The following is a 283,833-nucleotide window of genomic DNA, read 5'->3' as shown; positions in this document are numbered from 1 at the left end:
ACAGCCCATTTTCATCTGCCGCAATTCATTCTATGAATTAAGTTATTAGCATATTTCTCTCCCATAATGCTTTGCTTCAGGCTCCATCAAAGCTTAGTTAAGTGAAATCAAGAAACGAAATCCTTAGAAACAGCTCAGGCATTTTCAAGAGATCTTCATATGGTTGTATAATTTTTAAACAAAGAACAAGTCCTCATTTTCCAGTACGACTCAAAAATCACTTTTCTGTAATGGGAAGCTTGCCTATTGGGGATGATGAGTAGGGGGCGTTGCTCGGTAGCTTTGCGCAGTGGCAGTATCGTAGCCAATGAGGTTTATCCGAGGCGCGATTATTGCTAATTGAAAACTTTTCCCAATACCCCGCCGTGACGACTTGAAATATAGTCGGCATTGGCAATTTTTGACAGTCTCTACGGAGACTGAATATTTCAGTTTAAAAGAGAAGGTTGTTTTGTTTTGTTTGGTTTGGGCTGCTTTAGGGGGTGGAAATGACAAGTGATCTCTAGTTTTCTGTTTTTTGTAAGTTGTTTTTTTCCCGTCTTTGTTTTGGAGGCAGGAATGCAGTTCGCAGTTAGTTACCTTCTTTTGGTTGTATCTTAGTTCTCTCAGCTGTTGGTGTTGTATCTCTCTATTGCTTTTTGCCAGGCGGACGTCCGACATTGCACGAATACTTGCTGTGACCCTTGCCCACGTAGTCAGTACGTAGCTACTTGTCCTTTTTCGGTTCACTCTGGCTTTTCCTGTCTTTCCACTGATCACTTTTTTTCACGGTTTTTAACTCAAAATTCATTTAATCTGGTCATCTCTGTGATGTCATGACGATTTGCATAAGATTACCCAGCATCCCCAGCGAATGCACTGTCACTTACAAAATCTGAATATTCGACACGAGTCGATCCAACAACAAGAAGCCTCGGGTGCAGACCAGTCTTAAATATAATTGCTGGAAGCAGAACGCATCTTATACACGAATTCGCCTGGAGTCGCCCACCCTCACTGTAAAGGTGGTTGTCATCTGTGGGGGAGCAGGGTGCGTGGTCACAATCTCCAGCTTTGCGCAGTGGCAGTATCGTAGCCAATGAGGTTTATCCGAGGCGCGATTATTGCTAATTGAAAACTTTTCCCAATACCCCGCCATGACGACTTGAAATATAGTCGGCATTGGCAATTTTTGACAGTCTCTACGGAGACTGAATACTTATGTAGCGAAAAGAAGTTTGTGGAGCAAGTAGCTGTTACCTGAGCTGATTTTTTTTCAGTGCTGAATGTTAACCGTTTCCAACTGAGCATGAGCGCGTACACAGTACTCGGTGAAGTTATTTCCCCAAAAATGTGAAATGTGTATGAGGATCTTTTATTATGGTAAAGTAACGTGTTTTATAATGAGGTATCTGACCCCGTTGAGAGGTACGGATTTCCCAGGGTTGGAGGGAGTGAATCTTGACCAAGTGCTTCTTTAAAAGCCCCGGAGGAAAAAGATGCTCTACTTTTACTTAGTCCCCATTGTGACGTTCCAGGCAGAGCTGTGCTGGAAACCAAGTCACTTTAATTCTAGTGTTGTACTGGGTTCTGCTACATTGGCTACCTCTAGTCTTGTTCTCTCCCTAGGGAGCCCAGAGGTGTCCCAGGACAGACGCCCTCAAGAGGCCCACCCTTGCTCCTGGCAGATCCAGGTGGACGTGCGTAGGCCATCTCCCATCAAACACTCCTCCGGTCTGTAAGCAAAAGGATTTGGTTATTAAGGGCTAAGGTGTGGTGGACAGGTATCTATTGCTTCAGGGCAGCCTTGGGGAAAACCGCCCCAGCGGTAAATTAGACCCAATCGCTGCTTCGGGGAGTTCAGTTTTGAGACAGGCCACAAGTAAACGAACAGATGAGCTAGAAAATTACAGATTATTTCAGTGCTATGAAGAAAATAAGCAGGGAGCTGTGGTGGAGCCATCATTCTTTTCTTTTTTCTTTCTTTTTTTTTTTTTACAAACAGCTCTTTTGAGTTATAATTGACATTCAATAAACCACACATTTTTAAATACACAATGTTATTTTTTTAATGTTTATTTATTTTTGACAGAGGGAGAGAGAGACAGAGCATGAGCGGGGGAGGGGCAGAGAAAGAGAGGGAGACACAGAATCCGAAGCAGGCTCCAGGCTCTGAACTGTACGCACAGAGTCGGATGCGGGGCTCGAACTCACAGACCGCGAGATCATGACCTGAGCTGAAGTTGGACACTCAACCGACTGAGTCACCCAGGCGCCCCTAAAGCACACAATTTTATAAGTATTGAGACATGTACACCGAAGACACCATTACAATCCAGAGAGTGAACACATTCATCACTCCCCTCCCCACCTCCCTGTGTCTTCCCACTCCCTTCTGTTGCTATAGTTGGCAATTTCCAGAGTTGTATATAAATAGAATCGTATGGTATGTGACATTTGGAGACTGACTTTTTAACCAAACATAATGTCCTTGAGGTCCATCCAGGTTGCATGGATTAATAGCTCATTCATTTCTCTTGCTGAGTAGTATTCCGTTTATGGAAGTACGGGGTTTATTTCAACCATTCACCCTTTGAAAGACATGTGACTTGTTTCCAGTATTTTGCCATCACCAATGAAGCTTCTAAGAACATTCCTGTACACGTTTTGTGTGAACAAGGGTCCCTGGCTGGCTCAGTCAGTAAAGCACGCGACCCTTGGTCTTGGGGTGGTGAGTTCAGGTGCCATGTTGGGCCTAGAGCTTACTGAAAAAGGAAAAAAGGGGGGCTGGGTGGCTCAGTTGGTTAAGTGTCTGACTCTAGATTTTAGCTCAGGTCATGATCTCATGGTTCGTGGGCTCGAGCCCCCTCTTGGGCTCTGTGCTGGTAGTGTGGAGCCTGCCGGGGATTTTCTCTCTCTCTCTCTCTGCCTTTCCCTTGCTCAAGTGCCATCTTTCTCTCTCTCTCTCTCTCTCTCTCTCTCTCTCTCTCTCTCTCAAAATAAATAAACTTAAAAAAAATTTTTTTAAGGAAAAAACCAAGTTTTGTGTGAGCATAAATTTTTAATTCTTTGGCCATATGGGAAATTACATGTTTAATTTTGTAAGAAATTGCCAGATTAGGGGCGCCTGGGTGGCTCAGTCGGTTGAGCGTCCGACTTCAGCTCAGGTCACGATCTCGCGGTCTGTGGGTTCGAGCCCCGCGTCGGGCTCTGTGCTGACTGACGGCTCAGAGCCTGGAGCCTGCTTCCGATTCTGTGTCTCCCTCTCTCTCTGCCCCTCCCCGTTCATGCTCTGTCTCTCTCTGTCTCAAAAATAAATAAAAACATTAAAAAAAAAAAAAAAAGAAATTGCCAGATTACTTTCTAGAGTGGCTGCATCACTTTACTTTTCTTTCTTTTTTTCTTTTAAAGTAGGTTCCATGCCCATCATGGGTCTTGAACACATGACCCTGAGATCAAGGGTCACATGCTCTCCTGACTGAGCCAACCAGGTGCCCCCACTTTATTTTCCATGTGAAGTCTTTAAAAATCTAGACAAACCCCCCTGCCTTTTTTCTTTCCTTCATGACATTGATTTTTTGGAAGAATCCAAGACAGGTATCTTGCAGGAGTCCCACATTCTGACTTCATCTGATTGTGTCCCAAGGTGTTGATTAACATATTCCTTTGTCACCCTATATTTCCTGTAACCAAGACTTCCCAGCTTGATTAGATTCAAGAGAACTTCAAAGGTGGCTCTGTGAACTTTGTACTGCACCTTCCATTTTTCAGTGATGCTGAATTTAAGCACCTGGTTAAGGCAGTAACTGCTCTCTCTCTACTGTAAAAGTAATCCGGTGTCTGTGGAATGAACACTTGCCGTAGGAACCATTTGATACTAAAAGCCCTTTGCTTTCCATGACCACTCTTCTCAACTACTTCCTGATCAGCCATCAAATCCGGCTGAGTAAGATAAATTAATGTCACTCCTTCTCTAGAACCCAGGATAGGTTTCGAGGACTGGGGGAGACCTTGCATTTACGACCTATGGTCCCAGGAACTCAAGAAGAGACCTCAGATAAGCCAATGTATCAGAACTGAGCAAACCAGATGGATAGAAGAGGTCAATGATAATTGCTCAAAGGGGCATCCTGGAGACCCCATGTTAAGAACTTTAAGAGGAACCAGGTGTGCTATCCAGAGGCTGAAATTTCCTTTCTTTTTAAAAACTTTTAATGTTTATTTTTTAAGAGAGAGAGACAGAATGTGAGCAGGGGAGGTGCAGAGAGGGACGGAGACACAGAATTGGAACCAGGCTCCAGGCTCGGAGCTGTCAGCACAGAGCCTGACACGGGGCTCAAACTCATGGACCACGAGATCATGACCTGAGCCGAAGTTGGACGCTTAACCAACAGAGCCACCCAGGGGCCCCACAATATAAGTATCCTTGATGGTGTGATCTGGAAATGCGCCCCAACCATTTCTTCCCACCTTAGTTGGTTGCCAGGATGGCTAATCAGGGTGTCAAACCAGGTCTGAAGGAAATAGACAATGGTGCTCCCTCCCATGGCAAATTTTGTGTTGATGAGAATGTCAGAGGATCCTCTGGCAAACACTGACCCATGTGGTGTGGGGGTGTGGGTGGGAGTGAGTTTTTTAGAATTTATAATAGCAAGTAAGTAAAATAATGACTAATTGGTAAGCAAACACAAGAGAGAAAAGCATGGAAAAACCACTGGAAAGATGAACAAATAGCTTAAGGAAAACAAAATGATGTTTTTATTTTTTAAAAAAGGTAAATTTTATAAAATATCCATGTGATATTTTGCTCTCAGCTCTATCAGAATCCTCTTTTGGCTGGGTAATTTGAGTTGCAATGACTTTTTTCTTAAATTGAAGTAAAATTCACGTAACATAAAATTAGCTGTTTTAAAGTGAATCCATGTGATTTTAACATATTGTTTTCTATTTTTCAACCTAATTTTTTTCTGGTTACAAAATTATTGCATGTTTGTATGTAAAATCCAAACATCCTATATATATGAAGAGATAGTCAAAGACTCCCACCACCCCCCCCCCCCCATAATCCCACTTCAACCACTAGAAGAGAAAGTCACAGGTAGATGAGACTATTCCTCCAAATTGTTCTATTCCTATATTAACATAATTGTTAACAAACATTGAATTATACTCTACATACAGTTCACCATTTCCTTTTCCTTTCGGAAAATGCCTATGCACGGGCATTTGGCATGTTTCCAGTTTTTCCTGATTATAAGCAATGCTCCAATGAACATCCTTGGATGTACAGCTTTGCCTGCTCATGGGATATTTCTAGGAAAATTCTCTGTAAGTCTGATCGCCTGCACAAAGGCCATGTGTATTTTGCATTTTGCGAAGTGCCCCCAAGTCAGCTTCCCCAAAACTATACCAGTATTTGCCCACAAAGCCACGTAGGGAGAGCATCTGGAGAATGTTTGATGTATATGTTTGGACGTGCTCTGTAGATTTCACAAGGCTCCACCCGGTTAGGGAAGGAAAGAGGGAGGGACATGAATTCACATCCAGTTCCAACACTTGTTTATTCCCAGCTCCTTTCCAGACAGAGAGCAAGGAGAAGAGTCTGGGTTGGGTGAGGTAATCCTGACCCCATCCCCCTCCACCATGTAGGGAAATATCTTTGGAAACATCAGCTCCTGTGGAGCCAACAATTACCCCACCCTCCCATCCTGTTGCCCCAGCCATCCTGGACCCCCTGGCTCCAGAGCACAGAAAGCCTGGGCTCCGAGGGGTATCTCAGCAAGAAAAGGACTCACTAGCCCCCAAACAATCTTCTTAGTGTCCAAATCACTGCAGACTGTCTGCAAGAATCTCTGGCTTCTCGAGGTTAAAAATATCCTGTGCCGGAGGGGCCATCAGTGTCTGGCTCAGAAGAGAACTGGCTCTCCATTGCTGGGGAAATTAACTAAAACCAATTGACTTTTTTTCTATGAAGCTTTGAAGCCAGACTTTCAACTGGGTTAAAATCCTTACTCCACTATTTGCTAGCTATGTGACCCTAGGCCACTTCCTTAACTTCTCTGTGCCTCAGTTTCCCTGGCTGTAAAAGGAGTGTCGTGATCTCATCCATCTCAGAGGCCAGCGGGTCTCCATCCTGGCTGTGTACAAGAATTGGCTGGCAAGCTTTTAAAAATCCTGATGTCCAGGGGCGCCTGGGTGGCGCAGTCAGTTAAGCCTCCGACTTCAGCCAGGTCACGATCTCGCGGTCCGTGAGTTCGAGCCCCGCATCAGGCTCTGGGCCGATGGCTCGGAGCCTGGAGCCTGTTTCCGATTCTGTGTCTCCCTCTCTCTCTGCCCCTCCCCCGTTCATGCTCTGTCTCTCTCTGTCCCAAAAATAAATAAAAAAACGTTGAAAAAAAAATTAAAAAAAAAAAAAAAATCCTGATGTCCAGGCTGTATTCTAAGCCAATTAAATCTGAGTTTCTGAGGGCTAGTGTTCTGGGCAAAAATGTATATATTTTAAAGTTTCCCAGATGTTTCTGATGTGCCGTAGAGATTTTGTGAGTATTGCATGATATTGTCAGTATTGAATGAAAAGTGCTTCTGCTGGGGCCTGACACAGAGTTGAATGCTTTGGTAGGGGTTGTGGGACCAATCATCTAAGCCTGGGTGGTGGTCAGGGAAAGCTTCCTGGAGGAGGGGTTAGCTGAGCTGTGAACCAAAGGAGAGGAGTTACCCTGGCCAAAGAGAACAGGATGAATTTTAGCAGGAGTAACAGCACCTGCAGGCATCTGGAGCCTGGGGGATGTGGCCTCCAGAGGAATTGAAAATCATTCTCTGTGACTGGAGCTGAGAAGGGGGAAAGTAGACATATTGGGTCCCCTGATGAGGTTAGAGGTCAGAGAAAATCACTGTTTTATGCTGGTATCCTGAAGGATTATTTCAGCAGGATGGTAAGATACCCAGACCATGTCTTCCCTCCCAATTCAGAGGCAGCAGGGCCTTCCTAAGGCACTGTGTCCAAGCCAGCTGGGGAGCTCCAACTTGCCAACAATCGGCAACACCCGCCCCCCCCCCACCCCCCCCCACCCCCCCATGTTCCCATTCACGAGCCGGCCCATGGACTCTCAAGTCAGAGAGTCCTGGCTTTGAAACCTAACTTTACCACTTTGAACCTAATGTGGCCTCTGGCAGGTGACTTCACTTACAAGCCTCAATTTCCTGGCCTGTAAAACAGGCATGAAACCCCCATTAGATTTTTGCAAGGATTAAATGAGGTGATGTAAAAGCACGGTGCATCCCACATGTCAAACAGTAAATGTTTCCAATGATTATTCTTTTTAAAGATTATTATTATTTTGTGGTGCCTGGGTAGCTCAGTCGGTTAACTGTCTGACTTTGACTCAGGTCATGATATCCTGGTTCATGAGTTCAAGCCCTGCATAGGGCTCTGTGGCAGTACAGAGCCCGCTTCAGAACCTCTGTCCCCCTCTCTCTCTGTCCCTCCCCTGCTGGTCTTTTCTCTCTCTCAAAATGTATAAACTTAAAAAATAAAAATAGGGGCACCTGAGTGGCTCAGTCAGTTAAGCATCCAACTTCAGCTCAGGTCATGATCTCACAGTTTGTGGGTTTGAGACCCGCATCAGGCTCTGTGCTGACAGCTCAGATCCTGGAGTTGCTTCAGATTCTGTGTCTCCCTCTCTTTCTCTCTGCCCCTCCTCTGCTCGTTCTCTCTCTCTCTCTCTCAAAAAAAATTTAATTTAAAAAATAAAAATAATTATTCCAAATAATGATTCTGTAATGACAAGTATTAATATTATTAATAATATTCACAATCTTGATTCTGCAACCCTTTGGTGGCTGGATAGATTCCCAAATATGTCCTTTTCTCTCCCAGCCCTAAAGTCCCACTTTGGTTCTCCCATGATAATTAGAGCTTTAATTTCTCAGCTCTTTTTCTGCACTTTTCTTGTTGTTCAATCTACATAACAGCCTTGGGAGGCATATGTTTTATTATCCAGATTTTACAGTTAAGGCAACAGAGGCTCAGAGTGGTTAAGCCACTTGCCCCAAACCACCCAGATACATATTACACCTGCAACCTCATACACATTCACTGATGAGAAAACTGAGGCTCAGAAAGATGAAGTATCATGCCCAAGGTCACACACTTGGCAGGTGGCAAGGCTGGGATTTAAACCCTTGTCTGTCCTATGACTTCTGGACCCTAAGGGTTCCTCCCAGAGGACTGAAGTGCCTGCTAGGATTCACCTTCTAAACCACCTGGAGAGATAAGCAGGGGAGGCTGGAACCTTTCATTCTTGCTGCCCTTACTCTGGGGCTCTTTTGAAGACCAGCCCCTTCTGGAATGCCCTTCCCATCAACTGCCTCCTGTTCTTCAAAAATCAGGTCAGTGTTCACTCTTTTCCAGGAAATATTTCCAAACCTCAATTGAATCACTCTTAAGCTATTGGTTCCCCTTCATGCAAACACCTGCAGTGTCATATTTACAATGTTATTTTATTTTATTTTTTTATTTGAGAGAGAAAGAGAGAGAGAGCACAAGGAGGGGAGGGGCAGAGAGAGAGAATCCTAAGTAGGCTCCACGTTCAGTGCAGAGCCCGATGTGGGGCTGAAATCAAGAGTTGGATGCTCAATTGACTGAGCTGCCCAGGTGGCCCTGTGTTTTATTTTTAATGTTATTTTTTATTTTTATTTTTTAAAATGTTTATTTTTGAGAGGGAGAGAGAGAGAGAGAGAATGTGAGCAGGGGAGGGGCAGAGAGAGAGGGAGACACAGAATCTGAAGCAGGCTCCAGGCTCCGAGCTGTCAGCACAGAGCCCAACGTGGGGCTTGAACTCATCAGCCTTGAGATCATGACCTGAGCTGAAGTCGGACACTTAACCAACCGAGCCACCCAGGTGCCCCTATTTTTAAAATATTAATTTGGGGCGCCTGGGTGGCTCAGTCGGTTAAGCGGCCGACTTCGGCTCAGGTCATGATCTCGCGGTCCGTGAGTTCAAGCCCCGCGTCGGGCTCTGTGCTGACAGCCCAGAGCCTGGAGCCTGTTTCAGATTCTGTGTCTCCCTCTCTCTGACCCTCCCCCATTCATGCTCTGTCTCTCTCTGTCTCAAAAATAAAATAAATGTTAAAAAATAAAAATAAAAAAAATATTAATTCATTATGGGAATGGGTAAGATCACATATGTGGTTCAAAGTTCAGAAGATTCAATAGGGTGCTTGGGTGGCTCAGGTGGTTAAGGGTCTGACTCTTGATTTCAGTTCAGGTCATGATGTCACGGTTCATGAGATCAAGCCCCGCATCAGGCTCAGTGCTGACAGTGCAGAGCCTGCTTGGGATTCTGTCTCTCCCTCTCTCTCTGCACCTCCCCTGCTCACTTGCACACACACACACACACACACACTCTCTCTCTCTTTCTCAGAAAAAAAAGTTCAGAAGACTCAAAAGGGTATTTAGTGAAATTGCTTTGCACTCCTGACCCCCAACCACTTTGCTCCCACTCCCCCACCCCCTGCCAGTTAACGATAGTGTTTATGTATTCTTCCAGATCTCTCAGCATATAGGAGCATCTCATAAACAAATATATTGTTTCCCACCTTCCCCCACAAATGATACACATGTTACACACACTGTTCAGTTTTATTTTTTAGATCTTGGAGACTGTTTCATATTAGTACATAATGATCTTCCTGGATCTCTTCTGTGGCTACACAGTTTTCCATTGTAGGACTGTATGTAGTTTATTTAACCATTCCCTTGTGGATGGACATTTGGGTTGTTTCCCGTCTTCTGCTCTTAAAAACAGCACCGCAGGAGCGCCTGGCTGGCCCGGTAGAATGTGTGATTCTTGAGCTCGAGGTCATGAGTTGGAGCCCCACGTTGAGTATACAGAATACTTAAAAATTATATCTTAAAGGGGCGCCTGGGTGGCTCATTCGGTTAAGCATTCGACTTCAGCTCAGGTCATGATCTCACAGTTCATGGGTTTGAGCCCCACATTGGTCTCTGTGCAGACAGCTTGGAGCCTGGAGCCTGCTTCAGATTCTGGGATTCTGTGTCTCCCTCTCTCTGCCCCTTCCCCCCTCAAATGAATGAACATTAAAAAATATTTTTTAAAAATTAAATCTTAAAAAAACAAACAAAAAAACAGCACTGCGGCTAAGGTCCCAGTACCTGAGACTTTGTTGTCAGTCCTGGGAAACTCTGTGAACGGTCTGTGGTGGAGTGGCTGAGGCTGGGGTCTCATCCTGAACATGCAACTAAGCCCACAGCCCAGGCAACACATCTCTTTATGCCTCGGAGTGTCCCCACTCTTTCCTTCTTTCAAATAATATTTACCAAACAGCTGCCATTCTGGACACCGGTGAAGAAGATAAGCCCAGTCCCTCTTCTCATAGTGCTGACATTTTAATGGGGGAGGGAGAGACACATAATCAACAGGTAAACAAATAAATATAGAACATAATGTCAAAAGGTGAAAGCAATTAAACCAGCATAGAGGGATATAGGGTCTGATGAGGGGGGTGGAGGGATTGTAGATAAAATGTCCAGGACCCACAGAGGTGACTCGTGAAATGAAACCTCAGTGATGAGCAGGAACAGCCGTGCCAAGATCTGGGAAGAACATTCCAGAAGGAGTCTTGCAGCTGTGAAGTCTCCAAAGTCAGAACTAGTTTGCGGTGCTCGAGGGACATAACAGAGCAACATGAATCAGGAAAGATGAAGAAGACAAGATCTGGGGTGTAGCCTTGGAGATCCTGGTGAGGATTTTGGGTTTATTCGAAGTGCAACAGGAAATCACTGAACTGGTGAAGCAAGGGAATAATAATGTGACAATGTACATTTTTTAGACATTACTTTGTGACCCAGCCATTCCACTCCTAGGTGATTATCTAAGAGAAAGGAAAACATATGTCCACACAAAGACTTCGCTAAGAATGTTCATAGCAGCTTTATTCATAGTGGCCAGAACTGGAAAAACAGCCCAAATATCCATCAGTAGGACAGTGGGAAACCAAAGTGTGGCACATCCATACAAAGGAGTACTACTCTGCAAAAAAAGGAGCAAACTCAGGGCGCGTGGGTGGCTCAGTCGGTTGGGCGTCCAACTCCTGATTTTGGCTCAGGTTGTGATCTCATGATTTGTGAGTTCGAGCCCCTCGTCGGGCTCCATGCTGACGGTGTGGAGCCTGCTTGGGGTTCTCTCTCTCGCTCCCCCTCTCTGTGCCCCTCCCCCCCACACAGGTGCACTCTCTCTCTCAAAAATAAATAAAGATTTTTTTAAGTTTATTTTTGAGAGAGAGTGAAAGCGGGGGAGGAGCAGAGAGAGAGGGGACAGAAGATCTGAAGCGGACTCTGCACTGACAGCAGAGAGCCCAACGTGGGGCTTGAACTCAAAGCTCATGACCTGAGCTGAAGTCAGAAGCTTAACTGACTGAGCCACCCAGGTGCGGAGCAAACTCTTGGTGGATACAACGTGGTTGAATCTGAGGAACATGTTGGGGCAAAGAAGCCAGACCTCCCCACACCATGCAAAAAAGAGAATACATATTGTATGATTCTGTTTCTGTAAATACGTTATAAAGAAAATGCAAAGTAATCTCTAGTCACAGAAAGCAAATCAGTGGTTATCTGGGGCCAGCAGTCAGAGGATAGGGGATCAAATGCAACAGGCAGGAAAGAGCAATGGAATGTTCTGTATCTTGATTGAGGCAGTGGTTACATGGGTGTAAACATCTATCAAAGCCCATTGAGACAGGTGCGTTTTATTAGGTATAAATTATACTTCAATAAAGTTGATTTTTAAAAATGCTTATTTATTTATTTCTGAGAGAGAAAGAAGTGGAGGGGCAGAGAGAGAAAGAGAGAATCTCAAGCACATTCCGCACTGTGTCAGTGCAGAGCCCAACGCGGGGCTTGAACTCATGAACCATGAGATCATGACCTGAGCAGAAATCAAGAATCAGTCCCTTAACCGACTGAACCACCCAGGCGCCCTAATAAAGTTGATTTTTAAAAAAGGATAACATTGGCTTCTGGGTGGAAAATAGGCCCCAGGAGGCCAGTTTGGAGCTTAGTGCAGTAATCCCAGGTGGGGGCTTTGTCGCCACTACAGAGATGTCATTGGAGGTGGAAATAGGAGAGGGCTGCGGATTACCCTTGGTAGGTGGTGAGCAGGACTGGCTGTGGGAGGTGAGGACAAGGGGGACTAGTGATGACTTCCAGGTGTGCACCTGTCAACATGTGGGGCCCTTAGCTGACATGGGGACACAGAGGGTGGAGCAGCTTTGGAGCAGAAGTCCAGCCCCCTTCACCCACCGAAAGGTGGTCTCTTGAGATCCCTTCTGTCCCAGTGATTCTTTGTGTGAAATTCCTCCCTCCCCAGGCAGGTACGGAGTTGTCAGTCACCGAGAAGAAGACTCACCGCTGCCACCTTATGGAGGAGACTGGTAACGGGGAAGCTGGGATTTCAGCTGAGGTCTCCCTTTATGTTTCATTGTTCAGTAACCCCCCCCCCCCGCCCCCCCGCAGTGCTTCTCTGTCGCAGCTCAACTCCTTCAACCACGCAGTGCCCTTGAGGAGTGGCTGTGCATCGGGAAGGGTCCCAAGCTCCATCACCAGTTCTGCTGTCACTAAGAACTCACTGCGCTGTAACTTTAAATATTTCTCTGTAAATGACCTACTTTTTCATTTAACTTGGCCTCATCCTAAATTGCAACACTGTATTTATTGAAAAACATCCACGTATAAGTGGACCTGCACACTTCACAGCTATAGTGGTTTTATGGGCTGTTTAGGTAATTTTCTAATACACATGAATACATAACTATTAAAATAAGAATTCTCGGGGCACCTGGGTGGCTCAGTTAGCTCTCTGCCCCTCCCCCACTCATGCTCTGTCTATCTCTCTCTCTTGAAAATAAACATTAAAAAATGTTTTTAAAAAATGAGAAATCTTGGGGCGCCTGGGTGGCTCAGTCAGTTAAGCCGCCGACTTCGGCTCAGGTCATGATCTCGCGGTCCGTGAGTTCGAGCCCCACGTCGGGCTCTGTGCTGACAGCTCAGAGCCTGGAGCCTGTTTCAGATTCTGTGTCTCCCTCTCTCTGACCCTCCCCCGTTCATGCTCTGTCTCTCTGTGTCTCAAAAATAAATAAACATTACAAAAAAAAATTTAAAAAAAATGAGAAATCTCTATCTGTGTACCATTTACACATCTCTCATTCCTCTGGTGGTACTTGTACCCCATCCGAGGGGAAGGGGGATTCTTCATGGGGTCACTCTAAGGTACTGTGCACCAGTCGGTGCTCACGAAATATCGATTATACATTTATCTGGACACAACTGGGATGGACAGCACTTTGTCAACACTCAGCAAAAACACCGACAAACAGAGCACTTAATTTCTGATACAGCACTTCCACTCCTAGGAAACAATCTTCAGGAAATAATTAAGGATGCATGCCAAGCTCTTTTTATATTACGGACATTTAATTTTTATCTTTTAGTTGATCTGTTTGTTTTGTTTTTTTCCCCTAAATCTCTTCCTACAGTGAACAACTAGTATAAAGAAAACTTCCACATCTATATTGTAAGGTCTGGAATTTACTTTTCTAAATCTTTTTTTTTTTTAAATTTATTTATTTTTATTTATTTATTTTGAGAGAGAGAGAGAGAGAGCTGGGAAGAGGCAGAGAGAAAGGGAAAGAGAAATCCCAAGCAGGCTCCATGCTGGCAGCACAGAGCCCAATGCGGGGCTTGAACTAACGAACAAGATCATGAGCTGAGCCAAAACCAAAAGGTAGATGTTTAACCAACTGAGCCACCCAAGTGACTCACCTTTCCAAATCTTTTTTTTTCCCCCTTGAATCCCTTCTTTCTTCTGCGTGTCAGTCAGTGCACTATTAAGACATGGTCTCTGCCTTCCTGGTGTCTAGAGTCTAGTACGTATGAGATGGGAAAATGCAAACGACCAGTGCATAGGAACTGTTTAATTATAATTCTCAAGAGTGCTTCCAGGGCCCTAAAAAAAGATCTTAATAACAGGGGCCCTGCAGGTCAGGGAGTGATTTTCTAAGGAAATGGCTTTTAGATTGATATCCCCCCAAATAATGATGCCAGCTCACATTTAAAGCTGCACTGTCCCACGGGGTCCCCACTGGCCATATGTGGCTACTGAGCACTTGAAATGAAATGTGGCTGGTCGAACTGAGATGTGCTCTAAATGCACAATACATACTGGATTTCAAAGACTTCACATGAAAAATAAAAAGTGAGAAATCTCTGACGTTGTTTATACTGATTAAAAGTTGAAATGAGAATATTTAGGATATATTGGATTACATCAAATACGTTAATATCCATTTTACCTGTTGCTTTTACCTTTTTAATATGGCTACTAGAAAGTTTTAAATTACATATGTGGCTTGCATTTTGTTTCTAGTGGGTAGAGTGGAGCCAGAGAGTGCTTACTGATAACAAGGACCTTTCTAAGTCCTAAATGTGTAGTATTTCATTTAGTCCTACGATGATTCTGGGAGGTGGCTTTTTTTTTTTTAATTTTAAAAGTTTCCTTATTTTGAGAGAGAGAGAGAGAGAGAGAGAGAGAGAGTGCACGTAGGGGAGGGGAGAGAGAGAGAGAGAGATGGAGAAAGAGAGAATCCTAAACAGGCTTTGCACCATGTGGAGTCCAATGCGGGCTCAAACTTTGGTGAAGTCAGACGCTTAACCAACTGAGCCACCACCCAGGTGCCCAGGGAGGTGGCTATTATTCGTCTAACTGCAGAGGAGGAAAACTGAGGCACAGAGAGCAAATGGCCAGAGATTTTCACCACCAGCAAGTGGCATAGCTGAGGTTTGAACCTAGGTGGAGTCCCTCTGCCTGACCAATACGCACTTAACCTTTACCCCATGCTACTGAATACAAGCACCACTGTGCTGGGACATCCATAGCCATCAGGGCAGAAGGAGCAGCACAGAGATAATCCACAGACTAGATGGGCCTCTGCTCATTTGGCGATGGAATGACCCTGGAGGATCTGCTTTCTCCGGGGCTGTTTCCTCACCCTGGGGACCTTGAATTCAGCACTGTCTGTCAATGCATGTTAATCTTTAGGAAGCATACTTATAATGGCCCACTAAGCATTCTCTAACTCAGACATATCCAGTGGAAACAAAATGCAAACCATATATGTAATTTACAGTTTTCTAGTAGCCATATTAAAAAAGATAAAAAGAAACAAGTAAATTAATGTTTTATCTAATCCACTATATCCTAAATGTAACTGTATCAACCTGTAAGCAACATAAAAAAATATGTCCCTGGTGACCCGTCTATCTTCCTATTATCACTCCCTGCCTCATATTTCATGCTGCGAATTCCTTCTAGTTCAATGCACCTTGGCCGCTGTCTTGCCCACAGACATTTGCATATGCTGTTCTAAGCAGTGGGGAATGATGTGAGACTAGCCATCCTTCATACAGGCCTGTTTGCTTTTCTGCCTGCCCTTTTGGACTATAAACCTGAAGAAGGCAGGCACCATATCAGATTTATTCATCGCTGTATCCCCACCCTGAGCACAGCTCCTGGTACGGTGCTCAGGCACCGTTAAATGTCTCACCTTTGAGTGGTTAATGAATGACCTCACTACTTATTTTCTGTTTCTTCAGTTAAACTGTGAACTTTCTGAGGAAAGGGACTATGTGGTTTGCTTTGTTCCAAGTGTCAGGTATAGTGCCCACTAGTCGTTCAGAAAATATATATTGAGCAGCACCTCCTATAAGCCATGCACATGCTAAAGGCTATGTGGTGAGCTGAAATGGACATGGTTCCTGTCCTCATGTGCGAGACATTGATCCAAGAATCCCACCACTAAATGTAAACTGCAGTAGTGAGTAGTGCTTACAAAACAGGTACATTACAGGTGTTGGAAGGGCAGCCTTGGCTCTTGAATTTTAACATAGGAGGACCTGGTAGCCAAAAGTGAGCTGCCTGGTTCTTCCTTTAAGAAAGAACTTGTCACTCAGATCGAGAAGAGGCTACACTCTTCCAGGGCATCCCCAGCCAATGGCTGAACATGCTGGGGGTCCTGGGGCTTGAACACTTCTGCCCAATGGAGATCCTCTAACGAGTTTTTGTTCTGGTGCTCCCTGATAGGTTGTCTATCTTTGTCAGATGAGCCCTTGTCCAATTCTGCTTCTTCCTCTTTCTCCTTCATGGGCGTTACCGCCGCTGACCCCCACCCCCGCCGGCCACCAACTCTATTTCAACATCTGCTTCCTGGAGGATCTGACTTGACCCAGAGGGGCTTGGGGGCTGGATTCTTGTGGGCAGGGGAACTTGAAGTGTTGCTTTCAGGGTATTTTTATATAGAATCAACAAACTACCATTGCCCTTTGCAAAGAATGGGGAAGGGCTGATAGTAATAACTGCCTCTATGAGAATTAACTTAGATAATAGCTGTATAGTATCTGGCACTCCATGAACCGCAGCTGTTATTATTACCTGATCTCTGAGTGAGTGGGTGTTTCAGGAAACTGTGCCTGGCACTGGGTATTATCTCCTTGAAGTCTTCCCCTTTATATCTAAGGTGGGGTCCCCTCTGCTCCTTGCAGAGTTTTGGAAAGGTCTCCCTCTAGGGAGGGTAGACAGGTGGAAGATTAAAGGATATATAACTTTGAAAGTATTGAATCCAGGGGGTCCTGGGTGGCTCAGTCGGTTAGGCGACCAACTTTGGCTCAGGTCATGATCTCGAGGTTTGTGAGTTTGAGCCCCACGTGGGGCTCTGGGCTCTGTGCTGGTAGCTCAGAACCTGGAGACTGCTTTGGATTCTGTGTCTCATTCTCTTTCTGCCCCTCCCCCACTTGTTCTCTGTCTCTCAAAAATAAATAAATGTAAAAATAAAAAAGAAGAAAGTATTGGATCTGGCCCCAAAGGCTGGATTGCAAGCTGCACTGCCATCGGTCCAGAGGGCAACCCCAAGAAAGGTCCTCCAAAGGTTCCCTGCTTTGCCTGGTACTGATTTATGGTCCTCCTGGGAGATGACCTACTGGTAGACAGGTAGACAGACAGGTGGACAAATCTGACTCTCCAGTGGATTGATATGTGATGATTGAGTGACCGATGGATGGACAGACACAGATCAGACTGAGATGTCAAGACAGGAGATGGATCTGTCAGCCAGACGGTCAGGCTTGTGACTTTGAGACGGACAGAAAGGCTGACAGCAGGGCCGGAAGGCCTGGGCGGGGTGAGGGGGGTGGGGGCCGCCGTCCGCCAGCTGGGCCGCTAGGGGGCGCCGCCTCCCCGCCCGGCGTGGCCCGCCGCCGGCTGGGCGCGCGCTCGCGGGCCTGCGGCGGGGCGGGGCTAGCGTGCGCACGGGGCGGGGCCAACTTGCTCGCGGGGGCGACCGCGGGTGGGGGGCGGGGCGCGCGTGCTCGCGGGGGCGGGGCACGCGGCGGGCGCGGGGGCGCGCGGCGGCGGCTCGTTCCGTTCCGGGCCGAGGCTCGCGGCGGAAAAGTTGCGGGGCGGAGAGGAGCGGCCCCGGGACGGGCAGCGAGCGCGACGCCGAGCCGGCTCCCGGCGCCCGCGGTCCCGCCATGGACGACCTCGGTGAGTGAGCGGGAGGTCGAGGAAGGAGGGTGCGAGGGGCGCGCGGCCTCGGGCCGGGCGGGAGCGAGCTGGCGGCGGGGGCTGCGGGATCCCTCCTCCGGCGGCCCGGGTCCTGGCTCTGCTCGCTGCCTGATGGAGCTCCGCTGGGCCGGGATCCCGGGCCCGGCCTGAGTCCTTTGCCAGGCCGGCCCCGCCGCGGTCCTCACAGCCGCCACCCCCCGCCTCGGGGACGGCTCCACCTCCGGACTCGGGACCTTGGGGACCCACCCCCATCTCCCAGACCAGCCTCAGGGGCCAGCTTGCGCCTCGGGGACCCGCCCCGTCCGCCCCAGGGACGGACCCCCGCTGCCGGCACAGCACCACCTCCCCCCCCGCTGTGGGACCCTCCCTTCACAGACCGCTCCCTCACCCCCCACCTCACTGATCGGCCGCCCAACTCGGGGAACAGCTGCCTGAACTCCTGGTTGGTCCCTCATTTCCAGGACCTGCTCTCACCCCTTTGAGGACCCCCACTTCACAGACTGGCACCCCCACTTCAGGGATAGCCCCTCCAAGCCCACCCTTTTCATTTCACAAGTTAGAGATGAACCTCCGATGACCACACCCCCACAAAGACAAGTTTCTCATCTGTCCCCACTAACCACCCCCCAACCCCAGGTCTGGGCACCCTGTTTCATGGGCTGCTCACTCCATTTCGCTGACTGTCCTGTCCGCTCTGTGGGCCAGCCCCTCCCCTTTCCTATCACAGATCAGCCTAATCCTAGAAGAGTAAGCTGGGGAGACATGATTCTTCCCCCACTCCCAGATTCTGGTGCAGTGCCAGGGGAATGCGGTGGGAAGTGGGCCCCGAGGTATGGCCATCTCTGGACTCGTCCGGGGCTGGCAGAGTTCCCCCCACCCCCTAGCATCAAACCTTGCTGGAGGCCACGCAGGTAAAGAGGACAGGATGCCCAGAACAGAGTTTTACTGTTTTCTTGTTATCGGAGCTCCAGAACTACCCTTTTCAGTGCTGTGTAGACCTGGTGTTAGGGCAGGGGAAAGTATCTCCTGAAACCAGACACGAAACCCGAGGGGGTTGAGGCCAGGGTTCTAGGAATGCCTTGAGTGGCCTGAACCCTATGGTGAGAGGATTCACTTCTTCACTGTCTGTCCCTCCCCTTCATGCCTGTAGCTGGAGGGCCTCCGAGCTGGGGAGGTGGGGGGGGGGGGAGTTTCTTCTCTGTAGGAGCCTTGTCTTCCCTCTCTGGACTGTGGGTGGCTTGTGTGACCATTGATGCTTTCTCTGTCCCAGGCTCTGAGGAGCAGATTCATCAGACAGCACTGACGGGCCTCCCCCAAGCGCACAGGGCACTAAGTTAAGACTGGCTATTTGTAGGTCCTGGACTTCCAAGCGGACAGGGAGGAAGACCGCCAGCTTCCTTTTGAAAAAGATCAGGGCGCTGCTGAGAGATCCCGGCGCTGGGGATGGTGTCCAATCCTGCCTGTTTTGTGGAGTGCGATGCCTGCCAAGCATAGTTCTCTGCCTTCGGGTCAGGCTTGGCACCCATTTTTCCAACACCAGGTTGGCATGCCTTGCAGGCAGGTTTTTTTTTTTCCCCCCACATAAAAGATAAGCTGAAAGGGGGCTGGGGGGGATAGGTTTTGAATCAGGATCTGAAAGTCTCGATGCTTTCCCAGCAGGAACTGGGGAGCAGAGTTACAGTTTCTAAAATGCTGATGTGGTTCTGTTGCTTCTGTGCAGTCCCTTCCACACAGTGCTGTTTGAAGGTCCGAGAAGGTTTTGTAGAGTTTGCTGTTGGAGTCCAGAATTCCTGTCCCCTGATGGTCTTCCATTTGGGGCCAGGAGACTGAGCTAGTCTCAGGGAAAGAGAGGAGAGTGGTATAGGGGGTGACAGGAATTGAAATTTGCAGTTTATGGAGGGCTTCCCCGTACCTCAGCATGTCCCGCTCTCACAGCAGCCCTTCATAAGAGCCCCTTAGGGCCACTGCTGTCATCACTGCCTGCCTTTTATGAATGGGAAAAACTGGGAGTCAGAGAGGGTGATTCACTTGTCCAAGGCTGCACAGCCACAGAATGACAAAACCATGACTAGAGAGAAGCCCGGTCCCGCAGCTCTCGTGGACCAAGAGGCCTTTCTTCCTGAGGAGGGGGGTAGGCAGCATGTGAAGGAGGAGTCTCAGGGGGTGACGGCTGCCACCTGTAACTTCTGCCGCCTTCCAGCACAGACTCTGCAGTTGTTTCCGGGCTGCCGGACTTCCTGGGCCTCAGCTCCCGGGAGGCCAGCCATGCCTGGCTGCCCTGGAGTCCCAGAGCCCCGGGGTGGGAGCAATGGGGCGAGCAGGAAGGGGAGAGGAATTTGCCTCTGTGCTCAGGCCCCATCAGCTGTCTGGATGGCTGCTCAACACACTGCCTGTCAGCTGTTTTCCTTAGTTTGGGTGGACACAAAGGCCAGCCTGCTTATTTTGATTTTTCTCCTGAGAGTGCTCTCAGCTGTGAGCCTCCTGGTCCCTGAAATGGGAGAGTTTATGGTCTGTCCTGTGGCAAGGCTAGAGGGGGCAGAGACTCTGCTGTGACTTTGTTTTTTTGGGTCTCAAAACCCAAAAAAATTGGGGAACTCTTCCCTCCCCTTAGCTGCTGGTGACAGACTCACCACGTGCTGTTTAATAAGTTACGAATTTATAGCTCTTTGGGCAGAAAAACATCAACACTGCCCTTGCCTGTGTGTTCTCTCTGCTTTGTGCTGCGGGGTGGCTGCTGGTGGCTTTTCCCATTACTGTTTAGACGCTGGTTTGGCCCGGAGTTCGCCCTGTTGAGTTCTGGCTGGAGTTTCCTGGACAGAGCTCCCACAACACTGAGATGCACTCTGATTACCGTTTCCGACCCAACTCCTCACTCTCCCTCGTTCATGTTCTTTAGTGCACTTGGGGGCTGTGACCACAGCTGCGGTCCAGTAATAGTCACGTGTGCTTGATGGGAGACAGGCATCAGACTCAGCACTTTATGGGTATGATCACCGCCATTCCGAGAGAGAGAGAGAGAGAGAGAGAGAGAGAGGGAGAGAGAGGGAGAGAGATGTTTTATCTCCACTGTACAGATGTGGAAACCTGAGCTCTGGGAGGTTCACTGGGGGGAGCTGGGATTGGAACCCAGACTGATCCAATTCCAGATCTGGTCATCAAAATCATAATAAGGTTAAATGCTCAGTGAGGTGACTAACCGGAGGATGAGCCTTGAGCCTGCTGAGTAATTGCTAGTTACCTTTGAAATTTGTGTGCTGGGAGCCATCCCAAGGAAATGGCCTCTGTGGCAAAGGGTGGGTCCAATTCAGACCTTGATAGCTTTGCCTTCCCATCTCTTCTAGGGGGGACAGCCAGCTGTTGGCAATGCCCAGTTGCTTCTAGAATCTGGACATGTCTTCCTTCAGCTTCTCAGCAGTCTGGACCCTCTGAAAAACAGTGCCTCATTGTTCTTAGGGGGAGTGTTAGGGGGGCAGGGGAGTTGCTTGGGGCATTCCGGACTACGGAGCCTCCCTGTTTCCATGGAAAGTCTGGACTTCAGGCTTGTCTGTCTGTGGTGTCTCTGTGTGTTAGGCCAGGGTCAGGGCATCCAGCTGCTGGGCCTGTGGCAGGGGCAGCTGTGGAGTGATGTTGTGTTCTTCGTCAACACCAGATCTTCTGGGCAATGCACCAGTGAGGTGCAGAGCTGGGCTCCAGACCCTGGTGTGTTTGAGTCCTAAGCAGGTGCCCTTTCTGTTGTGCTTAGCTGTCTGCTGTCTGGACAGCCTCAGCGCAGTGTGGAGAGGTTTGGGCTGCTCTGCCATTGTGGGTTGGAGGTCTTCCAAGAGAACATCGAAGCACTGCTTCCAGCTTCCCCAGTGATGGCCCTGCGTTGGGAGGCTGGGGGGGTCCTTGGCAGGAGAGGCCTACGAAAAGCCAGAATTACCGCTGAGGCACTCACGCAGCGCCTCTCCGCCATGTTCACGTTTTGCATGGAGTGTGCTGACCCGGCAAGGGCCTGTTACCTTGCTCCGAGGCCAGAGAGTTGAAAGACTTCCTCCTACCTTCACACTCGTTCCAGCTCTTCCCTGTGTTGTCCTGGTCTCAGCACCTTCACTAATAATAACAAACATCTGTAGAACTCTTTCTCATAATGTTTAAATGTTTAATGAGCACTTATTATGTGCAGGCACTGTGCTGGGCACTTTACACACATTGTTTCATTGACTCATGTTGGCCACAGGAGGCACAGGTTCTGTTCTTAGTACTACTACTACTACCCATTTTACAGATGGGGAAACTGAGGCACAGAGAGGGTTAGCCCCCTTGCCCAAGTTCTGTTAACTAGAGAATAGCAGGGCTGGGGTTTAAATGCAGAGTCGAGGGGCGCCTGGGTGGCTCAGTTGGTTGGGCGTCCGACTTCGGCTCAGGTCACAATCTCGCGGTCCGTGGGTTCGAGCCCCACGTCGGGCTCTGGGCTGATGGCTCGGAGCCTGGAGCCTGCTTCCGATTCTGTGTCTCCCTCTCTCTCTGCCCCTCCCCCATTCATGCTCTGTCTCTCTCTGTCTCAAAAATAAATAAACGTTAAAAAAAAAAAATTAAAAAAAAATAAATGCAGATTCGGGCTTGTAACCATTTTTACACCTCTGCTCGTGATACTGGATCGGATCTTGGTTGCCTGTTGGTTTGATTGTGTTACATTTCTAGATGCTAAACATCTTTCCTGGCTCCTCCCCACACGCCTCATCCTCTGTTCGGTGTCCCACATCCGTCTTCTTCCTTCCTGTTCCATGTGGCTTCTCTGGTTGGAATCAAGCTCTCTGTGCCCCTGCTCCATACAGATTTGCTCCTGTCTTCATTCAGGTGTTTGTCCTTTGCTGCACCAATGCTTTTCCAGAGCAGAAAGTTGTTGAAAACTTTTAAGGAGGAGAATTGAAGACGTACTCTGGAAGGGAGAGACAGAGAGAAAGAATTAGGGGGCTGAGGTTTCCCAGAAACCTTGACAAAGCACCTGATGAAAAGGGGTATCTCCTCACTCAGGATAGGCCCAGAACCTCCTCAGCCCTGACGTCCACTTTTCCTCTTCAGTTGGGGTCTTGTTGGGAGTCTCACATCTGGCCTGAAATGTGCATTCACGTCCTGATGAGTCTTCCAACTAACAAATTGATTGCCTAACCAGTGGGGCTGAGGGATGGCCTCTCCAGGGAGGCCGTGGATGCTGGGCCAGTGGCAGGCTGAATGTGTGGTTGGCCAGGCCCCGCAGAGCCCCCGGTGGCCAAGTTTTCCCTTAAAGACAGCCTTTTAATGCTTATTTCTTGTGTGATTGTGGTATTGTGGTTTTATGGGAGAATATTGTCATTGTTAGGTGCATGTTAAAAGTATTTGGGAGTAAAATGTCATGATGTCTGCAACTCAGTTTTAAATGGTGGAATAAAAAAAGTGGATGTATACATACGTATACACAGAGAGAGCTCCTAAGCACATGTATGTGTGTTTATATAAAATGGCAAAAATTTTTTTTAAATTTTTTGATGCTTTTATTTATTTTTGAGAGAGAGAGGGAGAGAGGGAGGGAGAGAACGAGCAGGAGAGGGGCAGAGAGAGCAGGAGAGAATCCCAAGCAGGCTCCTCACTGTCAGTGCAGAGCCTAACGTGAGGCTCCATCTCACAAACCTCGAGATCACGGACTGAGCCGAGATCGAGAGTTGGGCACTTAACTGAGCCGCCCAGGCGCCCCCAGAATGGCAAAACATTAATGACTGAAACTAGGTAGAGGGCATATGGGTGCTCATTGTATTGGTCTTTCAACTTCTCTGTATGTTTAGACACTTTCATGAAAAAAAGTTGGAAAAAGTAAGAAGACACTGCTTTTTTCCTTAGTGGCTCAGGGTTATTCAGCCAGGGGTGTTCATAAGTGTCTACCTGTGACTCTTGGCCTCCCGTGACTCTGTGCAGGCGGTGACTGCGTGGGTAGACAGGAGCCAAGGGGGCCTGGGATGAGAATGACTGGTAACTAACTCTCAGCTCGGGTGGGGGCACATAGCCATGGCGACCTGTGCAGAAAAAAGGACAGGGCCAGCCAGAGGCAGACAGCTTCCACAGTGTGGAGGCAGCCTCCGGGGTTATTTTGGGTGTGGTGACATTAATGAGACCAGGGTCAGGGCGAGGGGGATGCTGGGCTCTGCTTTGGAGTTTGGAGAGGGTTGCCTGGGTGGGATGCAGAGCAAGGCCTTTACAGAAGAAGAGCCTCTGGGCAGCTGGAGCCTGGGGGAGGGGGTGAAATGCCATTTGCTTCACATCATGAACCTCTTATCTGTGGCCAAAAGGACACCACTAGCCTGTGGGCAGCATGGGCCAGAGTGGCCCCGGGCTCTTGCTTGCAGCCCAGATCTAGCCGTCCAGTTCTCCAGACTTCAGGTTCCCACTCCTGGAATCCCCACTCCCAGGTCCCTCTTGTTCTGTGCTGACTCAAGGCTGGGCCACTTGGGCCTCCCATGTGTTTGGGAGAAAGAGCTGGATTCCGGTGCCAGCAGCCCCCTTGGCTTTGAGGCCCTGGTGCCCACTAGCAACATTTTGGGCAGACTCTTGTAAGGGGAGCACTTCACTCTAGGGTCTTCTTTGAGACTCGTGTCCGTCTGCCGGCATGCAAGGATGCACAGGCTGGCCACTTGGTAGGGATCGAGGGATCTTCCTAGTGAGGTCTCAGAGTGGTGCGTCATGGCCTTTCTCTGCCTGTTTGAAACGCAGCACGATGTGTGTTTTATGGGGGGGGAGGGGTGGTGCTGTGAGGAAGCTGTATGTAATTCTTGGCTGGGACTCAGGTAATTGTTTTAATGAAATGGAATGCAGCTTATTCAGAACTCACTTGGCAGAGACAGCCATGTTCTGTTCTGTTTTCTTCTCGGGGAGAGGGGGGCGCACATTTCCAGCTGTTTTGAATAGTGGAACCCTGGGTGAGTTCGGAGGTGGGTGGAAGCCTCTGGGGGGCTCTTTTCGGTTTAGCTCACGGATCTTCAGACTACCGAGACTCCTCTGGACAGCAGTCTGTGTATCCTTTCGAATGAGCTATGGAGACCTGGGTCTCCCGACAACAGAAAAGTCCTGTTGGAAGGTGGCTGCCTCCTGCCTCCTGCCTCCTGCCTCCTGCCTCCTGCCTCCTGAGTCCACGGGAGACCAGGGATGCGGGAGTGTGTGGCACACAGCAGGGACACCCTCCCTGGCTGTCTGTTCATTCGCCCCACACATCTCTTTCCACCCCAACACCTGTTATGACCTCCGGTGCCTCTCTCCCCCCATACACCCCTTCAGGGTAGACCCCATGTAGCCATCTGTGGGTCCCTTTTTCTTCTGGTTCCCTCTCTTTACCTGCCTGCTCTTCCAACTTCCTCATCCCTTCTTTGCTCCTTTTCTGTTTTTAACACAGCTTGAACCATTCTTTCATGTTTTCTCTTTTGCTAAGAGTGCATCCCATTTTTTTTTTTTTTTTTTTTTTTTTTTGAGAGAGAGAGAGAGAGAGAGAAAACGAGTTGGGGAAGGGCAGAGAGAAAAGGGGACAGAGGATCTGAAGTGGGCTCTTTGTGGACAGCAGAGAGCCCGATGTGGGGCTCGAACTCACAAACCATGAGATCAGGACCTGAGCCGAGGGCAAATGCTTAACTGACTGAGCCACCCAGGTGCCCCTACATCCTATCCTTTAGTGGCCATATTTCCCCCTCCCTCCCTTGAGATCCACTTCTCTACAGACCCCTCCACCCCCCAGATTCCTTCTCTGATCCCTTTGTGGGGGTGCACCTCTGTGTTATTCCAGAGGCTTCTGCTGGCTCCCTGTTTTTCTCCTAGGTACCTAGGTCAGTTTATCTGCTTGCGTGACCTCTTTTTTCACTTGTGTGTTGGCGACTCCTAAATTTATATTTCCACCCCTGACGTGGATTCTATTGTGCAGATTCTTCCGGCCTGCACGCCAGCAAAGACCCAGCTCATTTCCTTCTCACTCTCTCTTCTTGGCCTCATCCATTGTCTACTTTCTCTGTTACTGTCCCCTCTCTTCTCTGGGCCTGTGTGAAATCATGGGCCTTTGTGCAACACTTTGAGATTTAGGCAACATTTTCACGTGCTTCCTCATTTTTGATGCTATTCTGACAAAAACCCTTTGGAGTGAGAGATAGTTTTCCCTGTTACAGAGGAGGAAGCTGTAACTGCCGCTCAAGGGACTCAGAGGAAGCAGACACACCCAGTATCACCACAAATCCTGATGCAAGAGCTTGACCTTAGAGCCTGACCTTAGATCTTCTGGCACCAAACCCATTCTCTTTTTGGTTCTTCATACTGGAATCACAGGTTGGATTTTGGCCTGCTTGGCCTTGGTAGTATTTAAAAATGTCCTAGGGGCTCCTGGGTGGCTCAGTCAGTTAAGCGTAGGACTCTTGGTTTTGGCTCAGGTCATGATCTTATGGTTTCCTGAGTTGGAGCCCCTCGTGGGGCTTTGCCTTGGCAGCGAGGAGCCTGCTTGGGATTCTCTCTCTCCCTCTCTCTCTGCCCCTCCCCCCACTCACACTGTCTCTGTCTCTTTCAAAATAAATAAATAAACTTTTAAAAAAATTTATTTTATTTTTTTTTAATGTTTATTTATTTTTGAGACAGAGAGAGACAGAGCATGAACGGGGGAGGGTCAGAGAGAGGGAGGCACAGAATCTGAAACAGGCTCCAGGCTCTGAGCGGTCAGCAGAGAGCCTGACGCGGGGCTCGAACTCACGGACCGCGAGATCATGACCTGAGCTGAAGTCGGACGCTTAACCGACTGAGCCACCCAGGCGCCCCATAAAATAAGTAAATAAATAAACTTTTAAAAAAATCTTAAAAAATTATTCCAAATTACAGTTGTCCCTTAAACAACACAGGTTTGAATGTGTGGGTCAACTTATACATGGCTTTTTTTTTTTTTTTTTTTAATATATAAATACAGTACAGGGGCTTGTGGATGGCTCAGTTGCTTAAGTAGCTGACTTCGGCTCAGGTCATGACCTCATGGTTCGTGAGTTCAGGCCCCACATCGGGCCCCCTGCTCTCAGCTTGCAGCCTGCTTCGGATCTTCTGTCCCCCTCTCTCTGTCCCCCCCCTCACCCCCCAAATAAATAAACATTAAAAAAAAAAAAAAGCAATTCTGTCTTTCTGCCCTGGGTTTATAGCAAACACGGAGTTGCAAAGTCTCAGTGGTTTCCTTTTTTAACTTTTTTGAGACTTTATTTATTTATTTATTTATTTAAAAGTCATCTCTACCCCCTTGTGAGGCTCGAACTCGCAACCTTGAGGCTAAGAGTCCCGTGCTCCACCGCCTGAGCCAGCCAGGCGCCCCATCTAAGGGCTTTCTCAAACTGCATTCTTGAGTGAGATGTGACTTCTGACCACTTCCAAGCACTTAGCTCCACACAGAGTCTGGATCTTTGTCCAGGTTGCAGAAAATTGCCTCCTCACCTGTCTCCCCTCCTCCTCACCAATCTCCCCTCTTCCTCCTCCTGGAAGGTCTCTGCAGCTGCCACCTTGAGACGGTTTTGTTCTGGTTCAGACCAGCCAACCCCTTGACTCACCCATGGCAGTGTAACAAATCTATGTAAACGGGGCTTCTTTGGTCTCCCCTCTGCCTGGTAGGCCCCTTCAAGAGAGGGATCTTGGGTGCTAAGTGCCAAGGACAGCTACGCTGTCTGCAGTTGCTTAATATTTGGTGGTGGTTGATGATTAAATGGGTATGAACTGCAGACACCCACTGTGATGCCAGACCTCCAGCACGCCTCTTCTGCTGGAGAATCTGAGCCAGAGACCCTCTGGGTTCTGGGTTGGTGGGGAGGCAGTCTAGTGCCATGGGCAGAAGGCAGGCTCTGACATCAGCCACTCCAGGGTCTGAATCATTACTGCCACTTGCTAACTGTGTGACTGTGGCCCGTCACCTTACACCCATAGCCTCGGTGAAACAGGCACATTTCTTGAGATGCCTTAAAGCACTTAATAAATAGTAACGATTGTTATTATGATTCCTCCTTGGACAAATCTAGATATTGCTTTGGGGCCTTGGCTTTCTCTGTCACCCCTCCACTTCACCAGTCTGCTGCCTGTGCTTGCTGTGGCCTTGGTGGTGAACATTTAGTGCACATGAGCCGGGTTGACCATTCAGCTTGGTCTGAGGGAGGAATCTCACATGGGTTATCTCCTGGGAGGTTGTGATTTGGGACTCTTCCTGGCCCCGTGGGGTAGAAGCCCGGGAGCGCAGCTCTGCGGACAGAATGGCTGTTCCCTAGTGCTGGGGGTGTCAAGTTGGGTTTTGGTTAAATGACATTTCATTTCCCCAGAGCCTCTTTGGTGGCTTTGGGGCGGAAGTGGCTGGGGAAGGAGGTCATTCCGTGGCTTGGTTTATACTAATTGCTTATCTAACACTAATGTTTGAGAGGTGTCACAGAGAGCCAGTGAAAGATGCTCCGTGACACCTACAAAGCCTCGAAGGATGGGTCTAGGCCACTGAGGCTCCTATGAGCAGTAGAGAAAGGGAGAGTTTGGTTTTTTGGACCATGAACTGAGGTTTTTGTCAGTTGAATGAGCCCAGCTAATAGCAAGAAGCTGGCTCACTGGTTGGGCTGCCCTGCCTGCCTCTGTGCCTTTCTAGGGGCAGTTGATCTGTTAGGTCAGCCCTGGGCCCCGTTAGGAGGTAGAAATGGTTCAGAGAGTCCCGGCCAGGCTTTTCCTTGCTCTCTGTTTCCAGGAACATTCCTCTTGCTTAGGTGGAAATGGGAGTGTCCCACAGCCTGCTCTTGGTTTCCTCTGGATTTACCATCCCCCACCCCTGAACTCCTGGCCTGGCTGACCCACTGGGGTGGGTTCTCATCACTGCTAAGCTCCAGGACAGCCAAGTCAGGCTGGCCCCTCTGGGGTGGGCTTGAAGGAGAGGCCATGGCTTCTGGAAAACTACACTCGCGCCTCACAGACCTGACGTGGCTACCTTCCTGGGCTTGCTTGGTCACATGCTACCCTTCTTGGAAAGTTCTTGCTTGGTCACAGGCTGCCTGTTTTGGCCCCATGAGTGGATGTGTGGTTTCCTTACCATTTCTTAGTAGTGTCAGCCTAGCTGCACCCGTGGGGTGAGCTGCAGGGATAGTGGGGTGGCCTCATTTCCTCGCTGCCTCACCACCTCAGATGGCCTCCTCGCCTCTATCCTGAACTTTCCAAGGATTCCTGCCCCTTCTCACTCTTGGGAAGTCGGCACTTGAAGTCTTTTTGCCTGCCTGAGGCAGTCACGCGGGAAACAAGCTGGGGAAAGAAGAGAACTGTCACCTGGAGGTGGTTGTCACAGCTTCCTGTGGTTACTTGTGGTCATCTGCTTCCAAACATCCTGTTTGTGCCCCAAGAGCAGCAGGAACACTGACCTGGAGACAGCTGTTCTCTGCCTGGCTTCACGCACAGGCTTGGGGGCCGGGGGTGTCCTAGTCCACCTGTCCCCAGGGACCCTTGGTTTGCTGGTTTGTTGGCTGGTAGCAGTGCCTTTTGGTGTCTCTAGCTTAGACGTCACCTCTGCCCTGCCCTTCCTCCTCTCCCTGCTCCTTCTGCCTGTGAGATTTGTCCTCTGAGTGTTCTGTTGGGTGTGATCGGTCAGTGCTCGCCTTTCTGTGGCTCTGGACTGATCCCATCTTCCATAGACCCTTCCCGACGCTTCCGGAACTGGAAAGAGTCTTAGGGTATCCCCTCTGGGTGTGTGCGGGCATCTTCAGCCCATCAACTTCCTCAGTGAGAGTGACTCACTTTTTATCAGTTTATATAGTGGACTTTTATCAAAGACTGCAATTGCACAAGGAGTTTTGTGGCTTAAAAAAAGAAAAGTTTATTTATTTATTTTTGAGAGAGAGAGAGAGAGGGAGGGGTAGAGAGGGAGACAGGGAATCCCAAGCAGGCTTCACACTGTCCGTGCAGAGCCCAGTTTGGGGCTCAAACTCACGAACCGTGGGATGGTGACCTGAACTGAAACCAAGAGTCAGATGCTGAACTTACTAAGCCACCCAGGCACCCCAGCTTTTTAAAACATTGAAAATAACAGTGTAAAAACATCGGAAAGTCGTTTATAAGGTTCAATCCATGTGTTTTATAGGTGGACAAACTTAGGTCCTCTGAGGAGAAAGCATTTGTCCAGGACACTTAGAGGCAGAGCAGACCCGTGCTTTTTCCTCTTTCTTGCCCTTTTTGGGGAATATGTGGGGTCCTAGTTTTCCTCATTTCTAGAAGTACACACCTTGCCACAGTGTACCCCTAAGCTTTCTTTTCTCTAGGGACCCTTCTCAAGCCATTTTGTATCTGATACTGTTACTTCCTTTTGTAAGAGTTTTTATGTCGAAAAGATACATGCTTATTATATATACATATATAAAAAAAAAGATACAGGAGTGAAAGTCCTTTGTCCTTTTCCCACCAGGGGTAACTAGTAACTATTGTTAATAGTTTGGTGTGTATCTTTCCTTCCCAGCCATTTTCTGTACATTTATAAATATGTAAGCATACATATGATTCACATACCCTTCACTGTGTTGTGTTTTTTTTTAATTAAGATGAAATTCACATAACATACAACTAACCATTTTAAAGTGTACAATTCAGGGGTGCCTAGGTGGCTCAGTCGGTTAAGCATCTGACTTCAGCTCGGGTCATGATATCAAGGCCCATGAGTTTGAGCCTCACCTGGGGCTCTCTGCTGTCAGCTCAGAGCCTGGAGCCTGCTTCGGATTCTGTGTCTCCCTCTCTCTCTGCCCCTCTCCTGCTTGGAGTCTGTCTCTCTGTCAAAAAATAAGTAAACATTAAAAAAATAAAGTGTACAATTCTGTGGCATTTAGTACATCCACAGTCTGTGCAGTCATCCCCTCTGTCTAGCCCAGCACATTTTCATCACCCCCAAAGGAGTCCCTGTAACCATTCAGCAGTCTTTCCCCCCTTCCCCCCTCCCCCAGCTCCTGGCAAACACTAATCTGCTTTCTGTCTCTATGGATTTGCCTGTTCTGGATGTTTCATATAAGTGGAATCTTACAAAATGTGGCCTTTTGTGATTGGCTTCTTTCATTCAGTGTAATGGTTTTGAGGTTCATGTATGTTGGTAGCATGAATCAATATTTCATTCCTTTTTATGGCTGAATAATAATTACGTTGTATGGATATATACTGCATTTTGTTTATTCATTCATCAGTTGATGGACATTTGGGTAGTTTCCACCTTTTTGCTATTGTGCTTGTGTGAACCTTTGTGTTCAAGTTTTTATTTGCATACCTATTTTCAGTTCTTTTTAGTTTATGTCTCTTCATTGCTTTTAAAAAAAAATTTTTTTTTATTAAGTTTATTTATTTATTTTGAGAGAGAGAGAGAGCACAAGCAGGGGAGGGTCAGAGAAAGGGGGAAACAGAATCCCAAGCAGGCTCTGCACCATCAGCTCAGAGCCTGATGTAGGGCTTGAACTGAGTACGCCACCCAGGCGCCCTCTTCATTGCCTTTTTTTTTTTTTTTTTTAGTGTTTATTTATTTTTGAGAGAGAGGGAGAGACAGAGTGTGAGCCAAGAAGGGGCAGAGAGAGAGAGGGAGAGAGAGGCAGACAGAATCTGAAGCAGGCTCCAGGCTCTGAGCTGTCAACACAGAGCCTGGCACGGGACTTGAACCCACAAACTGTGAGGTCATGACCTGAGCCGAAGTCTGGTGCTTAACTGACTGAGCCACCCAGGCACCCCTTCATTGCTTTTAAAGTTTATTTTTCTAGGGGTGCCTGGGTGGCTGAGTTGGTTAAATGTCCAACTCTTGATTTCAGCTCGGATCATGATCTCATGGTTCTTGGGATTGAGCCGCATGTCGAGTTCTGTGCTGACAGTGCAGAGCCTGCTTGGGATTCTTTCTCTTCTCTCTTTCTGCCCTTCCCTTACTTGCACACATTCTCTCTCTCTCTCAAAAATAAATAAATATGTGTTAAAAAAAAAAAAAAATCCCCAGCAAACCACTGGGGATTGTGGTGTGAGCTGAAGTGCCTCCCTCCCTCCAGGGGAGGTTGGTGGGCCCAGCAAAAGGAAGGGAGCCTTTCCTGCTTTGTGGCCACCCCTCAGCTCCTCTGCTTTGGTGAACAAAAGTCTGGGGTCCCTTGTGTTCCTCAGACCAGCAAGCAGTCTGTCGGCCCAGTGTCTTGTTGCTTTCCAGTTCTTGGGTTCTTTCTTTCTTTTTTTATTTAAAAAAAATTTTTTTTAAATGTTTATTTTTTAGAGAGAGAGATAGAGAGAGAGAGACAGAGCACCAGTGGGAGTGGGGCAGAAAGAGAGAGACACAGAATCTGAAGCAGGCTCCAGGCTCTGAGCTGTCAGCATAGAGCCTGATGTGGGGCTCAATTCCAAGAACCATGCTCTCAGCGCAAAGCCAGACACGGGTCTCAAACCCATGAACTGGCATATAACGAGCTGAGCCGAAATCAAGAGTCAGACGCTTAACTGACTAAGCCACCCAGGCGCCCCAGTTATTGATCTTAATTAGAGAGTTGAAATCTCTGTGTCCGATTTTGGATTTGTCACTTTTTCCTTTCAATTCTCTCCATTTTTCCTTCATCTAGTTTGAAGCTCTGTTACCAGATATATATGCATTTAGGACTATTACATATTCATGATGAATTAACCTTTTTATCATTATGAAATGTCCTTCCTTGTCTCTGGTAATATTCTTGCTTGGGAGCCTACCACATGTGATAGTAACAGAACCAATCCAGCTTTCTTGTTGGTGTGATATGTTTTTTTTTTTTTTTTCTCCATTGTTTTATGCATATCAAACTGGTAAGAATTGCTTATCTGTATCTTTGTAATTAAAATGTTTCATATAGATAGCACATACAGAATCTTGCATTTTTATCCAGTCTTACAATCTCTGCCTTTTTTTTTTTTTAATTTTTTTTTTTTTAACGTTTATTTATTTTTGAGACAGAGACAGAGCATGAATGGGGGAGGGGCAGAGAGAGACGGAGACACAGAATCAGAAGCAGGCTCCAGGCTCTGAGCCATCAGCCCAGAGCCCGATGCGGGGCTCGAACTCACGGACCGTGAGATTGTGACCTGAGCTGAAGTCGGACGCTTAACCGACTGAGCCACCCAGGCGCCCCTGCATTTTTTTTTTTTTTAAGTTTATTTATTTTGAGTGAGAGAGATTGAGCAATTGTGTATGCAGGGGAGGGGTAGAGAGAGAGGGAGAGAGAATACCAAGCAGGCTCCATGCTGTCAGTGCAGAGCCAGACGTGGGGCTCAATACCATGAACTGTGAGATCGTGACTCAGCCAAAATCAAGATCCAGATGCTTAACCAACTCAGCCACCCAGGTGCCCCTGTTCCTTTTTTTTTTTTTTTTTTTTTTTTAAGTAAGCTGTATGCCCAGTGTGGGGCTTGAACTCATGACCCTGAGATCAAGATCAAGAGTCAGATGTTCGACCAATTGAGCCAGCCAGGCACCCCTATACCCTCTGTTCTTTATTTTTTCTTCTTTTCCTGCTTTCTTTTATATTAGGAGTCCATCTAATCTCCACTATTGGCTTATTTAGCCATACTTCATTGGTTTACCTTTTTAGTGATTGCTGTGTGGTATCCAGGTGTAACTCATACGCAGTGTACCTTCGAGTCATATCCCCTTCTTGTCCTTTGTGTTACTACTGTCCTAAATTTTACTTTGGTGTATAGTATATCATAAACCTCACACTATGTTGTTAGACATATTTACTGTTTCTGGTACTCTCTGTTCCTTTGTAAAAAAGGCCTTTTATAATCTAAAGAAATTAACAAACCTGAGGGTATTCAGGTGGCTCAGTCAGTTGAGTGACTGACTTCCGCTCAGGTCCTGATCTCGCAATTTGTGAGTTCAAGCCCCGCGTCGGGCTCTGTGCTGACAGCTCAGAGCCTGGAGCCTGTTTCGGATTCTGTGTCTTCCTCTCTTCTTCATGCTCTGTCTCTCTCTGTCTCAAAAATAAATAAACGTTAAAAAAATTTCTTTTAAAGATAGCAAGAACACTGTTTGCAAAACCTTTTCTCCCCCCTTTCCTCTCCCTTTTCAAAAAAACTTGTTTTTTTCTGGCTGTCTTTCCCTGCCCATAGAACTTCCCCCAGCATTGCTGTCTTCTGTGTATTCTTTGTGGTTTGGCTCATCTGTGGCTCTGTCATGATAATCAATGATGTTATCAGCCACTCCAGGCTGCAGAGCCCATGACTGGTGTCGCTAACACATTCCAGTGGCACACGTTTCAGAAAATCTTCACATCCCAGCATATGTCTCCTGCCCCCACTGCCCCATGGGGAGAGGCGTGACACCACAAGATCTGCTGGGAGATCTGCTGGGCCTAAGGGCTGCCATTCTCCCTGTTCTTTCTTGCCCTGTCGCTTGCTGATGCCCCTCCTCTCTTCCTCCAGCACCAAGTGAAAGTGCCACCTTGTCCCAGGTCCTGACTCCGCCTGGGTTGCCCAGGTGCCTCCCTCCTGGGAGCCAGCCCACCTCACCAACTCCTCCTCCCCCACCCACAGAGGAAGCTAGACAAGCCATACAGTGAGTTTAAACCTTAAGTACCCACAAGGGGCTGCTGTGTTCTGGCCACAAAGTCTTGTGGAGTGTTCCCTCCCCCCTTTTTTTTTAGTTTATTTATTTATTTGACTATTTATTTATTTATTTATTTATTTATTTTGAGAGAGAGACAGCGTTAACAGAGGAAGGACAGAGAGAGAGAGACACAGAATCTGAAGGAGGCTCCAGGCTCTGAGATGTTAGCACAGAGCCCGACTCGGGGCTCGAACCCATGAACTGTGAACTCGTGACCTGAGCCAAAGTCAGACGCTTAACCGACTGAGCCATCCAGGAGCCCCTAAGTTTATTTATTTATTTAGAGAGAGAGGGAGAGAAAGAGAATCCCCAGCAGGCTCCACCCTGTCAGCATGGAGTCCGATGTGGGGCTTGAACTGAGCCACCCAGGCTCCCCGTCCTTTTGTTTTTTAAAGTTGAGAATGGTGCCGGTTGGGGAGGGGTGGGGGTAACTAGATCACTGGAGAGGGAGATTTCCGGGGTTAGATGAATAGAGAGGTCTGGGTCCTGTACGCATGCACTGCTCACCCTCACTGTGCTTTGCATGTAGCGAGTGCTCATGAAGGGCCTGGAAGAGGCGCAGACTGAAGCGGTGAAGCCGATGTCTGCAGCACATGGGCTTGGCAGGGTCATTCATTTGTTTGCTACTTGTCCATGGAGCTCCTGTTATGTTCTGGGCTCTGTTCAGTGTGAGGAGGTGAAGACAGATAAAGACACACTTCCTGCCTTCCCTGAGCTCTCATAGGCTGGTGGGACATAGACACTTCGGCAGATGGTTCTTACCAGTTGGATACATGCTTTACATGCTCTCAGAGGGGAGGTGCATGGTGCTTTGGGAACCCAGAGGAGAGGGGCCTTGAACCCTGTGCAAAGAATGTGGTCATGGAGGGCTTCCTGAAGGAAATGGTATCCTAAGCTGACTCTTTGTTGTGTTTATTTTAATTGGAATGTTGACATTTATAAAAGCCACAAACCTTCATCCTTTAAATAGATAGCCATTCCATAATAAGATTTGGGAATCTTACAGAAAACCACACATTCCTTTTTTTTTTTTTTTTAAGGTGGGCAAAGCAGATCCTTTTTTTTTTTTCCTAAGTTTATTTTTTTATTTTGAGAGAGAGAGAGAGAGTGCACAAGTGGGGAAGGGGCAGAGAAAGGAGAGAGAGAATCTCAAGCAGGCTCAGCACCATCAGTGCAGAGCCCAATGCAGGGCTCAAACTCACAGACTGTGAGATCATGACCTGAGCCAAAACCAACAGTCAGATGCTTAACCCACTGAGCCACCCAGGTGTCCCAAAGGAGATTCTTTTTATCCTCATGTTGCAGAAGAGGAAACTGAACTGTGATGAATCTCCAGGTATAAGAAAGGATTTAGCCTGGAAAAGAAGACAAGAGGGTGGTCTAGGCACAGGGAACAACACGTGCAAAGGACTGGGAGGGAGGAGGCTTTTGTGCATGTGTGCTGAGTTTATTGGCTGTGATTTGGCACCCTGTGGTCTCCCAACTGATCTTACAAACTAATCGAACAGCCTGAGCTGGAAAACCAAGAACAGTCACCAGCCTTTGCTTCCTCAGTGGCACGATCTTTTGAGGTGGCCTTGGTATGACAGCTGAGATGGGGCCAGCCTCTGGGGGCTCCTTTCATCCTCAGGTCAGATGCTGAGCTCCGTCTATGCAAACTGCCTGGGCTTAGCTGGGGCCCTGGGCCAGTCCAGAAAGGCATTTCCCTGAGAGTTTGGGGCCTGAGATTTTGTCCTGGGCCCGCTGGCCCCAGCGGTGAGCCTGTGTGCTCATGTGGCAGGAAGGCCTGGTTCCTGTGATAAGAGGCTTGGCCTAGCCCCTCTTCCGGAGGGGGCGCTGTTGGGGGATGGAACTACCTCTCTGTTTGGATTTCAGGACAGACTTCACCAAAAGTGGGCCAAGGGAGGGGACCCATGGTATTAACTGGTCACTCTGAGGACCACAAAGCCTGTGGTTTACGGCTCCTGCAGGGGGCCAGGCTGGGCAAACCACTGTTTTTCAATGGAAGAACAAACTGGAGTAGCAGTACCATATCATTTCCCAACCAGGTACCTTCTGGGCCCTTAAGAGAGTCATAGGTGACATGGCCAAGGGAAAAGAAAGGCCCTGGGGCCTGGCTCAGTGGCCCCGTGTCCTGCCTGTCCTCGGTTGCTGACCCTTCCATGCTCCTCCTTGGCCTCATCCTGCTCCTCCTCCTGTCTTGCAGTCTCATCTGGTGGACACTCCATCCTCCCACAGGAAACAAACGTGGGAGGCATCTGTTCCTCCCTCTTTCTCCCGAGCTGCTCAATTACCAGGTCCCATTGATTTTACCTAGTCTTATCTAGAGCCTTTCTCCAACTAAGCCCCCCTCCTTCCCCTCTCTCCTGTATACACTGCCTGAGTGATCCAGAATGCAAGCCTGGTCCTGCCTTCCCTGTTCCCTGCCGACAGCCTTGCATGGCTTGCCCTTCTAAGTCCAGACTCCACAATATGGGCCTTGGGTCCTTGCTCCTCTTCCACCAAGCTGGGGCTTGTACCCTGGGCTCCAGCCCCCTCTGTCTGCCAGGCTGTTTCTCACGTCTGCCTGTGCTGCTTCCTGGGCCTGGAAAGCCCCTCCTTCCTTCTCCCTCTGTCCAGATTAGGATGGTCTTCGACTGGTTAGCGCTCCCTGGGGACAGACACTGTGTCTTTGTTCCCCCAGTGCTCAGCATGGCATCTGTGCATAGTACTTGTTGATGGACATTATTGGGACACGACTGGTAAAGACGAGATGGCACCCAGGGAGAGGGCTGGAGGGGCCGGGGGAGGCAGGTGGGACAGGTATGTGGAACTCACCCATTTCCAAGGTTAGCCTTGGATACCCAGATGGGGCCGTCCCTTCCCATTTTGTGCTTTCTGAATGGTGGTGCCTTTGCTGGAGAGGAGTGTATGTGCACTTCCTGGGTCAGTGCCCAGCAAGGCTCATTCCAGAAATTCCAGTCACCTGGGATTGAGGCAGAGATGAGGCTGCTTCAGCTCCAGGCAATTGGACTTGTCTTCAAAGGACCTGCCAGTGAGTTGAAGGTACAGAGTGGCCACTGTCAGCCCTTGTTTTCCACAATCGTTTCACCTCTGCGGATCCCCAACCCCTCTGGACCATGAATATTATGAACTGTCTCCCGAGAGTAATGCTGTGGGGATGTGCACAAGACGTTCTGTGTATAATTTCAGGCGGTCTGCACATCCCCTAGAGGGTCATCTGTGAGTCCTCTGGTGTCAGGTGAAGCTCCCTTGCTGTGGGGGCTCCATGCCTCTCTTGCCCTGGAAGGGGGAATGAAGGCTCCCTTTGCCCCACAGGTGGGGAGCTGAGCTGAGTCCGCAAGAGGAGGGGGATGGCGGGGCCAGGTGCAGGCCAACCTGAGCAGGCAAGGGCATTTCCTGCCTGACACTCAGGGGCCTGGGAGGAAGTCCGGGACAGGCTCGTGTCAGTGCTGCCCCAAAGGCCGAGCCGTCTGGCCCAGTTAGAAGTTAGAGTCCTTAGACGGGCATGTGTGGCAGGGACTGCCCTGGCCCATCCCTAGCCTCCTTCCGTGGAACTTGGATTGTTGGGAGCAGATGGTAGTCGGGCTGGGAGGATGGACTTGGGCCGGTCCCCCTGGGCCGGACCAGTGGTGAGTACCCTTCCTCCTGTGGGCTTTGTGCGCTGAACTCCCCATGCCCTGAGCACAGGGCACTCTGGACGTTCCTACTTGGCAAGTCTTTGAACTCAGGGATGGCTTTGAAGCCAGGGAGAGAGATCACAGTTTTCATTGGGTCCTGCACCAGGGTGTTAGCTTTTTAGCCAAAGTCTGTTGGCACAGACCAGCGATCGGCCCTTGTGTATTCACAGCTGCATCTGGGGGGCCATGTGGTGGCATTGGGCGGCCCGCCTGACATCTTTCAGAGTGCCTTCTCTGCAGTTGCTCATGGATTGTAGTGCGGGGTGCTCTCCCACACCTACTCAGGCAGGGCAGTCAGGGATGTCAGCTTTGTGGGTGGGACAGCCACTCAGCCCCTGTCTGTCACCTGCTGTCACCTGGTGAGGGAGGTAGGCATGATGTGTATGGACTGTGTGCCTGTGATATGCCAGATATGCTTTCTTTTTTGTGTCTCTTTTATCTATCTATCTATCTATCTATCTATCTATCTTATTTTTTTCCTGAAATAGAGATAGAGTGCGAGTGGGGAGGGGCAGAGAGAGAGGGAGACACAGAATCCGAAGCAGGCTCCAGGCTCTGAGCTGTTAGCACAGAGCCTGACACGGGGCTCGAACTCATGAACTCACAGAGGTGCGGTGCTAGCAAGGGGCAGAGCCAAGGTTGTTCAACTTCAAAACCCACACTACGTTGTATTGCAAACTCACATACCTGCTGAGGTCAGGCAGGTGTTGTGTGTGCACAGATGAAGTAGGCCAAGGGGGAAAGCTAGATCTTATTGTGTCAGCCAGTGGTTGCCCGGCAGGAAAGTAGACCAGTATTGCTAGCCCTTCTGACTGCTCCCAGAAAGCCAGAAATCTTGGCTTTCTAGTGAAATCCCTTGATTTCTTTAATAAAAATGTTTTTTAAATGTTTATCTTATTTTTGAGACAAAGAGAGACAGAGCATGAGCAGGGGAGGGGCAGAGAGAGAGGGAGACCCAGAATCCGAAGCAGGCTCCAGGCTGTGAGCTGTCAGCACAGAGCACGATGCAGGGCTCGAACTCATCAACCTTGAGATCATGACCTGAGCCAAAGTCGGACGCTCAACTGACTGAGCCACCCAGGCACCCCTGAAATCCCTTGATTTCTTAAGACAACCTCAGATTTCTGAAAAAGCACAACCACATTCATGTGAGGAATGGGGTGCAGCCTGCAGGCCCTGGGCTGGTGACCTTTGGCTGTATTCTCTGTTGCCTCCCTTCACCCTCCCTTCCCTCTCATCCTGGAAGGAGAAGAATTAGAGTTCATTGCTGAAAGAGATCTTGAAAGATTATTTGGGCCAACCCTTAGCCATTTATGATGCCTATTTCACCAAAAAGATAGTAGGGAGGTGTGGAAGGGTGAGGAACTGTGAAGTATGCACTCAAGAGTCAGGCTCCTGGGCCAGAGCAGTCTGGGCTCGGCCCTGCCACTCCTGGGTGCCTGTTCCCCAGCTCTAGAGGCCACTGGCGCTTCTTGTCTGCCACTCTGCACTGAGCTGCCCGTGGCTTTAAGGGTGTCATGGCCTCTGAGCTCTTCCCTCAGAAGACCTGGGCACCAGGGTGGGTAGTGCTATGGCTACCCTTTGTGCCTGGGTTTTAAAATTTGTCCCTGTCATATAGAAACTAGAGTCATTGTTCATAGTCAGTGAGATTTGACCCCTACCATCTCTCTTCCTACTTCAACTAGCTGTGGGGGAAGAACATGGAATGGGGTCAGGCAACCCCCACCCCAACCAAGGGACGGTGCCCATGGAGGAAGACGCCGCAGTTAGGGGCACAACAGGGTGGGGTGGGTGGGAACTAAGACTTCCACTGTTGGAAAGGAAAAACAGTGGTGTGACAGAGGGCAGTAGCGGATGGTGAGGAATCGGCTCGCCGACTTGCTTGGTGACCACTTCCTTTCTGGACATAGAGGCAGACTGGAGGATAGGCAGAAGCCCTCACTGGCAGGCTTGTTCAGATCAGAGGTTGTCAAGTTAACCACAAGGCTCCCTCGTTTTCCAGACAGTTCTTTGGGTGCAGGAGCACAGGATTTCCTGCCTGGTCCATCCGTGAAAAGTTTAGACCAGGAGCATCCAGGGCACACACACCGCCAGGCACAGAGCAGGCCCTGTGAGAGAGGAATAATGGGGTTCAATGCTCCTGACTCATGCTGACCTGCTCCCTGCCCCAGGTGGGCCTTCCCCTGGGCCCCTCAGAGTCAGAATGCATTCCCTGCTGACCCTGCAGAGCCTAGTGTCCAGTGGAGTGATATAAACGGTCTACCAGAACAGAACCCAGGTCTTCCCCTTAGAGAGTTGTTTCTGTTAGAAGACGTTGCCCTGGTTCAAATCCAGCTTCCAAGCAAACCTTTGGAATATTCTCTACGTGTCCATTGGAGGTTTCCTGTGTGATGTTTCTGGGCATTATGGCTGGGAACTGCTGTTGCCATCTGGTCGGTTGGATTCCCGGAGCCTCAGAGTGTCTCCTGCAATAAAATCCAAATCAGCACTGAGGTGGACACTTCCCCCTCCTCCCCATCAATCTCCTGGTGTAACCAGCTGGGCCTGGTGGAGGGAGGCCAGCCTTGCCAAGTCAAGCTGGAGCCCTGGGACCCTCTCTCCTGCATGAGCCCCGGGTCACAGAGGCTTGGGGTCTGCTTCGTTGCTGCCTCAGCTCTGGGGTTGGTGGACTTCTTGCAGGCAGACTACAGGGTCTTATTGTGGTTCTGTTCCCACCCTGTCCTCCTCCTCTGCACCTTCATGGCCTTACATGTGGGCCTTGCTGGCAAGGCCCACAGCCCAGAAGTCTCCCTGGACATTTTTTGTTTCTGGGAAGTCTGTCTTTTCCTCCTTCTTTTCTATTGTGGTTTCCCAGTGTGACTCTGGTTAGCCAAAGCTGTGAGGACTGCGGCCTCCATCTGCTCCCTCCCTGTCCAGGACGAGGCTGATTTCCTAATGTGGAGAGTTGGCAGGGATCTGGGCTTTCAGAGAAGTTCGTCTGGCCCTCCTCAAGACAATGGCCAGAGGTATCCCTCTTCGTAGATTAGTGACACCACCCCTAAAGGCCTGCCACCTGCAAGTGTGGGGAGCTCTGGGGAGACTAAGATGAGACTTGGGGGCTTCTGTGGGTGTGACGGGCCCTCCCTAGACCATCCACCCCCTTACTTAGGACGTGCTGACCGTCACTTGTGACACCAGCTGCCAGATGGCCTCTGGAGAACTTTGTCTTGCCCAGAATGAAGCAGATGGCTTCCAAAATTTGAGAGACTGAGAAGACCAGGGCTGGATGGTGTGATGCCTCTAGGGAAGTGAAAGTGTCCTTGGAGGTCAGCTGAGGGTTGCAGGGGCAGCTGGCTCCATGTCTCTCTGTCTCTCTGTCTCTCTCTCCTCCTCTCCTATCTGCCTCCTCTTCTCAGAACTCTTGAGTATCTCAGAGAGTGGTTCCAATTTTTGTTTGCCAGGACATACCCCACAGGTGACACTTCTGGCAGGTAAGGATCACATGCTGCCCATCTTCCTTCCCGAGGGTGTGCCTGGGCTCTGTATACTTCCAGCTCTTTCTCTCAAGAAAGCAGATGGGAACACACGTGGGGGGAAGGACAGTCACAGAGTAACCTTTTTTTTTTTTTAATGTTTATTCATTTTTGAGAGAGAGAGAGAGAGAGAAAATGAGCCAGGGAGATGTAGAGAGAGAGGGAGAGAGAGAATCCCAAGCAGGCTCTGCACTGTCAGCGTAAAGCCCAATGTGGGGCTCAGTTCCACAAACTGTGAGATTGTGATCTGAGCCAAAGTTGGGCAGTCAGCTGACTGAGCCACCCAGGAGCCCCTGTCATGGAGTAATCTTGAACCCACTTCAGTTTATTTTCTTAATATTTCAGATTTAAAATTTTTAAAAAATTTGTAATATTTATTATTTTGAGAGACAGAGTGTGAGCGGGGGAGGGGCAGAGAGAGAAGGAGACACAGAATCCAAAGCAGGCTCCAGGCCCTGAGCTGTCAGCACAGAGCCTGACGCGGGGCTCGAACTCACGAACTGCACAATCATGACCTGAGCCGAAGTTGGGTGTTTAACCGACTGAGCCAGCCAGGCGCTCCTCAGTTTATTTTCTAAAATTAAGAGCAAATCAATTGCAAATGTCAGTAGTTTATGAGTGTTAGCCCGGGACGGTGGTGGCACCCCTTGCAGCTGAGAACCAGTGTGAGAACCAGTGTGAGGCTGGCTTGTGTTTCCCTGCACCTCTTCCCTCCAGTGTGGGGTAGGTGGGCACAGCATTTACAGAGGAAGGAAGCCGGAGGCTGCCACTTTTTTGCTTGGAGGAGTGAGATGTGTGGCTATCTATTGAAGGAAGATCTAGGTTGACTCTGGGTTGCAGAGTCTAGGCCAGCTGTCTGTCCGTCCCTCAGTTGGCTGTTTAGTGACTTCAGTGGAGCCCAGAGCAGCTCTCTGTCTCCTGATGGTTCTCATGCTGCCTTTGCCTATTTCTGGTGGGGACTGAGTAGCCACTGATCTGTCTGTGCCCTCCAAACAAATGACCCAGGCCCCTCCCTCTCATCCAGAGAAGGCTGCCTGGTGGTAAGGTCAGAGGTCAGTGCTCAGGGCAGCCCCATCTTGCATCATGCCACTCAGATCTGGTAGCTGCCAGTGTGGCACGGGAGGGAAACACTCAGGCCGTTCAGCCCAGGAGCGCATTAGCCTAGACCACAGCACTCCAGCCTTTGAGTTTTGAGCTCTGAATGCTACCACCAGGGGCTCAGCAGAGGCCCAGGGCGCTGCTGGAGACTGAGGAGGGGGGAAGGAGTGGGGAGTGGGGAGCAGAGAACGGGGGAGACCCAGGGCAAGAGGCCTGGAGGAAGCAGTGGTGGGGTAGCACCCCCGTGGCCAGCTTTTTTGGGTTACTCCAGGGGCTCCAGAGACTGCGCTATAGACATGGGAGAGCGGTGACAGGCAGAACAAGGGATGGCTACAGGAAGCCATCACTCCTCTCTGTTGGAATGTCATGGAAAGAACATGGATGAGCAGTGAGGTCAGGCAGAGCTGCCCTCGCTGGGGACTCCACTTGCTGGTAGAAGCACCCATTGGACATCTCTGAGCCTCTTTGTCCTAATCTGTAAGGTGGGGTTGTGAGGCTAGGCGCCTGATAGATGCTCAGTAAAGACCACTCCTCCCCCTCTCCCCCTGCCTGAGCTTCGTCCCGGCCCTGTGGCTCCGTCTTTGGGTTCCTGTGTGGCACTCCTGGGCTTGGAGCCTCAGTGGCAGGAACAGGGGCTGCTCCGTCCTGGGGTTACTCCTCTGGGAGTTGGGAGGCTGAGCTTCCCTGGAGCTGGGGCAGCTCCTGTTGTCCCTATTCTAGGTTCAAAGCCACAGGGGTCTCTGATGGCTGTGACTTCCCCGAAGGTGTGGGGGTGGTGGGTGCAGGAACCCTGCAGCTTCTCTCTTGCCTCTGGCTTGCTAGGGAGGCTTCTGGGCTCAGCCAAGGAGGACTTGGAATGAGCCTGAGGCACGAGGCACGGAGGGGTGAGGTCAGTGGTTTGATCAGCAAGGAGGCCTGAGTTAGGGATGGACCTGTCATAGCTCCCAACATTCCTGGCCGCTATCCCTGGCTCCACTTCCCCCTACCCCCATCCTTAAGGGAGATGTGTCCCTCTGTGTCACAGTGGGAGGGCAGAGGAACTTCTCCCCACCCCTTAGGTGGCTTTTGCATGTTTTGTCATTGATTACGTACCACATGTTCTAGGAGTTTTCTGAGTAACTAAAGCCCAGAATGATCTAGTAAACTGCCGCCCTGGCTGGTGAATGGTGGACTCTAACCCTTCCGCCTCACTGGAGGGCCTGTGGCTTCGGATGCCAGAGGGTGTACAAAGAGCTATGTGACTGTCCCCATTCCTAGTGCCACCAGAGCAGCCAAATTTGTGGTATGGACAGTGGTGGCTTTGTGGTCTTGCTTAAAACTCGTTCACCAAAGTCCCTGAGTGCATATGCAAAGAGTCTCTTTGAAGCCTCACTTCTTATCTTACAATTAATTTGCATTTTGCATTTGGTTCCTTAAGATAGCCTTGCTCTTTAAGGGCAGTGGTTTAAATTTCTCCTGAGTAAATTTGATCCTCAGAAGGTTGTTTATCCCGAGGTGGTTCCTGTGCCCCCTGGCTCCGTGTGTCCTCTGGGGGTATGGATATCCCTGTAGAAGATGGTAGGGGCAGGGGCATGTTGTGAATAAAGGCACACAGCTGGGGAAAGGGAAGAGGGGGCCCAGTTTGTCTGCAGAGGCAGGTTGCAGTGAGTGCTCCAGGAGGAGGTAAAGGCTAGGTTGAGGCCATATTCTGAGAAGCTCAAGAATGCCAACCCCAGGGCTTCCGATCTTCTCCTGCAGGCAGAGAGGGCCACCTGCGGCTGAGCTTTGTGACTCCTTGCTTGGCACCCAGGCACTCGCTGTAGGAAAGGCTTCTGGGGGTATTCATGTTGTGGATCTGGCGAGGAGGAAGGGAGTTCCTAGAAACATAGGGTGTGTGGTCTGGTGGGCAAGGCGGCACACAGAAGTTCCAAAAGTTCACACTGCTGGTGTTTGCTGGAAGAGTCAGAGCACAGGGGGTGGGGGAGGGGGGGACCTGGGCAGGGGGATGCAGGCAAAGCTTCAAAGGGACTGAGCGCCGATTTGGATGCTGGTCTAAGCTGTTGAAAAGAAAGGAAGCCAGTGAAGGGAGAAGCACCCGCCGTGGCTCTTAGGGTTTCTGTCAGAGAACCCGAAAGGTGCGAGAGAGCTGAACTAGGGAAATGGTTGCCTGAGATCAGGAAGCACTGGCCTGTTCTGTGGCTACCTTGGGCTGTGTGTGTGTGTGTGTGTGTGTGTGTGTGTAATTGTCATTTATTTATTTGAGAGAGAGAGAGAGCGAAACAATGAATTCCAAGCAGTCTCTGTACTGTCAGCGCAGGGCCCGACGTGGGGCTCAATCTCCTGAACTGTGAGATCCTGACCTGATTTGAAGTCGGGAGACACTTAACTGACGGATCCACCCAGGCACCCCTGGGCTGTATTTATTGATCAGAACTTGGCTGGCAAAGAAATGACTGCTATGAAATCCACAAACATTGGGAAGACTACAGCGCATCCTCGGAACAGGCAAACTTTTGAACTTTCTGTTCGGGTCTCTGTAGGGCAGATGACTCACTTCTGAGCCCCTCCTAACCTCTGTTGGTGATTAGCGGGGCTGAGAGGCCCATGGAGCAGCCCCGCCCTGCAACAGTCCTGCAACAGCCCTGCAACAGAAACAGACCGACTTCCCTGGAAGAGCCTGATTGCAGGAGTGGATTGGAGTGGGTGTGGATAGCTGAGAAAATTTCCAGCACCTGAGCCTCCCGGGTTTGAGCCTCTTTTTGTATGTAAATCCGTGTTGAAGGAACTGTGGGATGGGCCTGGAGTTGGGCCGTAGCTTGACCTTAAAAAGTGCAGTCTCAGGATGACCCAAAGAGGTGCAGGAAATCTGGCCAATGAAATGCATCCACGGTGGTTCTGGGACCTCTGGAGGAGGGCGGGGCCTACTGATCCTGGACAGAGGGATGAGTTACTTACAATTAGAAAGAGACTGTGGGTCTGGCCAGCCTGGACCTGCCCCTGTGCCCACAGGGAGGTGTGCAGGGTAAATCTGGGCGCCTCCTCCCATTTGCTACTGCGTGGGGAAGCCTCAGTAGCAGCCAGGGGCCTGACCAGGGGGGCCCTGTGTGCGTGCCTGGTGCAGATGGGGCTGTTGGGCTTTTGCTTGGAGCTCAGGGTGACCTCTGGAATTGCCTTTCTGCCTTTATTCTCTTGAGTCTCGGATTACTCTGTGTTCTGTGACCTTGGGTGCAAGCCAGGCACCCAGTAAAGGTGACCCAGCCAGCAAGGCACACTCACGTTGTCTCAGCCTCTTCAAGGAAGGGCTCCTCAGCAGACAGGAAACCACCCTCCTCTGGCATGTGGGAAGCCCAGGGAAGAAATTCCTTCTGCAGAGGGCCACCTCCCAACTTTCCCCGCAGCAGATTGGAGGACTTCGGCCTTCTCCCCTGGTTTCCTGTGTGTCACCCCCAGCCCACACTTCCGTTAGGGCTGGGAGAGTAAAATGGCAGTTCCTGTTGAGTGAGGCATGAGTCAGCTAAGGAGAATGGTGGCTAAGTCTTCATAACCTCCAGGCACGGCTATTAAATATTTAAATATCACTACAGTATTGATTGTTTCTCATCCATCTCCTTAGGGAGAGCAGTTCCTGTCTGGGATTCAGATAATAGCAATGCCTTGGATTCAGACAAACTCCAAAGAGCTCAAAGGTGCTATATAAGTCTTACCTGAAGTTATATCATCTCCTCCCTAGAGCTTGTTTCCAGGAATGGGGACAGATTGGGTTCTGCCCATTTTATAGACAGAGAAGATGACCCATGTGGGTGGTCTGACCTGCTGACTGGCACCCTGGGCCTGGAATCCTTGTGTCCTGGCTCTTACTCTCACTGGTCATTTTCTCTGCTCCCCATTTTCCTTCTCCTCATAGGCTCTCTCATTCTGCCTGCTGGGGATAGGCATCAAACAAGATAGCCCAGGCCCCTGCTTCCAGAGCTTAATTCTTGGAGAGGAGACAGTGGACAAGAACCCAAATTGGCAGGGAAGGCCTCTCCAGGAGATTGACCTCCTAGTCAGTGTCCAGGTCCTGGGTCCCTGGGCCCGGTGGGAGCAGAGCAGATCTAGCCTAATTGTGGATTGGCCCTTACTGGTCACAGATCTGTCTTTCCTCGGAGGACAGTTATCAGGATAAATATACCCAGCTCCCCATTCCTGGGGAGTTACTCACCATGTAAAAGTACCCCGCTGTGGATTAGATTACCTCTGCTCTAACTGCTCATGTGCTCAGGGCTGGGGGAAGGGGGACCCGCCTTCTTGTCCTACTCTCCTTCCTAATCTGGAAGAGTCTCAGCAAAGGGGCTGAGATGAGACCATCCCTGAGGAGCTGTTCCTGCTGTTTACATAGCAACTTCTTTAGGAAGGGCCGAGCCTGCTCACTGCTTGGATCCCTGAGCTTGGGCGTCCTTCGGAAGGCTGGGCAGCTTCTCCTCTGACACTTGAGGCCAGCCGCCCCAAGCAGGTGGTCAGCAGGGGGGCTGCAACCTTCCTGGCCCAGAGTTCTGAACCCAGCAGGATAGACAGTGGGAAAAGAGCTTGCTGAGCCAGCCTGATCTCCTGTTAAATGGCAGGGATGCACAGCTGGCCCTGGGCTGTCGGGAAGGCCCTTGTGCCATGGCAGCCTCTTGCTGCCTGTGCTGGAGCTCTCAGGGTGGTGCCTGCTGCTCCTTTTTTCTGCTTGTCAGCTCCTAAGGAAACTGTGCCAGCCCTCGCCCAGGGTGACGAAAGCTGAGTTAAGGCCTGCAGAAAGAAGGTGGGTGAGCAGTCTTGAAAAGATTGAATTCTTACTGGGGGCTCTCCTAGGCCAGGCCTCAAGAATACACGGCATTTTGAGGTGGCCAGGGGACCCCCACCTCCTCTAGTTCAGCCTAGCTCTGCCGATAGAGGAGTGGCCAGGGGCCCAGCATTGGGGCCCGTCTGGCAGGGGGAGCCTGTGAGCTCTGGGAAGGGATGATGCCCCCACATATACCTGCCCCATCTGTGGGGATGAGGTGGGGAGGCTTCTGCAGGGTGACTTTGTTTTCCACAGAGTGGTGCCCCTAACCCTCATCCAGGATGGCAGCATCCTTTGCCTCAGGCACGGGATAAGAAGGAGAGGTGCTTTCTCTTGCCCCGTCAGGGCTAACCATCTCTCTGGGAGCCGGCTCCCCTAAGTTTAGCAGTGTACCGTATGTGCTACTCCAGGGACAGTGCTAAGCAAGCACTGTGTATCCATTTTTCTCATGTTATCCTTGCTCCTGTGAGTAAAATGATAGGATTCCCATCAGACAGACAAGGAAACTGAGGCACAAGAACCTTTAAGCAGCCCAGCTGAGCAGCTCGGCCATTGAGCAGAGTGTGTGACTCAGAGTACCCCTGTGCAAGATCTAACATCAGTGTCTTTGGAGCCCGGGAGGAGAGACTAGAACAGTTGTGGGTCCTCCCTGACCCACACCCCCTACCCCCCACCCCCACACTGAGGGAGTCTGGTGGACAGACCTTTATCTCTTGGCATCTGTCCAGCTGTAGCTCTGCTCTTGACAGTCTTTATCACACACTCAGAGGTGGCCAGGGCTTGGGTAGGAGGAAACCAGGCTTGTGAAGGAGTCTCACTTGTTTTTATACTTCATTGGGGGTGGAGGTTGAAGGGGGTTCATTGATTCTCTTTAACTCATTATACGGTGTCGTGTGTCAGTGGGTCAGCCAGGGTCCCCAGAGCTGCAGTCCGGGGAGCATGAGGCGGGCCGGGGCTGCCCCTGTCCTGCGTCCCCGGGCTGGTTTGGGAATGTGAGGGGCGCAGCTGCAGCTTGCATCTTGGAATGCGGGCAGACCGGCCCCTCTATCCTCCTCTCCCTCCCTGGGCAGCCAGCCGTACGGTACGCCTGCGTCTTAACCCCCTCGGGGCTGCAGACCCCGAGGCCCCCCCCCCCCCCCCACTCGACCCGCCTGCCGCCTGCCGGGAAGGGCCTCTTCGCTTCTGCCCGCCCGGTGCTACGAGCCACCCAGGCCGCCTGTCCCCAAGCAGCCTCAGAGCGGCCTCTGGACCCGAAGGCGCTTCTGATCTGAGCGGCTGCTTGGGCCCAGGCGCGGCTGCGGGGTGGGGACGGGGCGCCCGCTGGCGCTGCGTCTGCGGAGGGGCGTGCGTCCCTGTGGGTCTCCGGGGCCCTCGCGGGGCTGCGTCACTCTTGGGTCGCGCCTTCAAATGGTGTGCCCCAGGCACGGGTGAGAGGTTTGGCACCCAGGCCTCCTCGTGCTCCTCCCGTAGCTGCTCCTTCCTTCCAGCTCAGCCGAGCTTTCTCGAGATTGAAGCTTCCCCAGGGAACCCCTGACCAGGGGCTCCCGGGTCTTCCCCGGCTCGAAAATTCGGTGGTTGCGCCGAGTTTACCTTTGGTTACTGCCTGCGGCAGGAAGCTGACGGGCCAGTAGCGCCCTCTGGCGGGAAGCAGCGGACGGACCGCACCCTTTCCTCGCCAGGGCATAGCTGGGTGTCCTTTGCCCGCGGTGGGTTGGAAGTCTTTGCACCGAGCCAGCCATCCCTTCCCTCACCTACCTAGAGAGGAGAACCTTCCTCCGACACACACGTTGGATGGAAGTGCAGGACATGCACCAGCTGGCCCAGAGAGGCAAAAAGCCTGCAGAATGTAGGGCGGTTTCTTCCAGAAAAGGAACGGGAAGCCCCAGGAAGAGCCTCCTTCCGCAGAGTGGCTTGGGTGCTCCTAGTGGTTCTGACTTGTTCTGGAGGTCTCAGGCTTGGCGCCAGAAAGTTAGTGGAGAAATGCTGAGGAAGTTTGAAGCTTTCCTTAGCCTGGATGAGGGAGCCCTCACTGCTTCAGATCCTGCTTCTGTGTATCTGGAACGTATTCTACAAACACTGGGAGGGGGGAAAGTGTTCCAATGGGCACCATTTTCTCTGACCCCTTTTTTGGGATCTGAGTAGGACACTGAGCCTGGCCCCCAAGTGTTTAGAGCTAAGTACCAGGCAGTAGCTGTAGCTGAAAACTGGGGGACTCACCCATGTGGTGCTGCTTGCAAGTGGACTCCCTTGATCAGTCCTCTTCCTGCTGCCTCTGTTTACTCAGCAGGGGAGGAGTTTGCCAAGCTTTTGCAAGGAGACTTTGGCCTGTAACCATTTTCTAGGCCATGGGGACATAGCAGTCTTCTGCACCTATAGGAATCCAAAGTAGAGGCCAGAGTCCTCCTTGGCTGCCTCCTCTATTCCTGGCTCCCTTTCTTGAGGCATTTGGGGGAGCCTGTGGGGGGACAGTGATGCCAAGTCCTGTGCAGTCACTGAGCAAAGACGGTGCAGAGAGAGAAGGAAGCTACACCAGAGGCCCTGTGGCTTGCTGGCTTGTGCGTGCGCTCTCTCTCTCACTCAGATAGACGCAAGTTTGATGTGCTCTCTCCCAGGCATCCACACAGGTTTCACTCTGAATGTTACTTCATCACTTTGTTTTTCTCTTCCAGATTGCCCTTGTCATGTTTTGCCCAGATTCTACCCATAGAACATGTAGGAGAAGTCAGTACTTTGCATCCTATCCTGATCTCCTTAGAGGAAGATGTTTTTCACAATGTCACAAAACAAATAAGATCTGATGTTTGTAGCTTCCCATGTAGCGTAGCATCTGCTGGCTTATATAAACCTTACACCAGTGCTGCGAGGTAGGAATCACACTTGCCAAGGCAACTGAGGCTGGCTCAAGGAAGTGAAGGCATTTGCTGTTTGGCCGTGGATAGTAGATAGAGGAACTGAGACTTGAACTCTTGGGATCTTTTGTTTCTGTCCCCTAGGGCTGCTCCTTTTGACCAATAGATGTATCAGTGTTCAGAAGAGTCAAGTGAGGGGCTCCTGGGTGGTTCAGTGGGTTAAGCGTCCGACTTCGGCCCAGGTCCCGATCTCCTGGTTTGTGAGTTTAAGTGCGCCACGTTGGTCTCGCTGCTGGCAGTACAGGGCCCGCTTCAGATCTTCTCTCCCTCTCTCTCTGCCCCTCCCCCACTGGTTTCTTTCTCTCTCTCTCTCTCTCTCTCTCTCTCTCTCTCTCTCTCCCTCTCTCTCTCTCTTTCCCCCCACACACACACCCCGCTTCTCAAAATAAGTAAATAAACTTAAAAAAAACCACACAAGTGAAATTATAAACCAGACTTAGAGTCAGCTCATGACTAGGGGGGATGGGGTATTCGAGGCAGAGGGCAGTGGAGGCCCTCACTCAGAGGGTCTGATGGAATGGGTTAACCATTTGTCTTCTACTGAGTGTTTGGAGCCTGAGAGAGCCAAGTTCAGATCCTGGCTGTGTCATGGCAGCAAGCTTCAGCAGCATGGGGACGTGACTCTATCTACCTCTCTGAACCTCACTTTCCCCTCCGTGCTAGTTTTGCTGTGAGGAGGAAGGGAAGGAACACAGGTAAAGCTCCTGGCATGTGGTGGGTGGTCAAGCATGGCAGCTACTCCTTTTAGTCTCACTGGTATTGCACTTGTTGCCTGCTCTGGGGAGCCCTTTGGGGTTTTCCAGCTGGGGGTTGCCCCTGCTGGATTGGGCCCAGAAGAAATGGGGATGCTGCGTGAAGCCAGGGCAGCAGGTGCGGCTGTGCAGAGGCCACTGGGATTGGCCCTGGACGCTGGGTCCTTTTCTGTCATTACCTGGGTGCACACTGACTGTCTCTAGTTCTGATTTGGTAGAGACAGGAAGCCAGACATCTCCTAGAGGATCCGGAGTGGGAGGGGGCTGCAGGAACTTCCTTGGAAGTCAGGAGACCCTTGTGCTGCGCTACTGGCCCCAGGGTCCTGGGCCTTGTGACAAGCTCCCCCTCTGACCAGCTGGGTAGGGGCCAGGGGTAGGTGTGGCCAGCCTTGGGGGTGGGAGGACGGGGCAGGCACCTGGGGGAAGGTGTGGGCCCCCCTTGCTTCCCTCTGCTGAGCTGGGGTAGGGTTGGGGACAGAGCCCTTAGGAAGAATGAGACTGGTAGCTCTCTGATCCTGGGCGCTGACATTCAGGAAATTGTGCTGTTTAAAGGTGGCATCATGTCGTGATCCCAGCAGACTCTTGCAGGCCAGATTTTTGGGGTTTGGGGCTTCTGAAGAGCCAGACAGTCCTGTCTGTCACTGGCTTTGTTATCTGGGAAAGCCCCATCACCTGTTGAAGCCCCTTTTCCCATCTGCAAAGGGAGGATCAGAATTCCAGGTTTATCCAGGATTAGGATTAACAGAGAGACCATGTACACACAGTGCCTAGCACAGTGCCTGTTACTAGTAAATAGCAGTAGGCACAGCCATTGCTTTCTGATATGTAATATCCTAAGGCCCACAGGGACTGAGCGTCATTCCTGACCCTCAGCAGGTCGGCAGGGAAGTGAGAGTGAGCAAGTCCCTGAACATGGTAGGAATGAGGGTGTGGTGTTGGGGCCAGGCTCTCTGGGCTGTGGGGCTGTTGAGGGTCCCAGGAGGGGAGGATTGAAGTTGGGGGGTTTTCCACAGTTCCTACTCCTGCCCCTCCAGCTGTTCCCTCGTCTGGGGACTGGGGAGATCCAGGGCCCCCCTGTTGGCTGCCTGGTGCCAGAGTAATGGACGCTTGTACTCGATTCGGCTCCCTTGCTGCTGTTAAAAGCAGAGTAGTGGGGCCCTGGAGTCTCTGGGGCCAGGCTGCTTGCCAGGCTTCCGCAGAAACAGCCTACAGAGCAGTCCTGCCCCCTGCTTGGCTGAGGGGGTGGGGAACACTGCACCAGCCTCGACCAGCCCCCACCTCCTCGCGTACCTCACCCCAGTAGCCCAGAGCCTTGCCCAGAAGTCTCAGGAGGAGCTCGGAGCCTGGGGTTTTACTTCTACCTAGCCAGAAAGGCAGGTACCACACCCCCGGGACTGCTCTAGTCGGGGGGGGGGGGGTGGGGGGGTGGGGGGGGCCTGAGAAAGCCTAAGCTCCTGGAATTTAAGTGGGACCTGGCACTGCCTGGGCCCCTCCCCGTGACGTGTGGCCCCTCCCGCCCATTCTCCCCGCCTTGCCCTGTGAAGTCAGAGTGCCAGGCAGGCATTTCTGACTTCCAGCCAGCCAGCTGCACAGCCCTGTCGGCAGGGAACACAGGTGCCTGACTGCCAGAGGTAGGAGAGCCCCAAAGGCAGCCCACGGAGCCTCCATGGCACCTTCAGTCCTGGGCTGGGGAGAAGAGGTCAGTTTTGGAAGCTGGTTCTTAGCCAGACTGGTCTGGGCTGACAGTTTCCTGTCCTGAGGCTGGTTATTTCTCCCAGGGGTGGGGCAGGTGCTCAGAAGTCATTAACTCTTGGGTGCAGCAAGCAGGCAAGGCACTGCCGCTGGACTGTGCGGTCCAGGATCCCTGGTTCCTACCGGCTCTCTGCCTGTTCTCTCCACAGACGCCCTGCTGGCAGACTTGGAGTCCACCACCTCCCACATCTCCAAACGGCCCGTGTTCTTGTCTGAGGAGACCCCCTACTCATACCCAACTGGAAACCACACATACCAGGAGATTGCCGTGCCGCCCCCTGTCCCTCCACCCCCATCCAGTGAGGCCCTCAATGGCACGATCCTTGACCCCTTAGACCAGTGGCAGCCCAGTGCCTCCCGATTCATCCACCAGCAGGTAAGGTGGGGGCAGTGGCTGGAAGACAGGGAACAGAGGCTTCGGGACTGTAGGCGTTTGGGGAACCGGGGGAGGAATGGGGTCGAGGGAGAGGGAGAGGGGCCAGGAAATATCCAGGTCTCCCAGATGCCACGTGAGGGGGCAAGTGACCAAGTGTTAATCACCTGTCTCCCAGCCAGAGTGGAAATTCCCTGGTGAGACTGTCTGTGAGCAGGAACCTCCTGGGGGTGACTCGGGCTCTTCCTTCTCCTCCCCTTGGGGGAGGCTCTGAGCGTTCTCTTCCCTGCAGCCTCAGTCCCCGTCACCTGTGTACGGCTCCAGTGCCAAAACTTCCAGTGCTTCCGTCCCCCAGGACGGCGGCGGCCCTCCGTGTCCCCGCGCCGGTGAGGAAGAGCACGTCTACAGGTACTGCCCCGGTACCTGCCTGCCTGTCTCCTTCCCCTCCTGCTTCCAACAGCCCGCAGAAGGCCCTGAGGCTCCCGGCCAGCTCCTAATGCCTCTGGACTGGCCTGGTGGCCTCAGCATTGCCATCTCCATGCAGCAGCAGGGTTGGGTTGTCACAGCACCTTGTGTCTTTGAGGAACTGAGGCAAGACTTTTTCCTCCTCTCTTTTTACCACATCCCTTCCTCCCTCTCTAATCTCTTGCTGGGGGGAGACTTTGTACGCCTTCTGCCTTATTCTCCTTGAGAATTTGGAGGCCACCAAAACTACGGGGGTGGGACGCCTCTCACTGTGACCTCCCCTTTGCCTCTCAGTTTCCCCAACAAGCAGAAGTCTGCCGAGCCTTCACCCACAGTGATGAGCTCCTCCCTGGGCAGCAACCTTTCTGAACTTGACCGCCTGCTGCTGGAACTGAACGCTGTGCAGCATAACCCCCCAGGCTTTCCTGCAGGTAGGACTGAATCCCTGTACACCCTCCTGCCCCCTCCAGATCCACCTGGCCTCTGGATCCCCAGAGGGGTCAGGGCTGACCAGCCTTTCTCTCTCACTCTTCCAAGATGAGGCCAACTCCAGCCCCCCACTGCCTGGGGCTCTGAGCCCCCACTGTGGCATCCCAGAGAGTAACAGCCCATTGGGGGGCAAAGCTGGGCCCCTGACCAAAGAGAAGCCCAAGCGGAATGGGAGCCGTGGTCTGGAGGACGTGCGGCCCAGTGTGGAGAGTCTCTTGGATGAACTGGAGAGCTCTGTGCCCAGCCCAGTGTGAGTATCACCGGGCTCTCCCGGCAGGGAAGGTCTCACCCAGCTAGTGCCCATGCCCCGGTGTCTGTCCACTTAGCCGAGTTGTCACCCATTCCCTCTGTGAGTGCCTGTTTTTTGCCAGGCCCCGTACCTGGCGCTGGGGGGTTAGTGGAGTCCCATGAACACCCTCCCTGCCTCCAGTGAACCACCACCTATCAGAAAAGATGACATTGTGCATGACAAGGGCGCCCATAGCTTAGTGGCTGTCTGCACAGGCTTTGGAGCCACACTATAAGGGTTCACATATTGGTTCTGTCCTTACTAAGCATCGTCTCTCAAGCCTTAGTTTTCCTGTCTATAAAATGGGATGAAGGGATATAGGACAATGGTGATAAGATCACCTACCTCAATGGGATGAGAGCCAATAATACGTGTCAAGTGTTTGGAATGGTTTCCGGCTCATAGCACATGATGCACGTGGTAAGGGCTTACTGAATGTTAGCTCTTCTTGCTGTTACTGTGTTGCTGGAACAATCTCACATGTACATCCAGTGTCGTGGGGGATACGCAAGGGATGAACAAGTCCTTTATCCCATTTGGGCTTGTTTAACAGGCAAGCTTGAAGCCGGGTTGGGAGGCCCAGAGGTGTCTTCCTGGGGAAGGTGCCCCCTGAGCTGCCCTCCCTTCTCCTGTGCCGGCCGCTCACCTCCGCTCTGGCCCCCAGGAGAGATCGGGAGCTGGCGGGCTTCTGTAGAGTCAGGGGCGGGAGGACCCCGCTGGGAGAGCAGAGATGTTGGTACCCTGAAGAGGAGAGGGCCACTCTGGGGGCACGTGGAGCTGACCCCGGGGCCCTCGCTGATGCCGTGCCTGCCCTGCAGCCCTGCCATCACTGTGAACCAGGGCGAGGTGAGCAGCCCTCAGAGAGCCACCTCCAGCCAGCAGCAGACACGCATGTCGGCCTCCTCTGCCACCAGGGAGCTGGACGAGCTGATGGCCTCGCTGTCGGATTTCAAGGTGCCCCAAGACCCCTCCTCTCCCCCGCCCTGCCCCCTCATTCTTCTCCTCCTGTACCTCAGTGTGAGTAGCCAGAACTCAGTCCCTCAGCGTCCGGGTGCCTTGCCCTGAGCCGGGGGCCTGGAAATGCTCTGGCCTTGCCGGGATGTGGGAGAGGGAGGGTCCGGCCAGGCTTCATGGGGACTGGGCTGCCTCACAGCCTGTGAAGGCAGAGAAGCACTTTGCAGGGACATTCCTTCCTCCCGGGTTGCTCCCAGCTCCCAGCCACCCAGGCAAGGGGATCAGGAGGCTGGGACAAAGGGCTCTGTGTTGATGGTTGCTCTTAGTGGGGGAGGGCATTCTCTGATGGGCCATGTGGGACTGGGATCCTGTGCCTGAGAGGTCATTTGCCCTGGAGTCCCGTCTCCCACGCTGGCTAGCTGTCCTCAACACGTCCTTTTTCTTTCTGCCTCTGGCTCCTGAATCCATAGGCCTCCAGCCATCAGCCTCCCTCTATCCTTCTCCCCACCTCTCCACAAGCCTCTGAGTCCCCATAGGTTCTGTCCTAACCTGTCAGGCTACTGAGCTTGTTCTGCACGAGACCTCCCTTCCCCTCCCATCCTGGGCTTCCTGGGCTTCCTGGGCCTGCCAGGCCCAAGATGTTTTATTTAGAAGATGCAGTGCCTCCATGGGGATTGATATTGACTGATCTCCAACAGTTGCTGACTTCATCCTTCCATGTGGGTCTGCCCGAGACCTTTGGGGCATGATACAGGGAATCTGAGAAGGGGAGCAAGCAGTCTGAGTGCTCTTGGCCCTGAGGGTACCTCCAAGAGTCCCTCCAGCTGGGGATTCACAGTGGGGGATGGGAGCTATGTGGGCTTGTGACCCTCACGGTTCTAAGTGGTGAGTAGCCACTGTCAGACTCTTACGGTGTTGGACTCTGGTGTTGGCCTTGGAGAGCCCTGCCCTCCTTCCCTTTAGGCTCCTTTTGCTTTCTGAGACAGCCAGGGTCGTAGTGTCCTACAAGAAGCTGCACTGGTTCTAGCTGTGCCCTGAGAGCAAGGTCTTGGGGGCCATAGGAAGGGTAGGGTTGTCTGGGAGAGACAGCCACGTTGGACCAGGTTTGGCAGAGGAGGGCAGCTGCCTGCGGCCGACTCTTTCTCGATCGGTGCTTGGGCTAACCTCCTTGGCCACCTGTCTCCTGTGGTCCACTTCTCCATAGCATTTTCTCCCTTGTACCTACTCTGACTGGGGTGGTCCCACAGGCATGGCTTTGACGGGAGCCAAGGATGTGGAGCCCAGGAACACCTTTTTGGGGTCTGGGGTCTTTTTCTTAGGCCAGTACTCATGCTTCACCTTCATAGCCACCTCGGCGTAGTCTAGGTCAGTGTTGATGGTGGCTCTCAGAGCCCTCAGCCCAAGCCCATCCCTTGCGGTGAGCGCCTCCCCTCCCCTCTCCCGTCTATCTCTCCTCTCCCTTCTGTCTTTTGTCTTTCTCCTCCTCCAGACCAGCTCCTCTGCTGTGGCCTTGAGCTCCCCAGAGCTGCTGCCCAAACCAGCTCCATCCCCACACCTCATACGTTCTCCTCCTCCTCCTCCTCCTCCTCCTCCTCCTCCTGGGCCCTCTGTATTCTTGCCATCCATTACCAAACCCTCCTCTGGAGGCCACAGTCCCAGCCAGGAGGTCCTCTGCTCTGAGGACACTGATAATGGATGGGGCCTTCTACCTCCTGTGGCTCCCAACTGGCTTGATTTGGCTGGCCTCCGGGTGACGCCTGATACTCCCAACTCAGGGTCTCCCTCTGTGGAGGGGTCTCTGGGGCCATTAGGTGCAGAGAGCCAGACTCAGGTTTGGAAAGATCTACCGAATCTTATAAGTGAGCTTTCCGGGGGCCCCCCCTGCCACGTGCTACCCGGCCAAGCTGGGTATATAGGTCCCCAGGAGCCTGGAGCCCCCCACGGGCTGTTGGCCAACCCTTTGTACCCAGAGGAGGCCGTGGCTGCCACTCGGGAGCAGCCATGGGCTTTGGAGGCGCTCAGGCCTGAGACGCCCCACGGAGCCACATGCAGCTTCCAGGAAGTAACTGAGCCAGCTGTCGTGGCCGTGGACCGTCAGGCCATCTTCCCAGATACCTGGAGTCTCACCAAGGAATGTGGACAGCGGAAGCAGAGGGCAAAGCCAGAGCCAGGGGAGCTGGAAAGCAGCGGCCCGGCCCCAGTTGGCAAGGAGCAGTTAGGTGGACAGACACTCATGAAGGGAAGCCTGGTCAGGCCAACCCAGGGACCTGAGACCCCCAGGTGGCCAGAGGGCGTCACTGAAGCTGCTGCCAGGAGGGAACAGTCGGAGCTTCCACCTGCCGTGGTCATGGACACGCCCAGCACCACTGAGAGGATTTCCACCTCAGGCCAGGCAGGCGCAAGCTCGCACGGCTGCTAGGCATGGTCCTCTGCCGGCCCAAGTGTGGGCCCCTCCTGCCTAACCGCATGTAGCCTCCCACTCTGCATGTCTGCTTGGGCAGCAAATCCGAAGATCGCGTGGCCTGTGACCCTGATGACCAGGATTCAGCAGTGGAATTCTCTGGGCCCTGGAATGATCTCTTAGTGACAGTCACCTCTTGCTCGTTTAAGGCTTTTTCCTTTAGATGGGCTCCTCCTTTCTGATGTGATGTGTGCAAAATGGTTAAAAGCATGGGCTTTGGAACCAGATAGTACTGAATATAAACTGTGCTTCCAGTACTTGCTACCCTGTGTGACCTTGGGCAACCCCCCACCAGCCTCAGTTTTCTCATCTTTAAAATGGGGGTAATAGTAGGGTACCTGCCTGGCTCGTCAGAGCATGCGACCCTTGATCTTGGGGTCGTGGGTTCAGGCCCCATGTTGTGTGTGGAGCCTACTTAAAAAAAAAGAGAGAGAAAATGAGGGTATAATAGACCATTTCCCCCCAAGGTTGTCCAGAGGATTAAATGAGATAATGCCTGTGAAGTGCTGAGAATACAGCATGTGGTCCTCAATAAGCCACGGCTAATGTTACTGTTTTTATGTGCTTCTTGCGTGATTAAAATTTTATGTCCTCTCCCAAAACAAAGTAAAGCAAAAACAAAAAAGCCAAAACCACTACAAACGAGCAGGTTATAATATACATAAGGAAAAAATTAAAAGATTTATTGGAAGAAAGATCACGTTTTTCTATTTCAGATCAAAAAAAGAAAGAGCCTTATGCCTTTTCAAGAATGTCCACTTAACATCCTTTCAAATAATGTGATAACCCTGTAAGGCAGCCAAGAAAGTACTCTAACCCCATTTCAAGGATAGAGAAGCTGAGGCCCCTGGAGGTGAAGTGTCTTGCCCAAGGTCATTGCCGACATGGAGGTGAGCGCTGGGTGGAGGGAGTCTGCTCTGCCCCCTGCCTCCACCTCACCCCAGCTTGGCTCTTTTCTGGCAGTTTTGTCCTGCCTCTTCCCTGGGGCACCTGAGTGTGGACTGAGCAGCATCGGCTGAGCCCAGAGTGGGACTGTGACGGCTTCCCCCTCCCCCCTCAGATCCGCTCTGTGATCAGGAGGAGCCGGGAGACGGGCCACGCGCACCCCATGTCCCGGGAGCCCTCCCCTCGCCGCCGGCTGGACCCTGCCACCCTGAGCAGGACCCCATCCCAGGAGCGGCTCATCGCAGAGCTGCAGGGTCGGCTCGGCATCCAGCCGGAGGCAGAGGAGGCAGCGGGGGCAGCGGGGGCCTCTGCTGAGGACTGGCTGACTGAGGGCGTCATCATCACTGTGCAGCCTCGAGGGAGGCGGGCTGGGGGGCAGCTTGTAGAGAAGGTAGCGAGGAGGTGCCCGGGGCTGGGCCAGGGCCAGGGTCAGGGCAGTAGGCATCCCGATTCTTCCCCAGGATGGCTGGAGGGGAGATGTGGGGTGTGTGGGGAGGTGGGGGGAAGGGGGTCCTGCACCCTGTGACCTGGTGAGGCTGGCCTCATGGCCTCATGGCCTCATGACCTCATGCTTGGTGCCAGGGTGGGAAAGCCCAGGGGGAGCCTGGGGATGGCGCCACACCCTGCTCCTCTGCTCTGCTTCATCTCTCTCCCTCCTTTCTTCTTCCCAGGTCGTCTTCCCTCCTGGCTCCCCTGTTCCCCTGAGAAGAACCTTCTCTGTTCTGGCTTCTCCTCCTCCTGTCCCTTTGCTCCAGCAGCGTAAAGACTCCTCAGCCAGCAGCCCTTCTCCCCCACCCAGCCTGCCCGGCCCCTCCTCCCTGGGGCCCTCCGCTCTTGCCCGAGGTTCCCCTGGGGACTCGAGTGCTGTGGCAGGGCTGCAGGAGGAGGGTGTGAAGGGCCCCACCCCTCCCCCTCCTGTACCCCAAACTTGGAGGTCCGTGGGCTGCCAGACCGACGAGGACCCGCTCTTCCCCCCGATGCAGGCAGGCCTCCCTGTCCCCGTCCTGCTGCTTGGGCCTTGTCCCTCCCCTGCACACTTGCAGGCCCCCCCCCCCCCCCCCCCCACATACCCTGTGGCACACTCCCCCATCCCCGCCCCTGTGCACACGTCAGGACAGTACCACAGTCCTTCCGTAGACCTCGCTTTGACCCGGGACCCTCTCTTAATCTGCCGTTCACTCTCCCAGCCCTTTGATGTCATCTGTCCTCTTGCTCCCCGGTGCGGCTTCTCTCTGCCTGTTCCTTCCTGATGTCCCTTGGTCCTGCCCCACCCTCCTCTGAGGAAGCCATTCCCAGAAGGGAAAGCAAGCCTTCTCTCCCTCCAGCCCCTAGACCAGTATCTGGAAGGCCTCTTTGCTCCTGGCCCCAGTCACCTTCCTTTCCTGTGTCTGTGCCTTTAGCTGGCTCACCTTTCTCCCCTTCTTCACATCTGCCTGGGCCATCCTTCTCTAGACTTTTCCTCCTTATTTTGGTACTTCCAGTTGGGGGGTGGGGGCGGGATCTCTTATCTCTCTTAGATTCCCTTTTGTGAAATGGTCCAATTCCAAGATCTCTTTTTCTTTCTTCCTTAATTAAAAACAATTTTCTTGTCCTCGTTTCCTCCCCTACCCAAGATCCAGGGCCTGGAACAGATTGCGGATGGAGAAGCATGGGCGGCCGGCTGGCCTCCGAACGGCAGGCAGAGCAGTCCCGAAGGGCAGGACGAGGGAGGGGTCAGTGCTGAGGCTGGGGGCCTAGGGTCCTGCTTGCCCATTTTCTGGACGTTGGTCAGGCCGGTGGGGTGCCTTGAACCCCTGTGACCACCAGGATCTCTTGTGGATGCCATTCCCACCCTCTGGGCTCTGAAGGCCCTGGAAGAGGTGGCCCTGCTTGCCTCTATCAGCCCAAATGTCCAGGAGGGAGAAACTCCCCCAGTGCCGCGGTGCTGCAGACGTCGTCCCCAAGCCTGGAAGTCCTGACCACCTCTCTCCCTGTCTCCACAGTTCATGGCCCAGGGGAAGACAGGGAGCAGCTCTCCCCCTGGGGGGCCTCCAAAGCCTGGAAGCCAGCTGGATAGTATGCTGGGGAGCCTGCAGTCTGACCTGAACAAACTGGGGGTCGCCACGGTTGCCAAAGGGGTCTGCGGGGCCTGCAAGAAGCCCATTGCCGGGCAGGTGATGAAGGTCGAGGTGGAGAGGGGAGGGAGCCGCAGGTGGTCGGACCTCTGCCCCTCAGGGGAGGGTGCTCCGCGGCAGGCCAGGGCCCGGAGCCGTGTTCTGCCTCCTTCCTCAGGTTGTGACTGCCATGGGAAAGACGTGGCACCCGGAGCACTTTGTCTGCACCCACTGCCAAGAGGAGATCGGATCCCGGAACTTCTTTGAGCGGGACGGGCAGCCCTACTGTGAAAAGGACTATCACAACCTCTTCTCTCCACGCTGCTACTACTGCAACGGTCCCATCCTGGATGTGAGTCCCTGTCGCGTGGCGGGAGGGCAGCCGTGCTGGCACATTTCTTCTTCGCTATAGTTCGTGCCATCTGATGCTCAGAGAGGTCACTCCCATGCTCGAGCTCACACAGCCAGGAAATGGTGGGGCTGGGATTCAGGCGCAGGCTGGATGCAGGGTCCCTCTGCCTCCCTTCCACCTCCATCCCAGATTCCCTCTGGGGAAGCTCCCAGGAGTTTGGAGCTCCACCCTGATAAGTGGAATGGCATGCTGGTGCCCTCACTCTCCTGCTGTGTGATGTTTAGGGAAACGCTCAACCTCTCTGAGACTGTTTCTTTTCTTATAAGATGGGGGTCACAGTACAGCCTGTGACCTTAACCTTACCATGTGAAGATTCAGGAGAGAGAGTGTGTTGGGCATGTCATTTCCTTCAGTGAATTGGAATTCCCGGTAGTAATCCAAGCACAGTGAGGAGGGACTTCATCTCTGGATGGGCTGGCGGGGCGGGGGAGGGTCTTGCCTGTGAGTTTCCACTGTGGAATCTGTCCAGTGGGTTGGCAACTGGGCTCTGGGCCCACGCTTTGCTTTCACAGAAAGTGGTGACAGCCCTGGACCGGACGTGGCACCCCGAGCACTTCTTCTGCGCCCAGTGTGGAGCCTTCTTTGGTCCCGAAGGTACGACTGGCAGGCAGGCCACCTTGCTGCCCCTCCTTCTGCCCCCCACCCCCATCCCCAGCACTGGGGAGGCAGGGGCAGGAGACTTTGCTGATGTGAGAGTCAGGGTGGCTCCTCCTTTGGAAGCCCTAACTCTGCCCCCCCAAACCCCTGCTCCTCAGGGTTCCATGAGAAAGACGGCAAGGCCTACTGCCGGAAGGATTACTTTGACATGTTCGCGCCCAAGTGTGGTGGCTGTGCCCGGGCCATCCTGGAGAACTACATCTCGGCCCTCAACACTCTCTGGCATCCCGAGTGCTTTGTGTGCCGGGTAGGGAGCCCCCTGGCCTACTTGTCTGGAGGGAGCTGGGAGCGGGCAGTGGGGAGAGAAGGCCACCCCTCCGCCCCCCGTGATGCTCTCTGGATCTAACTTGGGCGTCATTAAAGAGGTAGCAGATAGGGGGTACAGTTCCCAGGTCCAGTGGATCCTGGGCCAGAGCTCATACTGAGGCGGGGAGAAACCAAGAAGAGTAAGGTAGACATGTCCCCAAGCCTTGTCCTGTGTGGTGGGCGGCCCTGGCACTGGTCATGTTCGGTAGAAGGGCACGTGAGAATTAAATGAGATCAAGCATTTAGCAGCCTCAGTGGAAATATTGGGCCATGGTCTCCAAACTGCATTCTGGAGGTAATGGGAGTCCACAGATGTTAGAGATCCAGCAAGGGCTTTCAGACCAGATAAGTTTGGAAAACACTGCTCACTGCAAGACTTCTCAGTGCCTTTGACACCCAAGTGTGCAGGTAGGTTTCTGGGCACAATGTTATAGCCACTTGCCCAGGAGCCCAGTAAGACCTGTGTTTGAATCCAGGCCCTGCAACTTAGTAGATGTGTGACTGTAGGCAAGTCACTGAACTTCTAGGTCTCAGTTGCCTCTTCTGTTGGGAGAATCCAGTGAGCGTTTGGTGCAGCACGTGGCACATAGGAAACACTCAGCAAGGGGGAGTCATGACCTTGACGGACTTCTGCCCATGCCAGTGGCAGATGTCCCAGCCTGAGCCCCCTTTCCTGTGCCCCACCCCCCTCTTCTGCCTGGCAGGAGTGCTTCACGCCCTTCGTCAACGGCAGCTTCTTCGAGCACGATGGGCAGCCCTACTGTGAGGTGCACTACCACGAGCGGCGAGGCTCACTGTGCTCTGGCTGCCAGAAGCCCATCACGGGCCGCTGCATCACCGCCATGGCCAAGAAGTTCCATCCGGAGCACTTCGTCTGTGCCTTCTGCCTCAAGCAGCTCAACAAGGGCACCTTCAAGGAGCAGAACGACAAGCCTTACTGTCAGAACTGCTTCCTCAAGCTCTTCTGCTAGGCACCCTTCATGGCCCCCCCTGCCCTGGCCCAGCCACCCCCCACCCCCCGCAACTGCTACTGTGACCCAGAGGCCTTGCCCAGGGGTGAAGGGGCAAACCTGATCGAAACTGGAACCCGTGTCCTCGGCTGGTGCAGGATGGCAAGAGGGCCCACTCTTCTTTCGCCTGCCAGAGCCTCTGGGCTTTCCTCCTCCTGCAGCCCCCTCCCAGGCTGCCGACTCTTCATCCTCCCTGGACGTGTGTCCCCACCAACCCGCCTGGCCATGCCAGCACCCGACACTGGAGCCATCTCTTACTCATGTTTTGGCAGTGGAGCCAGGGGGAAGGGCAGGCAGGGTCTGATGGGGTCTTTTTTTTATCCTTCTTACCCTGTCCCGACCTGATTATCCTTGTCCTGAGAGTATTGGGGGACACCCAGCTCCCTTCAGACAATGCCAGCATAAATCTATCTATCCAAGGGTGGAATGGTCAAGGGGCCACCCAGAAGGTTTCTTGTGCTCCTCCTGTCCTTCCAGTCTCCCCAGGCCTGGGCAACTGCCCCCTGCTCCCCCCATCCCCCCATAACTGCTCTGGTTCTACTGAGAGAGGCCTCTTCAGCAATAATGTTTTATAGTCACTTCCTCCATCTCTGGGACGGCGCGAGGTGGGGAGTTTTGCCCTGTGCCTGGACACTGTACCGACTTTGATAGATTTCTACACTGAGGTTTGAATTCATATCGTCTTGAGTTGCTTTTACTTCTCTATACAAAATGATTTTGAAGAGATTTTAAAGATGTCCCCTTTTGTACTCTCCTCCTCCATGGCCACTTGTCCTGTTGGTGACAATGGCCGTGGCATGGCATTTGCCTTGTACTGAGGGCTTGGGGTGGGGAAGCAATTTGTATTTTATTTTTTCTTAGCACAAGCAGGTGAATTCGGAGCAGCTCTCTGACTCCCCTTCCTTAACTTCACGGCTCACCAGGACTGTTTTATATAAACTGCTGTATTTTAAAACCCCTTCCTTACTACCTGGGCCAGCAAGCTCTTAACTGAAACTGGCCTTAGGGTGTCTTGCCCTTTGGGGCCTAGAGTTCTGAACCTCATCTGTCCTGTTCCTGAGAGGGGAGAAGGGGAAAGTACACTTTGGGGGTGCTGCTTCCTGTCCGAGTAAGCCATCAGGAGCATCTGCTCCCCTGTGAACTTTTTGGCAGCAAAGAGAACCTGCCGAACATTCTCGGCCTCCTCACTGCTTCTCTCTGGCTTTTTCTTCTGCCTTCTCAGGAAAGCTGGTATCTGATTTTGACCATTGGTCTTGTTGATTCCACTGGGCCCCGCATTTCCCCAAATTTCCCCTGCCCTCCCTGGAGACTGGAGGTCTGGGGAAAAGGGCCCAAAAATTTTTGCAAGGGGGCCTGATAGGACTCCGGGCAGAGGGGACAGGATCCTGCTAAAGCAGTAGGAAGCCCTCAGAGCTCTGTCCCCCAAGGATGAAACAGGAACAGGCAAGCCTGGTGTTCCAGGTTCGCAGAAGGGGTCCCGGCGGGGGTCTAACGTGAAGATGATCCAGACCACTCCACTAGCTTCATAGCAAAGACTGAGTGTGCCGGGGTCTCAGAAGAGGGTCCGCCTCCTTTGAGACAGGGCTAGGAGCAGCCCCAGTCTGGGGAGGTCAGCCAGGCCCCTCCAAAGGTCTGATGTCTCCACTTCCACCCATAGGCCTTATTGCTCTGTTTACAGTGACTGGCCCCAGGCCCCTCCCTTAGGGGTACTGGGGTTTCTGGGGTCTACCTTCTGGGGCAATGGTTATTTGAGGATTTTATTTTATTTTTTTTCTCTGTAAACTTTTAACCTGGCTTTTCCCCATTTCAATTTCTGTGACTTATGCCAATAAAGTTTGCCATTATTTTCACCTATGCCTAGTGCCTTTTCTTGGTGAGGAAGATCCTGTCTGAGGTAACAATTTAGTGCCAGAAAAGAGACCAAGCCCTCCGCGGATTCATGGAGACCATAGTATGAGAGTGACTCAGTGATGTTCCCCTACTTGAGGCAAAAAGCCCCCGGAACAGATGGGATCCCTGCGTGAGCTTGGCTCTTTTCTCAGCAGTTGGTGAGGAAAAGCAGGGAGAGCAGTGCTGTTGGGCCCTGCATGGATCAGGCCCTGCCTTAGTTTTGCTGTAGATTCCCTGAAGGGCATCCTCACATGGGGTCTGTGCCTCACACTCATTTACAGATAAGGGAAGGGGTTCAGAGAGAACTGACGTGCACAACACAATTCTCTGAGTGAGCCCAGAGGCAGGATGTGAACCCAGGGCTTGCCTCTGCCTGGGTTCCTGCTTTGACCAGATGTACCCCCCACCGCTGCCCTACTTGCTGGCTGGGGCGGAGTGAGTGGGGTGGGAACCTTCCCAGCAGAAGTTGGTGGACTTACAGTTGAGGATGGGTCTCTAGTGCCCTCCGGTGGTCATATCCATACTTGCATGCTTCCTCCTGGTCTGAGCCAGAATTCCAGTCTGAGCCAGAATTCCAGTCCTGGGCCCTAGGAGCTTCCTGGATAGCTTTGTTCCCCTGGCTGCTTCGGAATTTACCTGTTCTCTCCAATGCGTTTCCAAAAAGCAGCATGTTGAATTCTAGTTGGAATCTTGATTGACCATTTCACAGAGAGCTCAAGTGGAAATTACCTTCAACTGTTACCCAAAGGTAATGGTGGTTTATTCCTCCAGACCATGCTGGATTTATTTATAGAAATGTATATGGCTCACTTTACTGTAATTTGCTTTCTCACCGATTTGCTTTTTCACTCAACTGTACTTTGTGAGTATTTTCCCGTGTCAATAAATATAGATCTGCATCATTTTTAATGGCTTCATGATATTCCATTATATTGATGTACTACAATTAGAGATGATATTTATATCATCAGAGCCAGGATGTCCTTGGAAAGGTACCATATGAGTATGTATATACACGGAAAAGTATAGGTTAGGGAGAAACAGCCTCAGGGTTTGGAGGGGACTGTATAGCATTATGAGGCCCATGGGCTTTGAACTTGCTCCTAGATTTCAGTTCCAAAGCCATTGGGGTTGTTGGGTTTTTGGTGTTTTTTTTTTTTTTTTTGGTGTTTTTTTTTTTTTTCCTAAATATTTATTTATTTTTGAGAGAGAGGGAGTATCTGCACATGAGGGGGAAGGGGCAGAAAGGGACAGAGGATCTGAAGCAGGCTCCTTGTTGACAGCAGCAAGACAGATGTGGGCCTCAAACTTGTGAACCTGGAGATCATGACCTGAGGCCAAGTTGGATGCTAATCCTACTGAGCCATCCAGGTGCCCCGCCCCACACCCCAAGCCATTGTTTACTGGTTGAAGGACTTGGGCAAGTTGTTTAACCTCTGTGAATTTTCTCACCAATAAACGGAATTACTAATACTGTACCTCCTCAGGGAATTGTTGCAAAGATTCACAGCAGTAATGTGCACAAAGTACTTAGCCCAATGCTGAGCATGCAGTAATACATTGTCATTAGAAAGAGAGCTTGGCAGTCATTGACTCCAACAGTCCTCTAAACAGCTGGTTATCAGAGGCACTAGGAAACTTTGAAACAAAAATACAGAAATTTGTAACTTGGCCATGTGAAAAGGGTGAAGATAGAAACATGCTTCTGCCCTAGGATCTAAGCTCAATCATTACAAAAACAAAAAAAAAAAACAAAAAAAACTATGGATATAGCACAAGTGTTCAAATAAGTGTTGAGGGCATCAGGGTGGCTAAGTCGGCTGAGTGTCCCAACTCCTGATATCGGCTCAGGTCATGATCCCAGGGTCATGGGATGGAGCCCAGCATGGGGCTGTGTGCTGAGGCTGGAGCCTGGTTAAGATTCTCTTTCTCACCCTCTGTCCCTCCCCTGCGTGTGCGCCCTCTCTCTCTCTCTCTCTTTCTCAAAATAAATAAATAAACATTCAAATAAGTGTTGAATGAATGTATAATAAAATAAACTAGTATTTAGTGACTTCCTCCTACATTCCAGGGATTGTTGTTAAGATATGTGTTACATATCTCATTTAATCCTCATAGCAACTCTTTCTAGAATGTAGATACTTGATTATCCCCATTTTACAGCTAAGGAAAGGGAAACAGGGTCAGTAAGGTGAAATCACTTCCTAAGATGACATAGTTAGCACGTGGTAAGGGTAACAAGGGTAAGGGTAAGTGATGAAGGGTATGGGTCCAGGTCTTCTGACTGCAAAATTTGCATTCATTCATTCAACAAATATTTATTATATGCTTGCTATGTGCCAGACATAAGATAAACGTCTCTGCTTTGTGGGGCCTGCATTCTTGTGGGGAGAGACAGACAACTAACAACGTAGTAAGTTACATACTGTGTTATAAAGTCTAAGTGCTAAAAAACAAAACAAAAAGCAAACAAAACGTGTAAGTGCTACCAAAAAAAAAAAAAAAAAAAAAAAGAACAGAGTAAGGAAGGAGTGGGGGTGGTGGTAGTGGATTTTGGGGGTAATTTTAAATAGGGTGATCAGCGTAGGCGTCCTTGAGTGCATGATATCTGAGCCAAGACTTGGAGTTGTTACTTCTGTGGATACCAGCAAGGAGCCTTCTAAGAAGAGGGACTAGCTACTACTGCAAGACCATAAAGTGGGAGCATGCTCTGGAAAAACAGGGAAGAGCATTGTCTGGTGGAAGCGAATGAGTCAGTAGGAAAATAAATTATAGGAGGGTAGGTCCAGAGCAGATCATGCAGGACCTTGTAGGGAGTTTTAAGTTTTAGGCTCTTACTCTGAGGGAAATGGGAAGGCTTTGAGGAGTTTTGAGCAGATGAGAAATGATCTAACTTAAGTTTTAAAAGATTCCTCTGTTTTGGTAGGGGGAAGAAGAAACTGTAGACAAGAGACTATGCTGTTTCTAAAGCATATGCAATTATTTCTTAGGTCCACATCGTACTGTTTAGTTTGAGATTTGGCTAGGTGGCAGGAAAAAACTTGAACGCTCAGTTTGCAAGCTCTAGTTCCCACACACAAGCAGCTCCAGCCCAGCAGAGGGCAGCCGCTTTGACAGAGCGCCTCCGGACACCCGGCAGCACCTTTCTTAACCACTTTATTTAAAGAAGGCTTTCCTTTGGCTGGAGTGGCAGCAATATCATCCAATGCCGATCTACACTAGTTGTGCGTCACCAGACGGGCGGCGGCACCAGCCAATAGCCGGGGACGTTGTCCGCGTCTTCTGATTGGCCGCCTCATTCACATATAAAAGGTGTGCGCCGGCGCACGCCCCTCCTCTTTCCAGGCGTCCTCGTGAGAGGTTCGTATGGGTTCTGGGCTAGTGTCGGCCACCGGGGGCGGGAAGGAAGGATGGGGGGTGTTTGTGGGATCCTGGTGGGGGACAGGGTCCGGGCCTGTCCGGGCTGGGGCCTTGGAGGTGGCTTGCGCTCCCCGAGGGGTGGCGACGGTGATGGCGGCGGCAGCACCAGCTCGGGCTGGCGGGCGCTCACGCGTGGCCTGCCCTGCGTAGGCCTTGTGTTTGGAGTCTGGCAGGGCCATGGGGATGGGTGTCGGGGCGGAGGGTTGCCTGAGCTCCTCTGTTTCCTCAGTGACATCGTCTTTAAACCCTGCGTGGCAATCCCTGACGCACCGCCGTGATGCCCAGGGAAGACAGGGCGACCTGGAAGTCCAACTACTTCCTTAAGATCATCGTAAGTGCGGGGTGGGTCGCGATCGCGCATTATGCCGCTTGGGCCTTGGGCACTAATAGGGACGATCAGCTGTCATATGCTGAGCACTGCCTTGGTGCCAGCTACTAAATGATCATTTTAGGAAAGTCTCATTTAATTTCCATAGTTTGTGGAGATCTACCCGCCCTCCCCAACCCCCCCCCCCCCCTTTTTTCAGATAAACGGGTTCAGGCAGGTTAATAGGCTCCTAAGATGACAGCATTCATATTCTGGTCTGTCTGGCTTACAAATAGCACTCATCGTGGTTTTGTGCTTCTGCCTCCGTTTTGTAACCAATGAGGCAATGAATAACTCATTATAAAGCGGCAACTTGTTGCATATTTAGGTCTTGTCAGCCAAGATACCAAACATCTTGCAGATGTGTTCTATTGGGTGCTCTTGAGGTGGGTCTTCCCAGAAACCCAGACCATGCTGTTGTGCATTAGGCTGCCTTGTGGAGCTTAATCTAGTCTCCCCTGTTAATCTTGGAAGTTTTCAGACATACAGAGAACTTAAAAGAATTGTCTAGGAATCACATCTACAACCTAGATTATGCAAGTGACGTTTTGTTGTATTTGTTTTGTCTTGTTTAAAATGCTGCGAGCCTAATCTTATTTGGAATGTTTTTTTCTGTTGATGCAGCCATTTAATGGATAGAAACATGCCTCATAACTGGGGAAAAATTAAAAATGAATGCTACAAAAAAATTTGGGGATTGAATATAGAGACTTAATCTTCACTGTACATATTCAGGGTACAGATTGACAAATCTGTCAGTTTTACAACTCAGGTGGCTCCTGGTGGAAGAAATTGTCCCAGTTTCTGAATCGTTTCGAAAGCATAGAAGGAAGGAAGGGAGATGGAAGTCCGTGATTGTGGGATTTGGTTTCTCTTGCTATTTTTCCTCTTTTCCTCCTGCTAAACATCGTTCGTTTCTGGCTTGTTTTCATAGCAACTTTTGGATGATTATCCAAAATGCTTCATTGTGGGAGCAGACAATGTAGGTTCCAAGCAGATGCAGCAGATCCGCATGTCCCTCCGCGGGAAGGCTGTCGTGCTGATGGGCAAGAACACCATGATGCGCAAGGCCATCCGAGGGCATCTGGAGAACAACCCAGCTCTGGAGAAGTCAGTTAATTCATTTGGTCATCTTTGTCTTCCCTTCTCGGTGCCCTTCTCCTTTTCCCTGGAGAAGGATGGTGCTGAAAGGTGACGGTTTTCTGTAAACTTCTCTTTGCAGACTGTTGCCTCATATCCGGGGGAATGTGGGCTTTGTGTTCACCAAGGAGGACCTCACTGAGATCAGGGACATGCTGCTGGCTAATAAGGTAAGGGGAGAATCGGGTTGGCTAAAGAGATCTTGCCGTTAATTTTGGCTCCTTGAAAGCAAAATTGACCGTAGTCAACTTGTATTTGTGGAGAGAAGACTTCTCATTACTGTTTTCGTTCAGGTGCCAGCTGCTGCTCGTGCTGGTGCCATAGCCCCATGTGAAGTCACTGTGCCAGCCCAGAACACTGGTCTGGGGCCCGAGAAGACTTCCTTCTTCCAGGCTTTAGGCATCACCACTAAGATCTCCAGGGGCACCATTGAAATCCTGGTGAGTGGGCTTGGCTTGCTAGTGCAAGTAAGTGGGGGCTTGGTTGCTGTGGACCTGCTGGTTGTCTAGGTGTTAACTGCTAATCCTACCTTGTTCTTCAGAGTGATGTGCAGCTGATTAAGACTGGAGACAAAGTGGGAGCCAGCGAAGCCACACTGTTGAACATGCTGAACATCTCCCCCTTCTCCTTTGGGCTGATCATCCAGCAGGTGTTTGACAATGGCAGCATCTACAACCCTGAAGTGCTTGACATCACAGAGGAGACCCTGCATTCTCGCTTCCTGGAGGTACATGCTGTCCATGTCAGGCCCTTGGTACATTAATGGTTGAGTGCTTCAGCTGCAGTCTGAAGCTTCTTGTCAAACTGGTTATGTAGCTGCAACTGGCTGTGTAACCAGAGACAGATACTTTGTATACTTCAGTTTCCTCATCTGTAGACCAGCAATAATAATACAAGATTATTGAAGGATTCGGTGAATTAATGAGTATAAAGCCATCTAACAGCACTGGTCGCAGAGTGAGGACCATAATTCTAGGGTCTGCAATAAGTCATGAGATTTTGCATAGAGTCATGAGTCAAAGGAGAAATGAGAAAAATGAGGGCAGTGTAATACACGTGTTGCTAGTATCCTGTTTGGGAAGGACTGACTTTTTGTGGAAACATCTTGCTTAGTTTTTGCCATTAAAATATTTTTTTAATTGATGAATAAGGTGAAAGGAAGATGGAATTCCCTTTTTTTTTTTTTTTTTTTGGACAAATGAAAAACTGGAATTATATATACCATTATCTGTTTGCTTGGAGATCTCACTAGTGGATGAAATTAAGGTGGAATTGGCTCAACATTTTTTTGTAACAGTTGAATGCTTATCTTAACTGTTCAGATTTTCACAAAATGGTGACTTTTTAAGTAAATGCCTTCATTATGGTATAGGAAATACTCATGTTGGGAATAGGGGTAAAAGCATTTGTAAGTGACTGGATCTGAATTGTCCTGCCAGAAGCATTTAGTACGAGGTGAAGTGTCTGTGTGAAGCGAAGATGCTGACTTAGCAAGTTTTGTCTGCTGTTGAACTTTGCTTGGACCTCATGGTCTTGTCTATAAGATATCTCCCTTGAAATGTAATTTTTCTCTCCCTCCATAGGGTGTTCGCAATGTTGCCAGTGTATGTCTGCAGATAGGTTACCCGACTGTTGCATCAGTGCCCCATTCTATCATCAATGGATATAAGCGGGTCCTGGCTTTGTCTGTGGAGACTGATTATACCTTCCCACTTGCTGAAAAGGTAAAAACCCACTAGGACCACAGGGGGCCTAATGGAGGGTAAATGGACGATGGTCTGCTGAGTTGTGCTTTAATTGTATTTTAGAAAGCAGATACCTTTTTTTTTTTTTTTTTTTTGAGAGAGAGAGAGGGCGTATGTGAGCAAAGGGCAGAGAGAGAGGGAGAGAATCTCACGAGGGGAAGAGAGGGAGAAATGGGGCTCACCTGAAGCAGGGCTTGAGTTCACTCAGTGTGGGGCTCGAATTCACAAAACATGACCTAAGCCGAGGTCAGATGCTTAACTGAATGAGCACCCAGGCACCCCCAAAGCAGATACATTTTTTTTAAGAGTATACTTAAGAAGTTGGGGGGCAGCGGAGGTGTATCCTTGACTTTAGAGACCCAAAGAAGGGCTAGTTAGTTGAGGGCTAAGGGCTGGGCCTAAACTCACCAGGCCATAGCCAAGCTGTCTTGCTTGATCACTTCCAGGGAAGGTTTCAATGGCTTAGAAGTTACTGGCCATTTAACTAGAACTGAGGGGTTGTGGGTAGTAGGGATTGTGGATGACCATTTTGATCATGAACTTTTCCCCTTGCTTCAGGTCAAGGCCTTCTTGGCTGATCCATCTGCATTTGTGGCTGCTGCCCCCGTGGCCGCTGCCACCACTGCTGCACCTGCTGCTGCTGCAGCCCCAGCCAAGGTTGAAGCAAAGGAAGAGTCGGAGGAATCAGATGAGGATATGGGATTTGGTCTCTTTGACTAATCACCAAAAGCAACCAATTCAGCCAGCTTTATTTGTGAAACAAGGAAATAAAGGCTTCTCAAAATTTGTCTCTGGACTCTTCCATTTTGTGCATTTTGAGGTTCACAGTGCTGTATACTAGAAACTAGAGCCATGGTAAATAGTAGAGCTTTATTTGAAGGTGGTGACATTTTATTTTTTTAATTTACATCCAAATTAGTGTATAGTGCAACAATGATTTCAGGAGTAGATTCCTTGATGCCCCTTACCCATTTAGCCCATCCCCCCCCACACACCCCCTCCAGTAACCTTCTGTTTGGTTCCCTATTTATGAGTCTCATGTGTTGTCCCCCTCCCTGTTTTTATTTTTGTTTCCCTTTCCTTATGTTCATCTGTTTTGTCTCTTAAAAAGTCTTCCTATGAGTGAAGTCATATGATATTTGTCTTTCTCTAATTTCACTTAGCATAATACCATCCAGTTCCATCCATATAGTTGCAAATAGCAAGATTTCATTCTTTTGATTGCTGAGTAATACTCCACTGTGTGTGTGTGTGTGTATATACATATAGATATATATATACCACATCTTTATCCATTCATCCATCGATGGACACTTGGGCTCCTTCCATACTTTGGCTATTGTTGATAGTGCTGCTGTAAACGTTGGGGTGCACGTGTCCCTTCAAAACAGCACACCTGTATCCATTGGATAAATACCTAGTCGTGCAATTGCTGGGTCATAGGGTAGTACAATTTTTAGTTTTTTGAGGAACCTCCATACTGTTTTCCAGAGTGGCTGCACCAGCTTGCATTCCCAATTTTATTTTATTTTTTAAATAAAGTTTATTTTGAGAGAGCTCATGAACAGAGGGGACAGAGAATCCCAAGTCCTGACATGGGGCCCAAAGTCCTGAACTGTGAGATCGTGGCCTGAGCTGAAGTCAGACACTTAACTAAGTCACCCAGGTGCCCCAAGGTTTTATTTTACTTTTTGTTTTTTAAGAATATTTATTTTTGAGGAAGAGAGCACGAGTGGGGTAAGGGCAGAGAGGGAGACACAATTCAAAACAAGCTCCAGGCTCAGCTGCCAGAGAGCCCCATGTGGGGCTCGAACTCGTGAACTGAGAGATCATGACCTGAGCTCAAGTCAGACACTCAAGTGACTGAGCCATTCAGGTGCCCCTCCAAGATTTTATTAAGTAATCTTTACACCCAGCTTGGGTCTCAAAAGTCACAACTTGAGGTCAGGAGTCTTAACGCTCCACCAACAGGGCCAGCCAAGCACCCCTAACTTTTTATACCAGAATCCTTATTTCTGGCCACTAGCCTGGGTGCCTCTAAGATAACTTTCAGTAGGTGTAGTGTCCGTTGAGATACTGGCAGTGTTTTTCTTTCTTTTTTCAAAAAAAAATTTTTTTTTTAATGTTTATTTTTGAGACAGCATGAACGGGGGAGGGTCAGAGAGAGACGGAGACACAGAATCTGAAACAGGCTCCAGGCTCTGAGGTGTCAGCACAGAGCCCGATGCGGGGCTCGAACTCGGACTGCAAGATCATGACCTGAGCCAAAGTTGGTTGCCCAACTGACTGAGCCACCCAGGTGCCCCACTGGCAGTGTTTTTCAAACTAGGTGGCGATCCAATTCATGATGAGTAGGTAGTGTCTAAAGAGATAAAACATGATCGCTGAAAGGGTAGGTTACAAATCCACCATACAAATCCTCGTTACCAATCTGTACTGGATCATGATGTAAACGTATTTTAAAGTTTGAAAGCCATTACTGATAATAGGCTAATAGAGGGCCAACAACTAAACTGGGCAGACCCCATTCACTAAACTGTATTAGAGTTGGCCAATCTACACGGAAAATTTAGAAAACGCCCCGTGGACCATGAGGCCCTGTTCCTACCTTCAGTATCCCACCCACCCTGTGGCCTTTCCTTTGGCTCCCAGCCTGGAACCAGGTTCACCCTGGGCGGGTGCCTCACATCTCCTGAATACTTCCCTGGCAGTCAGATCTACAGTGTTTACTAACTCCTACATTGTCCGCCACTGGGTTACAAACTCAGGATACTAGTTCGCTGTCTCACTTTTACCTAGTTCAGTTCTGCCATTTAGGAAACTTTCTTCAAAGAGTGTGGTCTTTACTGGATAAAGACCCACGTTGGGGAGTCGAGGCAGGACCTGCCGACTTGAAGGGGGTTGGAGGCCTCACCGCCTTACACACCCTCAAAGGCCCTAGTTTCCCACGAGGCCAGGCTGAGAAGGCCCCGGGGCTGAGGAGCAGGCCTTCGGGAAAGAGGCCTCGACCTTCCCGGCACGGGCACCGGCTCTGGATCTCGCTCCCCGCTTCCCCTTCAGGGATGCAGCGGCCGCCTTCCCGCCCGGGGGCGCCAGGCCCGGCCCCAACGGGAGCCTGGCCTCGCCCTGCCGCGTGGGCCCGCGCTGTGACCCGGAAGCGCTCCGGAAGCGGTTCCGGAGTCAGCGCCGGCAGGATGGCGGCGGACACGCAGGTGAGGCGGTAGGCTGCGGGGCCAACGCGGCCAGCGGCTGGGTGTGGACGGCGGCCGCCGGGCCGGACCGCCCTTGCCACTAGCCTAGGAGTACCGGGGGGTGGGGGGGCGGTGGCTGCGGAGGGCGCGGCCCCGGGGCAGCCTCCGGCCGGCCCCTCGCGGCTCCTGGTCCGGCCCGGCCCGCGCGGCGCAGACCGACCCCAGGCTGGAGGAGTCCGGGGCTCCGGCCTGGGCTTCGGCAGCGGTTGTCCGGCGGGGCCCTCCCCGAGCCTGGAGTTGCAGAAGTTCACCTTTACTAGTCTTTGCCGCATTTCCCAGAGCGCTCCAACAGTGAGCCCCGGCCAGCGCAGACTCCTTAAACTTTACATTCAGCAGACGTTTCTCGAGCACCAACTTTGTGCAGAGACTTCGAGCATAGCCTTTGGATTTATACAGAACCGAATTTGAGTCCTAGCTCGATTACCACGAGACGCTGGGCAAGTTACTTAACTCCGCCAGGTCTCAGTCTTTTCGTCTGTGAAATGGGACTAAAGTCATACCTATGGTAGAGGCTTGTTGTGAGGATTCAGTGACATAAAGTAGGGCACCTTATACGTTGGTTGTTATTAGGTCCAGGGTCGAAAGTAAGAGAACTGTTACTACCTTGGAAGAGCCTTGTCATCCTTGTGTGTTTTTCACCTGTGAGTGCCTTGTAGTTCAGGGAAGGACTGGGGAAAACTTTTTCTTTCCTTTTAGCTTTGTTGGTAGTTATAGAGTGAAAAAGGGAATAATATAGGAAAAACAGATGTCTAAAGGACAGCTTGGCTTATTTGAATCTCTAGGGGAAGGAGACTAACTGATTTTGATATGGAGGCCCTGAGGCCAGAGAGTGAGAGCACTTACCCTGAACACTGGCAAGTTGTGTATTGAGAATCTCCTGTGCAAGGGGCTGGTAATTAGTTTAAGAGTTGTGTTACACAGAATCCTGGAAAGAAAAACTTAGTCTCCTCGGTATTTTGGAAGAGGTTAGGGGACACATACTGAATATTTAGCATTAATGCTCAAGTACAAAAACATCTCTCTAGAGCTGTGTGTTCAGTACGGTAGCCACTAGCCATGCGGATATTTAATGGCTAGTTAAGTTAGTTAAAAGTAAATGCGATAAAAAATTTAGTTCTTCAGTTGCACTAGCCACGTTTCAGTGTGTGGGTAGCCACATGTGGCTGGTGGCCATTGTGTTGGGCAGTGCAGAAGAACTGTTTCCATCATCACAGAAAGTTCTATATTGGACATTGCCACTCGAGAGAAACCTGTGGACTTTGCAGCTGTTTTCATCTGGTTACACCAACAAAAAACATCTGTGAAATATCTTGGTGCGCACTTCTTCAGTTTTCTGATGGGGTATCAAGTGGGCAACATTCATTTTCTGATTTAGAGAAAGAAGAGCTTTGAACCTAAAAAGTTCGTTCATATTTGTGAGAGAAACTATAGCCAAGGATTTAATATCAACCTGGAAAGACAGCTGTGTGGGAATTCTAGGTAGAGAGTGGGTTGTATTTATGCATCTATTTTTGTTGTCCCCTCAACCCTTACTAAAACTGGTAAAAGGTTTTATTTATTTATTAAATGTTTATTTTTGAGAGAGAGAGTGTGAGCAGGGGTGGGGCCAGGAAAGAGAGAGAGAGAGTGTGCGTCAGAGAAGTCAAAGCGGGCTCTGCACTGATAGCAGTGAGCTGGATGTGGGGTTTGAACTCAACAAACCATGAGATCATGACCTGAGCCGAAGTCGGACGCTCAACTGACTGAGCCATCCAGGCGCCCCTTAAACTATTAAAAGGTTTTGAAAAAGTACTCCCACAAGGATTGGGAGAATGGAGAGCAGACAACAGCAGCAAACTTTTAGAAACTCTAAAGTGCTGGATGGGAAGGATTTAGTAGACCCAGGGAAAATGAATCCCAAACTGACAGTTGGGAAAGCTAAGAAGCAACCTGATTCACATGGCAGAATCTCTGGCAGATGGGAGCTGGTGGTATTAACTGACCTCTGGAAGTGAGGGTGAGTGGGAGGGGTGAAATTAGGATTGGTTGAGAGCTTTTCTCAGATGCAGTCAGATCCCCAGCTGTCTTTCTCAACCTTGGCAAAAGTCTGGCCTTTTTTTTCCCTCTGGAGAGTGTGAAACAGGATCACTGTGAGGACTAGAGTAGGAGGTTCAGTATCCAAGGAAATCATCCACAGAGTAATTCAAGAAACTTGCCCTGAACTGGAGGGTGTGTTTCCAGATCAAAAATGCTGAGCACAGTGGATGAAAATAGACTCACAACAAAGAACATTGGTGTGAAATTTTAGAACCTTAGACACAAAGAGAAGATCCTAGAAATTTGCAGAGGGAAAAGTCAAGTCTCACACAAAGGATCAAAAATCAGAATGGCATTGGACTTTATAGCAGCACTGAAAGCTGGAGCTCAGCGAGAAATGTCTTCAGAATCCTGAGGGAAAATGATTTCAACCTAGTATTCTGTATCCAAATAAACTTAATTCAGGTGTGAAGCTAGAACATTTTCAGATGTGCAAGGATTTCACAAAATGGGGGATGTGCTCCATCTAAACACAAGAAAGAGTACATTTTCAGGGTGAGACACTATATCCCAAGTATAGAGGACCAACTGCCAAATTGGGGCAGGTCATCAAGTTCTGAGAGATAACTTCTTCAGGAAGATAGACTTGGGTAGAATACCTGATCTGCCCAAAGAGGCAGACAATTTGTCAAGTGAGAAGCAGACAAGTGGCAAAAAATTTGGGGTTGAATTGTCGATTAGGACAGATAAAACAAGGCAGACTGAGGTCAGGTGGGAAAGGGCATTTATTAACTCCAGGGTTAATAAAGCTGTGTAGGATAATAAACACAGTATATTAAATGGAGGTTGAATGTAAACACGGACAACTGAGCTGGCCAATATTATGAAACTGAGGAATTATGTTGGGGAAGTGGGGAGTGTGTGTGGTGAGGTTGGAGAGAGAGCTACTGTAAAAGGCAATAAAACGGAAAAATCCCATAGTAGTAGTACAAGCAAGTTATTTAGAGATTATGGAGATAACTGCCAAAATTATGAGCCAGAATTGGTGAAAGAGGGTGCTCTTGGGGAGAGAAGGCAAGGGACTGGGTTTTCTAGCAGACTTCCCAGAATTCTTTGGCTTTGACCTTTTTTTTTTTTTTAGGTATGGTTGACATGACTTTGACTCTTTAATTATCTGTATGTATGACTATAAAAAAAGACAGTATTAAAACAATCACTTGGAACAATCACAAAACCGTGGAAGACAGAGTCTTGGCATGAGTTTACTCATTGCCAGTAGAATTACATCAGGGGTTTAAATATAAGAAAAACTTAACATTGTTTTGTTTCTCTATGTACCCTTTTCTATGTATTTTACTAATAAGGCCTCTATGTATTAAGGTCTCTATGTACCCTTTTCTATGTACGTTACTTGTAAGACCTGGCCTGTCACTGAAATAACTTTAGAAGGAAAAGATGAGGGCACCAGTATGTCAGTTACTTGGGTCTTACCATGGCCTTTTCTAGTGCTCATGTATCCATGACTTGTCCATTCTATAGTTTGGAGAATATTGCTCAGGAGCAGATTTTCCGGAATATTTGCAAACTGCCCCCACCCAGTGCAGAGGATGCAGCTGTGCTAACATGGATGGTGTTGAAAGCTAAGGACTGGTTAGCAGTGGTTAATGGACCTATCGGTTTCAGGTTTAGTTTCAAAAATGCAGGTGCTGTGGCTCTCAACCTCTGTCTGAGCAATGGCTTCCCCTCTTGGAGTCCGCTCCTTCATCACTTGTAAAGTGGAGATACTGATGCCTGCCTCAAAGGCTTGTTGGCAGTAGGAGCTGACCTTGTGCTGAGAGGAGAGTAAATGCTCTACATAGGCTCCCTCCCTTAGCCTCTAACAAGTCCTACGAGGTAGGTGCTAGAGTTTCCACAGCTGCTAAGAGGCAGAGCTGGGATTCAGCCTCCTTACCTTCTACCCTTCAGCCACTGTGCTTATGTTCTGCTAATGACCTGCCAGGATACTGACATTCCCCTTGTGGGAGGTTAACATGAGCTGATATAAAGGGAAGACACTGATATGTGGTGGGCCCTCACCAGAATTTACATAATTGTGAAAGGGTATTTTCTGTCCTGAAGTTTTGGCCTTTTGCCTTGCCTTTTTTTGTCTAAATTTCTTTCTTTTTATTTATTTATTTTCTTAATGTTTATTTATTTTTGAGAGAGAGAGCGTGCTTGCACATGTGCATGAGTTGGGGAGGGGCATAGAGAGAGGGAGACACTGATACTCACCAGTCTCCGTGCTCTGAGCTGTCAGCACAGAGCCCGATGTGGAGATCAAGTTCATAAACTGCGAGATCATGACCTGAGCCAAAGTCGGACGCTTAACTGACTGAGCCACCCAGGCGCCCCTGTCTAAATTTAAGTAAGATATCAGTATTGACTAGTTGACTGGGTTAAAACAGTACATGTCAACTGGGGAATGATTTTGCCCTTGAGGAGACATTCGACAATGTCTGGAGACAGTTCGGATTGTCAGCTGAGGCAGGAGGAGTGGAATGCTGTTATTGGCATTTCGGGGGGTAGAGGTCAAGAACACCATTCAGAATCCTACAGCATACGAAGATGGCTCCACAGCAAAGAATTATCCAGCTCTGAATGTCAGCATTGTGGAGGTTGAGAAACCTTGGTTAGAGCTTCACTGAATTCTGCACCTGCTTCCCTAGCACGCATGTGCGCACGTGCGTGCGCGCACACACACACACACACACACACACACACACAGTCTCATTGTTTTGTAGTTTGCTGAAATTGTCTCTGTGGGTTTGGTCTTTACAGGTTTCTGAGACACTAAAGCGTTTTGCGGGGAAGGTGACAACAGCCAGTGTGAAGGAACGGAGAGAAATCCTCGGTGAACTGGGGAAGTGTGTTGCTGGAAAAGGTATTTATTTTCCATCCATGTGACCGAGAGATGATTCCATTTCAAAGTAAACTGTACTCTCTGTTTAGAACCATGGCTGCCTCTTTCCCTTGCAGCACCTTCTGCCTTCACTTGCCGTATTTGCTTGCCGTACTGTGCACTGAAACCTTCACTGAAACATTTGGGTTAGTGGAGAGTTGATCCATTTAGGTACCAGAGATTTGTTACAGTTTTAGCCATTTTGATTGGAAATATTTCTAAAAGATACCAACAATATTAGGCAGTTTACTAGGTGCAAAAACATTTTCTTTACGACTTGGGGCACCAGTCTGTGTTCCGTGGAAGTCAGCAAGGTGGTAACAGGTGATTGGCCACATTTTCTGCTTCCCTCTGGGAGTTTCACAGCATATTCTGGGAAGGGGCTTTAACTTTATGAAGCTTTCGTTAACCCTGTGTTTTCCTTGCACCTCTCTTTTGCCGAAAACCAGTTCAGGGTCTGGGGAACACATTTTGGGAAATATTGAGCACCTATAGTTATCCTGATTCTGTACCATAACTGAGGGCTTTCCCTGCAACCTACTGGGATGTGTAAGACAAGTTTGCCTTCATATAACACTGTATGTTAACTATACTGACGTTAAAAAAAAAAGTTTGCTTTCATCCAATAAGTCTTCATTAGCTTTTAAATTACCTTTTGTTGTGTTTTCACTGTGTAGCATTGGTTCTCCCAAGTGGTCCCTGGACCAGCAGCATCAGCATTATGTCAGAACTTGTTTGAGATACATACAGATTCTCAGCTCTGTCGCAGAAACTCAGATTCAGAGACCGGGTGGGCGTGGGGGTGGGGGAGGTGGAGCCCAGCATCTGCGTATTAATAAGCCCTTTGGGTGATTCTTAGATTCGCTGAAGTCTGAGAATCATGGCTGTGTCGAGTTGGGTCTCCCTTCCCCTCAGCTTTCACTTCTTGTTAGTGAAGAGCCTGCTTCAGCAATGTGCTCATTTGCTGCTTCTGACCTACGGTTGCCTGGTGACCTACCCAAGCTTATTAAAGTTGCGTGTAAATTAAGTACATTCCTGTTTGTGAGCTTCTAAGAGATTCTCATCTTAGTTAACACTTTAATGTATGAGTTTTATGGCACCTTCAGAAGTCTTCCTGGAAACTTTTCTCAACAGGATTATGGTTAGAAAAGGCTGCCATGTGACAAGGTACCAGCTGTACATGCCTTCCCAGCCATAGCATCTGAGCCTTCTGCTATGTAATTGCTGAATACTGCCCTTTTCCCATTTGACGGGGTAAAGCGTTGGACATGTTTGGGTGAAGTTCATGAACTACTCAGGACCTTTGCAGGATGATTTTACTGTTCAGCCACCCTGAAGTTCTTCTGTTCAGGGTGAATGATACTTATAAGAAGTTTAGTCGCTTTTGATGTGCAAGCTGATGGTGGGAAGTTGTCTACTCCTCAAGAAATCATTAGTTCTCAATTTTTTAATTTTCTAAGTCTAAGGAGGAGCTATTGGGTAGTGATAATCATTCTCGCCTCTCCTCTTGTTAGGGAAACAGATAACCAAGTGAGTTAACCAAAGGTGGGGAAAGGTATTTTCTGCCAGGCTGGGAGTTGAGGACTTTCTCAAAGCTGTCTAGTGCTGGTTGCAGATGGTCAGCATGGCTCAGCCCGTGGGGCCCTGAGGCCTCTCTGAAGCTTTCCTCAATCCTGCCTCTGTGTACTTGCACCCTGAGACTCGCTGATGGAGTATCTACTGTGCCTGCTCATTCTAGTCACAAACCTCTAGTACAGCCGTTCGTGATGAAGGGCTCAGCTCAGGTCAGACGGGCTCTGTGTTCTAGCCATGGCTCTGCCACTTTCAGTCTCTGTGACCTGGTTCAAATTACTTAACTTGTCTGAACCAGTTTCCTTGCTTTGAGTATGGAGATGGCAGTATTGCCTTCCTCACAGGGTTAGTGCGAGGAGTAAACGAGAACGTGTGTGGACAGTCCTTAACACCATGCCTGGCTCTGGTAAGCACCCAGTGTATGTTAGCTCTCAGCCACAACCTGTTTCTGGCCCTAGTCATTCTTTCCTTTGGTCACTGAAATTGCCCCAAGTCCAGGGGATCAATACAGTGTTTAGGGTCCTGTGGGGACAAGGTCCCTGCCCCTCCTGCATTCATTTCAGTACCTGAAGTATGAAGTGCTGTGCCAGCCTTTGGCTGTTGGTGTCTCCCGCTGGAGTTGGCCTTACACTGTGGCTTACATTCCCCCAGTCATACCCTCTCCCTTTCATCTGCACGCTTCAATCTAGCATGCAGAACCGGCCACAGATTGGTTTTCCATTACTGACCCCTGTTGCTACAACCAAAGTTTCTCTTTCACTCGGCTGGCCTGTATATAGTTTTTTAGTGGCAAGTTTTTATTTAAATTCCAGTTAACATACACAGTGTAATGCTAGTTTCAGATGTAGAATTTTGTGATTCATCACTTACATACAGTACCCGGTGCTCATCACTACAAGTGCCCTTCTTACTCTCCATCACCCATTTACCCATCCTCACCCACCTCCCCTCTGGTAATCCTCAGTTTGTTCTCTGTAGTTAAGAGTCTGTTTTATGGTTTACCTCTCTCTTTTTTTTCTCCTCTATGTTCATCTGTTTCGTTTCTTAAATTCCACATAATGAGTGAAATCATATGGTATTTATCTTTCTCTGACTCACGTTTATCTTTTTTTTTTTTTTTAAGTTTATTTTGAGAGAGAAAGAGCATGCACATGTGCATGAGCAGGGGAGGGGCAGAGAGAGAAAGAGAGTCCCAAGTAGCCCACTGGGCTTGATCACATAAACCGTGGGATCATGACCTAAGCTGAAATCAACAGTCAGAAGCTTAACTGACTGAGCCACCCAGGCACCCCAACATTCCTTTATCTTTTTTTTTTTTTTTTTTTTTTAAATTTATTTTTGGGACAGAGAGAGACAGAGCATGAACGGGGGAGGGGCAGAGAGAGAGGGAGACACAGAATCGGAAACAGGCTCCAGGCTCCGAGCTGTCAGCACAGAGCCCGACGCGGGGCTCGAACTCACGGACCGCGAGATCGTGACCTGGCTGAAGTCGGACGCTTAACCGACTGCGCCACCCAGGCGCCCCCCAACATTCCTTTATCTTAAAGTGACCTCAGTAATACAAGTATCTTGCAGGGATTAAATGAGTTACTGTGTGTCAGTGCTTGGAGCAGGGCCTAGCACCTTGTGAGTGCTGATTAAGTCCTGGGTGTTACTACTTCTCTTCTTCCTCCTCATGTGTCCTGATGGGCTTCATGCATTCTTGCCCCTGCACTTTTGCTCATGTTAACACCACTCAGCATGTACATCCCTTTCTTTCCATTTTTGCGTAGCCTATGAATCTATTAGGCCAAGCTTGTGTATCCTTAGAAACTTGGAAGCCACTCTAGTTAGAACTGCTCTGCCTTTTTCAGATCCCTCAGAATACTTTAATTTTTGTCCTATTTTTATTTGTTTATTTACTTAAGTTTTTAAAGTTTATTTACTTATTTTGAGAGAGAGAGTGCATGCGTGCACTTAGGGTGGGATGGGGCAGAGAGAGAGGGGGAGAATCCCAAGCAGGCTCCATGCTGACAGCAACAAGCCTGATGCGGGGCTTGGACTCACGAACCGCAAGATCATGATCTGAGCCAAAGTCGGACACTTAACTGACTGAGCCACCCAGGTGCCCCAAACTTTGTCCTATTTTTAAAAACTATTTATTAGAAACTATATAAAGAAGAGTTCATGTATCATAAGCGAACAGCCTGCCGAATATTCACAAACTTGACTACCTGTGTAACCAGCACCTAGGTCAAGAAGCAGAATAGTCCCAGTGCCCCAGAAGTGTCACTTGCCAGCATGTTAGATTTTGAGGCCACCAACATCGTCTTAGTTTCATTCCTTTAACACATGTCCGCTGGACAGCCTTTCTATACCAGGTGTTTTTCTGGAGTACGATTTTGCTGTTGTTTCCTCCAGGGAATTCTATCTCCAACTTATGGGAAGTGTCCAGTGAGTAGAGATTATGTCTGGCAGAATGCCTGGCTCAAGCAGGGGCTCATGAAGTAGTTTCTACTGATTAATTTGTGTGTGATCTTTGGTTTCAGATCTGCCAGAGGGAGCAGTGAAAGGGCTCTGCAAATTATTCTGCCTGACTCTACACCGGTACAGGTGAGTCCCTACTGAAGACCCTGTGCCTCCAGCCCTTTGTGCAGAGAGGTGGTACAGGACAGTGGTTACAGGCTGGGCTTTGGAGAGGTGTCACCTTAGCCTCTCTGTGCCTCCGTTTTCTTCATCTGCAGAATGGGGATTGTGCTGTTGTTTACCACATAGGTGGTAATTAGTAAGTGTAAAGCTCCTGGGACAGTGCCTGCCACGTCATGAGTCTGTACGCCATAAACAGTCATGCGTGTAAAAGCACTTGGCCTGGTTTGAGGTCCGTAGTAAGTGGTCCATAAATGTTGGTGTTGCCCTTACAGCTCTGATGGCTCATTTGCTCTTGTTAGCTGCTTCCAGAATTCCAGGAGGAGGTGGATTTCTCTGGTTATTTCCTAATCCCATCATCTGTGATCCACTGGAATATATAGTACAATCCAATTTTCCTGAGAAAGACCAGCGCTTGGCCTAAGCTGCCCTGCCCTTGCACCCAGTGTTCACCTTTCCACTTCATTCGTTCCTCTAGAGATGCAGCCTCCCGCAGGGCCCTGCAGACTGCCATCCAGCAGTTGGCTGAGGCACAGCCAGAAGCCACTGCTAAGAACCTTCTGCACTCTCTGCAGTCTTCAGGCATTGGCTCCAAAGCTGGTGTCCCCAGGTAAAGAGATAAAATGTGTGGCCTACCAGGGCTTGGCGGGGTCCTATTCGGGAGAAGCTGGTGCAGATGACCTGTGTGGAGCAGGTGTGAGCATGTCTGTCTTTCCTCTCTGAAAGTCTGGTGCCAGCAGTCTGCCTGCTGTGTGGAGGGAGGAGCCAGGATGTCAGGCTCAGTGGACAAACGGCTTTCCTGAGGAAGAGGGTTGGGAAACCAGTGGAAGCAAGGCCATTTTGAAGGGAAACCAAATGCCCACTGGACACTGTTTGAATAGGGGAAAGCATCTTTTTTGTTTTTATGGTTGTTGAGTGCTAAGAGGTGGGAGTTTGGCTGCTGAGTTCTGCATTCCTTGTCCTGAGTTGTTACAGATGATTTATGAGGAAACAGTTTCAAGTTCTCTCCAGGTGTAGGTCAAGGGAGGGTCCTATATGCCAGGCAGGGCCTCGCGGTCAGCATTTGTCCCCAAGGTGGAGGCTCCTGCTCTGCACTCATCCTTCGCCTCCCTGCCCCCTGCAGTAAGAGTAGCGGCTCTGCTGCCTTGCTGGCCCTGTCCTGGACCTGCCTACTGGTGCGCATTGCCTTTCCTTCGAGAGCCAAGCGTCAAGGAGACATCTGGAACAAACTGGTAGGTTCCATGGGTCTTTGTAGTAGTGGCAGTCAGCTCTCTGCGCAGAGTTGGGACATGTTGAAGCACCTTCTCTGGCCAAGTGCTCTTCTTGGTGCTGGTGACCAAGCATTCTGAATTGTCATGAATGTGTGATGCTGGTGGATGGACGTGAGTACAACATAATAACATCCGTCTGTCCATCACATGTGTTTGAGCTTCTCTGTCAGGCATGGTGCTAGGCTCTGGGAATACACTGATGGGCAATTCCTGCCTTCAGGGCATATGTGGAGGACATGACAGGCCAGAGCAGGGAAGACAGTGAGAAAGCAAGTAAATTAGAAAATGCAGTAATGTAAATTATTATTATTTTTTTTTTCTGGCTAATCATTCCTTTCCCTGTGTTTGGATTTCAGTGTCGAACTGGCTAATGGAACAGAATTCTTGCCATGTGTTTTGATCTTTTAATTCTCTCCACCTGTTCTGTGCCTGCTTCTTCCACCTTCTCTGCCTTGCCTTTCAACATGTCTGCTAACCAGAGGTGGCCCAATAGGCCAGATTGGGAGGTTCTTTTGAACATCTAGATATGCTTAATGGAGGGCAAGAGGAATGGTCTTATGGTTCATTGAAAAGGAGCCCTAGGGCCGTCTGGGTGGCTCAGTTGGTTAAGCATCCAACTCTTAATTTCAGTTCAGGTCATGATCTCATGGTTCGTGGGTTCAAGCCCTGTGTTGGGCTCTGTGTGCTGACAGCATGGAGCCTGCTTGTGATTCTCTTTCTCCCTCTCTCTGCCCCTCCCTTGCTTATGCTGCTCGCCCACTTGTGCTGTCTCTCTGTCTCAAAATAGATAAACTTTAAAAAAAAACAAAAGGAACCCGAGGTATGGTTCTGATTCTCAGCCATGACATTTGGCCATATATGTAACCTCTGAATCTGTTTCCCATTTCTGCAAAATGGGGAAAAGTGCCACCTACCCCATCCACCTCCATGAGTTGTCGTGAAGAGGGGCTCAAGATGAGGTGTGAAAGGGCTGTGGAACGTTACAGAGGGCTGTGCAGGTAAATGAGAGGCATTAGAAAACTGTAGCACCTCTCCCTGAAGCAGCTTGTTAATAAGACACATTGATGAGCTCGTCCCTGGGAGCTTACCCAGCAATCCTCTGGGGATGACTATGGAGTGGCCATCAGTGACTGCCTGAAGGGTAAGAACACTGAAACCTGATACGTAATGGATAGTGGAATTGGACCCCCTTCAGAGTGTGGGTTTCATTGCTACCAAAATCATCTTTTTAAGATGCTTTACCAGGGGCTCCCTCCTTGGCTTATCTCCAGTGATTTCTTATTATCCCAGGTAGGTAAGTATATTTGTGTGTTAACGAGTGGCAGGGGTCACCTCTGGAGTGTTGTCTTTGTGGGACAGAATGCATCAGGAGCATGAGACCGTGTTTATTTTTCCCGTGTCTTGAATCTGGGTTTTTCCTTTACTCGTTGCCGATGTCAACCATACACATAGATCATAGTTCATTCAGTTTCTCTAGGAGCTGCAGTAAGAGCTGGGAACAGGAAAGAGGACCTTGCCCTCATGGAGCTTACACTCTTGTGGAGGAGGTAGATGCCACACAGGTCTGCTAAGAAATGGTAAGACGAAGGTCACACAGCAGAAAGGCAGGTAGGAAGAAGGAAAGAGTGTGGTGCAGGGTGACAGTGGGAGGAGGCTTCAAAGGAGGCATCATATGAGCAGACACCTGAAGGATATGAAGGAACAAATCATGCCCAGATCAGGGGTTAGAATATTCTCAGGAGAGGAACAGCAATATAGTTCTGAATGTGGTGTCAGCAAGCTTAAAAAGCTATTCTAATTAAAAAAAAAAAAAAAAAAAAAATTCAAAATGGGACAGACATAGAAGGCTACACCAGTTTCCCTCCCTAGCCACCTGGGTCCATCTATTACTAATTCCTTATGTGTGTAGATACATTCTCCGTATATACTGCTGAACAGGGTTTCTTGCATAGTAGCATACTGAACATACTTTTTTCTTTCACCTTGTTTTTTTCTCTAAGCAGATTTAGAATTTGTTCCAGCATAGCATATAAAGAGGTTTTTTTGTTTTTCTGTTTATTTATTATTTTCTAAAAATGTTTATTTATTTATTTTGGAGAGAGAGCATAAGCTGGGGAGGGGCAGAGAGAGAGGGAGACAAAGAATCCAAAGCAAACTCCAAGCTCTGGGCTGTCAGCACAGATCCTCACACGGGGCTCGAACTCAACCAACCACGAGATCATAACCTGAGCTGAAGTCGGATGCTTAACCGACTGAGCCACCCCGGTGCCCCTCTCTTTCTTTTTTTATTTTTTATTTTTATTTTTATTTTTTTTTAACATTTTTATTTATTTTTGAGACAGAGAGAGACAGAGCATGAACGGGGGGAGGGCCAGAGAGAGAGGGAGACACAGAATCGGAAGCAGGCTCCAGGCTCTGAGCTGTCAGCACAGAGCCTGAGGCGGGGCTCGAACTCACGGACCGTGAGATCGTGACCCGAGCGAAGTCGGATGCTCAACTGACTGAGCCACCCAGGCGCCCCTCTTTCTTTTTTTAAATGTTTATTTATTTACTTTGAGAGAGAGCACACGTGTGTGCATAAGTGGGGGAGGGGCAGAGAGAGAGAGAGAGAGAAAGAATCCCAAGCAGGCTCCATGCTGACAGCATGGAGCCCGATGTGGGGCTTGAACCCATGAATCATGATATAACCTGAGCTGAAATCAAGAGTCTGACCCTCAACTGACTGAGCCACTCAGTTGCCCCAAGAATTTATCATTCTTTATGACTGTTTACTGATCCTCTGTGTGGAGGTATGGCAGTATATATAACTAATCCTCTGTTGGTGGCCATTTTTGTTGTTTACTGTTTTTTTTTATAGTAAGAGACAGTAAACAACAAAAATGACCATTAGTAGGCCTTTGAAGAACCTCATGCACCTGTTGTTTTGTGTGTGTGCAAATGGAGTACAGCCGACTTCTTAAGCACATGCTTTTTGTTAGGGTAGTAATTCAGACTGCTTACCAGTGATGGGTGTTTGTGGCACATAAAGTCTCTGAGGTTTTTTAGTTGAGCACCTATTATGTGTTTCACTCTGGGTTGGACAGTGAGCTCCACAGTCTGGGATCATCCTGTCGGTCTTCACTTCCATATCCAAAGTGCCCAGCATCGTGCCTGCCCTTTAGTCAGTATTCAGTAAGTATTTGTGGAATTAATGAAGGAAAAGTCAAGGCAGATATGAAACAGGATGCTTATCCTTTTCCTGCATGAGACTTACCTCACTGGAATTATATATTCTTGTGTGTTTATTTTGTAGTATCTTTTTCTCTCTCTGGACTCTAAAGTGCGTGAAAATAGGGACCATGTCTGTCTCTTTTCTCTGTGTGTTTTCATTGTCTGACTCCTAGGTGCTCAACACTTATTAATGGCGTGTTCGAGTGAACAGATGTAATTCTGGGACAGGGCCATTTGGGGGGTGGGGGAGGGAAGAGGATCTCGCTGGAGTTGAGCGGGCCCGATGAAGGTCTTGGGCAGGCGGTGAGGGTCAGGGGGCCTCCACTCACGTTTCATGTCCTGACTCGAACCTGTCCCGGCCCTGACAGGTCGAGGTGCAGTGCCTGCTCCTGTTGGAGGTGCTGGGTGGCTCCCACAGGCACGCCGTCGATGGTGCTGTGAAGAAGCTCAGCAAGCTGTGGAAAGAGGTGATGGGAGGCATAGTGGGTGGTGCACACTGCTTCTGTGCCACCCTCCACCATGTGACACACCTGCTTTATTCTTTCCTCTTCAGAACCCCGGGCTGGTGGAGCAGTACTTGTCAGCCATTCTCAGCCTGGAACCCAACCAGAACTATGCAGGCATGCTGGGGCTGCTGGTGCAGTTTTGCACAAGCCACAAGGAGATGGATGTGGTCAACCGGCACAAGGCAGGTGGACTCACTGGAAGTGAGGAAGGGGATCTTATCTGGTCCTTGTGGCCCCAGCCCCTGGCCTTCTCTGAAGCCTGTTGGTTTTCTCCTATGAGACTCTGTCCTTTCTCCCTGATATATGAAGTTTGAGGAGCTGGCAAAGTTTTCCCTCCAGCTCTGGCTTGGGGTGAATCCTGGCATAGTTATTGGGATGATAATTTGCCTGTTCATGTAATGATTTAGTCTCCCACAGCTGAGCAGTTGCTATGTGCCAAGCACTGAGCCAGCTGTTGGGGTTGCAGCAGGGATCCAGGGAGGTGTGATCCCTGCTTCTGGGGAACTGAGTGTGAGGAGTCTGCCATCAAACAGACAGGCCGTCTGATTATATCTGTGATAAGAGCTACAAAGGAAAGGGCCAGGAAGCAGTAATACTCTATGTTGGGGCACCTGACAGGGCATGGGTCATGGGTACAGCTCTATTGAAGAAACTTAAAGGGTGAATAGGTGTTAGCAAGGTCAGGAGGTGAGGAGGGGTATTTTGGGCAGAGAAAGCCAGGCAGAGGAAGTGAGTGGGGTTGGAGAGGTGTGAGTGGTAGCCGCAGGTCAGCAGGCAGCCTGGGAGCCAGGCCAAGGACTTTGGACTGGATCCTAGCAGCTCTGGAAAGCTGTGGAAGGTTTTAAAATGATGAATGGTATGATCAATGAGCCCTCCGTATGTGATGCTGAAATTTAGGCACTGATTTGTATTTTATTTGTTCATGTATGCATGTATGTATTTTATTTTTTATGGATTTGTAGTTTTTAGAGGCACTCCCACAAAAGGGATCTTTTAGGCCAGTGATGAGATACTCAGAATATTGGTCTGACCAGTCTTTGTACTCTGTAGAGTGCCCTATTGGATTTTTATATGAAGAACATCCTGATGAGCAAAGTAAAGCCTCAGAAGTATCTATTGGTGAGTGAGAAGTAGACCTTACCTGGACAAGCTAAATCCCATTTAAATTCTTATTCAGAGCTGTCCTATATTCTTGGTCTGTTCCCATGAAGTCTGGGTGCCTGACTCTCTTTGTAGGATAACTGTGCCCCTCTGCTCCGATACATGTCTCACTCGGAATTTAAGGATCTGATACTGCCCACCATACAGAAGTCCTTACTGAGAAGTCCAGAGAATGTTATTGAAAGTAGGTCGCTGCCAGACAGGATGGTGGGAGGGAGCTGGGTTGCCTGATGAGCTGCATCTCTGGTGCCTGGCCGCAGAAGTGGTGGGGATGGGGTGAAGGATGTATTCACTGTTTACCTCATCGGGACCTTGGGAGAGAGATCAGGGACCCTTTTGAGAATATGTGGAAAGTCCTGGGCCCTCTTGCTAAAAGGACGTACAAAAGTATATCGGCCTGGAATACTGCAAACAATTTTAGAGGTCCAAGAACCTTCTGGAAACCATTCAGGTGAAGAACCTCTGCTCTAGACAGTTTGAACTTGTTGTGGAGGTGGCACTTGAAACTATAGGGGCAAAGGTGTGACCACTCACATGACTTTATGGAGATGAAGAATGGTTGCTTTGGTGCGGCGCATTGGCTGGGGACTAGGGCAGAAGTAGACATTTATACCTAATATAGACATGGTGTGTATTTTCTGTCCTCCTTAGCTATCTCCAGTCTGCTGGCGTCAGTGACTCTTGATCTCAGCCAGTATGCCCTGGACATCGTGAAAGGACTGGCTAGTGAGTATCCTGACCCCTCTCTAGCCCTTGGGATGGCACCTGGGGTTTTGGATGTGTTTTCCCAATTATTTTAGGAAAAAGGGCAGGGACAGCTCAGTCTAGAAATAAATCACATTTGGGACGCCTGGCTGGCTCAGAGTGTGCAGCTCCTAATGTCAGGGTTGTGAGTTTGATACCCGTGTTGGGTGTAGAAATTACTTTAAAATCTTAAGAAAGAAAGAAAGAAATTACATTTGCAAAATTTCTTTCTTGATACTCTTTTAATGTTTGTTTATTTGAGAGAGGGAGAGGAAGAGAGAGAGAGAAAGAATGTGAGCAGGGGAGGGGCAGAGAGAGAGGGAGGCAGAGAATCCGAAGCAGGCTCCAGGCTCCAAGCTGTCAGCACAGAGCCCAATGTTGGGCTTGAACTCACAAACCGTGAGATCGTGATCTGAGCCAAAGTTGGACACTTAACCCACTGAGCTACCCAGGTGCCCCGAGCTTCTTTATAACGAGAACACCGAGCTCATGGATGGAAAAATTAGGAACATGGAAAGACAAAGATGAAAGCTTGGATCCTCAGCTCTCAGCACTTTCTGAGCTGCAGCTCTCTGTGTCCAGGTCAGCTCAAGTCCAACAGTCCCCGCCTGATGGATGAGGCTGTGCTGGCACTGCGGAACCTGGCTCGCCAGTGCAGTGACTCTTCTGCGACAGAAGCCCTGACCAGGCACCTGTTTGCTATCCTTGGTGGTGAGTAAGCCTTCCTGGCCATGAGAATGGCTGACCTGTGGGGCCGGAACCTGCCTGGGACTTGGGGCTCTGAGTCTGCTTATGTCAAGGCCGTGTGGCCAGGAGAAGGCTCTCAGTAGAATGAGACATGGGAAGTGAACATAAGCATGCACAGGGCAGTGTAGATGGGGGCGATCTCTTTTTTTTTTTTTTTATTTATTTTAAGCGTAGACATTATCGTATGCATAAAGGGAAACACTAGAGGGAAATACCCCAGAATGTTCATAACGTTTTTGGGTAGTGGGCATGTGGGTGAGTTTTAAATGCTTTCCTTTATATTTTTTGTTTCTCAAATTTTCTGTAAGAGCAAAACTACTGTTCTAATCAGGAAAAAGTCTAGGAAATGTTATAAACCCAGCTTCACAATAGAAAGTCTATTTCTGGAATCAGAAGCTGTTTCTTGGTGTCACACACATGACCACATTAGTCACCCCCATGGGAAACGTGGCAGACGTGGAGTTTGAATCTTTGCCGTCTCTCCTCTCAGGCTCGGAGGGAAAACTGACCATTGTAGCCCAGAAGATCAGCGTCCTCTCAGGTATAGTAAGGCAGGTCTGTCATTGGATCTTGACTCCTCTGATAATCCTGGACATCGCAGCCTGGCTTCCAGGACTCTGCTGCCTGCCTGTGTGGCAGGTGGGACTTGTTTGGGTCTAGCGAGAGGGAGGCCTGGCTTCCCTAAAAGGCAGGTCATCTGGAGGGGGGATTGAGGGAAAGGCACTAATGGCCAGGGGAGAGGCATGGCCGCTAGGGAAGTGGGCAGCAGCAGGAAGACTCCTGTGTTTGTGGTTTTGTGCTGAGCAGGAAATCCCCTGCCTTACAGGGATCGGGAGTGTCAGTCATCACGTGGTGTCTGGGCCTTCTAGTCAAGTCCTGAATGGGACTGTGGCTGAGCTGTTCATTCCGTTCCTCCAGCAAGAAGGTAACTGTGCAGCATGGTAAGGATGCAGTCTGGATCCCCTCTTGACTCCGGTTTTCACAGCCAGAGCTGCCTGCCATGAACCCCTTCTGAAGGCAGACCTCCCCTGAAGCATCACGGCTTCCTCCCCCTCGTACCCTTGCTTGCTTTCGGGTGCTGGTGGAAGCGATTGGACATGGGCCTGAGATGCTGAACTGACTGGATTTCTGCTTCTTGCCCTAGTTCATGAAGGCACCTTGGTGCACGCTGTCTCTGTCCTGGCTCTCTGGTGTAACCGGTTCACCACGGAAGTGCCCAAGAAGCTCACCGAATGGTTCAAGAAAGCCTTCAGCCTTAAAACCTCCACCTCTGCAGTGCGGCATGCCTACCTGCAGTGCATGCTGGCCTGCTTCCGAGGTGAGATGCCTCCCCTGCAGGGGTGACCGAGTCTTCTGGGCATTGTCACCGTCCCCAGCTTTCTCATTCAGTCCAGCTTACTTTGCACCACTTCTTTGAGCCTCTGGGAGCCTCGGGCTTAATCATCCACAAAGCCTGGATCAGTGCCCAGTCTTCACAGCAGACTTTGACTTCTCTCCCATATCACACCTTCAAGTTACAAAGCTTCATTCAGAGAGGACCCAGGACTAGAACCTGTCACTATATTATCTGAAATCATGGGCAAGGGATTGTGAGTTGGCTGATTGAAAAAGTCCAACTTCATGGATACTTTACGTTGGACTTACTGGAAAGCAAGCACTGCCCTTTCTTCAGGGCTGACAAACCTGTCATTTGGGCATGGGCATCTACCTCTTTCCCAGGCAAAGCTGGGGGAAACTTTCCAATCTGCATAGGATCTGTGATCTCCTTGATTTCCAAGGTAGAAATCTCTAGTGTTAATTTCTACCTCTTGTATAGGCTATACTTCTTTTAAATTTTTTTCTTTTTAATTTTTATAGAGAGAGGACATGAGCTGGGGAGGGGGGCAGAGGGAGAGAGAGAGAGAATTTTAAGCAGGCTTCTCACTCAGTGCAGAGCCTGACACAGGGCTCACTCCCATGACCCTGGGATCATGATTTGAGCCAAAATCGGGAGTGGGATGCTCAACCTACTAAGTCACCCAGGCACCCCAGGCTAGTATTTGTTTTTTTAAAAAGCTTACGCTTGTGATGAGCTGTGTTTAAAGAAATGTCTAGGAGATTCCACAGAAGGGTGTCCCTTGTCTACAGGGCCTGTACTCTCTATGTCAGTTTACAGTTTTGCTGCATTGACCAATCTTGATTTAGATTGAGTTCTAGATAGCAGAGACTTGGTTTAAACTAGTCTCTTCAGCTTGAGCTGTTTCTACTTGCCACTTTTAAAGTACACGTAATATAAAAGAAGCCATTAAAATAAACATTTTTTTAGATTCAAATGCATGACCTCATCCAAATGAAATATGTGTTTTATTGTAGAATGTTCTTATATAACGCTTTAATAGTTAAGAAAACATCGGTTTAGCTGTACTTTTTAACAATTCTACTTAAAAAAATTTTTTTTTTTAATTTTAATGAAGTGGGTTTAGTTAATAGGTCAATAGGTTGGTTCTGGTTTTGGAATTTGGGTCGTGAGCTTGTCTGGTGTAGGGGAAGAGCCCCAGAAAGAAATTGCTAGGTTTGCGATAGGCCCTGGCTCTCCTCCGACCAGCTATGTGCCCTTGGGCAACTTACTTAACCTGTCTCCGTCTCTTTCCTTACCCATCAAACGGATAACTGAACTATTGGATTTGCAATGATCCTTCTAGCTCTAACATTGTGGTTGTTGGGTTTACTTCTAGTTCCCCTACTTCACAGCATTTAACAGGGTAACTGAAGGGCTTTAGCATTTCAGACCTCAGTGGATAATTCCTTTCTTGAGTAATCTTGTCACCCCTGACAAGGAGTTTTGTAAAGTGCTGGTCCTCTCTCCACAGGTGACACACTATTGCAGGCCCTGGACTTACTGCCTTTGCTCATCCAGACAGTGGAGAAGGCAGCCTCCCAGAGCACTCAGGTTCCCACAGTCACTGAAGGGGTGGCTGCAGCCTTGCTGCTCTCGAAGCTTTCGGTGGCTGACTCGCAGGCTGGTAAGGGTCTAAGCTTGTCCAGGATGGTAGCAGATGACGCCTCATTCAGAGTCCTTGGGAGGAGTGTCTTGATGTTTAGGATTTCACAGGATCAGCTTGGTCACCACCACACTGGGCAGCCACAGGGATGCCTCAGGGTCACACTAGGGATGTGTGCAGGGATGAATCTTAGGGTCACACCAGGAGATGGGAATACGGCCAGTGACTCTTGTCACTGTCCTCCTTTGCACTTTTGCTCAAGTGCTCTGGGACAGGGTTTGTATATAATGTCCAGACTGACCTGGGTTTAGTATAGTGGGACTTTTTTAGAGTGTACCTTGAAAAGCTTCCCCCTAGCCAGTCTTCTTCTACTGAAGATACTGAATATGCCTTGGAAAAGATTCCAAATTGGCACAACCAAAAGAGCTTTCTCTTTCTTTTTGTGGCTTCCTGGTATTCCATGCTTGCTTTAGTGCATGTCCTACTCTGGCTGCAGACATATGTGAACTTATTCCTGTGGTTAGAAATGGAGTTCAGCTCTTCTATACCATTGGGTGCCGTCTGTGTAAATTCCAGAACTCTGCGCTGCCTTGGCAGGAAGGCAGAGATGAACATGACCGCGATTCCACAAATTTTAAGCTGCTTTACTCCAGTGAGAGGAGATGCAAAAGTATGTCCGTTGTTTGAGGTAAAATGTGGCAGTAAAGCAGTTTTGAAGAAGGGATTCCTTTTGGTTTAGGTGCTGGCTGTCAGGAAAGGCTTCACAAAGGAGCCTTTGGACTAGGGTTCTGAAGGAAGGATTTCACCAGCTGGAAGGGTGTGAGTTCAGATCAGCCTCAGCCAGGGAGAGCACGATGTGTGAACAAGTGTTTCAGCTTGGCAGCTGGAGTAGGTGGGACTTCAGGTGGGATATGTTTGCCTGGGCCTCTGTAGGCAGCAGATGGTTTTCATGTAGGCATTGACACCAGAAGGACTGGTTAGTTCTCAGAATGGGGAGGAGGTGGGCAGTGAGGCTAGGGGTGACCCATCCATGCTGGGGGAGCATTGCTGCCTGCTGCAAAGCAGGGTCTGTCCACGTAGCTGGCCCCAGCAGCTTCAGGATGGAGGGGACCAACCCTGGCAGATGGAGTGAGCTATGTCATGGAGTGACCTTTTGTTTCTTGCAGAGGCCAAACTGAGTGGTTTCTGGCAGCTGATTGTAGATGAGAAGAAACAGATTTTCACTTCTGAGAAATTCCTGCTCATGGCTTCAGAGGATGGTGAGTGACTTAGTTGGACTTTCTTGAACTTGAGGTTGGGCCCGAGTCTCTCTGGCGGGTCTTCAGAGAGAACCCTTCCCTGACTGCCTGTTGCCTCGACCAGTCAGCTAAGCAAAAACTGGACCAGAGTGCTGTGGTCAGCAGCTGGGCCGTCAGCCGCCGTGGGAATGAATGCACCCCTGTGGGGCTTGGAAGGCTGGGGAATGGGGGAGTTTGTGGAGACAGAGTGCTAATGGTTGTGAGGCTGCAGTATTAGGTTTAATTATAGCTGATTGGGTAATTGGTGCTGTCTCAGAGGTTTTCTTGTGTTATTACAAGGCAGCTGAGAAACTATGGTGGAGTGTGGCTGGCTGCACTCCCCCACCAGGAGACACAAAACTACTGGTTTCTCTCCCGGCAGAGAAGGAACAGTTGATCTTTAAATGTAGGTTTAAAATTCTGGGTTGCCTTAGGGGTGTCTGCTGCTAATCAGTGATTTGAAAAGTCTTTTGATTCACAAATCACAACATCCAATTATAAACGAGCTGAAACTGTTAGTCACTTCCTGATTTAAAAAAAAAATTAGTTCTTGTATAGGAAATACACTCACATAATTCAAAAATAAAAGATCCAAGAGGGCCTACGTTGAAAATCATACCCCTGCTTTGATCTCTGGCCACCCAGTGTCCCTGGCCATGGAGAACCAGTTATATTAGCTTCTGTGTATCCTTGATATTTTACACTTTATACCAGCAAATGTCTTTTTGTGTTAGTTCTTCACTTTTTTTACACAAATGGTAGCCTGCCTGCCATACACATTGTGCTGTGTAGACTTGGCAATCATTCTACTTCAGTATGTGAGTGTCCTCACCCTCTTTTTTAGAACTGCATAGTAATTTTTAATTAGAATGAAGCGTTATATTTTTAATCAGTCCAAAATACTTGTGTACATTGTCAGCAAAAAAGGAACTTCAGATCCAGTGATAATCACATTTACGTTTTGGTGTTCATTTTCCAGGCCTTTTCAGTTCCTTCTGGATGCGTTCTGTATTTTAAAAACACTTCTGCTGTTTGTCTCCCCTCCTAGCCCTGTGTACTGTGCTGCATCTGACAGAGAGACTTTTCCTTGATCACCCGCATAGACTCACAGGCAACAAAGTTCAGTACGTGAGGCCTGTTTACCTTCCCCTTGGGCCACATGGGGCAGACCGCGGCAGGAGCCTGAGAAACAGCGTGTGTGCAGGGTGGGAGGGCTGGCTGCGGAGAGCCCACATCCACCCTCCCCAGGGTGCTACGTCCTTGTGCTTGCAGGCAGTACCATCGGGCTCTGGTGGCCGTGCTCCTGAGTCGTACCTGGCGTGTGCGCAGGCAGGCCCAGCACACGGTCCGGAAGCTGCTGTCCTCTCTCGGGGGCTTTAAGCTGGCATTTGGACTCCTGGAGGAGCTGAAGGCTGTCCTCAGTTCTCACAAGGTGAGGGCAGCTGGGGTCCAGAACCTGGGGCTCACTGACCCACTTAGCCCACCCCAGTTATGCCATGGGAGTTTGCTGGTCTCTTCCTGTGCTGTTCTCACTGAGACACTTGTGTGATGCCAGAATCTTCTGCCCTACCCTTGAAGCTCTGGTAACATCTTATTTCATATAATTTCTTTGTCTTTTCAGAGATGCTTTTCTTGTCAGAATTGTGACCTGTAGTTGAATCTTTTTATCACTGAGTAATGGAATAACACTTTCTTTTTAAAGCACTTTATAATTTTTAGAGCATTTGCAACCCATTCTCTCTTTTGCTTTTTTCACACTGCTGTTACAAGGCAGGTAGGCTATGGGGTGCTTGGGTGGCTCGGTCAGTTAACATCCAACTCTTGATCTTGGCTCAGGTCATGATCCCATGGCTGTGGGATCAGGCCCCACCTTGGGCTCTGCACTGAGCATGGAGCCTACTTAAGATTTTCTCTCCCTTTGCCCCCTTCCCCTGCTCATGCATTCTCCCCCTCTCTCTCCCTTACTCTCAAAAAAAAAAAAAAAAAAAAAAAAAAAAAAGGCAGGCTAAATATCTTTATTTTATATGAATTGTCCAGGGTTCCAGCAGCTGAAATGACTTGCCCAGCGTCCCCCACCACTGGGTGACAGAAGTGAGAGTAGACCCCAAAGACCAGGTCCCTTTTCAGTGCTCTTTGTACTCCGTGTCCCTCCCTCCCTAATCCCGCTTGAGGGATGTGGGCCAGTGACAGACTTGTGGTCTCTCTGGCTGGGTCTCCTGGACCAATTTCTGTGGCCACCTTTCTCCCCATGGGCTTTTTAGGTGCAGGGTCAGTTGTGCTTCCTCCTTCCAGGCACATCTCACGGCCTGCAAGTCCCATGCAGGGAGCTGGGCATATCTCTACTCCAGCAGGAACCCCAGAGAACACCATGTGTGAAAGGCAGCCGTGCCCCTGGCATCTTTGTCTCTTGTGTGCCAGGCCTGCACAGGGTGCTGAGTAGTGGGGGCTGATGAGTTGTTTCCTTGCAGGTGCTACCTTTAGAGGCTCTGGTGACTGATGCTGGGGAGGTGACTGAGGCAGGCAAGGCCTATGTACCTCCGAGGGTCCTGCAGGAGGCTCTTTGTGTCATCTCTGGGGTGCCAGGACTAGAGGGTGACATTACCAACACTGAACAGCTGGCCCAGGAGATGCTGATCATCTCTCATCACCCATCCTTAGGTCTGTGCCTGGGGCGAGTGTGGGAGGGGCAGGGACTCCACTGGGCAGGATGAGGGTAGGCTGGGCAGAAGGCCTCAAATTGCTCCCCCTTCCCTTCAGTGGCAGTGCAGTCTGGACTCTGGCCAGCGCTCCTTGCCAGGATGAAGATTGACCTCGAAGCCTTCATTACCAGGCACTTGGATCAGATCATCCCTAGGATCACCATGCAGAGTCCCCTGAACCAGGTGATTGGCATATGGACTAGTTCTGGCCTCACGTCAGAGTGTCAGAGGGAGGATTCAACGAAAGAGGTGCAGGTGTGGTGAAACGTGGCCTTGGACCCTTGGGTTGCAAGTGACAGAAAATGCAAACATGGTTTAAGCACAAGAGGGAGCTTCCTGCCTCTTCTCACTGCTGAGTCACAGGATATGACTGGCTCTGCACGATGCTGGCTACGGGGACTCAGATGTTATCTTCAGGACACTGTAGGTGGTGTCTCTCTTACTCTCTGCCATCTCTCTGTCTCTTCCATCTGTGTCTCATCTCTGCTCTCCATGATGGGGGCTTCATTCCCCAACAGTCTCTTCCTCCCTGGTAGCAGGGCAGCTGACACACTCCCAGGCTTATAGCTTGTCCCTATCAGCCCAAGTGAGAAAAGCTTGTGTTTTCCAATCATTTAAACTGGCATGGGGTCTCACTGCCCTTGTTGACCTGATTTGGGGCCTGTGCTTGTTTCTGAGCCTGTCCTTTTGGGCTGTGTCATATGCCCACCTCTGGAAAAGGTGGGGGCAGCTTCACTTGCACCACAGAGATTGAGAGTAGAGAAGTGTGTCACCCAGTCAGGGTGCTGGTACCAGACCAAGCGGGAAATGCTTCCTGGGAAGGCAGGCACACACTCCTACTGTTTACGCCGGGGGGGGGGGGGGGCAATGCTCAGAAAGAGCAGGCCGTGGCAAGAAGAAGAAGAGCTGGTAGCCAGGGTGTTTAGGCATGGCAGGACCCCTGTCCAGTGCCGGTCTTGGTGCATCCTGACCCTGTCTGTGTTTGACAGTCTTCCATGAATGCCATGGGCTCCCTCTCCGTCCTGTCCCCGGACCGGGTCCTTCCACAGCTCATCAGCACCATCACTGCCTCCGTGCAGAACCCTGCATTGCGCCAGGTGACACGGGAGGAGTTTGCCATTATGCAGACTCCTGCCGGCGAGCTGTATGACAAGTCTATCATCCAGAGGTGAGCCCCCACTCATGGGCTCAGTTGCCCCAAGCCTTAGTTTTCTTACCTATAAGAGAGAGAGGCCTCCGTTACAGGGTTGTTGCAAGGAATCAATTAAACCACTTTTCCATTCGTTGGACAAGTACTGCTCTGTTCCAGGCACATGCTTAGGGTTGGGATACAAGAGCATTTCAAGTCTCTGGTACTTTCCTGGTGCATACAACTTCAAAGCTAGCTGGGGTTTCACTACTGGTGGGAGGCTGGAGGACCTGGTGGCTGTTTTGAAGCTGGCTGATCACCTGCTTTGATGTTTCAGTGCCCAGCAGGACAGCATAAAGAAGGCCAACATGAAGCGAGAGAACAAAGCTTATTCCTTTAAGGAGCAGATCATTGAGCTGGAGCTCAAGGAGGTGAGTACATGGAAGCATTACACGTGAGGTGGCTGCTGAGCTTTGTGGCCTCAGGCTGGTGACTTTCCCTGCTTTGTGTATACCGTTCCTTGGGGTCATCCTGATGCCCATGGCACACTCTTCTGACCCCTCCACCAGTCCGGGGTCCCCCTACCACCCTTTTTACTTAACCCTTTCTTTAGCTTTTTCTACCCCTCAACTCAAGGAAGACAAATTTCTCTCTCTGCTGAGGGCCAGTTCCTACCTTCCTCCCACCAAATGGTGTGACTTGATTCCATGCCTGTTACCCCACCTCCTAGAGGCTGGGACCCGTCTTTCCTCCTGAGAGAATGCATAGGGCCTGGCCCTATGTAGCTTTTGGGGAATTGTGTATTCGGCTTGTTAACCGAGCCGATTCTGACAGCAGAGCAGGTCCCTTTACCAGACTGGGGCCTTTACCACACCTTGTCTCCCTTGTCCCCCTCTCAGGCAACCACCCTGCCCACCCAGTCCAGAGTAGACCCCACCCCTCTTCCCGCTTACTGTGCAGCATATTTCATTTCTTCATTTATAACCTTCATCCCGCTGTCAAGTCACCCTGTTCATGTTCATTGCTTGTCTTCGCCCACTAGATTGTGAGCTCCGTGAGGGCAGAGACTTGGCCTTCTTCCCCGCAGTATCCCCAGCATCTAGAGCAGTGCCTGGCGCAATGGAGGTGCTCAATAAATGCTTGTTGAATGAATGAGTGATTTCTTGGCCTTTTTTAGGCTCCAACTTATACTAGGGGAGAGCATCTGTGGGAGGGAGGCTAAGGTTTAGAATCTGAAGCTGCATGGGTAGGATACCCTTCCCAGCTCACTGAGGGAGTTTTCGTTTTTCTAACATATTAAAGGCTCTTCTTGCCTTTGTCAATAGAGAATGCAATAAGAAATTACTTCTCTACTGCTGTCTCCATCCTTTGGAAACCAGGTGGCTGTGGACTTTGTGGGAGGTGGGGGAGGCCACGTGGCAGGTTTGGGGGCCCAAGTCACAGACTTTGGGCTGGTATGGTGCTGATTGTGGGACAGATCTCACTCCCTACTCTGTGGTAGGGAGGGAGGTCTGTTCCCTGGAGACGGAATTGGTTTGCTCGTTGCCTTTAGGAGATAAAGAAGAAGAAAGGTATAAAAGAGGAGGTGCAGCTGACCAGTAAGCAGAAGGAGATGCTGCAGGCCCAGCTGGACAAGGAGGCGCAGGTCCGGAGGCGGCTGCAGGAGGTGAGTGGCTGCTGCTACCATAGGCTAGACCTGCCCCTTGCTGTCCGGAGCAGGCCCTGCTGACCTGCCTCCTCGGCCAACTCTGCTTGCAGCTGGACGGTGAGCTGGAGGCAGCGCTGGGCCTGCTGGACACCATCCTCGCCAAGAACCCATCTGGCCTGACCCAGTATATCCCTGTTTTGGTCGACTCTTTCCTGCCCTTGCTGAAATCTCCCCTGGCTGCTCCGAGGATCAAGAACCCTTTCCTGTCCTTGGCTGCCTGCGTCATGCCCCCTAGGCTCAAGGCTTTGGGTTAGTTCTTGTTTGCTGGCTGTGGGTGGGGCCCACGGCAGCTCGGGAGGGGGTGGGAGATGCCCCTGAGCGCCCGTGGGGAGGCACATGGTGGTCTAGGCTACCGACTTCTGTTTCCATAGGGAAGCAGCCTTGGAACCCCAAGCTGTATATCCTTGGGATCGACATGGAGCTCCCTCCTCTGTCCTCCCTCCTGTTTTATGTCTGTTGGTCCCTTCACTCTGAGTACAGACTTCTAAACACTAATCAGTGTGGTCTTTCTGTAACAATTTTAAAACTAATCAGTCAGAAATTCAGTGGCAATGGGGTTGGTTTGGTGCCACGTGGCTGGTCAGTGCAGCTCAGAGCTCCTGAGCAGCCACGTGTCCGTGATGAGAGGTCTCTGTGACCCTTAGCTTTTTGTTAGCTATGGAGATACAAAGACCAGGTAGTGGCTGGGTGTTATGGTGGCCTCACTCTCGTGGGTTAATGGCCTTAAGCAGACTTTCTAGCTTAAAGGGTATATTCCTACGGGTGTGAGGCTAGAATCTGGGAACGGTTCTGAGTGGAAAAGTTAGTTGGTGCTTATGGAGCCTGCCAAAACTGTTAATGGCTGGCTGGGCTTATTACATGGAAGGTGGGAGCTCCAAATGGGTAGAGCTTTACCCTTTCTGAACAACTCTGGGCTCACACTTTTAACTTCTTAGTGTTGGAAGGACAGCTCCTGCTGGCCTACATGCCCCCCCCCCCCCCCCCCCCCCAGTGCTAACATGAAATGAGAAATTAGGTTTGGCACCGCAGAACTAGGATTAAGGGATAACGTGCCTCTACCTGGGGGCCCTGGTTTGTGCCCAGGCCGGATTCTGTGTCTTTGTATCGGTCATTCCCTTTGGGTCCCTTCTGTTGGACATAGGCACTTTGGTGAGCCATGTGACTTTACGCCTGCTGAAGCCAGAGTGTGCCCTGGATAAGTCATGGTGCCAGGAAGAGCTGTCGGTGGCCGTGAAGAGGGCGGTGACCCTGCTGCATAGCCACACCATCACCAGCAGGGTGGGCAAGGGTGAGCCAGGTGAGGAACAGGGCAGGTAAGGGCAGCGGGCACGAGGTGGTATATGCCGGTGCAGCAAGTTCGTGAGCCTCAATGTCCCCCAGGGCTTCCTGCAGCTGTGGCCTTGGGCGAGTCACTTTCCTTCTTGGCCTTCATTTCCTCCTCTGAAAAATGGGGGGTTGGACCAGATGGAGAATTTCTGAGTCCTGGTATTCTGTGAGCTACTGTGACCCCTCCCCGCCTTGGGAACCTACTTCTTGTCACTGGAATCTACCTGTGTGTTTTACCTTTCTCATCCTGGAACTGGGCAGTGTTTGGGGTAGGAGCATGATGGGCTGCAGAACCAGGCTACCAGCTTTCATCCCTGTCATCATATCCTGTGCTTCTGGGCATCAGAAGGAGCCTCCAGCCTCCTTCACCCCTCCGCCTGCTCACCTGGAGAATGGAAACTGAGGCGGCAGCTTGGCAGATGCCTGCAAGAGTGTGTCTGTTGCTTACTCTCACAGATGCTGCGCCCCTGTCTGCGCCAGCCTTCTCCTTGGTCTTCCCGTTTCTAAAGATGGTGCTGACTGAGATGCCCCACCACAGCGAGGAGGAGGAAGAGCGCATGGCCCAGATTCTTCAGATCCTCACCGTCCATGCCCAACTGAGGGCCTCACCTAACAATCCCCCAGGGCGCGTGGATGAGGTTGGCAGGGGAGCTCAGCTCTACCCTTGGCTTGAGGCGGGTCAGGGAGGCAGGGGCTCTCCACACTTGGCTGGCCTATCACGGGTTCTGGTGGGGTAGTAGAGTGTGTGCATATATCTACCACAGCAGCCATTGGTGAGGAGAACCCAAATGTTCTCTTTAGTGCAGCACTGACAGCCTCAAAGAAGCTTACGGGTCTCTTGAGAGTTTCTGACTTGGAGAAGTTGAAGGATTTTTTATTAATTTATTGTGTGTTTTTTTTTTTTTTTTTTTGTAACGTTTATTTACTTTGAGAACGTGCGAGCAGGCAAGCAGCAGAGGTAGAGGAAGAGAGAAAGAATCCCATGCAGGCTCCATGCCATCAGCAGAGAGCCCGATGCAGGGCTCAAACCCACAAACTGCAAGATCATGATCCAAGCCGAAATCAAGAGTCAGATGCTTAATCGACAGAGCCACCTAGGCACCCCTGTTTTGTTAGTTTTTTTTCTAACTCAGAAGATAATTTTGATCACGCTGCCTTTGACTTCCTTGTGATTTTGAGATTAGACCTCATTCATTGAAGGGTTTCCTTTTTAACATATGTTCTGAAAATGTGCCAAAGTAACGTATGTATGTGTTTAAAAATTCCAAGAACGTAAAAAAAAAAAAAAAAAAAAAAAAAAAAAAAAAAATCCAAGAACATAGAAGCCAAAAAAATATATATATATGTGTATATATATATACACACACACACACATATATATATACATACTGCCCCACACAGGCAAAAATTGATTGTCCTGCTTTCATATGACCATATGCTCCAATCTTCTTTAATGCCAGCGGCTTTACAGGCTGTGTAGGGTTCTGTGCTGCAGGTGCGCCAATGTTTCAATGAACTCTTCCTGTTGATAGATATTTTCCATATTTTGAGCAGCACTGCAGTATGCCGCCTTGTATATGTATGACCCTTGTACAGCCACATAAGCATTTCCATAGGACACATTCTTGGGCATGGAGTTGCCAGATTATGTGGTGTGCTCCGAGCTAGACCCTCACCAAGAGTTCTGTCTCTGTACCTAACACAACTTCAGGTGGTAATTCACCTTGCCAACGGTGGGTAAAAGAATAGTATCCCATTTCATCCTGCATTTCCTTACTACTTGTAAAGTGAAATATCCCTGTGTTTGTGGGCCATCTGTACTTCATGTACTGTGAATTTAAAGTATGTTTCAGAATGTACTTGTTTTGAGTCCCTGAGGATGGTGGCCGACTGGGGTTGGCTCCCATGGAGTTAGTGGTAAAGCTGACAGTGTTTCTACAGTGGAGTTGGCCGTATGACCCAGAATGTTCCCCTGAGGGTGAGAGGATGCTGCCTGCCGTTTGTGTTCCTAGGTGTGGTTGCAGAGCCTTATCCTGACTTCCCTACGTTTCTCTCCTAGAATGGCCCGGAGCTGCTGCCTCGTGTGGCCATGTTGCGCCTTCTGACTTGGGTGATCGGGACAGGCTCTCCCCGCCTGCAGGTGATCTGCTTTTCAGTTGGCTATTGCTGCAACTCATTTTGTGACTCTGAGCTCAGTTCCCAGTGCTTGGGGTTGAATCCTGGTTCTCTTTCTTATCCCTCACTTTTGGACTCAAGCTAAAAGGCTATTTTAAAGTGCCAGCCTGAATATTCTCAACTAGTTATGGCCAGCCTGAATATTCTGGATGGGCTGTGCCATTAGCCTGGCCTAGAGCAGGGGGCTTGGACCCACGAGGGCTTTGGGGTGGGTGTCTTCAGTTCATATCCCTCTGTGGGCCCCTCAGCCCATCACCTGGCCTCCTGCCTGATCCCATAGAAGTAAGTAATTTGCTGGACTGAGCCCAGCGCATCAATGTTTTCCTTAGGTTCTGGCTTCAGACACCCTGACTACCCTGTGTGCCAGCAGCAGTGGCGAGGATGGCTGTGCCTTTGCAGAGCAGGAGGAAGTGGATGTGCTGCTCTGTGCCTTACAGTCTCCTTGTGCCAGTGTGCGGGACACCGCGCTCCGGGTGCGTGCCCACTCCCTTCTGGGGTTGCTGGGGTATTCCTTGTCTCTCAGTGCAAGTATTTGAGTTGCATGAGGGACATTCTTTCAAATGATGGGAAATGCCTCACATCTGCACCAGGGTGTCCTGGAGGCAAAGAAAAGAGGTCATTGGGTGGGTCAGGGTCATTGTAGGAAGGGGAGCAACAAAGCAGCTGTCAGTGTGTCACTGGCCATTTTTTCTTTACCTTGGAAGACTTGACCAGATTTTTAAAATGGAATGTGGATCTTGGTACTTTTATAGACAGATAAAACTCAGTGGATTAGTTTGTTTTTTCTTTTTCCCTTTTTTTTTTTTTTTTAAAGTTTTTTATTTACTTTTGAGAGAGGGAGCGAGAGAGCGTGCACATGCACGTACACGCAGGGGAGGGGCAGAGAGACAGAGAATCCCAAGCAGGTTCTGCACTGCCAGCCTGAAGCCTGACATGGAGCTGGAACCCATGAACCAAACTGTGAGATCATGACCCGAGCCGAAATCAAGAGTTGGATGTCTAACTGACTTGAGCCACCCAGGTGCCCCTGTTTTTTCAACTCATCACCTTGTACTTGGGCTTTTCTTGGTGCTTTTGGAACACAGACTAAAGGTTCCCCTTGGAGTATGAGACAGGGCTTCCTGATGCCAGTCTGCTGCCTCTTGCTATTGATCTGTGACTGAGTTTTCACTGGTTCTTGGCAAGATGTGGAAGACAATAGCCATGTGGAAAATTTTTCTCAAAGAAAACAAAGGGAATGTCTTTTTTTCTGAGGTTTGTCTTGCACACTGAGAGTTTTAAAATTTTATGGTAAAAAAAGATTCTATCCCCACATGCCTGTCATTTCACAAAGGGAAAGCTGTTTGAGGAACTTAGAGTTAATTTTAATTGATTTAATTTTGAAGACCCATGTGTGGCTGGTGGCTACGTCTTGGATAGTACAGCCTTAGAGGGAGGTAAAGAGGCAGCTCAGAGGCTCTGGTCAAAGGTTGGGCCTCACCTGTCCCATCCCACCCCCTCTCAGGGACTGATGGAACTCCACATGGTATTGCCAGCGCCTGATACCGACGAGAAGAATGGCCTGAACCTTCTGCGGAGGCTCTGGGTGGTCAAGTTTGACAAGGAGGAAGAGATCCAGAAGCTGGCTGAGAGGTGAGAGCCACTGGAAGATTGTTTTGGTTTTTTTTTCCTGCTCTGTCCTCTCTTCCCTTATGAAATAACTGGACCCAGAGAGCTCAGCCAACAGCAAGAGAAGGGCTGGGTGGTCGTGTTTGGCAGAGTGGATGTTGCAAACCCTTGTCTCACTAGCCCCCGCCTTTGTTTGGTCTGCTACAGGCTCTGGTCAACGATGGGCCTAGATCTGCAGCCGGACCTCTGCTCCTTGCTGATAGATGATGTCATCTATCACGAGGCAGCTGTGAGGCAGGCCGGGGCTGAAGCCCTCTCCCAGGCTGTGGCACGGTACCAGCGGCAGGCGGCAGAGGTTATGGGCAGGCTCATGGAGATTTACCAGGAGAAGCTCTATGTGAGTGGCCTGTGCACCCTGCTGCGGGCTGGGCTGTGTGAGAGTGGGTTGGACTCTGCTCGGCCTCCGACCTGCTCCAGATAGGAGTCTTGGAGCTCACTGTGACCCAGGGTGGCTGTGACTGATCTCCCACCTCACAGCTGATGGCTGGCCTGCCCGGCTTGACTGGAGAGCGCACAGCAGTACATTTATCAGCCTGTCTTTTGCAGCGGCCGCCCCCAGTGCTGGATGCTTTGGGACGAGTTATCTCTGAATCTCCTCCAGATCAGTGGGAAGCCAGGTATAATGGCCGTTGCCATCTTGTTCCACTCAGAGCTTTCTGAGATATCTCAGGTTGGGTGAGTTGGGTGCCAAGAGGAGGCAATGTGGAATAACGGGACAGTGGAAGGAAAGGGCAAGACCTCCCTCTGAGTCAGACCTCAGTTCAAGTCCTGGCTCCTCCTGGGCTAGCCGAGTGACTTTGGGATGTTTCTCCTTTCCTCCAAGCCTCTGTTTCCTCAGAGGTCCCTGGGGACCTTCTCACTGCTCTATAGCTGAAAAGGATAATATGTTCACTTCCAAGTGCCTTTACCTCTGATTCTCTTACCTCTCTCCCCTCCTGCAGCCTGTCCTGGAGGTAGGGTGGGCATTGTACTCACAGGTGGGGAAACAGAGGCAGAGCTTGTTCGTGCCCAGGGTCGCCCTGGAGGGAAGTAAACTCTGGGCAGATGGCAGGAGGTCTCCATTTGACAAATGGGTTGTTGAGACGATTGTCTAGACTGGTGGTAAGCACTGGGCAGTGGGCTCCATGCTGTGCTCTGCACCCCAGAGGGAGCTGCTGTAAGCTCCCTTTTCTTGTGGCAGGTCGGGGAAGATTCCACCACAGAGGAGGCTCCTGGCTGGCCCTCGCCGCCTGACACGCTACCCCCTTATTTCTTAGGTGTGGCTTGGCTTTGGCCCTAAACAAGCTCTCCCAGTGTTTGGATAGCTCTCAGGTGAAGCCCCTCTTTCAGTTTTTTGTCCCTGATGCTCTCAACGACCGAAACCCAGATGTCCGGAAGTGCATGTTGGATGCAGCCCTTGCGACCCTCAACACTCACGGGAAGGTAAAAGATCTCAGCCAGCTGAGGGGGTGAGGAGCAGGCAGGGCAGGAGGCAGAGCTAAGCAGTGGTGACACAGGGAGGCTGAGTGTCAGGAGGCCTGGTGGGCCACTGGCCCCATGCAAGATTTCATTTTTCTTTTTTTGAGCCCAAAAGACCCTGTAAGGTAGTTAAATTCTTGTAAGTCCGCTGCATTCCTGCCAGAAAACTGGGAAACCTGCTGGCATTGCTGACTGGCTTGTCAGGATGCCGGTCCCAGAGCCAGACTCGGTCTTGGTCCTTGGGGCAGAGACCATCATCCCCAGGTGCAGCCTGTAGGGTTAATTTGAGGCTCTGGGTGGGCTCGGCTTTCCAGGAGAACGTCAACTCATTGCTGCCAGTGTTCGAGGAGTTCCTGAAGAATGCGCCCAATGATGCCAGCTACGATGCCGTGCGGCAGAGTGTGGTGGTCCTCATGGGCTCTCTGGCCAAGCACCTGGACAAGAGCGACCCCAAAGTGAAGCCCATTGTTGCCAAACTCATCGCTGCCCTCTCTACCCCCTCCCAGCAGGTACCTGCCTCCTGGCTTGGGGCCCACAAACCAGCTGGGGAGCTGGGACTGACTGTAGATAGATGTGCCTCTGTGGGCTAGCGGCGAGTTGGGCGTCAGGGTCCAGAAGGGCCAGTTCTCAGTGAGGAGTCATCCTCTGTCTCGGGACAGCCTGGTTTATGGTCAAGAACACCCTTAGAGAGGGAGTTACTTTGTTCCAGTAGGCTTCATACTAGGTGTTTTCATTTTTTTCCCTACTCATTTACTAACAGTCATTTTTTGCACTTAGTGTAAACCCAGCACTCCTTATGCTGAGCTTTCCCTGACCTTCTGTGTGTTCCTTACACATTTCAGGGGCCTTTTTATGTAGTCTCCCAAGCCATAGTGTGAGGATTGTTGTTTTCTTTTCTGAAAATATATGTTCCCCTCCCTACCCCCAAGTGACTTACATTTTGGAGCACTCAGAATGTTCTCGTCAAATGTAGCTTTGCAAAATTGTGGTAAAAGAAATTCAGACGCTCACCTGCCCGAGCCTCTGACAGCACAGCATATTGAGCTATGGCTAGAAGACAGAATTGATCATGTCTTTTGGTACCAGTTAATCTGGGCCTGGCCCTGTGAGGCCCAGCTGAATTTCCAGTGCCTTTGACAAGTTAGAAAACTTGGGCCATTTTTAAGGAACACCGTAATGCACTTCTCCCTGGACCATTCTTTGCAAGTGGGTTTAGTCTTCCTGGAGTTTCTCTCACCTGCCCAGGCCTAACAGATGTATTGTGCACCCTGAGGGAGCCCGCATCATCCCTGGGCGTATAACACTGTTTGCTTGTCTGATGCCCTGTGTTGTCTGACAGACAGTGGCTGAGGTGGGCTTTGGGGACATCATGTGGTGAGATGCTGCGTAGGACTGTGGCAACTCCCAGGAACCGGCCGTAGTTGAGCTGTGGCGCTGACTAGGTGGGCCCCTCCTGTAGGTGCAGGAATCTGTGGCCAGCTGCTTGCCGCCTCTCGTGCCAGCCATCAAAGAGGACGCAGGAGGGATGATCCAGAGGCTGATGCAGCAGCTGCTGGAGTCAGACAAGTACGCAGAGCGCAAAGGGGCCGCCTATGGGCTGGCAGGGCTGGTGAAGGGCCTGGGTATCCTGTCACTGAAACAGCAGGAAATGATGGCTGCGCTGACCGATGCCATCCAGGATAAGAAGAACTTCCGCCGGCGAGAGGGTGAGTGTCTCTGAGCTTGGGGCTGCCTAATATGGGAAGTCGGTTCCCACAGCTGCCACAGGAAGGAATCTATCGGGCTTTTCCTTCCTCACTGAAGAGTTGGTGTTTGTGTGTGCGCTGTTGAGGAGGCAGATTGTGTAACCCGTTCCATCTGGTCCTTGCTGATGTGGCCTAGACTTTATTTCTTACTCAGAGACCATCAGCCAAGAGAGAATTGGCCTTACTGGCATTAGTGCCAAGAAGTGACAGACACTCCCTTGTTCTCTCCCTCTTTCTGCTCAGCCATATCCCTGTTCTGGGGGAGGCAGAGGGTGCTGCTCCCTCACAGGGCAGCCGCTTTAGTCCTACAGCTGCCTTGATTGTGTCCAAAGGGTGAGGAAGTGGCAGGGAGGTTATCTTGTGGCTGCCTTCAGAGCACAGTCTGTTCCCAGCTGTCCCACCCTTTCCCCCAGGAGCCCTCTTTGCCTTCGAGATGCTCTGCACCATGCTGGGGAAGCTCTTCGAGCCATACGTGGTTCATGTGCTGCCCCATCTGCTGCTGTGCTTCGGGGATGGGAACCAGTACGTGCGTGAGGTAAGTCCTGAGGCTGCATATGAGACCCACTGGCAGCCAGCCTGGCGCTGGCTGTGAGTTTCAGCCACGGGTCAGAGGTGGTGGAAGGGCCCGCTTCCAGAACCTCTCCACCTATGCCTTGGGCACTGGTCTCTTCTGATTCCCAGTAAAGTGCTGAAGCTCTGTGAGGTGAGAAACTCCTTCTCAGCTGTGACTATAGGCCCAGGCACAGGGTCTGACACAGGAGACCCCAATTAAGTGTTGGTCGCCAGGGGGAACATTCAGTCTGCTGTCAGGCCTTGACCCTTGCTTGGGCAAGGAGGCCCCTGATTGCCTTTTCTTCTCCCTTGAGGCTGCAGATGATTGTGCCAAGGCTGTGATGAGCAACCTGAGTGCTCACGGGGTAAAGCTGGTGCTCCCCTCCTTACTGGCTGCCCTGGAGGAGGAATCCTGGAGGACCAAAGCTGGTAAGCTGCTTCCTTCTATGTCTCTGTCCAACTTCCTTTTCTGAAGACTGCCCTTGCAGGGATCCAGGAAGCCATCTAGGGGGTCTTGTCCTGTGCATGTGTGCTCCCCAGCCCACAGGCAAGGCCAAGACCCTCTGAGTCATCATGCGCCTCAGTCCTTCAATAATTTGTCCGCTTTCACGCAAAGAACAGGCCCCTGGCGGGAACCATTGCCCTCAGTGAGGAAATCCCAGAGCCTTAAAATTAGTCTGTGGCTACTTTCTGTGACTTTAAAGTTTTTTCCCCCTTAAGTTCCTTTTTAAAAATAGAATCTTATCTGGCATCCAAATATGCAAAGCAGATACAAGCAGAGCTGTTCTGGTTTGGGCAGGGTCAAGATCTGGGGCCTTCCTACTTGGCCTCTCTTTTGGCCTTCCCCTCAGTCCTTCAGGCTTTGCCCTGCAGTTTGAAAAATCACAGATCTAAATGAGTTTCTTCACATGTGAATAAAGAAACTAGGCCAGAGAGATTCGGTGAATCGGCCTTAGACCACCACCAGGACTCAGCCAGGTTTTCCCCCATCCTGGTCTCTCCTCTTTTCCCTATACCGCCTTGCATGACACCCAGAATCCTGTGGCTCAGTAGGACTCAGGAGCTTTGTGCTCGCTCTGCTGGAGTCACATCACCCCCCAACTTCCTTGCCCCTCCCCCTGGGGACTGCCTGAGGGGCCACAGTCTGCAGTCTGCCACAGTCTGCAGAGGGGCAGGCCGGTTGTCCCTTGCTCAGGCAGCTGGCACAAGTGGCTCCCTGGCCTGTGCTCAGTGATTCCATGCTGGGCCTGTGTCTACCATCTGCAGGGTCGGTGGAGCTGCTTGGGGCAATGGCGTACTGTGCTCCCAAGCAGCTGTCATCCTGCCTGCCCAACATCGTGCCCAAGCTTACGGAGGTGCTCACTGACTCCCATGTCAAAGTGCAGAAGGCTGGACAGCAGGCGCTCAGGCAGATCGGCTCCGTCATCAGGAACCCGGAGATCCTGGGTATGCTTCTCCCTGGCTCCTCCTCCCATCCCCGGACACTGCAGGGAACAGGCATTCAGCAAAGATCTTTGCCCTCTGAGGACAGATATGCTCACATTGAAATAACCTCTAAATTCTGGGAAGCCCTTTTTCTAGAACAATTAGTGGGAAGTAGTTTGGAAGTAGTTTTGCCACTGGTCTGGAGCTGTCATCGTTGACTGCATAAATGGAGAAACTGAGTCATTGGCTCAGAAGCGCTTGACTCTGAGAGATCCTGTGCATTAAGCTGAGCCCTGAAGTCAACAGAATTAAATGACATGTTCTGGGCCACATCAGCATCATACATTCTTTGGGAACTTTCTATTCTGTTTCATTGCAGAAGATGTGTGATAGAGGAGAAGATTAGGGAAGGGTTATTCCCCTTAATTGTGCTCTGTAGTGTGGTTCTTTTTTAAAAATATATTTACTTCAGAGAGAGAATGCATGCTTGTGGGGGAGAGGGGCAGAGGGAGAGAATCCCAAGCAGGCTCCACACTCAGCCCAGTGCCATGACTCTGGGATCATGACCTGAGCCGAAATCAAGAGATCCTCAACCGACTGAGCCATCCAGGCGCCCCTGTCGTGTGGTTCTTGATTGAGTGATGGCAAGAGGTTGATTTCTAGAAACAAAACCCAGCAGCCACCTCGCTGAGCGAGGTGAATTTTTAAGCTTTAGTGTGGAACATAGGTAATTGTTCAATGTAGTTAAGCCAGGCGTTACCAGACTTTTGTTTATTCAGAAGATGATGTTTTCTGTGTGGTTTTGTTTTTTAAGGGATGAATAGGTATACTTGGGTTTTGTTGTCTTTTACAATGTTCAACAGCCTTGGAGGTTCCTAAGGCTCGGAAACAGTCTTGATCTCTATCAAAGGAAGGGAATTCATTTTGAGAATCCAGCATGGTTTGTGTGTGTGTGTGTGTGTGTGTGTGTGTTTAAATTAAGATATGATTTGCATAATATTAAAAATCACTTTTTAAAAATGTATATAATTCGGTGTTTTTTTTGGTATATTCACAAAATTACACGAGCATCACCACTGTCTATTTCCAGGACATTTTCCTCACCCCAAAAAGGAATCTCCTACCTGTTAGCATTCACTCTTCATTCCCTTTCTGCCTCTGGGCCCTGATAGCCACTAATAGGCTTTCTGTTTCTTTGCATTTACCTGTTGCAGACACTTTGTATAGTGGGATCATATGCGTTTGTCCCTTTGTGTCTAGCGTCTTGAGCTTAGCATAATGTTTTTAAGGTTCATCCATGTTGTAGCATGCATCAATGCTTTCTTAATGGCCCAATAATCCATCTTGTGGATAGACCACATTTTGTTTATTAAGTCATCTTTTGATGGACGTTTGGGTTGTTTCTGCTTATTGGCTGTTTGAAATAATGCTGCTATAAACATTTGCGTACATGGTGTTTTTAAACATGTTCAGGTCTCTTAGGTACCTAGGAATGGAAATTGCTGGGTCATGATATGGTAACTGTCTGCTTTTCTCAGGAACTGCTAGACTGTTTTCCAAAGTGGCTGGATCACTTGACATTCCCGGCAGCAGTGTGTGAGAGTTCTCATTGCCTACGCTGTTATTGTCTGTCTTTTTTGGTCATAGCCACCCTAGTGCATGTGAAGTGGCATCTAATCGTGGTTTCGATTTACATTTCCCTAATGACTAATGATGTTAAACTTTTTCGTGGGCTTCTTGGCCATTTGCATATCTCCTTTGGAGAACTCTTAAAATCTTTTGCCTATTTTTTAATTGGGTTGTTAGTTTTTGTTTTTTTTTCAATTGTTGGCCAGCATGGGTCTTCACAGTGGATGAATTCCCCAGACTTTGGAAAAGATAAGCCAGGTATTTCTCTTGGCATTTCTTTTGCCAGGCTGATGGTGCTCACATGAAGAGCTTGTTTTATCTGGGTGTAACTCCTCTGAGCATTGTGTGTTTCATTGCCACCACTGACTTGGGGCATTTGGCGTCTCAAAACAGTTTCTTCGCAAAACCACTCTGGGCTGCCCCTTCCACGATCAGGCACTGTGGTGCCCGAGCTGCGCTCCCGTGGAGGCTGAGCACTGTGGCTGCAGCTCAGCTCCCACTGAAAGCAGACTCTAGTTGTCCTGCTAGATCAAGCTGCTCAGTGCAAAGGGGTGACAGCTGCTACTTTCTTCCTGGCGGAGCAGAGATTGCTCTTTGTAAACAGGCTGGCTTCCACAGCTGGTGACTCGTGGGGTTCCAGTGAGGGGTGGCCCCGGACTCCTTTCTCTTCTGATCCCATGTAGTTCTGGGGACTCGGCAGTTTTGCCGCTCCTGAGACTCGTGTAGACCAGCTTCTCTCTTGTTTGGACATGCAGCCATTGCCCCTGTCCTGCTGGATGCCCTGACGGACCCCTCCAGAAAGACCCAGAAGTGCTTGCAGACCCTGCTGGATACCAAGTTTGTTCACTTCATCGATGCCCCATCCTTGGCCCTCATCATGCCCATTGTCCAGAGAGCCTTCCAGGACCGTTCCACAGACACGCGGAAGATGGCAGCCCAGATTATCGGCAACATGTACTCCCTGACGGACCAGAAGGTAGCAGCCCAGCTGGTGCTGGTGCTGGACAGACCAGTAGATGCTGGTTTAGGGCACAGAGTCCTTGCCCGCAGTAGACACAGAAGGGCTGTCTGGGCTTTTGTCCCTGTTTATGTTTAGGGGACGAAATGCACAATTTTGGGGTGGAGGGTAGGAATCTAGGCTCTCTGGGCATTTTTTTTTTTTAATCTTAATGTTTTTATTTATTTTTGAGACAGAGACAGAGCATGAGCAGGGGAGGGGCAGAGAGAGGGGGAGACACAGAATCTGAAACAGGCTCCAGGCTCTGAGCTGTCAGCACAGAGCCCGACGCGGGGCTCAAACTCACAGAGTGTGAGATTGTGACCTGACTCTCTGGGCATCTTGCAGAGCACAATGGTTTAAGCTCTTATTAGGTCAGCCCCCAGATGAGGCCATCCATGCATGGGCTCTTTTACAGACTGAGGGGGAAGAAAGGCCCAGCCTGGCCCCATGTGGGCAAAGTGGCCACTGCTCTGCTTGCAGTTCTCATCACAAGCTTTTACTTCTGTAAGCCTATAAATTAGAGGAAATTAGCCTAGTTTGGGAGATTTACTTTACCTGCTCCCAGGGGCCTGCATGTGTGAGCTCACTGTCTCCCACAGTCATAGTTTGCTGGCTGAGGGTATGGGCACAAGAGATAAAGTGGACAAGGCATGTTAGTCCTAGAGAATTTGGGAAATGGGAAAATTGGTGAAACAAAAAATTGTATCTGTGGTTCTCCAACATGGAAATGGTTACGGCTAATGTTTTTTATTACATCAAAAAAAATTATATTCCTAAACATAAGCTGATTTTTAAGTTACAATGAGTTATTCACAAAACTGGTTTTTAAATAGTTCTTTAATATTCTGATACATTTATATACCATAACTTATATAATCCTGTTGTCAGTCCTATACTGTCCAAGGTTTTCTGCTATTTTAAATGATGCTACAGCGAACATAAGGCTTTTTCTATATTTAAAACTGTTCCCTAAAGCTGAATGCTATACCAAGAGACATAAACCTTTTAAGGTGAAGAACGGGAAGATGATAACACTGTTCTGAAGGGAAAGTGCCAGAAATAATTTCCTAGATTCCAGAGGCTGGACAAGCCTTGGTCCTGAGATAAGGTCAGGAGGAGGAAGAGCATTGAACTCTAGTTGGGGGCTCTCTCTACCCATTGAGGGTGGGCCTCAGATCCCTCACAGGTTTCCTGGGTGATCGTCTGGGGTACCAGTTAGTGGGGTTCCTTGCCACTTGTCCTTCCCTGCTGGCTGTGGGAGCAGCCCTGCTGCGCTCTCCTTGTCAGCAGAATGGTGAGGTCAGTGGCCACACCGGAACGGGGCCCAGAGGAAGCAGGAGCCAGGCCTTCACCCGAGTCACCTCCTGTGTTGTTGCAGGACTTAGCTCCTTACCTGCCAAGCGTGACGCCTGGCCTGAAAGCCTCTCTTTTGGACCCTGTACCTGAGGTGAGTCTGGGAGGAGAGGCGGGCAGGAGCTTGTTATTTTAGCCCACTCCTCAGAAAATTGATTCCTGGGAATTCTCTATAAGCTGCTTTTGCATTTGTCTGGTAAAGGGAAGGAGACCCTAGGGGCCCCTGCCTGCTCCTGTGTGGGCACCTGGTTTTGAGCCGCTGCAACTCTACCATCCTGGTTCTTGGTTACCTGGCAGGTGCGGACAGTGTCTGCAAAGGCTCTTGGGGCCATGGTGAAGGGCATGGGGGAGTCGTGCTTTGAGGACTTGCTGCCATGGCTTATGGAGACGCTGACCTATGAGCAGAGCTCTGTGGATCGCTCAGGCGCTGCACAAGGTGAGGCCAGGGCAGGCCCAGGGGCCAGACCAGGAATGCTGTCTAGGGTCCTTCCGATCCCGTGAGTTCATTCTGTCCTTTTGTTACAGGGTTGGCCGAGGTCATGGCTGGCTTGGGGGTGGAGAAGTTGGAAAAGCTGATGCCAGAAATCGTGGCTACAGCCAGCAAAGTGGACATTGCACCCCATGTCCGAGATGGCTATATCATGATGTTCAACTACCTGCCCATCACCTTTGGGGACAAGTTCACTCCTTATGTGGGGCCCATCATCCCATGTATCCTCAAAGTAGGCACCAGGGACCGTGCTGAGGGTACCATTACTGAGTGGGGCAGGGTGCATGTGCTCTCTTTGGAGTCTAGGCTCCCTACCAGCTGGGACTAGGAGGCAAGAATCCTCATCCTGCTCTTCCGGGAGTCCCATTTCCTTTGGGTCTGATGCCTTGGGGGAAGCAGCCCTGGCTGACCCACCCTCTGTCTGCACAGGCTCTTGCTGATGAGAATGAGTTTGTGCGTGACACTGCCCTGCGTGCAGGCCAGCGGGTCATTTCCATGTACGCCGAGACAGCTATCGCTCTGCTGCTGCCCCAGCTGGAGCAAGGCCTCTTTGATGATCTTTGGAGAATAAGGCAAGGACTCGGGTGGAAAGACCCAGTGGCCCCGGCTTTGCGTTTTGGGAACTCTGAGAAACGAGGAGCAGGAATGTTGCTGAGAATTCTTTTCAACTCTCTCTAGACTCTCACTCTTAAGCACTCAGTGTGACTCTCCAGTTTCATGTAGCAGTGTCTCTATTCTGATCCTCTGTTGAAAAGTTTGCTCTATTCAGTTCTTCAGTTTGTATGAAAATTTTATTTTTTTATTAAAAAATATTTTCATGATTATTTTGTGTGTGTGAGAGAGAGAGAGAGAGAGAGAGAGAGAGAGAGTGTGTGTGTGTGTGCGTGTGTGTGTGTGTGTGTGTCTGTGCATGTACATGCACAAGCAGGGGAGGGGCAGATAGGGAGAGAGAGAAAGAGTACCAAGTAGGTCTCGCGATGCCAGTGCAAAGCCTGATGCAGGGCTCGAACTCATGAACTGTGAAATCATACCTGAGCCAAAATCAAGAATCAGACACTTAACTGACTGAGCCACCCAGGAGCCCCTTTATGGGTTTTTTTGAATCTTCACTTCAAATAGGACTATGATTTTTGTAGTCATTAAAAACAATAAACCTAATTTAATTTGAAGAGAAGTAAGGTTTATCCTTCTAGGCCTCTTCTTAGTGATGATCATTTCTGATGATCAGCATTCCTGATTTTCTGTTAATGTTTCTTTCTGTACTCTCCCTCTTCGTTGTAATTTTTATTACAGAAACTTTCACCTATGCTTTTAAAAAATGTTGATTTTTTACCATTGTTAAAGTAATATGTCTTCATTAGTAGAAAACTTGGGAAGAAAATAATACGGGAAAGTGTAAAGAAACAAAAATCTTCTAGGGTCACCTAGGTGGCTCAGTCAGTTGAATGTCCGACTCTTGATTTTGTCTCAGGTCATGATCCCAGGCTCGTGGGATTGAGCCCCACATCGGATTTGGTATGAGCATGGATCCTGCTTGAGACTGACTCTCTCTCTCTCTCCCTCCCTCCCTCCCCTCTCCCCCTCTCCCCCTCTCCCCCTCTCCCCCTCCCCCTCTCCCTCCCTCTCCACCCTCCCTCCTCTGTGTGCATGCACACGTTCTCTCTCTTAAAATTAAAAAAAAAAAAAAGTCTATAACTTCTCTCATTCCACGATAGCCACCATGAATATATTTTTACTTTTTTATTATTTATTATTTATTTTTATTAATAATTAATTTTTAAATTTTTATTTTTGAGAGAGAGAGACAGTGCAAGTAGGAGAGGAGCAGAGAGAGAGGGAGACAAAATCCAAAGCAGGCTCCAGGTTCCAAGCTATAAGTTTACTGGACCTTGAGCCTGATGTGGGGCTCAAACTCATGAACCGCGAGATCATGACCTGAGCCGAAGTCGGATGCTTAACTGACTGAACCACCCAGGAGCCCCTATTATTTATTATTTTTAAATTTATATTCAAATTAATTAGCATATAGTACAACAATGATTTCAGGAGTAGATTCCTTAATGCCCCTTACCCATTTAGCCCATCCCCCCTCTCACAAACCCTCCAGTAATCCTCTGTTGTCTCCATATTTAAGAGTCTCTTATGTTTCGTCCCCCTTGCTGTTTTTATATTATTTTTGTTTTCCTTCCCTTACGTTCATCTGTTTTGCATCTTAAAATCCTCATGAGTGAAGTTATATGATACTTGTCTTTCTCTAATTTCGCTCAGCATAATACCCTCTAGTGCCATCCACATAGTTGCAAATGGCAAGATTTCATTCTTTTTGATTGCTGAGTGATACTCTGTTGTATATATATACCACATCTTCTTTATCCATTCATCCATTGATGGACATTTGTAGCCACCATGAATATTTTAGGTGTACTTCCTTCCAGTATATTTTTTGCCCAGTGCTCAGTTGTCCCCCAAGATTGCCCCTCGCAACTGTGTGACTCTGTTATTGGCTTCTTCCTCAGGTTTAGCTCTGTTCAGCTCCTTGGGGATCTCCTGTTCCACATCTCAGGGGTCACCGGGAAGATGACCACAGAAACTGCCTCTGAAGATGATAATTTTGGAACTGCCCAGTCCAATAAGGTGCGTGCCTCGAGTTGGTTTTCCACCCGTAGTGATGGTAGGGATGTGCCCTGGTACTCATGCTCTGGAGGCTTCACCACCCTGCGTTCTCCCTTCTTTTCCACTGCTGTAGGCTATCATCACTGCCCTGGGGGTAGATCGGCGGAACCGGGTGTTGGCAGGGCTCTACATGGGCCGCTCAGACACCCAGCTGGTTGTGCGGCAGGCGTCCCTGCACGTCTGGAAGATTGTGGTCTCTAATACCCCCCGCACCTTGCGCGAGATCCTGCCTACTCTCTTTGGGCTGCTGCTGGGTTTCCTAGCCAGCACCTGTGCAGATAAGAGAACCGTAAGTTTACTGGACCTTGCTTCTGACCCAGCATCAGAGGCTAGGGTGCCTAGAGCCCCCTATCTAAGAGAACATTTATTTCTTAGTCATTTAACAGTTACTCTTAAAGATAAAACAGCCAGTTATTTTGCCTTCAAGATGGATTTATTCAGGCAATAGCAAAGAATTGCAGTTTGGGACATGTAAGCCATGGCAAAACTATAGTCAAGTCCACTGAACAAAAGAGTGGAACACCCTATAAAAGAGGGAAGGGAGGGTGCCGGGAGGGCTGTTATAAACAAAAAGACTCTTGGAGTAAACTGGGAGTTTGAAGTGTAGTGGCTATTCATTGGCTCAGTTGTGACTGTCTCTCATTGGCTGGGCTGTTGGCCGGTGGAGGAGGAAAATCTTCCTTCATCCTGCTGGGCTAGTAAAGTATATGCTTTTTCCTGTTTGGTCTGTAACATTCATCTTTTCCTTTTGGGTCTGTAGTTGATGAAGAGTGGTAGGGTGTGGGAGTGCCCTTTTCTGGCCTCCTGACTCCATTCTAAAGGAGGTTTCCTTTTATTAATGTTCACATAACAAATATTTATTAAGCACCACTATGTGCTAAGCAGGGGCCTAAAATCTGGAGATGTAATGGAGAAGAAGAGCAGCCTTATTCTTTTCCTCATGAGCTACACTGTGGTGGAGAAGATGGACGTTAATCAAATAATCAGACAGATGTAAATACAGCTATAGCAAATGCTGCGTGGTGCTGCAAATGTGTGTAACAGGGCCTTTGACCAGTGGGGGAGGGGGGGTCAGGGAAAGCTTCTCAGAAGAAATGATGCTTGAAGATAAAAGATGAGTAAGTACCCACCAGGTGAGGTAGTGATGAAAGCCAATTCCAGACCAGGGGAATAGTGCTTTAGATACAAGGGCAGGATGTGCAAAAGCCAACAGAAGCTGGGCGGGGGCTGCTGGGTCTGGAATGAGAAACAGGGGTGAGCATGTGAGATGAGGCTGACCTGGGCTGGGGCAGGGGCTGGGTCAGGCATGTTCTCTGGTTGGGAGGAGGGGCCCAGCCTGGGCTCATGTTTGCTTCTGGCAGTCCCCTTTGACCCACTCCCAACCCCCATCTCTGGCAAGCAAACTGCATATTTGGCTAAAGAAGGGTTTGTGTGAGGCCTCAGGGGAGATCGTTTTGTTTTTTTTTTTTTTTTCCTTAAAAACATTTGTGCCCTGTTCAGCTCCCCTTGGACAAGAGCACAAGGTGAGGTGACTTCTAGGCTGTAGTTATCAATTTAGGGAAATTGACTCTTGACCAGGCAGCATCTGATAAGTTTCCTATTCATATAGAAGGTGCCAGCTCTTGCTTTAGGTTGTGTAGGTGTGTGTGACACAAAGAAATAATTGTATTTTTTAGCGTTTTGCAAGCACCCTGGTGGTTCTTCAGGGCTAATGGCATCTGGGGAAGTTAAGTCCAGGGCCTTCAACCTGGAGTTGTCTTCCAGGTGCCCTGGGGTTTGTAGGGCATTGATGTCCTGGCTTGATCTCTGCTGACAGATTGCAGCAAGGACATTGGGCGATCTCGTCCGGAAGTTAGGGGAGAAAATCCTGCCAGAAATCATCCCCATCCTTGAGGAAGGCCTGAGGTCTCAGAAGAGCGACGAGAGGCAGGGTGTGTGCATCGGACTGAGCGAGATCATGAAGTCCACCAGCCGAGACGCTGTGAGTGTCTTCTTAGGGCCTCGCGGGTGACCTGACTCAGAGGCCTGGGGGCAGGTTCCAGGAAAAGCCGTATCACTAGGGACTCCTGAATGGCCCATAGAAATTGGTGATGATCTTTTTCTCACCACTACTGAGGCTTCTCCAGTTTAATCCCTTTTGTGTCACTACTGCACTACAGTTAAAATGTGCAGTGTCCTTGGCAGGGAAGGGAGGCCGTGCGCATGTGCGTGTGCTGGTGCTGTGGGAGCGGGAGGGCTGCACACGTTCTTACAGGGAGCAGAGCAGATGAGTGTTACGCTCCCAGTGGGTGGAAGTGTGTCGTTTCCGACAATGTTACCGTCCCATAGCAGCCACTTTCAGGGGGCTGGCGATCTTTGCACTCACTTTCCTTTCTGAGGGTGATCCTCAAAACACGCCTGGGAAACAGATTGAGCAGGCATAGGGCTCTCAGTTGGCATAAAAGTTATGAAGTGGCTGGCTAGTCAGAAATGTTAAGCATGTGGCCATTGCTTATTCTCTGATCTACTGGCACCTTCTGCTGAGTGTATCAGTAGAAGTATTATATTCACTGGGGGTTTACGTTTGCATTTGGCAAAGAATGTAAATAAATTCTGTCACCAACTAGAGTTGTGATTCATTGAATAGTTACTGAGTCCTCTCAAAGGCTGAGACCTTGCCGGCGGTGAGGCCGATACATAATCAGTCCCCCGATTCTATTTGTAGTGCGCTCTGCTTCGGGGGGACCGTTTCCAGAGGGAGCAGAGCTATCCTTGGCCCCACAGTAGCCCCAGAGATGCCACAGAGAAGCAATTTTTTGAGTTGAGTCTTGAAGGACTTGGGAGTTTTCCAAGAGGATGAGCCAAAGAAAGAATCAGGGGAGAGGGGCCATGCCATGCAGGGCCTCACTGTGGGAAGGAGCTCTCGTGGGAGATGGAGAGTATCTGGAGAACTCACTTAAAATCCGACTCCTCAGGTGGAGACTGCATATCCTCTCTACGTTCATATGCTTGCTCATTTTCAGTGAGAATCACTAAGTTAAGAGTCAAGCCAGGGGATGCTGGTGGCCTGGCTAGGCCAGAGGTCCTCGTCCATCTCCCCTTGCTTGCTTCCACTCCTTCCTTGCCTCTGCTGCATCAGGTACAGTGCACGGATTCTGTTGCAGGTGCTGTATTTCTCTGAGTCCCTTGTACCCACGGCGAGGAAGGCTTTGTGTGACCCTCTGGAGGAGGTCAGAGAAGCGGCGGCCAAGACCTTCGAGCAGCTGCACTCCACCATCGGCCACCAGGCTCTGGAGGACATTCTCCCATTTTTACTGAAGCAGCTGGTGAGTGGATCTGCCACACACCTACCAGTTTGGCTTTTACTGTCTCTGTAGAAGCAAAATGCAGGGGGGCTCACTCTGCCAAGGCAGCCGCAGTGTGGGCCCCCCAAGGGAGTGGGTGCAGCAGGCTCAGATTTGGCTCTGTGCTTCTCCTTCGATAGTCAGTAAATGTGGGTGTGGTAGGAGGAAGGGAGGAAAGTGGTGAAGGAAGTTGGCGGTGGCTGGTCTAGACAGCAGAGGTGGGGACAGGAGCCAGCTCCTCAGCATTGCCCTCCGTGCTCCTGTGCAGGATGATGAGGAAGTGTCAGAATTTGCCTTGGATGGTCTGAAGCAAGTTATGGCCATCAAGAGTCGTGTGGTGCTTCCCTACCTCGTGCCCAAGGTAATCCCACCCTGCAGCAAACACCCCCTGGCCGCGGCTACATGATTATTTCCAGGCCTGCTATGGAGACCTTTTGGACTCAGATGTTGGGGAAGGCTGGTGGTGGGTTCAGGCGGCCCTGGAGCAGATACTTAGCCCTCAACAATGGCCATGGGATCTCCTAGAGTCTAGCACGGTGGCCAGCATGGAGCGGCATTCATTGAGCTGACCTTGTTCATCATTCTACAGCTGACGACTCCGCCTGTCAACACCCGGGTGCTGGCTTTCCTTTCGTCTGTGGCTGGCGACGCCTTGACCCGTCACCTTGGAGTGATCCTCCCGGCAGTCATGTTGGCCCTGAAGGAGAAACTTGGGACTCCGGACGAGCAGCTGGTGAGTGTCACGATTACTCCTGGCAGCTTTCTGTCAGCTGTCCTGGCCTGCCCCTGGGGAGCTGTGCTCAGTCTGGGTGTCCCCTGTGGTTTCAGGAGATGGCCAACTGTCAGGCTGTGATCCTCTCAGTAGAGGATGACACTGGGCACCGGATCATCATCGAGGATCTGCTGGAAGCCACCCGAAGCCCTGAGGTGGGCATGAGGCAGGCTGCCGCCATCATCCTCAACATTTACTGTTCACGCTCGAAGGCTGACTACACCAGCCACTTGCGGAGCCTGGTGTCCGGCCTGATCCGCCTCTTCAACGACTCCAGCCCAGTGGTTCTGGAGGAGAGCTGGGATGCCCTGAATGCCATCACCAAGGTGAGGGGACTGCTGACTGTAGCAGATTTTGATTATAGACCATGCCAGACGCTTGGAAGATTAGACTCTTAAAATAGGCCATGATGTACCTGTCAGCCAACTTCAGCATTTATCAATCCATGGCCAGTCTTTCTTATACTCCCCCCACACTCTTCCCCCTGAGGTATTACTTTGAAGCCATCTTGGGAGGGCTGTACTTAGAACCCTGACATCCTCTCTGCTTTTTCCTGGCCTTCCACAGAAGCTCGATGCTGGCAACCAGCTGGCACTAATTGAAGAACTGCACAAAGAAATCCGGCTCATAGGGAATGAGAGCAAAGGCGAGCATGTGCCAGGGTTCTGCCTCCCAAAGAAGGTAAGCCAGGGCCTCGTGAGGGTGCTGTGGGCATATGGCCTTCCTCTACCTCCACCCGCAGTCCCGGGTCTGTGGTAGAGCAGCCGACTTAGGGCCTTCACGGAAGCGTGTTTCTTTCCCACGGTGGCCATATGGGGATAGGGTCTGTGCTGCCTTCAGTTTAAGTTGTGGAGGCCACCACGGCCAGAGCAAGTGAGTCACAGAGGAGACAGCAGGTGTACCTATGTGTGCTAGGCCCACCAGAGCTGTTACCTTCTCATCACTGCCCTGTCAAGACTGTTTCTCAGCCGGCACCCTCTCAGGCTGTTACCCTGGCACCAGAAGCAGTCTCTGTCAGGGAATCACAGAGAGGATGGCTGACGGGGGTGCGTGCTTTGGATAGGAGACCCCTGGACCCAGTGCCTTTGAGATTTGACTGTCGTGTGTGGTTCTCTCGTCAGGGAGTAACCTCCATCCTTCCAGTGTTGCGGGAGGGCGTCCTGACTGGCAGCCCGGAACAGAAAGAGGAAGCGGCCAAAGCTTTAGGTTTGGTGATCCGCCTGACCTCAGCTGACGCCCTGAGGCCCTCCGTGGTCAGCATCACTGGGCCTCTGATCCGCATCCTGGGGGACCGGTTCAGCTGGAACGTAAAGGCAGCCCTGCTCGAGACACTCAGCCTCTTGCTGGCCAAGGTGAGCCACTGACACATTCACCTCTTGGTCCATTTGGGTCTTCAAGAACTGATCTGTCTGCCGGTTGGTGTCATGTGGCAGCACGGTGAGCTTATTATGGAGAAACAGCATGGCAGAGGGAGTCGAGATGCTAGACGCTAGACTCACACTACGCCAGAATGACCTTGGGAAAGTATGGTAACCTCTGAGCTTGTGCCCTCACCCGTGATTTGGAAGTGCTGCTGCCGCCTGCCAATGAAGAGCTGTGGGGCCTAGAGAAGGTGGTGTCAGGTGGTGCCTGACGCATCCTGAGCGTAACGGAGCCCTTTCCTCCCAGAATTTGTCCCATAGGCCATGAGTCGATGTCATCCGTGGCCAGATGGTTCCTACCTCCCGTTTACCAGCTTCACTCCATGGTGTGCCTCCCAGCAGCCTGCAGCCCCTGACCCCAGTATTTTCACACTTCCAAACAGCTGCTTTGGTTTTTCCCATTTAGGAAGAAGTAAATGTTCATTCTTGGGAGGGGTGACTTTCTGAGGTCATTTGTTTCATAGGATTGTTCTCTGAGCAGTGTCAGTGCTCAGCTTGCATATCTATTGCTCAGAAGATGATACCTGCCCTTATACACCTGGTCCGTTGCCCTGTCTTGGCATTGGAACAGGTCTTCGGTGGGGCTGACAGCCGTCACCTGCGCTGCTCTTTCATGTATTTGGAGATAGAGGTTTCAAGTCGCTTGTCCGTGTGGACTGGTCTCCACTTAAGCCAACCAGTGGCTCCCTTGGAGGTGGTGATACCGGGGCTGAGCAGGACCTGTCCGTGCTGGCTGTCCTCTTTGTGGGAGTATCTACTCCTAGCCTGTGTGCGAGAGCTCCTGGTGGTTTCTGATTGATTTTGTATCTGTCGCACACTGTGGCCTTGGACTCCACCACACCCGTAGTTTCTTATGTGGGTTTCTCAAACAGGTCGGGATTGCCCTGAAGCCATTCCTGCCCCAGCTGCAGACCACTTTTACCAAAGCCCTGCAGGACTCCAACCGGGGGGTACGCCTGAAGGCTGCTGATGCTCTGGGGAAGCTCATCTCCATCCACATCAAGGTGGACCCCCTCTTCACAGAGCTATTGAATGGAATCCGTGTCATGGAAGACCCAGGTGTCAGGTGAGGTGCCGCTGGGGCAGTGCTGTGGCTGTGAGGAGGCCAGGCGGATGCTGAAGCCTCCTGGGGCCGGGCCGGGCCTGTGTGGGCGGGAGCAGTGGTGAAGAAGAGCGAGGGGTTTAAGTTGGATGCGTTGGTTCTGTAGGGACACCATGCTGCAGGCCCTGAGGTTTGTGATTCAGGGAGCAGGGGCCAAAGTGGACGTGGTCATCCGGAAAAACATTGTCTCACTCCTGCTGAGCATGCTGGGACACGACGAGGTATGGCTGCAGGTGGATGGCAGGGCTGGTGGGCTCTACTGGTTCCCCTTCTCTTTGCTTTGGTCGACATGTCTGTTTTGTGTTGGAAGAACTGCTGCCTGCTCAGTGGTAATAATCATTCCTGATGCTCCTATCACTCTTTATGGTTTAACAGGCATTTGGTTGTGAGGGAGACAGGGCGGGTAGTGTTGGTATTGGTTGTTCTGTTTCACAGATAAGGAAGGTAAGGTTTTCACAGTAAGGAAAGTAAGGAGCTCTTGTGAACTTACTGTGCAATCTTAAACGAGCCACTTTCCCTCTCTGCCTTTCCTTTCCCTGTGTGTAAAATGAAGACATTCGTTTATTGGTTCAGGAAACATTTGCTGAGACAAAGGGTCTATCGCAGAGGTGAAGCCAGCATGGTCACAGCCCTTAAGAAATTTGGCATCTGGGAGGGTGCCTGGGTGGCTCAGTTGGTTAAACATCCAACTCTTTATTTGGCTCAGGTCATGATCTCACGGTTTGTGAGTTCAAGCCCTGCGTCGGGCTCTGCTCTGACAGTTTGTAGCCTGCTTGGGATGATCTCTCTCTCTGCCTCTCTCCTGCCTTTTCTCTCTCTCTCTCTCTCTCTCTCTCTCTCTCTTTCTTTCTCTCTCTCTCACCTTAAACAAATAAAATAAAAAGGAAATTTGGCATCTGGTGTCTGGGACACCAGGTCGGAGGTCTTAGCACTGTTGGAGAGGGTGAGACTTGCCTGGGGCCATGCCCTAGCAAGGTGGAGTCAGCCACAGTCTGAGCTCTGGGACCCCCGGTGCTGTCTCCGTTCCAGCACGGCCCCTCCTTCCCCAGCCTGGAAGCGTGTGTTAAGTACTCGTTGGCTGCCCAGCGACTGAGTCTAGATAAGAATTTTCTCTTTCTCCTCTGACAGCCCTCTGTTGTGGGGTTAATCTCTGGACTGAGCCTGTGGGTTCACATGGTTTGCACTTGTAGCGCACTCAGTGGGGCCAGCCCTTGTTGCTGCTGGGTTTACCATGGCTGTGGAAGTCTGGCCTCATTCCAACTGCTGCTCCCTGACTAGAGCCCCTGCCTTCTCTGTCAGGGTTTTTACAGGGCCATGCCCAGTGCAAGCAAAAGTTAGTATTTAGGCCAATTTGCATTTCACCACAGTGGAACTTAAAATAGATCCTGTTGGAGAGAGTGGGCGTCAGAGAGAGCCAGCTTTAGCCTTGCTTGGCACCTGGGCTTCTGCCTGGAGCTCAGAGGTGCAAACTGTGGTCAGACCATCTTCCCCCCAACTCAGAGCTTCCCCTGGATCAATGGTGGCCAACCAGGGTGCCAGCCTGGCATTAGCCACTCAGCAGGTCGTTAGTCCTTGGTTGGTGGGTTGGTTTGTGGTCTGTGTGCACATCAGATTGGCACTTATTAATAATATAGTATGTATCTTAAAAATCCACTCCCTTGCTATCCCGTGATTAGTTGGCTAGGGAGGAGCAGCAGGGAGCAGGTTGTGTATCTGGCTTTGATTTTGACAGAAAATGCTCAGCTTTTGCTTGTCCTCCTTAGGTTGATTAGTGGCTTCATTCTGACTTCCTAGGACAAACCTGAATAAGGGAGGTGGTGCTAGGGCACTGACACAGTAGAGAGATTCCAGGGTGTCGCTCTGGACACAAGATGACACACAAGGTTGGCAGGGGAGCGGGGCTGGAAGGAAAGGAGCTCAGAGTGGTTCTCTAGCTGACGTCCAGTGATGTGGGCAGGGGCCGCCCCTCGCTGCCTCCCAGAGCTGTTGATAGTAATTGAGATAATACGCGGAAAATGTTCTGACTTTCTAAGAAGAGAGGTGCTACGTAAATACGGGTATTATTGCCATTGTGATGATGATTACCATATGCACGCACACTGGAGTTTTCTATAATTGAGAGAAGTGCTGGGTGTGTGGTTGTTCGCTCCACGCCCAGTGGCGGCTGCCATGAATGGCAGTCCCGCACTGGCAGCAGGAGCGCACGTGCCTGGAGTGGGGACAGGAGTCTGGAGTCGCCTCGTTCTGCCTTCTCCCCTGCCCTCCATCCTGGGCAGTTGCTGGCCCCACTGACCTTGCAGCTGGTGGTGCAGCTCACGCCGCCTTTTGCTCCCTTCTGTGCTCTGTCAGGACAACACTCGCATCTCCTCGGCCGGCTGCCTGGGCGAGCTGTGTGCCTTTCTGACTGAAGAGGAGCTCAGCGCTGTCCTTCAGCAGTGCTTGCTGGGTAGGTCTCCTGTGCACTGGGGACCCCCTGCAGGGCCTTGTCTCCCCTTTCCCTCGGGGGGGTCTTCTGGCAGCTAGTCTCTCCTTGGGGAATCCAGCTCTTAAAACAAAATGGAGTTTCCAGTGGTCCTGTAGTCCCTTACGTCTCTGCTCGGGGAACGTGGCTGCGAGTCTGAAGTAGCTTGAGAGAGACCTCTTCATAATGTGCCACATTGGGCAGGGCGGTCCGTGTGCAGTGGACTGGGATTTCCATTGGGCTTAGGTTGGGTGGGCCTGGGGGCTGCATGGCTGGTAGGGGCATAGTGTAAAGTGCAGGTTGACCCAGTTGTGTCCTTCCACTCAGCGGATGTGTCTGGCATTGACTGGATGGTTCGGCATGGACGGAGCCTGGCACTGTCTGTGGCTGTGAACGTGGCTCCCAACAGACTCTGTGCGGGCAGGTATAGCAGTGAAGTTCAGGACATGATCCTCAGCAATGCCATGGCAGACAGGGTAAGGCTTTGGGGCAGCCACACCCCTCTCCCCCTCCCTAGCCCAAATTCCACAGCTGTATCCTTGCTGACACTGCACAAGGGGCGGGGGAGGGGCTCTACTGCAGACTGGGTGGTGAGAGGCCTGGGTTCAAATTTTGCCTTTGCCAATAACTTTCTGTGGCCTTGGACCACTACTTGGTCTCCCTGGGCCTCAGTTCTGTCATCTGTAAACAATGAGGAGTTTAAGTAGGAGTGTCTAGAGGTCCCTTCCATGTCAGAAGCTCTCTGAACCCTGTTCGTGGGAAGCAGTGCACACAGCCTTTGTTTGCTTCATAGCCAGGAAGCAAAGAAAGCTGTCTGCAAGAAAGCTGTCAAAGAGTCTTGGATGTGAAGTTGTGTGTGTGTGTGTGTGTGTGTGTGTGTGTATAGCAGGGGTGCTTATATGAGGGGCCAGTGTCCTGGAGGTTCCTGGGGATGAGACAGAGCCTGGCCCTGCTGCTCCGAGGAAGGGGCAGGGTGCTGTGCCATCCAGCACTTTCCTGTCCCCACAGATCCCCATCGCAGTGAGCGGGATCCGGGGCATGGGGTTCCTGATGAAGCATCACATCGAGACAGGGGGAGGACAGTTGCCAGCCAAACTCTCCAGCCTGTTCATTAAGGTGAGTAGGGGCAGCCTGGCTTGTGAGAAGGACCCATGTCCAAAGAACACTGGAAGTGTGCTGTCTGACTGTTCTGACTGTTCTGACTGTCTGACTGTGCTGTTCTGGGAGTTCTCTGCGGAGAGCTCTGGGAGGTCTCTGAACCCTTGGGAGTGGAACACAAAGTGATTCTGTGTGCTTTTTTCCTCCGGAAGAGTGCCTGACTTGTCAGATTCTCAAGTAGACCTGTAACCCCAAATCAAATTAAGAATCACTATTTTATTTTTTTAAACTTTTTTTTTGTTTTGTTTTAATTTTATCCTTTCTCAAAAGTGTACTATAGTATCATATTGTGGTTTAGTTTGCATTTGTTTATGGCTAATGATGTAGAACAATTTTTTTTTTGAGTGCGAGTAGGGGAGGGGCAGAGCTGGGGAGAGAGAGAATCTTAAGCAGACTCAGTGCCTTGCATGGAGCCTGATTCGGGGCTTGATTTTGCAACTGTGAAATCATGACCTGAGCTAAAGTCAAGTCAGACACTCAACCCACTGAGCCACCCAGACGCCCTGATGTAGAACAATTTTAATGTGCTTATTAGCCATCCCCACATTCACTTGGTAGAGTGTTTATTGATGTCTTTTGCTGTTCTTAAAATTGTGTTTTTTCTTTCCTAATACTGAAGTTTTGAGAGCTGTTTATATATTTTGCACATAAGACTTTAAGAACCACTATCTTAGGTATTCCTTCCAGGCATCTGGATTTAGTAAAATTTGGGACAGACCTGGGTTCACATCCTTTTTTTTTTTTTTTTTTTTTTTTTTAATGTTTATTTTTGAGAGTGAAGAGAGAGTATGAGTGGGGGAGGGGCAGAGAGAGAGGGAAACACAAGATGTGAAGCAGGTTCCAGGCTCTGAGCTGTCAGCACAGAGCCTGACGCAGGGCCCGAATTCGTGGTGGGTTCAAATCTTAATAAGTCTTTTCTTCCCTGCCTCCTTTTAGCTGGCATGGCACTTATTATTGTTATTGTGGTGGCTGCAAGGTGTCAACTAGGAAAGCCTGGGAGCTGGACACTGGGGCCCCTGCTGCCTGTGTAATAAAGCAAGCTTTTCAGAAATTGTGCACACAAATCAGAGTGAGAATCTGCATTTTTAGAGGTGTGGCTAAGTCTGAGACTCTGCCTTTGTAACCAGTTCCTGGGCGGTATCAGTGCTGCTGGTGTGTGGACCTCAATTTGAATAGTGAGGTTCCAGAGGGGGATTGCCCCAACCTGCAGACGCCTGCAGCCCTGCTGAGAGTTCTCAGGGCCCCTGTTAGATTGAGCCCATGTAACAGCATCACCTTGCATGCAGCTGTTCATCAGTGTTTGTTTACTGAAGATCCTCTGTGTACCTCGCTGGGCTAGACCCTCAAGGCATAGAGGTGCATGGAGCAGACAAGATCTGTAGAGTTGGAGGTACACAAAAAGCCTATGGGGATGAGGAGGGCCCTAATTTAGAGAGGGTTGTTATGGGAGACCTCTATGGGCTGACACTTGAGCTGAGGCCTGTAGGAGGAGAAGGAGCCAACCATGTGAGGACCCCCGGGCAGGCACATCCCAGGTTGTGGGACCAGTCAGGGCGGAGGCCCGAAGGCGGGAAGGAGCTTGGTGTCCCCGAGGAAGTGATAGCCCTGCGTGGACCAAGAGTAGTGAGAAAAAGGGAGAGAATAGCATGAGATGAGGTGGGAGAAGGAGATGGGCTGAGTCAGAACCTGTCACTGCTCCCCCCCGCCCCTACCAAGATGGGAAAGGAAGCCATTGGAAGCGAGCAGTGGGGTCAGTTTCTGGATGAAGAGGGAATGTCAGGGCAGAAATTTGGGCTTCCTTGAAAAACAGACTGGATGTGCCTAACTAAAAGCTTATGGTCTTCTTAGTGTCTGCAGAACCCATCCAGTGACATCAGGCTGGTGGCCGAGAAGATGATCTGGTGGGCCAACAAGGACCCGCTGCCTCCCCTGGACCCCCAGGCCATCAAACCCATCCTAAAGGCTCTTCTCGACAACACCAAGGATAAAAACACTGTCGTGAGAGCCTACAGTGACCAGGCGATCGTCAACCTCCTCAAGATGAGGCAGGGCGAAGAGGTGTTTCAGGTGGGAGCCTGGGACTGGGGTGTCCCTCCAGGGCCTGCTGTGGGTGCTCGGCACACGGCTCTACTGCGTGGTAGTCTTTAAGCATCATACTCCACCACCTCATATGCTGAGTGTTGAGAGGCAGATTGTGGTCAGGTGACTGGTCTAGTGCCTGAAAACATTCCTCTGTTCCTGTGGTGTTCAGGCTTCTTTCGGCAACAGAGCCCTGTTTTGGAGAAATCCAAATAAAGTCTCACTTGGCATCTGAACGTGTGGAACGGATCCCAGGAGGGAGCCCTGTTCATGCACTCCTCTTCCCACCGTATTTAGAGCACTGAAAGCCCTTCCACTCCCCGCCTCAGCACATGAAAAGCATGAGGTGTGGTTTTCTTGGCTTCCCAGGGATCCATCGGACTCCCTTATTTTGCCGGAGTCCACAGCAGTGCTAGTTCTGAGGTTAATGTTCATTTTTGCCTTGGCTTGGAGAAACCTGAAGCTGTATTTTCTGATTACGTCTCCTCATTTCCATCTTCCCCACAGGCCCTCTCCAAGATCCTGGACGTGGCCAGTTTGGAGGTGCTGAATGAGTGCAACCGAAGGTCCCTGAAGAAGCTGGCCAGCCAGGCCGACTCCACAGAGCAGGTGGACGACACCATCCTGACCTGATAGGCCCAGGCCCCGCCCCCCGGGCTCCACCTCTTTGTTCAATGTTTTCATTTTTGAAAATACGTTTGTTCCGATGGGGAGCTTAGGAGATGACGTTCCCAGAAAGTATTTTAATATTTCAACAGACCACAGCCAAAGCCTTAAATCAAACCCACACACAACTGAAAATTGCCTCCTCCATCTCTCACCCTTTTCTTTGGAGAAGAGACAAAAGCACATGTGTGAGCCTCACCAAGTGGTAGCCAAGAGCTGATCATCCGGCTGAGCGTGGCTGGGTCTGGAACAGGTGGGGTCAGACTTCTGGATCCTCTTCTCCTGTGCTTGAGTTCTGCTTCGGGAGCCAGTGCTACTCGCCTTTGCCTAGATCCTGAGTGGGGCACTGAACCGTGGAGGTCGGCCTGGTGTGCCGTGTCTTGCCGTGGCTTTGCCATGTTGTGTGGCCCGATTGGATCTGACCCCTGTCAGGTGAACATGACATACTCGCAATGCCCTGGCAATTCACAAGTCGGGGAGGGGTATTGGTTTAAATGCAGGTTGTTTGAAGGAGGAATGTTTTAATAAAGGCTTTGATTTAATCTCGATACAAGCAGATTTATAAAAATCTCCATCCATTAAACATGAAGCTTTGTGCATCAGGAATAAGGTGAGCACCGGCAGCATTCTGACTCTTGGGCATCTCTCCTGCTCTTGGAAGTCTCGTACAGGTTTATGCACTTCTCTGTCCTGAGGTTGGGTCCCGTGATTTCACTGAGCATAGAGAAGGCAGGGGTTGAATTGGCCACTTGCCTGTTCTGTCCTGACTCAGGAAGGTGGGGGAGCTTCTGGTAGTCAAGTGTTAAAGAGAAGTCCATCCCTTCTGCGGAGTAAGAAAGAACCACATTGCTGTAGTTAGAGGACTTGCCGAAGGAAAGAAAAGTTGCAGTTCAGCATCTGTCTCCTTTATGAATGACTTCCTTCCTCCTGGTTCTTAGAAGGCTCGTGATCCACATGTCCTGTCTGACGGAGCACGCCCTTCTGGGCCCAGTGACGCAAGTTTTTCTGGGCTGTGTCCCTGGTCACAGTATGGAATAAACCTCTACCGACATTACTGGTCAGAGCTGTAAAAGAAAGGAAATGTGGTAGCGAGCTCATTTTGTAAAAAGTCTAAAGTGTTCTATCAAAAAAAGCAAGGCTTGGCTTATTAATGCAGCAAAGGTAGAAAGTAGCCCTGTGACTCAGCACTTCTGATAAATAAGACAAGGTGACCTCTGAGATACTTCTGATGAAATCCTTGCTTTCTATGCCTGAGCCTTATATGTCATAGGACTTCCTATTTTCTTGTAGCAGGCATGGTCTCAGCTGGCTCAATGTAATTGTAGACTCCCAGGGCGGCAGGGGACCTTGAGAGGTCAGCTGAGTCAGTCCCGATAGCCAAAGCAGCCAATGGGTGCAGCTTTTGGTAGCCATGGGAACTGTTCCCTGCTTCTGGGATTCAGATGGTCAGCAGTGTCCTCTCAGTTCCCTGGGGCGTATGTCCAGCAAGCTGTGTGCACATGTGGTCACCTCTGCCAGTTAGCTCTGGCGAGGCAGATGAAGTTTCTGTGTGAGGGGGGTGTGGCTGGAAAAGCTCTGGTAAGCCCCTGAGGGATAGTCTTCAGTGTTTCCTCCAGGATCTCAGAATAGATGCTTATGTCCATCTCAGGCGTTCAGCCCCCAGTATGAAACTGGGAGGGAAATCTGATGTACTTAGAGGTGGAAGACACTCAGTAAGCAAAATCCAAAGGAAAAACACCAGGTTCTGTTCCAGAAACTGGAGGAGGATGAGATCTCTCTGTTCAGGATGGATGGATGGAGGTTGATTCACAGACAGAGATGACTCAAAGGCTCCCGGAGCATGTTGAATTGCATTCCCTGAGTCTGCAGGGAGGGCGTGGGTTCCTGGGAAATGAGCCTCGAAGGGCTGTCACAGACAGGACAGTGGAGCAGGCACAGAGGACCCTCTCGACCCGGAGGGAGGCTTAGCAATCCTAGAAACAGCAGCCCTGCACATCCCGAAGGAAGTGGAGGTTGGCAGCAGCGAAGCAAAACTATTTGACCTGGTGGTTGGTAGAGCCATTTCACCTTGGGCAAGCCGTCGGACTTCTCTGGGCCAGTTTTCTCATCTATAAAATGAGGTATTTGGTATAGAATCTCTAAGAATCTCTTGTTCTCAATGTTATAATAGTGATTATAACTGATGACATTTGGCATTTTTTCATTTAATCTCCTCAACCCATGAAGTAGGTTCTCTTGTGGTTACTGTTTTCCAGAGGAAGGAATTTAGGGAAAGAAGTCATTCCCCTGGGATCATATGGCTAATAAATGGCAGTTTGTCCCCAGAGCGGATATTCTTGGCTTCTCTCTTCTGTGATGGTTAGTTAGGTACAAGCATTTTCTCTTCTTTGTAGCAGGGCCTTCAGCCCCTTCACGTCTTGGCCCACACGGCCAACAGTGGCTGAGTGGCTCTGGGTGATTGGCCCAGGACTCTACCTGGATGCCCTGCTGGCTGGTCAGTACCTCACCCCATTCACAGGACACTTGCTTTAGGAAAGACAGCTATTTTCTAAGACTTTCAGTGATCTCGAAGGAGGAGACTCTGATATTTCTCTTCACGTGTCTGAAAGACATGCCCTGAGCTAACCCAGGGAAAACTAAACCGAACCTCTCACCCCTTCACCTGATTCCAGGCACCTCTGGAATCATGGGCATCGAGATTAGTTTAAAATGTGGGGAGAGAATGACATGCTTTACAGACCTAGGCACCAAATGTACAGGTAAATTCTGGCTCACTGCTGTGATGCCAGCTCGGGAGAGGGGCAAGGGACCTGCAGGATTGATTCTTCTGTTTGCAGGGATTTGAAGACCCCGTTTTGCCGAGCACAGATTCTGAAACAAGATTGGTGGTTAGGAATGTTTCTCTAAGTATGGTTGTGTGTGGACATGTGGTAAATTGCTTCAAGCCTTTCTGAATGAGAACAATAGGGAGAAACAGGAAGAGCCTCAAAAAACATCTAGGTTCTAAAATGTTTTCAAGGAAATGCAGGCAGTGCTTTCGTGCTGTATGGTGTTCTCTTGTGGAGCTGTGTGAACTCATCAAGGCAGGTTTGACCCTTCACTTAATGTTAAGTTGGGTGGCCCAGAGCACGTTGCTTTACCTGAACCCACATGTCCTCATCTGTACAGTGACAAGGACAGTCACAGGCTTGTCTGCAGTGAGCGAGATAGCATGCTCCATGAGGCCAGGCACACGGGAGGTACTTGCTTGGTGGGTGAGAGAGAAATGGGGGATGTCAATGGGAAAGGACTGAGCCATAGGCACTCTTAACCCCAGTGGCGTGTCACAAGTCCTGAGCTCTTGTTCAGGAGTCCCTGCTGGGGCTGGAATCGGCAGATGCTGTGTTAACTTTGTGAGCCCGAAGTTTTAAAAAGCTTATGAACTTAAAAATCAGATTCTTTTTGAGAAGCGATGACCGCTGTGTTTGGATGAGTAAGATGCCGAGTGAGGAGCGTGTCCGTACGGGGACGGGGTCTCCAGGGTGCCGGGGCAAGATAGCCCTCTACTGTCGTCGTTAGAGCGGTGCGTGGGAGGCCAGAAGGGACTGGTCCTTGTTTTATGAGGAGGAAAGTGGAGGTACATATGGCCAGTTGGCTGCAGAACTGGGAAAAACCTATGTTTCTTGATAGTTGGGTCACCAGGCCCCAGGGCCATCAGCAAAAGAAACTAGGCAAGTTGTTGGCATGTAATTCTGTGGAGTGACTGGGTTTTACTCTTCATAAGAGATGGAGCCCAGTTATTTCATTGGGTGTTTCCCAGCTGCCCCTCATTGTATTAGGAGGGTTCCCTGCAGCCTGTCTGGTGGAAGGATAGTCTTGGTGTTAATGAAGCTCAGGAAACTGGAAAAACTGGTCCAAGGATTACTCCCTCTGTGGGATTTCTGTGTGACACTCCTGTGTGTGTCCACATGCAATACACCAGTCACCTTCTGATGCTCTTCTGAGACCCAGTTTCTCTGGTTGAGATGGCATAAGCTGGTCGTAAGCAGGATTCGAGCCTTCTTACCATTTGGACTCCCGTAAAGGGGGTGGGAAGCCGGGGTGTAGCAGTATCTGATCCAGCATTTCTCAAATATCTTGGCCTCAGGAACTCTTTACACTTTGAAAGTATACACCCCAAAGAGCTCTTGCGTATGTATCTCTTCCTTATTGATATTTACCACCATACACATCCAAACTGGTCAACTTTGTAAGTTGTACTCGTTTAAAAATAATAAACCCGTTACGTGTTACCATAAGTAACCATAACAAATATAACTAAGTTTTCCAAAACAAAAGCCATTTTAGTGAGGAGAGAAGCTTTGTTTTACATTCTTCACATCTCTTTAATGTCTGGATTTTCATGTCTGCTCCTGCATTCAAGCTATTGTGATGTCACATGTCACGTAGGCTCTCTGGAAACTTCCACTGGGTAAGAACGAGAGTGGAAAAAGCAAGTAAGATCTTGGTATTAAGAGAAAATGTTTTCACTGCAGATTCTTTGAAGGGGTCTCAGGGAGCCCCGGGGGTCCCTAGGCCACACTTCAAAAACCACCGATTGGGCGCCTGGGTGGCTCAGTCGGTTGAGCGTCCGACTTCAGCTCAGGTCATGATCTTACGGCCTGTGAATTCGAGCCCCGCTTCGGGCTCTGTGCTCACAGCTCACAGCCTGGAGCCTGCTTCGGATTCTGTGTCTCCCTCTCTCTTTGCCCCTTCCCTGCTCATGCTCTGTCTCTCTGTCAAAAACAAATAAACGTTAAAAATTAAAAAAAAAAAAAAAAACCAACACTGATCTAGGGGGCATTAGGATGGCTCAGTTGGTTAAGTAACCAACTCCTGGTTTCGGATTAGGTCATGATGTTCTGCGTACTCTGTCTCCACCTCTCTGCCCCTTCCCCGCTCATGTTCTCTCTCTCTCTCTCTCTCAAAAATAAACGTTAAATAAAAAAGAAAGAAAACCACTAATATAAACGATGAGGGGAGAGAAATCCTACTGGTGTTTGGTTGGGTGTGTTGGGGGTTGACCCTGTAGTGCTGGTGACAGACCCCAAAAATTGGTCCACACCCCACAGAAAGCAAACACAAGAGAGTTTAGCTACATTGTTTCTTTTTTTTTTTTTTTAATATATTTTTGCATTTATTTATTCTTGATAGAGACAGAGCACAAGTGCGGGGCGGTGGGGGGCGGGGGGAGAGGAGGAGACACAGAATCCAAAGCAGGCCCCAGGCTCTGAGCTGTCAGCACAGAGCCCGACGCAGGGCTCAAACTCACAAACTGCGAGATCATGACCTAGGCCGAAGTCAGATGCCTAACCAACTGAGCCACCCAGGCGCCCCTAGCTACATTGTTTCTGATGTTCCTTCCAATTTGCCAGATCTCTGTGTGGCTTCACTTTAATGCCACAGACACCAGTGCCTGCCATATGCTAGGTCCCGGAGAACACCGGGATGGCCCCTGCAACCAAGGAACTTAATTAACGTTCACTTGGTCTTGGCCACTGCGAAGTCTCACAGTATGGTATCGAGCATGTAGGCAAGAAATCGAGGCTGATTTCCAGTTCCATCAAAATTCTCTTTATTCCTTCCCCCTGGGACCAGTGTGTTGGAAGTGTCCCGTCTTGGCTTCTTTAAAGCCCCTGGCGTTCAGTTCACCTGCCTGCTCTGAATTCTCACTTGCCACCTGCTTCTACCTATTTACACCATGGAACATGTCTGCCTCCCTCACTACCTGTGTCAGCAACTTTAGATTCCGTTGCTGACCAGCCAGGTCCCTCCAGACCTCTGCCCCACAGACCTTCATGTCTCGCGCTGCTCCCCGGGGTCACCGCTGGCTGCCACAAGGCCTCTGGCTCCACGTCCCCTCTTCCTTATCCTCCCAGCCTTCCTATTGGTGACACACTTCCTGCCTCTCCTGTAGTGCCTTTAGCCCACGTTTACCCCTTACTACTCAATCCTCACGCCTCACTGTCTGCCTATCCTCTGCTTCTGTGACCCTGAAAAACTTCACTCAACGCTGCTGTTCCCACCGCCACCAGCACCGCCACCACCACCACCGTCTTTTCATTCACTGCCCCACCTCTTGACCAAGGAGCACACCTGCCCACTCCATGGTGTCACTCTGTTCCCGTGAGCCTCTGCCTGCTGCTGTCCCCACTCTTCCTTTGTCTCCAGATACATATTTGTATTCCCTACCAAAATGTCACCTCCATGAAAGCAGGGGTTTTAAAGTTTAATTTATTGCTGTCGCTTCCCCTATGTCGGTGCCTGGTACAGGGAAGCTCTCAGACATGTGCTGAAGGGGGGGAACAACTTGTCTTGCCCTATTGTATCGTAAGCTCCATGAGGATGGGCCTTGTTTGGCTCATGTTGTGTCCTCGGTGCCAGCACAGTGCCTGGCACCTAGTAGGCACGCAGGTGTTTTCTGAATTAGCACCTGACTCCAGTTGCCAGGTAAGTTCTGTGAGATTTTTTTTTTTTTTTTTTTTTGGTTGCAATGCTGCTTTGTCTGGTTGATGTTTGCATATTGTCCTTTGCATCTGTCCCTTCCTGCTGTTGCTGCACACCTGGGCTTCAGCAGTAACCTCCCTGAAATCTCAGCAGCAGAAATCCACCGTGCATGCTTGCACCAGACTACTGTGCAAAACAGGTGGCCTCGCAAAAACTCATCTGTAAACTGGCTATTCAGAACAGCGGAACCAAGTTTCTCATCGGTGCACACTGATGCTACCTCAGGTCCCCACAGTTTATATCCATGTTCATATGTAGTTTCTTTTTCTCTCTGTCCCTTTCTACCTAACTCTACCTACCTACCTACCTAGCTCCCTACCAGAACAAAGCTGGATTGTATGTAGTGGAGCATTTTGTGTCGTTTCGTTTTGTTTTGAGGGAGAGAGAGAGAGCAGCAGGAGGGGCAGACAGAGATGGAGAGAGAATCCCAAGCAGGCTCTGCACTGCCAGCACAGAGTGCGAAACGGGGCTCCACCTCATGACCTGAGCCAAAACCATGTCGGATGTTTAACTGACTGAGCCACCGAGGTGCCCCTGCTGAATTGTAGTTTAAATAAATGCAAAACGTTATTTGTAGAGGAAATAATGCTGTTTCATTTTGGGGACACCAGGCACATATCCTGGCCTCTAGGGAATTCTCTCTCAAAGCCAAAATTGATGATTTTCACAGGCGGTGACAGCGGCTGTCTAAATATACCTATCATTCAAGGCTTGTAAGTTCCAATTCCATCATGAAACCTTTATAATGAAATCTCTTCTCCATCATTCTAGCTAAAAGTGATAGCTCTGTTCCTCTGAAGTCTAGACTGCTTATTTGACAGCTGTTTTATCTATTGCATTGTCTTGTATTTTTAATTCCTTATGAGTATGTCTTACCTCTGATAAGACAGCTCCTGGAGAAAAAAGGCTCTATTCTATAACCTGTAGCATATAGTAAGTAGTAAGCATTCATTAGTTACTGATTAAATGAATTAATGCCTGTTCCTTTCCAGAAGACACGTGCAGGCAAGTCAGGAATCTGGTCTTCACAATGGCCAACTCTGCTCTACTTTTGAGTAAAAGTATCCTGTAGCCTGGTATCAAGAGGCTGCCTTGGAAATGTGTGCAACAGGTATCTACAATAGGAAACAGCTGAAAGTATGAATGAGCCAGTGCAAAATGACCGTGGCTAACGGTATCAGTTGCTGTTTATCGAATGCCTGTATGTACCAGGTAATCTACAAACCTCTCTAATCCTCACAACTATTCTGTGAGGAAACGGGCTCCGAGATGTGATGTGACTTATCCCAAATCTGAAAGCTTTTAAGGGACAGAGCCAGGATTTCAAAGTTAGCATTTGGGGGCACCTGGCTGGCTCAATTGGCAGAACATGCGACTCTTGATCTCAGGGTTGTGAGTTCAAGCCCCATGTTGGGTGTGGCACTTGAACCAAAGTCCCTCTGACTCCAGAGCAGGTTGAGAAGATGAGCTGGAGTGGCCTCCTGCCTCAGTGGCTGGTCAGGGTTGAGTGTGCTTGCCTGGTAGCTACACAGACACTTTCGTCTTCCCTTGTACTTCTTAGAACTGCTGAATCAAAGGGGATCCCACTAACCTCTCCTAGACCAAGAAAGATCACTTTTTAAAAATAATTTTTTAAAGTTTGAGAGGGAGAATCTCAAGCAGGCTCTGTGCTGACAGCAGGGCTTGAACCCATGAACCAAGATCATGACGTGAGCTGAAATCAAGAGACTGAGGCTCAACTGACTGAGCCACCCACGTGCCCCCAAGGACCCCTTTTAAATGGTCATATGAAGTAATTCCTCTCCCAGGTAGTACCTTCAGATTCCAAGCCCATGTTTTTCTGACATCACCACACTCGATTCTTAGCTCCTGGAAAGAACCCTCAAAACGAGTATGACGCTCCATGAGCTGTTCAAGGATCTTCCCTGCAACCTTGTTTACATAAAACATTACAAACAACATGAATGCCTATCAATAGCAGAGTGGTTAAAGTATAACCCTATGACAGCGTACCATACCACGCGGTTATTAAATGACAGAACGTCCAAGCATATTGTTAAAAAGGCAACGTACATACATGTATGTGTTTGCACAGGCGCAGAAAATTCATTGAAAGACATTTATTAGTTCAACAAATAGTTCTTAAGCACTTTAAGGTGTCCAAGGAACTTATTAACAAGAGTTAACTGTGAGGAATGAGTCTGAAGGAAAAACTAACTTGTATTTTTGGGTAAGCTTCTGTACATTTTGTTTTTTAACCATGAGCATTACTTTTTATAAAGTCAACATGTAAGTGATAAAACAAGTGGGAATATTCAACAGATACTTGACGGAAAGGGACAGAGAGCTATAAGGAGCTTAGGGATCTCTGCAATTCTCTAAGCAGGATGGTAGTAGGAGCATCTCCCTTTTAGGGCAGGTGGGAACTTACTCTAAAACTGGAAAAAACTGGAGCTGATGATAAACCCAATCCCGCTTAATTCCTGACAACCCAGGTCTTCCTAACCACACGATTTTGAGATATGACTCTGTAGGCGGTGTGAAATCGAAGCCGAGGGAGCTGCCGCTTGGGGCTCCGGATGCAGCTCACAACGGCTCAGCGTCAAGTTGGACGGGGCTCTGATTCTGGAACTGCCCTCCCCATTTTACCAAGGAAGCAACGCAGGCTCCAAGGGATCACGGGGCTAGGATGGGATTCAAAGGCCACACTCCTCTCACGCTCCGCTCCGCGGGCGACTCGTGTCCTGCAAAACCGGGCAGCCACCGGGTGCCTGCAAATTCAGTCCGCAGGCCAGAGACCAGCACCTCAACGGCGGCGTCCGTGCGGAAGGGGGCGGAGTGTCCGGGTCCTGGGTCCCGAGAAACCGGGAGCTCGGCGTAAGCCCCGCCCCCAAGGTCACTGCGTGCCGGTCTTTCCGTCTCCGCAGCGCCTGCGGCTCTTGAAGATGAAGGAGTCAGTCCGTCCCGGGCCACGGCCGGGCTTCTCCGGCGCTCTCGGCGTCCTTCACGGCTCCACGGCACCTCCGCTTTCCAAGCACCCGGGGCCGCGGGCGGCTGCAGCGACATTAGCCGACAAGACGTAAAGAAGGCAAGCCCGCGCCCGCGGGACCTCACTAAGGCGCCTGCGCGGTGCGGGAGCGCGGAGAGGGCGCGGCTGGCCGCGGCTGCGGCTGCGCAAAGGCGGTGCCAGGAGCTGCGCCTGCGCACTGGCGGGGCGGGGCGGGAAGAAGGGAGGCGGTGGCAGCGGCGGCGGCTGCTGAAGAGGAGGAGGAGGAGGAGGAGGGGGAGCGGAGGGAGGTGTTTCTGTCAGTTCCGGCTGTTTGTTCGGGAAGTGGATCCGCCGCTGCTGAAGCAGCCCGGAGGGAGCTGCGGATCGCGAGGCCAGCACCGACCCCGCCCGCCCGCGCGCTCCTCCCCCGCCCGCCATGGCCCGGGACTACGACCACCTCTTCAAGCTGCTCATCATCGGCGACAGCGGTGAGGGCCGCGGCGGCCGGAGGTGGCGTGGGCCCTGCCGGGCGCGGCCCACGGGGGCCTCGGGGCGGGCGGGCAGGCGGGCGGGGAGGTGCCGGCCCGCGCGGGGCGGGGCTGCCCGGCGGCCGCTGGCCCCAGGGGCGCGCCGAGGGGTTACGGGCGGCCTGGAGGTGAGGTTGGGGCACCGGGCTGCGGACCGGAGGGGCCGGGCGCGCGGGGCGCGCTGGGGTCGGGGCTGGGGCGCCGGATCCCCTTGCCGCGCCTTCCCCTGTCTCACGTGTGACCTTGGTCAAGTCGCGCGATGTCTGGACTTGGAGAGACCCGGGTTCGAGTTCTGGGACTCCCAGCTTCCTCACTCTGTGACCTTGGGCAAGTTGTTTCGCCTTTGAGAGCCTCAGTTCCCTCATCCGTGAAGTGGGGACTTGCCTCGCTGGGGTGGTATGAGTATTTGATGAGATAAAGCTGGCAAAGAGCTTAGCGCCCAACCCGGTGTAAAGTCAGCTCTAGGTAGATGGTAGCTATTGATGTGATTGTTAGTGCCCTTTGTAAGCCTCAGTTTCTTCCTCTGAGAAATGGGGATATCCCCAGGACTTACCTTTTGGGATTACCTCGCACTGGGCCTGGCACATTCCTGTTGAATTATTTTGTCTGTATGGTTCTGTTTCCCTATCTGTAAAATGGAGTAATAGTAGGATCTGCCTCACAGGGCTGACTGGAGTATTCAGTGAGATAATGCACACATAGTGTTGGGAACAGTGCCTGGTAGGTAGTGAGTGCTCAGTACGTGTTTGCTTTTACATACTTGTCTACTAGATGGATATTGGAGGTGGGTCAGCCAATATTACAAAAAGGCTTTGACCATATATACACTCTTGGAGAGCTCCTAGCTCGGTGCACTGCCCCTTCTCCAGGGCCTGGTGCAGTGCTTTGCACCCAGTAGGCGCCTGATACACATTTGTTGAATGAATGAATGAATGAATGAATGTTAAGTATCCTTGTAAAAGATAGGTTGGTTTCTGGGAAAGGGTGGAGGGTTTTAGAGGTGTTTGGAGTGTGGCAGGTAAGCAGGTTTATGGGGTGACCAAGAGGTCAGGGAGGCAGGCCTTGGGAGGTTTATGGGAACAAAGCTGAGGTGCTGGGATTTTATGATGGGGAAGGAGGCTTGGAAACAGGCCAAGTTTATAGACCAGACCTGAGTTGAGTGTGGGCAAGGGAGTTATAGGCAGATGCCAGGTTGGTGGTGGAGCCCATGGATTTTTCAGGAAAGAGGGGACCAATCAAAGGAGTTGTAAGACCCTGGGAGGAGTGTTGGGTGACACCGGGCCGTGGAAGTGAGGGAGTTTTGGTCTCACTGTGAAGCTAGATTGGGATGTGGTTGGTGGTTTGGATCCGGTGAAAGACGGTTGAGGTTTCTGTGGTGACTGGTGGAAGGGAGAGGTAAGGGGGAAAAGTTAGGAGCCAAGAAGGGAGACACAGAGTAGCTGTGGTCAAGGAAGGAGTTAGATGGGTGGAGGATGGATTCATTGTGGTTTGAATAAAAGAAAACCAGACAAGCTGCGTAGACTCACTCTTGGAGATAGCCTCTGGCATTCCTCAGGGTCCCAAGGCTAAGCCTTAGCAGGATTTGATTTCGGCCCTGGCCTTGGTTCCCAGGGACTGATACTAGGGTGATTTTCTCTCCCTTTTGGAATTAAAGTAAGCCTACCGTGGTCAGGGGTCCCTATCCGTCTGCAAGACATCTAGGGCTTGTGTGTTGACATCCAAAAATGAAAAGCATAAGCTCAGCAAGAAGATGCGGCTTGTTGGCTTTTCTCTGTAAAAGCCGGGGGATGGTTCTGGCCCCCTTTCTCACAGTCCGTTTTGGCTGGGGTATTGATTTTTCACTCAGAAGTCAGGTGTGGGAGAAGACTCCCTAAGTTACATGCTGGCTCCTAGTTCAGTCTGAGCTTGTAGAACTACGTCGTGTACGGGAGTCAAAGCCAGACGCTTATGAGCCTGGGAGATGGTAGCCATGGAAGTTCGGACTGAGCTTGGCACCTGAGCGAGGAACTGGACGTCGGGCACTGCCCTGGACTGGCTCCTTATGTGGAGGCTTCCTGAAGGTTTATCAAATGATGTCACAGACGCTCATCTGGTTCTCACCCGCTGCCTGTGTGATCTGTCACATAAGGAAACTAAGGCTCAGAGGAGCTGACTTGCCTGAAGTCGCACTGCCCGTCACAGGCAAAGCTGGGGTCGACGCACGTTGGTGCTGTACGTGAGCAGCTGGTGTCAGGCCTGGCAAATGAGGGCCCTCGATGAATGTTCGTTTCTTTCCTTATAAATCTAGAATTCTTCTCACTCTGCTACATCGTACACACTTCTGGAATACATTTCCTCATAGTTTGCAGCTCTTTATGGCTAAGGGTCTACGCTTTCTCTTAGGCTCTTCTGACATCACGTCTGATATGTAACAGCATTTCACATGATCGTTGGGGGCAGCCATCCTTATTCTTAGACTCTGGACACTGGAGTGGCTGTCAGAGAACTGGTTAAAGCCTTTTACTTCATAGAGGCGCTCTGAGCTGAGGCTCAGAGAGAGGAAGTGACTTGTCTGAGGTTGTACAGTGAGTCGGTGGCTGAGCCAGGATTAAAGTTGTGAATGCGTTACTCGAAGGTGTAAGGGTTTCCAACAGTCCAGAACTAAAGCTGAGACAGAGTGGGGCTGAAGGCGGGACTCTTATGGGGGCTTTTTGAGGACCAGAGCATCTGCGGAGGCCAAGAGGCAGAGAGCAGGGGAGAGCAGTGATGACTGAGAGGGGCCTCTATGGTGTTTGTCAAATAAATCTGTCTCCTGGCTTCCAGGAGGCATTGAGTGCGGGGGCCGGTGCTCTTTGCAGTGTAGAAGGTGATGGGGCTGGGCTGGTTGGGTTTCATGCTGGGTATGGCCCTTGGGAAGCCCTTGACTTCAGCTGTGAAGGTAGACTGGTCACTACCTCTCTCAAGCCAGTGCTGTGGGATGAATGGAAGTAGTGTGTTTTCCCAATGAGGCTTCTTCTGGGGGTATTTAGGAGATGTCATTTCTCAGGGTGGATTTCTCTTCCTTTCAAAGGGAAGAGCAATGCCGGAGGTTGGTGTCAGGCCCAAAGCAGCAGTTACTGTGGTGACTGTAGTGGTCTTTCTGCAGCCTGGTGGTTTTCAGCAGCTCTGCAGAGCATAGGGGTGAGTGAAGGGGACTCACAGAGGCCAAGCTGGAGGGTATGTTGCTGCTCCATTGCTTCTTACAGAGAGAACCTCCTCCTTCCCTGTTGTAGGTATCCGGGAGTCACATAAAATTCAAGTTTGAAAAAGGATTCTGCTGCCCCCCTCCCCCCCCCCCCCCCGCCCCCCGCCCAAAGTTTGAAAAACATTGCTTCGGCATCTGTGAATGCTGCAGTCACAGCATTAGATGGCATAGCTGTCAGTGCGATTGCCATTTGTTTAGTCCTAAATTCATTAAACAGTGCTTTGTTGGTGTCTACTAAGTGCTGGGCCCAGCTTCCAGCTCTGTAAATGTCCAGGGTGAGGGAGGCAAGATCTCCTTCCTAGAGGAACTCACGGCTAGTGGCCCAGACACAGATTTTAGCTGAGTAAGCGGACCAGAGGGTTCCAGGAGGAAGCCAGGGAGCCGGCAGGGCTGATGGGGTGTTGGCGCTGGGCAGAGCGCCGTGAGGGACCCAGCCCAGGACTCGGGCTCTCCTTGGGTTCGGCAGGAAGCCTCGCAGAGGCAGCAATGAGGAAGTGGCTCTGAGCGAGAGCGCTGCAGGCACAGGGCAGCAGGTATGGTGGGTGTAGCACCCGCCTGCTCAGAGCCGCACCCCCGGCCTGTCTTTGGGAAGGCAAGGCCCAGGTTTGCTCCATGAAACAAGTTCTTCTGGGTATCCCTCGACAACTCACTTCTTCATTGAAGAAGTCCCCAGAAGAGATACCAGAGAGGGTGTCTGGGGTTGGTTAGCTTTAGAGAAACAGCAGGGGATGGGGGCGGAGGCAGCCTCTGATGAATGCTGTGGGCTCCTCCCCACAAATTTGCACTTAGTTTGGGGGCTCCTGAGACCCTAGTTTAAGATCTCCTCATGTCTGGCATTGGGAGTGCTGCTGCTACAAATCTAAGAGTGAAATGCACGAACCCCTTTGGGATCTTTTTATTTCCACTTCCTGAAAGAGACTCAGGAAGACTCCCCTTGCAGTATGTATTGGAAGGAGCTGTAGAGCCCTGGAGGTGATCCTCCTGGATTCACAGCTCAGCCCCCCCCCCCCCCCCCCTTCCCTGCAGAGGCCCTGAAGGCCAGCTGCTTAGCTGCCTAGAGCCTCAGGTACCTTACCTGAAGAGACACAGTGGGAATTACAGGAGCATCAAAGTGCCCACTGGACATGGAACTCTGTGTGTATGGATTCTTTCCTTCTGTGGTCGGTTCACCCCGTTGGCCTTAGGGGTGGCAGGGGTAGGGGATGGGACACGGGGAGACAAAGCGGATGCCCAGGCTAAAGCTGCTGTGTGCTGAAGTAAAGGGAAGCCATGCTTATGGCATTCTGCTTGTTCTCGGAACAAGGATGCCGGGGGATGCCACAATAAGTGAAATGGTCTGAGCACACGTGGGCTGTTGGGCTGACAGCTGTAAGGCAGATACTCCTGCCCCATCCATCCAGCTGGCAGTGACCTCAGGGGGAAGATGGCTGGCAGTTGGTTTGTGTTGTCTAGGTCTCCGTTTTCTCACCTGCAAAATGGCCCTGATGATCTCAAAGGTCCCTTCTAGCACCACAATTCCTTGGCTCATGCTGTCCACAGACTGAAGCCCCACACACTGTACGCTTTTCTAGGGACCGTGTTTTAGACATACTTTGGGGCTAGTGTCATTTGGCTAACCTTCCCCCTGCTTTATTTTTGTTCTCTGGTGTCTTCCTCTGGGTTTCATCAGCATAGGGCCTGGGCATGAGCCCCTTTCTCATCTCTCCCCAGGGGATTTGGGACAGCTTATCTCACACCAGCACAGAGGAAAAGGTCAGAGATTGGGTGGGAGAGATGTTCTTGGTGTGTGGCCGGTTTGGGAGATAAAAGCAGGATTGTGGTGGGAGATGGGTCTGTTGAACTGCTCCTTTTTTTTTTTTTTTTTTTAAGTTTATTTATTTGAGAGAACCCGCACAGGCTCAAGTGGAGGAGGGGCAGAGAGGGAGGGAGAGAATCCCAAGGAAGCTCCACGCTGTCAGCGCAGAGCCTGACCTGGGGCTTGATCCCACGAACTGAGATCATGACCTGAGCCGAGATCACGGAGTTGGACACTTAACTGACAGAGCCACCCAAGCAGGCGCCCCTAGCACTTGGGTGCCATCTCCCTGAAGGACTGACTGGGTTAGAGGGAGGGACCCGTGCCCCCTCTCATCTCCTGCGTTCTCTCTTGCAGGTGTGGGCAAGAGCAGTTTACTGTTACGTTTTGCAGACAACACTTTCTCAGGTGAGTGTGCCCCTGGGGTGCTGCTGGGTATATTGGGTTTGAGATTCCTTTTCCGGTCTGTTTTGTCCAAAAAATCCTTTTGTAGGCCTATCCCTTTTCTACCCAGAGACTTTCTGTGCCCCAACATTTAAGAAAGAAAGAAAAGTTAAATACTATGAGTTAGCACGTGCCTGTGTAAAATTTCAAATAGTGAGGTGAAGAATGAAAGCTACCCCTTCCCGTGCCCCTGCTCTGGTACCCTGGTAGCCTCTGTCCAGCATGGTGTGTGTCTTTTGACTTTTTTCTTTTTTTTAACTCCACATGTGGTGGGTCAGCAACCGGCCTTCCCTTCAGCATATCCAGGACCATCCTTCCCCATCTCTAGCAGACCTCTGGTTCATCATTCATCAGCAGCGCTCTCGATGTGTGCGTGCTTTCTGGCTGCTTCTATTTTAAGTGATGCATTGGCTGGGATGCACTGTGTGTTTATCCTTGTATAGAAGTGGAGTGACTAGGTCAGGGGGTATATGCATTGAAAACTGCCAACTTGTCTTTCAAAGGAGTGCTAAGTGACGGTACCCCTGAAGGGGTCAAAAGTGCCCCTTGTCAATTTTGACTTTTTGCCAAGAGGCAAAAAGTGTTGTCATTTAAATTTGTATTTTCCTGATCACTGGTGAGGTTGGACATGTTTTTGTTTGTTGAATACGTCAGGTTCATTGCAGAGGCTTCAGCTTGGTCTCTCTGATCAAGGACTGAACGTGACTCTGTTGTTGAGAATCCATACGCTGTGGCTGGGTGGCGAGCTACAATTAGGAAGTGATTACATGGCTGACACTTCCCTCCTGGTGGAGAGGTGGGTTTCTCCAGACAGCAGCCCTGGTGCTGTGATGATGGCTTGGGCCGTCTTCCTGTGTGACCGAGTCTCTGCTCATCTGTAAAATGGGACTGCTCATCGTTCCTCCCACAGAGGGTTATTGCGAGACGTCACAAGTCCTGGTGCCTGGACTAACACTCAAGAAGTAGCGGTGGTTGGTTGTCGCTGTATTTTCTGTTCCAGAGCAGTAACTGCTGGGCCCTTGCTCATGTCTGGGAGCACCTCTCTTGCTCCTGTGTGCCTCGTGCTCCACCCCCCAGGCCCTTTCAGCTCTCGTCTCCTATGCAGTCTCTCTCCTATTTCCACCACCAGTGTCCTAGCTGAGACCGTTGTTGTTCTGTCTAAAGTGTTACAGCAGCTTCTGCCCACCCCATACCCGATGGCTCAGTCCGTCGTGGCTCTGGCAGGGTCTTTCCCGTGTTTGAAAGCCTCAGCAGCCTTCTCATGTGGGCAGTTTCTACCAGCGTTTCCCCACATTGGCACCATTGATCTCGGGGCCCTGTGGTTCCTTGTGGGAGGTGCTGTCCTGTGCATAAGGATGTCAAGCAGCATCCCTGGGCTCTCTGCCCACTAGGTGCTGGGATCACTGCCCGCCCCCTTCCCCCCCCTTCCCCCCCCCCCCCCCCCCGTAACTCCCCCCGCAGCTTCTCTCAACCTTGGAAATTGTACCTTTTGTTTCAAGCCAGGCCTAAGTGTGACTATCTCTCCAAAGCCTTCCTTGATTTCTACCCCACCCTGCACTTTGACCCCTCCTATACACTTGTCACACCCCATATTGTCAGGTGTGTGTGTGTGTGCGTCTTGTCTGCAGCACCGCGTTACACAGGAAGCCCCAAGCGGAGTGTGAATGTGTGCTCTTCATCATCCTGGATGGGAATGTGACGTTGGCTAGATTTTTTTCTTCAACTCGGTCTTTCACACAGATGCCCAAAGAGAACTATTTACAATGTGGTTCATGCTCTGATTCAAACCCTTCAGTGCCTCCCTGCCACACACAAGAGAAAGTCCAAGCTTGCGAAAATGGCACAAAAGCCCTGAGATCTGGCCTCGCGTCCCCCTACCTGCTTCCCACCACGTGCTTGACCTCATGTGACACCCTCTCCCCCCTTGCTGTTGCTATTTTTGTGATTATCTCCTTTGCCTAGAGCAGTGTTTTCCAAAACACAGGTCATGACTTGTGTGTTAGGAAGTCAATGTTGTGGGTCATTTACAGCATTTGGAGCGGCACAGAAAAAAAACCCGGAGTGTGTCCTGGGTGCCCCTCCACTCTCAGGCCACTGCTAACATGTCCGCGCCAGCCCCTCTAACGAAAGGAGCCTGTCTCCTCCCGTCTCCTCCCGGTTTTACTTCCTTTGTGGTGCTCATCACTGTTGAAATTGCCTTCCTTATCACTTTGTTTTATTGTATCCTGTCTCTTGCCCTCACCTCCACTGAGGGCTCCATCTGGATGTGGACCTTGGTGTTTTGTTGTTGTTGTTGTTTTTTAAGTTTATTAATTTATTTTGAGAGAGAGGGCAAGCAGGGAAGGGGCACAGAGAGAATCCCAAGCTGACTCTGTGCTGTCTGCCCAGAGCCCGACACAGGGCTTGATCTCACCAACCGTAAGATCATGACCTGAGCTGAAATCTAGTCGGATGCTTAATTGACTGAGCCACCCAGGCACCCCCAGACCTTGAATTTCTTCTTGTTCAGGGCTGTGTCCCTGGGGCCGCAAAAGTGCTGGGCACAAAGAGTGAGTAGGGAGGGATTGCGGAGGCCAGAGTCACCCGTGCAGGTGAAGACATGTCTGATGGGCACTCTGTGGGCCTTGCTAATGTGCATGTGTGTGCAGGCAGCTACATCACCACAATCGGAGTGGATTTCAAGATTCGGACTGTGGAGATCAATGGGGAGAAAGTGAAGCTGCAGATCTGGGACACGGCCGGGCAGGAACGCTTCCGCACCATCACCTCCACGTGAGTCAGGCCGGCCCAGTCCCCTTCCGACTCTTGGCCACCTACACTCATATGCAGTGTCAGGTGTCCCAAATCATAGAGATGTCCCTGAGATGGGCCCTTGAGCTGTCCAGAGGGGGTTCTGGACTGGCTGCAGTTGCTGGCGTTTGGTTGCGGGGTGGGGGGGGGTGGGTGGGGAATGAGGTACGGCTGTTGCCTGTGGCTTTGGGCCCTGGCTCTGGAGCTGGCAGGAGAGACCAGCTGGTCAGCTTACCCTCTGGCTTTCAGTTCCTTTGTATGGAAAATGGGATAACAGTGATGCTGGCTTCCTAGGTGGTCAGATGCTTAGTGAGTTACTCTTGTTAGGTGCCAGCTGTGACAGGCTGGGTCGCTGTGCAGGCTCCTGTCACCTGTTTGACTTCTTAGAGGAGGCTTCTCTCCATTGAGAAGTCTGGAAGGGCACTGGTACAGAGGAGGCCGTTGTGAGACCTCTCCTCTGCCTCCCCAAAGCCATTACTGGGAACCTGGCTCCCCCAGTGGATTGCCTGTCTTTGCTGCTGCTGTAGTCCTTAGCTGTGAACACGAGGGGAACCCAGCTGGAGCGCCAGACAGCAGGGGTCCTATAAAGGGGGTCTTGGTTCTTGGGCCGTTAGTAGAAAAGGTTCCAGGAAGGAGCAGGGCTTTGAAGACAGTTCAGAATTTATATTTCTGTTCTACTGTGTGACCTTGGGCAAGTTGCCTAAACTCTCTGTGCTTCAGTTTTCCAGAGGGTCTCGCCTTAGAATTTGCTTTAATGCTGCATCCCTGTGTGCCACGTCCTCTGTGCTTGGGCTTCACATGGATGATCCCGTTGAGCTTTCTGTAGTCGGTGCCATTATCTTCCCCATTTTACGGATGAGGGAACTTCTGAGAGGGTCCTGCCCTCAGTGAGCACAGAGCCTGAGCTCCATGCTGTGGTTTGTGCAGAGTAGGAGCGCGTGTCCGGCGTGTAGTATCGCTTCTTTGGTAGGCCTCTCCTTTGTCTCCCCCCAGAGGTTCCAGTGGGGAGGGAGTGTTGGGGGACTCTCAGGGGTGCTGGCTAGGCAGGGAGAGGGGGCTATGCCAGTGGGTGGGTGGCCCTGGTTCGAGGTGCTGGAGCCTGAGCAGACCCTGAGCTGGAGGGGCTTCTGTCCCTGGGCCAGCCGTGGTTGAGCACCTTTGTGCCATGGCCTGTGACTCCCCAGACCCCACGGGTCCCCGGTTCTGGGGCTGCCCAGTACAGCTCTCTGACTACCTGCTAGTGAGCTGCCTGAGTCCCCATGTGTTGTAGCAACTGCCAGCAAGACCTTAAGGAGGGCAGCCAGGGTCAAGGCTCCTTGGGGTAGAATGGATGTCACGGGCAGCCCAAGCGTCCGTCCAGACCTGCACGAGACTTCTTTTGTGGGTCAGGAGGCCTGCGCACTGACCCCACATGTCTTTACTCTGAGCTGGGATTTTACCTAGTTCATTTCACTTAATCTCGAATAAAGGGTCCTGTGATTATGTCCATTTTATGGACAAGAAAGCTGAGGCCCAGAGAGGGTAAAGTAATTTAGTTTGGTTGGTTAGTCAGGAGTTAAATTGAGGTCCATTTGATGCCAAAGCTCTCGCCTTCTCGTTCAGTCTGCGGCCCTGTTCTCTGCCGGCTCCCACCCCAAGGGACTGGGGCTGAGGCAGATGATCTGGTGTCTCCACTCAGGAAACTGAGGGTGGCTGATAATCCTGGGCCCGTGGCCATGAGAAGGGCTTCGGGCAGGGCAGTGGGCTGGGGTGCAGAGGAGCCCCCGACCTCCGTGAGGTCAGCTCCCTCCAGGGCGCGGTGGGAAGCGGGTGAGCTGTTGGGGACGCTGGAGCTGCCCAGCTGCCCGGGGGCAGTGTGTGTGTGTGTGTTTCGGGGTGCTCGAGAAGGGGGCGGCGCTGCATGGTGGTGGCCGGTGGGCACCGGCTCAGCCCCTGCTGGCCGCCTTGCCCGTCTGGGGAAGCTGGGGAAGCTCCATCATGTGGTCCCCTCCTCTGTGCCGCAGGCCATGCCGAGGGGCCACAGAAAGACCTGATGAGGATGAGGGTGGCAGGTGAAGAAGGGAGGAGTCTTGGAAGAGTTCAGGAGTTGTTCTCAGGAACTGGGGCCGTGACCTTCTCGGAGTCAGGGCGTGAAAAGAGAAACCAAAACTGCATCCTGTCCGCCTGGCGAGGAGCCCTGTTGTCATCGTTTCTTCTGTCTTGGCAGTGAGGGTCTGCCAACCTGTGAGGCGCGACTGGGGCGCAGGTTGGGGAGGAGTGAGTAGCGAGGTGTCGGACGGTGAGGTGACCAGGAAGGGAAGCCCCTCTGGTACCTGTGGCCTTGGACTGGGAGTCAGACCCAGACACTGTGACTTCAGTAGGTCACTCCACTCAGCCGCACGTCTTCATTGGTAAAATGGCGACCCTCCTGTTTGTCCTACCAGGTTGCTGCGAAGATGAATAGAGCAGTGGATGCAGAGTGCTGGGTGCTGTGCCGGCCACAAAGCTGAATGGAGGTGGCGGGGGCGGGGGTGCTTTTTTTTTTTTTTTTATCAGTGGCAGTGATGACAGGAGGCCCAGAAACACTGGTGCCCGCCTTGTCAGAGCTCATCCTCAGACTAGTTCTCGCTCTCCGATAAAGCCCCTTTCAGCATTTTTTGGCATCTTCAGTAGTCCAGCACGGAGCGCTCGGAAACGTGTTCCCCTGCTCGCACTACCTCTGCTGGCGGGGGACAGTCGTCTGTCGCCCTGGTCCCGGTGTGCACTCCTGCCCAGTCGGGTGATGCTCCCAGCAGTGGCTGCTGAGAGCTGGTCTGAGGGCGTGGCACCTGCACGGCTTGCCTGTCCGCCTGGCTGGGCTCCCAGGGCAGGGGTGGAGAGACGGGGCAGGGGACACGAGCTGGGCTGGACCCCAGAGCACGACACGGCCTGCCTCTGCTCGCGGCTCGGGAAAGCTGCCTTCACTGCTGCCTTGTGTGCTGTTCCCGTGGTTTTCTTCCATCTGTTTGAGGGGTCCCAGCTTGTCACCGAAGGAATAGTAACGATGGTAAAGAGGCACCATCCCCTGGCCATTGACTGTCGACCAGCCCTTGTGAAAACACAAACTATCTTCTTCTTTATTCCTCACACCATCTCAAGAGGGAGTACTGATACGTCCATTTCATAGTTGAGGAAACAGGCACACTGAGGTGCATGCAGTAACCTTCCCGGGGTCCCGCGGCCTTTCAGAGATGGAGCCAGGGTAGCCTCTGTCCTGTGACAGGGCCTAGAAAGTGAAGAGGTGGTCAGAGTGCCGGCGAGCGGGTAGCGAGAACGTGGCTGCACCCGCACTGTGGCCAGCTCCCTCCTAAGGCTGTGGTGCGGGAGGAGCTGTTCTCCCACAGCCTGGCCAAGTGCTCAGCCCGGATAAGGCCTGGAGTCGCATGGGGTCAACGTCCTCCGTCCATCCGACCCGTGTAAATGAATGGGGTCGCTCTGTCTGGAGGGGAATGTTTATGTCCGCCTGCCTTTCAGACCTGGCTGACCTCAGGCCGTGGGGTCTGCACATTTGGATGGTGGCACGTCCGGGACACCCTCTTCCCAGCTGTGCCCAGATGCCTTGTTTCCATGCTCTCTCTGCCACCGGCAGGGATGAGCCCAAAGTGGCGGAAGGGAGGGGTCCACCTGCCCGCAGAGGAGCGAATGAGATGTTGGCTTCACAAATTGTGTCTTCTTGGAATGGCACCTTACTAAGGTTTGAGGAGAGAAAATCTTTGAATGTTAAAACAAGGATGGCAGTGAGGATACGACCTCAAACACAAAGATTACTCGCATTTTAAACATAAAACAAGAACTTCAAAGAAGTTTCAGGCTGGTGGCAGACTCAAACAACTTGATTGGCCACCTCGGGGCCACTCCTACTCACTGGTGCCTTGGGGACAAGCGGGAGGACCGGTGTTGCGGAGTGTCCCGGTTGGGGCACGGTTCCAGGGTGTCAGCTGAGGTCAGATGGAAGGCAGATGCTGGGGGTCTTACAGGAAAGCATTTGTCCGTCACCATTTCCCTGGCCACTGTCCAGGTGTGGGCGGGCGGGTCTTAGTGAAGAGACTGTTCTGGTCTAGGCTGAAGCTCTGACACAGATCCTGACCCTACAGGTATTATCGGGGGACCCACGGGGTCATCGTGGTTTATGATGTCACCAGTGCTGAGTCCTTTGTCAACGTCAAGCGGTGGCTTCATGAAATCAACCAAAACTGTGATGACGTGTGCCGGATATTAGGTGAGGCCGGACCCCCTGGGGTGGGGACGGAGGCATGGAGGGCGGCAGGGAGCCCTGCAGGGCCGGGCTGACTTTGCTTTGCCTTGAAGTGGGGAATAAGAACGACGACCCTGAGCGGAAGGTGGTGGAAACAGAAGATGCCTACAAATTCGCGGGGCAGATGGGGATCCAGTTGTTTGAGACCAGCGCTAAGGAGAACGTCAATGTGGAAGAGGTAAGGCCTGGGCCGGGGCGGCAACGGGGGAGGGAGTGGGGCCCAACTCTGTCCCGCCACAGCCCTCATCTCTCTGCTTCTAGCCTGCCCAGAGTCCCAGGTGGCTGACAGAAAACATCATAGTAACTGCCGTTTGTTGGTACCCTACTGTGTGCCTGCTGCATGCGTTATGCTAGGCCCTTTACAGGTGGTGTTAGCTCATATCTCAACAGGCCTCAGACGTAAGTTACTTCCACATTTTATATAGGAAGCTGAGGTTCCAAATTGAGGAATATCCCCCAACTTGTAAGAGGCCAAGACCAGTCCCACACCCCAGCCACGCATGGTTCCCACTCAGTCGTCTGCCTCGCTGCCCTCCCCGGCCCCACCATTGGTACCTCTTCCTGTTCTCAAGGCTTTCCTTAGGGCCTCGGCCTCTCGGCAGACACCCAATTGCTTTCCTGTGGCCTTCAGAGTTCAGGTTGGCGCCTGCTGCGAGCCCCCCCAGAGGCTCCCAGGGATGCACATCCCCCGCAGAGCAGCTGAGCCTCCGGCCAGAGGCAGCTTCGCTCCTGCTAGGCCTGCTGGAGAGTGGTTGGGAGTCTGTGTTAGAAAAGTGGGACCTTTAGCCACAAGCGCAGGCCAGGCATGCTCGTAGCTTCGGGTGAGTCCCGCCCCACAGTGTGTGTCTGGAGACCCAGGGACGCCAGGATCCCCACTGCTTCCCAGACACTGACCGCACAATGGCAGGGAGCCTGGGCGCGTCAAAGTCGGGTTTGGGATCATAGTATGGGTCCTTTCTGCGTGACCTTGGGCGGTGATGTAACCTGTCCAGGTTCCACCTGTCCCTCCTGTAGGTCAGGGTGGGGTGAGAGTCATTCTCCCCCACCCCTAGGTTGTGAGGAGTAACAAGCAGATTATGACAAGTGCTTGGTACCTTTCCTGGCAGTGTGGAGGAGAGGACTGCGGGCGGGCAGGTGGGCTTCCACCGGGTCCTGGCACCACAAGGACATCTTGGGGTGGTCCGGGGAAGGTTCTAGGCGGGATGTACAGTGACACGGCATGGAGTGGGCAGGCTCTGGGTCCATCTGGCCTGTCACCAGAACAGGTGTCTTGTCCGAAGATTCTAGCTGGAGAGGTTCTTTCTCTTTTTTTAAAAGAAAGACTGGAAAATCCCCGAGATTGACTTCCCCAAGACACAGCTCATGGGGCTTTGATGTTCCTTTTTGACCTTTAGCAAACCCTAGGAAGCATTTGAGGACGTACATATACAACAACCTCACGAGTAGAAATAGGAAGCTGGGCCCAGGAGGTGGCCGTGCTGGCCAGCAGAGGCGGCACAGTGACAGGGCCTCCTTGCCGGCTGTGAGGCCCACCCTGTCTCTTTCGTCCTCACAGATGTTCAACTGCATCACAGAACTGGTCCTCCGAGCAAAGAAGGACAACTTAGCGAAACAGCAGCAGCAACAACAGAACGACGTGGTGAAGCTCACGAAGAACAGTAAACGAAAGAAACGCTGCTGCTAATAGCCCACCCAGCCTACTGCAGAGACTGCGCTGCAGCCGCTCCCCGGCCCGAGGCCCGCAGGGCTCCTCGGGGACAGTCTCAGTTTCGTGCCGTTATTTAAAGAATTCTCTCCACGTTTTTGTATTGGGAGGCGCCATTGGCACTTCCTCCCCTCCCCCCCTTGAGTGCCAAGAAGGTGTTGGACGACCTGCCCTTCCCTTCTGGTGCCCCTACTCCCCCCCCCGCCCCTCCCTCCACCCCCCACCCCACCAGCCAAGGCACCTGGGCCTGGAGAGGACGCTGCCAGCTGAGCGGACTGATTAACCAGAGTTTGTACATAATGTATATTGCTTTAACCAGCCGCATCACCCTCGTCCTGCTCTGGCTTTTGCCTCCTTAATGCCAGCCTGCTGCAATAGACCCTCCCCTCCCCTCCCCATACCATCTACTGCCAGCCACCTCCCGAGGAGACAAGATCGAGATCTAGCCACATCTTTTGCCAACCTGGGCTGGTGGAGTGGGCCTTCCGTGTTACTTGTTCTCGCCTACAGGCCACTGGCTTCTGCCTCCGGCACGTAGGGTCTCCCCTCTTTCCGGGGCCTGTGCCGAGTCTCTTCCCAAGCCAGCTCCCTTCCCTCCCCACCCCGCCCCCATAACCATCCAGGCAGGCAGCTGGGGCAAAGCCCGGCCTCAAGGTAGGCCTGGGGGTTCCCATTAGAGGCCTAGCCTTTTGGTTTGCAGAAAGAGTTGCTCCTGCCTTTTGGTCACCAGGTCTCTTGTCCTGCCTTCTAGATGCCTCTGAATTACAAACCCAGGGGAGCCATGGCTTTTCATTTTTACCAACCTGTTTCAGTTCCAACAGAAAGGTAGGGGTGTGTTTGTGCAGGGATGGGGCTTGCAGAGGTGCTGAGGAGCATTATTTTACAGATAAAATGAAGGCAAATCAAATGGGTTAAGTTCCTCACACTTTCTCTTCCTGAGGTTTGGTTGGCACAGCAGCAAAAATTGTGGCCTCCGCGCTTCGGGTCTGGTGGTTTTGGAAGAGCTGAATGGCTTCCTGGCGCTGAAGCTGGCTCCTGGCAGAGCAGCTTTGCCTCCCGGGCTGTTCTTGGTGGGAAAGGAGACCGCACCTCCCACCCCGTCTGTCGGCCTAGGGCTTTCCACCGACTTCCTGGGTCTCCGTTGCGGCACCAGGCACCTTCGAATCTGAGGAGTGGGTGCCAGGGGCTGCTGGACTGTGGGGACATCGCCTCGGAGGTGGACGGCAGGCAGCCTTGGAGCAGTGACAGAACTGTTTTAATACAAAGGCGGCATGAGGATTTCTTAGCGGGTGGGAAGGAATGGCAGCCGGGGCTGGGAGCCAGCCAGCTTTGATCCTGGTCCCCTGGAGGAAAAAGCCAGGGTCATCTGCACTTGATTACTGTCCCTCGTGGGACACTTCATCATTCACCTTTCCCCTAAAAGGATCACGTAACCTGGGAATAATTTATTTCAACACCATGATGTGTTTTGTTGGATTTCCTTTCCTAGGCGATTTTCCAGGCAAAGCCCTGACTGGACAATCACATCACACTGCAGATTTTTCCATGTTAACACTGTTGATGGGTTTTTAATCAATAAAGACGGGGGGTTTCTTCTGACCTGTCCCTCCACTTCCCCAGACTGCCAAAAGCCTGTGCTTGCATGGCCAGGCCCTCGCTGGAGCCGCCTGCAGAGGTTGGGGAGCCCTGGGCCTGGGGGAGCTGTGCTGTGCAGCGTGGCCACCCTGAATGACCACAGTCCTGTGGGGGGGGGGGGGGGGGCAGCACTCACGTGACGTCAGTGCGGCAGTGCTTGCAGATTCAAGCAATAAGGGCAAGGGGTCCTGGATGTTTCCAGCCCAGGCAAGAAGGCACCGTGGCTCTGGCAACTGGCTGTCCAGACCCAGGTGGTGGGGTGATTTTGGTGACGACGGTGTGCCTGTCCCGCTGAGTGTTGCACGCATGAATGGGGGGTGGGGGTGGGGATTCACAGGGCTAGACCGACGTCCTGGTGGACCTGATGTGAAATTCCTGTCGAACAAAACTTTTAAATGGTTTGCTAGGATTATTTCTGTATTGAAAGTTTCTAATTATGCTTTTTAAAAAAATACTAAAAATAAAGGTTCAAGCTGCCAAGTTTTCTTCCAGGATCTATTTCCTCTCCTCCAGCTGTGCTCTGGGTGGGCCCGGTTTCTTCCTGCCCTCTGGATCCAGCTCTTGTTTGTTCTGGTCGGAGTCCAGCACAGGTGCCTTTTGAAGCCCAGGGATGTTTTCAGAAGCCAAGTTTGCTTTCTCCACAAAAGGCTGGTCCAGGTCGAGCAGCTCCTCTGGTGTGACGCACAGGTGGGACGCGCATGTGGGACGATGCCCCGGGAAGTGCCGTGTTCATTCCCCACGTGCCTGGAAGGATGCAGCAGTGATTTCTTTCTGGCTCGGTTTCTGGCGAGCTGCAGGGCCCACTCAAGGCTTGGGGAGCAGTGCCGGCGGGGCCCGCCCATAGCCGGGCAGCTGTAGCGCTGGCGGGGCGCCCGGGCCCCGGGCAGGCGTGGAGGCGGTCCCCACAGGGCTGTCACGGACAGGATGCCCCTTCCTGGCCGGATCCACCCACCGGTCACGCCAACATGGGAGGTGAGCTCCCATGTGCGTGAAGGACTCACTAGTGCCTCTACCACCACAGCCAGCTGGCGGCGCTTCTGAAACGTGAGCTGCGTTCCACCCAGACAAGCCCTCCAGGTACCCAATGATGGAGGCGGGAGGCTCTGTAGAAACTCATTTTATTCTTAGACTATTTTCAAAAGAAGCAGTGGTGCGCTGTTTTTCTAAAAATATGCCTTTATAGATTTATATAGAATATGTATATTATAAAATCCATACATGTATTTACATGATTGCTACATACAAAATTACAGCACTGTGGTATGTACATATCTATAGGTACATTCTTTCCGCTCGTCCCTGCTGTGCTTTTCCCGTGTGCGGGAGGGAGATGATCCTTTGTAAAGCAGCTTGCGGGCTGACTCAGCCCGGGGTGCCTCTGCGTGAGGGCCTCAGCAGAGAAGGTGGGATGGCTGCTGAGGAAGGAGCAGAAGCAGCAGGCTGCAGGATTCATCCTTCTGCAGGCCTGGCGGGCAGTATCTGGAGGCAGACGCCCTGTGGTGCCAGTGCTGCCCTTGAGGTGGAGGTGGCTGACTGCAGACCCCTCTGGGGCCATTGTGGCCTGGACTCGCTCGGCTGAGCCAACACCTTGTATGTGTGAGGGGAGCAGGGGGCCCCCGGAAGAGGAGGAGACCCCCTCCTCGCTCTGGCCCCATGATGGGGAAAGGGCTGGATTGGCTAAAGCCTGCAGAGGGCCCATGAGAACACTGGCTGGCCTGGAGGCCAGGGAGGAAGAACAGTGGTGGCCAGCAGGGCAGGGCCCTTCCTCCTGAGCTCGGGATGGCATCAGCCAAGAGAAGAGCCCCCGGCCGTCAGGCCCTGCAGGCTGGGCCTCCTGCCGCAGAGGTGCTCTGGGCAGAGGTGCATGCACGTGGGTGAGGAGCCGCTTCCCCCTTTACTCCCTGGGCCAGAGGCTGGGGGGGAGAGACGGAGGCTTAGCCATGGGCCCGGTGTCCTGTAGGCACCAGGCCCCCGCAGCTCAGGCCAGCTGGGGGCCACGACAGCCTCCTGAGGCATGCAGAGAACAGCCTCCATTCCTTCTGTTCCCCGTAATCTAAAATTGGGGGTGGGGCGGGGCGCAGCAGTGCCTGGGGTTGGATTCGGGAGCCACTGAGGGGTGGGCGGGGTGGGCTGCGATCCACTGGGTCTGAGTGGCAGAGCCCAAGCAAGGGCCCGCTCTGGAGACAGCCTGAGCCCCGCTCAACGACAGCGGATCCAGGGGAAGCCCAGGCTGGGTGTGGCCTGGCAGTGGGGACAGGGCTTGCCGCCTATCCCTCTGCTGAGGGCAGCCTTCAGAGGCCGAGTGGGCCCTCCCAGACGACTCGGCCCCGGTGTAGGTGGGCAGTGCGGCCGCCGAGCTGGCCCAGGGGAGCCCTCGTGCAAGCACCCCATTTCAGTCACCTCTAGTCCAAAGTCGCCCGTCCTTGCTGGCCTGACTCCTCCCAGCCTAAGTTTTCCTGAAGAACGAGAAGAGCCGTTTGCCTTCGGCGGTGCTGGGCTCGTCCCCGCGCCCCGCGCCCCGGGCCCCCGAGAGGGCGGCAGCAGGCCGGCTCTGCTCCTTCAGGCGCGTGTCCATCAGCTGCCGGTCAATGACCCTGTGCATGTCATCCTGCAGAGGGCAGAGCGAACGGGCTGAGCAGGGCTCCGACCTGGTGCCGCGGGGGCAGGGGCGGGGACAGGGAGCAAATGTCAGAAGGACGCAAGATGATGATGAGGAGGAGGAGGAGGAGGAGGAGGAGGAGGAGGAGGAGGATGGGATGAGACCAGATGACTGAACGGGGCCACAGCCAGGCCGCCTCGACCAAGAAGACAGCAAATGTAGACATGATGCCCGGATGCACAGGAGCCACTGACACCTCAGCCTCAGGGCCTGGGGCGTCTCCCTGCTGGCTTTGGCTGCTTGGCAGGCCCCACCGCGGGTCTGGCCCTGCTCCAAGCCCAGAGCAGGGCAGGCCCGGGCCCACGCTGCTACTTCCCTGTCTCTACCCAGGCCTTGCCTGTGACTGGCCTCCTCTGCCCTGCCTCCCGCGCTCTTGGGGCTGGGTGTCTCTCTCCGGCACCCCTCCCGAGAGGCCCTAGCATCATGTCGCCCGCCAGCTCTCCAGTCCAAAGGGTCAGCCTCAGGGGGCTTCTCTTGTCCCTTTGCCCCCTTCAGGTTACACCAGCTCGCACCACTGGTGCCTAGATGCCACTGGCAGCCCCACGCGGCAAGGACACAGGCTCCCAGGTGCCGCCGTCCCCACTAGCGACCCCACGCGGCTGCCCTCTGCTGGCATGGCTCAGCACAGGTGTGGCACAGGCCGCGGGCATCACTATCTTCACTGCCCGCCCTGCTCCAGCTTAGGCCCAGATCTTTGGCTTCTTCACTGGGGCGGCACCCTTCCCCGGTTTGGTAAAGTTGCCTAGAAAATGCCCCCCTCACCTCGGCCGCCTTACAGCACAGCATCTAGAGCATCTGTTACCCGCCCCGCCCCGCCCCCCAGGGGCTTTTGGGCAGAGCAGCTCCACCCTCTCTCCATTCTAGTTATTAGATTCCGATTCTGCACAAGATTCCACTTGACCAAGCATTCTGCCACCGACAAAGTATGAAAACTACTGGCTTAGAAACAAACAGCCCTGTCTAGTGAACATCAGCAGGAACGTAACAAGTGTTTGCCTGATCTCTTCACCCCTAAACCCAGTGGGCTCCGGGACGCCTCGGGGCGAGTCAGCGGGCTCGTGTCCTGCCGGAGCGCAGGACAGTGAGGGCCCGGGCAGAAGTGGGGCTGGCACCCCCCCCCCCCCCCACCTTGTCCATCACCTCCTGCACTCACACCCACGCTGTCACCACGTGGTGTCACACTAACTTCTCTGCAGGTTTCGGTGTGAAACAAAGGGACTTTCCTGACCCCGGCCCCGGGTAGCAGCAAGGGTGGACGTCCTGCTCCCTACCCTTGTCCGTGTCCTGCTCTCCCACTTTCCTCTCCTCTTTCTTCACACTCAACTTCTTCCAGCGCCTCTCCTCCTCACAGAAATAGGGGGCATGCTCTCTGCCTGAGGTCCCCCTGCCGAATCTTGGGCCCAGTGCCCGGCACTTAGGACATGCTCAGTAAAATCTGTTACGTACGTTGGGAATGTTACAGGGTCCTCCAAACAGAAACCCTTTGAGGTGCCAATGCTTTTTCTGGCAATTGCAAATTGCATTTTTTATACTGTGTAATCCCACGAAATGCATCCCTTTAGAACTTCGTACAGACGCATGCATGAACCGCTTATAATTCCACCCCTTCCAGTACTTGTGTGGGCAAAACAGCCCATTTATGAGGAGGGAGCACCAAGAAATCAGGGCTTAGCCAGTCAAAAAGGGGCCGGCCCGGTGGTCCTGGCCTACGAGCTGCATGTTCACTGGACGCGGTGATGGGAGGAGAGCTGCAAATGACGGCATGGCACACGGCATGAGATGACGCCGGACGCTGGCACACACAACACGGTGGGCCACACACAGGAAGGCGGCAGGGGCGGGACTGTGATGGCAGCGGGGTTGGGGTGGGTGGGACGGGGGGTCGATCTCACCTCAAAGGCAGGAGGGGTGTACAACTAAAGCTGTTGATACGGGAACTGAGAAAGGCCACTAGATCAGAAACCAAAGGAGCCAGATAGTAAAAAGCCCTGAGGAAGCAAACTGTAGCCGGGAGAGAAGAGAGAAGAACAGGGGCCGTAAGCCAGGGGACGGCCAGCTGCTCGTGAGCGAGAGGCTGAGGGGTCAGGGACCATGTCTCTGGGGAAGGGGGCTGTGCTCCTGCAGCCAGCCCCGCAGGGCCCTCGGGGGAATGGTCACTGCTAACCCGTCCCCCAGCCGGGGGTGGGGGTGGTGGGCTCTTTCCTGGCCTCCTGAGGATTTCTTGGGGGAGAAACACGAATAGATACACCCATATCCTGAAATCGTACCACTCGAACCTCATTAACAAAGAGCAAGGACAGCCCTGGCCCAGAGGGGAGCTGTGCTGGGGCTGGGGCAGAGCAGGCGGACGGGACTCTGAACATGGTGGTCCTGGAGATGACCCAAAGACCCCTTTCCCCCAGGATAGTGCTCTCTGGCAAAATGAAGCTGGCTTTCGAGAAAAGGAAGGGCAGCAGCTGACGAACTACATCCAGTTGTGAATTTCGGTTCCACCAAATAGGGCTTCCTGGGCCCTCTGTGTTAACAGCTACTTCTTTCCAGCTAATTTAAACAAAACTGGGATGACCAGCTGAAGGAAGCCCCTGCCCCACCGCTCTGGAAGCATCCTCAGGCATTCCTCCCTGGAGACTCACCCACATGCACGGGACCCTCTAGTAACAAACTCTCCTCACGCGCTGCTTGGGTTTGAAGACCCTCCCACCCCCCCCTTCCCCCAAGCCCTGTTTTCACTCACCCCAGGGACTCAGGGCTCTTTACCTGCCACGCCTCAAGCTGCTGTGAGAGGTTCAGTTTCTGCTGAATGGCATCCAGCAACTGGCTGTTCAGTGACATCATGTCCATCTTGCACTTGGCAAGTTCCAGCTCCACAGCATTCTTCCTGAAAACAGACAAGCCAGGATGAACGTGGGCACCTGGGGTCCACAGGACGAGGAGACAGACTCCGACCTTAAACTCGCAACAAATAGGAGCTGTGACAGTAACCAGGATGTTATTTGTAGAAAGCCGGAAAGTTCACAGCACGGGTTCATATCCCTTTTCTCAACTGTTTTGACGACCTATGGGTGAAGGGAGCCCCTGCCTCCCCATCTCATGGATGAAGAGCAGTTTTGAGAGGAGGATACTGAGGAAGACTGGAACCCAGAGGAGATCAAAGGCCTCACACAGTACTATGAAGTTGCTAATCCCTCCCCAAAAAGGCCAGTCCCCATGAGAGATAAGGCCCTTATCCTCTTGGCCCCTCCTTTTCACTAGCAATGCCCCCGGCCCAAGGGATCTATCCTAAAGAGGCCACACATGTGCCAAAGTAGCCACATAGTGGTGGTGACTACAGCCTAGCTAATCATAGTTGCCAACAATTGTTGGCAGAACAATTATATGGTAGAACACAGTCATCACAACCAACCACGACAGTGAATATTCAAACAGTGGGGAAATACGACGTTTTGCTGAGTTGGAGAAAAGCACAAGACAAGGTCTAACAGGATACTGGCTTTGTAAAAGAAAAAAAGGTCATACAAAAAAAAAAAAAAAAAAAAGTCTATTTGGCTATCTCTGGATGATCGTTGATGGGATCCTACATACTTTTGCATTTTGTATTTTCATAGTTTAGTATGTTTCACATATTACTCTGTTTGCCTTTTCCAACATTCTTAAATCATAGTTGTTCAACGCAAAACAAAATTAAATTTTTTCAGGGCTGGGGGAATGGGACTAAAAAATATAAGACACTAACTGAACAGCTTCTGCCAAGGAACACAGGTTGCCCACCTGCCAAACTGGACATTATTTAGCCCCCATTATCAACTGCTACCTTTTGCATTCCCAATGGCAATGCAAAAATGCCTCCATGCACAGGGCCAGCGACCCAGGTGCCCGTCCCAAGGACAGCTACAGGACCTGCCTATAGAGGCCTCCTTGCTGGGGCCTCGGACAGGGGCTGCACCAAGGGAAGCGTGGTTGGGAGGTAGGGTAGGTGGGGGTAAAGCTCTCGGGGCCGCCGCCATGACCAGTACTTCCTCTCTGGCCACAAATCTACCCGTCCAGTCACCTCCCCAGACACCTCATGGCCGCAGAACGGCGCCCCGTCCGCCTTTCCCAGGAAAGCCGGTCCAGAAGGCTTGCAACACCCCAGTCCGCCCACCGCACTGCGGCTGAGGGGCCAGGAACTGAGGACGTCCAATGAGGGCCGGCGTCTCAGGTCTCAGACGTCTCAGGGAGCCCTGTCATGCCCGCTGCCATTGGCTGGCGGTAAACAGCGGAAATCCTTGCGTGGCACCGGTTGCCATGGACGCCTGCCTCCCCCCACCCCACCCCCCCTCGCACCGGAGACAGCTGCAGCCTCAAGAGTGGCAGGGCATCTGCCAGCAGGTGGCGCCACGAGAAGCCTGGACACCCCAGAATGTGCGGACCAAGGGGCACACAGCAGGGACCCTTCCTTCCAGAAAACTCCGGAAACAAGGCCAGTCTTGCTGACCTCTGCATTCCAGCCTCGGACTGCACTCTAGAGAACATTTGCTCACTAGAGAATCTTGGTGTTTATCATTCACGAGACACCCCAGAGCAGGAGAGCTAAGCTGCAGAGGCCGCTCATCAATATGTTCATCAGAATTTTAAAAAGCAATGCCTCAAACGGCTAGAATTCCTTATTTAAATGAAACCACTAGTAACTGACTTTTTTTTTGTTTTTGTTAGGCTGCCAGCCCCACATTTTTGTTTTTAGTGAGGGCCATTTACCTGCAAGGAGATAAAATCATTACTTAACTTTTCTGAAACTCATCTACCGTGTGGGATAAAGAACACCTTAATAAGGTTTTTGTAGCTGGTGAAGAGAGGGAAGTTATTTTTCTTGGGGGTTCTCACTCCTCTGACTACACACTAGAATCATGGGGTGGGGGTTGGGGGGCACTTTTAACAAGCAGCCCCAAACTAGGCGATTCAGATTGAAATGTTCTGGAGAGGGCCCTGGCATCCACGGTGTTCCCCAGGTGATTCTAAAGTGGTCAGGATGCAGAATCAGAGATGATGTAAATGAAAACATCTTGTAAAACTCCTAAGGTCCTATACAAAGTATAGGCCACTCCCCACATTTAAATGATTCCTTAGGTCTGTTGTGTCAATTCTGTATACTAAGAGTTTAATTTCTAACGGATAGAAAAAAAGCTATCCTACTGGAGTGATCTAACTAACACCTTCCCTAAGGGCCAGCCTAATATATAGGGTCCATGAAGGGCAGGGGCCTCACTGCAGAGTTCTCCCTACTCAGCAAGGACAATCTGCAAATCAGCTCCGTTGGTCAGATGCCAGGAGGTTCACTGGGCCTCCTCTGACAAAAGACGAAGACATTCATTTCAAGGTTTTGTGGAGACTTGCTGGCTTCCTCAGTCACCCAGATGTCAGAGCTGGGTTCCACTTACTAAGGGAACGGGACTGGATAACTCCTGTTCTGTCTTCTCTCCTGTGCCCTGGTACTTTCTCGGGTTGGATCGCCCACCTCCCATGCTGATGGCAGAATATGGTCAGAGCTTGATGTTCAGCTCTCTTCTGCTTGTCCAGCTGAGAGAAGGTGACCAGCCATTCTCTATTTCTAACGTCGTTCTGCCTTTTATTCCCAATAGAGGCTTCCACAATTAGCACCTTAATTTTACCATTTTATTCCCGAACTGTATGACACAATTTCACCCTTTGTTATCATAAAAGTATGCTCCCACTCCAAATTATTACACTGCTATTCAAGTATTCACTAATAAATCAAGTATTCACAATACAGTGGCAAAGATGCACAGGTTTGTTTGGGAGCCTCGCGGAACATACCTCCTAAATGGACTGGAAGTTGTCGAGCAGTCTGACATAAAGTCCTGGCCAGATAGAAAAAGTAAAACTAATGGAGCTGATGAAATGATTGAAGAGAACAGAAGGAAGGGGACAAATGTGTGTGGAAGGGGAAAGGTGTGGGGAAGTTACAATTTTAAAGTCAGAAATTACCTTCTACTTTTTAAAAAGGCATACAGTATCTACTTACAATTTGTTTCAAATGACCTCTTTTTAGTTTCCTGACAAGTAGCCTGGGTGGTAAGGGGAAAAGGTGTGGGGACAGGAGTCAGGAGGCCAGGGATCACCACTGGCTGTGGTCTTGGGGACAGTGTCTCAGTTTCCTCATCTGTAAAAATGGGCATTAAAAATGTCTATTCTTTGCTGTGGCTGGGGGTTAAAGGATGAAGGTGTTCTGTAAACACTAAAGTGACACAGAGGGCAAAATGTGTTGCAAAGGGCTCTATAAGCAGACACATTTTTAGTACCTTTTATCTCTGTACACTCAGTAACTAGGATAGACTGAATGCATGATAACAAATAATTTAAAGGGGAATGGGGAATATGCAAATATGTTTTTTTGCCAATGCACTTCCAAATCTTTTGAATGTAAGAGAATGCATTTCTTCCCTGCTAAAGAAAACCCAAAACATGAATAAAATATGACCAGTTTACTGGAAATGCAGTCGGAGAATGCATCAAACTCAGAATGCAGAAAAGCTCTAGGAGACAAATGATACGTTTTTTTCAAGTGTGACAACTGTACTGTGGTTGTGTGTTTTACAGAAAGTCTTTTTCTTGAGTGAGTGAGTGTGAGAGAGAGAGAGAGAAAGAGACAGACAGAACATGAGTGCACACCGGCAGGGAAAGGGGAGAGGGAGAAGGAGAGAATCCCAAGCGGGCCCCATGCCCAGTGTGAGATCATGACCTGAACCAAAATCCAGAGTCGGACATTCAACCGACTGAGCCACCCAGACGCCCCAGAAAGTCTTTTTCTGGTGGAGATCCACACGGAAGTGTTTATGGATGAGATGCTAAAGTATCTTGTGATGTGCTTTCATACAGTCCAGTGGGGGTGGTGGTGGACGAAGTGGGTGGGGATATAGATGAAACAGTACTGGCCATCTGCTGATTGGGGTTGAAACCAACAGGCAGGAAGTTAGGGATTCATCTTACTTGTTTCTACTTTTGTGTATGCTTGAAAATGTCCATAATAAAAACAACACCCCTCAAAATAAAGAAGTTGAGGTAGACACATATAACGAAATTGGAAAACTAAGATCTAAGTGGAAAAAAACACAAGCCATGTAGAGCATCAGCCCATGGATACTTAAAAATGCCCAAACCACTGTATCGCTCTACACTTGCACATGTACAGGAAAAAGATCTGCAAAAAACATATACCCAGCTTCCAACAGTAGTGTTGTCTGGGGAGAAGAAAGACGCTGGGGGTGAGGATGGGTAGCAGGGAAACACTTTCACTTTTGGATTCTTCTGTATGCTTTAACTTTTAAAACTGAGCATATACTCATGTTGCTTGTGATTCAAGTAAAATTAAACACACCACGCCCACTCACTTCGCAATGGCCTCATCCCGGTCCCTGATGGCCTTCTGAAGCTGCTCCTTTGGTTCCTTGTCCTCAGACGTCACTCTGAGTCGGTCTCTCTCCTCCTTCAGTGCAGTCATCTCCACACTCAGCAGTGTCACCTAACAGGAGACCAAAGGGATGGATGTGGTGACATCATTGCTGCTGGCCTGGCCTGCAGTGTTTCCCTCAAAGAGACAGAAAGGAACAAGAAGCCCCAGGCAGGTGCAGAGCCTGTGTGTGGTGTGGGCATGTAGCTTCCACGGCCCCTGGCTCTGAGGGAGGCCCATCTCTTCTGGAGAAAGGATGCCGCATGCTAGGCTGGAGCCCACTGGCCAGGGCCGGGTGGGGTGGGGGGGCGTGGGGGATGAAATTCAGCCCTGGAAGGCAATCAGCATGCCAGATTCCCTTTATAGGCAGCCCACCACACACCGCCACTTCCACCACAAGGCACTCCCAGGGAACTAATGAAGACCACACATGCATCGGGGCTTGGAAACAAATTTTTGGGGGTAGGGACTCAAGTTTTGTTTCCAGCCATGTTGCACTCAACATGAAACATTGCTATCCACAGGACCCCAGCTGGACCCGAAGCCTGGGCCCTGGCTCCCATTTCTGTGACAGCACTTGCGGCAGCCTGATCATTCAACTTCCCCGGGTCAAAGCCAGATGGAATTTAGACACCTATGTGATGTCATCATCTTTCACTTTAAACCTGCTACCTTTTCTGTGGTCTATGCTTCAGTGAATGGCCCCACAGCCTATTCATTGGGAGTCATCTTTTGGTGGCACCGTGCCCTTCCTGGCGGCTCGCTCAGTGACCACAGCTTACCCTACCCACGAGAGCTCTGCAGTAGCAGGAAGCACAGCCTATTCATCTGTGCATCTCAGAGCCTGTGTTCAGTGCTTGATCCCAAACTGCTTGTGCAGTGGACAGTTGTCATATTTTTGGCTAGTCATCATCCCAAATCCTTTCCTATCTGGGGGACATTCCTGGTTGCATGAGTCTTGGTGGAAGACAGGGGATACACCCCCCACTGAGGAAGCCAAAAGAGGAGAGACACATCATTTCCTAGGTACACAGGCATGGATATGTGTGTGACCTAGACTTGCCAATCACACAGCCCACCTGGGACTGTAGTCCTTGAGGTGTCGGCAAAGCCACAGGCCAGGGGTAAAATTATTACATGGACAGCAGATTCCTTCTGTGGCCTCACTTCCCATGGCTTCTTCCTGTTTTGGAGCTCAGTTCTCCAGCCTTCCTGTCAAGTCTATAAGCTATCAGACCTAATTCCAATATAGTCTCTCCCTCTCTCTCTGCTTAAGTTAAGCAGAGCGAGTTTTTGTTGTTTGCAACTGGACATCCTGCTTGGTAGAACTCTCAGTAAATACTTGTTGAATGAATGCAAGGGTGAGCCCCTTCTTCCCAGTCAGTAAGCTCAGACTGGAGTCAGGATGACTGGCCCCGCCCTCTTGTTAAATACTGCACGTACTTGGACATTTTTTGAAGGGAGGATCCATGTATATAGCTCTAGCCCTCTCACAAGGGGACAGATGCTACCATTTCAATGTACTCCCCTACTCCAGTCCCAGGCCTAATCATCTTCAGACAGACTGAAATTGAGCAAAGGCCCCAGGATCAAGCCTGAAGATCAAGCTTCCCTGGAGATGCTTCGGACTCCCTAGACTGAGACGGCAGATTTGCCAGCTACCAGGGAAGAGGAAATCAGCTACTCAGGAAGAAATCAGAGGATACTCAACAGTGAAGAGGCATACCAGACAGTCCGCTGTTACTGTGGGCAATGGATTTGGTACTCTTAGGTGCCTGATGAGGAACATCAGGACCAGGTGCTCTGTGCTTTCGTGGTGGGGACAGTTGTGGTGAGCAGGGCTAGAAGCCCTGGGGAAGAACAGGCTGGGGCACCTGCAGAGGCCATAGGGTGCAGCTAGTCCACAGGATGCTGGTCAGAAACCCAGCCTCACCCTACATACTAGCAGGTTCTGCAGCCTGGTAGGCCAGGAACTCAAGACTCGGGAAGTACCTGGCAGAGAGAGAGTCAGACCTCCTCAGACCAAATAAACCCTAACATGGCCTTGGGTTGGCTGTGGGCCAGACAAGCTGAGTAAGCTACAGATAAAACTACATGCTAGGCAGGAAATGCCAACATTTAATATGCTCCAGATAAAAGTCCACAAGAGCTTTTTGCTTTGGTCTGGAAAACTTGGTTAAGGTAGGACCATCAGCTATCTGCCTCAGAAACAACAAGGGACTTACCTTCTTTGAGCTGCCCACACTGTTCATAAAAAGCAGGAGTAAAAATAAGTAGTTCCTTCATCAAGTTGTTGTGAGGATCAAATGAGATTAATGACATCAGGGACCAAGCTCGGTGCCTGGCGGTAAGCTCTCCTCCTTCCTCTTCTCTGCACCAGTGCGAACCTCCTCGCTGATGGTCGTCATGAGGACTAACCTGGCTTGTTTATACACTGACTTAGGTTATAGCCACCCCTAAATCCACTTTTCCCACATAAGGTAGTGTCCTCACGATTGAACAGGATCAAGGAAAACATCTTGAAGTCCTACATCTAGGGCTTTATTTGCCCCTTCATTCAATAATTATTTGCTTTAGGAAAAGACAAAGAGAAGTCGGACCTCAAGCTTGTCCTCGTGGGGGTCTAAGGTTTGACTGGGAAGATGAGCTGTTGAATGAGAGAACCATGAGAAAGCAGGGCCGGGGGCTCCAGGAGGGAGGGAACCAAAAGAGTTTGAAGGAGGAAGTGAGGCCTGAAGGCTGAGTAGGGCTGATATGTACAGGTGGCAGGGAGAATCTTCTGGACAGAGGCAAAGGGCCGGGGAAAAGGCCCAGATGTGAGGAAGGCACAGGGAGTGTGTGCCATGCCCTATCATAGCCCATGTTCAATTCTGCTAAAACAAAGGAGGGGAGATGGAAACAACAGGAAAAGAGGCTAAATGGCCAGAATGCAGCCAGACTGTGGGGGCCACGAGGGTTAGAGGCTTCCCACTACTTAATGATAGGAAGTCAATCCAAAACTTGTAAGGGTATTTCATTTCAAGCTGTGCTTCAGGAAGATCAATCCAAATCCTGTGGAGGTTAAGTGGGCTGGGGGAAATACGACCAAAGCTGGGGTGTGAAAGAGTGAAGGTCTGAAATAGGGCAGTGGCTAGAAAGATGGAGGAGAGAGAACACAGGGAGATTTCACAGAGGAGGGTCACCAAGATTTCATTAGCGAAGGCCTTGTGTTCCCACTACATGCTCCACTGTGCTTTCATGCCCTTTCTGGAGTAACTGGCCAGCGCTCCTGTCAGGCCCTATAAAGGAGCCAAACACAGGACTGGGACTGTTTCTTATTGCACCTCCCACAGCCTGGTTTACTGGCTTGAGAATCGGCAGAGGGGCTCCACAGATAACTGTTTTTTATATTGCTCTGAAGGTCCTCCCTGCCTCTCAGCAGCCGTCCAGACCCCAGTCAGCCCTGGTGAAACAGGAGCCGGCAAAGCCGTGGGGAAGGGGCTCTCCACGGCGCAAGGGTGTGGGGCAGTCTGGTTATGGATTCTGGTCTCAAACACAATTATGAATTAAATGAAACCTGGACTCCCTTTTAAAAATTGGATAGGCTTCTGAGGGTCAGATCACTTCATCTTCCAGGTCCCACATTTTTTACCTCTGGCCCAGTCTCCAGGAGGAAAAAGCACACTCTCTGGTAGGAATGCAGTGGGCTGGGAGGCTGGATCAGCCCCTGGCTGAGGTCTCACCCTAGTCTAGGAGCTGCCTGCTGGAATTTTGGTTTTGCATTGCCTTGTTGGGACTCTGCCTCCACGCCCCCCTCCCACCCCCGTCATCCCCCCCCACTCCCCCCACACCCCCACGGCAGGGTACAGAGCTGGTCTGACTCTTCTCACAATTCCAGGAGAGGCTGCGGAGCGCAGGAGTGCTGTCCTGTTCATTCTGTGTTTGTCAGGGTCTAGTGCAGCAGTGGTACACGGTCCGTGCTCGGTAGCTGCCCCACCAACTGCATGAGGAATGTTGTGCCCGCTGTGCTGGCTACCATTTCTACTGGCATTCTGGAATCCAGTCTGCATCCTGCCCACTGCCTCGGGAGGTCAGTGTTGCTTCCATGGGATGGCTTTGGATGGGTGTGGTTTGGCTAAGAGATCTGCTGCTTTGACTACGCTTCTGGGGAGAGATGAGCCATTCAAGAGGCCCAATTCTAACCCCATGGGACTGAGTGTAACTATCTGCTTGATGGGTTATCTGGCATAAACCACTTATCAGCTGAACTTTTAAGGAAGATTCCCTGGTGGAGGAGATAAGTTCGGAAATAGTTGCATCCAGACCCTCAGCAACCTGCACCTTGCTTATGCTTCTGAATAATGCCTTCTGCTGTTTCTAGTTTTGTAATTCTGAGAAGCAACAAAACAAAAAAACCCAGGCAATATCAAAGAGCTGATAAGCAGAACACCCCCACAGAAATTTAAATAGGCTTTAAAGTAAACAAAACTTTTATTAACCCTAAGAGTTTTCAGATCCACTTTGTCCTGTTTGTATTCTTACAGTGTGAAGACCTGTGCTAGGTCTGAACTCCTCCCTGGCCTTAACGACTGCCTGAGGGACTCAGGTTTTAGGCATGAGAATGTCTTTGGCGGCTCAATCCCATTCTTTAGGGCTTGGCCAGAAATGAGCTACCATTTTCATAGCATCTTTCTGTCCTCGCTATCTGGTCACTCCCAGAAAGAAGAGTACAGCAATAGCTGCAGGTGGGGCTCCCAACACCTTCGAAGAGATTTATATTAGGAAATCTAATGGGCATGACCCCCCAAAAGAGTTTATTTCTATAGGGTCTTTTAAATTTAATAACTACGGACTGAAACAAACGCCAGGTTTACCTTCCATCTCTCAGCAACAGGTGCAGCAGGAAGGGACCACCAGCTTTGGACAAGGGAGGAAGGGGGCAGGCTGGGTGGGGGCAGGGTTTAAAATGCTACCTGTTTGGTGCCCCCCCTCCCAAGTGGGACAGCACACTACACGTAACCCTGTCAAAAGGAAGGGCCTTATTTACCTCCTAGGATAGAATTTAGAAGCTCCTTTCTGGGTGGGGTTGCTCCTAAGCCTTTTAAAACTTTTCAGATCGGAATACAGACGCCCTTCTCCAGGATTCTCAAGAGATAAAGTCATGATCAAACAGGAAAGGAACAGCAAGGGCAGCAGTAAGTGCTTCTAAAGCTGAAAAACAGGCTGGCGGAGGTGATGGCATTACAAAGAGAGAACAGGCCTGCAAAGATCAATTGCTCCTTGGTTTGCAAACTTCCCTGCTCAGAAGCTGCTGGAAAAACATCCGTGAATGTCCTGAGAGCTGTGGCACTTTAAACTGTCAGAATCCACCAGATAATATGGGCTCTGTGGAAGGCAGCATGTCGCCGGAGGAAATGGAGGGTCAGCTATTCTTATCCCTAACAATTTTACTTTGGGCTAAACCAGAGGGCCGTGCTCTTCTCTTGAGCTCACCTCAACTTCAGGTCACTGTCCTCTGAGAATCTGTGAGAGCAGAGCCACTTCTGAGACGTGAGAGAGGGAAACTCACGAGGGTCTCAAGAGAGTCTTGTGGGGGAGGGGTCACCGGTACATTCCCTGCACTGGACCGAGGATGGGGGTGCTCACCTGACTGTGGAGTTGCTGCAGCTCCTCTAGGCTTTGCCTCAGTTTACCCCTCTCTCCCTCCATGAGTTCCCTTAGGGCTCTTGAGTCCTCACTGGTCTGCCTTATCTGTTCTTCTAAGGAGTCATCATCAATTCTCCGGGAGCTCTGACAGCCAAAGAGAGCCACCAACCACAGAGATGGTGAGAGCAGGGGCGGGTGTGGTGAGATGGTTAGTGGGAGAGAGGGGGAAGTGAGACGGGAGGGATGGATCAGTTTGGGGGAGAGCAGGATAGAGGAGATGGGGTGGAGAAGTGGAGGGAGAGACAGGCAGAGAAAAGAGGAGACAAAGGAGGGAAGACAGAGTTAGAGGAGAGAGATTCTCTTGCCCAATTTTGATCTGCAAACATTAGCTAGACATTTATTTTTGTTTCAGGCTTCAGGGAAGTCGCATGAACAGCACACCTCCCTCTGACCTCTCCCTTCCCCCAGTGACCCAGCCTCCACAGTACAGTACCTTCCACACACCAACACGACATGTTCAGGTAAGGACAACCACCCTTTCATGACTTCATGTAATATGGGTAGAAAGACGTTAACTATTCTGTAGGAGGATGGAACTCGAAGTGAAACAACTGCCTGAGAGCCGGGGGTGTGAATGGAAATCTGTCATGAAGCTGGAAGAAACGCCAGTCTGCCCAGGAAGCCCATAGGAACACTCCTCATCTCCACAAGAGGAGCCACATCTGGAATTCTAAAAGGCCCTTGCTGATCTTCTCATCGTTCCGTGCTCCCTTGTATCCTTTCAGCAGAGGCTTCCAGTCTGGACAGTTTGCCTATTCTCAGCTAACCCCATCACGAGGACCAATGAGCTACAGAAAAATAACTTGCAGTTTTCACCGGGATTCAAATTTCTACATCCAAAACTTTTAAGGAAAGCCCTTGAACTGGAGGCCACCATGGCCTGGATTTAACCATGTGGAAAAAGGACTCCACTTATACACCAGTGTCTGCAGGAAGAGCACTCTGGAACTTCCATTCCTGGACGCCGCCCCTCTGCTCGATCACCAGCACACAGACCTCTCAAACAGTAAAGGCTCAAAGTTGCTACAGACTCTTTAAGGTTCCACTTCTGGGGTTAACCTCATCCCCTGTGCTTGCTTTCAACCTCCCACTAGCCGGGTCCTGTGGGGTGGGGAGCTTCTCGGCCCAGCCGCTTACCGTGGGCTCCATGCCATCCACAATACTCTGTATCAGTCTCTTGAGCTCACTGAGGGCCGTGCGCAAGCTGCCGGCTGGCACGTCCTTGGCAGATGAGGTTTCCGAAGACTCGTCCATCGAGGAGTCCGTGGAGACGGCCGAGTCAGCGCTGTCGTTCCCCCGGAGGTGCGAGCAGAGATAGCGGACCTGGCAGTAGGCCTCCCAGAGCTGCAGTCTCAGCTGCCCCACAGAGAATTGTTCCTGATTATGGGCTCTAGGGAGGACCGCCCCCACTCAGCTCGTCCTAGCGTAGGAACCCAACATGCTGACACTCAAGAGTCTAGTTCTGGCAGAAAGACTTTTTCTTTTTTAAATCACCTGTCCCAAGAACTATGGATACTTATGCTGGGCCTAGTACGTCTATACGGACTCCCAGTTCTTAACTCTCCAGCCCTCTACCCATCTCCCATTTCTCTATACAGTCGGATACTGTGGTGGGAATCATGATTAGGGGAGTGAGTGGTTGTGAGGAGAATGAAAAAAAGCCAACTGGATGGATCATGAATGTTCTAGAGCCCAGTCAATGCAAGAGGCATGAGGCTGAGGATTAGCCGACAAGCATTTCCTAAGAGGCACTGGGTAACAGTGAGCCAGGGACACGCTCCGGTCAGGGCCTGCTTCATGACAGCTCCAGCCAGCAGGCCTGGGCTCACACAGGTGCAGGGCCACAGACCCTTGCCAGGCTGGAGCTGGAACCATAGGAACTGGACAAGGGAGGGCTGACGGGCTCCTGAAGTCCCCAGGCAATCTCGTGTGCTGGACTGATGGGGCATCAGCACCTGTTCTCTCTCTTGCTCCAGTTCCTCAGCCTCCATGCTCTGTTCGATCTCGGACAGGAGGGACGTGCTGGTGGCGGCAGAGCTCTGCAGGCTCCTCTCCTCGGTGAGCTCCTCCACCTTCACCTGCAGCTGTCGGTAGGAGAGCCGCACCTCCTGGAGCTCCAGCTGGCTTTGGTGCAGCTTTCAAAGAGACAGCAAAAGGTAGTGAGGGTTCCCCGACCACAAACAAATGAGAAAAACTGCCCCGAAACCTGATCACACTTCTAGGTCCAACCACCAATTTACAGAAAAATACAGAGGAGAGAAGAACATGCTAGATTACATCAGGGGTGTACAGGCAGTAAACTCCAGATTTGGGAAATTCTACAGGACAAACAGCTCAGCTTCTTTACGATGTATATTAAAAAAAATTTTTTTTAATGTTTATTTATTTTTAAGAGAGAGAGTGAGACAGAGTGTGAGCAGGGGAGGGCCAGAGAGAGAGGGAGACACAGAATCCGAAGCAGGCTCCAGGCTCTGAGCCGTCAGCCCAGAGCCCGATGCGGGGCTCGAACTCACGGACTGTGAGATCGGGACCTGAGCCGAAGTCGGACGCTTAACCGACTGAGCCACCCAGGCGCCCCTTTACGATGTATATTTTAAGAAAAAAAAGATAAAGGTCTGGAACCTATAGGTTAAAAGGAGACTTGAGAGACATATCAACCAACTGTAGTGTGTAGGCCTATTTTAACTTGCATCTTGATTCAAGTAAAAAATGTGAGGAGCAACTGGGACATTTATGAGGCAGTTACGAATTTGAACACTGGGTATTTGAAATTAAGAAAATACTGCTGTTTTCCCCTTAGGTATACTAGTCCTGTGGCTGTGTTTTTTTAAGTTATCATTTAGAGGTAGTCTTTGTTTACAGATGAAATTATAAAAATTTGCGGATTTACTTCAAAATAGTATGAGAGAGAATCAAGAAGATGTAATGAATGTGGGGCAGGACTGACTGGGGCTCACTGGTTTGTATCGCTGGCAGTGGGGTACACTGGGGCATCATCACACTATCCTATTTTTGAATGTCCGAAATTCCCCATATTAAAAAACTAAACACACACACATATAAAGGCATACAAAGTAAGGTACCATTAGATGCTCACCAGAATACCTAAAATAAAAACCCGCCACAAAATAATAATGATACCAAGTATTGATGAGGATGTGGAACACCCAGGACTTTCACTGCTGTTGGGAGTGAAGATATACAATCACTCTGAGAAACTGTAGGGCAATTTCTACTGAGTGAAATACACAGCTGTCCCATGACCCAGCTGTTCCACTTCTAGGTGCAGACCCAACACAAATGGCTGTACATGTGCCCAGAAGACACACAAGAGGTCTATAGCAGCCTTCTTCCTTCAGAGCAACAAACGGGGGCAGGGTGCCTGGGTGGCTCAGTCGGTTAAGCTTGGAATTCTGTCTCCCTCTCTCTCTGCCCCTCCTCTGTTTGCTCTCTACCTCTTTGTCTCTCAAAAATAGACAAACATTTGAAAAAATAAAATAATCTTAAAGAGCCACAAATGGGGAAACAATCCAAATGCCAATATAGAACGGAGAGAGACAGTCACATACTAGAATACTACACAGCAGTGAGAAAAGAACACACTGCTACCATATGCCATAACGTGGATGAATTTCATAGACATAATACGTCAAGCAAAAGCCTGACATTAAACAATATATAATGTGTAATTCAAGTACGAAAGTTCTAAACCTTCCTCCAGATACAAGAGATGCAAGTGGAAGAGAGGTCTGCTTTTGACCAAGTGTCAGATACTGACCAGGAAGGGCAAGAGGGAGGCCTGTAGGATACAGATAATGGGCTTTATCTTCATCTGGGGGGTGTTACACGGGGATATATATATCACACACATACATACACACACACATATATATATGTATATACATATATGTATGTATTTTAATGTTTGATTTATTTTTGAGAGAGAGAGAGCACAAGCAGGGGAAAGGCAGAGAGAGAGGGGGACAGAAGATCAGAAGAGGACTCTGTGCTGACAGCAATGAGCCCAATGTGGGACTCGAACTCATGAACCATGAGATCATGACTTGAACCAGAGGTGGATGCTCAACGGACTGAGCCATGCAGGTGCTCCATGGGGGTATATATCTGTAAAAATTCACTGGGCTGTCCACTTAGGATTTTTATGTTTTGCTGTATGTATGTCGTATTTTAATGAAAAAACAAATGAAGGGGAAAGGGTCTGGAAAGACACTGGGGATCGGATTTGGAAAAATATGTGAGTAGAAATACCAAGAATTCCCAAACCCAGGAGAAAAGCGGTCTCTGCTATTTTCTGTGTCATACCTCACAGTTTACAGGTAAAGCCCCAGGCCTGGGAAGAGCCTTACACAGCGTGTAAGGCTCAGAGAAGGAGAGGGATGCCAGTGGTGGAGAAGACAGCAATGTAGTTTTCATGGCTTACAGCCAGGGCTCCTTCCTTCTCTTGCTGCCGCTACTTCACCCCTCTCGGCGTACTCTGTGGCCCCTTTCTCGTGGAGTCCAAGCAGGGTACCGCTACCCGGTGAGGTTCCTCTTGCTGGAGGTAAGACACGACTCCACCATGGCTGCTAAATGCCATGCTCTACTAGTGCACTCCACCACTACACTTGGCTTTTAACACACAGGCCCTGCCCGTAGAACCTTCATCTGTTTGCACTTGTCTGCATACTACACCTGCACAGGAGCAATGTCTCCTGCTCTTGTATTTGTGGATTGCCCATCCCTCCCTTGTAAAAGATTTTTTGGAAGTTGGGGATGGGGAAAGAATGTCCTGGGATTTAAATGTAACTAATTTATCCTTTCATTAGAATTTCTGGGGTCACCCCCGTTCGTTAAAAATAGAGCAGACACTGTCCTGTCTGTTGCAGATTGCAGGCCAGGTAAGCCGTGGCTCCTGCAGAGATGCAGACACTGAGCAGCAGTGGTGGCAACTCGGAGCTCTGCAGTTCTCATGAATGGAGGAGGCTGCCTCGCAGAGCATCCACGCGGATCCTTTAGATGCCCTAGGGCTTCACCTCTGCTGGTTGGGAGCAGACCGTGGTTGGCTAACAGCACCAGTATCTTGACTCAGAAGAGCCTTAACTCAGAAGAGCCGGTGCCTGGCTGCTAAGAGAGTGAAAAAGGCCCTGGCAAGTCTGCTCTGCGTGGTTCCCATGCATCAGCAATACCTGCTGGTCCAGTGGGAACTCCTCCAGCCCCAGTATTGAGAAAACTCAGAAAGAAGAAATTAGGGTTAAAAAAAAAAAAAAAAAGAAAGAAAAAGGACATTCCTAAGAAGCATTTGGCACAATTACAAATGGCATACTAAGTTGGCAAAATGCTTTACAATTATTTTCTAGGTAACTCCACATACATCTCAGCAGGAGAAGTTCAGCACAGACAAGAACAAGTTCTTATGCACTGGACAAAATTAGTTCAATTACTCATGCGCACTTGAGGGTGCTTAATTAATTATAACAGCAAGAGGATCAAAGACCAGGACAGGTCTGCCCTGTCTGGTCAATAACTGGTCCAGAAACATATGCAGAAAACAACACATCAGAGGAGGCTTAAATATAAGAAACCTCTAAAATAAGGAATATCATCCTTTATATAAGAAAGATGTCACTAAATATATTTATATATCTATCAACAAGGAAGACACCAAATCCTTGTTGTACAGCACACTGAGCTTATGACACTCATGCCACCAGAGGTGGCAGAAGTGGGAGCGCTCTCTTGTTTCACACTGAGGGAACGAAGATGGTATGATGTTAAGTGTCAGAGCAAGGTCTACACTGCAGGCCACCTGCTCCTGGGTCACCCCACAGTGAGTGGAGCCTACGCTTCCTGATGATGAAATCCACCTACTCACTGGGACAAGGTCCCTGCACACATCTGTAAGATGCCCATGTAGGTATAAATCAGAGAAGGACAGACAGAATACTTTACTGGGTATTAAGAGTTTAGCAAAATGCCCAATTTTTCAACTTACTGGGCATTCCAAAAATAATTTTTATCCCTATTCTCAGCCTGAAAAAGAAAAGATGGTTGGATTTAATCAGTGGTTTAAAAAATCATTGTTAGGCAGTAGAACCCCAACTAGATAGTGAACCAGATTAAAGCGGGGCTACCCTGGCTGTGCAGGCCTGTTGCCCTGCCTACTTAGACTTCCTTTTGTCCTTTATCTGAAAAAAGGATTAAAATCGTGGAATTATATACATTCCAAAGCCATCAACTCTATATTTTGCAAGTCTGATTTAGGACCTCTCAACTACTATCTGAGTGAGCTGGAATTCTTATTTCTGTATCAGTACAGGCTATGTTAGCAACAGAAAGGGCTTTCTGGAAAACACTGGTAATTAGCAGCAGCTTAAGGAGAATCTCCTATGAGCTAAAGGAAAAAAAATCACAAAAAGGTGGGAAAGATAAGAATTCAGCCCATAAAAGCAGATTTTCCAAATCAAAGTGTGAACTGCCTGATGTGATATATATAGGCCATGGGGTGAGTGGCCCAATGGAAAGACAGTGGATGTGCAGACATTGAGGATGTGAGTGTGTGTGACGTGGGGCTCTTGCTGCTGGAGAGCACACAGCCCACTGTGCGAGCCAGGTACTAGATGGAGCGTGCTGGTCCCGTTCTTCCCTGTCCTGAGGTCCCCAGTTCTTGATTCGAAATAACGGACTTCTCATCTGTGAATTCCAGCTAGACTGAATGAAAGTGTCCTTTGGGCAGGGGTCACTTCCCCATTCTTCTGTGTTTCTTTGCCTTCTCCTCCACACTCTACCTCAGCAACCCTCCTCAGCAGAGTGCTTGACAGGGTCAGAAATTCTGGTGAAACACTGACCTGCAGAGGCATGGAATGTGCTAGACGCTGTCAATGAGAACTACATGAAGCAGGCATGGGGGGCTCTGTTTTTAATTCGACCAAGGATTACTTTGGTAAATGATTCACTTTTTCCTAAGCCTCAGTTTTAGAATGTATGCAAAAGCACTCTGTTCCCTATAAAGTATACAGGTGTTCACCACTATTATCATCATCCACCTTAGAAGATGAGCAAACTCCTTTCCATCTTGAAAATGGCTGTGAGGCTTTCACCAGCACCCTTTTCTAATCGACATTTATGGGAAAAAACGTGGAGGGTCATAAACTGCTCATTTATGCTTGAAGAGGTTAATCACTCAGACGGCAGCTTAGCTGATGGTGTCAATAACAAGTGATATCAGCCTAAGATGTTTCCTTATCCCATGTGCTAGAGCTTTCCTCACCAGCTGACCCCCGAGCCCAGTGGGGTCTGCCACAGCCTGGTCTTTGGGGGAGGGACCTGCCTGGTGCTTCAGCACACCTGGCTGACCACCTCCACACCAACAACTCTGTCGCCATCCCCCCCCACTCGCTGGCACTCAGAGGATGTCCAAGGGGGAGAAACATGCTCTTAGCCACTGGCGCCAGGTGCTCCTAGGCCAGTGTGGCAAAGCTTTCTTCGCAGCAGGTGTTACACTCTATTTCTGTAGAGGCCAGCAGCGATTGTCTTTTTGTTTAGGGGGTTGTCAAGTGTGAGCCTGGGGATTCAGCAGAGGACTGGTGGCAGGTCCCAAATAAGGACAAATACGAACATGAAGCAATTTCCTTTAGGAAGAAAAAAGAGGCCAATTAGGCTCACAAAGGGGGTTGGCCTATGCCTTTTCTAGCAACTGCTGGAAGAAGGATGTAAGTCTTGCTGTGTTCAGTGGGCAGCTTCTTGATTTCTGCTCAGTGCAAGCCAACTAAATGCATCAGTCTGGGAAAGCAGCAGCAGAGAGCATTGAGAGCCAAGTACAGAAAGTCACAGGCTCCCTCTGAAATCTCTAGCAGATTTCACAAACCCTAGGAGGCAGAATGACACTCCCCAAGTTCCAGTCATGTTAATAGTCCAGAAAGAACTCTCTGAAACTGCTCCAGAGGCCAGTGGCTCAGAACATATTGGAAGGGTAACCTGTGGGTAGCAATGCATTTGTCTTCAGCAGAGCCAGGCTGGCCAAGTTGGTGAGCACTCAAGGAGAACTCCAACAGGGCCAACAGAGAGCTCGGCTTTCCCCTCTCCTGAACCCCACAGTGGCACTGGCCTCCCAGCTTTCCTTCTAGCTGGGCAGCTAAGTGCCCCTTTCACCTGGCCCTAGTTCTACAGGACAGCTTCTCTGCCTCAGTACCTGGAGGTCTTTGTCATGGCCTTGCCTCTCCAGGATCAGCACCCGGTCCTGTAGCTCCTCCACAGTCCCCTGGAGCAGGTCGTTTTCCTCTAAGGTGGCACTGAGACGATGCTCTAGCTCCCGTTTCCGATCCGACAGCATTTTGATCTGAAAGGGTGGAGAGTCACAGGGTGGTGTGCAGTTACACCCAGGCTGATGAGTAGGAAGGGAGGAACTGACCCCAAACATGAAGGCCTATGTCTCTCCAAGTGCTCTGCCCAGGGGCCTGGTGCCCCCATCTTTGAGAGAACAGCTGTGAACTCCCAAGATGAAGAGAAAACCCCTCCCTTCTAGAAACGTGTCTGGGAAGGGGTGGGAGATGAACTTTGGGGAAGCTGGAATGTGGGATGCCAGGAAGAGGAAGGGAAGGGTCAGTGTTCTGGAAATTCCACAGATAAGACAGAGAAGGGCTCCACCTTGCCTGCCCATGACTTTACCTCAACCCCACAATTTCTGGGGGAGTGGAGCCTAACCCATGGTTCCATTCTTCCTTCTCAAGTCATAAGCACAAGAAAATGCCCGAGACAGCCCAGTGGGCTGCTGTATTCTCATACTTCACAGCTCTCTTCTGTACTTCCCCCCACAGCTAACAGACCTGGCTCTAGAGGTCGCAGCTCAGACCTGGTGCCCCAAATTAATGGGGGAGTTGGTGGGGTACAGAAGGCAAAGCAGTGCCTGCATCAGTCTGTGTCCTGGGAAGGAGCAGGACACGACACAAAATGAGTAACTGATTTTACTCAAAGTGTCGTTGTGCCCGAGCAAGTAAATTGTGACTAGAAGCAATTTCGCTCCTCTTATTAAACAGACTGGTATGTTTGTACACTGTGTCTCTAGCCAGCCTCAAGAGATATAAATCTGCTTTCAGGAAGGTCTGTCTAGTCTCTTCAATGTCAGTAAGAAAATAAAGGATAAGAGGAAAGAGATGCCAAGTCTTCTGGCCTCAAGGTGTGTAGGGTCAGTAGGTGTGCTGGGGCTCCACAAGGCCGGCAATGCTTCACCCCGAGAAACTGCCCGGGCTAACGGGCTACAGAAGCCTTCCCAAGTTGTGCGGGGCCTCCTGGCTCCTCCTATTTATCAGGTCCCTGCTGGATTGATCTCTCAACCAGCTTCTTGCTCCCAACATGGTTAAGATGTTCTCTGTGCTCTCCAGTTTGGCCTGGAGAACAATCTATTAAGAGAACCAACCTCCTACCCTTTCCTGGGGAGATTTGAAAATGAATGTCTGATGCGTCTGAGGTTCTCTGAAATCCACCTTTCCTTCTGCTTTTTGTCTATTCTCTGTCTCCACACTAGGATTCTGTTCGTAGGGTACAGATCTTCCCTGGCCACCAATCAATCAGATAAGATGCTGTCCTGGGGAAATGAAGTATCTGGCCTTTGTCCAGAGAGATCAGGTATCTAGCCAAACAAAGACATACTGTCTCTCAAGTGTGCACCTGGGTAAGGGACCAAAAGGAACAGGTCCTTTTTGTGAATGGGGCCACTATTCCCCACACTGAAGCACATTACCCACATGAAGGGAATTCTTACTCTAGGTGATTTTCATTTAAATACCCTCCAACCTTTACATTTTCCTTCCATGGATAATCTTTGTTTCTCAAGTTCCAGTCAGTGAAATAATGAGGTAATACAGTTGTGATATACAATCCTGGCCCCTTAAAAAAAAAACAAACAACTTTAGAAGTTCAGAGCTACATGAAGTAATGTACTTGGACAATTTCATAGGCTGCCTTCTTAAAGTAGCAGTGGTACTGCATGAAGGCATCGATATTAGATGACAACTCCCTCACCCCACCCTATGCACTGAACTTGTGACCAAATCTGCCAGTTAACGTTCCTGGGAATGACCCTGAGTCACAAGGGTCTTGAAATAGTGAGTAGAGGCGAGAGGAAAACAGGCAACTCGAAGGAGTCAGAGCTTGGCAAAGGCGGTGGGACAGAAAGTCATGCACACAAGTGGTCACACACAGGCATGCCGAACCCCGCCGGAACAAGCTACTTACTTCAAGAACCTGCTGCTCAATACCAGTAGTATTTCCAAGGGGAGGGAGAAAGGAAGGGAATGATAGGCAGGAGAAAAGAGAAGATATTGACAGACTTTAGGAAAAACATCTTCAGGTCATTTCCAAAGCAGGGGAGCAGCCACCTGGGCTTCTCTGGGCCTGACCACACCGACGGATTCCTTAACCACAGCGGGGGTGCACATTCATCTGGCCCTAGACCCTTAGACTGTCCCCTCAAGTGTACCTTAGCCAAAGGGTTGCTGTCCAGACAACTGGCTTAGGGCCCCTCAAGATCAGACTAGGTGGATGCCGCCCTGGGGAAGAGCCCCTGTTTGGGCTGCTGATACGACTTCCCTCTTCTCCCCTCCCACAACCGGGTTCTCACAGAGTTGTCCTCTAAGTGCTACTTTTTCTTTCCCTCTGGCCCACTCAGGGCCATAGACCCTGACTGCCACGCTCTGGCCTCTCATACACTTTTAACAACATTACTTGATTCTAAGTACCACACGAGGTGCTTTCCATGTATTAACTCATCAAACACAACAGTCCTATGAAGTAGCTACTTTATGACTCTCATAGGTGAGAATTACAATAGGTCCCGATAAGGTGGACTGAACTGGACCTACATGGAATAGAGAAAGGGAAAATCCTCTTCCCCATCTTCTATTTAGGATTGGCAAGGACGTTTGTGGACGGATTAATATGTTCAGTAAAAGCGGGTCATTTGTGATTTCAACACACTCAGCAGTGACTCTGAGCAACCTTATTCTTCCAGACAACAGGCAACCCAGTGCAACATGAATCAAGTGTTCCCCATTTAGTTTCTTACAGATACATCTCTAGAGACTTTTAAATATTTTTAGAGACTGTAGACAAAACAAAGTTTTATTTCCCAGTTCAGGGGCTCCTTATCCACCAGATCCAGTACAGCGCCCCTAACGAGAAAAGCACTTCCATCTCCAAGCAGTGCCACACAGGCGGACTCACCTCAGCCTGAAGGCTTTCAAGCCTGATGATGTGCTGGTTAGTCGAGGAGTTTTTCTCCCGAAAGTCTTCTCTGAGGGCATGGACTTGCATGGAGAGCTGTCTCTCAACTTCTGAGGCCTGCAAGCAGAAGAGACCTTCAGGGTGGATTCGGAGGCTGTGCAAAGGAAATCTGTTAAGACCTCAGCCTTTCCTTTCCCAAGCATCTCTTTACAACTTCCTACTCTAGAAGGAGTATAGGATGAAATGCGGGTCCGTGTAGTCCCTAGTACCCGAACAAGACAAACATCCATCTCTACTTCCACTACGGGGGGAGTTTATCTTGGTAAAGACCACTTTGCCTGTCAGGGGAAACAGGCCTAAGAAACAGCAAGGTCTCAAATGTTAAGTACCATCATTATCACTCTGTACACAACAGAAGTTCAGCAAACATCTACTAAATAGAGAAAAAGTCTCTGTTTTATGTGAAAGAATAAGGCAGATAGATATACCTACTACCTTAGAAATTCCTTTATTTCTCTCATCCATTTCCTCAGTAAGGCCCAAGTGAATCACCTCTGTCTACATTTCTCATTTCCATTCAACATAGGCACTATTTGAAGTTCCCTGTAACGTGTTAAGATTTTTTTTTTTTTTTAAGATTTTATGTTTAAGTAATCTCTACACCCAATGTGGTGCTCGAACTCACAACCCTGACATTAAGAGTTGCATTTTCCACCAACTGAGCCAGCCAAGCACCCCAATGTCTGTTAAGATTTTTGCCATTCTTTCCTCAAGGACATCTTTGGCAACTTTTTTTTTTAAAGTTTATTTATTTTGAGAGCGAGCGAGCACAAGTGGGGGAGGAGCAGAGGGGGGAGGAGGGGAGAGAGAGGGAGCAGAGAGAGGGGGGAGACAGAGACAGAGAGAGAAGGAGAGACAGAGAGAGGGAGGGAGGGAGGGACGGACAGAGGGAAGGAGGGAGGAAGGGAGGGGAGACAGAGAGAGAGAGAAAATATGAATCCCAAGCAGGCTCCAAGCTGCAAGCACAGAGCTCCACATGGGGCTTGAACTCACAAACCGTGAGATCATGACCTGAGCCAAAATCAAGAGTCAGACACTTAACCAACTGAGTCACCCAGGCATCCCCATCTTTTGCAACTTTTAATTCTCCAGGGGAGTGCTGGCTGAGACGTTTATTTCTAACCCTAATCCACTTATTTTCTAATGCTCAAACACAGCAGAACACCAACGACATTTAGTGTGTCAGCACCTTCTCTTGAACATGCAGGAGAGTGTTTTGAAAGAATGCTCCCTTGATAAGACTTGAACTCTGGTCTTTTTCCTGGGAGTCCAGCCTAGCTCCCAGTGAGGGGAGCCCTGAACACTGCCTGGTAGAGAGAAGAGCCATGGGACAGGTTAAATAACTGCCTCAGTGCTTTTCTGAGGCCAGATGGGGTCAGTAGGCTTCATGAGTTCTTGGGAGTGATCACCATGTGTTGAAATGGTTAGGAAAGGCTTCTGGAGGAAGTGGGATGGTAATGATGTTGACTTCGTAGGCTAGCTGTTCAGTGAGGCTCTCATATTAATAGATACATGTTCAATAGTTATTTTCATCTTCAAGGGCTGTATAAGCAATTGTCCATCTTAGTTTTGGTCCCATAGATTCAACTCTTGCTCCCTTAGACTAGAGAGCCATATAAGGATCTCAGCCTATAGTTCTAATTTCTAAACAACAATTACAAAACACACAAACTAAAAGCAAACCATCTCGTTTTACTTATTCTAAATTTAATTTTGGACACCACCAGCTTGTTGTAGTTTCTTAATCACTCAGAAACACAATGTTAGACATCCTTGCTTAAAAATAACATTAGTAGGGGGCACCTGGGTGGCTTAGTTGGTTGAGGGTCCGACTTCGGCTAAGGTCATGATCTCGCAGTTTGTGAGTTTAAGCCCCGTGTCAGGCTCTGTGCTGACAGCTCACAGCCTGGAGCCCACTTCGGATTCTGTGTCTCCCTCTCTCTCTGCCCTTCCCCTGCTAACGCTCTCTTTCAATAATAAATAAACGTTAAAAATTTTTTTAACAAAAAATAACATTAGTAATATGTACTGAGTAATTATGATGTGCCAAGAACTGTGCTAAATGCTTTCAATGCATTATCTCAATTGTCACAGCCAAAGGAGTGGTTATCCAGCTCAATTTACTAACGAGGGAACAGACTCAGGGAAATGAAAGAACTTGCCAAACTCTCAGTAAGTGACAAGATCAGAATGGTAAATGTGGGGCTGTCTTGTCCCCAAGTGTGCTTGGATGCAAGCACACCCTGTCTTGCTGCACTTCACTTCATTACAGACACTGTGTTCTTCACAAATGGGAGGTTTGTGGCAACCTGCATTGAGCAAGTCTACCAGTGCCATTCTGCCAACAACATTTGCTCACTTCCTGTCTCACGTGTGAGAATTTTGGTAATTCTCTTGACGTATTTCAAACTTTTTCAGTATTACTGTATTTGCTATGGCGATCTATGATCAGTGATCCTGGATGGTACTATGGTAACTGTTTTGAGGTGCCATGAAACGTGCCCATTTGAGAGGACAAACTTAATAAATGTCGAGTGTGTTCTGACTGCCCCACCGATTGGCTGTTCCCCCGTCTCTCTCCCTCTCCCCGGGCTTCCCTATTCCCGGAGATACAACTATATTGACATTAAGTCAGTTAATAACCTTACAGTGGCCTTTAAGTGTTCAAGTAAAAGGAAGAGCTGCACATCTCTCACTTTAAATCAAAAGCTAGAAATGATTAAGCGTAGTCAGGAAGGCACATCAAAAGCTGAACAAGGCCAAAAGCTAGGCCTCTTGCACCAACCATCAGCCAAGGGGTGGATTCGGAGGAAGAGATCTTGAAGGAAATGACAAGTGCTACTCCAGTGAACACACGAATGATAAGGAAAGAAACGGCCTTATTGCCGATCTGGAGAAAGTTTCAGCGGTCTGGATGGCAGAACAAACCTGGCACAACACTCCCTTAAGCCAAAGCTGATCCAGAGCAAGGCCCGAACTGTCTTCAGTTCCGTGAAGGCTGAGAGAGGTGAGGAAGCCGCAGAAGAAACGTGTGGCACTAGCAGAGGTTGGTTCACGGGGCTTAAGGAAAGAAGCCATCTCCATAACACAGAAGTGCAGGGTGAAGCGGCAGGTGTCCGTGTAGAAGCTGCAGCAAGTTATCCAGAAGATCTAGCTCAGATCATTCATGAAGGTGGCTACACTAAACCGCAGATGTTCAGTCCAGGTGGAAGCGCCGGTTGGGGGAAGATGCCGTGTAGGGCTTTGGTAGCCAGAGAGGAGAAGTCAACGCCTGACCTCAAAGCTTCAAGGGACAGGCTGACTCCCTTGTTAGGGGCTAGCGCAGCTGGTGTCTTTGAGTGGAAGCCACTGCTCGTTTACTGTTCTGAAAATCCGAGGGTCCCTAAGAGTTATGCTGAGCCTACTCTGCCCGTGCTCTGCAGATGGAACAACAAAGCCTGGATGACAGCACATCTGTTTACAACATGGTTTGTTGAATATCTTAAGCCAGCTGTGGAGACCCACTGCTCAGAAAACAAAGATTCCTTTCAAAACATTAGTGCTCACTGGCAGTGCACCTGGTCACCCAAGAGCTCTGATGGCGTGGAGATGTACGACGAGATTAATGCTGTTTTCATGACGTCCACTCTGCAGCCCGTGGACCAAGGAGTCATTTCCACATTCAGGTCTTATTATTGAAGAAATACATCTGGCTAGACGAGCTGCCGTAGACAGTGAGTCCTCTGACGGATCTGGGCCAAGTCAACTGGAAACCTTCACCATTCTAGAGAACACTGAGAACATTCCTGATTCACGGGAGAGGTCAAGATAGTGACGTTAACAGGAGTGTGGGAAAAGTGGATTCCAACCTTCGTGGAGGAGTGGGGAGGGTTCTAGACTTGAGTGGGGGAAGGAGCTGCAGATGGGGTGGAGACAGCGGGTGAGCTGGGATTGGAAGTGGAGCCTGAAGATGGGACTGAATTGCTAGAAACTCGTGGTAAATGTGAACAGAGGAGGAGTTGCTTCTCATGGAAAGAGAGCGGCTCCTGGAGATGGAATCTGTTCCCGGTGAAGATGCCGTGAAGACTGCTGACGTGACAACGAAGCACTCAGAATGTTCTGTACACTTAAGTGAGAAAGCAGCGGTGGGGTTTGGGAGCACGGACTCCAATTCTGAAAGAGGTTCCACTGTGGCTAAAATGCTATCAAGCAGCATCACCTGCTGCAGAGGAACTGCTCATGAAAGGGAGAGTCAATTGATATGGCACACGATGTGTTGTCTTATTTTAAGAAACTGCCACAGCCATGCCAACCTTCAGCGACCCCCACCCCGATCAGTCAGCAGCCACCACCATCGAGGCAAGACCCTCCCCCAGCAAAGATGACCTGCCGGAAGCTCAGATGATGGTTCATGTGTTGTTTTTTTTTTTTTTGCAATAAAGCACTTTTAAACTGAGATATGTAAGGTTGTTTTAGACATAATGCGATTGTACACTTAATAGAGTACAGTGTAGTGTAAACAGAACTTTTTTTTTTTTCCGACAGTGGGTGAGCTGGAGAGATGGGCAGAGGGAGAGAGAGAGGGAGGGAGTGAGGAAGAGAGAAACAGAGAGAGAGAGATTCTTAAGCATGCTCCACTCAGCACAGAGCCTGACGTGGGGTTGCTTCCACAACCCTGGAATCATGACCTGAGCCAAAATCAAGAGTCGGACGGTTAACCAACCAAGGCACCCTTGTGTAAACACAACTTTTATGTGTACTGGAAAACCAGAAAATTTATTTTACTCGTTTTATTGTGATGTCTGTTTTATTGTGGTGGTCTCGAATCAAACTTAACAATATCTTCAAGCTATGCCTGGATGTAAATTTTAGGTACGGAGTGAGTTTCATCTGCCTGCATCACATATCTGAATGAAGACAGTATTCATTAATGAGGCAGTACAGCAGATGTCTATATCCACGCCATTAACATGTAGCAGCAAAAACTTATGAGAACCCAATATCATAAAATGTATTACATGGGTAAATGTCTGCCTTTACAGGCATTGAACTTCATGTTGTTCAGAAAAACAGGTTCCTATTAAACATTAAAATGAAAGACTTGGGGGTGCCTGACTGGCTCAGTCAGAAGAGCATGTGACTCTTGATCCTGGGGTCATGGGTTGAGCCCCATGTTGGGTATAGAGAGAATAAACTTTGGGGTGCCTGGCTGGCTCAGTCAATGGAGCATGAGACTTGATTCTCAGGATCATGAGTTCAAGCCCCACATTGGGCATGGAGCCTACTTAAAGAAGAAAGAGAATTTAAAAAAATAAAATGAAAGCCTTGAAGAACATAAACCTTCATTTTATTAAAATTCAAATTTTTCACTTGAAGGAATTGTTAAGATGTTTGTTTCTGTGTTTCCTCTAGCTTGGTAGTAAAGTTATGCTTTGTGGAATTTAAAGAGGGTGCTCTGTGTTATAAAATGAAACATATCTTGCTAGGAGAACTGACTTTCTAGTAAGAAAACATAAACCATTCATTCTCCAAATAATGCGTTAAGCGCCAATGACACGTTCAAGGTCTAGCAGGAGAGAGATTAAAATAATTAGTAAAATACACCTCAAACTAGTTGAAACCTAAAATGAGAGACCAGGAAAACAAAATGCTTTTATTTGAATATTTGCAAACATCAGTACCACTCCACTTATGCCTCAGGTTTTATTTTGCTTACATTTCATTGGGCTTTTTGAGGTTTGAATTGTATTCATCAGTTGGGAGATTATCAGCTATTATCTTCTTTCCCATTCACTCCACCCTTTATGGAATTGCAGCTTATATTACGGAGGATATGCTAACCTAGCTCTTCTATTTTCCATCTCTTTGCGTCTGTGTACTATATAAATGCCTTCTGACTAGTTGTACAGATTAGTCTTCTGATTTAGTAATTTGCTCTTCACTTGTCTCGTGTGTTCTTAAACCCTGTTCATGACATTTATAAGAAATTGCAAGGCTTTTTTTCCAAAGTGGGTTTTGCCATATTATACTCCTACCAACAGTGTACGAGAATTCTAGTTGTTCCACTTTTTTGGCATTTTGTATTGTCAGTCTTTTCAATTATAGCCTTCTTAACAATGTGTAAAGTTGTCTCATTGTGGTTTCAATTTACATTTCCCTGGTGACCAGTGATGTTGGGCACTTTTTTATGTGTTTATTGGCCATTCATAGGTCTTCCTCTGTGACGTGTCTATTCAATTTTTTGCCTGCTTAAAAACTTAGATTGTCTTTTTATTATTGAGTTAGAGGTTTTTATATACTGTGGATAGAAGTCCTTTGTCAGATGTAAGTGCTGCAAATACTTTTCTCCCAATCTGGACCTTACAGATTTATTTTTTAAATAATGTCTTCTAATGCTTAGAAGTCTTCAATTTTGATATTACCCATTGGTTTTTAATTTCAACTATTATTTTTTTATTCCTAGACATCTTAGTTTTTAATCTTTTATGTATCTAAACATAACACAGTTGCCTTATAATTTGTATCTGATAATTCTAGGATCTGAAGTCTTTGTGAATCTGTTTCTGCTGTTCTTGCTGATTCTTGCTCATGAGTCCTAGTTTTCATGGGTATGTTTTGTTTTGTTTTTCTTTTACTATAATCTGATTGTTTTTATTAGAAAATTGTTTGTGGAGATAATTTGAATTTTGGATGGAGATACCATCCTCCAGAGATTATTTATTTTCTTTTGCCACATGTCTAGGGGCACTACCAACCTGGCATTTTTTTTTTAAATAATGTTAGACAAACAGAGAAGTTAGAAAAACAATATAGAAATTCTCATATACCCTTCATCTAGTTTCCCTTAATGTCGACATCTTATGTAACCATAGTACAGTACCTAGTACAGTACAGATTAACATTGAGACAATAATGTTCACTAATCTACGTACCTACTGGGATTTTACCAGTTTTCCCACCAATGTTCTTTCTCTGGCCCAGGATCCAGTTCAGGCTCCCATCTTAAAATTTAGTTGTCATGGTGTTTTGTTCCTTTGTTGCTGTTGTTGTTGAGTCTCCTCCAATCTCTGACAATTCCTCAGTCTGTCTTTGTTTTTCTTGAACTTGATACATATGAAGAGTACTGATGAATTATTTTATAAAAAGTCCCTCAATTTGCATCGTCTGATGTTTTGTCATGATCAGCTGAGGTTGTGCACTCTTCCAGCGACAGCACAGAAGTGTGGTTGTGTCCTTCTCGGTGTATCCTGCACATGGGGCTTTATGGGTTTTTTTACTGGTGATACTAACTTTTATCACTTGTTCAAGGTGGTGTCTGCCTGGCTTCCCCACTGTGAGGTTACTACCCATAATCAATCAATCTTATGGGGAGATGATTGGAGACTGTGCAAATATTCTGTTTCTCATCAGATTGTACTTGATAGCTGCAGCGTTCACCCTCTGGTTCTTGCCTGCAGTGCTCATTACTGTGATGTTCTCCTGATGGTGATCTTCTGTCGTCATTTCCTCTACATTTATTTATTGTAATTCTTCTGTAAGGGAATGCTGTCCTTTTCCCTCTGTCTATTTATTCATTTATTTTATCAGTGTGAACTCATGAGTATTTCACTTATTCTATACGTTATAATCCATCACTGTCATTGTTTTATTGATCAGATGGTCCTAGCCTTCACCATGGGGAGCTCCTTAACATCTAAGTCTGTTCAATATGCCTCCATCATTTTTTGAGCATTTCCTTTATTTCTGGCATCTCAGGATGTTCTAGGCTTATCTTGTATTTATCCTGCCCCAATCCTGGAGCAGCCGTCTCTCCAAGGGGCTTTGGTTCATTTATTAAAGACTGGCATTCAGAAATGAAGATCTAAACAGTAAGTGTGCACTAGGATGTTGTTACTCTAGGGCCCTCCCAGAAGACAGGTCTAGGAAATGAGGGAAACACACTAACACTATGTTGCTTGCCTAATGATGATTTTCATTAACAGACATCCATCATTATTTCTCTATCTATTTGTAAAAAATATTAGTAAGTTCATACTGATATCTCTGATTCCAGTCCAACACCACAGAATTCGTTCTATCCTTCTTTCCTTATCTGTACCTTATTTTTCTGCAAAAGAAAAACCTGGTTCTCATTATACATCATATATTTACTTATTTGTTCAGTTCTATTAAACACATACAGTAGTGTCAGAATCACTGACCCATACCTCTGTGAGAATCAAAAAAATTTTTTGAGAGAGAAAGAGCAAGTGGAAGAAAGAAAGAGGGAGAGAGGGAATCTTAAGCAGGCTCTGTGCCCAGAACAGAGCCCAATGTAGGGCTAAATCTCACAATTATAAGACCTTGACCTGAGCAGAAATCAAGAGTCAGATGCAAAACCAACAGAGCCACTCTGGCACCCCAAGAAACAGATTTATTAACTACAGTGCAGTATCTGTGTATATGCCTTTTCTCTTAAACCTTACAGTGTACAGTCAAAATACTGTTTTCCCCGGGGCACCTGGGTGTCTCAGTTTGTTGTTTCTGATTCTTGATCTCGGCACAGGGCATGATCTCACCATTCGTGAGCTCAAGTCCTGTGTCAGGCTCTGTGCTAATGATAGTGTGGAGCCTGCTTGGGATTCTCTGTCTCCCTTTCTCCCTGCCCCTCCCCTGCTTGTGCTTCCTCTCTCTCTCTCTCTCAAAATAAATAAACTTAAAAAAAATACTATTTTCCAGTTACTTAGGTTAGTTCCTTTCTTCTCCACCCCCTTCCTTGTAGTCATGTTATTCATTAGTGGCATAGTTAGGTTTATTTCTTACTGATCGTTTTCCACTAGTTGGTTGTAATAATTTGCATATGTGAAACATTAGCATAGATCTGTCACTATTTTTGTTAGCCCTGATGCTTTGAAGCATCTTTCCTATTTTACCCACTATTTTCAATTGTTTCCAGTATGAGGGTCAGGCTACATAAGCCTCATTACTAGAAATGAAGGCTTTTCTTTGTAAAGGTAGTAGTGAAAGTCTTACTGTCTTCATACGTTAAGGGAAATATAAATACATGACAAATTTTACTTCTGAGTTTTATTTTTGAAAGGCTTTGGGAGAAATTGGCATATGGAAGCCTAGTGAGAACAAGAAGACAATTTTACATTTTTCACATTTATTTATAATTCATCTAGTAGATGGCTATTGCTATTATTATCATAAATAACCAAGAGTGGAAGAAAAAAAGTCTTATCATGTTACATGTTGTCAGTAGGCTCATGGCACCACCCGTTAATGAATATGAATGTTTTTAACAGTAAAATCTAGAAAATAAGAAAATACAGACCTCTGGTTAATTGGATTTTTCAGTTAATCAAAGGCTAATAAGCATATTCATCTCCCTATCTGACATAGTAAGTTTGTCTATTCCATTTCTACTCAGTGCTTCTTACCCACCACACCAGTGACATGTATTCATTCTAATTGTGAAATATGAGGAAATCCCAGCTGCCTAACCATAAGGAGTGGTAAAGAAAATTATAACACATCTACTAGATAGAACATGCAGTCATTTAAGTTGATACTTGAGAAGAATCATAATAACACGGAAGTGTTTTTGATACAATGCTAAGTACAAACAGTATGATCATAACTAATTGTACGCAGACACATGTAGAAAGATTAGGGGAACAAACCAAATGCGAACAATATTTTTAAAATTCAGAAATAAGGTTCTGTTACATTTAAAGTGAAAAACTAATTATTTTAAAAATAGTGTGCTAAAACAATGGTTTTCAACCACAGCAAAGTACAAATGGTTTTAAATAATTTGCCCCTTGTTTTAAATGAGAATACATTCAAGCTTGTTGCTCTAATGTCCCTGTCAACCTTAGTAAGCATTTCTGAGATGGAGCAAAGGGGGATAGGAAGAGGGTGCTATATGTTGAGGCTAGTAGGAGTCTGCAGACCTGGGTAGGAATCCCATTCCAGCACTTACTGCTACCTTGGGAAATGTCTTACCCTTGATATCCTCATCTGTCAGTGAGGAAAGTCAGAGTAACTGCTTCTTCCTGTTATAAGGATTAAATGAGATAATAAATGTGAAAGGCTCAGAACAGGATGGTAAAGCACAGTAGATGCTTGATATGTGAAATGCTGCCATAGGCGCTATCATTCTCATTGCTACCCCCAAGGTGTTTCAAGCAGATGGCCATTATCATGCCCTGGCGGAAAAAGGATTGAAAATTTCTCTCTTTAAGTAAAACTCAATAAATCAGGCAGAGTATTAAAATAGTAGATCTTTCCTACTATAATTTCTAAGCTGACTGGTTTATTTTTTTTCCTTTTAACAGTTAAACGGTTGCTTCTGTGTTATTAATGCAATTTCTTTTCCATTTAACAAGAAAGTATATAGTTAATAGTTCTGCTTTGGCCAGTTTAAACAAATTTAATCTAAATGTTCTAGTTTGGGGAAATGTCCCTATGTTATTCCTCATGCCAATAAGAAGAGTAATCATGGAATAGCTCTGCTCAGTGGAGAGAAAGTAATGTGTCCTAGATGGTACTCTGACCAAATTAGGCTATTAGGGAGAAGTAATACACAGTGTCAGTTTGTTTTGCCAACTTGAGGATTAATTAATAATAACCCAAGCACTCTGTGCTTTTCAGCACTCTAATAGAACTAGAGTTATTTCTCAAGCGTCTGGTTTTCTGTATCATCCAATCTGTATGCAATGAAAGTAAAAAAGATTTAATGTTTTGAGATAAGAATATTAGAATTAAGTATCTAAAGATGAAAATGTTTCATAATACCCAGTGGTGGCAAGTATTGAGAAGCAGGCATATTTGTACTGTTGATGGGGATATAAACTGGTGCAGTATTTTTAGGGGATAGTTTGGCAATACCTATCAAAGTGAATATGTGTATTCTTTTACCTAGCAATTCCACTTTTAGGAATTTATTCACTTAGAGGATATTCTCCCACAAGCACAAAGATGGATAAGCAAGGATGTTTTTGCAACAATGTTTATAATAGCAAAGAATTGGAATACTCTAAATGCTCATAAGTAGGGATTAAATAAATTATGTTATGTTCACATAACCAAAGATAGTTTTTTTCATGTTTATTTATTTTGAGAGAGAAAGAGAGAGAGAGAGAGAGAGAGCACAAGCAGGGGAGGAGCAGTGAGGGGGGCGGAGAGAGAATTCCAAGCAGGCTCCACACTGTCCGCAGAGAACCAAACACTGGGCTTGATCTCATGAAACAAGAGATCATGACCTGAGCCAAAACCAAGAGTTGGATGCTTAACCAACTGAGCCACCCCGGTGCCCCTAAATACAGATAATTGTTAAAAAGAATACAGTAGATCTACATATTGCTATGGAAAGATGTTAAGATATATGTATTGTTAAAGGCATAACTTTTTGTAATATTTTAGATATGAATAGAAATTTCTAGAAGGACTCCCTTGAAACCTCTGTAATGTGGATGATAGTAAAGATGTCACTGGGGAGGGACACTGATGACTAGGAGTAACTGGGGACTGTAACTCATTTCAGTCCTTTGGCTGTCAATCAAATCTTCTTTAATTATTTTTATTCTGAACATTTGTTACTCTTACCATGGAAAAAAATTTTTATTTCAAAAACCAAAGAACAAATACCTGAACTAAAATCATACCATTTTTCTTACATTCACCTATGATTACAGATATCATACTTTGCCACAGTTTTGCCACAGCTGTTACTGGCTGCTTAATTAGGCACAGTAGCCAAAACTCATCATTTTGAAAGTCAACTGTGTTAAGTCCCTGCCATTTTCTACTATAAGACTGAATTGCCCTAATGTTACTCCACCACCACCACTACAAAAAATGTCCTGAGGCCAGGACTGCTGCCCCAAAACTAGAAATAGGAGAATTTGGGGGTGCCTGGGTGACTCAGTCAGTTAAGTGCCCAACTTCGGCTCAGGTCATGATCTCGCGGTCTGTGAGTTCGAGTCCTGTGTCAGGCTCTGTGCTGACAGCTCAGAGCCTGGAGCCTGCTTTGGATTCTGTCTGTCTGTCTCTCTCTCTCTTTCTCTTTCTCTCTCTCTGCCCCTCCCCTACTCTTGCTCTGTCTCACTCTGTCTCTCAAAAATAAATAAATGTTAACAAAATTTTTTAAAAAGTAGGAAAATTTGTATCTCCAAGAAGGGTATGGCTCCTGAATATTTACTGGCTATTGAATAGCTTTGAAGGGCCACCAGGAGAGCAGAACTGAAAGACGTGGCTGCCAAATATATGTTTCTCCGTATTTTTTTAGCTTGATCAACCATCTCTGTGATGCTGGCCAAGTCAGTTAACAGGCTGTTCACAGTGCAAACCCCAGAACTGTGGGTCCCCATGGACTGTGCACATGATAGTGCCCTATAACATACACATTGTGTTCTTAGTAGTACCTCATTTTAAAGACAAATAAACAAAAAACACTGATCCTTGAATATTTTACTGTTTCCCACTACTGTCCTGAATTTGTAGCCATGTAATATTTCTTTCCTTTCGTTATTTCCCTGAACTTCAGTGATTTAGTTCAATCTCATAAAGTCCTGAATTAGAAATAGGGAGGGGGGGCACCTGGGTGGCTCAGTTGGTTAAAGTTCATGGGTTCGAGCCCTACTTTGGGCTCCACGCTGACAGCACAGAGCCTGATTGGGATTCTCTCTCTCCTCTGCCACTCCCCCACTTGTTCGTGTTCTCTCTCTGTCTCTCTCTCTCACACAATATAAATAAATAAACTTAAAAAAAAAAGGGGGGGGGGAAAGGGCATTCCATTAGCCCTGCCCTTTTTGTGGTATTTTGTAAAAGAAGAATAGGCCTGTAATTTGAGAAAATAAGACTCCAGTTAAATGACTCCTGTAACTTGCATACATATATGTGGTAGGACAGGAACTCTAACCATGATCATTTGGCTCAACTTTTTTTCTTTCCATTATACCATCCATCCTCTCAGGAGCAGAGCAGGTACCTTCAGAGAGATCCCTGTCATCCTGGCTAACTCTGCTACGTGAGGAATTCCAAAGACGGTCTGAAATTCATTATGGAGCTAAGACAGACTTTGCAGACTTCCTCATACTTTGATCAGAAAGGATCTAGGGGTGCCTGGGTGGCTCAGTCAGTTAAGTCTCTAAATCTTGGTTTCGGCTCAGATCATGATCTCACGACTCATGGGTTCGAGCCCCACATCAGGCTGTGCACTGACAGTGTGAAGCCTGGTTGGTATTCTGTCTCTCTCCCTCTCTCTCTGTCCCTTATAAGTGTTCACAGTCACTCCCCCTCCCTCCCTCTCTCTCAAAATAAGTAAATAAACTTAAAAAAAAAAAAAGAAAGCATCTAGAACATGAGTTATGTACAAACTTAAGAGATTATTATTTAATTTATATGCAGAAATAGCTAATACTCATTCTGTTAGGTCTAAAGATCTGAGCCAGAGTCTGTCTTTGAAGAAAAAGAGAATAATTTACTTTGAGAGGTGCATTAGCTCCTTGCAAATGGTGGTAGATTTGTCACTAGATAGTAGTAGTAGTAGGTAGGAGATTTGAGTGATGCATTCTCTCCATCACCGTAACAGGCACGACTGGCTACCTGGCTAGAGGTGGCTGTATGTCGTGGAAGAGCAGAGGACTGGGAAGCCGAAGACCAGGGCAGTGCCACTTTGTCTCGGCCTCCAGCTCCGTGTCTGCAAAACAAGGCCAGTGATTCCTGCTTCTTAGGGCTTTCAGAGAGTCAAATGAGAGATGTAGGTTAAAAGCTTTTGTGAACAGTACATCCCTGGGCACATCTGAGGAGTCAGACATTTAAAGAAGACACATTATAGCTTAGTGGTCAGGAGCTGAGACTCTGGATGCAGTCAGGCTACCTGATAGAAAGAGATTATTTTTATTGCTAGGAAGATCACTTTGAGAGGAGACTAGTCTCAGGAGCGTTTCTAATACAAGCTTGGGCTAGATTTATAGCCTTCAGTGCAATCTCTGTGGCGTGGGTGTCACATGATTCATATCAAGCTGGTGATACTCAGAATAAGGTAAGTTGCCTGAATTACCCAGTGCGTTTTGCAAATCTAAACATATTTGAAACCTTGATAGTCAACTGAATTCAGTACAGGCATTCAAACTGCAGGGTTTATTAGACAGAGTTTTCCTTATGAGCCCTAAATTCTATTAGAAGAAATTTAGAGGGTGTTAAAGTAAAATATCGTAGCATTAAAGAAGAAGGAAAGAAAAAAGAAGAGAAAGAAAGAAAGAAAGAAAGAAGTCTTGCTAACTTGGACTCATAAAGGTTTGGGTTTAATACTGGGACATAAAAATAGGAAAAACTATTTCAAGATACAAAAAAAACAGTACAGGCACACCTCAGAGATACTGCTGGTTCGGTTCCAGGCCATGACAAGAAAGCAAATACCACAATAAAGCCAGCCAAATGAATTTTTTGGCTTCCCAGTACACATAAAAGTTCTGTTTACACTACACTGTACTCTATTAAGTGTACAATCGCATTATGTCTAAAACAACCTTACATATCTCAGTTTAAAAGTGCTTTATTGCAAAAAAAAAAAACAACACATGAACCATCATCTGAGCTTCCGGCAGGTCATCTTTGCTGGGGGAGGGTCTTGCCTCGATGGTGGTGGCTGCTGACTGATCGGGGTGGGGGTCGCTGAAGGTTGGCATGGCTGTGGCAGTTTCTTAAAATAAGACAACACATCGTGTGCCATATCAATTGACTCTCCCTTTCATGAGCAGTTCCTCTGCAGCAGGTGATGCTGCTTGATAGCATTTTAGCCACAGTGGAACCTCTTTCAGAATTGGAGTCCGTGCTCCCAAACCCCACCGCTGCTTTCTCACTTAAGTGTACAGAACATTCTGAGTGCTTCGTTGTCACGTCAGCAGTCTTCACGGCATCTTCACCGGGAACAGATTCCATCTCCAGGAGCCGCTCTCTTTCCATGAGAAGCAACTCCTCCTCTGTTCACATTTACCACGAGTTTCTAGCAATTCAGTCCCATCTTCAGGCTCCACTTCCAATCCCAGCTCACCCGCTGTCTCCACCCCATCTGCAGCTCCTTCCCCCACTCAAGTCTAGAACCCTCCCCACTCCTCCACGAAGGTTGGAATCCACTTTTCCCACACTCCTGTTAACGTCACTATCTTGACCTCTCCCGTGAATCAGGAATGTTCTCAGTGTTCTCTAGAATGGTGAAGGTTTCCAGTTGACTTGGCCCAGATCCGTCAGAGGACTCACTGTCTACGGCAGCTCGTCTAGCCAGATGTATTTCTTCAATAATAAGACCTGAATGTGGAAATGACTCCTTGGTCCACGGGCTGCAGAGTGGACGTCATGAAAACAGCATTAATCTCGTCGTACATCTCCACGCCATCAGAGCTCTTGGGTGACCAGGTGCACTGCCAGTGAGCACTAATGTTTTGAAAGGAATCTTTGTTTTCTGAGCAGTGGGTCTCCACAGCTGGCTTAAGATATTCAACAAACCATGTTGTAAACAGATGTGCTGTCATCCAGGCTTTGTTGTTCCATCTGCAGAGCACGGGCAGAGTAGGCTCAGCATAACTCTTAGGGACCCTCGGATTTTCAGAACAGTAAACGAGCAGTGGCTTCCACTCAAAGACACCAGCTGCGCTAGCCCCTAACAAGGGAGTCAGCCTGTCCCTTGAAGCTTTGAGGTCAGGCGTTGACTTCTCCTCTCTGGCTACCAAAGCCCTACACGGCATCTTCCCCCAACCGGCGCTTCCACCTGGACTGAACATCTGCGGTTTAGTGTAGCCACCTTCATGAATGATCTGAGCTAGATCTTCTGGATAACTTGCTGCAGCTTCTACACGGACACCTGCCGCTTCACCCTGCACTTCTGTGTTATGGAGATGGCTTCTTTCCTTAAGCCCCGTGAACCAACCTCTGCTAGTGCCACACGTTTCTTCTGCGGCTTCCTCACCTCTCTCAGCCTTCACGGAACTGAAGACAGTTCGGGCCTTGCTCTGGATCAGCTTTGGCTTAAGGGAGTGTTGTGCCAGGTTTGTTCTGCCATCCAGACCGCTGAAACTTTCTCCAGATCGGCAATAAGGCCGTTTCTTTCCTTATCATTCGTGTGTTCACTGGAGTAGCACTTGTCATTTCCTTCAAGATCTCTTCCTCCGAATCCACCCCTTGGCTGATGGTTGGTGCAAGAGGCCTAGCTTTTGGCCTTGTTCAGCTTTTGATGTGCCTTCCTGACTACGCTTAATCATTTCTAGCTTTTGATTTAAAGTGAGAGATGTGCAGCTCTTCCTTTTACTTGAACACTTAAAGGCCACTGTAAGGTTATTAACTGACTTAATGTCAATATAGTTGTATCTCCGGGAATAGGGAAGCCCGGGGAGAGGGAGAGAGACGGGGGAACAGCCAATCGGTGGGGCAGTCAGAACACACTCGACATTTATTAAGTTTGTCCTCTCAAATGGGCACGTTTCATGGCACCTCAAAACAGTTACCATAGTACCATCCAGGATCACTGATCATAGATCGCCATAGCAAATACAGTAATACTGAAAAAGTTTGAAATACGTCAAGAGAATTACCAAAATTCTCACACGTGAGACAGGAAGTGAGCAAATGTTGTTGGCAGAATGGCACTGGTAGACTTGCTCAATGCAGGTTGCTACAAACCTCCCATTTGTAAAAATGCATTATCTTTAAATTCCAATAAAGCAAAGCACAGTAAAATGAGGTATGCGTGTACAAGGATGTTCACTACAGTATTGTTTTTAATATTAAGAAAAATTGGAAGCAATCTAAATGTTTGCTGTTAGCAGACTGGATATAAAACGTTATAGTGGATCAGTGCCATGAAATGAATGTTATATACATCTACCTGCATTAATATGGAAAGATTTCATAATGTAATCTAAAGTAAAAAAATAGATTATTTGATTCCACCACAGAAAACTATTTGTATGTATGTATATGCACACATGCATGTGAGAATGCCCACTTGTATAACAATGTCTGGAAGGCTATTCATCAAAATGTTATCTGTGATTACCTCTGTGGGATAAAATTCCTAGAGATTTTCACTTTGGAAAAAATTATTTTTCTATAGTGTTTGAATATTGTACAGAAGTAGGTATCATCTTAGTATCAGGAAAAATAAAGCTATTTTTGTTTTTAAAAAATGAGTAAATTCAGGCACCCCGGTGGCTCAGTTAAGCTTCTGACTCTTGGTTTCAGCTCAGGTCATGATCTCACGGTTTTGTGAGTTCGAGCCCCTCATCGGGCTCTGGACTGGCAGCACCGAGCCTGCTTGGGATTCTCTCTCCCCCTCTCTCTCTGTTCCTCCCCTACCTGTGCTGTGTCTGTCTCTCTCAAAATAAATAAATAAAATTTAAAAATAATAAAAATGAGTAAATTTATAAGAACTCAACCTAGGGAGACAGGTAAAAGAAAGAAAATAATATTGTAAGCATCAAAAGATCAGGATTTTCAGTAATATGACACTGGGGAAAGTGAAACAATAGTCACAGGCAACCTCAGACAACATAAACTTAGAAAGATTGAGGGGGAAGAGAATTCATTCATTCATTCATTCATTCACTCATACATTCATTCATTCATTTATTAATTGACTTTCAAATTTGAAAATTTACCAAATTTCAAGTCCCTGTGTGGAATATAAAGAAGTATAGGACACAGTCTCCATCCTCAAGTCCTGAAGGAGAGGAGATGAATACTCTACTCAGGAAGCAGCCAATGAATCACAAAATAATTACCTGTACATATGGCAGATGGCATGGGAAGTACACAAGTTACTCGAGACAAAATATGGTAAGTCTTGAGAGGAGGAGAAACAAACAGCTGTGTGACTTTGAGAAATTATACAACCACCGTACCCCAGTTTCCTCACCTGACAAATGGTAATTAAATATTAAAATGCAAGAGAGTGGATAACATGTTCAGCACAGGTTAAATATGTAATATGTTAGAGATATTACTATTATTTCTGATAAAATTAAAACTCCAAGTAGAATACGCATTCAAAGGAAACATGCATTTCGCAAGTTAAAAACCTCAGAGGCTATCTGGTCTAAACCACTAATATGGCACATGATGAAATGGAGGTGTGGGTCAACAAAGTCAAGCCTACCAAGACATGATTTGAGTAAGTGACAGCAAGGGACTTACCTAAGACCACAGTGATCTAAGATCACCGTTGGTTTTCAACTCCCGTTTTAGTTTCTTTCCATTTTATTACCATTTTTTAAAAGATCAAAATGAATAGTCACATACATACTGAACAATTTTCAGGGATGCCGAAAACTCGTCCCCTGGAATGAGGCAAGTCTGATGCTACTGACAATGTTTATCACTCATGTGAGGGAATGCCTGATGAAGTCAATGTGTCACTGTTGGTCCTGTTTATACCAAGTATGTATAAAAGCTCTCTTTAACATTTAGAAGGTGTACTGCCACGAGATAGGGGCTGTGCCTAATTTTGTTTTATTTCAACTAACTTCAAAATTAGAGCACAATAATGGTATTATTATCATCCTTTTAATCATGGTCACAAACATAATCCCTCAACATCTAAGACCAGCAACTCTGGCAGCACAGGCTTTAATTGAAAAAGAGGAAAAAGGGCAGATGTGAATCTACTTTTGTTTTTGAAAGAGGGCCATTATTCAAGGTCAGATTCCTACTGCTAGTTAATAAAAAATATTTCAGAAGCTAGAGAGAAGACCCTAAAAAATTTTTATTTTTAAGTGTTCTATGAGGACTCATGATAAAATAGGCCCATGTATTCCCAATATACTGTATCCACAATCAGAGTTTTGATTCACTCTTACTCTTCTTTTTTTTTAAACCAAAATGACACAATCCTCTGTGTGAACTTGATGGCCTGGCACTTTGCACTAATTCCAACAGGGATGGAACACTTGCTTTCTATGCTCTGAATCGAGGGTACAGAGACGAATAAGGCTCAGTTCTAGTGGGGAAACTGCCTTGCTAACTCAAGGTCTAAAACAGAGTACAGTTCCTCTCCAGCAGATACTGCGCAAAAAATGTGACCTCTTAACTCTGTGCTTGTTCCTTTACCTGTGAAGTGAAGATAAAGTGATAGGTACCTCAAAAGGCTGTTGTGAGTATGAGATAAATTAACATAGGTAAAGTGCTTAGGACAGTGACTGCTACATGGAAGCACTACGTATGGTGGCTGTTGTTGCCATTGTGGTCATCAGAAGCTAGCTCTAATAACCTCTAAGTTCAACCCTGACTGAAGATCTCACGTTTAAGTCACTGGCACAGAAAAGTCTAAATGATTAAATGCAAATGAGGGCAGATCTTAAAGAGCCTAAAGAAAGAGTCCAAGAAAATTTGGCACAGGGATTGATGGAGGGTGGGGAGAGTGACAGCCCTGAGGAGTTGCAGAAAATTGAGGCACTCCCTCATCCAAGGATGGCGATACGGTGGTAGCAGATAAAATTTCAAAGTTCTTAGGGGCAAAGGGAGGAGTGGATATGAAAATGGAACCAAGCTAAGGAATTACTATCTAGCTAAACTGAAGCACTGTAAACATATGCATCTTGGAACAGACTTTCCTATTCCCTCAGGGTTGCAAATACTGAATACCATGGACTTCCTGGAATGTGAAATATTTATGTTTTCAAAAGAAGACTGCTTGAAGATGCTTGGAAAAATTGAGAACCTTTTCATAATAAACAGGAAGACCGAGGAGGAGAAGGCAGCTACTCTGAATGATGCTCTACTTAGCAAATTTTAATTTAGGGCAGTGATGGGAATGGGCTGGGGTAAACTCTTAGGGGTCCTTCATTGGAAGACAAACTGTGTCACAGGGACATATTCAAGATTCCCTCAAAATAAATGTCATGTCTAATCCTAATAAATAAAGAAAATTCTAGTATTTTTATGATTTTTTTTTTTTTTTTTTTTTTTTTTTTTTTGTCTTTTGGTCATATGGCTTACTAAGGGACTCATTAAGACCTCAAAAGAAGGTTAGAAAGTTAAAATGTTCTTTTTTGGAGCTGGAGAATGGTTAGCGAAAAAACTGCTTTCCAAACTAGTGGTCACTTTCTCTCACACTACCATAAAAGCAAAACTACTGTATTAATCAAATTATGCCTTTTTTTCCCCCTGAACGTGCCTCCATGATTCTGCTTATTGTGTGCTCCCTTTTTAGAATGTCTTTACCTGAAATGTTTTACCTGATAAATTCTAAGCTTTAACAGCTCAGTCCAGAGGTGACTTCTATATTGCTTCTATAATCTCCCAGTGTAAAATTTCTTTTTTAATTTTTATTTTTTATGTTTATTTATTTTTGAGACAGAGAGAAATAGAGTGTGAGCAGCGGATGGGCAGAGAGAGAGGAAGACACAGAATCTGAAGCAGGCTCCAGGCTCTGAGCTATCAGCACAGAGCCCGATGCGGAGCTCGAACTCACACACCATGAGATCATGACCTGAGCGGAAGTTGGACGTTCAACCGACTGAGCCACCCAGGCACCACTCCCAATGTAAAATTTCTACGTTATTTTCAGTGCTGAAATGTTTTATTCCAGCACTTAGCATGCACTCTCTTTTGTTTATTTGTTTACATGTCTGTTTTCTCTCTTATACTGGGAAGAACTGAAGCACAGGAGTTCTACTTTCTATTTAACATTGTTTCCCTACAGAAGTACATGGCACATAGTAGATGCTCAAATATTTATTGTATGAAATAAAATGTGAACACCTTAAGTGAGCACTTTTTGGGACAGTCAAGCTGTGATTGTAGAAAACAGAAGTGGGATTAAGCTAAACCCCAGGAGTGTCCCATTAGCAAAGTTCTACCAGGGTCATCAGGGAATTAATGAGCTAATTCCCTTTGATTTAAATAACCCAGCCTCAGTAAAGGGCACTATTTCCTCCTATAGGTCATCACCATGGCTCAAGCGGATTTACTTAGGCTTTGATGTAAATTACCCATGACTGATGGGTAGATTGGCCGCTTGGTGCTTCTATCTGTACCTTCATTCTGCTTTTGTATGTGAAATCTTTTAATACTCAGAACTTAGGACTTCTTTCCCTGTGACTTCTATAAACCTCAGTAGAGTCCTTTCTTTTAAAAGGTCATTATCATTTGATAAGAAATCGATTTGAAATCCCTTTTGGAGCTTGTTATATAGGTACCCCCAAATAAGTATATGTGGGAGCAGGCTTTAAATTCAGATTTCTTTTATTCTGGAAGAGAAGCTCATGTTCTATTAGTTTGGGTTGAATGCAAGAAACAAATCTGGGGGTGTCTTGTGGCTCAGTCGGTTAAGCGTCTGAGTTCAGCCCAGGTCACGAACTAACAGTTTGTGAGTTTGAGTCCTGCATCAAGCTCACTGCTGTCAGGGCAGAGGCCACTTTGGATCCTTTGTCCTGCTTTCTCCCTGCCCCTCCCCTGCTTGTGCTCTCTCTCCATCTCTCAAAAATAAATAAAATATTTTAACAATAATAAAAAAGAAACTAAATCTGAGAAAAGGGAAGATAAATATTTACTAAGCACTTAAAAAAATTTTTTTATGTTTTTATTTTATTTTTGAGAGAGAGAGACACACACAGTGAGAGCGGGCGGAGGGGTAGAGAGCAATGGAGACAGAATCTGAAGCAGGCTCCAGGCTCTGAGCTGTCAGTGCAGAGCCCAACGTGGGGCTTGAACTCACAGACTGCAAGATCATGACCTGAGCCGAAGTCGGATGCCCAACTGACTGAGCCACCCAGGCACCCCTTATTAAGCACTTTCTATGTCAAAGCACTTCTCTAGGTAGCATACGTTATTTCATTTAATCTTAACAATACTATGGGATAAGTCCAATGAACCCATTTTATAGGTAAAGAAACTGAAACTAGAAGAGATTAAGTCACACAGTTGAGGTCACTTAATGAGTAAACAATACAGCTAGTATTCAACTGCAGGTCTAACCCCAAAGCCAATGAAAATGTTACCACATGACCATGTGTAAGGGAAAAGACTGCTCTCACATCTGCTTCTGGTTAGGTTTAGCAGCAGAAAACAGACACCCAGTTGGCACTTCTTCCTGAATGCTTTGAGACTTCCTTTGTAATTTATCTCTAGCCCTGACCTCTTCTCTGACTTCAAGTTCAGATATCCAACTACCTACCCAACACATCCACTTGGATAGCTAATGTGCATCTCAAATGGAACATGCCCAAAAACCAAACTCCTGATAGGCCTTCCACTCAAACATGCTTCTCCTGAGTCCTCCCTTACTCAGGAGATGGCAACTCCATTCTTAGGAGTTCTAGGCCCAAACACAGGAACCATTCTTGACTCCCTTCTTTGCCCTTAACACCCACATCCAGTCCATCTACAAATCCTGTGGGTTCTACCTTTGAAATTTACCTCAGAGGACTGTTAGGAGCATGAATGCATTGGTATTTAAAAAGCTATTAGAACAGTGTCTGGCTTATAATAAGCACTATATGAGTACTTGCTGAGTAGAAGAAATAGTCACCATCCTACCACTTCTTCCTGTCTCCATTCTCCCACCCCAGTTCTAGCCAGCATCAACGCTCACCTAGAATGCTGACTACAGTAGTCACTTAACTGGTCTCCCTGCGTTCAGCTTTGTCCTCCTACAGCTCATTCTCCACAAAGGAAACGTTTAAAAACCCAAGTCAGATCATGTCACTGCTCCAAACAGTCTAGAATCTTTCATCTTACTCACAATAAAATATGATAAAGTTCTTAGCATGGCTTAAAAGACTTTACAAGGTTCCTTCCCACCCAAACGTCATCTCTCATCTCCTCTTATCCACCGTATTCTCTGTTCCACTCATCCTGGCCCCCTTGCTGTCCTTAGCCCTGTTAAGCATACTCTTACCTCAGGATGTGTGTATTTGCTATACCTCTGCCTGGAGTGCTCTTCCCTTAGGTAGTCACAGATGCTTCAGTCTCTCACACAGGTCTCTTCTCAAATGTCATCTCATCAGAGAGAGATGCTTTGTTTACCCTATCCTACATGTGTCAGTCTCTATTCCTATTCTCTGTTTAATTTTCCTCTGTACCGCTTACCTGAGGTATAACTCTGTTAATTGAGTTACTTCCTCTCTCTGCCCTTGATGTCAATTCCAGAAGGGCAGGGGCCTCTGTTTCATTTGCCACCCATAACTCCACTACTGAGAATGGTACCAGGCACGAAGTTGACAAATTTGTTGAGTACAGGGAAAACATGTATATATTCACTCACATTCAACCTCAAGGTTGTCTATAACATACTCCTGAATGTCACAAGGGACAAAACAAATTCTATAAAATCTGCATATTACAGAATGAGCTGTTTCCAGCAGGAAATTTTTAAGTATTAATTTTATTTTTAAATCTTTTAAGTAGAATTGACAAATGAATAATGCCTATTTTTATCTTTGCCCCCAATTACTTACCAATAGTCACAAAGACTACATAGATATAAAACCATTTCCCCCCTCAGATTTACCTGATCTGTTAGGTCTATTTTGCAAAAATGCTATTTCCTTATAGAAAATTTTTTCTCAATGGGGCACCTGGGTGGCTCAGTAGGTTGAGCGTCTGACTTTGGCTCAGGTCATGATCTCACAGTTTGTGAGTTTGAGCCCCGCATCGGGCTCTGTGCTGCCAGCTCAGAGCTTGGAGCCTGCTTCGGATTCTGTGTCTCCCTCTCTCTCTGCTCCTCTCCTGATCGTGCTCTGTCTCTCTCTCAAAAGTGAATAAAGATTAAAAAAAATTTTTTTTTTTAAAAAAAGAAAATTTTTTTTCAAAAATATCTCCTACTAAATGTTCAAACATGAAAATGTGGAAAAGCAGGGTTTAAGATTTTGGAGACAGCAGCTAAGTAGTTGGGCAATCTCCCAGTGGGACATTTTACCAGTAAATTCAGGCATTTGTTGATGAAAATACTTCTCACATCTTGCCTCAGTAACATTATATATCATCTGATGGTTGCCATGGAAATAGTAATGCTAACAAGGATTAGCCCCATAGGGTTTTACCACTGTGTGTAGAATTACTTTCTGTCAAGTCACTAGGGAAGCAACACAGATATTATGTGGGGACAAAAAGCTGGTGAGATCCTGTGTAAGTGAGGGAAAGTTGAGGGGCTCTAACTCTTCTTCCAAACCAGTGCCTATCCATTCCTCACCCTCATGATACTACAGCTTGATTACCTAACTTCTGAGACTCTTTCAATCCTACATCTTCCACGAAGTCTTTTTTTTTTTTTTAATGTTTATTTATTTTTGGGAGAGAGAGAGAGAGAGAGAGAGAGAGAGAGAGAGAGAGAGAGAGAATGCGCGTGCGTATGTGTGAGAGAGAGCACTAGTGGGGGAGGGGCAGAGGCAAAGAGGGAGACACAGAATCTGAAACAGGCTCCAGACTCCGAGCTGTCGGCACAGAGGCTGATGCGGGGCTTGAACTTAGGAATGGTGAGATCATGACCTGAGCTGAAGTCGGACACTCAACCGACTGAGACACCCAGGCACCCCTTCCATGGAGCCTTTCTTAATGAACTCTATCAGTTCCTGCTATCAACCCATACTTTATTTATTTTTATTTATTTATTTTTAAAGTAGGCTTCATGCCCAAGATGGAGCCCAACACAAGTTTTGAACCCATGACCCTGAGATCAAGACCTGAGCCAAGATCAAGAGTCAGATGCTCAACCAACTGAGCCACCAAGTGCCCCTCTCAATCTATACTTTAAAAAACGGCCTTCATATCATAATTTAAGCACCTAATGATAGTGTCTAATGATAGTGTCTTGCATGGTTCCCTAGATCTAAGTTGAATGAATACTTACAGTGCAAAGTGCTGTCACATGAACTATTTCATGAAGTCCTCATAATAAAACCTGTTAGGTGGGTGTTATTAACCCACTACCTAGATGAGAAAACTGAAGTTTGGAGAGATTAAGTGACTTTCCCAATACAAGTTATTTCCTAAAACAAGCCTTATCACTTGCACTAGACTACAGGCTCCTCAAAGCAGCCATCTCTTGCCAGTTCTCTAGTATTCAGACAGGGCGTGGCTCACAACAGGCAATTAGTTAACAAAAAATGATTTAAAGAAAATCAGGGGCGCCTGAGTGGTTTAGTCCGTTAAGCATCCAACTCTTGATTTTGGCTCAGGTCATGATCTCATGGTTGGTAACTCTGCACTGACAGTGTGGAGCCTGCTTGGGATTCTCTCTCTCCCTCTCTCTCTGCCCCTCACCCACTCACTCTGTCTCTCTCTCTCAAAATAAATAAATTTTAAAAAATTAAAAAACAAAAAGAAAACTAGTATGAAAAAAATACAAAGAACTACATTTTATGTGAATAGGTGGGAAGGCCAGGGACTGCTGTGTGTGTGTGTGTGTGTGTGTGTGTGTGTGTGTGTGTGTGTGTGTGTGTGTTTAAGGTATCAAACATACTGAGAGATTTCTAACAAAGTCCACGTACTATTTTGAAAAAAAAAATTTTAATTTTATATAAAGCTCTAACTATGAACATACTGGTGTTTGGTCATGATCAGTTGTGAGATATATTGCAAGTCACTTGTTATTAATAAAGTAATGAAGTAAATACTTCAAAAATATCAGTAGTAGCAAATTCAAAATATTCACTTACTACTTTTTCTCTAGTAGGAGAGAAAAGGTATACAGCTAGCCTTCTGAGCCAGGCAAACACTACAGAAGCATTCTGAGCATGTGTCTTGATGGAAAAAAGGTTAAGAAGCACTAATAAAAAAGTACTGAGACAGGGATCATTGTCATTGGACCCCATTTCTAACTATTCCTGGCTTACTGGGCAAACAAAGCAATTTAGGTAAGCAATTTGGCCTCTATCTCCTCAGGACTTCAAAAACATCAAAAAATTGTCAGACTATCCCTCAGGGGCGAGTAGGCAGTACTTAGGGTTCTGAGTTGGCATCTGTTCTATTTTCTTGTTTCTCTGGATGGTAAGGGAGCAGAGTAGCTTACTACTTGTGGAAACTGCTGAGTGGACTGCCTTTGTGAAAATGAAACCAGTAAGTTTTGAAGTTGATTCAGCTGTCTCCTTCTGAGAAAAATGGAAAGTCAAAGGATGAGTTTTTTAAAAACTTTTCAGATTAGAACAATAGAATGTATTATGCAAACCAGCTACAAAAAAAAAGTCTCTGTGATTTTAAACAAAGTAAGTTGTTCCCAAATAAACATCAACTTCTCAGGGAGAGTTAAGAGATTAAAGGCATATCTCACTTTTTCAGCTTTTAAATACATAATAAAAACCCATTTCCTACTTCTCCAAGGTGTTAGAAAATTGATTAATTTCTGTGAAGCCTTTCATGTACACACGGTGATATCTTACAGCTAAACACTATTCTATTTAAACTTGTTTTTGCTTCCTTTCTGTCAGTCAACTACCATGTCTATCTGGAGTGCCATGAAGGAGATTATTAATTAAAGGCAGTCATAGAAGCTTGAAAATTCTCAGAAACAGGGACGCTTAAAAAGACAGAAATGGAAATTTGGGGGCACATTCAGACAGAGGCTCATTTAAATGCCAGAATAATTATTCCAAGCCAAAGAGAATTCAAATAACCTGTCATCTCAAAGTTCCTAGGTAGGAGAGAAGGTGCTCTGCAAATCAAAATGATCATTCCTTAATAAACCTAACATATTAAGGAAGAGGCAAAAATAAAAGACAACAGTTCAAAATAATATGGTAATCCAATACCATTTCAACATACAATTACTGAACATCTACCACAGGCAAGGCAGTATGTTAGGCACTAAATAAGATGCAGAAAAGTCATGAAACACTAGGGATCCCATTTGCTAAAGTAAAAGCAATGACATAGAAGCACATATATTAAAACATTCAATTGATAGGACTTAAGTTCTGGAAAGTACATCCTCAAAGCATACTGAATCAATGTCTTTATACATTCAGTCACTGTGAATTTTGATATGCTATTTTTATACGATGAGATTCACCAACAGTTTTAAGCTTTCCAGCCAATCAGCCATAAGAACTACATAAACCCAAAAGAATAGGCCGTATGCAGCATGAAATACCTTTTCAAATGAACTTAGAGCAAATCTGATGCTCCCAAGCACAAGAAAATTGCTTGCTGATTCTATAGAGCTTACTTCCACAGACTGAACAAAGTACAGCTGGTTTACACTGCAGCAGAAAGAATTAAACTAACATAAAAGTTATCCTACTGATTATGGAGTAAATTCATAGAAGTCCTGAAATCACCTTCCATGGTTACACTGTCCGATCCATTAATATTATTGCTAGGAATCTATCTTCAGGAATAATCAATAACTTATGTACCTAGCAATTACCTAGGTGTATATCCTACAGAAATGTGTGCTTATGTTTCACCAGAATATATGTCCAAGATGGTTTATGACAGTATTATTTGGTAACAGCTAAAACCTACAAACAACCACTACCAGTAAAATGGGTATGTTACATATTCCTACAATGGAATACAACACACTAAAGCAAATGAATTATCTGAACTATGTGTATCAGCATGGATAGACTGTAAAAACAAAACGTTAAGCAAAAGGAGTCAGACACAAAATAATCCACACTATAGGATTCCATTTATGCTCAATTCCAAAACAGGCAAAAAAAAACAAAAAACAAAAAAACACCACACCTCAGTATTATTTATGGATACATACTTAGCAAGTTTGAATCACTATAAAGTAAAGAACTGATTACCATTAAAGTCAGGATAGTGATTCCTCTGGAAGAAGGGTGTTGGGCTTGGAGACTATGCAGAGGGCTCAGTTAAGCTGTGCTCCTAACCACCAGCAATAATGCTATAATAAATAAAAAGTTTGCTGACCCCTGCATCCTTTCAAAGAAATTGGCACATGAAGCCAAATGCCAGTTAGGGAGTCGTTTGGATGATCTTCAGTCCCAAATAGGGTCATAAAGTCACATGTCATGCTCTCTCCAGGGATCGACTACCTAGGACCAGATGCTTCTATTCAAGCCCAGCACTCCCAATCCAGAGGAGACCCACTGTCAGATTAAGCTCTCAAACTCCTTTGTATTTAATTAATTTTGGTATAATTTTAGTTAAAAATATAGTCCAGTTATGTCTTCCTGAAATCACACTCAAGTAGCCTTGATTGAATTTTATATGTGCCCAAACCTATACTCATTAAAAGACAATTTCTGGGGCTCCTGCCTGGCTCAGTCAGTTAAGCGTCCAACTTTGCCTCAGGTCATGATCTCACGGTTTGGTTCATGGATTTGAGCCCCATGTTGGGCTCTATGCTGACTGCTCAGAGCCTGGAGCCTGCTTTGGATTCTGTGTCTCCCTCTCTCTCTGCCCCTCCCCTGCTTGTGCTCTGTCTCTCAAATATAAATAAATGTTAAAAAAAAAAAAAAAAGGTTCTTAGTCTGTTATTTCTACAGGTGGAAGATCTTATCCACTTTATTTGAAGGCTTCCTAATTTCATTATTAGAGATAAAGTATAATTTCTATTAGTCTGCAACTAATACTGGCTCCTTGTTTGAAATCAGAACAGTTAAGTTTTATGGACCAAAACCATGTAGGAAAGTTACATGTGAAAATTTAGTTGGTGATACACTATTTTCATCAAGATGCTCAATGACCACAAAGGACAAGAAATGTGTTCCAGTATTTGATGGTGTTGGAAGAAGAATCAATGCATGAAAAATGCATAGATTACTTTTCTTGACAAAAGGGGGGATAACATAACCAACACAATAGAGAATCAATCTCACGTCACTGCCATAGTCCAGGTGTCAATGTCCACATCACCGATGGAAAGACAACCAGCTACGTTATAACACACTTGATGTAATGCACTGTTAAGTGCACATCTTCTGGCCAAAATGTTTAACTTGAGTCTATCAAGCTTTTAATATATATCCTCCAGTTATAGGAAATGCCAGGGAAGAGAAGAGTGAACTAAATGTCACTATGAGGAAGCAACCCAACAAATTCAGAAGCTGGAACTTACTACAGGGCAATCGGCCCAGTTTCTTCATGTCAATAGAAGAGTAACTGTACTAAAACAACACTTGAGGGACCAGACATAACACAACAGAAATAACGCATGGTCTGGACTGTACTTCGATTTGCAAACAAGTGTAAAGGACATCTTTTGAGGTCAATTGGGGAAATTTGAATATGGCTTTAGATTAGAATAACAAAGAGTTACTGGAGTGGAAAGGTAGAGATCACAGATTTCAAAAGCAGGTTACAAAATAGTGTGTGCAGTATATGACATGATTCATGTTTAAAAATCATAGTTGCATTTACATATGTCTAGGAAAAGGCCTCTAAAGATTTGCACTAAATTGTTTCTATTTTTTAATGTTTATTCATTTATTTTCAGAGAGAGAGAGCGAGCAGGGGAAGGGCAGAGAGAAAGGGAGAGAGAGAAGCCCAAGTAGGCTCTGCGCTGCCAGTACAGAGCCTGATGCAGGGCTCAATCCCACAAACCATGAAATCATGACCTGACCCAAAATCAAGAGTCCGATGCTTAACTGACTGAGCCACCCAGGTCCCCCGGCACTAAACTGTTTCAATGGTCATTAAAATGTAAATGTAATGTTTTAATTATTTTACTTTTATTTTCTAACTTTCTTCAGTGCACATGTACTGCTTTTCTAATAAGAAAAGGTTAAAAAACAACTTAAAATCTCCAAGGCAGTGAATGTTAAGTGCCAGTAAATGATAATGAGTTCAGAAAATGAGGCAATCACTGTGCTTTGTGGGGGAGATGAATTATCAGCTGGTCCTGGAGAAATGGGCAGAATTTGGATAGGTAGGAACTGTTACTTCCTTAACCCGTCAGTCAGCCTAAAAGTGACCAGGCTGTATGAAGGACAGCTCGGCTAGGCCATGAAGCACTTAGGCCAAAAACCCCCCTCCCTTTAAATTCTAGTTAGCTGCTCCACATTTCTGTCATTGCTCATGATCCAAAAGCCACTACACCAAGAGATGAACACTGATTTATTCTGTCCTCATTTTCCTAAAAGATTCTCTCTTTCTGGCTTCTGAGAATGGAATGTTTTGCTTCTAAGAATGGCATGTTCTAGCTCAGGTATGTGTGTAGCCCCATATACATGCACTGGGGTGAAGAGAAGATATGGTACAAGGGATTTTATTTTGAGGTTGTCAAGAGAGCAGACATAATACGGCCTTGTTGAACTCTGTAGGGTTCTACCACTTTCATGAATGTGCAACCTCCAGCCTTTTTTCTCTTCTTTGTGTTTTGATCTGGTTGAGTCATTTACACACTCAACAGATATTTGAGAAGCACCTATCATGTGCTTGGCACACAAAAGGTTACACAAAACACAAAAGGAACTGTAAACAAATGTTGAACTCTAGTTAATAATATACATCCTGAAGTATTAAGGAATAGAGTATACTTTGCAATGCATCAGAAAATAAGATGGAGTGATAGATGGATAGATGTATGATTAAAAAAAGTAACAAAGTAACTATAAAATCTAGGTGTTGAATATACGGGTTTCACTAATTCTTTCAACTTTCTGCATATTTGTATTTTTAGTGTGTGGGATAGGAGGTATATGGAGAATCTCTTTATCTTCTCTTCAATTTTGCTTTGAGTCTTAAACTGCTCTAAAAAATAAGGCCTTATTGAAAAAAATTGTTTTAGAATGAAGTGTTGGGGGAAAAATATATACAGCTTAATGCCTTGCCTATAGCTGGTAGTCATTCTCAATAAATGTTTACTAAACTTATGAAAACAAAAAAACAGAAAAGGTTAAACACAGTAGTTTTAAATTCGTATCTGAAGGCATGTTCTACAAGAGATATCTGAAATTTGCTCAAGTCCAAAGTTTTTGATCCTCTGGTTTTTTGTCTGTGTAGAGACAACCTGGGTATTTGTTATGCCCAGACTGTGCTCATCACTCAGATGCTATGGGGAGTGAGCAAAGTCAAAAAGAACCCAGGGGTAGAAATGCAATTAGAACTGCTTAAGGGAAAAAAATAAATAAGAGAAAATGTACCCTTCTATAAAAGTAGCACTCATTAGCACAGATGTGGGCGATTACTTTGGTGATGTGGGCATAAACCAGGGATGTGGAGATTAAAGAGCTCAGAGTTCTAGACCTACTAGCTTTCTAGCTTTACTACAGATTAGTCTGTCATGTGATGTTGGGCAAGTCTTTTAGTTAAAAAAAGTTTTTAAGTTTATTTATTTATTTTGACACACACACACACACACACACACACACACAGAATCCCAAGTGGACTCTGCACTGTCAGCACAGAGCCTAATGTGGGGCTCAAACTCACAAACTGTGAGATCATGACTTGAGCCGAAATCAAGATTCAGATGCTCAACCAACTGAGCCACCCAGTACCCCCTTATTTGAAATTCCTCTTTTGATTTTTTTTTTTTTTGTCTCGTGTCCATGAAATTCCCCTTTTGTAAAAATGGGGACAATATTTGCCTTTCTACCTCGTAGGATTCTGATCATGGAAATGTAAGTTTTCTTAAGCTTTTTAAAAAAAATTTTTGTTTTAAAGAGAGAGCACAAGTTGGGGAGGAGAGGGGCAGAGGGACGGATAGAATCTTAAGCAGACTTCTCGCTCAGCATGGAGCCTGATGTAGGGGCTTGCTCCCATGACCCTAGAATCATGACCTGAGCCGAAATCCAAGAGTCTGATGCTTAACCAACTGTGCCACCCAGGCATGCCCCAGGCCTTAAAGCATAATACAAATGTGAGGCATTCTTATTATCCTGTTAGGACTAAGTGACCCAAACCTGTCCCACTTTCCAAAATATACCCACTTCATCAGGAAAATAAAGCAGATCATCATTACTAATCCCTTTCTTGGGTTTTATCCACTCCCTGAATGAGGGTTTGAAATTTTCTCTAAATCATGGGGCTATATTTATGATAATCTAGATCTGGTTTCTCTACTGGTTTCAAGCTCAATCCACTTGGCATAAAGCAATTACTTCCAAGAGTATGTTATGTTTCCCAAGTGTTAAATAAATATCAGTCCAAAAGAAGGTTAGCAGATATTAGTGACAAAACACAAAATTCCAATGTCAAAAAAGTTTGGGAAACATTGGATCAAAGAGATTTCTTTACTATAAGACTCACAAAAACTTTTAGTTTACTAATATACACTGCAAATCTCCAAGAGAAGGATATAATATTAAATGCTTCCTGGACTCTTTTGACCATGGAATCAATCATCTTTATGCCAAGATACATTTCTTGGGGTTGATTCTATAATGGCACAATGGGGAAAGCTGCTATAAACACTGGAAAATTCTAAACAGATTTACATTTTGATTCAGGGCTCCATTGATGGCAACCAAGTTAAAAACAAAACCAAAAAAATACCCCTTTCAATTATAATAATGACAATGTCAGGGACTCTGTTTTATAGAATGAAGCTGACCAAACTTTGTTCTACCTATTGAGAGGAAAAATGCTCCTAACCTTTGGGTAAAATTACAGCTATGCAATTCAGGACACAGAGAATACTGCCCTGGGGGTTCCATAGTACAGTCTGTTCCATACCTGTTTTGATCTTAGCATGCCTACCTTGTATGCCTTAGAGCAGATCCACTTTGGGCCTTTGATCACAAGCTTTAATAGCTATGGTTCTGGAGCCTGGGCAGCTCAGTCGATTAAGCATCCAACTTCAGCTCAAGTCATGATCTTGCAGTCTGTGAATTCAAGTCCTGTGTTGGGCTCTGTGCTGACAGCTCAGAGCCTGGAGCCTGCTTTGGATTCTGTCTCCCTCTCTCTGCCCCTCCCCCACTCAGGCCTCTGTCTCTCTCTCTCTCTCTCTCTGTCTCAAAAGTAAATAAACATTAAAAAACAAATTGAAAAAAAAAAAACAGCCATGGTTATAAGGCCCCCATTCTCAGATCAGGGCCTACCTTTTCTCAACAGGCTTTACTAGAGCCTCCCCCCTGGCTTCTTGGATCAAGACCATCTCAGCTATCTTTTTTTTTTTTTTTTTCAACCAGGCTGCTTTTTCCTAAGTTAACTGTCCTCTGACTTGATGCCTTGCTTACCTATTTCTATGGAATCTACAGACCCTGCCTAAATAGCTAGGCTCCTGGCCACTCCTGTCTCATTGCTGCCTATTTCATAAAACAACACATTTTATTATTTTTAATATTCATCATTTTGAGGGGAAGCAGCTCAAGTTGGTGACTCACAATGGGCCTTTGGAAACATTTGGTAAAGCCAATGAAACAGAAGAGTCAGAAGGTAGAGAGCAAAACCCAGAATCAGAGATGTTTTCTTATTAATTAAAACTCTAGTAAAGAATGAGACTGGGAGAGATTACCAAAGGAGTATTTCTAATAAAGCCTGTAGTTTCAGATAATGTTAGAGCTACATTCCAATTCCAGAGCCTTGACTAAATTAACAGTCAGGACCCGGTGATCACATATTAAGAGAAAAACAAAGCCATTTAACAGCTAGCCTTCCAAAATAGCCAATTTCCTGGATGAATTCTGAGCTAATAGTTTAGGGTTAAGGTAAGGCAGAGTGAGATTAACACCTTCCACTGCCTTGATTAAAACTTTGTCTTAAGAACATCCATTTACAAACGTGACAATCAACATTTTAGTACTTCTGAATCTGAATCTTCTTACTGCTTTCCTATCTTGTATTATAATTGCAAATTTAGAGTAAATGGATCTGTTAATTAGGAATAGTGGTGTTAAGAGATTATTAGCCTTTGTCTTGGATGAAAATAGCCAAACTAGTCCTATGGGAACCAAGGATATTTTGGTCCCCAAGAGAAAATTCTGGGGCATAAACTGTTCTACAAGGAAAGTCATATTTACAGCAAAACCTGGGAGTGCAAATTTGATTTTTAAAGATCTCAAAAAAGTCTGAGGAAAGATAGCCATGACCGAACACAAAAAAGTGGCAACGGGGCAGTCTGTGCCGAGGATCTAGCTGACCAACTCTCTAGGTCTCAGTTTTCTTATCTGCAAAATAGCAATAATATATAACTAACTCAGATATTATTATTCCTTTTTACAGACAAGGAAACTGACAATACAATTGTGAGTTTCAATTAGAAAACATGAAAACAGACTAAACTTTAAAGCACAAAAATTTTATTACTAAGCAATTTCAAGGTAAAGTGGTACCCTAAGGGAAATAGGAGATTCAACCTTTATTTCAAAGGGATGTGATCCATCATTCTCATCTCATTTCAAGCACTGAAACAGCCAATAACTCACATTCTTTATATGATCCCAATTTCCTCATGGATTTCCCACTATAGTTTAAAACCAACTCTAAGCCAGTTGGAAGTGGGGAAAACAACTTTTATAGCCACAAGGCTCTGTCAGGCCACAGCACAGACATCTCATACTAATGAGCACCTCTGTAGAGAGAAAGTAAAGCAAGAAAGCGGAGAGGCAAATTAAAGCCTAGTGATCATGGAGCAGCGACAGCCTTCTCACACCCCACTCCAAAGGAAGTGTTGGGAAGTCCCATTGGTGAGGACTACCGGCTTCTGCAAGAATGCATAAAATCCCCTGTGGTGAAGAAGCCCTTTGCCTCTGTTATTAGTCTATTTCCTTGTTACAGGTGCTTTACATTTATCTTCTGTTTTTGCCCTTTTTTCTTTTTTCCCTGTAAAATATTGTGAAGCCATATGAACAAGGCATATACTGCCATCGATTTAGTTAAGTTCACTCACCAGTGGTTAGTACTTTTTGATATATAGGTCTTCCACATCTTTCACCAAATTACCTAAGTATTTCACATTTGTGGATGCTACTGTTAAGTAGCATTTTAGAAACTGAATTTCTGATTATTACCATTAGTATGCAAATACAATTACTATTTGGATATTCATCTTGAATCTTGCAACCTTCCTAGAATAACTTATTAGTTACTAGTAGTTTTTGTAGTTCCATCACAGTTTTTACATAGAATGTGAAAAAGACAACTTTACTTCTTCCTTTCTTTTCTGGATATCTTTGGTATTTCTTTTTCTTTCTTGACTGTACTGGCCTGAACCTCCAGGATGATGCTAAACAGAAGTGGTGGGAACAGACACATCTTCACCTCATTCCTGACCTCAGAGGTCTTTCACCATTTAAGTATAATGTTAGCTGTCAGTTTTGCTGTTGTTGTTTTTGTTTTTTTGCAAATGTCTCTTACCAGGTTCAAACAGTTCTCTTCTAGTCCTAGTCTGTTGAGAGTTTTCATCAGGAATGGATGTTAGATTTTGTTCAGTGCTTTGTCTATTAAAATAATCATAAAATCTTTCATTTTTACTTTGTTAAAATGAGTTAAATTAATTTTTAAAGGTTACATAATCCCTATATTCTTGGGACAAATCTCACTTGTTTCTGGCTTTTATCCTTTGAATATGTTGTTGGTTTCAATTAGCTAAATTAGTGTTTAAAGTTTTTGCATTTATGTTCATGAGGGATACTGGTTTTCTTGTAATGTCTATCTGGTTTTGGCATCAGGGTAAGGCTGGTCTCAGAGAATGAGTTGGGGATATGCCCTTGTCTTCACATTTTTAGAAGAATTTGTGTAGAGCTGGTATTATTTCTTCCTTAAAGTGCTGGATCTTCTTTTGGGGAAAAGTTTATAGTTTCAGTTTCTGTAATAGATATAGAGTTAAGACTACTTCTTTTTCAAAAATATTTATTTATTTAAGTAATCTCTGCACCCAACATGGGGCTTAAAGCCATAACCCCAAGATGAAGAGTTGCTCTTCTGACTGTACCAGTCAGGTGCCCCAAGACCACTTCTTCTTGAGTCAAGATTTAATAGTTTGTCTCTCAAGGAATTTTTTCCATTTCACTTAAGTTTGCAAATGTATTGGCATGAAGTTGTTCATAATATTCCTTGTATTCCTTTTACTATCTGTAAACTCTGTGGTGGTGATGTCTTTCTTATTCCTGACATTGCTAATACATGTTTTCTCTCTTTTTTCTCTCAGTCTAGCTAGAGATCTATCAATTTTTTAAAAAAAAGTTTATTTATTTATTTTGAGAGAGAGAGAGAGAGAGAGAGAGAGAGAGAGAATGCATGTGCACAAGCATGAGAGGGTGAGGGACAGAGAGAGGAGAGAGAGACTCCCAAGCAAGCTCCACACTCAGCACAGAGCCTGACATGGAGCTCAATCTCCTGACTGTGAGATCATGACCTGAGCTGAAATCAAGAGTCTGACACTTAACCAACTGAGCCACGCAGGTGCCCCTAGAGGTTTATCAATTTCACTGATCTCCTCAAAGAACTAGCATTGGGTTTTACTGATTTTATCTGTTTTGTTTTCTATTTCACTGATTTCTGCTTTAATCTGTATTTCCTTTCTTCTCCTTACTTCAAGTTTCATTCTTCTAGTTGTTTTTTTTTTTTTAAGTTTATTTATTTTGAGAGAGAGAGCAGCATGAGCAGGGGAGGGGCAGAGAGAGGGGGAGAGAGACAATCCCAAGCAAGCTCTGCACTGTCAGCACATGGAGATTGACACGGGGCTCAATCTCAAGAATGTGAGATCATGATCTGAGCCAAAATCAAGAGTCAGATGCTTAGCCAACTGAACTAGCCAGGCACCCCAAGGTACACTCATTCTTCTGGCTTCCTAGGGTGGAAACTGAGATCAATGATTTAAAGCTTTTTTTTTTTTTTTTCTAATATAGATCTTCCTCAATTTATGGTGGGGTCATGTCTCAATAAACCCACCGTAAGTTGGAAATATTGAAAATGCATTTAATACACTGAGCCTACCAAACATCATAGCTTAGCCTAGCCTACCTTAAATGTGCTCAGAACACTTAGCCTACAGTTGGGCAAAATCATCTAACATATCCAACAAAGTGTTGGCTATCTCATGTAAGTTTTTGAATACTGTACTTAAAGTGAAAAAGAGAATGGCTGCAATGGTTATATGGGTACAGATGGCTGTAAGTATACTGGTTGTTTACCCTCATAATCACGTGGCTGACTGGGAGCTGTAGCTTGCTGCCACTGCCCAGTAACACGAGAGTATTGTATCACACATCACTAGCGTGGGAAAATATCAAATTTCAAATTCGAAGTATATGTTTCTACTATAAGTGTATTGCTTTTGCACCATCATGAAGTTTTTCAATCATGAATTGAATCATCATAAGTCAGGGAACATCTGTCCAAGAACTGCTTTAGTGACATCCCACCAATTATATGTTGTGTTTTCATTCTCATCCAGTTCCAAAAACTTTCTAATTTCCATTCTGATTTATCCGTTTACCCATGGGTTATTTAGAAGTGTTATTATTTGCTTTTCAAATGTTCTGGATTTTCCAGAGATGTTTACATTACTGATTTCCAATTTAATTCCATCATGGTCATGGAACATACTTTGTAGGACTTGAATCCTTTTAAATTTATTGAGACTTTTTTTTTAATGGCTCATAACATGGTTTATCTTGATAGGATGTACACTTGAAAATAGTGTGCATTCGGGGCGCCCAGATGGCTTAGTTGGTTAAGCATCTGACTTCGGCTAAGTCATGATCTCAAGGGTTTGTGAATTCGAGGCTCACTTCGGGCTCTGTGCTGATAGCTCAGAGCCTGGAGCTTGCTTCGGATTCTGTGTCTCCTTCCCTCTCTCTCTCTCTCTGCCCCTCCCCTGCTCATGCTCTTGCTCAAAAATAAATAAACATTAAAAAATTAAAAAAAAAAACCCAACAATGTGCATTCTGCTATTGTTAGGTGGAACATTCTACCAGGTCTAGTTCCAATTACGTTAGTTGATGGTTAGTTCAAATCTTCTATATCCTTGCTTATTTTCTGTTCTATCAGTTGTTCTATCAGTTGAGAGAGTTGTATTAAGTTGTGAATTTAGTTTTGCTTGTTGTAGTACTACCAGTTTGTTTCATGTATTTTATTTTTTTATTTCATTTTGAGAGAGACAGCGCACAAAAGTGGGGGAGAGGGAGAGAGAGAAACATAAGCAGGCTCTATACCCAGAGTGGAGCCCAATGCAGGGCTTAATCTCATATCTGTTAGATCATGACCTGAACCAAAATTAAGAGTTGGACACTCAACCAACTGAGCCACCCAGGCGTCCCTTTCTGTTTCATGTATTTTAAAACTCTGTTATTCAAGGCAAAAACATTTAGGATTGCTATGTCCTCTTGACTGACCTCTTCATCATTGTGAAATTACCTTCTCCATTGCTGGTAATATTCTTTGTTCAGAAATGTACTTCATTTACTATTAAATAATGTAGCTACTACAGTTTTTTTTGACTAGTGTTAACATGCTATAAGTTTTATTCCTTTAATTTTTAACCTCTTACTCTCTAGTTTTTAATCCAAATGGTCTCTGCTTTTTAATTGACGTTTTCACCATTTATATTTAATGTGGTTTTCTGATAAGTTTAGGTTTGTATTTGTTTTCTATTTAAGCCACTTGTTCTTCAATCTTTTTCTGCCTTTAAAAAATTAATGAAGTATTTTTATGATTCCATTTTATACTGTTTGTTTATAATTTAAGTGGTTGCTTTAAGGTGTATCATATTTATCTTTAATATATCACAATCTATCTTCAAGTGATAGGACATCTCTTCACATAGAGTATAAGAACTTTACCATAGCATACTTCCATTTCTCCCCTTCGGGCCTTTAGCCTATTGTTGCCATGCATTTTATTTTTACATATGTTATAAACCCCATAATACAATGTCATTTTTTGTTTAAAGAGTCAGTTATCTTTTAAAGAGACTTATATATATAATAAGAAAAAACCCATTTATCCATATAATTACCATTTCGAGTGTTCTTCATTCCTTTGTATAGATCTAGATTTCCAACAGATATCATTTTCCTTTTGCCCAAATAACTTCTTTTAACATTTCTCCTATTCTGGGTCTGATGAGTTATTTCAGCTTTTTTATGTCTGAAAAATGTCTTTATTTCAACTTTGCTTTTGAAATGTATTTTTATTGGGTACAGAATTCTAGGTTGACAGTTATTCTCTCTTCAGAACTTTAAAAATTTTGCTCCATTATATTCTCACCTGCATTATTTTTTATGAGAAACCTGGTATCATTCATATCTTTGTTCCTCTTTAGTGCCTTTTCCTCTGGCTGCTTTTAAGATTTTCTCTTTACCACCGGTTTTGAGCAGTTTGATTATTATGTTCTTTGGTGTACAGAACACTTAGGTCAAATCAGGAGACAGATACGACAGTAGATTAAAAGGAGAAATTTAAGATAAAGGATTATTAACTATAACAAAAGATAACTAAAAGAAATAAGAAAACCTTATATAGTACCCACAGCTTATGGAGAGTACCCATAAAGGACAAAGTTGGAAGGGTTCACATCTCACTGGAATATGGTATGATTTAGCCCCCTGGATAGCAGAGAAGTTTGCTGGTTTGGCCAAGCCAGAGGTAGTCTGGGGTTCCTGGGCAAACAAGTTACCCTTGGGAGTAAATGGGAGGCAGGTAATCAGCAAGCAATGGCATGCAATGGGGGATCTGAATGTCAGTGGGGGCAGGAAGTCTTCAGAGCATAGGGAAGTTCCAGTTTATATGTAAAAAACACTGAAGAAAGGACAGGGGTGCAAACACTGCAGAGAGACCATGTTCTGGGGAAGTCTCCACTGGATGTCCTCATACCCACTCCCCTCCACCCCTGATCTGCACCAGAAACAAGAGAGCTTTTTTCCTCCTATAATGTCCTTCCAGTATGAGTGCACTGTAGTAAGAGAAGGCATAACATCATGCGCTCACTTTAAAGAAGAAATACTTAAAACAATTCCTTTATCTCAGAGCATAATATTGAAGGATGCATCTGGAACTGAAAGGCAGTAAGCTGATAAATGAAAGTATAGTTTTCTTCTTGTTTCTTGTGTTTGGGGTTCACTGAGCTTCTTAGATCTGTAGATTTATAGTTTTCATCACGTTTGGATAATTTTCAGCCATCATTTCTTCAAATATTTTTTCTGTATCCCCTCTTTAGGAACTCCAATTACACATATATTAGGTCACTTAAAAGGGTTCTAAAGCTCACTGATACTCTTTTCTTTCTTTCTGCATCTTATTGTGGATAATTTCTATTGCTATGCTTTCAAATTCCCTAATTTTTTCTTCTGCAATGTCTAATCTGCCATTAATCCTATCTAGTGTATTCTTCATCTCAGACATTGTAGTTTTCATATCTAGAAGTTCTACTTGGATGTTTTATACCTTTCATGTGTCTACTTAACTTTTGAACATACAGAGTACAAGTTATAATAACTCCTAATGTTCTTCTCTGCTATTTCTAATATCTGTGTCAGCTTTGAATGAGTTTCAATTGACTGATTATTCTTATTATGGATCATGTTTTCTTGCCTCTTTGCATGTCTGATAATTTTTTATTAGATGCCAGACATTATAAATTTTACCTTGTAAAGGTGTTGGATATTTTTGTATTCCTATAACTCTTCTTGAGCTTTGTTTTGGGATGCAGTTAAGTTACTTGGACACAGTTTGAGCCTTCTGAATCTTGTTTTTTAAGATCTGTTAGACAGGTCCAGGGCAGTACTCAGTCTAGAGATAATTATTCCCTACTCGTTTTTTTTTAAGATTTTATTTTTAAAAATTTATATTCAAGTTAATTAACATACAGGATAATCTTGGCTTCAGGAGTAGAAACCAGTGATTCAACTCTTACACAGGACGCTCAGTGCTCATCCCAACAAGTGCCCTCCTTAATGCTCGTCACCCATTTAAACACCCTCCACCCTTCCCCGCTCCAACAACCCTCAGTTTGTTCTCTGTATTTAAGAGTTTCTTATGGCTTGCCACCCTGTTTGTATCTTATTTTTACTTCCCCTATATTCATCTGTTGAGTTTCTCAAATTCCACACACACATATCTTCTTAATCCATTCATCAGTTGATGGACATTTGGGCTCTTTCCATAATTTGGCTGTTGTTAATAGTGCTGCTATAAACATTGGGGTGCATGTGCCCCCTTCGAATCAGCACTCCTGTATCCTTTGGATAAATTCCTAGTAGTGTAATTGCTGGGTCACAGGGTAGTTCTATTTTTAATTTTTTGAGGAACCTCCGTACTGTTTTCCAGAGTAGCTGTACCAGTTTGCATTCCCACCAACAGTGCAAAAGAGTTCCTTCCTCCTTTGTCCACATCCTCACCAACATGTTGTTTCCTGAGTTGTTAATTTTAGCCACTCTGACCAGTGTGAGGTGGTATCTCATTGTGGTTTTGATTTGTATTTCCCTGATGATGTGTGATGTTGAGCATCTTCTCATGTGTCTGTTTGCCACCTGGATGTTTTCTTTGGAAAAGTGCTTATTCATGTCTTCTCCCCTTTTCTTTATTGGATTAATTGTTTTTTGGGTGTTGAATTTGGTAAGTTCTTTATAGATTTTTGGATATTAACTCTTTATCTGATAAGTCATTTGCAAATAACTTCTCCCATTCTGCCTTTTAGTTTTACTGACTGTTTCCTTAGCTGTGCTTTTTATCTTGATGAGGTCCCAATAGTTTTGCTTTTATTTCCCTTGCCTCCAGAGACATGTCAAGTAAGAAGTTGCTGTGGCCTAGGTCAAAGAGGTTGCTTGCCTGTTTTCTCCTATAGGATTTTGATGGTTTCCTGTCTCACATTTAGGTCTTTCATACATTTTGAATTTATTTTTGTGTATGGTGTAAGAAAGTGGTCCAGTTTCATTTTTCTGCATGTTGCTATCTAGTTCTCCCAGCACCATTTGCTAAAGACAGTCTTTTTTCTATTGGATACTCTTTCCTGACTTGTTGAAGATTAGTTGGTCATATATTTGTGGGTCCCTTTCTGGGTTCTCTATTCTACTCTATTGATCTATGTGTCTGTTTTATGCCAATACCATAATGTCTTGATGATTCCAACTTTGTAATACAGGTTAAAGTCTGGGATTGTGATGCCTCCAGCTTTGGTTTTCTTTTTCAATATGACTTTGGCTATTCAGGGTCTTTTGTGGTTCCATACAAATTTTAGGATTGTTTGTTGTTCTAGCTCTGTGAAGAATGCTGGTGTTATTTTGATAGGGATTGCACTGAATGTGTAGATTGCTTTGGGTAGTATTGACATTTTAACAATATTTGTTCTCCCAATTCGTGAGCATGGAATGTTTTTCCATTTCTTTGTGTCTTCTTCAATTTCCTTCATAAGCTTTCTATAGTTTTCAGCATACAGATCTTTTACCTCTTTGGTTAGGTTTATTCCTCAGTATTTTATGGGTTTTGGTACAACAGTATATGGGATTGATCCCTTGATATCTCTTTCTGTTGCTCTATTATTGGTGTATTATTCCCTGTTAACACAAGACCTTCCCAAGTACTCTACCCAATGCCTAGTGAAATTCTCCAATCTGGCTGGTAGTAATAGTAATAGTGCCTGCTACCACCGTGTGAGCACTGGACACCATTCCTTCTAATCTTTTTTATTTCTAATGTTTATTTTTGAGAGGGAGAAAGAGCACGAGTGGGGGAGGAGCAGAGAGAGAGGGAGACACAGAACCCGAAGCAGGCTCCAGGCTCTGAGCTGTCAGCACAGAGCCTGACGCAGGGCTCAAACTCATAAAGCATAAGATCATGACCTGTGTCGAAGTCCAATGCTCTACTGACTGAGCCACCTAAGCACCCCCTTCTAATCTCTTTGAACCCCCATTATGCTTATGTTGATCATTTTCTTCTGATACTCAAGGGAGACCTTCTGCAGATCTCTGTGATTCTGTGTATCTCTCTTCATTCTGGTATTCTGTCCTATAAGCTCTAGCTGCACTGGTCTCTCCAGACTCATAGCTCCATGTCAACTCTGGGAGTCTCCTGGGCTCTGCTTCAGTTCCTCCTCCTGACGCCAGAGCCCAGAAACTCGAGGCAGAATGGGGCAATTTTGGAGCTCACCTCTTTCACTTGCCACCTCAAGGATCACTGTCCTTCATTTCCTGGTGCCCAGTGTCTTGAAAACTATTGTTTCATACAGCTTGTATTTAAGTAGGCTCTATGACCAATATGGGGTTTGAACTCATGACCCTGAGATCAAGAGTCACATGCTCTACCGAGTGAGGCAAGTGCCCCAGTTTGTCTGTTTTTTTTTTAAGCAGTAGGTAAATCTGTCTCCTGTTACTCCAGCTCAGCTGGAAATGAAAGTTACCAGTATATCTCTTAAAGCTAATTTGTTCAAATTAGCCACCCAGACATCCCTAGCTGTCATTCTTATGTAAAGAGCATTCCCCGGGTGCCTGGGTGGCTCAGTCAGTTAAGCCTCTGACTTCAGCTCTGGTCATGATCTCACAATTTGTGAGTTTGAGCCCCATGTAGGGCTCTGTGCTGATAGCTTAGAGCCTGGAGCCTGCTTTGGATTCTGTATCTCCCTCTCTCTCTGCTCTTCCCCCTGCTCATGCTCTCTCTCTCCTTCAAAAATAAATAAACATTAGAAAAAATAGTAAAAAAAAAAAAAAAAAAAAAAAAAGCATTCCCTCAACACCTAGAGTTATTCAGTTATCTTTAAAAAAAAGGATGGGCATTGAAGAGGGTATCTTTTGGGATGAGCACTGGGTGTTGTATGGAAACCAATTTGACAATAAATTTCATATAAAAAAAAAGGTGCTCCTGGAAAAATGTTCAATTATTTCCTATTATCGATATTTAAAGAGTTAACAGGGTAATTTTTAATGCTGACAGTTGTGTGGGGAGCCTTCTCTTTTCTGAGATTATGGATTCACAGGTTTTTATATACTCACATGTATAAGTTACTTGCAGCCCACTCAGTAGGAACCGTCAATTTCCTACTGGACTTGGAATTAGTTGTTCCTTCAAAGAGCCGTGGTTCTTTTTAGCAAGGAACAGTATTTAAAAAGTAAAGTCTGGGTACTAGGGGTACTCATTATTACTAGTGTTTCATTGCTTCTAGGGCCTTTGAGGACAAAGCTAGGAATAAAAAATATACAATGAGTTGTACTTCTCTTACATGTTGGATTTTGGCTTATCTGTCCATCCTAACCCGCTCCGACCTCTCATTTCTTCCCTGATTATTCTTCACAGCTGTCCCTCATACCCCTTCTCTTGCTTATACCACACTTGGTGGAACTACTGAAGCACCGCTTGCTACACACTCAGGTGCTAGTTATTTTTGTCCCTGAGTCGTAGGACATTGCATGACTTTGACCAAGAATCTCATTAAACAAAACTGAAGTGATATTGCTTAAAATAATGTGTAGCAACATTTACTTGCTGAACACGAATGTTGTAATACCACATCTCTGTTAATTATTTACCTATGAAATCAAACAGAATTTTTAAAGAAGGTTTTGTTTTCTATACCATTAAATAATTCCTGAGTGTAGAGCACTATGATTGACACTGGAGACATGAATGAGTCTAAGACAGCGTCTAATGTTACAGCCTCTGGGCTTTAATGCTTTGTTGGCGAGACATAGCATGAGTACCAGTACAAATGCAATTGCTATCTTCTAAGCCAGAAAGTAGGCCAGGGACTTTATACATAGTCTACAATCCTAACAGCCCTGCAAGGTGTATAGTGTGATTCTGGTTGTTTTTTTTGTTTTTTTTTTTCCTTAAATAATCCCTATTTTTTTCCAGATGAGGAAACTGTGCAATTGCAAACTCTCTGAATCTCAACTAACTTAGCTAGTAATCAACAGAGCCAAAGTAAACCCAGATTCATCTAGTGCCAAAACCTGAATCCATTTCACTATGCCAAACTACCTCTTAGAAGGAGTGATGAAGTGTGCCCTGACTTCAGCAAGGTTTAAGGATTTTGCTTTCATTCCACCCCACCTCCTTTCTGACACTGTGCTACTTATGTGAAAGAAGGGCTTATTGAGAGGTTTCCCCAGTGGCTTGTATCTCAGGGACTCCATTTTGTTAAATTCCTTTACTGATGAAGGAATTAAGATACTTATAACGTTGGCTACCGATACTAAATTAGGCAAGAACAGCTGTCACCAATCCTGGCTTCACATTAGAACAGTAATTCTCATCATTGGCCACACACTATAAGCACCTGCTTTTAAAAATCCTGATGCTCAGGTCACATCCTAGGGTAGTTAAATCAGAATCTCTGGGGGTAGGTCCCAGATATCAGTATTCAGCTCAAAAGCTGACTAGTGATTCTAATTTGCAATCAGGAATGAGGTTTATAGCTTTAGAATACAGGAATAACATTTGCTAAGTGACTTTAATAAGGGGGCAAGGAGAAGACTCCTATACGAAAAACATAAAACTAAAGGAAATGGGTAGATACAAGGGCAATTTGAAGTCAGCAAGAAGTATGGAGACAGGTGTTTCCAAGGATCCAGAGTCTCCATTCCAGGGTAGTTTGAGGGAAAGAGAGACTGCTGTTAAGTTAGCCTGGTTCAGGTAAGTTAGCATTCTTACCTGTGTGGCTCCAAAGACTATACTTTCTATTAGGTCACACTGATTCCTAGTAGTAACAGCTGGCACTATGGGCCAAATGCTTGACCTGTTTTCATACAACTTTAGGAGGCAAGTCTCTATTTTACTTATGACACATAAAAAGATGCAAGATAGCTTATATGTATTTCTAAATAAGTCATCTAGACTAGTAGCTCCTGACCATGGATCCTTGGGGGATACTGAATTTCTAGAAGAATGCACACAAAAGCACTGCCTGTAGATTGAACACATCCTATCATTAAATGCTGCCGTGATTACAGAATGTAAATTCTTCTGAAAGTATTATTAAATCCCTAATAATGTATAATTTTTATACTTTTTATCAATCTGCACATACTAAAATAACATCTATTATCATGTGAGAGTTTCCAATTTTTTTTTTAATATTAAAAAGGGTCCTCTTGTGGAGAACCTTCATACCTTGTAAATGGGAATGTAAAATGTTACAAGCCTTTTTGAAAACCAGCCTGGCAGTTTTTCCTTTTTTTCATTTTTATTAAGCTTTTTATTTTAATTCCAGTATAAGTAACATACAGCATTATATTAGTTTAGATGTATAATATAGTGATTCAACAGTTCTATACATTACTCAGTGCTCATCATAACATGTGCCCTCCTTAATCGCCATCACCTATTTCCCCCATCCCCTCACCCCCTTCCCCTCTGGTAACCATCTGTCTTTCCTCTATAGTTAAGAGTCTGTTTCTTGGTTTCTCTCTTTTTCTTTTGTTCATTTGTTTCTCAAATTCCACATGTAAGTGAAATCATATGGTATTTTTCTTTTCCTGACTGACTTCTTTCACTTAGCATTATACTGTCTAGCTCCGCCCATGTCATCGCAAAGATTTCATTCTTTTCTATGGCTGAGTAACATTCCATTATATGTATATACATATATACATATACACACACATACATATGTACATATATATATGTATAGGTGTGTATGTATATGTGTGTGTGTGTGTATCTCACATCTTTATCCATTCATCTATCGATGGTTACTTGGGCTGCTTCCATAATTTGGCTGCTTCCATAATTTGGCAGATAATGCTGAAATAAACATAAGGGTACATATATTCTTTTGAATTAGTGTTTTTGTATTCTTTGGGTAAATACTTAGTAGTGTGAATACTGGATCATAGGGTAGTTCTATTTTTAATTTTTTGAGGAACCTCCATACTGTTTTCCACAGTGGCTGCATCAGTTTGCATTCCCACAAATAGTGCAAGAGGGTTTCCTTTTCTCCACATCCTCAGAGTTTGGCAGTTCCTTAAACAGTTACAGAGACATACCACAGAAATTTCACTCCTAACTACCTACTCAACAGAAACAAAAACCTATGTCTACACAAAGGCTTGTATATGAATATTCATAGCAGCACTAATCATAATAGTTGAAAACTAGAAATAATCCAAATGTCCATCAATGCATGAGTGAACCAGATGCAGTATAGCCGCACAACAGAATACTATTTAGCAATAAAAAGGAACTACTGATATGTACTACGACACAAATGAACCTCACAAATGTTATACTAAGTAAAAGAGACAAGACACACAAAAAAACCTATATTCTGTATGCCTTCATTTATATGGAATATCCAGAAAAGGCAAATCAATACAGACAGAAAACAGATCAGTGTTTGCCTGGAGCTGAGAGTGGGGGTGGGGACCGACTATAAAAGGGACATGAGGAGGGGTGCTTGGGTGGCTCAGCTGGTTAAGCGTCCAGCCCCTGGTTTCAGCTCAGGTCATGATCTCACGGTTTTGGGTTTGAACGCCACATCAGGCTGTGCGCTGACAGTGTGGAGCTTGCTTGGGATTCTCTTTCTCTCCCTCTCTCTCTCTCTCTCTCTCTGCTCCTCTCTCATGCTCTCTCAAAAATGAATAAATAAACTTAAAAAAAAAAAAAAAAGGAAATGAGGAACTTTTGGGCAGGAGTTGGGGTGGGGGCGTTATGGAAATGTTCTGAAACTGGATTATGGTGATAGTCGCACAACTCTATTACATGTTTGCTAAAAATAACTTAATTGTACATTTCCAATGGGTGAATTTTACAAAGTGTAAATTATACCTCAATAAGGCCGTCCAAAAATATTGTGAAAGGTAATTGATGAGATTTTTAAAAGGGGAGGTATCCTTAAGTTGAAAAACTGGAAGCCAGTGATGCAGACTATGGTGAAAGAATTCTGCAAGGGCAAGTGTACATTTGGTGATCATTTTGCAACATATACAAATATTGAATCATTATGCTATACACCTGAAACATGTTATATGTCAATTATCTAAGTAATTTTAAAGACTTTTAATTTTTTAGAGAGAGTGTGAGTGGGGAAAGGGGCAGAGGGAGGGAAAAACAGGGAGAGAGGGAGGGAAACAGGGAGAGAGAGAGGGAGAGGGAGAGGGAGAGGGAGAGGGAGAGGGAGAGAGGGAGAGGGAGAGGGAGAGAGAGAGAGGGAGGGAGGGAGGGAGGGAGGGAGGGAGGGAGAGACAGGCAGAGAGAGAGAGAGAGGATCTTAAGCATACACCACATTCAGCACAGAGCCCAATGTGGGGCTTGATCCCATGACTCTGGGATCAGACCTGAGCCGAAATCAAGAGTCAGATGCTCAACCAACTGAGCCACCCAGGCACCCCAATTTATCTCAGTAATTTTTAAAAAGTTAATAAAAAATATGTCTTAAAAAAAAGAAAAAGAGTGTACATTAAAGGAAGTAAAATATTAATTCTCCGGGTGGGTAAAATCTTTCAGTAAATACTCAAACTTCTATAACACTTAAACCACAGAACTACACAATATATATTTGCTTAACTTATAAATGTAGTTCTAATGCTTCCTAAGCATCCACATTTCATACAAGTTGCTCTGCCTTCTGTAGGAGGTGCCCTGAGTGCACAGCCCTTGACAGAACAGAGTCAAGTACATGAATCAACCACAATAGATGGTAGAATGCAAGTGACAAAAGAAAAGTACTAAAGCGCTCTTGCTGCTCAGTAGAAGGAAAGATAACTGGTGGGGGCAGAACAGAAAAGGCCTCATTGAAAGAAGTGGCAAGTAAGCTTGGCCTTAAGGACTGGGGAAAATTCCAAAGGTGGCAGTGTGAAGTGGGAAAGCACAGGATCAGGAAATAGGCCAGTCTGGTTGAAGCGTGGGGCTCAAAAAGAAAGGTAACAGGACACAGGCTGGAAATGTATGCTAGGTCCAGATGCCAAAGAGCTTTGAAAGCCATACCATGGAGCCCCAACTTTGTTTTGTAAGCAAAGAAGTAGCTCCTGAAGAAAATGAGTTGTCTGAAACAACCATGGATGAAGGTAATCCGACAATGGGAGAAAATGGAGGGGTAGAGCATCAAGGCAGGGGGATACACGGGAGATTGCTGCATGAAGTTCAGACAGCCTCAACCAGGGATAGGGCAGTAGAAGAAAAAGGAGGGGCAGACTCTGATTCTCTGGTCCTAGTAAGGAGGGGAGGTTCATCTCGAATTACACTTCATCTTTTAAGGGCTTCTGCTTTGTTACTCTCCCCAACTCTCAGGGATTTGTCTGTTTCCCACTGACAGTTAAAAGTCCGTAACTGAGATCTTTGGCGGTCTGTTTCAGAAGACACGTTTTCATTCATTTTGTTTTTTCCCCAAACAAAAGGATACTATTTGGTAAATAAATTCCTTTCATTTAGGGAAGTGCCACCATATGCAAGGAATGAGTTTTTAATTCTAATTCTGCCAGTTTTAAAATAGGATGCTAATTTTGAAAGACTGGCCTCAATCCTATGTTATGTTCAATTTCAATCTGGTTTTGAGAAATAAGCCAAATAGTTAAGTAGACCACAAGGCACCGAGTTGCCATGAAATAAAAACCGGTATGCTCTTCGCAGAGCTCCTGCTAAACACTGAAGTTCCCCTTTAATGTCTACCAGCTTTTTAAGTAAATAAACAGCATAAAACAAAATACTATCGTTTAAGTACACAGAATTATTTTTAGTGCTAAGATTTAAAAAAAATTTTTTTTTTTTTACAGACTTTTTACAATACATGTTTGCATAAGCCACAGCTTACTTGCTCTGTGACCTTAGGTGAGTCACATCCTCTTAGGGCCTTAGTTGTTTCTACAACTGTGAGATCAAAGAGACCAGGTAGGAGCTAAGTAACATGGGTTAAGTTGACCTTCAACGACTGCAGTATGAAAGGGTTCTTGCTAACTTAAAACATTATGTTAGACATCTAAAGTCAGATTAGTAATTGCCTACTCTTTTAGTCTTTAGAACACATCAATAAGCCTTTTCTCCATTGTTGCCATGTGTATGGCACTATACTAATCATTGTTAGGGACAGAAACCAGTTGAAGACAGTCCCTGCCTTCATGCTGTCTGAAACACAGAAGGAAAACAAACATAACCATGTGTGATATTAAATGGCAATAAAATTTAGATAAACTGAGTTTGACAAACATCATCCCCATATACCCCTACCCTTTGAGGGCAATGTCAAAAGTAATGATTATATTCCATGGAATATAATCTTTAGAGGAGGCAGCATGCTGGTATGGACACAATATGGACACAGTACGGCAGGTTCCCCATTCATAGTTCATAATGGTAGTTTCACTTCTGTAAAATAATAATGGAATAAAGTTCCTAAGTGATGGAGTATGTCTAGGATTCAGTTAATACCTCATTTCTTTAACTTATACGTTAGAAAACATGGAATTGATATCTATTACTTAGATCTTATCATTAATGTAGAGGGAAGGCCATATGCTAAAACATCTCTGACATCATTGTTACGTCTTGCCTGCACTCTGAGCTTGACCAGAACAGCATCATAAGAGGAGGAATAACTGGTATCCATAGCAACATCACCAGACTGGGACAATGTAAAAAGCCGTAGCCTAGCAACTGATGACGAGAGATGTGTGTAGGGGGAATTCTTCCAGTTCTGCAAATGACAAACATGCAGCACTGAATGCGACTGGTAATACTAGGGCAATGTGGAAAATCTGACTTATTTCTAGAGGGTTGGGAATGTCAGCCTCGTAAAACCTTAGTACTATGCTGCATAGTTTTAAACAGGAAAAGCAAGCAAACACCTCCTCACTGCCCACAACAGCAATCGTGTGCAGGGAAAGTACCTTATGTGTCATGACCGAAATAGAAAAGAAATTTTTTTGCAGCACCAAACATCTCAGTCTCTGTTTCTCATTATATAAATTTGAAATTCATCTCACTGAAATTTGGTGAGAGGGGAAGCTGCCCCTGGTCCTAGAGAAGGATGGATAGGTTCTGCATGTAAAAAATGGATAGGTTCTGCACCTATCCGTTGAATGCAGCACTACAAAGCTACCAGACTCACAACATACCACATAACATGAGAAGGTCCCCTTAAAAATCTTGTTTTTAACAGAGATCACATACATTTACGTGGACATTTAGAGAGGGAAGGAAACATCTAATTCAATTCCCGTTTTACTGACACAGAAATTGAGACTCGGTGAGGATTTATTTAAGGTTAGAAAGGGACAGAGCATGGACTAGAACTGAGGTCGTCTGTTTTCCAGGCCAATTCTTCCCACTAAACATGATACTACATTTTTTCCTTATGTAAACAGGAATACTGTTTGGACTTTATGGGAATGAGAAATAAATTTCTCTTACGTAAAGCCACTAAGATCTTGGGGTTCATCTTTTATAATAGTGATATCCTACCTAATATAACCATATATGGGTCTACCCTACCCGAAGACAATCTAAAAAATATATTCATGAACACAGTTCATGAGTTCAAGCCCCAAGTTAGGCTCTGAGCTGATAATTCAGAGCCTGGAGCCTGCTTTCAATTCTGTGTCTTTCTCTCTCTGCCCCTCCTTCCCTATCTCTCTCTCTCTCTCTCTCAAAAATAAACATTAAAAAAATTTTTTTAAATAAAAAATGAAAAAAATTTGGTGATTCTGGGTTAAGTTATAGTGTCATAGGAATTTACCCAAATCTGTGATTATCAGAGATCTTACCTTAGTACAAAAAGACCAACAGCTTCTCTAGTTGGAACAAAATGGTATACATGTACAAAAAAGGGGTACTGTTACAACTGTGTCTACTATTCCAGTTAGAATGGTGGAACCTTAGCAATAAGCCACTCCAACTCCTTCAGAAAACGAAGCCCATTAAAGTCCAGGACTCTTTCCACTGATGCTGTTATGGCTGAGACTGGCTATCTGTTCACCAACCCATTTCTCCCTAGGCACAAAGCTGGCCTACATTTCCCAGACTCTCTTGTAACTGAGTGAGACCCTTTGGCCAAGTTCTGACCAGTCAATGAGCAGAAGGTATGTGCATCATTTCCAGGCATGACCCACAGAAACCTTCCAGATTCTTTCCCTTCTGCTGCAACCTTGGGAAGCCACCTGTTGAACGTGGCAGAGCCACAGGATAGAAGGAGATGGCTGCATTACTGAATCACTGCCTGAATTGTGGGCCACCCATCAATTGGGATTACCAGTTTTTAACTCACTCTATTAAGCTACTAAGATTTGAGGATTTATCTGTTACAGAAACTTCAGTATTAATAAAATCATAACTTGGGCTACTCTTCTACTAAATGGTGAATACACTCCTTTGGGGTTTTTTTCTTTATCAGTATTATACTATTTACTCCCAAAGAGATGGCTTGTTTTACTTCTCAGTAAGAGTACCATTAAAAGTAACAAAGGACTGGGACTGTAATTTTGGCAAGTCACTTAACCTCCATGGGTCTCAGCTTCCTTAACTATTAATAAATTAGTGATCTGTGTATCATATTTTTAAATACACAGCTAAAAACCTTTTTTCTAATAAGATATTAAGCAGAACTTCGATATAATAAAACAAAAATGCTCAGGTTGGAATGGAAATGGGGAAGGGGAAAAGAATCCACTAGATTTCAGTTATTCCTTGCAACTACTCCTGAGGCACCTCTTGGAGACCTATGGCACCTGGGAACACAGTTCGAGAATCGCTGATCTAAACCAGCAGTTTTCCAAATTATGTGAGTTTTTTGTTTTGGGTCTTCTTTTTATTTTACTTTTTTCAGAACTCTTTTCTATATGAAATCTTATGATAAGCCTCAATAAACAGATACTGATAAAGGAAATCTTATATTAATATTAAATATTTTAGAAATTTAAAGTATAAAATCTTAAAACTCAGAACAATGAGGCTTTTTAGAAACAATCTGAAATTAAACAATAAGGATGACAGTGGTAACTTTACTCACTATGATGTATCTGTGGATTTAGTTGTGATTTTAAAATACCGAAAACAAATTTTTTTTTTATACACCCAGTGAAGCAGTTACAAATGCCATTAGTTTTTACACAGTGCACACACCTTATAATAGTACTGGAGAGGGACAGGGAAGGGTGTATGCCAATGTCTCCCCAAAGCCAACGTAAGTTGGCAGCACAAAGTGGGGTACTAAATACCTTTCATACATTAAATGTGGCATCTGTTTCAAGACAATACATGGTATCTGTTTTGGTAATGGTGCTTCAAAGTGTTACAAATTTTTAAAAACAATCAAATTTGCAGAATCTCTGAAAAGCATTTTATAAACCACGGTCCAGCTATACACTGGAAGTCCTTTTTCAATTCTAAAAATTATGATATCATTGGATTACTGTCCTGGACTCCAATGAAGAGCAATGAAGAAGATGCTAACAGGATCAAAACATGACCTGCTTTTCTGCTGATTATGTTTACTCACTGAATACAGAGATTTCCTTTCTCAAGGCAACAATATTTAGGGGCGAGAACCATGGGTTAACCAGCACAGGTAGCAAAAGAGTAAACAGTTTGCTGACAATTTTTTTCCTCTGCCAATAAACTACAACCTTCCTACCACCTGCAACCCATTTGCCAGGTACAAAATTTAAAGACCTCACCTCACATCAGGCAGGGTCAGCTCATTTAACTCTACTTCATCACTCCAACAATGATACACTAAGCTGTCTACAGGGATGGAGGGAATCTAGATTCAATGTCCAAAAAAGGCTGATTGCCATTGTATTAAGTCAAATCTAGGAGTATTAAGAAGAATTACTCCTACTGTGATTTACCTAATCTTGGGCCTTTCGACCCCCCCAAATTTAGACAATATGCTAGAACCTTAGGCTCTCTTCTTTTGAAAAAGATAATCAGAATTAGAAAGAGTTGTAAATAATACAACAAACCTGAAGACTCCAGGATCAGGCATGGCTTTCTCTTTGGTAAATAATTAAGAACAGGTTCAAATAATCAAGACACAAATCCACTAATAAAAACATATGCTGAAATAACAAGCAATTACCACCCTAATGTGTTTAACCTACTAATTAGCAATAGTACCAATCTGGAAAAAGCTGGAAATGCTGTCTTCATAGAGAGAGCTCCTAGATGCAAAAGCCCCTTTTCTGCTCTAGCTGAAGTGATCCTCTCAACAAATCATTTTCAATCCTCTTAGCACACCCTTGACATAACAAATAGAAATTGCTAAAAGTGGATCCCAACCTTTGTATTCATTCTACTCAGTGACTCTGAAGTTAAGGGGCATCCAAGACAATAATATTCAGTGAATATTAACTAAAAATGAAGCCAATGAGATAGAAATACATGTGAGGAGGTGTTTATTTCTGATCGACTGACTACCCATCTTTGAAAATGTACAAAAACCAATCTTCAAACCAGTGGTTAACCTGTAACCAGTGTAAAGCCTTGGGCAATGTCACTAAACTTCTGATCCTCAATTTCCTTATTTGTCAAAAAAGGAATAATTAGCACTGCCTCCATCACAGAGTTATGATGATACCAGAGTAGGTACCATGAATGAATGTCCTTTGGAAATTTAAATTACTGTTATTTGGGGGCACCTGGGTGGCTTGTCAGTCAAGCATCTGACTCTTGGTTGGCTCAGGTCATGATCTCACCATCATGAGATCAAGCCCCATATTAGGCTCTGCACTGGGTGTGGAGCCTGCTTAAGATTCTCTCCTTCTCCTCTGTCCCCACCTCTCTCAAAAAAAAAAAATAATAATAAATAAATAACTGTTATTTGGTTGGGAAATAATCTTGTTTTCATAACTGCTTTCAGGGATAGGCTGACTAAAAACTACCATGTCTTTTTCTACAAAAACATGTAAAGGAGGCAGACTTTAAGAAGAAAACAAGCGGGATGCCTGGGTGGCTCAGTTGGTTGGGTGTCTGGCTTTGGCTCAGGTCATGATCTCACTGTTTGTAAGTTCAAGCCCCACGTCGGCCTCTGTGCTGACAGCTCGGAGCCTGGAGCCTGCTTCGGGGTCTGTGACTCCTTCTCTCTCTGCCCCTCCCCAACTTGTGCTCTGTGTCTCTATGTCTCTCAAAAAATTAATAAATGTAAAAAAAAAATTTGTTTTTAAAGAAGAAGAAAACAAGCAAGACATCCCCCACCCTAAAAGGTACAAAAGCCCATTCAGCAATTAAAACTACTTTTGATGAGCAGCTGTTCACTGTAAAGTGCTCTAGAAGCAAGAATGGCTACATGTCACCCACCAGCAGCAGAGCGACCGTGACACTAATGGCAACTACTTAAAAGCCTTTAACCCTGAGAAGGAAACCAGGGAAAAATTTGCTTCGAGAAGTGTGCCAGATGCAGAGATGCAAATCCCAAATGGGCTGTTTAAAGAACAAGGATCTGTTTACTCTTCAGAGGAAAATTAGTCTTTTCAGGGAAGATCAGCTCCAGCTAGTATGCACACTGTATTCTTTGTGTGTGCGGAAGATGTTAGAGGCAGACTGAGGAATATAGCTCCCAACAGGCAGGAAACAAACAAAGCACCTGTTTGCACCAACTTCCTCCCACATGTGCCATATCAGACACCAGCTCAGAAGAGTGGCTCTTCTGGGAACAGAGAGTGTGGGGGTGGGTGAGAAGATGGGGCATCACAGAGGGCAAAGGTCAGGGAGGGGGAGCTGACACTCATCTGAATACAGCTCCAGTCACTCTGAGTGTACAAATTCTTAGGTGACACCCAACAAAAGGTACCAGAACAGAATCTCAAACTCAGAGAGCTCAGATGGGAGATTTGACTCAAAATTTCTACCTTCAAAACACACACCCAATATAACCCTTCTCACCACCTCCATAATCAACACTACCATCAACTCTCCTCTTGGAAAGTCCTTCACTGATCTCTGTGCTTCCACCCAGGCCCTACAATCCATTTTCCTGCAGCAGCTAACATAATCTTTTAAAAACAGTTATCGGGGAGCCTGGGTGGCTCAGTCGGTTAAGCGTCCACCTTTGGCTCAGGTCATGATCTCGCGATTTGTGGGTTCAAGCCCCGCGTCGGGCTTTGTGCTGACAGCTCAGAGCCAGGAGACTGCTTCGGATTCTGTGTCTCCCTCTCTCTCTGCCCCTCACCCACTTGTGCTTTCTCTCTCTCTCAAAAATAAACATTTAAAAAAAATTAACAACAGTTGTCAATCACATCATGATGCTCCCCTGCCAAAAACAGATCACTGGCTTTGCAGCACACTGAATAAGATCCCAAATCTGTCTCATGGCTTAGTAAGGCCCTACATAATCTAGCCACTGACTGTCCCTCTGACTTCATCTCCCACACTCTTCCCAAACTGACTACACCCCAGTCACATCAACCTGCTTTCCATTCATTCCTAGGCTTTTAAATGCCTGCAATATTCTTTCACTTCTTTTTAATCTATTAGGTGCCTGTTCAAATCTCATCCCTTCAAAGGTTCCTTCTCGACAGCCCTATCCAAAATTGAGCTGTCCCTACAGCTACCACTTTCTCCCCTTTACCTGGCTATATGTGATTATAGCACTTACCACTTCTGACTCGTATTATTTATGTATTTCTTTCTTTATCATCAATCTCCTACATTATCTCAGAACAGGGAAATTTATCTTGTTCACTGCAGTATCTCTGTTACACAGAACAGTTCCTTCATACATAGTAGGTATACATCATAAATATTTGTTGAATGACTTTTTCTTTTTATTACCAAATATATATAAAGATAAATACACAAAACATATATACACTGTTTAATAATTGTAAAGCAAACATCCACTTAATTACTACCAAGGCCAAGAAGTAGACCATCCCAGAGGCCACCTCCCCAAGCACTTTTTTTCCTGATGACAACCCTCTCCCCTTCACACTCCTCAGGTAACCATTATCCTCAATTTTGTAATGAACATTACCTCCATTTTCTTTAAGGACCATACAGTTTTACTACTTATGTGTGAAGAATGATAGGTTTTTCAGCCTAATAAAGATAAATGTTAGGGAGAATAAAACTGTGAAAACATTTTTGGAGGGCACGGTGATAATATCTATTAAAAAGTTAAATGTACACACCTTTTGACCTAGATACCTCACTTATAGGAATTCAATCCAAGGAAAGGCTGATATAAGAGTACCAAGATATGTACACAAGGATGTTCACTGCAGCTGTTTGTAACTAAAACACTGTAACCAATGCACATGGTTTTCAATACAAAATGGTTAACACTAACTATGGTATGGCCTTTTGAACATGGAGTACTATATACAACCATTAAAAATATGAAAAAAACGCAAAAATACATAAAAAAATTAACAAAACATTTTGTTTTTTTTAAAAAAAGCAAAAATAGAAAAGTTATGTGTGACATATGGAAAAATACAAATATATTAACACCAAACTGTTATTAGTATTTCCTTTAACAGAGGATCATGGGGGATTTTCACTGTTTATATCAAACATTTCTATATTGTCTAAATTTTACTTTACAATGAAACGTGAGTTCTTTTTGCCATCGGGGGGAAAAAACACTCTATAAATTTTTTAATGAAAAACCTATGAGTGGAAACTTCAGGCAAAGGCAAACATAGAATCTTCAGTATCTTGTAAAAAATATTCAGTGAGGCTTAGTTCCTTAAGAAGCCACCCCTATCCTAGCTATAGAAACCAAGTTTCAGAAAAGAATACCTCACTGGATGCAAAGTTTTAATAGACATAGATTTCAAACTGCCTGGCTTCACTTAAACTACAAGTGAATCTTTGTTCCTTTATTTCAACCTCTTTATCACCAATCTTCAGACTATTCCTCCAGGCATCTCTTGGACTAAGCCCTTCCAGTTTAAAATGCAGGCTTTGATTTCTCCTGGCCTCAGACCTAGGCCTAACTTCCTGTTAAATTCTTTTTGTCCCCTGCCCTACCTGTGATTCTATAGTAACAACCCTTTTTCTCTTCACCCAGCTTTTGGAACAGCCCTTTTTATATACTGCCCCCAATATAGCTTCTCTTTTTGACACAAGTAGATAGTAATACCCAAAGCCATAGTGACTAGACACGTGACTATAATTCTGGTTGTGAGGAAGGGAGAGGTTTGTTAGAGATACTTATAGAGCTGCAATGAGGGGGGAAAGGACCAACAGGGAGGGCCGTGTCAAAATAAAAGTTAAAATATAGCACAATACTGAAACAAATAAGGGGAAAAATAATGACTTTTAAGGTGAATTCTCACGAGTTTAGCATCCAGGGCTGCACACAGAGCAACTATAGACCCTCATGGGACTCTGTTCAAAAGCAGTCACTATCAGCTTTCCAAAGGGGAACCTCTGACTCCTTCTCCACACTACAGACCATTTTGGGCTCTAAGAACAGATAAGATGACAAGATAGTTGGAGGCAGAGAGTTTTTTTGTCCAGAGTGTATGTACCCCGTGAGGCAGAGTGGGAGTCATAATGATACCCAACCCCAAATGACGGCCAATCCTCCCACGAGAAAAGTTTTTCAGTAAAAGCTGAAATGCTGATTTCCATCTCCATCAGGAAGGTCAGAGGACCACAGGGCCAGTCACTCAGAAATTGACCAACATACAGACCGCTGGAGAAGTCACAGCATAACACAAAAAGTACTTGCAGCTTTAGGTCAGTACCCCAAAACTCTGTCCATTCTGTAGTCACTCTCCTCAGTTCATGAAGATTGGGTTTTTATGCAATTCCAGAAGGAGAATCTATGAAGACAACACTAGATCTCTAGGCAACTGAGTCACCATTATCTGTAGCTTGCCTGTCATAGTGTTGACATCCATGGTCTCTTTGACCACTGGTTTCTAAACAGAACAGATACAGTCTAAGAATGTATTTGAAACAGTCAAGAGTGTCCTTCCACAGAGTGCATGAAGGGGCAGTATATTTTTCAGAAAGTTATAGTTCTAAATATTTCTTTATTAGGTACCTTAGCTTGTCATTTAACGACAAAAACACAACCACCTATCTTTTATTGAATGGCCACTCTGCTAGATACCTGCTTATCTATGTGTGTGTGTGTGTGTGTGTGTGTGTGTGTGTGTGTACACACAGTCCCTGCTGCCAAAGCGTTTACAATCTAACAGTACCCATCAAAGAACACTGTTCTTCCATCTCTTCTATGGCTGACTCTTCACCCCGCAGGTCTCACCTCAAATGTTATCTCCTTCCTACCTACTCTTTCTAAAGTTGCTCTCGACTTTCTGGTCATTTACCATCACATCATCCTTCACAGTACCTACCACAACCTATAGTTATCTGTGGATTTGTTTAGTTATTTATATACCTCTTCCTAGTAGCTTCACATATCATATGTCTTATGTTCCCCCACTGTATCCCATTGTGCCTTGCTCAATAAATATTTACTGAATGCTGAAATTAAAGGAGGTCTTAAATAAATAAGTAAATAAATAAATAAATAACTCACTCACTATTTTACTCAAAAGAATAGAAAGCCAGTTAATCATTAAAGGAGAAGCAGCGGGGAAGGTGGATCTGGGACTTTTTCAAAGAATGCAATTAAACATTTGAAATCTCTTCCCACTGGTCATGGCAGCCCTTAGTCATATGGTCATAAGCATATGTACCTTTAGTGTGTAAATATGTTATTGAATGTATGGAACCTCCAAGGAAAGTGGAACCACTGTGAACACTTCCCACAGACAACACTAACATCCAAGAGTTGGACCTTCTGGCAAAAAACACCTCAAAATGGTTGTTATGGGTCAAAATCCCTATGTTGAAGTCCAAACTCCAGTACCTCAGAATGTGACCTTTTTGGAGACAAAGTCTTTACAGTGGTAATCAAATTAAAAAGTGGTTATTATGCTGGGCCCCAATCCAATATGTTGTTCTTATAAGGAGAGGAAATTTGAAAACCGAGAGAATTACATATAGAGGAAAGAGACATAAGGAGAAGGCAGCCATCTACAAGCCAGGGAGCAAGATCTGGAACAGACCCTTCCTTTCTAGCTCTAAAAAGGAATCGACCTGGGGTGCCTGGGTGGCTCAGTCGGTTGAGCGTCCGGCTTCAGCTCAGGTCATGATCTCATGGCTTGTGAGTTCGAGCCCCGCGTCGGGCTCTGTATGGACAGCTCAGAGCCTGGAGCCTGTTTCAGATTCTGTGTCTCCCTCTCTCTCTGCTCCTCCCCTGCTCGTGCTCTGTCTCTCTCTCTCTCAAAAATAAATAAATAAACATTAAAAAAAAAATTTTTTTTAATAAAAAGGAATCAACCCGTAAGACACCTTGATTTTGGACCTCCAGCCTCTAGAACCACAAGATAATACATTTCTGCTGTCTAAGCCATCCACTTTGTTATAGCAGCCCTAGCCACCTAATACAGTTTTCTAAAACCTTCTGAAATTTCTATTTTAAGTTATCTTGGCTCTTCATTCAAGAATAAATATTAGGATTTTTTTTCATTACAAAAATACATATAGTATTAGAAATCCGTGGGGAAATAAACAGCACTGAGACAGAATCAGTATAGAAAACATAACTGGTTTCCTATGCTATATCACACTATAAAATAAGTTCTAGATAGATTAAAGATCTAAATGTAAAAAACAAGCTTAAGTTTTTGTAATTAGCATGGGAAAATATCTTTAGGACTTGGGAGAATAGGACAAATCAAAACACAAAAGAACAAATCATAAAAGAAATGATTAATAAATTTGACTTCAATGAAAGTACACACTTCTGTTTAGTAAAAGACTCCATAAACAAAGTGAAAATTTAACAGCATCAAGAACATGTTAAAATATGCTTACACGCCAGTAAGAAAACAGTGAAAGATACAAACAGGCAATTCACAATAAACATAAAAACAAAAGATGCCCAACCTCACTAGCAATTCATGAAATCAAAATTAAAATAAAAATTAAAAAAAAAAACAATAAAAATACCATTTCAGATACATGAGACTAATTTTTTTTTTAAGTAGGCTCCATACCCAACGTGGAGCCCAATGTGGGGCTTGAACCCACAACCCTAAGATCAAGACCTGCACTGAGATCAAGAATCAGACGCCCAACTGACTGAGCCACTCAGGTGCCTGGAGACTGATTTTTAAAACCAACACCAAGTGTTGGTGAAGATGAGAACAATCACACATACTGGCTCTCACACACATTGCAGGTTAAGAATGTAAATTTGTACAACAGTTTTGGAGAGTAATTTGACAACATCTCATGGAGTTGAAGAGGTCTTTACTCTTTTTTTTTTTTTGAAGAGGTGTTTACTCTTGGACCAAGCAATTCCACTCCTAGGTTTACCAGATTAACACAAATATATGTGCACAAGAACAGTCACTGCAGGAAAGTGTGCAGTAATGAAAAATTAGGAACTTAAAGGTTTATCAATAAAAGAATAAGTATATTGTACTATATTTGCCCAAATAATAAACAGTTGAAATAAATGAACTAGAACTATATTTATTAATATGTCAATCCCTTAAACATAACATTGACCCAAAAGAGTGAAGTATAGAATGATGTGAACATTATCTGTGAGAATGATGCTGCCGTTTATTAAGTGTTTGAAACATGGAAAAATGTTATTAAAAAAAAATTTTTTTAACGTTTATTTATTTTTGAGACAGAGACAGAGCATGAATGGGGGAGGGTCAGAGAGAGAGGGGGAGACAGAATCTGAAACAGGCTCCAGGCGCTGAGCCATCAGCACAGAGCCTGATGCGGGGCTTGAACTCACGAACCGCGAGATCATGACCTGAGCCGAAGTCGGACGCTTAACCGACTGAGCCACCCAGGCGCCCCGGAAAAATGTTATTATACAATATTAATGGATATAGTATATATAATGGGATATATATGTTGACATACATGCACACACGTGTGTAGTATAAACACATGAATAGGTAGAAGAGTAACTGGAAAAGTGGAGAGGACTGACATGATCAATAATGTTTTATCTCTTTAAAAAATCTGAATATGACAAAATGTTAAGTATGTCATGGTTTTATAAATGGAAAATGCAAATATCTACATAATTATCCAAAAATTGTAACCCAATACATAATAAACAGTCACTAAGACTGTATACATTCGGTCCTGCAGTCTGAAACCCTGACCCCTACTAGAGAAAATGGGATTAGGATTAAGCATATGGTTCTGCTGCTGGTAGGATGAGGAGTTAGGGAAGGAGGGGGAAAAAGGTGTGACTATTTCATGTACAAAACTGCAGGGAAAAAGTGTAAGAGCATTTCCCAGCCAGTTTCTACAAACTCTAGAGCTATGTATTTTGGGGAAGTAAACTTTAGAAGTCCCTAAGAAATTTTAACCTCCCACCCCCCTTTTTAAGGAGAAATCAATAATTTTTCCCATTCTTTGGTCAACAAGTGCTTATCTGACCTTAGTGTTTTACAAGGAAGTATGAGCAGTGCTTTATTAGTACAAACTGTGAAAATGCCTTCTTTTACTGAAATTTCTAACACTACTGAGATTCATTTTGAAAATATCTTATGTTGGGGCGCCTGGGGGGCTCAATCAGTTAAATGTATGACTTCAGCTCAGGTCATGATCTCGAGGTTTACGAGTTGAAGCCCTGTGTTGGGCTCTGTGCTGACAGCTAGGAGTTTGGAGCCTGCTTCGGATTCTGTGTCTCCCTCTGTCTCTACCCCACCCCCGCTCATGCTCTCTCTCTCTCTCTCTCAAAAATAAATAAAAACATTTAAAAAGTTTTAATAAAAAGAAGAAAATATGTCAACTTCTGAAGGCTGAAAAGGCTAAATGAGAAGCTTATTATTACTGACATTATTATTATTGTGAATAAGACTATTTCTACACTGTTCAAATCACTGTTTTGGCTTGCTGCTGTACATGCAAACTATAAGAAGTTTCTACAGCACCTAAAATATGGTATAAGCTGTAGCAGGTTAAATTAGTGAATGATCACTTCAGGACTCTAACACTAATTAGAACTCTATTATCTTCACTACTACTGTTGGGGAGAAAAATCATTTGGGGGTTCTGGAGGATTCTGCTGTAATGCCAGTGAAAAGTACTGTATTATGTATTTATCAGGATTCTCAGGGCACCTGGATGGCTCAGTTGGTTAAGCATCTGACTCTTGCTTTTGGCTCAGGTCATGATTACACTGTTGGTGAGTTTGAGCCTCATGTCAGGCTCCACGCTGACAGCACAGAGCCTGCTTGGGATTCTGTCTTTCTGTCTCTCCCTCTCTCTGCCCCTTCCCTGCCTGCTCTCTCTCAAAATAAGTAAATAAACTTAAAAAAAAAAAAAAAAAGGATTCTCAAAAAGCCTCTAAGTTGTTTTGTTTTTTTAACATTTATTCATTTTTGAGAGACAGAGTGCAAGCAGGGGTGGGGCAGAGAGAGAGGGAGACCCAGAATCCGAAGCAGGTTCTAGGCTCTGAGCTGTCAGCACAGAGCCTGATGAAGGGCTCAAACTCACAAACCGTGAGATCACAACCTGATGTGAAGTTGGACACTTAACCAACCAAGCCACCAAGATGCCCCCCAAAACCTCTAAGTTTTATGTAGTATGGCCCATGTTTCACCTCTCCTTTTTCCGAAAGCAAGGCCCACTGTATTCTTTCCACTTTAAAAAAAAAAAAAAGTTTATTTTTGAGAGGGGTGAGGAGTAGGGGGAGGGCGGGTGCGGGGACAGAGTATCCAAAGCGGGTTCTGTGCTGATGAGCAGAGAGAGCAGAGAGCCAGGTGCAAGGCTCAAACTCACAAACTGCAAGATCATGACCTGAGCTGAAGTTGGACGCTCAACCAACTGAGACACCCAGGCATCCCTCCATTTTTTTTTGTTTTAAGTGGACTCCACACCTGCAGAGCTTGAACTCACGACCCTGAGATTAAGACCTGAGCTGAGATCAAGAGTTAGACACTTAACCGACTGAGCTACCCAGGCACCCCATCTTTCCACTTTTGAGGTAGGATGATAAATGTCTAACATATCCTATTAAACCCCACTGTCAATGCCATCATAGTGTTACTTTCCTTTTTTTTTTTTATTAACTTGTTTTCTTTTTATGTTTTTAAATTTACATCCAAATTAGTTAGCATATAGTGCCCAACAATGATTTCAAGAGTAGATTCCTTAGTGCCCCTTACCCATTTAGCCCATCCCCCCTCCCACAACGCCTCCAGTAACCCTCAGTTTATTTTCCATATTTATGAGTCTCTTCTGTTTTGTTCACTCCCTATTTTTATATCCTTTTTGTTTCCCTTCCCTTATGTTCATCTGTTTTGTCTCTTAATGTCCTCATATGAGTGAAGTCATGTGATTTTTGTCTTTCTCTAATTTCATTTAGCATAATACCCTCCAGTTCCATCCATGTAGTTGCAAATGGCAAGATTTCATTCTTTTTGATTGCCAAGGCATACTCCATTGTATATATATATATATACATATACCACATCTTCTTTATCCATTCATCCATCGATGGACATTTGGGCTCTTTCCATACTTTGGCTATTGTTGATAGTGCTGCTATAAACATGGGGGTGCATGTGTCCCTTCGAAACAGCACACCTGTATCTGTTAGATAAATACCTAATAGTGCAACTGCTGGGTCATAGGGTAGTTCTATTTTTAATTTTTTGAGGAACCTCCATACTGTTTTCCAGAGTGGCTGCACCAGCCTGCATTCCCACATGGTGTCACTTTCTAACTCAGAAAGTGAATTACACTTTCTCCAAATAGGTCAGCCTGAGTTTCACAAAAATGAGTCTCACAGAATTTTAGAAGCTAGAAGAGAATTTACAGGGCATTTTGTCCAAATGAACAAATAAACTGGAATAAAGGTATCCCCAGGGTATCTGAAGCAGTATCTAGGGGATACAAGATGCCATAGAACAAATCTGACTCAATTCCTAGAAAGATCACTTTTACTCAAATATTTTTGAATAGAAATTTAACTGCAAGACACAACATTTTCAAACACTAATATATGCTGGGGACACTTCAGATTCTTCTTCTCTCAGGTTAGAGAATCAAAGTTTGACTAGATACAGAAACACCATCTACATGAAGAAGACATAATTATAAACCATGCTACCATTTATTGAGCACTTACAATATGTTAAACACCATGGTTAGAGATTACGTATATTATCTCATTTGCTCCTCCTAACAGTATCAGGTAATACTGATAATATAATTGTTTCCATTTTATAAAGAAGGAAACTAAGGTTTAAAAAAGTGAGAAAACTTCCACATGTTTCCCCAACTCATAAATAGCAGAGTTGGTCTTTGGCCACAGGGCTGTCTGACTCTAAAACCTGTGACCTTAATTACTGACTTAGAAATCTGAAAGTAAAGCACAGGAACCCTAACAAGTCTTGAATTAGAAAAGGCTTAAACAAGTCATGTGCCTTTCTGTCCCTCAAGTTTTCCCAGCTATAAAATTAGAACAATACTTATTCCTTCTTTCATGATATTGAGGACCCAGAAGCTCATGGGACATATATGCTCACAGCATCCTATTATAGAGCTGAAAAGAACCTTGGTCACATAAAAACTTGTACATGAATGTTTATGGTAAACTTATTCATAACAGCCAAAAAGTGGAAACAACCCAAATGTCCATCAACTAATGAACAAACAAAATATTATATCCATACAATGGAATATTCTTCAGCCATAAAAATAAAGTATTATTGATATATGCTACAATGTAGATGAACCTTGAAACATCACTAAGGGAAAGATGTCAGTCACAAAGAATCATACATGTATGATTTCATTTATATGAAATGTCCAGAATAGGCAAATCCACAGAAACAGAAAGTAGGTTAATGGTTACCAGGGGTCAGGGCATGGGATAGGGAGGGTTAGGAGGAATGGAAAGTGACTACTAATGGGTATAGGATTTCTTTTTGGGGTGGGGGTGGGGTGAAATATTCTATAATTAGATAGTGGTAACAAAGTTCCCTAGGTGGCTCAGTCGGTTAAGTGTCTGACTTTGGCTTAGGTCATGTTCTTGCAGTTCATGGGTTCAAGCCCCACACTGGGCTCTGTGCTGACAGCTCAGAGCCTGGAGCCTGCTTCTGTTCCTGTGTGTCTCCCTTTCTCTGCCCCTCCCTGCTCATGCTCTTTCTCTCAAAAATAAACATTAAAAAAAGAGAGATACTGTTCAGAGTTCCACAACCCTGTGAATATACTAAAACTCAGTGAATTTTTATACCTTTAAAAAGTAAATGTCATGGTATATGAATTAATCTCAATAGAGCTGTTACTTAAAAAAAAAAAAAGAAAGAAAAGGACACCTGGGTGGCTTAATTGGTTAAGCGTCCAACTCTCGATTTCAACTCAGGTCATGATCTCACAGCTTGTGAGTTCAAGCCCTGGGTCAGACTCTGTACTGACAGTTACAAAGCCTGCTTGCGATTCTCTCTCTCTCCCTCTCTCTCAGCCCCTCCCCTGTTCGAACTCTGTCAAAATAAACAAACTTAAAAAATAAATAAATAATTAAAAAAAATATATAACAACCTTGGAGTCTGTGGCAGCAAAAGAAATATACTTAAAAATATTTCAGGGGCGCCTGGGTGGCGCAGTCGGTTAAGCGTCCGACTTCAGCCAGGTCACGATCTCGCGGTCCGTGAGTTCGAGCCCCTCGTCAGGCTCTGGGCTGATGGCTCTGGGCTGATGGCTCGGAGCCTGGAGCCTGTTTCCGATTCTGTGTCTCCCTCTCTCTCTGCCCCTCCCCCGTTCATGCTCTGTCTCTCTGTCCCAAAAATAAATAAAAAACGTTGAAAAAAAAAAATTAAAAAAAAAAAAAATTTCAGAGGTGCCTGGCTGACCCAGTCAGAACATGCAGCTCCTGGTCTGGGGGTTGTGAGTTCGAGCCCCATGCTGAGTGTAGAAATTACTAAATAAATAAATAAATAAACTTAAAAAAATACTTCAGACAAAAGTATCACAGAAGTATTGTACTAAGTTTTAAATATTATACATTTCATGCTTATAAAGACATGTTATAGACATCACAAGAAAAGCGAGGCCTTCTACTACCTCTGCTGGTTGTTATCTTGTCCCATGAGAATCTTAATTCACTTCAAAGCACTCAACTCCTTTGGTTCCTGAATACCCAGTTAATAAAATGATAATAAAATACAATCTAAAATGGCTGTTGATGGAAAACCCCAGGGGCTTGTCCTGCTTAAAAAGAGAAAGGGAAAAAAAGCCACACAACTCACCAAGGGCCTACATTCAAGGCCAGAGAGGATAACAAGAATCTAGATCTAGTGGAAATGTTATCCCCCTATATCCTTTTGGGAACAGCTTATCAGGATTTTCTACAGAGAAACTAGGCAAAGGAACCCCAACTATAAATATGCTGCTTTATTAAAACAACCATTAACACTGAAATCCTTACCTTCATATACTGCAGCATAACACGGGCACATTACCTCATTTTCATTTCAAAAGTACTTGCATAAGGTATAGATTTTTATCCCCATTTTAAAGATTAGAAAAGCGAGGCAAAAACAAGGTGAAACAGTCAATGAGAAGCAGGGTCAAGATTCAACATGCATCTAAATTCCAAGCTCACTGCTCTTTTGCTACATGGTATTTAATATTTGCTTTCTTCTTTCATCTCTCTTGGCCACCTATCTTTCACCAGATCAGAAAGCAGAATTGAGTCGTTTCTGCTCATGTTATTTTATAACATGAACTTACTCCCAAGAGATAATTTCCCCTTTAATTGTTTTGGTTTGCTGTATTCCTTTCATAGGTTTCCATAAGAAACACTTGCTCAGAATAAGTATTAATGTTTATTTATTTTATGTTTTGGCAGGGGGCAGGGAACAGAAAGAGAGAGGGAGAGAGAGAATACCAAGCAAGCTCGTCACTGTCAGCACAGAGCCTGATGCAGGGCTCGATTTCATGAAGTCACTCAAAATAAGTATTAAATAAATGTTGAATAAATAAATAAATCTGGCTAGGCCTGTCCAGTTAACTTAATCTTTCATGAATAATGAACACTCAAAATCTTAAAAATCTTACAAGGATAGAGATTCCCTTCTCAGTTGTTGCAAAAGGTTTTAGAACAGAGTCAGAAATGCTGTTACTAAACTGGCCTTGAAGTGACTTCTTGAAGAACTGTCCAACTCTTTCTTTCCAGTCAATCAAATAGTGATTTAATCCCCTAGATGGGAAGGCAAGACCTTTAGTTCTGCCTATCATGTGGATTCTCACCTTTCACACGTGTCAATATTTCCTGCAACTAGCTACTTTCCAAGTTATTAGGTATCTCTTTTTCCCCTTCTTTCTACCTTCCTGTCTCCCTCTCCTTCCTCCCTACTTCCATTCTCTCCTCTGCCTCTCCTTCTTGTATCTTTCCCTAGTTGTGGCATTTACCTCACATTTCCTAGTGAGGCATGAAGGTTTTGACCCGTCTCAGAGTATCCATGGGAACCAACTATGACAAACTAAATGACTTCATACGGTGTTACCCATCGAATTAGTAGAAATGCCAAGAATTTTCCATGTACTGCTCTAGCTAAGCCTTTTCCAAATATCAAAGCATGACCTACACAATGAGATCAGACTAGAAGTTCTTTCTTCTTCTGATAACTAAAGAGTTAATAGTTTTATTTTCAACACATAAGAAGGACTGAAGTACCATAGTAAATCCCACTCTTAATTTTTAAAAGTAGGTGGATTTAGAGACCAGGGCATTAATAACATTTCTGCATTTGTTAAAAAGGTATGTTCTGTATATAAATTAGATTTGGACCTATTCAGCCCTCAAACTCCCTCTTTGCAATGATTTCAGTCTTGACCCTGGTTAATTAATACTTCCATAACACCATTCTATAAAGGCACGAGAATTTTTTACTTACTAGGATATAAAAGAACAAATTTTAAATACAGATACACATATACTTCTCCTCTCATATTCAAATAATATGAAGAAATGTACATTCACATTTCATCATTGAAAATCATTTGCTCTAATTTTCCCCAAGCTTTTCAGCTTAAAGATGGCACCATTTAATATCTGAACCAAATTCATTAACATAATTTCATCCATGACAGACTTCTTCTAGGTAAAGGAATCACAGACTTTTAGAGCTATACCAGACGTCAGAAATCATTAGGCACAACTCTTTTCATTTTAAAAACGAAAAATCTCCCAAGTTAAGTGATTGTCAAAGTCTCTTAGCTGATTAATGAGAGGTAAGGGTTTTGGTTCCTGACTCCCAGTTCACACAGCTGACGTTCCCACAGGTGAAAATTATTCAACTTGTTGATATCAACACCAATGGCAACAAAACTTACTCTTACCATATGTATGAACAACATCGTACAGCAGCTTTGGTTTCAACTTTCAGTATTTTATACCATAAATTCTTAATTTGTGGCTTACCCTGCTGAGTTGATCCAATAACCTCTGGTTCTGTTCTGATAATTCCTGGACAGCCCGTGTTTTTTCTCGATCTGCTTCCCGTAGATGAACCTGCTGCCTCTCCAACTCATCCTGAAGTTGTTTCACATCACTCTCCAGCTCTGACACGCGCCCTTCCCATTCCCCTTCTCGGTTCTCAAATCGTCTTCTTAGTTCGTGTTTCTCTTGTTCTAAGTGCTGGGTGAGAAGTGAAGAGGATTTAAAAACTGTTAAAAATTTACAGCCTTTGCTTTTTTTCTCTTTTCACACTCTCCTAACTTTTCTTCTTCCCAGTCAGCACAACAAAACACTCTGCCACATGGGAAAAGTTGTCTATTTCACAGCTACAAAAACACTCCCTTCTTACAGAGTAGGAAGGAGTTAGCATGCTGTTCTTATTAAAAACACTTAATATTACTGTGTTTATTCTTGTCGTTGGGCATGGGACTATGGATAGGACTATAGACTCAGGAATTCACTTGAAATTCAGCCCTAGTCATCTAATTAACTAGTAAACTATACATTTAAACAACTTAACACAAGTCCTTAAGAAGGCTTCTTTTGGAATCAACTATCATGCCTGGCATAATACCAGACACTTAGAATCAAAGAATTTTCAGGGACGGAAGGAACTCCAGGGATCCTTCAGATTAACCATCTTTTCTTACAAATGAGGTAACCTACAATAAGAGGTCAAGTAACAAGCTCAAGGTCAAACTAGTAAATGGCAGAGCTGGGATTTGTGTTTAAGTCATCTGACTCTGTTTAGCACTCCAAATCACAATTCAATAAATACTTGTTGTGATATATAGAATTATATTTGGATATCAAGCAAGTTCAGCTTCAGGTCTACTTTAAATCATGGCTTATCAGCTTTGCACATTTATTTCTGATCCACTCATTTATTCTTGAGGAGTACCTGCGATGGGTCAGCCACTATGCTGCAGACATAGTGCAAAGTAAAACAGACATGGTCCTTGCCTTTATGGAGCTTTCATTCTAGTGGGAGAGACTGATAAAAGTAGTAAGTTGTGGGGTGCCTGGGTGGCTCAGTCGGTTAAGCATCTGACTCTTGATTTCCGCTCAGTTCATCATCTCATGGTTCATGAGTTTGAGCCCCAATCAGGCTCCACAGTCACAGCACAAAGCCTGCCTGGGATTCTCTTTCCCTCTCTCTCTCATGTGCGCTCTCTCTCTCTCTCTCTCTCTCCCAAAATAAATAAACTTAAAAAAAAATAAATTGTATGTAACAAATGGTATGCAAAGTACAGATGGCTTGAAGCAGCAGCTCAATAAAAAAGGATTCTTTTGAAGGAAATAAGAATACCCTTTTGTTTTTTGGGGTTTTTTTTTTTAAGTTTTATTTATTTAAGTAATCTCTATATCCCATGTAGGTCTTGAACTCACGACCCTGGATTGAGAGTCGCATGCCCTTCCACCTGAGCCAGCCAGGCACCCTTCTTTGTTTCTGTGAGATAAGACGCATGTCTCTTAACAGAGGCAAGTATGTTCTACTTAAAAATCATATTATGTATGAAATAGCAAAGTCTACACCCCAAGGAGTACATTAAATAGAAGTTAAAGCAATGGTCAATTTGGGGGGAAGGGGACGGCTCTCAGAAAAGCTCTGATATAATTGTTGAAAATATACCCACCTGGACCTCAATCCCAAAGACTGTGATTAGTTAAGAATGGGATGAAGCCTAGGCATGCATCTGTCTACTCATCTATCTATCTTGGCTCTACAGGAAATTCTGATGCACTGAAGGTTGATATCAAGCACTGAGAATGTTTCTACAAGCTACGATGAGCATATGAATCTTCTTCAGAGTACTTGGTCATCTCTTCTACACTCTTATTCTATCCAAGTTCTCACTTTGTGAATATTTTTTGGAGTAATTCTTTTGGAGAGTGTTAAGGGCCAGTGTATAGTTGCACAAGAAAATGAAAATCAGTCACATTACTTCACATTTAAGATGTGTCTAAAAAAGAGATTACCCCATTTCACCCTGACATCTTATTCCCTTTTTTGCTGACTTGTTAACACTTCTGAAAGTCAAATTTATCCCTAAAAGATGTAAATTTACCATGACACAGCAGTCAAAATAACGTGCCAAAAGATAAAATCAGCAATCCAAAATGAAAATTCTGATCACATTAGCAAAGGCAGTTTTTACTGAAATAAATGTATGGTCCTCCAGGTCGATCACTCTGGGAAACAACTCACTCGGATATAGTCACTCTAGTATATTTGTTGAAGAAGTCACATTATAGTTAGACTTTATAGAACCTTGGCTTGGAGCATGCAAGGAAAGGAAGAATAAGGGAGGGACTTCTACTCATCAGCCTGAGAACTTTCTGCTCTGTGCTTTCCTCATATTGCTAAACTCCAAAAATGAGAATGTTTTAGTCACTGTAGGGACTTCAAAAAGATGAAATGCAGAAACAAATGCTAATTGCCATCCTAAAATTGTGATACTTGGTTTTATTCAGTTTTTCCAAAATGAAAAAGATTGAGCAGAAGGCAACAGCAAGAACTCAGTAATCACAGTGTTACTGAGAGGCCAGATAAATTAGGCTTGTGTTCTAAAAGAACAGAGAGACTTAAAAATATTCAGCAAACAGCTGTTAGTGAACAGCCCAACTAAGCAACTAAAACAATCCAATCCACTTGGAGTTGGGGGAGGGGTTGCGACAGGTGGTGCTGATTAGTTTATTCTGACCTTATATTTTTCTGGTCATGTGACAAACTTCCTAATTCAGGTTTCCCAACACTGAAAAAAAGCAGTCAAGACTTTCCTATTAATGAACAGAAAGAATTTAGCCTTTTGTCTAACAAGAGAAAAGAAAGGTTTCCTAGAATTGTATTTTCATTAAGTGTTAAATTAACCAGTAAACTCTAGGCAGCATATTAGGAAGTATGGAGGTCAGGGATTATACGTTAAGTTATATGCCATTTTAGATATTATGTGTTATTCCTGTGTTAAAGTTAATATCTACACCTGAAACTAATAATGTCAATTATACCTCAATAAACAAAAGAAGAAAAGTTACCATCAAAACTGTTAAGGTCATCATAAACAAGTCTAAAAAAGTGCCACAGCATGGGCACCTGGGTGGCGCAGTTAAGCATCCGACTCTTGATTTCAGCACAGGTCATAATCTCATGGTTCGTGAGATCGAGCCCGCATCGGGCTCTGGGCTTGAAAGTATGGAGCCTGAGTGGGATTCTTCTCTCCCTCGAGCTCGAGCACACGCTCTCTCACTCTCTCTCAAAATAAATAAATAAACAAACATAAAAAAAAGTACCACAGCAAAGAGGAGACTAAGAAGATAGGAAAACTGAATGTAATGTATCCAGGTTGTAATCTTGGAACAGAAAAACACAGTACATAAAGGCTAAGGAAATCTGAATAAACTAAGGAGTGTAGTTAACAGTGTATCAGTAATGGATTTTTAATCACGGCAAGTATACCATGATAATGTAAGATGTTAATAACAGAGGAAATTGAGTGCAGAACATATGCAAATGTCCTGTACCATCTTTCCATTTTTTCTGTAAATCTGAAACCATTTTTAAAATTTTTTTCTGTTTATTTTTGAGGGAGAGACAGACAGACAGACAGACAGACAGACAGAGTGTGATTGGGGGAGAGGCAGACACAGAATGCGAAGCAGGCTCCAGGCTCTGAGCCATCAGCACAGAGGCTGACTCGGGGCTCGAACTCATGAACCGTGAGATCATTACCTGAGCTGAAGTCGGACGCTTGACCGACTGAGCCACCCAGGCGCCCCATCTGAAACCATTCTTAAAAAAAAAAAAAAAAAAAAAAAGGTATTTAAAACTCTGAAAAAATAAAAAGTTAACATCATTAACCAATCTAAAATTGGTTGTTACTGAAAATGGATTTCCGCCAAGAGCTAAAAAAGCAACACCACTGTCATAAGTCCAGGATATGATTCTTGAAAAATACAAAGAAAAAGTACTATCTTTTTAAGTGGACCAAACACTGTATGCAAATAAGGAGCTCTAGATTTGCCTACCCCAAATCTACTTGTGACTCTCATTAGGTGATCACTTTCATTTTATTTGTTTTGCCCTTAAAAAAAAAAAATTGTACTAGAATCCTAAGAATTGACCTGCAGAAGGAAAAGGAAAATGTAGTTGAGGTAAAAGACTACCTCTGCATGCAGTAAGAGATAATCCACTCTCAGCTGGAATAGGAAAAAAGGGGATCTTGCATGTTAAAAACAGTATTTTTAGAAACTAAATAAATAAAATACTGAAGAAAAAAGTATATAAATCTGAGTTACTGTCTTAGTTCACGTTCCAGAAAAAAAAACTAAGGACCTGGCTGGATATAAGATATAAAAGCAAAAGGGCTCACTGTAGGTGCAGAAAAAATAAATTTTAGAAAGTAACTTTACGGGCGCCTGGCTGGCTCAGTTAGTGGAGCATGTGACTCTTGGGCTCAGGGTTGTGAATCTGGGCCCCATGTTGGATGTACAGATTACTTTGAAAAATCTTGGGGCACCTGGGTGGCTCAGCCCGTTAAGTGTCTGACTCTTGGTTTCAGCTCAGGTCATGTCTCACAGTTTGTGAGTTCAAGCCCCGAATTGGGCTCTGTGCTGACGGTGCAGAGCCTGCTTGGGATTCTCTCTCTCCCTCTCCCCCACTCATGCTGTCTCTCTCTCAAAATAAATAAATTTTTAAAAAAGATTTTTAAAAAATAAAATCTTAAAAAAATAACTTTAGAACTTTAAGTATATGAAAATATAATTCAGTGAATGAATAAAATACAATATAGTCAATTTAAGAGTGGAAAAAAATGACCACAATCTTCCAGTATTTTAAGTTAAATTGAATCTTCATTTTAACCCTAAGAGATATATAGCCAAAAAAATTCTATGTTAATCTTTAAGCCATTAAAGACTTTAAAGAGTGTGCCTTTAATAAGAGACCAGTATGAGATCAAGTACTTTATATTTTAAATGACAAAACAAAATCTTAGGTTTGGCACACAGAACTGGAAAGGTATTCAGTATTAACAAATAGGTAGAAAAAAATCTTAACAATGGCTTATTGGTCCAGAGGTTAGAAAGGTGCCAGTTTTGAAGTAATAAGGGAACAGAGGGGATTAAAACAAGACCAGTCTCACTATTTAACAGTGAAACCAACATTCTCTCAGAGTCCCCTCAAGTGTTAATCTTTCAAACCAACCTGTGAGAAAATGTGTTTGCTCCACTGACAGTTTGTGGAAAATTACAAATGCTTTTAAAAGGCTAGTTTTCTACCCTTAAGTATTTAATTTAATTGAAAATATAGCATGGCAGTGTTAAACTTTATAAAGTATTTTGTCCCTAAGCAGACATTCTAAAATCTAGGCTGCTTAAAGAATATAGAGGTGGGGCACCAGGGTGGCTCAGTCATTGAGCATCTGACTTCTGATCTTGGCTCAGGTCATGATCTCATGGTTTGTGAGTTTGAGCCCCACGATGGGCTCTGTGCTGAGAGCTCAGAGCCTGCTTGAGATTCTCTCTCACCCTCTCTCTCTGCCTCTCCTCCATTTGTGCTCTTTCTCTCTCTCTCAAAATAAACTTAAAAAAAATATTTTAAAAAATTTATGCTGAAAGGAAAATTTACTTGCAGGTATCAAATGAATCGCCCTCTATTAGGTTTGTCTCTCTCATATTAATAAGAATTAAAAGAATTAACAAGGAACTAATGACAATATCTTTATGGGATCTTTTTAAATGTGCTTTTTTAAAAAAAACTAAAAATTGTTCAGGATAATCTTCCTTGAAATATACCTTGAAAAAAATAGTATAACTGAACCCTCTAATACTCATGTTCAGTAACAATCAATATATTTGGCTTTTTATTTTTATTTATTTTTTAAACGTGTATTTATTTTTGAGACAGAGAGAGACAGAGCATGAGCAGGAAAGGGGCAGAGAGAGAGAGAGGGAGACACAGAATCCGAAGCAGGCTCCAGCTCTGAGCTGTCAGCACAGAGCCTGACGCGGGGCTCGAACTCACAGACCGCGAGATCACAACCTGAGCCACCCAGGAGCCCCTATATTTGGCTTTTTAAACAAAATTTTAAAACGTAAGTATATAGAACATAAAATTTACCACCTCAACCATTTTTAAGTGTACAGCTTAGTGTTAAGTACATTCACACTGTTGTGCAACCAGCCCCCAGAAATTAAAATATACACTAGAGTTCAATATGGTGACCTGTAGAGGAATGATGATTTTAAAAACTAATTTAAGAGCTTTAAAATATTTTATTACCATCTGTTTGGTCAATAGCAAAAAGTCAAAGGTAATTTATTCTTTCACAATAGAACCCTTCTTGTTATAGAATTTTTAAATCTTTTTCCTTTGTGAAGAAATGTGTAAGGGCTCCACATGGAAGCCAGGGTGTGTGTAACTGCACACTCAGGATTACTCAGAAATCCATCACTAATCAAACTGACTGATAACAATGTTTCTTCAATAAGTCCCTCACTGAAGGAATTTCAAATCACAAGAATAAATCTCTGCAGTAGTACTTCTATATAGAGTCATGTAACTAAATCCCATTAAAAAAAAAAAAACACCCTTTTATTTCTAGACCTCTACTTCCAGTGAAAACTAAACACTTCAATTCACTGGGTGCTTTTTGGCAGTCTACCTATAGGTTTCACAAACCACTTTTCAGAGAGGTATCTCAGGAGTTCATCGACTGGCAGACCCAGTTAACAGGCCAACTGAACTACAGGGCACTCAACCGGTTTCCTTTTTTCTCCCTGATTTACTTTTGATACATCGCTAGACCACAAACACATACTTAAATCTTATTATAGAAAAGTTTCTGGACTTATATTCTGACTGTTCAACCAGCAGCAGTGATAGGAAAGCAGACTAGGGTCAATTTCAGACCTTATTCAGGACTGTACTATTCTCTTGTAACTAAGAAAAGAACTGGTTGCAACCAAACTGGGTAACAACAGTAAATGCACAGGCAGAAAAAAAATAAGCTAGTCTCCAATGCCACAGATGCCCCACCCCCTTTTTTAAAAAAAGCTCTCTAATTTTTACAAGGGCTGGCATTCCATACCACTTTAAAGGCCCTTTCCCAGTAAAGGGCAAGAAAACAAACAGGCATAGCTCCAAAAGACTTTGATACAGAAAACTGGCAGAAATCTTACACACTTTAAGAAGTATTTATAATAGTTAAAGTAACATGGTTCTCATGGGTTGCATTTGGCCACCGAATCGCATGAATGAGGCCCAGAAGACCAAAAAAAAAAAAAAAAAAAAAAAAGCGTACTGTTTAAATACAAAATACACATAAATGCCGAGGTCCAAATTAAATCCACTACCAACAGTCACATGCCGAGCCCAGGCTTGCCTGATTTCTGCAATGGAACCACATTCCTAATCCCTGAGTATTTGAAGGCTATATAAAGCTCCTTGAGGGGCACTTGTTTCCCACAACTCTGAGCTGCCGGGAAGTTAAGACAAGGGCATCTGGAGGCCTTAACGCCAAAACTGGAAGGCTTTAAGGCTAACACCCTGATTAGAGATTAACTACTCTGAAAACCTGGAGCATATTTTAAATGCTTCCCGACTTTCTCATTTCTCTGTGTGCAGACATCACCTCAGCGCTGTATAAATTAGTCATACTGTAAGCTCTATTTTAGACGCTGTGTACAGTACATATATAGAATGGCCCACAGCGGGGCTGGGGCGGTGCGTGGACCCATTTGCTGAAGTCAGGTGGATTCAATGTTGCCCTGGTCTGATAATTCGAAACCCTCCACCCGACCCCTCCCTCCAGGTGGTTTTCTGTTAAGGCAGGGTGAGTAAGGAAGGAGTAGGGTGGGTGGCTCCCGAAGCTGAAGCTGCCCAAGGCCGAAAGGGCTCTCCCTGCTTCCCACCCATCCCACGAGGGACGTCCTCACCTCCAGCTTGTCTGTCAGCTCCTTGTGCATCTGCTCGTACTGCCGGCTCATGTCCTGGTTCCTCTCGAGCAGCGCCTTGCCCAGCCGGGCCGCCAACACCAGATCCTTCTCTTTCTGCCGGATCACCGACAGCAGTTCGGGATCCTGGGCGGGCGGCGGCTGCAGTCCGGACCCCTCGGCCGGAGGCCCAGCCTCGGCCTGAGAATGCTCCCCGGGGTCGGACGGCCGTTCCCCGGCCGCCAGCAGCGCCAGCTCCTCCTCTAACGCCAGTTCCAGCTCCCCGGGGCCCCCGGAGAAGGAGATGAGGGCGGCGGCGGCTGGACTCCCGACTGCGTCCGCGGCCGCTGCGGGCAGCTCCATGCAGCAGGCGCTGTCCGGCTCCGCGGGTGCTGAAGCGCGGCCGGCCAAGCCCAGGCAGAAGGCGGACATGGCCCGCGCGCGCGGAGCCCGCAGCGGTGCGGCCCGGCCGGCGCGCGCCAGGCTGCAGGGGGGAGGGGCCCCGCCGCGCCGCCCAGCGCCCCGCGCCTCGCCCCGCGCCGCGGCACGCGCCCCTCGGGTCCCCGCGAGCCCTGGGCGCGGCGCGCGCCGGCCCGCCCCTCCCCCGCGCCGGCGGCACGCGCCCCCCCCCCCCGCCGCCGCCGCCCCCGGGGCTCAGCTGCTCGGCTCGCGCTAGGGAGGAGGAGGGGGTGGCAAAGGGAAAGGCTGAGGAAGGGAAGACCGGGGGGCGGCGAAGCGAGAGGGGAGGTTGCGAGGAACGCCGCCGCCGAGTTTTCAGCCGCCCTGTTGCTGCTGCTGCTGCTGCTGCTGCCGCTGCCGCCGCCGGCCGGGCAGCGCCTCACCGGGCGGGCTGCGCTCCGCTGTCGCTGCGACGCTCGCTGCTGCTGCTGCCGGCGGCCGCTCTCTGCAGCCGCGCTCCATGTCCCTCGGCTCGGCGGCAGCCCCAGCAGCAGCAGCGGCGGCGGCGGCGGCTGCTGCAGGCGCCGAGGCGGCGGCTCCACATCGCGCGCGGCGCAGCCGGGCGAACTCCTTCCTGCCTCCCTCGGCTCCTCCCGCTCACCGGGCCGGCCGCACCCCGCCCCGGGCTTCCGGCCGCGCCCCCTCTCCCCGCCCCTTGCCGGCGCCTGACGCGCGCGGGCACCTGTTCGCCGCGCCCGCGCGGGATTCGCCGGCTCGCGGGTCTCCTCAGCGGCGCCCAGGTGGCGCCGGCGACCTTAACCCCTGCGCTGCCTCAAGCCCGGGGGCGGCTGCGCGCGCCGCCTGGGGAGGCAGCTGGCGCATCCCTAATGGTTCGGGCGGCGCCCCGGCGCGGCCACGCCCCCGGCCTCGCGCCCACATCGGATGTGGCCCCGCCCCAGCACGCTCACCTCGGGGTGTGGCCTCGCGCTCACCTCGGAGCACAGCCCCGCCCCTGGCCTCGTTCTCACCTCCGAGCGAGGCCCCGCCTCCGGGCTCGCGCCACTCTTGGGCTGGAGCGTTTCTCAGAGTCTGGTGGGGATCAGTTTTGTCGAACCTCAGGTGGTCTCCAAGAGGACTGGGGATGTTCTTCCAAGGCCGAGTCCCGACAGAGACTCGTGGTCACGGAATTTAGGTCTGGGCCCTCACCAAAGCTAAGCAGTCAGGAGAGGGAGCCCTAGCGAGCAGGAGGGGGAGGAATGACTTCAGAAATCCGGCATTTTAATGATGATGACTCAGGGATATGAAGGACCAGAGGCCTCCGAGATCAACAGCCCCGAAAGAAAGAGTTATGTTGAGAAATAACGGGGAAAAAAACTCACAGATGGGAATATGAAGCAAAGAATCGCCGTGATAATGACTTTTGTTTATTAGGTACTTAGTATGTTCCGCGTCTTGTGCTAAATGCTGTGTATGCATTATCTTAGATTAGTCCTAACAAGAACCTTATAAAGTGCTGTCACTCTTTCCATTTTACGGGGAGGAAATTGAGACCTCGAGAGGTGTTCTCTGCCTAGATCATTACAATAGATCACATCCTGGCAGGCTGACTCCAGGGTTCACGTAGATCATTATTCTTTACTTTCCTCACGCATGAGAAGTCTCGAGGAAGATAAATAGTAGTTTTTGACCAAGATGGCCTGGGTGGATATAGAAAATGGTAACAGGAAGCTTCCTGCAATGATCAAAACAATAATTGAAGAGCCTACTGGGAGACTCCAAGCAGTTCTTGCTTTGACCTCACTGGTGATGCTCTTGTCTATTTTCAGAAAAAAACCCATCTGAAGCTAGACTAGGTCCCTATTTATTTCCTTTACTCTTGAATAACAACCTTCTTTTGAGTTAGATCATACCTTGATTCTTTTCATCACAGTGAGACGGAAATTTCAGGACACCAAGAGGCTGAAATGGGTCAAATGGATTCTCCTGGTTTTTATTCTTTATTAACTTCAGAGCTCATCAATATTCAGGTATATACATGACTTTCTAATCTCAGACTGAACCTCAGGTCTGGCTTTGTTTGCTTGTTGATTGAAAAGGAGGCAGACAACTGAGGGATTCCCACATTGATCTTAGAGCTAAATTTAGGAAGTTGATCATGGTACCAGTCCAGCAGCAGTGGACTCTTCTAATACATTTTTTTTTAAGTTTATTTATTTATTTTGAGAGAAAGGCAGAGGGAGAATCCCAAGCAGGCTCCCCACTGCCAGTGCAGACCCGATGCATGTCATCGACCCCACCAACCATGACATCATGACTTGAACTGAAATCAAGAGTCGGATGCTCAGCCCACTGAGCCGCCCAGGCACCCCAGTTGTAACACTTTTTATTATGCCCTCTTGAGCAGAAATTGTGGGCCCCCTGGTGAGACCCAACTGCAACTCTTTTATCTTTTTTATTACAAAAGGACAAGTTTCTCCCTAATTTATTTATAGAGACACACATATCAAGAGCAAACAGGATTCCTAATCAAAAGGAGTTTCAGAGGGGGGAAAATCTTTTGAATGCTTTTAATGAAGCATACAACTTTAATATCTACATTGTTGATAATAGCATGTAGGCATATAGATGTACAAAAAAAGGGAGGTGAGGTCAACTCTTTATTTTTCCTTGATGCAGAGTTGGCAGCCTATCTTTCCTGAAAGGTCTCTGACTTGCCTTTCTTGAACTCAATGGCCCTACTCTATTAGACTTACCTGTTACTGTGAGGACAAATTATAACTAACTCTAGCTCCTGAAGATTCTCCTAAACAATGTTCTAAATGAACTAGAAGGTGATGATTTTTTATTGTAGTTTTGTCCTAAGCACTGTCTTTCAATAAACAGTCAAAGGAGACCAGCTCAAGTTTGGAGAACTATTTAGAATAGTGGTTCCTACAGTTTTTGGTCTCACGACCTCTTTACACTCTTAAAAATTATTGAAGATCTCAAAAAGCTTTATATAGGTTTTGATATATATTTACTTACATAGTAAATATTAAAATGAGAAAATTTAAAAATATTAATTCATTAAAAAATACTTAGGTGTTTGGGTGGCTTAGTTGGTTGAGCATCCGACTCTTGATTTTGGCTCAGATCATGATCCTAGGTCTGTGGGATTGAGCCCTGTGTAGAGCTCTATGTGGAGCAGGAAGTCTGCTTAAGATTCTCTCTCTCTCCCTCTGCCCTTCTCTCCTGCTCATGTTCTCTCTCTCTCTCTAAAATAAAAGTTTTTCAAAAATTTAAAAATACGTAGAATAAATTTGTTACATGTTAATATAATGTATTTTATGAAAAATAGATATATATTCCCAAATTTAAAAAATGAGAAGAATGGCATTATTTCTCTTTTTTACTAATATCTTTAATGTTTGACTTAATAATAGAAAGCTGGACTTTTATGTCTGCTTCTCCTTTCAATGTAGTGACATTTTGTTTAGATTGAAATATGTGAAGAAAATCTGGTTCCACAAAGATATAGTTGGGAAAAGAAGGAATACTTTAATAGCTCTTATAGATCACTGGGATATTTTTCTTTAATATTACACCAAAACTCGACAAGTGATAGCTTATTTTTTTAATGTATGTCAATAATTATAATTTTCTTTTTCTTTATTTTTTAATGTTTATTATTTATTTTTGAAAAAGAGAGATAGAGCACAAGCCAGGGAGGGACAGAGAGAGAAGGAGACACAGAATCTGTCTGTCAGAACAGAGCTTGATGCTGGAGCTGTGAGATCATGACCTGAGCCGAAGTCAGAGGTTTAACTGACCAAGCCACCCAGGCGCCCCAACAAGTAATAGCTTCTTAAAGGTTAGTTGCAATGTGGAATCTAAAACCATATCAAGGAAATGCATTGATCTATCTTTCATTTTGAATGTATCTTATACCCATGTATGATTGATTCTATAATAGCATATATTGGTCATTTGGAAAATATTGGTTCACTGAGTTATACAGATCTTCCAAATATTGTAATATGTCATTATACTATATTTTAAAAATCACAGTCATTAATATAATCACTGATCTCATCAGAAAAGTCTTTAAGCATCAGTAAACTACCAAGCTCACAGAGGTGGATATGAGGTTTTCAAAATTCTAATTTCCACTTAAAAGTTCCAATCTCATCATTGCTAACAGTATTATCAATTATTTTCCTTAAAGTAACAGACTTGCTTCATGAATTTTTGAGAAAACATCTGCCAGATACGCACACCTGAATACCACAGTTTGTCAGTCATCCATTTAAGTGAAAAACGTGTTTCACGACAAATATGGCTAGTTCAGCTCATAACTCAACTGGTAGTACAAGTGCTTTATCTCAAGACAACCATTGTACTTAGGTATGCAGCAGAGTGCTTTATGGGTACTTCCCATTTCATGACATGGAATATTTTAAAAAATGTGTACGCGCTTACTTTGGTAGCACATATACTAAAAAGAGTTTATACTCAAGGGTCAGGATTTAATAAAAGTACTGCTTCATCAGGAACGTTCCTAAGTGAAACTAGGTGTGTGTTTTTTTGTTTGTTTGTGTTTTTGTTTTCCTGTGAGCACGTGGTAGTGAAGAATAACAGTAAACTTTTTTTTTTTAACTAGGCTTCATGCCCAATGTAGGGCTTGAACTCATGACCCTGAGATCAAGAGTCGCATGCTCTACCAACTGAGCCAGCCAGGCACCCTGATAACAGTAAACTTTGGTACCACTGTGTTGATTCATGCTAAGGTATCAATAGTGTTCCCCACCGATGCTTTTGCACCAGCAGAGCAAATGTCATAATGAGAAATAAAAATAGTTATTAGATAATTAGTATTATTAAGAAATTAGTTTTGCTATTATCAACAAAGTTAGACATACTATCATTGCAATTATTATGAAAACAGGAAATTTTGAAATCATAAAAATATGAAAATTTATTACACAGATTCCCTGAAAGGGTCTTTGGGACTTTCTGGAGTTAGTGAATCACACTCTGAGAGCTGTTGATTTAGAGCTATTCAAAATCCCTTAGGTCAGCCTTGACCTAGAAGAATGAACAAGCACCTGCCTACATGGAAATTAGTGCCAGGAATCAAAACTCCTCAAAGCAAAGTTATGAAAACCCTCAGGCTTCTAAGAAGCTTATTATTTAGTTTATTCTGCTTCATACTAGAATAGTATCCCAAATATATTTAGCATTACATTCCTTACATCCTTTATATGACATCTGATTTCATCCTCATACTAACTTCATAATGCTAGTATTTAACACCAATAAATACTACTACATGACACTGTGATGCTAGTGGTTTAGACCTGTCTGACCCTAAAGTGCTTCCCCTTAGTTACTATGCCTCACTTTACATTTTTATCATTTATATATTCCCTTAAATATATTTGCATCAGCGTTGCTTTTGGTACCTCAATATTCTGGTTGAACTTGGGTACGACTCATCTTAACTTCCCATAAATGGATTTCTGCATAAGAGCCATTCCATGCAGGGCTCTTGCGCTGCCCTAAGGAAACTAAGGGCAAACCATGAAACTGTCTTTCTTTAGAGATCCTGATATTTACAAATATGCCAACACTCACCAAAATTCCCCCAAGTTGTTTATTTTTATTAACGTCTTGATCCAGCAAAAACTGGAAAGTGTAAAAGACAAAACATTTTCCAGAAAATTTGTTTTTGAAAAGTCAAGTGTTGAAGAAGCATGAAGAACTGGCAAAACATGTGATAAAGCAGTTCTGTGCTTGGTATTTTCATTCAGCAATTACAAGAGTGTGTGCGCTTTTTAAGTTGTATATTTTATTTATGAACTAGTCGTGGGAACATAAAAGTCTCAAAAATTCCTCAAATGTTACCCAAAAGCTTTTTATATTTTTTGGAGATGAATCGGTTCAACATTTTGCAAAATGTGGTGTGTACACCCCTAGTGATTCTCAACTTGATTTTTAAGGGTAAAACATTAACTTCAGTGGCTGGCGTTTACCAGTGTCGGCTTTGCCTGGTGTGGGAGTGTGCTTTCTCTGCTCCCCACTACGGTGCCTCAGCTTGCCCTGCTGGGACCCCTTCCAAGCCCCACCTAGACCCCAGCCATCCCTCCCATCTCTAGGTTCTCACCTTGACAGCCTCCTTACATCTTTCCTCTTACTCCTCCCAGGGTCCTCTCCTGGACCTGGATTCCCAGCCCACCCTTCCTTTCACCTTTTCTCCAGATTAACATTCTGCCTGAATTTCCACTTCCAGCCTCCCCATTTTCCCACCCTGCCAAACAGCTTGTTTCTCTCAGTGCCTGCTACTCTACTTATTTGAAGTCTCATCTTGCCCCTGCTCTGATGCCCTCTCCCCACAGCTTTTGCCCCTTCCCACCACCATTCCTGCCCACTTTTCCAGGTGCGAGTTCCCCTCTCCCAAGGGTTTGTCTAGCTCCTTGGGTCCCCTGCCTTTGTACCTCTCCCCATTATTTCCTGGCTACTGTTGTTTTCAGTCCCAAACCCATCTCTCCTTTCTCATCAGATGTTTCCAACTTTTCCTCTTACTGATTAAGAACATGGAATTCTGAGCTAGACTTCCTGGACTGGAATGCCACTTCTGCCACTTATAAGTTGGGTGATCTGGGACCTAGATCAGCATCCTCATTTATAAAATAAGGATAATCATACTTACCTAATAAGGTTGTTATTAAGACAAAAAGAAAGCACTTAAAATGGCGCCAGACACAGGGTAGGCACGATGTGGGTGCTTGATAAAGAAACAAATGTGTAAAATAACTGAGCACAGACCTTTCCCTCTGACACCGTGAACTTTCTTAACTTTAAGGTTTGGTTTTTTTCCCCTCACATGCCTATTTCCTTTTAAAATAAATGTGTTAAGTTAAAAAACAAGCCAACTCAAATTTAGGAAATTATAATATAGGTGGCAATGGGTATGGTGAAATCACAGTGGCATGCAAATGACTAAAGTTGGGGTATAGTGGAGGTATTGAAAGTGATAATCTGGAGGTCCTGGCTGAGATCTGCCATTAACCAGCTGTGTACATTTGAGCAAGGTGTTCAGTGTGCTTGGGCTCTGGTTCCCTCATCTATATGGTACGAAGTTGGGCTGGATGGTCATCTACTCATTCTCTAAACCAGGGGTTCTCAACTGGGGGTGATTTTGCCCCTTCTAGGGACATCAGACAATATCTAGAGATATTTATTTATTTTTTAAGTTTATTTTCTAAAATTTACATCCAAATTATTTAGCATATAGTGCAACAATGATTTCAGGAGTAGATTCCTTAGTGGCCCTTACCCATTTAGCCCATCTCCCCTCCCACACCCCCTCCAGTAACCTTCTGTTTGTTCCCCATATTTATGAGTCTCTTATGTTTTGTCCCCCTTTTGTTTCCCTTCCCTTATGTTCATCTGTTTTATCTCTTAAAGTCCTCCTATGGGTGAAGTCATATGATATTTGTCTTTCTCTGACTGACTAATTTCACTTAGCATAATACCCTTCAGTTCCATCCACGTAGTTGCAAATGGCAAGATTTCATTCTTTTTTTTTTTTTTTTTTTTAATTTTTTTTTTTTCCAACGTTTTTTATTTATTTTTGGGACAGAGAGAGACAGAGCATGAACGGGGGAGGGGCAGAGAGAGAGGGAGACACAGAGTTGGAAACAGGCTCCAGGCTCCGAGCCATCAGCCCAGAGCCTGACGCGGGGCTCGAACTCACGGACCGCGAGATCGTGACCTGGCTGAAGTCGGACGCTTAACCGACTGCGCCACCCAGGCGCCCCAAAGATTTCATTCTTTTTGATTGCCCAGTAATACTCCAGTGTGTGTGTGTGTGTGTGTGTGTGTGTGTGTGTACACCACATCTTCTTTATTCATCCATCGATGGACATTTGAACTCCTTCCATACTTTGGCTATTGTTGGTAGTGCTGCTATAAACATTGGGGTGCATGTGTCCCTTCTGACACATAAATAAATACTTGGATAAATACCTAGTAGTGCAATTGCTGGGTCGTAAGGTAGTTCTATTTTTAGTTTTTTGAGGAACCTCCATACTGTTTTCCAGAGTGGCTGCACCAGCTTGCATTCCCACCAACAATGCAAAAGAGATCCTCTTTCTCCGCATCCTCGCCAACATCTGTTGTTGCCTGAGTTGTTAATGTTAGCCATTCTGACAGGTGTAAGGTGGTAGCTCATTGTGGTTTTGATTTGTATTTCCCTGGTGATGAGTGATGTTGAGCATTTTTTTCACGTGTTGGTTGGCCATCTGGAGATCTTCTTTGGAGAAGTGTCTATTCATGTCTTTTGCCCATTTCTTCACTGGATTATTTGTTTTTTGGGTGTTGAGTTTGATAAGTTCTTTATAGATTTTGGATCTAGAGATATTTTTGGTTGTCACAGCTGGGAATGGGGGTTCCTACTGGCATCTAGTGGGTAGAGGCCAGATATGCCGCTAAACACTCTACAATGCATAGGGACAGCCCCACGGCAGGAGTTATCTGTCCCTAAATTGTCATAGTACTGAGGATGAGAAGCTGATCTCAAACAACAGGCTTCTAAATTTTACCACGTTATTGCCTGAAGAAGATGTAAATGGGCTATGCACAAGAGAGGCTATGATGTGAGCCCAAGGGTGTTTTGGGCTGCCTTTAGGAATTCCCACGGGGAAACCAGCCCATCATAGAGCCATACCAGTTAGACAAACAAATAAATAAACAACAACAACAACAACAACAACAGCAAAACCTCTACTGTTTGGGACTGCCTTGCTCCCTAGTCTCCCCTCCGTCTTTTAATAATGTCTTCATTTCCCAAACTCATCAGAAAATGATGCTCAGGGGTGCCTGGGTGGCTCAGTCGGTTGAGCATCCCCCTCTTGATTTCAGCTCACGATCTCACGGTTCGTGGGAGGCTTCACACTGACAGTGGGGAGACAGCTTGGGATTCTATCTCTCTCTCTCTCTCTCTCTCTCTCTCTCTTCCCCTCCCCTGCTTGCTCCCTCTCCCTCTCTCTTTCTCTATCTCTCTCTCTCTCTCTCAAAATAAATAAGCTTAAAAAAAAAAAGAAAATGATGTTCAAAAGTTGGCTATTTTTGGTTTGTCCAAAGCCCACACCTAGAAAGACGTGTGATTTAATTTCCTTGATGTTTACATTTTCCTGCTTCTTTTCAGTGATCTTAGCCCTAAACATACTGCTGATGTGTTTTGCTGCATATATATCATTCATCTGAAGTTATTTTTAGACATTTCTTACTTTTATTTCATTTCAAGAATTTGCCAAACATTTGTTATGTCTTGTTCTTTCTGCATCACATTCTGGTTTAATCTGTTGGCAGACAAGTTATTTATACCTATTGATACCGCTCATACTAACGTTGTTTCTTAAGTGAATTTCCCCCATTTTTCCCTTTATTTTTCTTGGTCTATTTAGAGGAAACTGACCGTAGAAATAGTATATCATCATTGTCAGGCCAACTGAAAACTTCTGCTGGTGGGTAGGTAAAATAACTTATTAATCTATTTTTCATGGTTTGTGTTATCATTGCTACCACTGTCCTTCTGCTTTTAGTAAAAAGCCTTCGTAGGCCTCATGGTATCTTCCTGTTACCAGAGAAATTGTCATTTTCTGAAGCGCCAAGATTTCATTGCATGTCCTACAGAATGTAGCTATTTTGTGTCTGGAGTATATGTGTAAGTGTGAAATATGTGAAATATGTGTTTTCAGAAGATACCTGGAATAATGCGTCAGCTAATATAATTTAATTGATAATTGACAGTGATTGGGAGAAATAAGTTTTTATTGGTGGTTAAATATTTTTTATGGGTGAATTAATTTTTTAATTCCCATATTATAAAAAAATTCAATGGATTGTATAGGTACCAAGGCAGTTGGCCAGAAAGCATTTACTGAATAACCATCAGGAGCTGCTATAGATTTGGTATTAAAATCTGAGACCTTTGGGATTTATGAAAACATGACCCCTATCCTCAAGGAGGATTTCATCACTGCTTATGTAAGTCAGTGTGGTCAGACTGAGCATTCGCCAATCTCACTGTGACTTGCCTATAGCTTACACCAGAGGAAATACACACACACACACACACACACACACACACACACACGTATATAGTGGTTAAGAACATGATTTCTAGGGGAAGACCCAGTTTCAAGTTGAGGTTCCACCAGTTACTAGCTTAATAACCCTGGGCAAATTAGTTAACCTCTGTGACCACCAGGCATTGTGCAAGTAAATAATTTTGTTCACTAATGGGTTCTTAGCACACTGCCTAGCATATTGTAGGGACTTCATACATTTTTATAATGAGTGAATAATGCATATGAAGCACTAAGACATTGCATAGTACATAGTCAGTGCTCACTCAATAAAATGTTAAAAAAGAATCTTGGGGGCGCTGGGTGGCTCAGTCAGTTAAGCAACGGACTCTTGATCTCAGTTCAGGTCTTGATCTCAGGGTTGTGAGTTTAAGCCCTGCATTGGGCTCTGCGCTGGGCCTGGAGCCTACTTAAAAAAAAGAATCTTGATTTCAGGATGCCGGATTTGTTCCATATTGACATAGTTTGTAGAGTTTGTATTAAGCTCTTCATTTATTCAGAACAGCTATTGTTCTGTGGTGTTTGGTTATTATAAAGGGGAAACAGAGGCATAATTGCTATGATACTTGTACTCAAAAAGTTTGCAATTTAATAAAGGATAGAAAACATGAGCAGAAATAACTATACTTATACAGTTGATGCGTCAACAACATGAGTTTGAGTTGCGTGGGCTCACTTATACGTGGATTTTTTTTGGATAAACACGGTAGAGTACTGTAAATGTATTTTCTCTTCCTTATGATTTTTTAAGTAACATTTTTCTTCTCTAGCTTACTTTATTATAATGATACAGTCTATTATACATATAACATATAAAAATGTGTTAATTGACTGTTTATATTATATATAAGGCTTCTGCTCAACAGTAGACAAATAGTAGTTAAGTTTTGGGGGAGTCAAAATCTATACACAGATTTTTGACTATGCTGGGGGATGGCACTTCCAACCCCTGTGTTGTTCAAGGGTCAACTGTAAGTAGTATTGAGTTATAGTAAATAGTATATGAAACACCTTAAAATTATGCTATATAGTTTTTGGAATTCAGAGAAGGGAGAGATTGCTAGATAACAGTGGCTTAAAATTAAAAGTCAGTTTGCGGCACCTGGGGGGCTCAGTCAGTAGAACATCTGACTCTTGATCTCAGGGTTGTGAGTTCAAGCCCCACATAGGTTGTGGAGCCTACTTAAAAAAAAAAAAAAAAAAGCAAAACTGAAAAGTCAGTGTGCTTTTTATTATTATCACTATGACCTGGCAATTGTACAGTGTTAATAACAGCATTCTCTCACCTCCCCTTGGCATGCCACTGACAATATTTGACAAAACTGATCAAGGAGTAGTTGTGAGATTGGCCCTTAAAGAACATAGAAGATTCCATGGGCGAATATGGAAGCCAAGGCAAACTAGAGGGAATAGCTTCTTCAAAGACCCAGAGGCCAGGAGAACAGCAAAATAGGGGAAGAATAAGTTGTGAAGATAAGGGTAGGTTGACATTGACTTGAGGAAGAAGGAAAGATGCCTTTATTGAGTGCCTACTATGGGTAGCCAAAGGATTGGCTTCCATTATCTTCCTTAAACCTTATAACAACCCTTAGGGATGGGTACTTTTACCCACATATTATAGATGAAGAAACTGAGGTTCTGAGAGTGTAAGGGTCTTACCCAAAATCTCGCAAGCAGTCAAGGGCAGAGTTAGGAGTTGCTTGTAAACTGGTGGTCTTTCCATCTGTCTAGCGTTGAACATTAAATCAAAGACAACAGGGAAACATTAGAGGTTTTATTTTATTGTATTTATTTTTATTTAGTTTTTTAAATGTTTATTTCTTTGTTTTTGAGAGAGAGCAAGAGAGAGAGAGCACAGGCACACAAGCAGGGGAGGGTAAGAGAGAGGGAGACACCAAATCTAAAGCAGGGTCCAGGCTCTGAGGTGTCAGTGCAGAGCCTCACATGGGGCTCGAACTCTGAACCACGAGATCATGACCCAAGCTGGAGTTTGACGCTGAACCGACTGAGCCACCTAGGTGCCCCTAATTTATTTATTAGAAAAATGTTTATTTATTTTTGAGAGAGAGAGAGAGAGAGCACACGCGCGCACGCGCACGCACACACACACACACACACACACACACGCGCGCGCGCGCGCGGGGGGAGGGGCAGAGAGAAAGAGGGAAACACAGAATTGGAAGCAGGCTTCAGGCTCTGAGCTGTCAGCACAGAGCCCAACACAGGACTGGAACTCACAACTGTGAGATCATGATCTGAGCCATGAGTTGGACGCTTAACCGACTGAGCCACCCAGGTGCTCCAACAATTAGAGATTTTAAAACTGGAAAGTGATCCGAATAAAGCTGTACTTCAGGAGGATTAATGTGGCCCTGGTGTTAAGGATGAACTCAAGGTGGGGTTGAGAATCAGGAACTCCAGCTACTGCTGGAAGAGTTTCGGTGGAAGGTACAGTGGAATGAAAAAAGATGTCAGAGAGGTTGTAAAAAAAAGAATTGCTAGGATTTAGAGACTGATTGGATATTCAGGTATGGAGCGAGGAAGAAGGAGGATGCAGAGATGCCCTAACCTGGGCAACAGAACGATGGTGCTATTGCCAGGAACAGAAAACTAGAAAAAGAGAGCTAATCACAGAATTAGGTCCTTTAATTTGGCTATGGCCAAGGACATCTGGCCTAAGACAAGTATGTAATCAGTATAAATATAGCAATTATAAGAGTGAGTGGTTGATGAGATATTGGGTTGGGAATTATATCAATGGGCTTGAAAAGGAAGAGTTTTTTCATCTGGAAGAAAGCTTCTTATAGGAAGTTACGCTGGGTAGGGAAGAGAAGGACTAGAATACTTGACAGGAGGAGAAAAGTTGTTCTCTGTGTTTGGAAAAGCAATGGTGGAGACCTGGTGGTAGGAAATGGCTCCTTGCCTTGGAAATGCAAATTCCTTTCCTTAACCGGGCCTGTGTGACTGTGGGCAGAGTGACCACTTTCCCCATCTTTCCAGAGTCCCATCTATAGCAGAGCATGTTGGACATCTCTTCCTGACAGCCCGCTCCACCCACCCATCCCCAGTCTAATAAAGGAAAGGATTAGGAAGAGAAGCAAGCCTTCCTCATGGGCTTAGAAAATAATTGCAGAGAAGAAACCTATATGCATGTTTTATTATGCATTTGCATTAAAAAAAAATCAAGAGTCTGCAAAGGCTTATAGTCAGAAGACATACAAAATTACCCAATTAAAAGGAGAGAAGATGGCAAGGACTCGAAAACTGGTTACAGATTTTAATTTACTTGAAGAAAAACCAAGCAATACGTCAAAGGTATAAATCTGCATTTCCCTGGGGTCTCAACTGAGTGATTCAGCTTTTTTTAGTAAGTGGGTCAGGAAACTGCTAATCCTATAATGATTTTGTTCAACAGCACTCAGCTGGTAGATGATTCCTTGCAGATCTAAAACAAAACAAAACAAAACAAAACAAAACAAAACCCAGGTATGGTTAAGATGTTGACCCACAATCGAATTGCTTTGTTTATCAACCACGAATTATGTTTTCATTTTCTTGATTGAAAGTCTGTTCTTTTACTTGGCACGTAGGGACAATATGGTATGTGGTTTTACTTAAATGCTCTGTGCCACATTGCACAACTGATACAGTGTTGCCATAGAATAAGAAGTCTTAAACAGAATGAAATTCAACAGGAGAAGCCATTGCCCTACATGAGGATAAACATGGGAGTTGATATATTGGTTTTGTGGAAACAGATCTCAGGTTTAAAAATACAAGCCATGAATCAGCCTGGAAGAGGTTTTTGTTTGGTTGTTTTGTTTTAGTTTTTGTTTTTTGCTTTTTTTTCAGTTTTGGTAAAATATGCATAATGTAAATTTACTATTTTAACCATTTTTAAGGTGTACAGTTCAGTGGCATTAAGTGCATTCATATTGTTAGGCAACCATCACCACCATCCAACTGTAGAACTCTTTTTGTCTTGCAGAACTAAAACTCTACACATTAAACACTAACTCCCTGTTCCCTTCTCTCCCCTGCCCCTGACCACCACCATTGTACTTTCTGTCTGTGCAAATTTGACTACCCTAGGTACCTCATATAGGTGGAATCACACAGTATTTTGTGACTGGATTCTTTCACTTAGCATAATGTCCACAAGGCTCATTCATGTTGTCACATCTATTGGAATTTCCTTCCCTTTTAAGACTGGATAAGATTCCATTGTGTGTTTAGACCACATTTTGTTTTTCCATTTATCAGTTGATGAACATTTGGGTTGCTTCCACCTTTTGGCTATTGTGAATAACACAGCTATGAGCATGAGTGTACAAATATCTTTTTGAGTCCTTTCAAATTGCTTTCAATTCTTTTGAGTGTATACCAAGAAGAGGAATTGCCAGATCATATGGTAATTCTATTTTTAATGTTTTGAGGAAGTACCATACTGTTTTCCATAGCGATGAGAGAGCTATTTTTAGGTCATCTGACATTAAGGTGCATTTATTCTTTCATTCCTTCACTCTCTTTCAACAAACATTACTGAGGACTTGCTTTGTATAATGACTGTGCCAGGCTCTGGGAAGTCTACAAACGTGACTTGTTTGTGGTACAACAGAGATAGTGTCTCAGAATAGAGAGCTACATTCACTTCTAAGTCAGAGCAAGGCTTGAATTCAGGGGTTCAACACAATTTTTAAAAATGATGTTTATCAACGGTGCCTGGGTGGCTCAGTTGGTTGAGTGCCTGACTCTTGATTTTGGCTCAGGTCATAGTCCCAGGGTTGTGGGATCGAGCCCCGAGTCGGGGTCTGTGCTGAGCATGGAGCCTGCTTAAGATTCATTCTCTCTCTCTCTCTCTCTTTCTCTCTCTCTCTCTCTCTCTGTCCTTCTCCCCCCTCACTCACTCTCTCTCTCTCTCTCGAAAAAATGTCTATCAGAAGAGAAGTTTGTCTATTTGAAAGCAAAGAAAAAGGAGCATCACAGGGGTAAATATCAGGAGTCCTTTTAAAATATGGCTCAGCAATGGACTTCTAGTATTACAGAGTCATTAGTGAGGCTATCCCAGGAAGGGCAGAGAGTGTCTAAAAAACTAAGCTGAGGGACACTTTTTTAGCTCATTTATCTAATTCTCTTTGTTCTAATGGTATGTTCCTTAAGCTGTGTTATTTGTTTTATTTTTAAAAAATGTTTTTAATGTTTATTTATTTATTTTGACAGAGAGAGAGTGCAAGCCAGAGAGGGGCAGAGAGAGAGAGATTGAGGGAGAGCGAGACAATCCCAAGTAGGCTCTGCGCCCCTAGCACAGAGGCTGACACGGGGCTTGAACCCACAAACGGCGAGATCATGACCTGAGCCGAAATCAAGAGTTGAACACTTAACCAAATTAAGTCAGGCACCCTTTTTTTAAAGTAATCTGTATGCCCAGCATGGGGCTCGAACTCATAACCCCAAGATCAAGTCACGTGTTCTACCGACTGAGCCAGCCAGGTGCCCCCTTAAGCTATGTTCTGATTATAATTTGGCTTCTCTGACTAAAAAAGGGGAAATGCTTTAGTCATGCCAATCTCAGCATTGTGGTCTTTGAGAGTTTAAATTTCTCATCATTAATTAATATTTTAGCATATATGTCTTGAACATTGGACTTAGTAAACTCTACTTAATGTGAGTCCAATTGAAAAATATAGACCTACTCTTTACTACTGGCAAAATCAAGCCTTTAAGATTTCTAATCTTTCAGATCACAGACCAGGGCCAAGCCACGGATATCACTGAGCCTCAGTTTCCTTCTCTGAAAGTTGAGACTAAAATAGTGTCTACTTTATGAAGTTGTTGTAATGATTAAAATAAGTAACTTCATAGTGTTCAGAACAGTGTCTTGTACATAATAAATACTATGTAAGGGTTGATCTTGTTATTAATGGAAAATTCTCCAAGATATCCTTACCTTATAAAAGTCTGACCTTGCAGAGAACACATTTTTCTGTTGGAATCTGCATAATTCTTATTCTCAAAGTGCAAGCAAAGTTGTGAATGATTTATCTTGGTTGCCTATTTTTAAAAATAACTATTATGTTTATTTGTTTATTTTGAGAGAGAGAGAGAGAGAGAGAGAGAGAGAGAACACAGGCAGGTGTGGGCAGAGAGAAGGAGAGACAGAATCCCAAGCAAGCTCTGCACTGATGGTGAACTCATGAACTGCGAGATCATGACCTGAACTGAGAGCAAGAGTCAGATGCCCATCCAACTGAGACACTCAGGTGCCCCTCTTGGTTGCCTGTTCTTAACCTCTTTTTCTGGTGCCCATCCCTCTGCTTCCAAGCACCTCACACCTACAGGATTTTCTGTTACAGCAAGACAAAGCCAGCACCCCCACAGGCAGTAATCCAAGCACTGGCCTTCACATAACCCACTTTGCAAGTTCTTAGGACCTGGCAGGGTTACTGTGGCCAATATGAGAAATTTATTGATGCCAGTGAAGTCATGACTGATAATGATTATACCTGTGTATGTTATATATATGTAACACACACAGATATATATATATATCTGGGAAGGTTAAAACATATATATATATATATATATATATATATAGAATAACTACCAGAAATGTAGTGCCAACATCCTACATAACACTCTTAAATTGTAGAATTTAATTGACTGAGATTGGCCTATAGGGAAGAAAAAAAAAAACCTTTTGGGTCATATGAGGCCTATTTGATGCCACCTCTCAGGTCTACTGTCTTCTCCATTGTCCTTTTATTTTTATTTATTTTTTAAATGTTTATTTATTTTTGAGAGAGAGAGAGAGAGACAAAGACAGAGACAGAGACAGAGTGTGAGCAGGGGAGGGGCAGAGAAAGAGAGGGGGACACAGAATCTGAAGCAGGCTCTAGGCTCCGAGCTGTCAGCACAGGGCTCGAACTCACGAACCGCAAGATCATGACCTGAGCTGAAGTCGGATGCCTTAACTGACTGAGCCACCCAGGTGCCTCTTCTCCATTGTCCTTTTAAAGAATTCTGTGCCATTACAGAAAGAGAACTTCTGCTCTTGTGTGAATTCAAGGGGTTTTAAGAGATTTGAGGGACTTTGGGTGAGACTAGGGAAATTCTTGGGCTAAACCAGGAGTTTCAGGTGAAGGCAAGCTGCTCAACAGTAAGTATGAGGTAGTTTGGGGCCAGAGGGAGAAGAGTAATATGAACTGGAGCTGATCTGAGCCTACGACAGACACAGGCTGTTTCTTCTGGAGCAAACCACGCTTGGTCCAGGGGACCCAAAGCAAGAAGAAAGACTAGCCACTAGCCACTTTGCTACTTTTTAATTATGAGTCCATATACAAAGCCCAAACTAGCAGATGGTTCAGAGAATCACAAGGTACAGTTAAACAACTGGTAAACAGAACTTACGAGAAAATGTGAGTCGATAGAATTATTCAACCTGAGATAAGTGATACCATACCCTGTGGTTATTTTACTAAAAGTGGTTGTATTAGGGTTCTCCAGAGAAACAGAACCAGTAAGATACATATAGAACAGGATGTTTATTGTAGGAATTGGCATGTGATCATGGAGGCAGAGAAGTCCCGTGATCTGCTATCTGCAAGCTGGGAACCAGGAAAGCTGCTGTAATTCAGTCCAATTCCAAAGGCCTGAGAATTGGGAGCTGCTGGTATAAGTCTCGTGACAAGTTCAAAGGCCTGAGGAGAGGAGAAGACGGATGTTCCAGCTCAAGCAAAAAAAAAGCAAATACACTCCTCCTCTGCTTTTTCATTCTGTTCAGGCCCTCAACAAACTACGTGGTGCCCACCAGCATTGGTGAGGGCAATCTTCTTTATCAGTCTACAGATTCAAAAGTTAATCGCTTTCAGAAACACCCTCTCAGACACACCCAGAAATAACATTTCACCAGCTCTCTGAGCATTCCTTAACCTAATCAAGTTGACATATAAAATTAACCTTCACAAGGGTGCCTGGGTGGCTCAGTCTGTTAAGCGTCCAACTTCGGCTCAGGTCATAATCTCACAGTTTGTGAGTTCAAGTCCCACAAGGGGCTCTGTGCTGATAGCTCAGAGCCTGGAGCCTGTTTCAGATTCTGTGTATCCCTTCCCTACTCATGCTCTGTTTCTCTCTCTCTCTCTCTCAAAAATAAATCAAATAAACATTAAAATTAACCTTCACAGTAAGGTTCAATTACTCTCTGATTGCACTGAGGATTTTAATTCAAATCAAAGAAAACTTTCTGAAAATGCAAGTTTTTGCCCTTAATTTAACACTTTAGTTAATATGATAACTGGGTTTCTTTGAGATGTCAAAAAAACAAATCAATGTGGTTTGTCTCAGTTATGGGAAGTTTCAAAAGTAAAAAACGAAGGATACAATTTTATATCAAAGATAGTTACAACTTCCAGGATAAAAAAATTAATTTTCTTTTCATACAAATGGAATTTTACCTTATTTTTTTAAGTTTATTTATTTATTTTGAGAGAGAGAGACAGAGCATGAGTGAGGGAGAGGCACAGAGAGAGAGAGAGAGAGAGAGAGAGAATCCCAAGCAGGCTCCATGCTGTCAGCGTGGAGCCCTACACAAGGCTCAATTCCATGAACCATGAGATCATGACCTGAGCTGAAATCAAGAGTTGGATGCTTAACTGAATGAGCCATGTAGGCACCCGTAGAATTCGACTTTAAAGCTAAGATTAAGTCTCTAGGACTTCAATTGGGTTGTGAAAGCTCAGTAGATTCTTGTGTAATAGGTATTCCAAATTAGATATGACCACAAACTGTTACTCTAAGAAATTAGGCCCAGACCATTTCCTAGGGCTGGGGAAGCCTTTCTAGTTGAAGCCACATGGAGAAGAGTGAAAGTTCATTGTTCACAAAAGTTCATATCAGTAACCTCACTTATCTTCCATTAACTTTTCCCTTGAAATTTTGAGTGAGTGGAACCTTCTTCTGGGTGGGTGCAAATATAGGAGCCAGAGGAGAAAGAACAGAGAAATTAAAGAGGAAATTGTTCGAGCAGGATGTCAGATCAGAACCAGCTGTCTTAGTCAGCTAGCAAGCTTTTATAGAATCAGAAACTTGGAAACCTATATTTTCCAACTTGGCTTTTTTCTTTTCTTGTTTTTGGTACTTCCTGTGTTTACTAGTGAAGCTTCTTTTGAAAATTATAGATGATCTTGTCTTTGCCAAAGGGAACAAAGGAAAGGAAGTTTTACATTTGTCCCTGTTTTGACCAATTAAAGGGAGAACTATGGAGAAAGTCAGAGGTGCCCTGGGTTTTTGTTTGTTTTGTATTGTTTTCTGATGTGGGAAGCAAAGGTAAAAGAAAAAATTAAATTTCTTTGCTACTTGTAGCCCATTGATAAGTCCTTGACTTGTAGTGAACTTCCTGTAGGAACTCAGCTGCCTCGATGGCAAAGGCAATCTTAGCTTAACATTATCCCAATGTCCAGGATCCTGTAAGTCTACTCTAACATAAAGAAATTCTTTTAGAGACTTCTTTTATCTCTACCTCCTGAGATACATGTTAGCAATCATCCTCCAAGCATATGGCCCACTGATGTACCTCTGAAGGGTCTCATTCATGAATAAGATTTTATTAGACAGTAATAAATAACCCTTTCCTAATAATAGCTAGCTTCCTCAAGGTCCTAGAAACCTTGTTTCCAAAATTCCTTAGAGACTTATGCTATCCCAACCCCTCTCCCAACTTGAAAGTATATAATCAGTCACATGTCACAACCCTAGTGCAGCTCTTTCTGCCCACGGGTCCTGTCCCTGTGCTTTAATAAACAAAAAACAAACAACAACAACAACAAAAAAAAAACCCACCTTTTTGCATTAAAGATGTCTCAAGAATTATTTCTTGACTGTTTGCTTTGAACCCCAACATTTTCACATCATTTTCTGCCAATTTGTTTTCAATGAAACGAACATCAGGGACATCATTTAAGATAGAGAATCATTGGCACCAAACTGAAAACATATACAGTATCACTTAAAACTGCTCTCATAGGGCGCCTGGGTGGCTCAGTCAGTTGAGCGCCGACTTTGGCTCAGGTCATGATCTTGCGGTTCATGAGTTCCAGCCCCATGTCAGGTTCTGTGCTAAAAGCCCAGAGCCTGGAGCCTGCTTTAGATTCTGTGTCTCCCTCTCTCTCTGCCCCTCTCTCGTTCGTGCTCTGTCTCTCAAAAATGAATAAACATTGGAAAAAAATTTTTAATTGCTCTCATAAAAATGAGTGTTTCAGGGGTGCCTGGATGGCTCAGTAGGTTGAGCAACTGACTTCGGCTCAGGTCATGATCTCGCAGTCAGTGGGTTCGGGCCCCACGTCGGGCTCTGTGCTGATGGCTCGGAGCCTGGAGCCTGCTTCGGATTCTATGTCTCCCTCTCTCTCTGACCCTGCCCCACTCACGCTCTGTCTCTGTCTCTCTCTCTCTTTCTCTCAAAAATAAATAAACATAAAAAAATTTAAAAAAAAAAAGAGTGTTCCAAGGGGTAAAGTTACCAACTTCAGTTATTCTACAGCTTCCTAAACATTGAACATGATCTTTAGGGTTGATTGATATTTTCAGAACATACTCTTGGGAGTGTCTAGCATAGTTTATCTAATGTTATTTCAAATGAACATTAAAAATGCGTGGTCTATGGTAGAAAGTTCTTTCTGTTATTTATTTTTGAAGGCTGCTTCCCGATCACTGTGGTACAGTTCTGCTTATTTTTAGGAAGCACGCTTATGATTCCACTATTAATATATTCAGTATCAATTATCCACTTGCACACAGTTCTGTGTGGGTGAGTTTTAGAGCTGAGAATTTCCTTAAGAAAATGAATTCTGAATTTTAAGTTTACTTTTATCACTTTCCTGTTTCATCTGGCTACCTGGGATGAAGAAAAGCTCAAAAGACATCTGCTGCCGCTTTTAACTTTTGGTTTGAGTCATGCAGATTGGATTTAACTTTAATAGAAACAGAAGAAATAAACCCTGAAGTGTATGTGTTCTTCCAAATTTATAGGTTCTAGACCAGAAGCCTGAGTTGCTTTTAAAAATTCATGAGGAATGCACTTTTTCATTCTTGTTGTTTGACATCTCAAGAACAGGTTTCCCCTGCTCTCTGAACGTTTGCTTTATGCCACTTCACTTTTATGAAAGACTGAACGTTAGTACTTATTTTTTATTTAAAAATTGTTTTAATTTATTTTTTAGAGAGAACACACATGTGTGCATGAGTGGAGGAGGGGC

At 46.9% G+C, this 283,833-nt stretch overlaps 5 protein-coding genes and 2 non-coding genes across 15 annotated transcripts; 6 read left to right on the top strand and 1 right to left on the bottom strand.

The window, feature by feature from the left end:
- Positions 1–278: 278 nt before the first annotated feature.
- On the top strand, positions 279–419 carry LOC132666173 (U4 spliceosomal RNA). The gene has a single exon (XR_009604540.1). It is a non-coding gene; the product is annotated as a U4 spliceosomal RNA (small nuclear RNA).
- A 630-nt stretch (positions 420–1,049) lies between these two features.
- Positions 1,050–1,190, top strand: LOC132666172 (U4 spliceosomal RNA). The gene has a single exon (XR_009604539.1). It is a non-coding gene; the product is annotated as a U4 spliceosomal RNA (small nuclear RNA).
- A 16,231-nt stretch (positions 1,191–17,421) lies between these two features.
- Positions 17,422–64,990, top strand: PXN (paxillin). 4 transcript variants are annotated; one of them, XM_078435715.2, is made up of 15 exons: positions 17,422–17,588; positions 52,836–53,062; positions 53,352–53,467; positions 53,819–53,955; positions 54,062–54,263; positions 55,121–55,256; positions 56,746–57,648; positions 58,778–59,053; positions 59,334–59,645; positions 60,276–60,374; positions 60,645–60,815; positions 60,934–61,107; positions 61,680–61,761; positions 61,923–62,071; positions 62,835–64,990. In XM_078435715.2, exons 1-15 carry the CDS (start codon positions 17,576–17,578, stop codon positions 63,099–63,101), a joined length of 3,264 nt encoding a protein of 1,087 aa, XP_078291841.1. In that variant the 5' UTR covers positions 17,422–17,575; the 3' UTR covers positions 63,102–64,990. The 4 variants fall into 4 exon arrangements, with proteins under 4 accessions (XP_078291841.1, XP_078291838.1, XP_078291839.1 ...); XM_078435712.2 differs by lacking the exons at positions 56,746–57,648; positions 58,778–59,053; XM_078435713.2 differs by lacking the exons at positions 56,746–57,648; positions 58,778–59,053; positions 59,334–59,645.
- Positions 64,991–68,320: 3,330 nt separating this feature from the next.
- On the top strand, positions 68,321–72,490 carry RPLP0 (ribosomal protein lateral stalk subunit P0). The gene is made up of 8 exons (XM_060612439.1): positions 68,321–68,390; positions 68,680–68,781; positions 69,752–69,927; positions 70,040–70,127; positions 70,251–70,397; positions 70,499–70,684; positions 71,541–71,681; positions 72,261–72,490. The coding sequence occupies exons 2-8, from the start codon at positions 68,728–68,730 to the stop codon at positions 72,420–72,422; spliced, it is 954 nt and encodes a 317-aa protein (XP_060468422.1). The 5' UTR covers positions 68,321–68,390; positions 68,680–68,727; the 3' UTR covers positions 72,423–72,490.
- Positions 72,491–74,876: 2,386 nt separating this feature from the next.
- GCN1 (GCN1 activator of EIF2AK4) lies at positions 74,877–132,555 on the top strand. Its single transcript, XM_060612438.2, has 58 exons — positions 74,877–74,914; positions 79,787–79,889; positions 84,008–84,071; positions 84,583–84,714; positions 85,228–85,336; positions 88,954–89,052; positions 89,139–89,273; positions 90,142–90,210; positions 90,328–90,436; positions 90,904–90,978; positions 91,579–91,707; positions 92,234–92,284; positions 92,570–92,668; positions 92,888–93,061; positions 94,593–94,745; positions 95,891–95,983; positions 97,050–97,125; positions 97,274–97,433; positions 98,470–98,659; positions 98,759–98,883; positions 99,690–99,868; positions 100,167–100,260; positions 101,382–101,495; positions 101,588–101,786; positions 102,679–102,834; positions 103,320–103,501; positions 104,923–105,003; positions 105,368–105,511; positions 106,543–106,670; positions 106,854–107,043; positions 107,253–107,323; positions 107,963–108,128; positions 108,479–108,673; positions 109,624–109,870; positions 110,323–110,444; positions 110,776–110,890; positions 111,728–111,907; positions 114,271–114,491; positions 115,894–115,962; positions 116,166–116,304; positions 116,394–116,590; positions 116,788–116,930; positions 118,875–118,992; positions 119,105–119,320; positions 120,848–121,012; positions 122,175–122,336; positions 122,623–122,715; positions 122,944–123,087; positions 123,183–123,452; positions 123,694–123,807; positions 124,248–124,478; positions 125,420–125,613; positions 125,756–125,870; positions 127,999–128,095; positions 128,438–128,586; positions 129,119–129,226; positions 131,117–131,335; positions 131,855–132,555. Exons 1-58 carry the CDS (start codon positions 74,897–74,899, stop codon positions 131,978–131,980), a joined length of 8,016 nt encoding a protein of 2,671 aa, XP_060468421.1. The 5' UTR covers positions 74,877–74,896; the 3' UTR covers positions 131,981–132,555.
- A 9,098-nt stretch (positions 132,556–141,653) lies between these two features.
- RAB35 (RAB35, member RAS oncogene family) lies at positions 141,654–158,399 on the top strand. 2 transcript variants are annotated; one of them, XM_078435716.2, is made up of 6 exons: positions 141,763–142,015; positions 147,430–147,480; positions 150,165–150,288; positions 154,419–154,543; positions 154,633–154,757; positions 156,135–158,399. In XM_078435716.2, exons 1-6 carry the CDS (start codon positions 141,964–141,966, stop codon positions 156,261–156,263), a joined length of 606 nt encoding a protein of 201 aa, XP_078291842.1. In that variant the 5' UTR covers positions 141,763–141,963; the 3' UTR covers positions 156,264–158,399. The 2 variants fall into 2 exon arrangements, with proteins under 2 accessions (XP_078291843.1, XP_078291842.1); XM_078435717.2 differs by lacking the exon at positions 154,633–154,757 and having other exon boundaries at positions 141,654–142,015.
- Positions 158,400–159,713: 1,314 nt separating this feature from the next.
- On the bottom strand, positions 159,714–263,151 carry BICDL1 (BICD family like cargo adaptor 1). Of its 5 annotated transcripts, XR_009604139.3 has the most exons (11): positions 262,062–263,151; positions 254,091–254,306; positions 184,913–185,041; positions 181,896–182,042; positions 175,663–175,842; positions 174,845–175,063; positions 173,648–173,791; positions 167,964–168,094; positions 163,336–163,456; positions 162,471–162,579; positions 160,420–160,527 (listed from the first exon to the last, which is right to left on the bottom strand). XR_009604139.3 is itself a non-coding variant. In XM_060612433.3 (10 exons), the coding sequence occupies exons 1-10, from the start codon at positions 262,488–262,490 to the stop codon at positions 160,366–160,368; spliced, it is 1,878 nt and encodes a 625-aa protein (XP_060468416.1). In that variant the 5' UTR covers positions 262,491–263,148; the 3' UTR covers positions 159,714–160,365. The 5 variants fall into 5 exon arrangements, 4 of the variants coding, with proteins under 4 accessions (XP_060468416.1, XP_060468418.1, XP_060468419.1 ...); XM_060612433.3 differs by lacking the exon at positions 162,471–162,579 and having other exon boundaries at positions 159,714–160,527; positions 262,062–263,148; XM_060612435.3 differs by lacking the exon at positions 162,471–162,579 and having other exon boundaries at positions 159,714–160,527; positions 184,925–185,041; positions 262,062–263,145.
- Between the last annotated feature and the right edge of the window lie 20,682 nt (positions 263,152–283,833).

The sequence above is a fragment of the Panthera onca genome, chromosome D3, assembly GCF_046562875.1.
Source record: "Panthera onca isolate mPanOnc1 chromosome D3, mPanOnc1 haplotype 2, whole genome shotgun sequence".
NCBI classification, from domain to species: Eukaryota; Metazoa; Chordata; class Mammalia; order Carnivora; family Felidae; genus Panthera; species Panthera onca.
This window is presented reverse-complemented; position numbering and strand designations above follow the sequence as displayed.

Excerpts from the sequence above, each read along its gene's own strand:
- RAB35 (XM_078435716.2), top strand. The coding sequence starts at position 141,964 with ATGGCCCGGGACTACGACCACCTCTTCAAGCTGCTCATCATCGGCGAC. Across the intron at positions 150,289-154,418 it reads TTCCGCACCATCACCTCCAC|GTATTATCGGGGGACCCACG; the intron begins GTGAGTCAGGCC and ends CTGACCCTACAG. Across the intron at positions 154,758-156,134 it reads AGAACGTCAATGTGGAAGAG|ATGTTCAACTGCATCACAGA; the intron begins GTAAGGCCTGGG and ends TCGTCCTCACAG.
- GCN1 (XM_060612438.2), top strand. Across the intron at positions 115,963-116,165 it reads TTTTGGACCCTGTACCTGAG|GTGCGGACAGTGTCTGCAAA; the intron begins GTGAGTCTGGGA and ends GTTACCTGGCAG. Across the intron at positions 125,614-125,755 it reads ATGGAAGACCCAGGTGTCAG|GGACACCATGCTGCAGGCCC; the intron begins GTGAGGTGCCGC and ends TTGGTTCTGTAG.
- RPLP0 (XM_060612439.1), top strand. The coding sequence starts at position 68,728 with ATGCCCAGGGAAGACAGGGCGACCTGGAAGTCCAACTACTTCCTTAAG. Across the intron at positions 70,685-71,540 it reads TGCATTCTCGCTTCCTGGAG|GGTGTTCGCAATGTTGCCAG; the intron begins GTACATGCTGTC and ends CTCCCTCCATAG. Across the intron at positions 71,682-72,260 it reads CCTTCCCACTTGCTGAAAAG|GTCAAGGCCTTCTTGGCTGA; the intron begins GTAAAAACCCAC and ends CCCTTGCTTCAG.
- BICDL1 (XM_060612433.3), bottom strand. The coding sequence starts at position 262,490 with ATGTCCGCCTTCTGCCTGGGCTTGGCCGGCCGCGCTTCAGCACCCGCG. Across the intron at positions 175,843-181,895 it reads GCCATGACAAAGACCTCCAG|CTGCACCAAAGCCAGCTGGA; the intron begins GTACTGAGGCAG and ends TCTCTTTGAAAG. Across the intron at positions 175,064-175,662 it reads TGGAGCAAGAGAGAGAACAG|CTGAGACTGCAGCTCTGGGA; the intron begins GTGCTGATGCCC and ends TCTGTGGGGCAG.
- PXN (XM_078435715.2), top strand. Across the intron at positions 53,468-53,818 it reads GAGGAAGAGCACGTCTACAG|TTTCCCCAACAAGCAGAAGT; the intron begins GTACTGCCCCGG and ends TTTGCCTCTCAG. Across the intron at positions 55,257-56,745 it reads CCTCGCTGTCGGATTTCAAG|ACCAGCTCCTCTGCTGTGGC; the intron begins GTGCCCCAAGAC and ends CTCCTCCTCCAG.